The sequence below is a fragment of the Ranitomeya variabilis genome, chromosome 1 (genome assembly GCF_051348905.1).
Source record: "Ranitomeya variabilis isolate aRanVar5 chromosome 1, aRanVar5.hap1, whole genome shotgun sequence".
In the NCBI taxonomy this organism is placed as follows: domain Eukaryota; kingdom Metazoa; phylum Chordata; class Amphibia; order Anura; family Dendrobatidae; genus Ranitomeya; species Ranitomeya variabilis.
Genome location: NC_135232.1, coordinates 92,803,160 through 93,091,517, shown reverse-complemented (window position 1 = coordinate 93,091,517; position 288,358 = coordinate 92,803,160). Strand labels below are relative to the sequence as shown.

The window sequence follows — 288,358 nt, the reverse complement described above, 5'->3', positions numbered from 1 at the left end:
CTCAACGACATTAACCCAATGGGCAGTGAGGGAAAGGTATCGCCCCTGTCCATGTTGACTGGTCCACGCATCGGTGGTGAGGTGGACCTTGCTACTGACGGCGTTCAGTAGCACGTGTTTTATGTGTCCCTCCACATGCTTGTGCAGGGCAGGGAAGGCTTGCCTGCTGAAGTAAAAGCGGCTGGGCACATTGTACTGTGGGACTGCCAATGACATCAAGTCACGGAAGCTGTCAGTCTCCACCAGCCTGAATGACAGCATTTCCAGTGACAGAAGTTTGGCAATGCCTGCAGTCAGAGCCTGTGCTCGTGGGTGGTTTGGCGAGAAAGGCCGCCTTTTCTCCCATGCCTGTACTACCGATGGCTGTAGACTGGGCTGGGAGTGTGTGGATGACTGGGAAAGTGGTGCTGCGGGTGGAATTACAGCGGGTCTCTGGACAACAGGGCCAGAGGTTCTTCCACGGCGATCCTGGGAGGAAGCCGAACCAGCTGCGTGTGAGCTGGAGGAAGAGGCAACACGAGCTGAAGCGGTGGTAGCTGCCGCTGTTGGTTGGCCTAGCTCTTCAGTGTGTTTTTCTAACAACGCCGGGTGCCTGGTGCGCACATGTTTCCACATGTTGGAGGTATTGAGGCTGCTGACATTTCGACCTCTTTTTACTTTGTGATGACACACCTTGCATTTGACATAGCAAATGTCATCTGCAACTGTGTCAAAAAAGGCCCAGGCACTGCAAGTCTTGGGAGCGCCCTTTTTGGCTTTTGGAAGAGACATGCTCCTAACGGGTGCCAAAGTGGAGGCTGCAGGATCCGCAGTCTTCCCCCTCCCTCTCCCTCTTTGGGCCGTACGGGGAATCTCTTCCTCAGAGCTGCTCCCACCACCTTCCTGTCCCTCACGCCAAGATGGGTCAAGGACCTCATCATCTACACTACCCTCTGCCCCCAACTGCTCCTCCTGGGTAGTCTCAGCAGCAGAGCACGCACCAGTAAGTGGCACCTGAGTGTCATCATCAGCTGATGCGGCCTGCGATGTGGTGACCGGAGCCACTGGCCCACCCGCCTCTTCAGAGGAAGAGAGAAAAAGCTGTTGGGCATCACTGCACCCTGCCTCTTCTTCCATTTCTCCAATGCTGCTTGGCTGGCCCCCTGTTTCCAAGCCAAGAGATTCAGAGAACAGAAGTAGAGACGGCTCCTGTCCTGGGCTCTCTGTCTGCCTGGGCAATTTGGCAGGTGGTGAAGAGACAGATGGCTGCTCTCCAGTGCTCTGTGTCTGAGAGGATGTGGCACTAATTGAAGTTGATGCATTAGCTGCCATCCATCCGACAACGGCTTCAATTTGGTCTTCACGCAGCAGCGGTGTACGGCGCTCTGACACAAAGCTGCGCATGAACGACTGTTGCCTGGTGAATGTGGGTGCTGATGAGTCACCGGTGCCCGCAGCAGGCACAGAATCCCCACGTCCCCTCCCTGCTCCGCGCCCACGCCCACGCCCACGTGCCTTACTCACTGCCTTCTTCATCTTGGTTGACTGATAAAGATAAGCAGAAAAGTACTAACGGCTTTGTGTGCTTATTCCTGAGCAACTCCTCCTAACAGGTATAAGAAACACTAATTTTCTAAAGTGTGGACTAGACTTTAATATGAGCTAATGTGGCCTACACAAATGTAAAGTGGTGTAACTGGTGTGTTTGGTGAACTTTATTATTTATTTATTTTTTGGGGGCTGAACTGACAACGGATAGAGCTGCAGTCACACGGAGACCGTGCAGACAGACGTAAACGGCGCTGCAAGGCCCAAAAACCCTCCTCTACGTTATCCTATGTAGTGTTTTTCCACAAGTTAGCTGGAGACGGGTGGAAAGACACTAATAGGAATTTTTTGAAAAAATGTGCAGCAGCCTGCACTACTTAAAACAAAATGAAAATTGATTTGGCGGTATGACGCAGTGAACAACCCTGAGCTGGAGACAACAAGGCTACGGCTGCTCACAGACTACAGGGCGAGCTGCAGTCACACGGAGACCGTGCAGACAGCCGTAAACGGCGCTGCAAGGCCCAAAAACCCTCCTCTACGTTATCCTATGTAGTGTTTTTCCACAAATTAGCTGGAGACGGGTGGAAAGACACTAATAGGAATTTTTTGAAAAAATGTGCAGCAGCCTGCACTACTTAAAACAAAATGAAAATTGATTTGGCGGTATGACGCAGTGAACAACCCTGAGCTGGAGACAACCAGGCTACGGCTGCTCACAGACTACAGGGCGAGCTGCAGTCACACGGAGACCGTGCAGACAGCCGTAAACGGCGCTGCAAGGCCCAAAAACCCTCCTCTACGTTATCCTATGTAGTGTTTTTCCACAAATTAGCTGGAGACGGGTGGAAAGACACTAATAGGATTTTTTTGAATAAATTAGCAGCAGACTACACTACTTGAAAAAAAAAAAAAAAAGAACAGTATGAGGCAATGAACCACCCTCCCTGAACTGAATACAACCAGCTATGGATGGCCTATGTGGCTGCACTCAGACTAGAGAGTGGGCTGCACTCACACACACACACACACAGACCTTGCAGATCGCTGTGAAAACAGCGCTACAAGGCAAAAGCTAGGTGAATAATAGGTGAACACAGCAGTTGCTAAATTAGCCTTTGGAAAGCACAAAGAAGCAAATCGCTATCTCTAAACTGGCCCTCAGTCAGCAAACAGCGTCCTGTCACTAACTGAATTCACAGCAGAGTGATCGCAAAATGGCGCCAGCGACTTTTAAACTGCATCATGACATCATTTCAGCAGCCAATCACAGCCTTGCCAGTAGTTTCATGCCCTCCATGCTAAACAGGATGTGCCCACACTTGGAATCATTCTCATTGGCTGAATTTCTGCATTTTGAATCTTGGAACTTCCGATTCCGGTATCCGATACGCGGCAAGTATCGGAATCCCGGTATCGGAATTCCGATACCGCAAGTATCGGCCGATACCCGATACTTGCGGTATCGGAATGCTCAATACTACTGAAGATGCTTCAACACGTTGCCCTGAATGGGGTTCAAATTCAATTATTTTCCTACCCCTTTAAACTGGTTTAGCCCAAAACTTTGATTGGTAATAGGAAGGTGGATCATCACTATATACAACAATCATCGTTTCATGGATTTCTCTCTGCTTGTTTTCTTCCATAATTTAATCATTGAATGAAGCTCTAAATCCCTCACTTTCTTTGTAAAGCTGCACTGTACTGCACTTGCCATCCTGTCACTTCCAGCTCTTTCATGAGACCGAACTTCTACTTTGTATGTTACATTTCTAGATATATCTCAACATGCACAGATAAGCTCGGCTCTCTAGCAATGGCAGAACATGCTGTGGTAGATATCTTATTGAACACCCCTTGTATTGTGATGCAATTTAACCCCTTCATGACCCGGGGTATTTTCGTTTTTTCATCTTCGTTTTTCTCTCCCCTCCTTCCCAGAGCCATAACTTTTTTATTTTTCTGTCAATATGGCCATGTGAGGGCTTATTTGTTGCGGGACGAGTTGCACGTTTGAACAACATCATTGGTTTTAGCATGTCATGTACTAGAAAACAGGAAAAAATCCAAGTGTGGTGAAATTGCAAAAAAAAGTGCAATCCCACACTGGTTTTTTTTTGTTCGGCTTTTTTGCTAGGTTCACTAACTGCTAAAACTGACCTGCCATTATGATTCTCCAGGTCATTACGAGTTCATAGACAGCAAACATGTCTAGGTTATTTTTTATCTAAGTGGTGAAAAACATTCCAAACTTTGCTAAAAATAAAAATAAAATTGCGCAATTTTCTGATACCCGTAGAGCCTCCATTTTTTGTGATCTGGGGTCGGCTGAGGGCTTATTTTTTGCATGCTGAGCTGACGTTTTTAATTATACCATTTTGGTGCAGATATGTTCTTTTGATCGCCCGTTATTGCATTTTAATGCAATGTTGCAGCGACCAAAAAAACCTACCGTATATACTCGAGTATAAGCCGACCCGAGTATAAGCCGACCCCTCTAATTTTGCCACAAAAAACTGGGAAAACTTATTGACTCGAGTATAAGCCTAGGGTGGAAAATGCAGCAGGTACCGGTGAATTTCAAAATTAAAAATAGATACTCCATACCGTTCATTATGGCCCCATAGATGCTCGACATAAAGCTGTGCCACATATAATGCTCTGCACCGTTCATTATGGCCCCATAGATGCTCCACATAAAGCTGTGCCATATATACAATGCTCTGCACCATTGCCCCATAGATAGCTGTGCCATATATATAATGCTCTGCACCGTTGCCCCATAGCTGTGCCATATATATAATGCTCTGCACCGTTGCCCCATAGCTGTGCCATATATATAGTGCTCTGCACCGTTGCCCCATAGCTGTGCCATATATATAATGCTCTGCACCGTTGCCCCATAGCTGTGCCATATATATAGTGCTCTGCACCGTTGCCCCATAGCTGTGCCATATATATAATGCTCTGCACCGTTGCCCCATAGCTGTGCCATATAAATAATGTTCTGCACCGTTGCCCCATAGCTGTGCCATATATATAATGCTCTGCACCGTTGCCCCATAGCTGTGCCATATAGTGCTCTGCACCGTTGCCCCATAGCTGTGCCATATATATAATGCTCTGCACCGTTGCCCCATAGCTGTGCCATATATATAGTGCTCTGCACCGTTGCCCCATAGCTGTGCCATATATATAATGCTCTGCACCGTTGCCCCATAGCTGTGCCATATAAATAATGCTCTGCACCGTTGCCCCATAGCTGTGCCATATAAATAATGCTCTGCACCGTTGCCCCATAGCTGTGCCATATAGTGCTCTGCACCGTTGCCCCATAGCTGTGCCATATATATAATGCTCTGCACCGTTGCCCCATAGCTGTGCCATATATATATAATGCTCTGCACCGTTGCCCCATAGCTGTGCCATATATATAATGCTCTGCACCGTTGCCCCATAGCTGTGCCATATAAATAATGCTCTGCACCGTTGCCCCATAGCTGTGCCATATATATAATGCTCTGCACTGTTGCCCCATAGCTGTGCCATATAGTGCTCTGCACCGTTGCCCCATAGCTGTGCCATATAGTGTGCTGCACCGTTGCCCCATAGCTGTGCCATATAGTGCTCTGCACCGTTGCCCCATAGCTGTGCCATATAGTGCTCTGCACCGTTGCCCCATAGCTGTGCCATATATATAATGCTCTGCACCGTTGCCCCATAGCTGTGCCATATAGTGCTCTGCACCGTTGCCCCATAGCTGTGCCATATAGTGTTCTGCACCGTTGCCCCATAGCTGTGCCATATAGTGCTCTGCACCGTTGCCCCATAGCTGTGCCATATATATAGTGCTCTGCACCGTTGCCCCATAGCTGTGCCATATAGTGCTCTGCACCGTTGCCCCATAGCTGTGCCATATATATAGTGCTCTGCACCGATGCCCCATAGCTCTGCCATATAGTGCTCTGCACCGTTGCCCCATAGCTGTGCCATATAGTGCTCTGCACCGTTGCCCCATAGATACTCCACATAAATCTGTGCCATTGCTGCTGCTGCAATAAAAAAAAAAAACACATACTCACCTTTCTTGCTTGCAGCTCCTCAGCGTCCCGTCCCGGCGTCTCTCCGCACTGACTGATCAGGCAGAGGGCGGCGCGCACACTATATGCGTCATCACACCCTCTGACCTGCACAGTCAGAGCGGAGAGACGCCGGGAAGATGGCGCGGCGCCCGGCGTGTGGAACGAGGACAGGTGAATATGTAATACTTACCTGCTCCCGGCGTCCCGCTCCTTCCCCCGGACAGCTGGTCTTCGGTGCCGCAGCCTCTTCCTCTGTCAGCGGTCACCAGCACCGCTTCATTAGAGAAATGAATTATACGGCTCCGCCCCTATGGGAGGTGGAGCAGCCTATTCATTTCTCTAATGAGCGGTCCCACGTGACCGCTCAGGGGAAGAGGCTGCGGCACCCGGAGACCGTGGGACGGGCAGGGGGAGCGACAGGAACGCCGGAACTAGGTGAGTATATGACAGTCCTCACCCGCCGACCCCACCACCGATCATGACTCGAGTATAAGCCGAGAGGGGCACTTTCAGCCCAAACATTTGAGCTGAAAATCTCGGCTTATACTCGAGTATATACAGTAGTTCTGTTGTTTCAAATTTTTTCTCGCTACACCGTTTAGTGATCAGGTTAATCCTTTTTTGTATTGATAGATCGGGCGATTCTGAATGCGGCGATACCAAATATGTGTAGGTTTGATTTTTCTATTGTTTATTTTGAATGGGGTGAAAGGGGGGTGATTTAAACTTTTATATTTTTTGTATTTTTTTCATATTTTTTAAAACATTTTTTTTACTTTTGCCATGCTTCAATAGCCTCCATGGGAGGCTAGAAGCTGGCATAGCCTTATCAATTCTGCTACATAGGAGAAAAGCTCAGATCGCTCCTATGTAGTAGAATTGTTGCATTGCTATGAGCGCCGACCACAGGGTGCAGCTCATAGCAATCCAGCATCAACAACCATAGAGGTCTTCAATAGACCTCTGGTTGTTATGCCGATGCATCGCTGACCCCCGATCACGTGACGAGGTCAGCGATGCGCTCATTTCCGGCCCAATGGCCGGAAGCGGTAGTTAAATGCCACTGTCAGCGTTTGACAGCGGCATTTAACTAGTTAATAGCGGCGGGTGAATCGCGATTCCACCTGCCGCTATTTCAGGCACATGTCAGCTGTTCAAAACAGCTGACATGTCCCGGCTTTGATGCGGGCTCACCGCCGTAGCCCGCATCAAAGCAATGGATCTGACCTTGGACGTACTATCCTGCCTGAGGTCAGAAAGGGGTTAAACTTGGGTATGAGGGAACCGCAGTAGATGACCATGCTATTACTGAATATATCACTATACAAAGACTAACACCAATATTACCACCAACCACCATATAGTGACTATATATTTGTAGTCCTGCAGAGCAAACTAAGAGATTACAGTATAGTTATGGATAATGATTTGCAGCTGACGTTCCTTCTGATGGAAGTTGTCCTTTTTTCTTGTCTTTCTCCATCCAGACCAACATAACAACTTCTTCCAGCTATGACTAATCTTCAGAGTTTACAACAAAGACACATCTAACTTCTCACATTTCCAACACCGTCTCCAACTATTCCCAACTTCTTATCCTACTGTGACCCCAAATGTCAAGCCTTCTACTGCATATTTGTCAGTTACTGGACCTGCAGTGTGGCACAAAAACAGTGTTCCTCTTAGTGGCTTGCATAATAATAACTGTGTCCATTATGACGTAAAATACCTCCTTTGTGCCCGCTAAATGGCAAAATTCCCCCTGAGAAATTATCAATGCCCTAAGTAAGTGTCCAAGAAAAATGTTCACATTGAGTCCCCTCCATGCATGTACAGTAATACTGTCCCATGAGCTCCCCATGTGCAGCTCCCCTATACACAGTTTGGGTTCACCATAAATTTCACCGTTTAGCTTCCATAGCAATAGCTCTCTATATACAGCGTGATGGCCCTCAAAGCTCACTATATACAGTATGATGACCCTGTAAGGAGGTGAAGGGGACCCTCATATGCTTCCCCCTCTTTGGTCTACTAATTGTGTGCCATTCCCTAATGTTCATTAATGGGAATGTAATTGATGTGTGTCATGCACTGTAATGTAAATGTACTATGTGTTGTGTCTATTAGGGCCAGGATAGGATATAAGGGAATATAGAACAATAGTGGGGCTAGAATAGAGGGGGCATATTAGAGATAGGGAGTAGGATTAGTAGCTTAGGTTTAGTTAGCATAGGGGTTTTCCTGTTGGGAGGAGTTACAGAGCAGTGCAGCACAGGGCAGTGAGATATAGGAGGGGACTTCCTGGTTAGGAGTCAGTGCAGTCAGGATGGAGCAGTGAACAGGGGGAAAGGACAGTCTGCCAGCTGTGGGGATAAAGCTGGTATGGCAGGAAGGGGCCCCAGGCTGATGAATGTGTAGGTGGTCACCAGGTAGACCAGAGACCAACCTGAAAAGTATCTGGGCTCTATGACCAGGGAATGTGGAGCTGAGATGGCAAACCTGGCTCCTTTTCCTACTGAAGCTGGACCAGGGATTGATAAGAAGCTGGTGGGCCTGGAGCACGGACGGAGTAGGGATTGTTCAGAAGCGGGACAGAGATTGTCCAGGAGTGGGATAGAGATTGATCTAAAGCAAGGCAGGGATTGCCGGAAGGAGAAAGAGACTGCAGGAGCAACAAGGAAAGCTGAGGAAATGCTGCTCTGTGTACATTGGGCTGTAAATGTGATGGATACCCTCCTGCTTAGTAAAGTTAAACCGTTGGAAAAGAACTTTGTCTCTGGAATGGTTTCTGGAGCTCAGGAACGTGAACCCAGAGTGACAGAAGCCGAGAGGACTCTGACAGTAAATGTGAGTGTGTTGCGCACGCTGCACGTGCAGAAGACGGGACATAATATTTTATCTGTGGGGCGCCAAGGTTTGGGAACACTACAGCTCATTGCCACGACTACCACCCTTGCCACCTTACAACCCTATAGCCTCGCTATACACACTGTGATGGCCACATAGCCCCAAATATACAGTGCATATAAAAAGTCTACACCCCCAGTTAAAATGCTAGGTTTTTGCCATGTAAAAAAATCATACCAAGAGAAATCATTTTAGAACTTTTTCTACCTTTTTTGTCCCCCATAATCTGTACAAATTGATTAAGACATAAACTGAAATGATTTAGCTAAAATAATGTTACTGCATAAGTGTCAACACCCTCTTTTAATTGGAGATGTGATTGTGTTCAGAATTAGCCAATCACATTTAAACTCATGTTAAATATTAGTGATTACATAGCAGTCATCATTTACAATTATTCTGATTAACCCCGTGTAGAGTTTAGCTGTTCAAGGAGGATTTTCCTGAAATTTTCTTAGTTGCATTTTACAGTAAAAGCCATGGTTCATAAACAACCTTCAACACAGCAAAGGGCTCTCATTGTTGAAAGTTATCAGTCAGGAGAAAGGTAAAAATAAATTCAAACACATTAGATATGGAACACTGACCATGGAACACTATGAAAATGGTCATTAGGAAGTGGCTTAAATTTTGCATAATAATGAGATTACCTAAAACTGGACGTCCTTCAAAAATTGATGAAAAGACAAGAAGAACATTGATATAGCAGGCTGCTGAGAGGCCTATAATGACATTAAAGGAACTGCAGGAATTTCTGGAAAGGATGTGTACTGCATGTGACAACAATTTCCCTTAGGCCGGAGTAACACTAGAGAGGAATAATGAAGAGTACTATGCGAGAAAAAAATCGCGTAGCACTTGGCCCAATGTTAATCTATCGGGCAGCTCCCATCATCAGTTTTTTTCTCGGCTGTATTATACGTGCGAGTAAAATCACAGCATGCTGCAATTTGCACCGTATATCGTCCGAGACTCGCCAATGAAAGTCTATGGGTGCGAGAAAAACTCGCACACCACACGGACCATCAGTGTGACTTGCAAGAAATACGCACCGGTGTCCTATAGAGAAGCCAGCAATTCAGTGCGGTGTACAGTAAAATCACAATGACAGGTTAGAATAGAATAGATAAATGTATACACATAGTATAGGCATATACAGTTATATGAAAAAGTTTGGGCACCCCTATTAATCTTAAGCTTAATGTTTTATAAAAATTGTTTTTTTTGCAACAGCTATTTTAGTTTCATATATCTAATAACTGTTGGACACAGTAATGTTTCTGCCTTGAAATGAGGTTTATTGTACTAACAGAAAATGTGCAATCTGCATTCAAACAAAATTTGACAGGTGCATAAATATGGGCAACTCACCAGAAAAGTGACATTAATATTTAGTAGATCCTCCTTTTGCAAAAATAACAGCCTCTAGTTGCTTCCTATAGCTTTTAATGAGTTCCTGGATCCTGGATGAAGGTATTTTTGACCATTCCTCTTTACAAAACAATTCCAGTTCAGTTAAGTTTGATGGTCGCCGAGCATGGACAGCCCTCTTCAAATGATCCCACAGATGTTCAATGATATTCAGGTCTGGGGACTGGGATGGCCATTCCAGAACAGTGTAATTGTTCCTCTGCATGAATGCCTGAGTTGATTTGGAGTGGTGTTTTGGATCATTGTCTTGCTGAAAGATCCATCCCCTGCGTAACTTCAGCTTTGTCACTGATTCATGAACATTATTGTCAAGAATCTGCTGACACTACTGTTGACTACTGCAACCTCCTGCTCTGTGGCCTCCCCTCGAACACTCTCGCACCCCTCCAATCTATTCCAAACTCTGCTGCCCGACTAATCCACCTGTCCCCCCCGCTATTCCCCGGCCTCTCCCTTCTGTCAATCCCTTCACTGGCTCCCCATTGCCCAGAAACTCCAGTACAAAACCCTAACCGTGATGTACAAAACCCTAACCGTGATGTACAAAGCCATCCACAACCTGTCTCCTCCATACATCTGTGACCTCGTCTCCCGGTACTTACCTACACGCAACCTTCGATCCTCACAAGATCTCCTTCTCTGCTCCCCTCTTATCTCCTCTTCCCACAATCGTATACAAGATTTCTCTCGCGTATCACCCCTACTCTGGAACCCTCTACCACAACACATCAGACTCTCGCCTACCATCGAAATCTTCAAAAAGAACCTGAAGACCCACCTCTTCCGACAAGCCTACAACCTGCAGTAACCACCGATCGACCAAACCGCTGCATGACCAGCTCTATCCTCACCTACTGTATTCTCACCCATACCTTGTAGATTGTGAGCCTTCGCCGGCAGGGTCCTCACTCCTCCTGTACCAGTTATGACTTGTATTGTTTAAGATTATTGTACTTGTTTTTATTATGTATACCCCTCCTCATATGTAAAGCGCCATGGAATAAATGGCGCTATAACAATAAATAAATAATAATAATAATACTGAGAGGAATCCATGCGTCCCTAGACTTTAACAAGATTCCCGGTGCTGGCATTGGCCACACAGCCCCAAAGCATGATGGAACCTCTACCAAATTTTACTGTGGGTAGCAAGTGTTTTTCTTGGAATGCTGTGTTTTTTTGCCGCCATGCATAACACCTTTTTGTATAACCAAACAACTCAATCTTGGTTTCATCAGTCCACAGGACCTTCTTCCAAAAAGAAATCGGCTTCTCCAAATGTGCTTTTGCTTACCTCAGCTGACTCTGTTTGTGGCGTTCTTGCAGAAACGGCTTCTTTCACATCACTCTCCCATACAGCTTCTCCTTGTGCAAAGTGCGTTGTATAGTTGACCGATGCACAGTGACACCATCTGCAGCAAGTTGATGCTGCAGCTCTCTGGAGGTGGTCTGAGGATTGCCCTTGACTGATCTCACCACTTGAAGCTCATCAAGAGAATGCCAAGAGTGTGCAAAGCAGTCATCAAAGCAAAAGGTGGCTACTTTGAAGAACCTAGAATATAAGACATATTTTCAGTTGTTTCACACTTTTTTGTTAAGTATATAATTCCACATGTGTTAATTCATAGTTTTGATGCCTTCAGTGTGAATCTACAATTTTCATAGTCATGAAAATACAGAAAAATCTTTAAATGAGAAGGTGTGTCCAACCTTTTGGCCTGTACTGTATATATATATATATATATATATATATATATATATATATATATATAAATATATATATGTTTATATATACAGTGTGCCTGTAAAGTCATGGTGCACTTTTATATTTTACATTTTGGCGCCCTTTCTCTGGCCCAATCATATCAGACCTGTTTATGAGGAGAGATAATAAGAACCAATCAAACAACAAAAACTAATTTAAGCTGTTGCTGAGCCCCCAGTCAGATTAACCCCTGACAAACTGAACTCTGATTAATACACTGCCAGGTCTGTGACATCATGCAACCACAAGCTTATGCTATCGTTTGGATTTGTGTAGGGCAACAAATAGAGCCCACATCGAACTGCACTGAATAGGTATGAAACTGGGAGAGTTTTTCTTTTATTTGGAGCAGATTTCACATTTCTATCATTTTTTGTTGCTTTCTAGTGACTGGTGAAAAGTGCACCAGGACTTTACGGACACACTGTATTACATGGATAGATAGACGAAAAGCCATAATTCATCTGCCGTGTTCTGTAAGATCACTGCAGGAGACGACAGGATAGAGGAGATGGATAACATACAGAAAGTACAAATGGAATAGGTAGATATATAGATGTCAGTGACAAATACGATCAGTACAGTGTGTGTGCAAATTACTGGAAATGTGTTTAATTAATAAAAGATTATTTATCGGAAAAATATGACGTGAATGCACTTCACCTATGTGACGTTGGCATGAGCGCCGTGGGAAATTTTCCCACGGCGCTCGCACTGACGTCAGAAAGGTGAACTGAGTTCACTGGCTGTGAACTCTCGGGAACTGTCAGACAGCACCGTAAGCAAGAGAACTTACTCACACTCGTAGTGCCCTCAGACAGAGAATAGCAGTTCATACAGAGACACTGAGCACACGATGCTGAGTGTGTCTGCTGGATGACAGGCTGCATGGTCGCATTATGCAGCCTGCCATCTAGATGTAGCAGAGCTGGACCTGTCGTGGGACAAATGAATTAAAAGCATCTCTGTGGAACTGTGAGGAATACTGTTGTCTTTTTTTTACCTCTTTTGCAGATGACGAGGGCATCGGGGGAACTAGACGAGGCCGTCAATATGATTTAATTAAGAACATTAAAGGAGTCTGTGTCATTCTTTCATTAAAGAACTTTTTTATGGGTGTCTGTGTTTTCTTATAATGTGACAATGGGGCTAGTAATGGGGGCAACTTTTATTGATGCCTCTCCATTACTAACCTCTGGACTTGATGTTACCTGACAATACAAAGGGGACATCAACCCCACAACTATCACCCCACTTGTCACCGCTACAGGACTAGTGGAAAAAGTGAGGCTAAGTGCCAGAATTGGCACATCTTTGAGATGCGCCTTTTTTCTGGGATGGCTGAGAGCTGTTTTTAGCCTGGGGGGGCAGTATCCACATCCCCTTCCTAGGCTATTAATATCAGGCCGCAGCTGTCTGCATAGACTTTGCTGGTTATTAATTATGGGCAGACCCCACATCATTTTTTTGGGGGGGGTCCCTCATTTTAATAGCCAGTAAAGTCTAAGTATATAGTTGTGAGCTGATACGTGACCAAGTCACGTGAGCAATCACATGACCGTGACGTCACGCAAGGTCCTGCAGAGGCAGAGAACCGAGAGCTGCACAACAGCGCATAGTCGCTACTAGCAGTGAGCGAGCATAGGGCTGTTTGCCGCCGGCCGGGGCACTGCCTGGAGCCCGCTCACGTGAAAGCAAAAGAGGAAAAAAAAAACTCCACTGAAGCCGCATTTTTCCACATTTGGACTTTTACAAAGACCGACTAAAGGGAACTGTGGACATTATCGACTATACCGCACCAGGTAAAAAATCACTTTATTATCTCGCTCAGTATTTCCTTATGGTAATGTCGTGCTCCACGGTGGAGCTATTTTAAAACACAGCACAAACTTATTTTTTAATAGTTTTTTAAAGTCATATAAAAGGTGCAAATATTTATTGTTTTTGGAGGTACTTAGTGGTCACAAAACTGGAGAACCCAGCGCGGATTATTTTTATATATATACCTGTTTATATCTATATATCTACCTATTCTATTTGTATTTACTGTATGTAATCCATCTCTTTTTTCCTGTCCGCTCCTGCTGTGATTTTACACTACCGCGGGTGCTGAATTACTGGCTTTTCTTCTATCTCTCTATCTATGTAATATAAATATATATATATATATAGAGAGAGTATATATGTGTGTCACTGACATCTGTATATATATATATACACATTGACACATTTGGCACCATTTTTACCCTTTTCCTTGTGTGAAAATGTAAAATCTGGGGCTAAAATAATTTTTTTGTGTGGAAAAAATGTAATTATTTTTTCTTCACTGCCCAATGGTATAACATTCTGTGACCCACATTGAGGAGTCAATATGATCACTGCACCCCTAGATGAACGCTTTGAGAGTTTTAGTTTGTAAAATGGGGTCACTTATGGGGGGGTTCTGCTGTTCTGGCACCTCCCGGTTCTTCCAATGTGACATATCCCCCTCAAACCAGTGCAGTAAAATCTGCACTGTAATATGCCGCTACTTCCCTTTTGAGCTTTGCACTGTGTCTCAAAGTAGTTTTTGACCACTTATTATGGGGTATTGATGTACTCAGGAGAAATTGCTTAACAAATTGTACTGTTCGTTTTCTCCTATTGCCCCTTTTGAAAATTGCAAATGGCAAGGTGGGTTACGTAAACCAGATAAATCCTACATGTGACAAAGCATCATGGATTTTGACTATGACCACATGAGAATATGCATCTGGCCTCCTGACGAACCATGTTTGGGGAAACGTGTTGAGGCGTTTGATAGGGGGTATGTAAACCCATTCTGCATTATCCTTACAGATATCTACATGCTGGGTCCTTGACATTGTTGCTAGCTAGCATGCATATCACCCTCCTGTTTTTTTGTGTCTAAACATTGGCTCGTGCATGGACGGAAGGCATTTCAAGTATAATTTACCCTGATCTATATAAGTATCATGCTCATTTTATCTTTTTCATAGAACACAAGCACTTTATATGTTGATGAGTGGATTTAGCTGCTAAGCAGTATTTGTGTTATGACATGCCTAGAGGTTATGCTTATGAAAAGAATATATGTCTGAATGATGCTGCTCAAGTCTTGATGATAGACATTTACGGAAGTGCTTCTCATCTACTTGTAGAGCATTATCGATAAGTCTAGTTATAATATCTATTATTAAGGCATATACTCCAAATAGTGTATAGCATTAGTCACACTGAGGTCTTTGTTGGGACCATAAAAATCTTTTTATTGCTACAGGTTAAGGCTTATATCATAAAACTTCAGTCATTCTGGACATTATTTGTCTCTATCTTTCCAGAAGGATTTGGTAATCATACATCAAATTCTATATTAATTCCTGAAAGGACTCGGCTATTTTTAATAATGATTCACTCATTTTTCACTTTCTAAGTCTGTCTGGATAGCATGTCCTACCTTATATTTGAATGACTGTTGTTCCCTGTTTATCTTAAGGGAAATCGCAGGGAATTTCTAAGGCTGCTTCGGGACAGCCGCGGTGGAGCGGGGGCGCCATTTCTCATGTACAGTAGGGTGCCAACATCCTCTGACAGGCAGATGAAAGGATAGGGGTCACTTAGTATCTTAACAGGGTTTAGATATTTTTATCATATTGTGTTCTGTTTGTTGTTGTTTACATTTTAAGTGAATATGAAATAAATTTGTTGGTTTTAAGGTTTTTTCTATGTTTTTGAATAAATCAGGAGTACAAGTAAATATAAGAAACTTTTGGAGTATATTTTATTAAAGAAAAATGCTCCTTTCTCCACTTGTTAGCCATTTATTCATGTTAAGTAGTCATTCATTCAGAAATGCAGCTGAAATCCATCTTCAGAGACCAAATGGATTTTCAACTCACTGAGGGATCACGTTACATGTTTCGCATTGAGGTCTATGGAGCTGAGGGTTAAAGAGAAGGCAGGTGGATGCCACTGCAGAGAGAAATATGGAGGCAGAGACTCACAAAAAAAACGCTTCTGCTGCTGAAAGCTCTAGTAATTATTTAAAGTTACCCCGATTGCTGGATTCACAGCTGCATTGCACAGTACTGCTGGATAATATCCTCCATATTACTGCTGCTACTTTTGAATGTGTGCTACAGAATGATAATGGAGCAAGATTGTCTCCGCTCTATGGGAGATGTCTAGAAATCATGTGATTTATAATCTGAACAGAAAGGTTTGCTTTAAAGAGACATTCTGATTAATGACATGTATGGCATTATGTCTTATTGATGTTATTCAAATATTGTTGTTGGACTCTGCTTTAAAGTGTCACTGTCATGAGGCCCTAAAACAGATAATTCATTGGACTAGATTATTTTTTTTCACATAGAGCAGCTTAAATGTTTCTTCAATTTACTGTTGTCTGCTGATCAAAGGGACTCTTGAGTAAGACCACTCACATGAATTAAATTCTGTTTTTCTTAATTACTGTTTTTTTTCTAGCAATGTTCTCCTGGCCCATGACCATAATGCTTCTCACTTCAGCTATACAGGCTTTATTACTGGCATGGGATGCACAATAAATTGTAGACCTCATGCATAATTTACCGTTCCTAGCAGGTTCAGACTTCCAATTTAAACTAAATCAATATCTATTCATAACTCCTGGCTGATAGGGAAGTTAAATGGAGCAATAACTGATCCGATTGATAAAACATTTTATATGCAGTTCCATCAAGAATGGATTAAAGGGTTATTTTCATGTTGTGAAATTGGTATGGTTAGTTAGGAAAAAGGTTTGCAATTGGTTTCCTTTTTATCTGCTATTATCCTGCTATGGGAGCTTTTATCTTATATAGTGCACAGCTTGTTGCCATGGACATCAACCACCACTAGCTGACAGCATATTAAGCAGCAGTTACATTCCAGACTGCTGAGTTAACTCCTGAGATCCCAGTCAGCTCTCTCTAGACTATTCATTTCTATACAGGACGTAGCTGCTCACCTCTCTCTCTGTCAGCTACTGATCCAGAGATTATGTTATCTGTCCTTCAAAATCACAATCCCTAGGCCCTCACCTGTTCCTGCTTAATGAGCAGTTCTCCATATCACGGCTCTCTGGAGCCGTGTTTTCTCAAAGACCCTGTTGTGTCTATATGTAAATTCCAAACAAGCACTGACAGACCATTAATGTGAAAGAGTAGCACAACAAGCTTGTGTTACAGTGCATACTCCCATTAGAACAAGTTCATTGATGAATTATCAGCAAATTCATTCTCAGCCAGCATTGTGCAGGCAAATAAAGAGCAGTGGCGTACCACTAATAGTGGCAGACCACATGGCTGCTGCATGGCCCGTGAGTTGGGGGGGCACAGTGTCCTCCTTGTAACTTTCAACTGTATCCGCATCCTGGATCCAGATACAGTTGAAAACAATTATGGAAGAGGGAGCCGTCAGCTGAACATCCCTCCTCCGTCATTCTTCCTGTGCATCTGATCATTTATGGATCCATCATACTATGTAGAGGAGTAATTATGGGGCCATAATACTACGTGGAGGTCTATTTGTGTGGTCATCATACTATTTGAAGGGCTATTTATGGAGCTCTCATACTATGTAGAGGACTCTTTATGGGGCAATCATACAATTTGGAGGGCTATTTATGGGACCATCATACTTTGTGGAGAGTTATTTGTGGGGCCATCATACTATGCAAAGGAATATTTGTATTGTCAATCTGTCCTGAATGCTGCTGCCAGGATCATATTCCTCACCAACCGTTACACCGATGCCTCTACCTTGTGCCAGTCATTACACTGGCTACCCATCCACTCCAGAATCCAGTACAAAACTACTACCCTCATCCACAAAGCACTCCATGGCTCAGCACCACCCTACATCTCCTCTCTGGTCTCAGTCTACCACCCTACCCGTGCCCTCCGCTCCGCTAATGACCTCAGGTTAGCATCCTCAATAATCAGAACCTCCCACTCCCGTCTCCAAGACTTTACACGTGCTGCGCCGATTCTTTGGAATGCACTACCTAGGTTAATTACGATTAATCCCCAATCCCCACAGTTTTAAGCGTGCCCTAAAAACGCATTTGTTCAGACTGGCCTACCGCCTCAACGCATTAACCTAACTATCCCTGTGTGGCCTATTAAAAATTGAAAAAAAAAACAAAACACATAATCAGGTTCCTTGCATCGTGTTCTCATACACTTTATGCAGTTAATAGCACTCTGTGTCTGTACTGCTACATACTTAGGCTGTTAACTGGTTCATGCAGCTTTACATGAACACCCGAGCCTTACACTATGGCTGGTCCAAATAACTAAAGCAATTGTCACCATCCACCTCTCGTGTCTCCCCTTTTCCTCATAGTTTGTAAGCTTGCGAGCAGGGCCCTCATTCCTCCTGGTATCTGTTTTGAACTGTGATTTCTGTTATGCTGTAATGTCTATTGTCTGTACAAGTCCCCTCTATAAGTTGTAAAGCGCTGCGGAATATGTTGGCGCTATATAAATAAAAATTATTATTATTATTATTATTATTTGTTGTTAGGGCTAGCGGAACGCACCAAATAATTAGATAGAATAACCGTGCAGAGATGGAACCTGCTGCTGAGTAATGATGGACTATATGGCGGTACAAAATGGATTTACACATGGGTTAACTTCACCCTGTATGAAGAAAGCGAACCCTGTTGCATCACAGGGCCGCGGTACCGCACAAAAGAGCGCAAGCAAGGAGTCACAGAACTCTATCCCAAGACTATGTATTAGAGTTCATCTAGACCTCTTGCACTCGACACCGCAACTGAGGTGTCAGAGTAAATGTAATAATAATAATTATTTAGATGCACGAGAGTGCGTGCAGTTCCACTCTGGTGGACTCCACTAACCACCCAGGCTTGGGTAAGGAAAGCGCTGTGAAAGCGCACAGTGCCGCACTGGCGGTCACAGCAATTTGACGCTGTTTTGTGTCACATGCTGATAGCTAAGTCGGGCGCTAGATAGCAATCATCCACCTTACGCGAGCAGTCATACACAAGGGAGGGGATAATTAATGAGCGACTTTCACACGTCAACACACACACGTTTACAAATGTACACTAGCGCATGGCTGAGTGGCCATGCGAACCTTTTATAGCGGCAGTGCTGCAAGACCTTCCAGATGAACCAATAGGAGCCGCAACAGGACCTGAGCATGTGACCCTCAAACTCTATTGGGAGGTCGTCCCGTGGGCATGCTCAGTATGGGAAAAGCAGGACTTAGTCCCAGAAAGATCTGCTCACTGCTGATCAGTGCTGGCTACAAAGGCAGAGCCTGGAAGGACAGTGGTAACCAGTCGCTCAGTATCAGCCTGAGCTAGACGCTGGGACCGACGTCTCCGCTGAACAGGCTCCACTGCGGCTGGAGAAGAATGGGAGACTGCAGTGGAGATGCTTCGAGATTCCCCCTGTGCAGAGGCGGGAATTCGACACCTAACATTTGTGGGGCCAGCATACTATGTGGAGGGCTATTTGAGGGGTCATCAAACTATTTGGAATGCTATGTGGAGGCTACCATACTATGTGGAGGGCTATTTATGGGGCATTCATACTATGTAGAGGACTAATTATGGGGCAGTCACACTTTGTGGAGAGCTATTTGTGGGTCCATCATGCTGTGTGAAGGACTACTTGTGGGGCTATCATACTATGTGGAGGGCTATTTGTGGGGTCATTAAACTATTTGGAGGGCTATGTGGAGGCTATCATACTATGTGGAGGGCTATTTATGGGGCAAACATACTATGTAGAGGCCTAATTATGAAGCCATCATACTATGTGGAGAGATATTTGTGGGCCAGCATACTATGTGAAGGGTTATTTGTGGGGCCATCATACTATGTAAAGGGTTATTTGTGGGGGCAATAATACTATGTGGAGGGCTATTTGTGGGGTCATCATGCTACTGGAGGCTATGATACTATGTTAAGGACTATTTATGGTGCCATCATGCTATGTAAAGGACAATTTATGGAACCATCATACTATCGGTATATAGAGGACTAATTATGAGGCCATCATACTATGTGGAGGGCTATTTATGGGCCATTGTACTATGTGAAGGGCTATTTATGAAGTCATCATATTATGTGAAGGACTATTAATGAGGCCATCATACTATGTGGAGGGCTATTTATGGGGCCATCATATTAATGTAGGGGGCTATTGTGGGTCCATCATATTATGCGGAAGGCTATTTGTGGGTGCCATAATATTATTAGGAAGACTATGTGGGGATCATCATGCTACTTGGGGGCAATCATACTATTTGGAGTTCTATGGTGGGCTGTTATACTGTGTGGAGGGTTGTGATGGGTCTATTATACTGTGTGAAGGGTTTTGTGGGGGCTATTATACTGTCCAGAGGCTATATAGGGGCAATTATACTGTTTGAAAAGCTAGACTAATAAAAGAATGGTTACAAGACAGTACACCAAAAATAAAACATCGGGAGGAAGCACTGCCCAGGTGGGTATACAGGGCGGTGTACAGGTGTTAAATCTTTCAGCAGTGCTTACGGAGGACCAGCTGGATGTCCTGAGTAGGGGCTTGACCTTCTCTCCCACTAATTCCTTTAATTATTTTGCAGGACTGAAGGACCTCCATTTGTTTTCCCGCAAATTAATCCTTAAGAAGCTTTATACCAAAAGAGATACCGCTGAGGAGATTAGCGATATCGAGAGGGAGACACACCGTGACTTGGAGGATTTGCTTGAGGAACAATATACATCTGATATAAGTACAGTAAGTTCCCTCCTTCTGCCTGGCCGAGATCTGCCAGGTTCCCCCCCTTGTCTCTGTCCCCGGCAATAGAAATCTTTACTAAATTGGTAGGTGAGGATTTTAAAAAGCTCTCCTCCCGGCAGACATACGATAATTTGACATATAAACAGCGCCAAGCCATTAACCAATTACAATCTTTGAAAGATGTTGTCTTTAAACCGGCAGACAAGGGGGGGAATGTGGTGGTCTGGCCGTGTGTGAAGTATGAGCGGGAAGCCTTTGGCCAACTCGAGGACCCCAATACATACCTTAGGCTGTCCTCCAATCCTACAGTTCCATATTTGCGGGAATTACAAAATATTCTCATCAGAGCTCTTGAGGAAAACGTTATTACCAAACAGGTGTTTGATGGATTGATGGTCAAGTCACCTAGGGTTCCAACATTTTATCTGCTACCCAAGGTCCATAAGGATGCCCTTGACCCTCCGGGGCGTCCCATTGTGTCCAGTATTGATGGGATCTCCGATCCCATCTGCCAATTTATTGACTACTACCTTAAACCCTTGGTAGAGACTCTACCCTCGTATGTGAGAGACACTATGGACGTTCTGTCAAGGGTCGATGGCATCCTTGTGGACCATGATATAATTCTTGTCACAGCCGACGTCGAGAGTTTATATATTTGTATCAACCACTCCCAGGGATTGGATGCTGTTCGCCGTTTCCTGGGGACCTCCTACCTGGAAGGCCCTTTGCGTGAGCTGATCCTTGAGCTGGTGGACTATATCCTCACCCACAATTTCTTTGTCTTTAAGGACCATTTCTACCTACAGAAGCGTGGCACAGCCATGGGCGCGGCGTGTGCGCCATCGTATGCCAATCTCTTCCTTGGGATAAGTTGATACACCGCACACTCTAAGTATATATATTATGATAAATTTATAATTTATTGAAGTGCTACAAACATAATATTCAACAGTGCAGTAGGCGACCAGAAGTCAAACTGACAAAGTTTCGACTCTTCCCGAGTCTTTGTCATGTGGTCGCTGGAAAAAACTAAATATATATAAGCAACAAATAAAAATCAAAATAAAAAAAGTATACATAGCAAACATAGTGCATGATATTGTAGCACATAAAAAAAGGCACAGAAAAAGGGAGAAAATTATAACCATAGGTTGCATAGCATACACTAAACATCAATCAGTATTCGGATAGAAGAAAGAATAATAGTCAGGAACAAAATCCAGTGCATGATTATAAAGTATGGGATACGGTAGGAGAACTTAACCCCTTTCTGACATCGGATGTACTATCCTGTCGAGGTGGGGTGGGTGTTATGACCCCAATGGCGAGGGTCTCAGAGGAACAAGTAAGTCTGTGAAGTACAAAAATCCAGCTCATAGGGCAGTGGTAACTGGGTTGACCATATATCTACTCCTAACGCCAACACTAGAAGTAGCCGGGGAACATGCCTACGTTGGTCGCTAGATGTCTCGCGCCAGCCAGAGGACTAACTACCCCTAGAAGAGGAAAACAAAGACCTCTCTTGCCTCCAGATAATAGACCCCAAAAGTTGGATACAAGCCCCCCACAAATAATAACGGTGAGGTAAGAGGAAAAGACAAACACAGAGATGAACTAGGTTTAGCAAAGAGAGGCCCACTTACTAATAGCAGAATGTAGTAAGATAACTTATATGGTCAACGAAAACCCTATCAAAATTCCACACTGGAAATTCAAGAACCCCCGAACCGTCTAACGGCCCGGGGGGAGAACTCCAGCCTCCCTAGAGCTTCCAGCAAGGTTAGGATACAGATTATGTACAAGCTGGACAAAAATGCAAACAAAAACAAATAGCAAAAAGCAAGAAAGCAGACTTAGCTTAATCTAGCAGGAACCAGGATCAGTAGACAAGAGCACAACAGTTAAGCTCTGATTACAACGTTGCCAGGCATTGAACTGAAGGTCCAGGGAGCTTATATAGCAACACCCCTGAACTAACGGCCCAGGTGAGCATACAAGGGATGACTGACATACCCAGAGTCAAATCACTAGTAACCACTAGAGGGAGCCAAAAAGCAAATTCACAACAGTACCCCCCCCTTAGTGAGGGGTCACCGAACCCTCACCAAGAGCACCAGGGCGATCAGGATGAGCGGCGTGAAAGGCACGAACCAAATCGGCCGCATGCACATCAGAGGCGACCACCCAGGAATTATCCTCCTGACCATAGCCCTTCCACTTGACCAGGTACTGAAGCCTCCGCCTGGAGAGACGAGAATCTAAGATCTTCTCCACCACGTACTCCAACTCGCCCTCAACCAACACCGGAGCAGGAGGCTCCGCAGAAGGGACCACAGGCACAACGTACCGCCGCAACAAGGACCTATGAAATACGTTGTGAATGGCAAACGACACCGGAAGATCCAGGCGAAAGGATACAGGATTAAGGATTTCCAATATCTTGTAAGGACCAATGAAGCGAGGCTTAAATTTGGGAGAGGAGACCTTCATAGGAACAAATCGAGAAGACAGCCATACCAAATCCCCAACGCGAAGTCGGGGACCCACACCGCGGCGGCGGTTGGCAAAACGCTGAGCCTTCTCATGTGACAACTTCAAGTTGTCCACCACATGACTCCAGATCCGCTGCAACCTATCCACCACAGAATCCACCCCAGGACAGTCAGAAGGCTCCACATGTCCCGAGGAAAAACGAGGATGGAAACCAGAGTTGCAGAAAAATGGCGAAACCAAGGTGGCGGAACTAGCCCGATTATTAAGGGCAAATTCAGCCAACGGCAAGAAGGTCACCCAATCATCCTGATCAGAAGAGACAAAACACCTCAAATAAGCCTCCAGAGTCTGATTAGTTCGCTCCGTCTGTCCGTTAGTCTGGGGATGAAAAGCGGACGAAAACGACAAATCAATGCCCATCCTACCACAAAAGGATCGCCAGAACCTGGAAACAAACTGGGATCCTCTGTCCGACACAATATTCTCAGGAATGCCGTGCAAACGAACCACGTTCTGGAAGAACACAGGAACCAGATCAGAAGAGGAGGGCAGCTTAGGTAAAGGAACCAAATGGACCATCTTGGAGAAACGATCACATATCACCCAGATGACAGACATGCCCTGAGACACCGGAAGATCAGAAATGAAATCCATAGAGATGTGTGTCCAAGGTCTCTTCGGGACAGGCAAGGGCAAGAGCAACCCGCTGGCACGAGAACAGCAAGGCTTAGCTCGAGCACAAGTTCCACAGGACTGCACAAATGACCGCACATCCTTTGACAAGGAAGGCCACCAAAAGGACCTGGCCACCAGATCTCTGGTGCCAAAAATTCCCGGGTGCCCTGCCAACACTGAGGAATGAACCTCGGAAATGACTCTGCTGGTCCATTTAGCAGGCACAAACAATCTGTCAGATGGACAAGAGTCAGGCCTACCAGCCTGAAATCTCTGCAACACACGCCGCAGATCAGGAGAAATAGCTGACACGATAACTCCTTCCTTAAGAATACCCACAGGTTCAGTGACTCCAGGAGCATCAGGCACAAAGCTCCTAGACAGAGCATCGGCCTTCACATTCTTAGAACCTGGTAAATACGAGACCACAAAGTCAAAACGGGAGAAAAACAATGACCAGCGGGCCTGTCTAGGATTCAGGCGTTTAGCAGACTCGAGATACATCAGATTTTTGTGATCAGTCAAGACCACCACACGATGCTTAGCACCCTCGAGCCAATGACGCCACTCCTCAAATGCCCACTTCATGGCCAACAACTCCCGATTGCCCACATCATAATTTCGCTCTGCCGGCGAAAACTTCCTGGAGAAAAAGGCACAAGGTCTCATAGTAGAGCAACCAGGGCCTCTCTGCGACAAAACGGCCCCTGCCCCAATCTCCGAAGCATCCACCTCCACCTGAAAGGGAAGTGAGGTGTCAGGTTGGCACAAAACAGGCGCCGAAGTAAACCGGCGTTTCAACTCCTGGAAAGCCTCCACGGCAGCAGGAGCCCAGTTAGCTACATCAGAGCCTTTCTTGGTCATATCCGTCAATGGTTTAACAACGCTAGAAAAATTTGCGATAAAACGACGGTAGAAGTTAGCAAAACCCAAGAACTTCTGAAGACTCTTAACTGACGAGGGTTGAGTCCAATCATGAATAGCTCGGACCTTGACTGGGTCCATCTCCACAGCAGAAGGGGAAAAAATGAACCCCAAAAAGGGAACCCTCTGTACACCAAAGAGACACTTTGAGCCTTTAACAAATAAAGAATTTTCACGCAAAATCTTAAAAACCATCCTGACCTGCTCCACATGCGAGTCCCAATCATCAGAAAAAACCAGAATATCATCCAGATAAACAATCAAAAATTTATCCAGATACTTCCGGAAAATGTCATGCATGAAGGACTGAAAAACTGAAGGTGCATTAGAGAGCCCAAATGGCATCACCAAGTACTCAAAATGACCTTCGGGCGTATTGAATGCGGTTTTCCATTCATCGCCTTGCTTAATGCGCACAAGGTTGTACGCACCACGAAGGTCTATCTTGGTGAACCACTTGGCACCTTTAATCCGGGCAAACAAGTCTGACAACAGCGGCAAAGGATACTGAAATTTGACAGTGATCTTGTTTAAAAGCCGATAGTCAATACAAGGCCTCAAAGATCCGTCCTTTTTGGCCACAAAAAAGAATCCCGCACCAAGAGGGGAAGAAGAAGGACGGATATGCCCCTTCTCAAGAGACTCCTTGATATATGAACGCATCGCGGCATGTTCAGGTACCGACAAATTAAACAGTCTCCCCTTAGGAAACTTACTGCCAGGAATCAAATCTATTGCACAGTCACATTCCCTATGAGGAGGCAGTGCACTGGACTTAGACTCGCTGAAGACATCCTGATAATCAGACAAATACGCCGGAACTTCCGAAGGCGTAGAAGAAGCAATAGACAAGGGCAGGGAATCTCCATGAATTCCATGGCAGCCCCAACTTGACACCGACATTGCCTTCCAGTCCAAGACTGGATTATGGGTCTGTAACCATGGCAAACCCAAAACAACCAAATCATGCATCTTATGCAGAACAAGAAAACGTATCACCTCCCGATGTTCGGGAGTCATGCACATGGTAACCTGTGTCCAAAACTGCGGTTTATTTTTTGCCAAAGGCGTAGCATCAATACCCCTAAGAGGGATAGGATTTTCTAATGGCTCCAGAACAAAACCGCAGTGCTTGGCAAATGACAGATCCATCAGACTCAGGGCAGCACCTGAGTCTACAAACGCCATGACAGGATACGATGACAGTGAGCAAATCAAAGTTACAGATAGAATAAATTTAGGTTGCAAATTACCAATGGCGACAGGACTAACAACCCTAGTAAGACGTTTAGAGCATGCTGAGATAACATGTGTAGAATCACCACAGTAGTAACACAAGCCATTCTGGCGTCTATGAATTTTCCGCTCATTTCTAGTCAGGATTCTATCACATTGCATTAAATCAGGTGCCTGTTCAGACAACACCATGAGGGGATTTGCGGTTTTGCGCTCCCGCAACCGCCGGTCGATTTGAATTGCCAGGGCCATGGAATCATTCAGACCTGTGGGAATGGGAAAACCCACCATCACATTCTTAATGGCTTCAGAAAGGCTTTTTCTGAAATTTGCAGCCAATGCACACTCGTTCCACTGGGTCAGCACGGACCATTTCCGAAATTTTTGGCAATACACTTCAATCTCGTCTTGGCCCTGAGACATAGCCAGCAAGGCTTTTTCTGCCTGAATCTCAAGATTGGGTTCCTCATAAAGCAAACCGAGCGCCAGAAAAAACGCATCAATATCAGCCAATGCCGGATCTCCTGGCGCCAGCGAGAAGGCCCAATCCTGAGGGTCGCCCCGTAAAAAAGAAATAACAATTTTCACTTGCTGAGCGGAGTCTCCAGATGAACAGGGTCTCAGGGACAAAAACAATTTACAATTATTCCTGAAATTTCTAAATTTAAATCGGTCTCCGGAAAACAGTTCAGGAATCGGTATCTTAGGTTCTGACATAGGATTTCTGATAACATAATCTTGTATGCCCTGCACACGAGCAGTAAGCTGGTCCACACCTGTAATCAAGGTCTGGACATTCATGTCTGCAGCAAACACAAGCCACTCAGAGGTAAAGGGGAAAAGAAAAAAAAAAAATGAGAAAAAGAAAAAAAAACCTCAGAATTTTCTTTCTTATAATCCCGCTTCTGCAATGCATTTAACATTTAATACTGGCCTGGCAAACTGTTATGACCCCAATGGCGAGGGTCTCAGAGGAACAAGTAAGTCTGTGAAGTACAAAAATCCAGCTCATAGGGCAGTGGTAACTGGGTTGACCATATATCTACTCCTAACGCCAACACTAGAAGTAGCCGGGGAACATGCCTACGTTGGTCGCTAGATGTCTCGCGCCAGCCAGAGGACTAACTACCCCTAGAAGAGGAAAACAAAGACCTCTCTTGCCTCCAGATAATAGACCCCAAAAGTTGGATACAAGCCCCCCACAAATAATAACGGTGAGGTAAGAGGAAAAGACAAACACAGAGATGAACTAGGTTTAGCAAAGAGAGGCCCACTTACTAATAGCAGAATGTAGTAAGATAACTTATATGGTCAACGAAAACCCTATCAAAATTCCACACTGGAAATTCAAGAACCCCCGAACCGTCTAACGGCCCGGGGGGAGAACTCCAGCCTCCCTAGAGCTTCCAGCAAGGTTAGGATACAGATTATGTACAAGCTGGACAAAAATGCAAACAAAAACAAATAGCAAAAAGCAAGAAAGCAGACTTAGCTTAATCTAGCAGGAACCAGGATCAGTAGACAAGAGCACAACAGATTAGCTCTGATTACAACGTTGCCAGGCATTGAACTGAAGGTCCAGGGAGCTTATATAGCAACACCCCTGAACTAACGGCCCAGGTGAGCATACAAGGGATGACTGACATACCCAGAGTCAAATCACTAGTAACCACTAGAGGGAGCCAAAAAGCAAATTCACAACAGGTGGGCCCGTATGACCACCGATGGGATAGTACGTCCAGCGCGATCGGCTGCGTTCATGGGGGGAGCGCGGCCGATTGCGGCCGGGTGTCAGCTGACTATCGCAGCTGACATCCGACACTATGTGCCAGGAGCGGTCACGGACCGCCCCCGGCACATTATCCCCCGGCACACTGCGATCAAACATGATCGCAGTGTTCCAGCGGTATAGGGAAGCATTGCGCAGGGAGGGGGCTCCTTGCGGGCTTCCCTGAGACCCCCGGAGCAATGCGATAAAAAGTGGAATAACACGCGATCAAAAAGATGGATATAAATAACCATGGTACCGCTGAAAATGTCATCTTGTCCCGCAAAAAACGAGCCACCATACAGCGTCATCAAAGAAAAAAGAAAAAAGTTATAGTCCTCAGAATAAAGCGATGCAAAAATAATTTTTTCTATAAAATAGTTTTTATTGTATAAAAGCACCAAAACATAAAAAAATGATATAAATGAGGTATCGCTGTAATAGTACTGACCCGAAGAATAAAACTGCTTTATCCATTTTACCAAACGCGGAACGGTATAAACGCCTCCCCCAAAAGAAATTCATGAATAGCTGGTTTTTGGTCATTCTGCCTCACAAAAATCGGAATAAAAGGCGATCAAAAAATCTCCCGAGCCCGAAAATGTTACAAATAAAAACGTCAACTCGTCCCGCAAATAACAAGACCTCACATGACTCTGTGGACCAAAATATGGAAAAATAATAGCTCTCAAAATGTGGTAACTAGTGTTGAGCATTCCGATACCGCAAGTATCGGGTATCGGCCGATACTTGCGGGTATCGGAATTCCGATACCGAGATCCGATACTTTTGTGGTATCGGGTATCGGTATCGAAACAACATTAATGTGTAAAAGAAAGAATTAAAATAAAAAATATTGCTATACTCACCTCTCCGACGCAGCCTGCACCTTACCGAGGGAACCGGCAGCGTTCTTTGCTTAAAATGCACGCTTTTCCTTCCTTCCGTGACGTCACGGCTTCTGATTGGTCGCGTGCCGCCCATGTGGCCGCGACGCAACCAATCACAGCAAGCCGTGACGTAATTTTAGGTCCTTCAGTATTTTAAAATTACGTTCCGGCGTTGTGATTGGTCGCGTCGCGGTCACATGGGCGATGCGACCAATCACAAGCCGTGACGTCGCGGGAGGCAGGAGACGCGCGCATTTTAAAATGCGCGCGTGTCCAGCCTCCCGTGACGTCACGGCTTGTGATTGATCGCGTCGCCCATGTGACCGCGACGCGACCAATCACAACGCCGGAACGTAATTTTAAAATCCTGAAGGACCTGAAATTACGTCACGGCTTGCTGTGATTGGTTGCGTCGCGGCCACATGGGCGACGCGACCAATCACAAGCCGTGACGTCACGGGAGGCTGGACACGCGCGCATTTTAAAATGCGCGCGTCTCCTGCCTCCCGTGACGTCACGGCTTGTGATTGGTCGCGTCGCACATGTGACCGCGACGCGACCAATCACAACGCCGGAACGTAATTTTAAAATACTGAAGGACCTAAAATTACGTCACGGCTTGCTGTGATTGGTCGCGTCGCGGCCACATGGGCGGCGCGCGACCAATCACAAGCCGGGACTTCACATAAGGAAGTTAAAGCGCGAATTTTAAGCAAACAACGCTGCCGGTTCCCTCGGTAAGGTGCAGGCTGCGTCGGAGAGGTGAGTATAGCAATATTTTTTATTTTAATTCTTTATTTTACACATTAATATGGTTCCCATATTAAGGTTTCCTCTCCTTCAGACCCTGGGAACCATCAGGAATACCGTCCGATACTTGAGTCCCATTGACTTGTATTGGTATCGGGTATCGGTATCGGATTAGATCCGATGCTTTGCCGGTATCGGCCGATACTTTCCGATACTTTCAAGTATCGGACGGTATCGCTCAACACTAGTGGTAACGCAAAAAATATTTTTTGCAATAAAAAGTGTCTTTCAGTGTGTGACGGCTGCAAATCATAAAAATCTGCTAAAAAACCCGCTATAAAAGTAAATCAAACCCCCCTTCATCACCCCCTTAGTTAGCGAAAAATTAAAAAATTAAAAAAATGTATTTATTTCCATTTTCCCATTAGGGTTAGGGTTAGGGTTAGGGTTAGGGCTAGGGTTAGGGCTAGGGCTAGGGTTAGGGCTAGGGTTAGGGCTAGGGTTAGGGCTAGGGTTAGGGTTAGGGCTAGGGTTAGGGCTAGGGTTAGGATTAGGGTTAGGGCTAGGGCAAGGGTTGGGGCTAGGGTTAAGGCTACAGTTAGGGTTGGGGCTAAAGTTAGGGTTAGGTTTGGGGCTAAAGTTAGGGTTAGAGTTTGGATTACATTTACGGTTGGGAATAGGGTTGGGATTAGGGTTAGGGGTTTGTCAGGGTTAGGGGTGTGGTTAGGGTTACCTTTGGGATTAGGGTTAGGGATGTGTTTGGATTAGGGTTTCAGTTATAATTGGGGGGTTTTCACTGTTTAGGCACATCAGGGGCTCTCCAAACGCGACATGCGTCCGATCTCAATTCCAGCCAATTCTGCGTTGAAAAAGTAAAACAGTGCTCCTTCCCTTCCGAGCTCTCCCGTGTGCCCAAACAGGGGTTTACCCCAACATATGGGGTATCTGCGTACTCAGGACACATTGGACAACAACTTTTTGGGTCCAATTTCTCCTGTTACCTTTGGGAAAATACAAAACTGGGGCTAAAAAATAATTTTTGTGGAAAAAAAAGGAATTTTTATTTTCACGGCTCTGCGTTATAAACTGTAGTGAAACACTTGGGGGTTCAAAGTTCTCACAACACATCTAGATAAGTTCCATGGGGGGTCTAGTTTCCAATATGGGGTCACTTGTGGGGGGTTTCTACTGTTTAGGTACATTAGGGGCTCTGCAAACGCAATGTGACGCCTGCAGACCAATCCATCTAAGTCTGCATTCCAAATGACACTCTTTCCCTTCCGAGCTCTGCCATGCTTTCAAACGGTGGTTCCCCCCCACATATGGGGTATGAGCGTACTCAGGACAAATTGGACAACAACTATTGGGGTCTAATTTCAACTGTTACCCTTGGAAAAATACAAAACGGGGCTAAAAAATAATTTTTGTGGAAAAAATAATAATTTTTATTTTCACGGCTCTGCGTTATGAACTGTAGTGAAACACTTGGGGGTTCAAAGCTCTCACAATACATCTAGATGAGTTCCTTAGGGGGTCTACTTTCCAAAATGGTGTCACTTGTGGGGGTTTCAATATTTAGGCACATCAGGGGCTCTCCAAACGCAACATGGCGTCCCATCTCAATTCCTGTCAATTTTGCATTGAAACGTCAAACGGCGCTCCTTCCCTTCCGATCTCTACCATGCGCCCAAACAGTGGTTTACCCACACATATGGGGTATCAGCGTACTCAGGACAAATTGTACAACAACTTTTGGGGTCCAATTTCTTCCCTTACCCTTGGGAAAATAAAAAATTGGGGGCAAAAAGATCATTTTTGTGAAAAAATATGATTTTTTATTTTTACGGCTCTGCATTATAAACTTCTGTGAATCACTTAATGGGTCAAAGTGCTCACCACACATGTAGATAAGTTCCTTATGGGGTCTACTTTCCAAAATGGTGTCACTTGTGGGGGTTTCAATGTTTAGGCACATCAGGGGCTCTCCAAACGCAACATGGCATCCCATCTCAATTCCAGTCAATTTTGCATTGAAAAGTCAAATGGCGCTCCTTCGCTTCCGAGCTCTACCATGTGCCCAAACAGTGGTTTACCCCCACATATGGGGTATCAGCGCACTCAGAACAAATTTTACAACAACTTTTGGGGTCCATTTTTTCTTCTGTTACCCTTGGTAAAATAAAACAAATTGGAGCTGAAGTAAATTTTTTGTGAAAAAAAGTTAAATGTTCATTTTTATTTAAACATTCCAAAAATTCCTGTGAAACACCTGAAGGGTTAATAATAGTGTTGAGCGATACCGTCCGATACTTGAAAGTATCGGTATCGGAAAGTATCGGCCGATACCGGCAAAGTATCGGATCCAATCCGATACCGATACCCGATACCAATACAAGTCAATGGGACTCAAGTATCGGACGGTATTCCTGATGGTTCCCAGGGTCTGAAGGAGAGGAAACTCTCCTTCAGGCCCTGGGATCCATATAAATGTGTAAAAGAAAGAATTAAAATAAAAAATATCGCTATACTCACCCTCCGACGCAGCCTGGACCTCAGCGAGGGAACCGGCAGCGTTGTTTGTTTAAAATTCGCGCTTTTACTTGGTTACGTGAAGTCCCGGCTTGTGATTGGTCAGGGCGGCCATGTTGCCGGGACGCGGACCAATCACAGCAAGCCGTGACGAAATTACGTCACGGCTTGCTGTGATTGGTCCGCGTCCCGGCAACATGGCCGCCATTAACCAATCACAAGCCGTGACGTCACGGGAGGCTGGACACGCGCACTTTTTAAAATGGGCGCGTGTCCAGCCTCCCATGACGTCCCGGCTTGTGATTGGTTGCGCCGCGGTCAACCAATCACAAGCCGGGAGGCTGGACACGCGCGCATTTTAAAATTTTAAAATGGGCGCGTGTCCAGCCTCCCGGCTTGTGATTGGTTGATCGCGGCGCAACCAATCACAAGCCGGGACGTCACGGGAGGCTGGACACGCGCCCATTTTAAAATGCGCGCGTGTCCAGCCTCCCGTGACGTCACGGCTTGTGATTGGTTGCGTCTCCCATGTGACTGCGACGCAACCAATCACAAAGCCGGGACGTAATTTTAAAATCCTTAAGGACCTGAAATTACGTCACGGCTTGCTGTGATTGGTTGCGTCTCCCATGTGACTGCGACGCAACCAATCACAACGCCGGAACGTAATTTTAAAATCCTGAAGGACCTGAAATTACGTCACGGCTTGCTGTGATTGGTTGCGTGCCGGTCACATGGGCGGCACGCAACCAATCACAAGCCGGGACTCACGTAAAGGAAAGAAAAGCGCGAATTTTAAACAAAGAACGCTGCCGCTTCCCTCGGTAAGGTGCAGGCTGCGTCGGAGAGGTGAGTATAGCAATATTTTTTATTTTAATTCTCTCTTTTACACATTTTTACATTAATGTTGTTTCGATACCGATACCCGATATCACAAAAATATCGGATCTCGGTATCGGAATTCCGATACAGCAAGTATCGGCCGATACCCGATACTTGCAGTATCGGAATGCTCAACACTAGTTAATAAACTTCTTGAATGTGGTTTTGAGCACCTTGAGGGGTGCAGTTTTTAGAATGGTGTCACACTTGGTTATTTTTTATCATATAGACCCCTCAAAATGACTTCAAAGGAGATGTGGTCCCTAAAAAAAAATGGTGTTGTAAAAATGAGAAATTGCTGGTCAACTTTTAACCCTTATAACTCCCTAACAAAAAAAAATTTCAGGTCCAAAATTGTGCTGATGTAAAGTAGACATTGTGTAAATGTTACTTATTAAGTATTTTGTGTGACATATCTCTGTGATTTTATTGCATAAAAATTCAAAGTTGGAAAATTACGAAATTTTCAAAATTTTTGCCAAATTTCCAGTTTTTTCACAAATAAACGCAGGTAATATCATATAAATTTTATCACTATCATGAAGTACAATATGTCACGAGAAAACAATGTCAGAATCACCGGGATCCGTTGAAGTGTTCCAGAGTTATAACCTCATAAAGGGACAGTGGTCAGAATTGTAAAAATTGGCCCGGTCATTAACGTGCAAACCACCCTTGGGGGTAAAGGGGTTAAAGGACTAGTGTCCTAAAAGAATATATAATCCCAAGGTGAAGAAAATATAGAACCTCAAGGTGCAAAAGATGAGACGGTGGTTGATATATAATCATGGAGGCAGTTTACCTTAGCAAGGTAAATAAAGGTATATGGCACAAACAATGTTTTTAGAAAATTATGGGGTATCTGCAGGGAATACGAAGTGTTAGTAAGACTGCCAATAGAGAGTCATGCCTAATATCTCAAAACTAGAGGCAAATACCTTATATAGCCTGACAATGGTATACGGATTGCCTTGTCTCGGTACACAGCACATAAAATCCGTATTAAAATGTACAGGGTTAAGTTGTATATAATTAACGGCGCAAGCAAAAAGACGTATTAAGTGGTGGAGCAGGGTGTTTACCTGGCAGCGCTGGAGAGCAGGCGGCTTTACCGTATTTGGGAGATATATGAGGTATCTGTAGGGAATACAGGGTGTTAACAGGGCTGCTGGAAAAAATGGCATATATCTAGCAGAGTAGATGTAGTACAGGGCATAGAAGAGCGTGTGCAGTGGTGGATCAGGGGATTACCTGGCAGGGTTGGAGTATGAGCGGCGCTCCCGCTCTTCCTTGGCGCCTGGGCGAGGGATATCTTTGGCGACAGGGGCCCACCGTCCGCTGCCCATGTGCTGTGCTGGTATCGCTATATTGATGACATCTTGTTTTTGTGGGGGGGATCCGTCCACCAGCTCGAGGAGTTTATGAGGAGTCTTAATGACAATATGTGTAATATACGTCTCACGTATACCTTTAACGCAGTCACGGTTGACTTCTTGGACATTCGTCTTGATGTCGATTCTGACCCGCGCATCCAGACGGATGTATTCAGGAAGCCAACCTCTGTCAATTCTTTACTGCATGCTACCTCTGCTCACTATCCAGCAACGGTCAGGGCCGTCCCGGTCAGACAGTTTCTCAGGATGCGGCGAATTTGCTCCTCTGAGGCCAAATTTGAATTACAGGCAAATGATTTAAAACAGAGGTTCATGGCCCGTGGCTACAGCCGTAGATCTGTTAAAGCTGGCTATGATCGTGCCAGGAAAACCCCTCGGAGTCATCTATTACATTCTTCAAAGCGACGTCGTGCTGTGGGTGGTAGATTCGTCTCCTTCTATAATCACGAATGGAAGAGTATGCGCTCCATTCTAAAGAAACACTGGTCCGTCCTTCAAACAGAACCCTCTCTGGCTACCGTCCTGGGCAGTCTCCCCCTCATGACCCCTAAAAGATGTAAAAATCTTAGTGACATCTTGGTTAGGAGCCATTACATTCCTGCTCCAATAAACACCTTTGGTACAGGTGGCCCCCGTCTGGGTTCCACTCCGTGTGGACACTGTCTTGCCTGCGCCAATGTCCTGCGCTGCTCGAATTTTACTTCTAGCGATGGTTCAAAAGAGTTCCAAATAAGACAACGTATAACCTGTGGCACTACCAATGTGATATACTATGCCACCTGTCCGTGTCCAAAGGTATACGTTGGTCTTACTACTCGCGATCTTAGAGTTCGGGTACGGGAGCATGTGCGGGACATTGGCGCGGCCAGGACGGTTTCCACCGTGAATGACCTAAAGACGATCCCCCGTCACTTTAGGTCACACCACAATTGTGATGCGAGATTGCTTTCAGTTAGGGGGATTGATGTACTCCATTTAGGCATTAGAGGTGGTGATAACAAAAAACGTTTGGCACAGATCGAAACCAAATGGATTGTTGTGTTAGACACTTTGACCCCTATAGGTCTTAACGAATCCCTGAGTTTCGCCTCCTATTTGTAATATGACCTATCCAGATTAACCCTATGGTTTACTGTTCTTCTGTTTTTCCAACTTGGAGTATCCCACCATTCTCGTCCAGATTTATCGTTTTGTTTTTATTTGTTTTTAATATCAAATTTCTTTTTCTCTTTCTATTATCAGTAAAACTCTTTATGGGCCTTGTTTTGATCCCCTCTGCCCTGTACGGTTTTAATTGACCAGCACTCCCGCCATCTGCAAATATGGACATTAACCATGGACAAGAACATGCTGCTTATTTTTTACATTGCGCAGATGGATTCCCATGTATCCATGTAGTAACTTGCAGGATTATATTACTTGTATAATATTAAATGTTTTTTCTAAATCACAATATTGTGGATGATAAGCTGTAATGATTACTTGGTACGGGGTTTTCCATTCTGTTTGCGGTTATTATACTTTTAGCAGCGTGTTTCCCTCTGTGGCAGTGCGCATCGCACTGTGTATGGTCGGCTCCGGCATGTGGGCGGGTGTCTTTGTACCTGGTGTGCTCGCTCCGGGACATCTTTCCGGCGCGTGCGCACTTGGACTAACGCCCTGTCTTGCGCCACTACAATTGGCTGGAGATGCACATGTGATTAGGGTCGGGGGTTATTAGAAGGTCCTGGTTGATCGCATTCCATATCCCCTTGAGAAAGCGGCGTCGCAGTGCCGCGAAACGCGCGTCGGGGTCTCCTCTCCGGCTGTGCCTCATCTTTTCACCCTCTTTTTGTCGGTAAGCCCACCCTGAATAACTGATGTTATGCTATAGACAATTGATGATTTTACTTTTATGCTAGCATACAGTATGTGACTAGGGTATTTGATACACTTTCTTCCTTAATGGCTTACCCATTACATACTATGTATAGGGATTGTGCTTTGCTTCTCCCCCTTGGGTTACTTTTCAGTACTTGTGGGGTGAATTGGGGTGGTAGTTTCCCTTCTGTTATTTATTGGAATAGAAATATAACGACACGTTACTGATAACAATTTTAATGTTTGTATTAATAAAGATTTTGTTTATATACATTGTTATTGTATGCTCCTTGTCCTCCTTTTTCTATATGTATTTTATGGAGCGGACATAATTTGTCTGCGGGCTCATTATTTATATGTGTTTCCACCCAGACTGTCGATATGATTTTGGGATTTTTCCTATTACTGTTTGAAGAGCTAGTGGGGGCCATTATAGTGTGTGGGAATGCTAAGGTATGTCAATACGGTCAAAATTACTTTGTAAGGGCTGCCAAATTGTAGTTCATGCTCTTCTGTACCTCAACCGAATATTTTTTGCATATTTAATCTACTTTTTAGCCTAAAATATATATCAATATATAGCAAAAATTAAATTGTCTTTCTGAATACTGTTTAAGTTACTGTAGTGCAGCGGTAGCACACTTGCGCAGTAATGAGGCAGTGACCCACAAAGTTCAAAGCAAAAGTCTCTAGTGGGTTTACTTTGCATAATAAATGTCCAAAATTCACACACAAGTGCATATAACTTCAGTGCATATAACTTCAGTGCATAATTAGTGCTCAGTCCACACCAGTTCATAGCACTAAATAGTACACGTCTTTAAATCACAGTCCCTAAACACACCGAACTTCCTTTGTCCAGTTTCTGTGGGTGACTTCATGCCCTTTCAAAGTCCCTTTGACACAGCTTTGCTTCAGGAGTTTGCAATCACATATTATACAGCTTCCTTCCGTTGTACAGACACTACACATGCCAGTCCTCCTCTGACTAGTTCCGTGGGTGTCTGCGCACCGTATCAAAGTCTCTATTCACACAGCATTACATGTCGCAGGCACTACATATGCCAGTCCTCCTCTGACTAGTTTACATGGGTGTCCTGCACCACTGTATCACCGTATTTTTACTCACACAGCCGTACACAGTCCATGATATCCTCCGGGTCGTAGCCGGGCACCATATCCACCTGGTTGCAGCCGTTAAACATGCCAGTCCTCCTTCTGGCACAGGACATTCACCTCCGGGCACAGGACTGTCCACATCCGAGACCAGTTACCGTGGACGACTTGCATCACCAGGCATCTCAGCTCCCCTGGCTGCTGGCTCCGCTGGCCTGTGCTGCTTCACACACACAGCCAGCGCTCTGCAGGGCCTCTGCTCTGCACAACAGCACACACCAGACTGACACTGATGTTACACCTGACACCCCCTATCCTATACTACAGGACTTTTAACATAGAATCCTGTGGCCTCAAGCCACATGGATCGCAAATGAAACGGACTGCAGCACTAACATACTGCAGACAGTTTCAAAACACACATTCCAGAGCCGGTTTTCCCTACATCTGTCTTGGAAATAGCATGTTGAAGACTACACTTATTTTTATTATTTCCAGTCTGCATTGCAGCCACAACTATGGCCGTAACTGCCAAGCACCACTATGACCTTCATACGCCTCCATGCACAACCTGGGGAGAACACACAGAGACCCCTACTTGTGACACGGTCACTGCCTCACATTACTTATTCTTCCTGTATACCGTATACCACACAGTTGCATACATTATGCATGTTATACTACGTTAAAACAATGTATAGGATTTACTATATCTTCTTTTCTTTGAAGGCTGACTATACAGAAAGGGTGATACATAATGGTGTACAGAAATATATGGGGAGTGATACTGTACATGTATACTGTATATCTATTTGCTTTACGAGAAGCATTTGACACGTCAGCGCCATTAATTAAAAAGAACTGTTTGATTGTCTATTACAGTGGCAGTGAACTGGAAACCAGTGCAGTTTTCATCATAGAAGCGGTGGTTGATTGAAGGTTTAGCTGTTTTGTTGAGCAAAGCTTGGATGTCACTTGAGCAGATGGTGTGCTACCATAGCTTGGGGCTAAAAATTCTGGCCAAAGAGGAAGGTGATTTGCAGTTTTCTTAGTAAGTAAACTCAAAATCAGTGGATAGGCAAGTGCGCTGTCAGCCTGGTGGGTGTAACTCTAGAGGAGCGTATAATGTGGACATAATGTCAGTGGAAGTGGCCTCCTCATCTCTTGGGCCCCTGTGTGGCTGCACAGGTTGCAACAATTGGATGTCCATCCTTGCTCCATACTCTACCCTTCATATTATGCACAATACAGTTCAAGGAATTCTCTTTAATTCAGTACATTGGGACAAAGAAATAGACAGAAAAGTCTTTCTCGTTTGAGGAAGTTAGATTGAATTGACCCTGAGAGACCATTGGGATCACCTTCAGTGCAACACACTCAGGTCAATGTGACATAGGTGAACTTGGGAGGAAACTGGTGGGAGCTATAAATAAGGTCATGCCTTTAGACTTTCTAAGAATCATGAGTCCTTTGCTTCACCACAGGTCACACATCTGTAAGGTCAGCCCTGACAAATAATAGTACTTGGATGGTGGGGCAACTGGTATAGATTTTTCATTATGGTCCAGACGTAATACCTCTGGTTCTCCATTGAAAGTGTAACATTCTTCCCAGGCTCTCGGCAGCAGTGCCGTCTGGCTGAGATCTGTAATATACACTAAAAGAATGTAATATTAATTTACACATTCAATGGAAGTTGATTTTTTAAACACAGCTCTTGTGTATTGTGTTCTTTCAGAGAATGAGGCTTGGGTAAGGCGAATGAGACATGTGTGTGTAAAACATCCTGAGGTTCCCGCTTTCTCGGAGAGCTTCAGCCATTCTATAATCTACACTAGCATTGTACCGTGTAATTAAATGAATACACACACCACTGACTCCAGCTCTAGAACAACATTTTATGTTACATAGAATAGTAGAGATTTTCATTTGTGTCATCTCATTCTATGAGCATTAGAAACCTTCCTGCATGTGAAGGTCTCCGCTGACATTTTCAATTCTAGGATAAAGCCAAACAAGTATTGCAGAAAATATAAGATACTATTGATCAGAAAAGCTGCAATGAGCGCCCACTGACTTATGCAATTGACTTCATTGATTTGCTAAAATTAAATTGGTCAGTGGGCTTGTGTGAAAGTAGAAAAAAAAGGCTGATTATTATTTTTTTTTTTCGGAATAGCACCACACCTGTATGTGGGTTGTATGTGGTATTACAGCTCAGTTGTATTAATTTCTGTCCAGTCAAGCTGCAATACCATATACAACCGATCAACAGGTACGGCGCTGTTTATGAAAGAAAACAGTCATTTTTCTATAATCTTTGACAACTCTCTTGTGCCTTGTTATTGTGAGACCTCCTAGACTCCTTGTACAGTAGACAAATTTCCCAGGCACATGCAAAGTCTTCTAAAACCTGATGGAGAGAAGGTTTGGGGAGCTTGTGCTCAGATGCACATTTGGAGGTGTGGTAGATGTGTAGATGAGGAATAGTGGAGATATGGCTGGAAAAAGGGTGTGGGTCCATGAGAAAACCTTTAATGCTCTGTCATGAATCCCCAATGGCTAGGGATAGCACAGGACAAGCAAAGTACAAATAAATAACGGACGAGCTCTAGGGTGATGGAACCTGGGCTGACCGCTGCCCTACGCCTGACAAACGCAACTAGAGATAGCCAGGGAGCGTGCCTACGTTGGTTCTAGACGCCACGCACCAGCCTAAGAGCTAACTAGTACTGCAGAGAAAATAAAGACCTCACTTGCCTCCAGAGGAATGAACCCCAAAAGATATAGTTGCCCCCTCACATGTATTGACGGTGAAATGAGAGGAAGGCACACACATAGAGATGATATATATAGATTTAGCAAATTGAGGCCCGCTGTAAACTAGAAAGCAGAACGATACAAAAGGGGACTGAGCGGTCAGCAAAAAACCCTAATCAAAAAACCATCCTGAGATTACAAGAACCCATGTGCCAACTCATGGCACATGGGGAGAACCTCAGTCCACTAGAGCTACCAGCTAGCATAGAGACATAATAAGCAAGCTGGACAAAAAACCAAACAACTGAAAATCAGCACTTAGCTTATCCTGAAAGATCTGGGAGCAGGTAGGCAGGAACCAAACAGAGCACATCTGAATACATTGATAGCCGGCAAGGGAATGACAGAAAGGCCAGGTAAAATAGGAAACACCCAGCCTCTGATGGACAGGTGGAAACCAAAGGCCGCAACCCACCAAAGTCACCCAGTACCAGCAGTAACCACCAGAGGGAGCCCACAAACAGAATCCACAACAGTACCCCCCCTTGAGGAGGGGTCACCGAACCCTCACGAGAACCCCCAGGGCGATCAGGGTGAGCTCTATAGAAGGCGCGGACCAAATCAGTCGCATGAACATCGGAGGCGACCACCCAGGAATTATCCTCCTGACCATAACCCTTCCACTTAACCAAATACTGGAGCTTGCGTCTGGAAACACGAGAATCCAAGATCTTCTCAACAACATACTCCAATTCTCCCTCCACCAGCACCGGAGCAGGAGGCTCAACCGAAGGAACAACGGGCACCTCATACCTCCGCAACAACGACCGATGGAACACATTATGAATAGCAAACGATGCTGGGAGATCCAAACGAAAAGATACAGGGTTAAGAATCTCCTAGATCCTATAAGGACCGATGAACCGAGGCTTGAACTTAGGAGAAGAGACCTTCATAGGGACAAAACGAGAAGACAACCACACCAAATCCCCAACAAGAAGTCGAGGACCCACGCGGCGACGGCGATTAGCAAACTGCTGAGTCTTCTCCTGAGACAACTTCAAATTGTCCACCACCTGATTCCAAATCTGATGTAGCCTGTCCACCACCATGTCCACTCCAGGACAATCCGAAGACTCCACCTGACCAGAGGAAAAACGAGGATGAAACCCCGAATTACAAAAAAAAGGAGAGACCAACGTGGCAGAACTAGCCCGATTATTAAGAGCAAATTCGGCCAGTGGCAAAAAAGCAACCCAGTCATCTTGGTCAGCAGAAACAAAACACCTCAAATAAGTTTCCAAGGTCTGATTAGTTCGCTCCGTCTGGCCATTCGTCTGAGGATGGAATGCAGACGAGAAAGACAAATCAATGCCCATCTTGGCACAAAACGTCCGCCAAAATCTAGACACAAACTGGGATCCCCTGTCAGAAACGATATTCTCCGGAATCCCATGCAAACGAACCACGTTCTGAAAAAATAAAGGGACCAACTCAGAGGAGGAAGGCAACTTAGGCAAGGGCACCAAATGAACCATCTTAGAAAAGCGGTCACACACAACCCAGATAACGGACATTTTCTGTGAAACCGGGAGATCAGAAATAAAATCCATGGAAATGTGCGTCCAAGGCCTCTTCGGGATGGGCAAGGATAACAACAACCCACTGGCCCGAGAACAGCAAGGCTTAGCTCGAGCACACACTTCACAAGACTGCACAAAGGTACGCACATCCCTAGACAAGGAAGGCCACTAAAAAGACCTGGCCACCAAGTCTCTAGTACCAAATATTCCAGGATGACCAGCCAACACAGAAGAATGGACCTCGGAGATGACTCTACTGGTCCAATCATCCGGAACAAACAGTCTTTCTGGCGGACAACGATCCGGTTTATCCACCTGAAACTCCTGCAATGCACGTCGCAAGTCTGGGAATACGGCGGACAATATTACCCCATCCCTAAGGATACCAGTAGGCCCAGAGTCTCCAGGAGAGTCAGGCACAAAACTCCTGGAAAGAGCATCTGCCTTCACATTCTTTGAACCTGGCAGGTATGAAACCACGAAATTGAAAAGAGAAAAAAACAACGACCAACGAGCCTGTCTAGGATTCAAACGCCTGGCAGACTCAAGGTAAATGAGATTCTTGTGATCAGTCAAGACCACCACACGATGTTTAGCACCCTCAAGCCAATGACGCCACTCCTCAAATGCCCACTTCATGGCCAAAAGCTCCCGATTACCCACATCATAATTGCGCTCGGCGGGCGAGAATTTTCTAGAGAAGAATGCACATGGCTTCATCACCGAGCCATCAGAACTTCTCTGTGACAAAACCGCCCCCGCTCCAATCTCGGAAGCATCAACCTCAACCTGAAAAGGAAGTGAAACATCTGGTTGACACAACACAGGAGCAGAAGAAAACCGGCGCTTAAGTTCCTGAAAGGCCCCCACAGCCGCAGGAGACCAATTAGCAACATCAGCACCCTTTTTAGTTAAATCAGTCAAAGGTTTAACAATACTGGAAAAATTTGCAATGAACCGACGATAAAAATTAGCAAACCCCAAGAACTTCTGTAGGCTCTTAACAGATGTAGGTTGTGTCCAGTCACAAATTGCCCGAACCTTAACGGGATCCATCTCAATAGTAGAAGGAGAAAAAATGTACCCCAAAAAAGAAATCTTCTGGACTCCGAAGAGACACTTTGAGCCCTTCACAAACAGAGAATTGGCCCGCAGAACCTGAAACACCTTCCTGACCTGTAGAACATGAGACTCCCAGTCATCAGAAAACACCAAAATATCATCCAAATACACAATCATAAACTTATCCAGATATTCACGGAAAATATTGTGCATAAAGGACTGAAAGACTGACGGAGCATTGGAGAGTCCAAAAGGCATTAACAAATACTCAAAATGGCCCTCAGGCGTATTAAATGCGGTTTTCCACTCATCACCTTGTTTTATCCGCACCAGATTATACGCACCGCGAAGATCTATCTTAGTGAACCACCTAGCCCCCTTAATGCGAGCAAACAAGTCAGTCAATAATGGCAATGGATACTGATATTTGACTGTAATCTTATTCAGAAGGCGATAATCTATACAAGGCCTCAGGGAACCATCTTTTTTTGCCACGAAAAAAAAACCTGCTCCCAGAGGGGACGAAGATGGACGAATATGTCCCTTTTCCAAGGACTCCTTAATATAATTCCGCATAGCAGTATGCTCTGGCAGTGACAGATTAAATAAACGACCCTTAGGGAACTTACTGCCAGGAATCAATTCTATAGCACAGTCACAATCTCTATGAGGAGGGAGCGAATTGAGCTTAGGCTCCTCAAAAACATCCCTATAGTCAGACAAAAACTCAGGGATCTCAGAAGGAGTAGATGAAGCGATAGAAATCGGAGGTGCATCATCATGAACCCCCTGACATCCCCAGCTTAACACAGACATTGTTTTCCAGTCCAGGACAGGATTATGAGTTTGTAACCATGGCAGACCCAGCACTAGTACATCATGTAAATTATACAGTACAAGGAAGCGAATCACCTCCTGATGAACGGGAGTCATGCGCATGGTCACTTGTGTCCAATACTGCGGTTTATTCATAGCCAATGGTGTAGAGTCAATTCCCTTCAGAGGAATAGGGACTTCCAGAGGCTCCAGACTAAAACCGCAGCGTTTAGCAAATGACCAATCCATAAGACTCAGGGCAGCGCCCGAATCCACATAGGCATCAACGGAAATGGAAGACAGTGAAAAAATCAGAGTCACAGACAAAATGAACTTAGGCTGCAGAGTACCAATGGCAAAAGATTTATCAAGCTTCTTTGTGCGCTTAGAGCATGCTGATATAACATGAGCTGAATCACCACAATAAAAACACAATCCATTTTTCCGCCTATAATTTTGCCGTTCACTTCTGGACTGAATTCTATCACATTGCATAGTCTCAGGTGCCTGTTCAGAAGACACCGCCAACTGGTGCACGGGTTTGCGCTCCCGCAAACGCCGATCAATCTGAATGGCCATAGCCATAGACTCATTCAGACCTGTAGGCGTAGGGAACCCCACCATAATATCCTTAATGGCCTCAGAAAGACCATTTCTGAAGTTTGCAGCCAGGGCGCACTCATTCCACTGAGTAAGCACCGACCATTTCCGAAATTTTTGACAATATATTTCCGCTTCATCATGCCCCTGAGAGAGGGCTAATAAAGCCTTTTCAGCCTGAATCTCCAGGTTGGGTTCCTCATAGAGCAATCCCAATGCCAGAAAAAACGCATCCACACTGAGCAATGCAGGATCCCCTGGTGCCAATGCAAATGCCCAATTCTGAGGGTCGCCCCGCAGGAAAGATATTACAATCCTGACCTGTTGAGCAGGGTCTCCAGAGGAGCGAGATTTTAAAGAAAGAAACAATTTACAATTGTTCCTGAAATTCAGGAAGGTAGATCTATCTCCAGAGAAGAACTCTGGAATAGGAATTCTAGGTTCAGACATGGGAGTGTGAACAACAAAATCCTGTATGTTTTGAACTTTTGCCGCGAGATTACTCAGGCTGGAAGCCAAACTCTGGACATCCATGTTAAACAGCTAAGATCAGAGCCATTCAAGGGTTAAGAGGAGGTAAGAAGCAGCTAGACAGCAATTAAGGGCTAGGCAGCAAAACTCTGAAGGGAAAAAAAAAAAAAAAAAAAAAAATTCCCTTAAACACTTCTTTTTCTCCTGCTTCAGCCCAAACAATTAACACTTTGTGGGCCGGCTATACTGTCATGAATCCCCAATGGCTAGGGATAGCACAGGACAAGCAAAGTACAAATAAATAACGGACGAGCTCTAGGGTGATGGAACCTGGGCTGACCGCTGCCCTACGCCTGACAAACGCAACTAGAGATAGCCAGGGAGCGTGCCTACGTTGGTTCTAGACGCCACGCACCAGCCTAAGAGCTAACTAGTACTGCAGAGAAAATAAAGACCTCACTTGCCTCCAGAGGAATGAACCCCAAAAGATATAGTTGCCCCCTCACATGTATTGACGGTGAAATGAGAGGAAGGCACACACATAGAGATGATATATATAGATTTAGCAAATTGAGGCCCGCTGTAAACTAGAAAGCAGAACGATACAAAAGGGGACTGAGCGGTCAGCAAAAAACCCTAATCAAAAAACCATCCTGAGATTACAAGAACCCATGTGCCAACTCATGGCACATGGGGAGAACCTCAGTCCACTAGAGCTACCAGCTAGCATAGAGACATAATAAGCAAGCTGGACAAAAAACCAAACAACTGAAAATCAGCACTTAGCTTATCCTGAAAGATCTGGGAGCAGGTAGGCAGGAACCAAACAGAGCACATCTGAATACATTGATAGCCGGCAAGGGAATGACAGAAAGGCCAGGTAAAATAGGAAACACCCAGCCTCTGATGGACAGGTGGAAACCAAAGGCCGCAACCCACCAAAGTCACCCAGTACCAGCAGTAACCACCAGAGGGAGCCCACAAACAGAATCCACAACAATGCTCTCTGTGTGCTTCTAGTGCTCTCGCCTTGATGCGCAGTGCAAAAAGTGTGCTTCCTTAAAATCTGCAAAAATGTATTGGGCTTCAGGTCAAGGCCTTCACTTTCACTAGTGTAGAGGATCATTTTTGACCTCGGACCATGTCTAAGGAGGCTCATAGAACCTTTGCTGTATATCAACAGCAGCTCCTTAAAGGGAACCTGTCAGATGATTTACGCGATCAATTAATACAATAATGTCCAAAATATCTAGAAAATGGCACTTCAAACAAATGACTCAACCCAATTTCGGAGAAGCATGAAATCACAGCCGAACGAAGAGGACCATTAATGAACAGAATCTTTATTGAATATAAGATAAAACAAATTTAAAACCAATGAATTAATACAAAGTGAATATAGTAGCAGAGTGCCCAGTATGGGGGTGTAGCTGTTACCTTAATGAGAACAATGTATGAACCAGACGTTCCTCCCTCACCCCGACGCACGTTTCGCAATTCAGCTTATTCCTTGTTCTCACTAAGGTAACAGGCTCTCTGTTTTTTTGCTATCAGTTATTTATTCATGCTTTGGCAACAAAATATCGCTCTGCATAAAAATTTCACTGCATAGCTCACTATAAGTCTTTTTTTCATCCTGTCAGCATTTGAATATCAATAATACATTATACTCTTATTGATATATTTAATTCTGTCCATTCATAGCTGCTTCTGATGAAATCTCTGTACCTTGGCTACATATTTATTATTATTTTTTTCATGTGAGGTTACTACTTATGTATATAGTATAATCTATTTACTTGATATTCCAAGTCACAATATATTGAATACACATACTAAATAAATTCCTCAGGTTGTATTAGCTACACCCACCTACTGGGAACTCTGCTACTATATTCACTTTATATTAATCTATTGGTTTTAAAGTTGTTTTGATCTCAAATTCAATAAAGATTCTTATCATTAATGGTCCTCTTCCTTCGGATGAGAGTTCATGTTAGTCCAAAATTGAGTTGAGTCAGATGATTTACGCGGTCTGATAGGTCAATCAACTCTAGCAGCGCTTGGAAAATCCAGCCTGGGTGGAATTGCACTAGTTTTATCTGAAGCTATGGTCCCCCACTTGATTTTCAAGTATATTTTTTGGCTGTGAGTTATGCTGATCACTGTTTTGACGGAATTAATTGCCTGACAGGTTCCCTTTAAATGATACAATGGTTGGAGCCTTGTTACAGATTTTGCACTAATTGTCAATCTGCTCGAGGCAAAACTTCCTGAACAAAAATGGAAATTAATGAACTTAGCTGTCCTCGCACACACATGCCAAATACTGTGCTGAGCTTATGGTCTGGAGGAGACAGTGATGTATGTGGCACTATATTCATATGTAGGGGTTGAATTTTTCACGCTTTTTAAAGCAGATCAAATAGGATATTTGTAGACCTTCACCAGTTTGCTGTTGTGAACATCTTTAATGTGTCATTTAATCCATGTGGCAGATTATGTTGGACACAAACCAGGTAATAGCGAGGGAGCGGGGAGTGCAGGTGGACGACGGCCGTTTCATGCAATCAGCACTTCTACGGGTCCATGTGAAGTTAAAAATTGGAAATGTGGCAAAAATGTAGAAAATTTAGCAATGTTCAAACTTTTAATTCTGATGCCCTTAACCCCTTTGCCCTGAAGCCTGTTTCATGACCAGGCCAATTTTTACAATTCTGACCACTGTCACTTTATGAGGTAATAACTCTGGAACGCTTCAATGGATTCCACTGATTCTGAGACTGTTTTCTCATGACATATTGTACTTTATGATAGTGGTAAAAATTTCTTTGATATGACTTGCGTTTATTTGTGAAAAAAATGAAAATTTGGCGAAAATGTTGTAATTTTCAAACTTTAAATTTTTATGCCCTCAAATCATAGAGTCATATCGCAATAGTTAACACATAACATTTCCCACATTTCTAATTTACAACAGCACAATTTTGGAAACATTACTTTTTTTGTTTCGAAGTTATAAGGGTTAAAAGTTGACCAGCGATTTTTCATTTTTACAACAAAATTTGCAAAACCATTTTTCTTAGGGACCACCTCACACTTGAAGTGAATTTGAGGGGCCTATATGACAGAAAATACCCCAAAATGACACCATTCTAAAATCTGCACCACTCAAGGTACTCAAAACCACATTGAAAAAGTTTTTTAACCCTTCAGGTGCTTCACCGGAATTTTTGGAATTTGGAAGGAAAAAATAATAAACATTTACTTTTCTTTCACAAAAGTTTTCCTTTAGAACTAATTTGTTATAATTTTGCAAGGGTAACAGGAGAAAATAAACCATACATTTTGTTGTGCAATTTCTCCTTTTTGTTGGAATAATTAGCGGTTTCCATGCCGCGTTTGTAGAGCCCCTGATGTGCCTAAACAGAAACCCCAACAAGTGACACCATTTTAGAAACTAGACCCCTTAGGGAACTTATCTAGATGTGTATTGAGCAGTTTGAACCATGGAAATAAGAAAAATCAAATTTTTCCCAAATAAATCTTGTTATGCAATTTCTCCTGAGTATACCGATACATAATATGTGGAGGAAAACAACTGTTTGGGCCTCACAGAAGTTTATAACATTAAGCCGTGAAAATAAAAAAAAGTCACATTTTTCTCAGAAAAATGTTTTTTAGCTACAAATTTTGTATTTTCACAAGGGCAAAAGTAGAAAATGGACCGCAAAGTTTGTTGTGCAATTTCTCCTGAGTTCACCGATAGCCCATATGTGGTCCAAAACTACTGAGGCACAGTGCAAAGTTCAGAAGAGAAGTAGTAGTAGCCACATAACAGTGCAGATTTTGCTGCACTTGTTTGATGGAGCCAGGTTACATTGACAGCACCCCTGAGGTGCCAGAACAGCAGAACCCCCCATAAGTGACCCCATTTACAAATTAAACCTCTCAATGAATTCATCTGGGGGTTCAGTGATTATATTGACACCAGAGGTGTGTCACAGAATTTTATACCATTGGATAGTGAAGAAAAAATAATTACTTTTTACCTTCAAAATTTAGTTTTTGTCCTACATTTTACATTTGCACATGGAGAAATGGGTAAAAATGGCACTAAAGTTTATCACACAATTTCTGCTGCATGAGGAAATACCTCATATGTGGCTGCTGTCATGATCCGTTCCAGGGTTTAGTCCTGTCTGCTCTTTTTCCGGGCGGAGCATGTCAAGGGTTAACTTTGCTCTACCTCATTTTGGGCTCAGGTTTGCTATTTAGCTCCCAGGCATCCTGCTGGTGGTGTCAGCTATAGTTCTGCCTTCGGCGTGTGAACCTGACTCTGGTAACTCTTGATTTGTCTTGTTGTGATCCCTGACTTGTCCCGCGTCTGTTTACTCCCTCTGTCTGCCCTTTTCCCATCGTTTCTCTGTTTGTCTGCTTGATTCTCTGGTTCCTGACTTGGCTCGTATTCGGACTCGCTCCTGCTTTCTGACTTTGTCTTATCTGCTTCTGACCGCTGCTGAACCTCCTGGCTTGTTTTCTGACCACTCTCTCACCACTTGGTGGCACCTGTGCTGCTGCTCTGTGTATGCAGTCTCCCTTCCCTCTCAAGCTCCCTCTGGTGGAGGTTTCGTTATACAGCACTGCAGCACCATGACATTATAGCTGACCAATACATTTAATGGGATTTCTGCATTTTTTTTCTCTGCTCTGTTTTCTATGGATCCGCTCCATACCTTGGCGGATCAAATGGACAGTTTGACAGTGATGATACAGGACCTGTCTATGGAACAGAGAGCCTTGTCCTTGTCTCATAACCACCTGCAAAGTGAGCTTTCTGACACAGTTAAATCATTGCAGACTGACTGTCAGCACTCTAACACTGTTGATGTCTCATTGCACTCTCCTGAACCTACAGTCAAGCTCCCAGATATCTTCTCTGGGGATAGGGAGAGATTCCATACTTTTAAGGAGAGTTGCAAGCTTTTTTTTTCTCTTAGACCTCGATCTTCTGGAGATGAGAGTCAGCAGGTGGGTATAATAATTTCCTTACTGCGGGAGGGACCTCAGTCGTGGGCTTTCTCTTTACCTGCTTCTGCCCCTGAATGTGTGTCTGGGGACAGATTATTTTAGGCTTTGGGACTGATTTATGATGAACCAGACTGGGTCAGGGTAGCAGAGGACATGATCATGAGTCTCTCCCAGAAGGAACTCACTACTGAACAGTATTGTTCTGAGTTTAGGCAGTGGTCTGTTGAGGTGTCTTGGTGTGACTCTGCTCTGAGATGCCTGTTTGAGAGAGAATTTTCTGATCATCTCAAGGATGCGCTGGCCCTTCATATGCCACCCAGTTCCCTGAAGGAGGCCATGACCCAGGCCATTCGTATATACCGGAGGTTACGGAAGAGACGAATTATCCAGCGTGAGATTCCTGTATTGCCTGCCAAGTCTGAGGTGATGTCATTCAAGGAGACTATGGAAGTTGGTGCCACCAACTTCAAGGGGAAAGAGAGGAAATGACGACGTGATGGGAAATGGTGTCATTATTGTGGAGATCTGGGACATTGGAAGAAGGACTGCCCCTCTTGTCCATCGAGTAACAAGCTGCCGAGTCTGGGTGATGGTCTAGGAGGTCAACCAGACTCTCAGGTACCATTTTCATCATTTCAAAAAGTTTTGTTAGAGGTGGAACTGTGTTATGGAGGTGGTTTTGCATCCACTTCAGCGTTTGTGGACTGTGGATCTTCCAAGGACTTCATTGACTCTAGTCTGGTGTCCAAGTTAAAGTTAGGGACAGTTAGGCTGTCCCGTCTGCCATCACTGCTGCCGCGTCTGTCGCATCTTCCCCCGGCTCCTGGCATACTCACCCGTCCCTGCGCGCTCCCGGAGTGTGTGCGCGTCACCCGACCTCCTCACTTCCTGTTTCGTTGCCGGCTCCTGGTTCTCGTTGGATGCGCACTTCGCTTACCAGCCCCAGCAGCGCACGTGCACCTCTGCAGGCTGGTCTTCAGTCGCTCCATTCCTCCACTCTATGATCCTGGAGGTCTCTGACCTGGAAGTCCTGCAGCACACTTCCTATATCAGGTAGCCTCTCCTCCTGTTCTGTGTCTGACTGTCAATTGTGTTCCACGCTTGATCCAGGCTCCACTCTACCCTGCGCACTCCTGTCTATCAGTCAGTCTGACCTGCCTAACGCTCTACCTTGCATTCTGGGTCACCCTTCCTTGTGCACTCACTGTGTTCTCTCCTAGTGCCGCTCGTTCCAGCCTGCGCCTTTTTCTTCCCGCTTCTCCAGTCCCTTCTGAGAGTCCCTCCTCCATTACCCGCCTTTGTATGTTCGTCTGTTTTCTCTTAGTTCACCGCTCCTTGCTTTTTGTCTCCCAGTCTGTGTTCCGCTTGTGACTCCTACCACCTGTTCCCGGGTATCAGCTTCCATGGCAAAAGTCTCCCCTGGGCCTGCCCCTAACGCTCCCTGTATAGGGGGTGGTTCACCAGGCCAGCTCACCATAGGGAGGTTCGTTGTCGCGATCCTGCGGGTTCAAATTAGGAGGTCCACAAGTCTTAGAGTACAGTCAGGCCATGGACCCCGCTGGTACCCCATCCCCAACCCAAAAGGAACTAGTATTCTTACGGGAGAATCAGACTAGGATAATGTCCTTCCTGAAAACCATGGAGTCCTGTCTGTCGGACTTTCAGGCCTCCGATCCGGGGAGCGCTTCCCAGCTGGCCAGTCTCCAATTTTTAGCTTGCCCAGCAGCGTGATACTCAGGGACACATCCTTACTTATATGGCATCTGTGGATGACCGCCTTCTTGCTCCTCAATCTGCCGACTCTGTCTCTGCCCAGGCCTCAGCTCCTCACCCGCTGCCCCGCTTGGCAAAACCACCAAAGTACAGTGGAGATCCAAAGTTGTGTAGGGGATTTTCTAAACAAGTGCCAACTACATTTTGAGCTGCTGCCACAGCAGTACCCCACTGACCGAGCTAAGGTGGCCTTTGTGGTGTCCCATTTAGAGGGGGAGGCTTTAGCCTGGGTAAACCCTCTCTGGGAATGTCATGATCTCCTAGTCTCTCAACTCTCCACCTTTCTCGCTACCTTCCGTAAGGTATTTGATGAGCCAGGTCGCTTGGCCTCTGCTACCGAGTCGCTCTTTAACCTCCACCAAGGTATGCTCTCTGTGGATCAATACGCCATTTGGTTCCGTACCCTTTCTTCCGAGTTAAGTTGGAATAATGAAGCCTTGGTAGGAGCTGGCGGGTCGGGACACTCCGACATCTTTGGAGGATCTTATCTCCCTGGCGACCTGCATTGACTTGCACTTCCAGGAGCGCTCCCGTGTTTCTCCGGCTACCCATAGCCCCTCCCGCTCATGCCCTGTGACAGCTTTCTGTTCTGGAACCTATGCAGGTGGACCGACTCAAGCCGGTAGAGAAGCACTGAAGAGAGAGACTCAAACAGGGTTTCTGCTTCTACTGTGGAAGTGCATCTCATTTCCTGCATTCCTGTCCCCTGAGGTTGGGAAACGCCTCCACCTCCTTTCTGTTCTTTTGCACTTGGGTCCTAAACATTTTTCTGGATTGGCTTATATAGATTCAGGTGCGGTCGGAAACTTCATCCAGCTTGAGGTGGTTAGGAGACTTCAGATTCCTGTCAGATCCCTGGAGATTCCTCTGCAGATAGCTTCGGTCGATGGCCAACCCCTGCGGGAGTCCATTACTCAGGTCACCGAAGAGCTGGAGCTACAGATCTGAGCCCGGCATAAGGAGAGGATTGTCTTCTATGTGCTGCCCTTGTGTCATATGATTCTTCTCGGTCTTCCTTGGTTGAGAACTCACGAGTCTACTCTCGACTGGCAGTCTTGGGACATTCTGCGTTGGGGACAGTTCTGCCAAAATAAGTGCTTGCTTCCTGTCCAGCTGAAGAACTCTTCATGGCCTGCTTCGGTGTCTCCAGATTTACCATCTGCCAGTTGGAGATTCTGCCACCGCATCATCCATATGATTGCCCGATCGACCTTATTCCAGGTTCCACTCCGCTTAGGTGCCGTATTTACCCGTTGTCCACTACCGAGACCCAAGCTATGACTGAATATGTCCAGGAGAATTTAGCCAAAGTCTTTATTCACAAGTCCTCTTTTCCCACAGGTGCAGGTTTCTTTTTCATCAAGAAGAAGGATGGTTCCTTTCGTCCCTGTATCGACTACCGAGGTCTCAACAGTCTCACGATTAAAAACAAGTACCCGCTTCCTCTCATTCCAGAGCTGTTCGACCATCTTCGGGGAGCGTGAATCTTCACTAAATTGGATCTTCGTGGGCCCTACAATCTCATCCGTATCCATCCCGGAGATGAGTGGAAGACCGTGTTCAACACTCAAGACGGCCATTATGAGTACTTGGTTATGGCTTTTGGATTGTGCAACGCTCCCACTGTGATCCAGGAGTTTGTGAACGAAATGTTCCAGGATCTTCTCTATTCCTGTGTGGTGGTGGTGTACTTAGACGATATTCTTGTATTTTCCCCGGATCTCTCTACCCACAGAAGAGACGTCCGTCAAGTCCTCTTACGTCTTAGAGAGAATCGTCTTTATGCCAAGCTCGAGAAGTGCGCCTTGGAACAGTCTTCCCTACTGTTCTTAGGTTATGTCATATCAGACTGTGGTCTACATATGGATCCGGGAAAAGTGTCCGCCATGCTTAACTGGCCACGTCCCCAGGGGGTTAAGGCCATCCAACGGTTCCTTGGTTTTGCCAATTTCTACCTGCAGTTCATCCCACAATTTTACGCCCTGTCCGGCTCCATTTTCGCTCTGATCCGCAAGGGAGCTAACACTCATGCCTGGTCTCCTGAGGCCAAGAACGCCTTCCGGTCCTTGAAACAAGCCTTTTCTACAGCTCCTGTCCTCCATCATCCTGAGATTAACAAGCCCTTCATTCTTGAGGTGGATGCTTCTGCCATCGGAGCCGGTGCGGTACTTTCTCAGAGGCCTTCCTCTGGATGGCTGGTCACCTGCAGCTTCTTTTCTAAGACCTTCTCCGCTTCAGAGAGGAACTATGCCATTGGAGACAGGGAGTTGCTGGCTATCAAATTGGCATTGGAAGAGTGGCGGCATTTTTTGGAGGGAGCTGTACATCCTTTCAAGATCTACACTGATCACAAGAATCTGGCATACATCCGTTCAGCACAAAGACAATCCTCGGCAAGCCAGTTAGTCGCTGTTCTTTGCCCAATTTGATTTTGAGCTACATTTCCGTCCTGGTGATAAGAACTTCAAAGCAGGTGCTTTATCCAGATCCTTTCTGGCAGCCAATGTCGAGGAGAGACCTTCGCATATTGTGGATCCTAGCAAGGTCATCCTGGGTGCTCCTGTTAACTTGACTTCATTACCTCTGGTTAAGACTTTTGTTCAAGAAAGCAATAGGAGGCGAGTCTTACATTGGGTCATGCTTCCAAGCTGGCAGGCCATGTTGGCTTCAAGAAGACCCTTACTCTGGTGACATGCTACTACTGGTGGCCATCCCTTCCTCAAGTTGTCTGAAGTTTTTTCGCTTCCTGTCCCTCCTGTGCCAAAAACAAGATCCCTAGGCATCCACCCTCCGGTCTATTGCGTCCGCTCCCGGTCCCCTCGGCTCCTTGGCAACACATAGCAATGGACTTTATTACTGACCTGCCTCGGTCTTCTGGCCATACAGTTATCTTTGTAGTCGTGGATAGATTTTCCAAGATGGCTCATTTTGTCTCTGCCTGGATTACCTTCTGCTCTCGAATTGGCAAGAGTCTTCATCGCCCATATTTTTAGAATTCACGGCTTTCCTCAACATATAGTTTCGGACAGAGGAGTCCAGTTCACCTCGCGGTTCTTATGCAACCTGATTAACGTGACACTAGACTTCTCCTCTGCCTATCATCCTCTAACTAATCAGATCCTGGTAACGTATCTCCGTCATTTCACCAACGTCCACCAGAATGATTGGTCCAGTTTGCTCCCTTGGGCCTAGTTTGCATACAACAACCACATCAGCGAATCATCTTCCAAGTCGCCTTTCTTTATTGTCTACGGGCAACATCCTGGTGTTCCTCTGCTGGTACCCCCTGCCTCGGGAGTGCAAGCGGTCAATCTTCTGTCCGAGGAGTTCTCCGGGGTCTGGCAGGAGACCAAGACCGCACTCGAACGAGCAGGAGACAAGATTAAAAAACATGCCGATAAGAGGCGCCTGGATACTCCGTCATTCCAACCTGGTGTTAAAGTGTGGTTATATTCCAAATTCATCCATCTAAAGATTCCTTAGTATAAACTGGGCCCACAGTATATTGGTCCATTTGAGGTTTTAGCTCGTATCAACGATGTTGCCTACAAGTTAAAGTTACCCACCTCGCTTCGCATTTCCAATTCTTTCCATGTTTCCCTACTGAAGCCTGTCATACTCAACCAATTCCACGCCACCACTGGCCATTCACCTTTGCCTGTTCCTGCACAGGATGTATTTGAAGTTAAGCACATTCTTGCTATGACGAGGTCTCGAGGTAGAACCCTCTTTTTGATTGATTGGAAAGGCTTTGGTCCTGAGGAGAGATCTTGGAAGCCTTGGGAGAACATCCAGGCTCCTCGAATTCTAGATAGGTTTCTTTCTAGTATTAGGAAGAGGGGGCGTAAGGAGGGGGGAACTGTTACATCTGCCGTCCCTGTTGCCGCATCTAATAATAATAATAATAATAATAATAATCTTTATTTATATAGCGCCAACATATTCCACAGCGCTTTACAGTTTAACAGTTTCAAACACAACAGTCATAGGTAACAATGTTAACAATACAGTAATAAAGCAAAATAAGACAAAATAAGACGACCCTGCTCGTGAGAGCTTACAATCTACAATGAGGTGGGGGAGATACAAAGCACAGGTATGTATTTACAATGATGTATTTACAATGATGGTCCAGCCATCTTCAGGGGGTGGGGGGTAGATGGAGATAGTGAATGGGCTACACAAACACAAACCTAAAATGACTGATTAGGGAACGTGATAGGCCGCTCTGAGCAAATGAGTTTTGAGCGAGCGCCTAAAACTATGCAAGTTGTGGATGGTCCTAATATCTTGGGGTAGAGCATTCCAGAGGATTGGCGCAGCACGGGAGAAGTCTTGGAGTCGGGAGTGGGAGGTACGGATTAGTGCAGAGGTTAGTCGAAAGTCGTTTGCAGAGCGCAGCGGTCGGCTAGGCCGATAGACAGAAATGAGGGAGGAGATGTAAGGGGGTGCCGCACTGTGGAGAGCTTTGTGGGTGAGAACAAGTAGTTTGAATTGTATCCTGTAATGAATGGGCAGCCAGTGTAACGACTGGCGAAGAGTGGACACGTCCGAGTAACGATTAGCCAGATGGACGACCCTAGCTGCTGCATTAAGGATAGACTGGAGAGGGGAAAGTCGCGTGAGGGGGAGGCCAATTAATAGAGAGTTGCAGTAGTCCAGACGGGAGTGGATTAGGGCGACCGTGAGAGTTTTTGTTGTCTCCATGGTGAGAAAAGGGCGTATTCTAGAGATGTTCTTTAGGTGTAAGCGGCACGAGCGGGCAAGAGATTGTATGTGGGAGGTGAAGGACAGATCGGAGTGAAACATAACACCCAGACAGCGTGCCTGCTGCCTAGGCGTTATTATGGTGCCACCCACAGAGAGGGAGATGTCAGATTTAGGGAGGTTAGTAGAAGGCAGGAGCAGAAGAAGTTCAGTTTTGGAGATGTTGAGTTTCAGATAGAGAGCGGACATGATGTTAGAGACTGCAGACAGACAGTCAGTGGCATTCTGTAGTACAGCGGGGGTAAGGTCATGGGCTGACGTGTATAGTTGTGTGTCATCAGCATAAAGATGGTACTGAAAGCCAAATCTGTTGTCGCATCTTCGCCCAGCTCCCGGCATACTCACCTGTTCCTGCACGCTCCTGGAGTGTGTGCGCATCACCTGACCTCCTCACATCCTGTTTCGTCAGTGGCTCCTGGTTCTCATCGGATGCGCGTGCGCACTTCGCTTCCCAGCCCCAGCAGCGCACGTGCACCTCTGCAGGCTGGTCTTCGGTCGCTCCATTCCTCAACTCTATGATCTTGGAGGTCCCTGACCCGGAAGTCCTGCAGCACACTTCAGGTAGCCTCTCCTCCTGTTCTGTGCCTGTCAATTGTCTATATTTGAATCACTAACAACCTTAGTATCTAAATGATAACACAGATAAAATATAACTATTTATTTATATACCAACCATGCCACAAATACAACCAGATAAACACATAAAACACACAACCGTGCACTCTAGATAACCCTGCCAAACAACTCCTATTGATACTGCCTACCTATCAGTGGAGGTTGGCACCCTACACACAGATACGAGAATGGCGCCCCCACTCACCGTCGACTGACCCTATGTCTCCTAGTATGGATCCTAGTGCTGGTGTCACATATGGAGCAGCACATATACTAGACAGGAAAGGATAGGCAGACTTAATGACTAATTGTATATATATATGTGTATATTCATATATATAACCTGGGTTTGTGGCAGGGTGAGATACACGGACAAAAAAAGCTGTGCATAACAAAAAGTGCTCGTGTATTAAAAATAGGCCTCACTACCTCTGTCCCCTACTGCTGTGCATCCTGCCTGTCTGAGGTTGACACCCTACTGGTCAGCGGAATTGGCGCCCCCACTCAACGACGACTGACCCTGGGAAACCCTGCTATTAAAGCTCAGACTGATGGTGGTCAGACTCAAATGTGTAAATACACAATATTGGCAAGGCACAAAAGTTACAACTGCAGAAAAGAATGTGCTTATCTTCAGCCGAAGATAGCCTAATGCTTAGATAACATGCATGATAAACAGAGGGTGAGACCGATACTTATCAGTATTGATGTTTCATACGCCTCTACGCGTTTCACCCCAACGGATCATCAGGAGGCCTTGATATGTAGATGCTCAATTGTCAATGTCAATTGTCTTCCACATTTGATCCAGGCTCCACTCTACCCTATGCTCTCCTGTCTATCAGTCAGTCTGACCTGCCTAGCGCTCTGCCTTGCGTTTTGGGTCACCCTTACTTGTGCACTCACTGTGTACTCTCCTAGTTCTGCGCCTTTATCTTCCTGCTTCTCCAGTCCCTTCTGAGAGTCCCTCCTCTGATACCCGCCATTGTATGTTTGTCTGTTTTCTCTTAGCTCGCCGCTCCTTGCTTCTTGTCTCCCAGTCTGTGTTCCACTTGTGTCTCCTACGTCCTGTCCCCAGGCATCAGCTTCTGCGGCAATAGTCTCCCCTGGGCCTGCCCCTAATGCTCCCTGTATAGGGGGTGGTTCACCAGGCCAGCTCACCTTAGGGAGGTTCGTTGTCGCGGTCCTGCGGGTTCACCTTAGGAGTTCCACAAGTCTTACATAGGCTAGAGACTCCCATCCATATAGTTGCCATTGATAACACATGGTTGGCTCAAAATGTCCTTAAATTTGTCTCTGAGGAGTTCCTCCTCAAAGTGGGTTCCTTACACCAGGAATGAATTTCATGTTTTGTTATGAATGATCTTCCTGCGGGACTGGTGCTGGGATTCCCATGGTTGCAGAGGCATAATCCTGTTACAGACTAGGGATCTCGTGGCATTGTTAAATTAAATTTCTGCGGCATTTCCGCAACTGTGCCACGGGTAAAACGCATGTGGAATTGGCATGCGTTTTCCCGCTAAACACTAGCGTTTTACAAGCGTAATTAGCTTGCAGAATGCTAGCATTTTCCAAGCCATCTGTAACATCGCTTGGAAAACTGATTGACAGGTTGGTCACACTTGTCAAACAGATTTTGAGGTGTCTTGCTATGTCTCAGCATGATGATTGGTCTTCTTCACTGGTTAATAATCGGATTAACCAGTCCACGGGCACATCTCCATTCTTCTGCAACTATTGTTTTCACCCCCATTTTGGCAAATTTTCTAGGCTGGATTTAGGATGTCCAGGGGCTGATACGGCAGTGCAATGATTGGGGGAGGTATGGCGGGAGATCCAGAAGAACATTGGGGAGGCTCAGTGCAAACATAAACTTTTTGCGGATAAGCGACGGTCTGTAGGACCTATAACCTATATTTCTGGTAGGAGATAAAGTGAGGTTGTCTGCCAGGAACATTTGTCTTAAGGTTCCTTCTGCTAAGCTAGGTCCCAGGTTTATTGGTGTTTACGAGATCATTGAGGTGGTCAATCCATTTGCCTTTCGCTTACGGCTTCCTCCGTCGCTTCAGATCACCAATGTGTTCCATAAGTCCCTTCTTAAGTCATTTGTACCATACTCTGATGGGCCTCCATCCCCTCCGCTTCCTGTCTCTGTGGATGGTCAGACCGAGTTTGAAGTGGAACGGATTGTTGATTCTCGCATGGTCCGTAGTTCACTTCAGTATTTAGTCCATTTGAGGGGTTATGGTCCTGAGGATCGATCATGGGTCCTGGAGCGATCTGTCCATGCTGATCGATTGGTCCGGGCATTTCACGCATGTTATCCTGGGAAACCTGGGGGTCTGGTGGCCCCCCCTTGAGAGGAGGGTACTGTCATGATCTGTTCCAGGGTTTAGTCCTGTCTGCTCTTTTTCCAGGCAGATCATATCAAGAGTTAACTTTGCTCTGCCTCATTTTGGGCTCAGGTTTGCTATTTAGCTCCCAGGCATCCTGCTGGTGGTGTCAGCTATAGTTCTACCTTCGGCGTGTGAACCTGACTCTGGTAACTCTTGATTTGTCCTGCTGTGATTCCTGACTTGCCCCATGTCTGTTTACTCCCTCTGTCTGCCGTTTTCCCATCGTTTCTCTGTTTGCTTGATTCTCTGGTTCCTGACTTGGCTCGTATTCGGACTCGCTTCTGCTTTCTGACTTTATCATATCCGCTTCTGACCGCTGCTGAACCTCCTGGCTTGTTTTCTGACCACTCTCTCACAACTTGGTGGCACCTGTGCTGCTGCTCTGTGATGCTTCTCTGTGTACGCAGTCTCCCTTCCCTCTCAATCTCCCTATGGTGGAGGTTGCGTTATACTGCACTGCAGCAGCATGACAGCTGTACAGTGTTACTTAGCTATTTGCCTCCTGGAGCGCAGATTTTCTTAGAATAGTTTGCAGACTCCATACACAGAGCATCTAAGTGCTAGCAAAGCAGAATTGCCCCTCAAGTGACCCCATTTTGGAAATTATACCCCATTGGGAATTTATCTACAGGTGTAGTGACTATTTTGACTTCATGGGTTTTTTCAAGGAACAAGCAACAGGGTAACAGGAGAAAATGGATCCCAAAATATGCTATGTAGTTTCTCCTGTACACCTCCCATATGTGGGGGAAAACTACTGTTTGGATGCACTGTTTGGATGCAAAATTTTCTGGAATCATTAGCGGAAGACATGTTGCATTTGTATTTGTAGAGCCCCTGATGTGTCTAAAAAGTGTAAAACCCCCACAAGTGGCCCTATTTTGGAAACTATACCCCCCCAAGAAACTTATCTAGATGTGTGGTGAGAACCTTGAATCAAAAGATGTTTCACAGAAGTTTATAGCATTGAGCCGTGAATATAAAAAATAACATTTTCCCCCAACAGATGTTCTTTTAGCCCCAACTTTTTTTATTTTTACTAAGGTAACAAGAGAAAATGCACCATACAGTTTGTTGTGCAATTTCTCCTCAGCACGTCAATACCCAATATGTGGAGGAAAACTACTGTTTGGGCGCTCGGCAGGTCTCAGAAGGGAAGGAGCGGCATTTGACTTTTTGAATGCAAAATTTGCTGGAACCCTTATCAGATGTTATGTCGCATTTGGAGAGCCCCTGATGTATCTAAACAGTCAAAACATTCACACGTGAGCCCATTTTGGAATCTAGACCCCTTAAGTAATTTATCTAGATGTGTGGTGGGCATCTTGTACCCACAGGTGCTTCACAGAAGTTTACAATGCTGATATGTGAAAATGAAAAAAAAAACATGTGCTGTACAATTTGTAATAAGTACACCCATATCTCTTATGTAGTCGAAAACTACTTTTGAGGCACAGTGAAAAGTTCAGAAGAAAAGACACGCCATATTGGAGTTCAGATTTTGCTGGACTGGTTTGAGAATGCCATGTCACAGTGGTAGAGCCCCTGTGATGACAGAACAGCAGAACCCCCTGTATAAGTGACCCCATTTTACAAACTACACCTCTCAATGAATTCATCTAGGGATTATTGATCATATGGACACCACGGGTGTGTCACAGAATTATATACCATTGGGCAGTGAAGAAAAAATATTAAATTTTTACCACCAAAATGTTGTTTTAGCCCCAGATTTTACATTTTCACACTGGGAAATGGGTAAGCGTGATTGTGATGTGATTCAGATAAAACCCACAATGGAGTCACTCACTATAATGAGGCAGCAGAAGTATTGAGGATTCCATCTGGCCACTGTTGAGCGGTGTCCTTCTTTTCAAAAGTGCACAAAACTGTGGCGGCCGAGCTGAGTTTATGCCAAAAAAGGCGGACACCAGGTAAAGGAATAGTGGCATCAATTTAGCCAGAGTAGAAATAGAATAATGGGGCTCTGACACCCCTTCCACTACAGGAAAACCACCAGATGGAGACCCAACTTGGATGCTCCACATTTAAAAAAATTGTTAGTAACATCAGCAGCAGTAGCAACAGCAGCCACAGAAGCCATGACAAAGGTGTCACAGACTGCAATAACACTAGATCAATGCAGCAAGTGGGGAGCAAAAGTCATTGGAGATCCACGACTGTGTTCATCTTGATGAAATTTAGGCGGTCTACACTTTGAGGGGACAGCTGGATGCGTTTTCCTGTCAGTTTACCACCAGCAGCGCTGAAGACCATTGTGAGAGAACGCTTGCTGCCGGGCATGACAAAAACTCCAAGGCGTTACGGGCGAGCTAAGGCCACTCTTCCATTTTTGAAGAGCAAAATGGTCCAATCCCCCCGCCCCTGGTATTAAGCTTGAGATACTCCTGCACTATCCTCTCAAGTCGTTCACAGCATGTCAGACTTAGTACTCTATTCTGCTGGTGAATGGGCTGGCCTAAAAAATGTGTGAAATGACTCACAAAAATTGCTTATGCCACTTACAATGCTGCTGCTAATGTTTTTGAGTTGAAGACTCAACGTTCCCGGGGTTGGAAGTCTAGAACTGTGATGCACACTGTGTTGTCTCACTGCTGTTTTGGGGAAAACCACTCTTAAGATTGTCTACGAGTGTTTCGTTACGTTAGCATGTGCACATCCCTTTCCAGCATCTGGCAAAATTTACTCTTGTACCGTGGATCTAACACAGTGGCAACCCAGTAGTCAGCACTATTTCTAATCTTAACAATAAGGGCATCATGTCGTAGATTTGTAGATAGTGCAGCAAGAAGGTGCTTATGTTAGGTGCTTCCATGAGGTCCAAGTCCATGGTGTGTTGGTGGCGGGGTAACACTCAAGCTTGCTTCCTCTGTACCCCCTCCTGTCAGCTACAGACAACAGAGAGAGGATCATTATCCTCTTCATCTCCTGATTGTTGCATGTCCATCACCTCCTCCATTTGTCCCTCAGCTCCTGCACCTTCACTAACAGTTTGTCTGGTACCATGAGCCCCCCTTGATCACTGTAATCCACCATCATATGGTACCCGTCTGTGCAACTACAGTCTGGAACTCAGAGATATTGTTATCCCGTCCGCATCCTCCTCTGCTTCTTCCTCTTCCTCTGGGACCACCACCTCCTCCTGCAGACTACTCAAAGTGTGCTCCAGCATGTAGATGACCGGAATAGTGATGCTGATGATGGCATCATGAGATCTAACTATCTTAGTAGCCATTTCTAAACTGTGCAGTAGAGTGCAGAGGTCCTTCATCTTCATCTCTGCCCTCTCCACAAGCGTCATTTTAACCACGTCCATACTGTGTTGGCTCAGGCTATGCAAAATGACATATTGCACCAGGTCTCCTCGTTGCTGCCACAATTGCTGCAACATGTGCAGAGGGGAATTCCACTGTACCAGCACATCACATATTAACTAGTTAACTGGTAGGCTGACAGACCTCTGTAGCGATGCAAGTCGATGACCCACGATGTGCGGACGGCAGAAGTGAGCACACAGCAACCATGCTTTTTGCACCAATGCATCCAGGCCGGGATAGTACAATGATGGGGGGATTCTCTCTGCACTTTTGGAACACATGTCTCAATAAGGTAGAGGTTGAGGATGCAGGTGGAGGCCCTAGAGGAGGTGTGTCACGAATCCCCAATGGCTAGGGATAGCACAGGACAAGCAAAGTACAAATAAATAACGGACGAGCTCTAGGGTGATGGAACCTGGGCTGACCGCTGCCCTACGCCTGACAAACGCAACTAGAGATAGCCAGGGAGCGTGCCTACGTTGGTTCTAGACGCCACGCACCAGCCTAAGAGCTAACTAGTACTGCAGAGAAAATAAAGACCTCACTTGCCTCCAGAGGAATGAACCCCAAAAGATATAGTTGCCCCCTCACATGTATTGACGGTGAAATGAGAGGAAGGCACACACATAGAGATGATATATATAGATATAGCAAATTGAGGCCCGCTGTAAACTAGAAAGCAGAACGATACAAAAGGGGACTGAGCGGTCAGCAAAAAACCCTAATCAAAAAAACCATCCTGAGATTACAAGAACCCATGTGCCAACTCATGGCACATGGGGAGAACCTCAGTCCACTAGAGCTACCAGCTAGCATAGAGACATAATAAGCAAGGTGGACAAAAAACCAAACAACTGAAAATCAGCACTTAGCTTATCCTGAAAGATCTGGGAGCAGGTAGGCAGGAACCAAACAGAGCACATCTGAATACATTGATAGCCGGCAAGGGAATGACAGAAAGGCCAGGTAAAATAGGAAACATCCAGCCTCTGATGGACAGGTGGAAACCAAAGGCCGCAACCCACCAAAGTCACCCAGTACCAGCAGTAACCACCAGAGGGAGCCCACAAACAGAATCCACAACAGAGGTGGAGGAGGCAGAAGCGGTGGAGAAAGTGTTAGATACAGAGGTTTGTCCTTCAAGTCTTGTGGATTCCAAGACTTGTGGAGCAGCCCCTTCTCCGACTGCCCCCACAGCCACCAGAGTCACACAGTGCCCAGTCAGCAAGATGTAACACCCGTGGCCATGCTTGCTTGTCCAGGTATCGGTGGTGAAATGCACCCTGTCAGACAAACATTTTTTCACCGAATGGGTGATGTTTCCTTCTGAGAAAAGTAATGGCTACTGGGCTACTGGTACTGGGGGACTGCAATGGATATCAAATTTCAGAAACCATCTGTATGCACCAGGTGGGAAAGGCAGCAATTCCATGGCCAGCAGATTGGAGATGGTAAAATTCAAGCTCTTAGCTTTGGCATGTGTAGGAGAAAACAATCTTTTTATGTGACACCCAACTGCTGGAGTGAGGGCTGGCTGCTGTGCTGAGAGAGGGTAGAATAGGGTGAACAGGACAAACTGCTGGACTGTGAGTGAGGTGTAGGTGGAAATGTTATGGTGGATTGATAAAGATGTGGTGAGCTCGGTGTCTGAGATCGGTCACTCACCCCAACTGTGGCAGGTAAACAAGAGGAGGTTCTGGGGCCGGAGACCTGTGTGAGAACACTTGCCATGGTGACTGAGTAGGAAGAAGCAACAGATGCTGTTGATGGGCCAGTTGGTGGTTGGCGAGGCTTTCTAGGCTGCATTTTAGCACAATGAGATTCCCAGACTAACGCATGTTGATCATGCATGTCCGGGTCCTGCATGTAGTAATCAAATTATTGGCATTTTTGCCTCTACTAAGTTGTTTTTACAAAGTTGGCAGATAACCTGAGTTGAGTCATCCTTTCCAGTCTGAATAAAGCCCCAGGCAAGGCAACCCTATGAACTGCAGACCGGAGACCGTTGCTGGCCACAGTCATAATTGTGGCTGAGGATGCAGTGCTGGTTGAAGTTGAATCAGTCCGTGTCTATGCTGGAAATGCAATGTAATCTCGTCGCCTTCCTTCTCCTGGACCTCCTCTGTTGAACTACTCAGCTGTGTGCCTCTGGATTCATACCAAGTGGGATCTAAAATCTCATCATCATCCTCTGTTTTCCCACTCCTCCAGTCCTGACAGCGCAGTACAGTCCGCATGCACCTCAGGCATGTGAGTCTCATCAGAATCACCTTCACCAATGGGAGTAAACATCTGGTCATGAGGGTCTGGATTCTGCTTGGACCCTACTTCATCCAGCCCTGGATCCAACTGAAAAAATGTTGTCCATCAGTGCAGATGCTTTCCTTCTCTTGAGTCTGTGAATCTTTTTAAGCAGACCTCTGATGCCCATGGAATAGAATGTGTGAACAGCTCTGTAGACTCGCCCATCTGTAGTTCCCCACAGTCAGTTGGGTGTTTGGAGAATTGTAACATGGGGGGAACAATGGTAATTGGGAAGCCACCTCTGAGGACAGTACTGTGTGTGATGTTAAGGTAGAGAAATAGGAGGAGAGGCCACTTGATGCAGCACTTGTCATCCACTGGAGCACATGTTCTTTCTGGCCCTTATCTACAAGGCTGTCATGATCTCTGCAGGCAGAGATCATAGCAAGCCTATAGAGGGACAAGCTCTCGGAAGATGGAACTATACTGACCATGAACTAAGCCTGCCGCGCAACTAGAAATAGCCAGGTAGCATTTCCTATTTATAGCTAGATGCCCAGCTCTGGCCTAAGACCTAAATAGCTAGCAGAGGGAAATATAAGACCTGGCTCACCTCTAGAGAAATATTCCAAAGAAGACAGTAGCCCCCCACATATAATGACGGTGAGTTCAGATGAAACAACAAACGCAGCAGGAAAATAGTCTTAGCAAATTTGAGGTCCGCTTACTAGATAGCAGAAGACAGATAGTATACTTTCATGGTCAGCAGAAAAACACTAACAAAACACCATCCAGAGATTACCTTAAACTCTGGCATTAACTCATAACGCCAGAGTAGCAATCCCTGATCAACGAGAGCTTTCCAGACACAGTAACAAAACTTCAGCTGTGAACTGGAACAAATAGGCAAAACAAAACATGGACAAAAGTCCAACTTATCTAGTAGTAGTCTAGAAGCAGGAACAAGCACTGAGAGGCATCAGATAACATTGTTGACCGGCAAGAAACCACCAGAGAAATGAGCTTAAATAGCGACACCCACTACTGATGGAACCAGGTGAAACAGGAAAGAGGATGACAAGTCCAATTCCACAAGCGGCCACCGGGGGAGCCCAGAATCCAAATTCACAACAGTACCCCCCCCTCAAGGAGGGGGCACCGAACCCTCACCAGATCCACCAGGGCGACCAGGATGAGCCCTATGGAAGGCACGAACAAGATCAGAAGCATGAACATCAGATGCATTGACCCAAGAATTATCCTCCTGGCCGTAACCCTTCCAGTTGACCAGATACTGGAGTCTCCGTCTGGAAACACGAGAGTCCAAAATCTTCTCCACAACGTACTCCAACTCACCCTCAACCAACACCGGAGCAGGAGGCTCAACTGAAGGTACAACAGGTACCTCATACCTGCGCAATAACGACCGATGAAAAACGTTATGAATGGAAAAGGACGCAGGGAGGTCCAAACGGAAAGAAACAGGATTAAGAATCTCCAATATTCTATAAGGGCCGATGAACCGAGGTTTAAACTTAGGAGAAGAGACCCTCATAGGGACAAAACGAGAAGACAACCACACCAAATCTCCAACACAAAGCCGAGAACCAACACGACGATGACGGTTGGCAAAACGCTGAGTCTTCTCCTGGGACAACTTCAAATTGTCCATAACCTGCCCCCAGATGTAATGCAATCTCTCCACCACCGCATCCACTCCAGGACAATCCGAGGATTCCACCTGACCGGAGGAAAATCGAGGGTGAAACCCCGAATTACAGAAAAACGGGGACACCAAGGTGGAAGAGCTGGCCCGATTATTGAGGGCGAACTCTGCCAATGGCAAAAAAGCAACCCAATCATCCTGGTCAGCAGAGACAAAACACCTCAGATATGTCTCCAGGGTCTGATTAGTCCGCTCGGTCTGGCCATTAGTCTGAGGGTGAAAAGCAGATGAAAAAGACAAATCTATGCCCATCCTAGCACAGAATGCCCGCCAAAATCTAGACACAAATTGGGTACCTCTGTCAGAAACAATATTCTCAGGAATACCGTGCAATCGGACAACATTCTGAAAAAACAGAGGAACCAACTCAGAAGAAGAAGGCAACTTGGGCAGAGGAACCAAATGGACCATTTTAGAAAAACGGTCACAGACCACCCAGATGACAGACATCTTCTGGGAAACAGGCAGATCTGAAATAAAATCCATCGAGATGTGTGTCCAAGGCCTCTTAGGAATAGGCAAGGGCAACAGCAGTCCGCTAGCCCGAGAACTACAAGACTTGGCCCGAGCACAAACGTCACATGACTGCACAAAGACTCGCACATCTCGTGACAGGGAAGGCCACCAGAAGGATCTTGCCACCAAATCCCTGGTACCAAAAATTCCGGGATGACCTGCCAATGCAGAAGAATGTACCTCAGAGATGACTCTGCTGGTCCAATCATCCGGAACAAACAGTCTATCAGGCGGACAACGATCCGGTCTATCCGCCTGAAACTCTTGCAAGGACCGCCGCAGATCAGGAGAAACGGCCGACAAAATTACTCCCTCCCTAAGGATACCTGTGGGTTCAGAATTACCAGGAGAGTCCGGGTCAAAACTCCTAGAAAGGGCATCTGCCTTAACATTCTTAGAACCCGGTAGGTATGACACCACAAAATTAAAGCGAGAAAAAAATAAAGACCAGCGCGCCTGTCTAGGATTCAGGCGTCTGGCAGTCTCAAGATAAATCAAATTTTTGTGGTCAGTCAATACCACCACCTGATGCCTAGCCCCCTCGAGCCAATGGCGCCACTCCTCAAACGCCCACTTCATGGCCAAAAGCTCCCGATTCCCAACATCATAATTCCGCTCTGCGGGCGAAAATTTGCGAGAAAAGAAGGCACAAGGCCTAATGACGGAGCAGTCGGAACCTTTCTGCGACAACACTGCCCCAGCTCCGATCTCCGAAGCGTCAACCTCAACCTGAAAAGGCAGATTCACATCAGGCTGACGCAACACAGGGGCAGAGGCAAAACGGCGCTTAAGCTCCTGAAAGGCCTCTACAGCATGAGGGGACCAATTAGCAACATCAGCGCCTTGTCTGGTCAACTCAGTCAGTGGTTTAACGACATCCGAAAAACCAGCAATAAATCGGCGGTAAAAGTTGGCAAAGCCCAAAAATCTCTGAAGACCCTTAAGAGAGGAGGGCTGAGTCCAGTCACAAATAGCTTGCACCTTGACGGGATCCATCTCAATGGAAGAGGGAGAAAAAATATACCCCAAAAAGGAAATTTTCTGGACCCCAAAAACGCACTTAGACCCCTTCACACATAAAGAATTAGACCGCAGAACCTGAAAAACTCTCCTGACCTGCTGGACATGAGAGTCCCAGTCATCAGAAAAAATCAGAATATCATCCAGATATATTATCATAAATCTATCCAGAAAATCGCGGAAAATATCATGCATAAAAGACTGGAAAACTGAAGGGGCATTAGAAAGACCAAAAGGCATGACCAAATACTCAAAGTGGCCCTCGGGCGTATTAAATGCGGTCTTCCACTCATCCCCCTGCCTGATCCGCACCAAATTATACGCCCCACGAAGATCAATTTTAGAGAACCACTTAGCACCCTCTATACGAGCAAACAAATCAGTAAGCAATGGCAATGGGTATTGATACTTAACAGTGATCTTATTCAGAAGCCGATAATCAATACATGGTCTCAAAGAGCCGTCTTTTTTTGAGACAAAGAAAAACCCAGCTCCCAAGGGAGAAGAAGATGGACGAATATGTCCCTTTTCCAAAGACTCCTTTATATATTCCCGCATAGCAGCATGTTCCGGCACAGACAGATTAAACAAACGACCCTTTGGATATTTACAACCCGGTATCAAATCTATGGCACAATCGCACTCACGGTGCGGAGGTAACGACCCAAGCTTGGGTTCGTCAAAGACGTCTTGATAATCAGAGAGGAACTCAGGGACTTCAGAGGGAATGGACGACGAAATAGAAACCAAAGATAAGTCCCCATGAATACCCTTACATCCCCAGCTCAACACAGACATTGCTCTCCAGTCCAAGACTGGGTTGTGAGACTGCAACCATGGCAATCCCAGTACCAAATCGTCATGTAAATTATACAGCACCAGGAAACGAATAATCTCCTGGTGATCCGGATTGATACGCATGGTTACTTGTGTCCAGTATTGTGGTTTATTATTAGCCAATGGGGTGGAGTCAATCCCCTTCAGAGGAATAAGAGTCTCCAAAGGCTCTAAATCAAAACCACAACGATTGGCAAAGGACCAATCCATAAGACTCAGAGCGGCGCCAGAGTCAACATAGGCGTCCGTGGCAATGGATGACAAAGAGCAAATCAGGGTTACAGACAAAATAAACTTAGACTGAATGGTGCCAATGGAAACAGACTTATCAAGCTTCTTTGTACGCCTAGAGCATGCTGATATAACATGAGTAGAATCCCCACAATAGAAACACAATCCATTCTTCCGTCTAAAATTCTGTCGCTCGCTCCTGGACAGAATTCTATCACACTGCATACTTTCTGGCGTCTTTTCCATAGACACCGCCAGATGGTGCACCGGTTTGCGCTCCCGCAGACGCCTATCAATCTGAATAGCCATTGTCATGGACTCATTCAGACCTGCAGGCACAGGGAACCCCACCATAACATCCTTAACGGCATCAGAGAGACCTTCTCTGAAAGTTGCCGCCAAGGCGCACTCATTCCACTGAGTAAGCACAGACCATTTACGGAATTTTTGGCAGAAAACTTCAGCTTCGTCTTGCCCCTGAGATAGTGCCATCAAAGTTTTTTCCGCCTGAAGTTCCAAATGAGGTTCCTCATAAAGCAAGCCCAAGGCCAGAAAAAACGCATCCACATCGCGTAACGCAGGATCCCCTGCTGGCAATGAGAAGGCCCAATCTTGAGGGTCACCCCTGAGCAAGGAAATCACAATCCTAACCTGCTGAGCAGGGTCTCCAGCTGAACGAGACTTCAGGGACAAATAAAGCTTACAATTATTTCGGAAATTCTGGAAGCTAGCTCTATTCCCTGTGAAGAACTCCGGCAAAGGAATTCTCGGCTCAGATACCGGAGCATGTACCACAAAATCTTGTAAATTTTGTACTTTCGTGATGAGATTATTCAAACCCGCAGTTACACTCTGGAGATCCATTATTGTCAGGTGCACACAGAGCCATACAGAGATTAGGAGGAGAGAGAGAAAAAAGACTGCAGCAAGGCAGACTGGAGGAAAAAAAAAAAAAAAAAAAAAATTCCAGCAGACTTCTTATAACTCTCCTTTCTCAACCTGGGTCTTTAACACTTTACGGGCCGGTCAAACTGTCATGATCTCTGCAGGCAGAGATCATAGCAAGCCTATAGAGGGACAAGCTCTCGGAAGATGGAACTATACTGACCATGAACTAAGCCTGCCGCGCAACTAGAAATAGCCAGGTAGCATTTCCTATTTATAGCTAGATGCCCAGCTCTGGCCTAAGACCTAAATAGCTAGCAGAGGGAAATATAAGACCTGGCTCACCTCTAGAGAAATATTCCAAAGAAGACAGTAGCCCCCCACATATAATGACGGTGAGTTCAGATGAAACAACAAACGCAGCAGGAAAATAGTCTTAGCAAATTTGAGGTCCGCTTACTAGATAGCAGAAGACAGATAGTATACTTTCATGGTCAGCAGAAAAACACTAACAAAACACCATCCAGAGATTACCTTAAACTCTGGCATTAACTCATAACGCCAGAGTAGCAATCCCTGATCAACGAGAGCTTTCCAGACACAGTAACAAAACTTCAGCTGTGAACTGGAACAAATAGGCAAAACAAAACATGGACAAAAGTCCAACTTATCTAGTAGTAGTCTAGAAGCAGGAACAAGCACTGAGAGGCATCAGATAACATTGTTGACCGGCAAGAAACAACCAGAGAAATGAGCTTAAATAGCGACACCCACTACTGATGGAACCAGGTGAAACAGGAAAGAGGATGACAAGTCCAATTCCACAAGCGGCCACCGGGGGAGCCCAGAATCCAAATTCACAACACAAGGCGTACCACTGTGTGGCTGCCAAAGAAATGGAGATGAGTAGCCTGTCCAGTAACAGAAGTTTTCAGTTGTCTATGGATAGGACGAGCCCATGTTTGCTCAGTAGAGCTTTCAGTAACATTACTAACTACCCCACATACACCTTGAACACCAAGCCTATTTCCTCTTCCACCACAACATCGCTTTTTCTCACTCATGCTAGATGTACACTTCCCCACTTTTAACCAGATGATTCACAATCCTAGCCCAAGAGCTGTCAGTCACCTGTCTCTAAATTAACAATCAGTATTTATTTGCTGAGATAGTGTGGCTGGACCACAGAATTAGTTGAAATGTGGTCTGCTGGCTGGATCACAAAATTATCACAAAGGATTTAGATGCTAAAATGTAGACTGGTGTCTGAACCACACAATTATCACAAATGATTTAGATGCTTAAATGTAGACTGCTGTCTGGATGTTAACACCACGTGAGCCCCTTGCTCTGACAAGCAGGGTCACCGGCGTGTCTCTTCACTCACCCATGCTGCAGACAATTCTTACCTTCCCCATACTCGGCATGCTTCCAGCCGGTCCTTTAGCCATGACCTTAGGGCTTGCAGTCATGCACTCCCACCTTCTTAAAGAGCCAGCACGTGCATTTGCTATTTCCTCCCCAGTCAATGGCTATCAGACGCTATGTATATATTGCTTCCTCCCCACTGGTGAGGTGCCTGAGCAACCTTCCTGTTTCAGTCTGTTGTGTAAGGTTGCATACCAGTGCAAGTCCTGCCTGCTGAACACTTAGTGCAAATCCAGCCTGCTGCTCGCCTAGTGCAAATCCTGCCTGCTGCACTCTGAAGCAAATCCTGCCTGCTGCACTCTGAAGCAATCCTGCCTGCTGCATTCTGACACAAACTCTGTCTCTGACACAAACTCTGTCTGCTGCACTCCGATACGAACTTGGTCAGCTGCACTCTGATGCAAGCTCTGCCTGCTGCTCCATCCAGTCTGTCCTTCGGGTCCAGCTGCTGCGCAACCGTTGGTCTGTCCTGGAGTGGCACCTGGTGTTCATCGGGAGCCAAGTCTAACCTCACCATCAGAGGCTGTAGTGAATAGTCAGGTGTTTGCTTAGTCACACCCCTCCAGGCTCTCCACGGTCCATGGCACAGTGGTTCCACTAACAATGATCGTGACACTGGACCACACAATTAGCACAAAGGATTTAGATGCTGAAATGTGGACTGGTGGCTGGAACACACAATTAGCACAAAGGATTTAGATGCTGAAATTTGGACTACTGGCTGGACCACACAATTAGCGCACAGGATTAAGATGCTGAAATGTGGTGCCACAACTCTGTTGTTGGGTGTCCCGGGACCAGGGGCTCCTTCTCTGTCCCTAATATTAGGGACGGCTTAGTTCTCCCTGTTCCCTGGATTACTTCTAATGTTGAAGATGCCAGGGCCACATACCTTGTCTTAGCTCCTGAATCTGCCCTCAATTTGTACCCTTCACCCACCAAGGGAAGTGAGGAGTAGTACTGTGTCCATAATACACCAACTAGACTAACCAGGTAATACGAACAAGGATAACGAAAAATACCAATCATGCAAATATACTCACACAAATAACACAGGGATACAAAAGGGAGTGGAGGATGTGGTTAAACCAAAGTAGGAGAAGAAGGGGAATTATCACACACTCAAAACCTTGCAACAGTCACAGATAAATTCATCACATGCCTTCTCAAAGAACAACCATCAACAACCTCCAGCCATAAAGCCGAAGCTGCTCTGACAATGAGTGCTATGCAGGGCCCAGATTATACAGGAGATGGAAGTGGCTAACAGTGAGCATTGGAGCCTAAATGAAGGAACGCTTCCAAGAGCTCTCAACTGAGCAGATAAACCCCTGCACTGCTAAAACAATCCTGTACCTTTTAAAATGAAGGTGAAGTGATTATAATCCGTGCAAGAGTAGGAGAAATCAGACGCTGCGGTCTTTTAGCTCCTTTCTATCATACTAAACCCATGATATGTGGACTGGAACACACGATTAGCACAAAGGATTTAGATGCTGAAATGTGGACTGCTGACTGGACCACACAATTAGCACAAAGGATTTATATGTTGGAAGGTCTATTTGACACAGGATCCTATTTATTTGAACTAGCTGACAATAAACCGCCTAGCTAACTATCTGACTAGTTGCAAGAGCCTCATTATGCTGTTAAACTGACAAAACAGCACCAAAGCCACATATTCGCTTTTTATATGAAGAGGGACATGTGACTTCAGCAGCCAATGACACAAACCCTTGTATCTGGACATTGTGGATAGTTCCTGTGCTGCCGGAATCTCTACACATTAATTAAAAAAAAAAAAATACAATAACAGTCCTCTGCTATTCTGACCTCTCCCCACCTCCTCTCCACATCAAACACGTTCCCCTTGCTCATCATATGGCACCATAATGTTAGCCAAAGTCCTAATCAATCCTAGTCAATTATGTACCGATCTTTGGCCGAATTTTGCCGATTTGGAGAAAAAACGCTCGGGAATCTGAACACAGATCCGAATATGCAATGTTTGTGCCGAATTTCAGATTGGTAAACATTTTCCGAACAAGATTGCTCATCTCTAGTGATGACCTGCAGTTCTCTTTAAGGTATGAAACACACATTTAGCCAAGGCATCATGCTACATGGAGCTCATAGGTGTCGATAGATATGGGAGGGATAGCAGATAGGAGCTTAATGGAGAAAGAAGTAGAGAATAACAAATGAATACTCATTCTGAAAAATTCCCTGAAATAACAGGTATGCTTAAAGGGAACCTGTCATGTTCTCCTTAGCATGTAAACTGTCCCCAGTGTGTTGTTAGTGATGCAATGTGGTCGTCTAATCATGTGCAAAAAGGACTTTGTATAGTTAGATTATGTCTGCTCATTTAGTCATAGGGGTGGGCTTCATTTTATTCAGTCACTGTTGTCGCTGCCCATGCAATTTGAATATTTTTTCCGGGGTTACACCGACGTCTTTCAAATCCACTTGGAAAAATCCCACGCTTGCGCAATGTATCGTCGAGCCGCACTTGCACAGTGTCAATTGGCGAACCACTCATGTGCCGTGATGAGCTGTCACAGTGCAATTGTGGGGGGCCGCTCGTCACGGCACATGCACGGCTCCCCGAACGACACTGCGCGAGTGCGGGATTTTTCAAAGAGGATTTGAGTGACGTCAGCACAACCCCGGGAACATCATTCAAATTGCGTGAGTGGCACACCATGACTGAATGAAATTAAGACACCCCTATGACTAAATGAGCAGGTACGATCTAACTATACATAGTTTTTGCACATGATTAGACTACTCTTTTTAATGAAAAAACACTACTATTGTGAAAAATGTTATTAATTGATTCCAAAACTCTCAAAATGTCAAAATAAAATAAGAACAAAGAGTGATTAAAAAAAGAGAAGGTGGAATCTGGTAATCACTTTCTACATCGATAGGAACGTGCTATATCCTTTGGGTTTGGAGCTCTTTGAATCCCGCTCCCAGGTATACTGTATATTGATCCTGTCTGTGTGCCTCATCTTCACCATGTGCCTTGGGCTTTGCTAATGTGGGTTATTTTGTGCATTGTAACCATAATGGGCTGAAAGCTGATGAAGGGGCCAGACTGTGACCTGTACTGTTGGGTTTTTGCTGTTGGGTTCAGCTGTTTGGGCTGTTTGCACCCAAATAATTTTACACCACTTTCCAACTTGCAAGCCACCATTCCATTCCTTCATGATTCAGTGCTATTTGTACATTAGTAGCAGCAGAAATTCAGATATATTGTGCAGTACACTGTATAGCCAATCAGCAATACCATGTACCACCTCAATGTTAAAAAAGTTGGGACACAGTGAAAAATGTAAAGAAAACAAGAATGCAATGATTTGGAAATCTCATATTTATTCACAGCAGAGCATGTAGCACAGATCAGTAGGTTAGAGATGTTTCCATTTCATTTGAAAGAAAAAAATAACTCATTTACAAATTGATGGCAACAACACATCTCAAAAATGTTGTGTGAAGGCCATAACTACCATTATGTAGCCTCCACTCTTCTCCTTACAGCAGTCTATAAACTGTAAGCAAAAAAGCAAAAACATGACCCAGAACACCCATTAGTACAAGTATAATATTCAGGTGCACATGTACACTGGCCCTTGTTTTTGCTTTAGCTTTAGTTTCTTGTATTTAATACATTTTGGAGTACCTTCTTGGGCTGTGCACTTTTTATATACTCAGCTTGGCACAGTCAGACTTGAAACACAGTCAGACACTGATTGTGTCTCTGCTAGTGTTGAGCGATACTTTCCGATATCGGAAAGTATCGGTATCGGAAAGTATCGGCCGATACCGTCACAGTATCGGAATCCAATCCGATACCGATACCCGATCCCAATGCAAGTCAATGGGACGAAAATATCGGAATTAAAATAAACCCTTTCTTTCCTTGTAGGTTAATTCTACATGAAGGAAAACAACTAAGAATAATGTAGGATGTATTGGGGGAGGTGGCGGAGACATTAAAGGCACAGGGGTTTATCCCAATCAAATAGAATAGCAGTATTTTTAATTTTTTTATGACGTTCGGCGTTAGAAAGAATTTGACTATGTTAATTTTTTATTTATTTTGTCAGATATTGATGTTTCACTACTTCCACGCCCTTCACCCTATTTTTTACTTCTCCCACACTTTCTTCTTCATTATCCTCATCATCAGCTTCTGTGACATCAACTTCTTCACCTTATTCATCTTCTTCTTTTCTACGTATATATATATATTTTTTTTTACATTGTTCATATTCTTTTTATTTAACTATTATCTTTTTTATATTCAACTTCTTCATCATATTCTTATTTGTGACAGGCATTCCCGTAGTTGTTATCTATAAAAGTTTGAAGATTACACCTTCCGTTCTGCCTGTCACAAAACAGTTACATTTGTCCGCGTTCAGTTTGGCCTGCAGCATCAGGCTTTATCCAGGGGCACCACGAGGAGGAACGGACTCACCCCCATACACTGCTTAGTCTTCTTCTGCTTATAATTTAGATAATATCTTTTGCTCTGATATTTAGTCTTATGCTTAATGTTCTTCTGCTCTTTGTTCTGCAGCCTCTTGTTCTTCTGCTTCTCGGTCTTCCAGGTTGTCGTCGTCATCTCCAGGGTCGTCATCTCCAGGGTCGTCGTCATCGGGGTCGTCGTCATCGGGGTCGTCGTCATCGGGGTCGTCTTCAGGGTCATCGTCTCCAGGGTCGTCGTCATCTCGGTGGTTGTCGTCTCTGGTGTCGTCATCATCTTAGGGGTGGTCTTCCGGGTCATCGTCTTTCGGGTCTTGAACTTGGAAATGTAGCAGAAGGTACAAGAAGGCTGAGAAAATGCCGAGAAACAGCTGATGGAACTGGAACTCGGATGGCTACCCGAAGGTCCAAGAGCCAATGGAACTACCGAGGACCAGCTGACGTTACTGGAACCCGGTTACTAAGCAGGAGGTACCCGTGCCTGAAAGCACTACCAAGGACCACCTGACGTTGGTGGAACTCGGATACCCAGAGGGAGGCACCTAAGCCAAAGGCTCTGCCCGGAACCAGCTGACGGTACTGGAACCAGGATGGGGAGCAGAAGGTACAAGAGCAAAAGACACTGCCGAGAACCAGCTGACGGTACTGGAACCCGGATGGGTAGCCGAAGGTCCAAGAGCCAATGGAACTACCGAGGACCAGCTGACGTTACTGGAACCCGGTTACTAAGCAGGAGGTACCCGTGCCTGAAAGCACTACCAAGGACCACCTGACGTTGGTGGAACTCGGATACCCAGAGGGAGGCACCTAAGCCAAAGGCTCTGCCCGGAACCAGCTGACGGTACTGGAACCAGGATGGGGAGCAGAAGGTACAAGAGCAAAAGACACTGCCGAGAACCAGCTGACGGTACTGGAACCCGGATGGGGACCTATTCAAGCTTGTCTTCCTAGGGCCCCAACTGGCGGTGTGTTAGAGCCCAGGGACAGCAGGAGGAGGAGCAGGGGGAGGAGGAGCAGGGGGAGGGGAGTGTAGGCCGAAGCCTGCACAGGCGGCAGCTTTGGGTGTGTTGTGTCTGCGTGGCTTTTGCAGGACACGTTGCCGGCTACACAGCAGGGGAACAGCTGGCGGTGCTGGACCCCACTGACACATTGGCGAGGTGTTTGGCTCTGTGCAGCCAGCACTTCCGGACAGCAACTAGCGTTGTTGGAGCCCGGGCTCTGCAGGTGGAGCAGAGTGTAGGCCGAAGCCTAATTGAACCGATTTCAAAAGTCACCTTTAACCCCCCCTCAGGGGTTACAAAGTAGAAGAGCCACAGCTTATGCAGCAGCAGTGCTGCGCAAGTCAAAGGTTGCTCTTGTAATTTTTCTCCTTGCACACGCTGAATGGAACACGTATAACATTTAGCCCTTTATACAGTCAAACTGTGTTGGAGGCGCGAGTTCCCTTTGTAATGAGACGCAGCACAGATGTCAAGAATCCCACCTTGGTGCTGGGTGCAGCCTCCTGAGCGTTGTTATTTGCTGTACAGGAGTCTGCGCTGTCGTGTTATCCCCTGGCCTAGCGCTGTTAGCGCTGCCCATCTTCTGACCTCATTTAATGTTGGCTGGTGCGGTTCGCGATGCCCATGAATCACAGCCCCGCAGTGTCTTGACATAGTTAAAACACTGCAGGGCTGGGATTCATGGCCTGGCGCAGTACATATGTTCGCCTCTCGCTTGGGTTCTTACACCTGCTTCAGACTATGTGGCGTCAGCTGATCCCTTATCGCATGCCACGGCCATGAAGCCGCACAGTCTGAAGAAGGCGGAAGGAGATGAGGGACAGGCGAACTGATGCACTGCTCATGCCCATCAAACACACCCTCGCAGTCCCAATAAATAAGACACCGAGGGGCGTTGTGTGGGTCAGGGCGGCCGCAGAGGCGCAGCCAGCCAAACAATGATGCCAGAAGACGGGCAGCGCTACCAAGGGGGTTGCAGCGTGTCATTACAAAGGAAAGTCACACCACCGGGACGGTTAAATGGTCACACAGAGGACACATTGCAGACGTGTTTTCAGTTCCACATGTGCGAGGAGAATACGTTTCTGAGCCACCTTGCACACATGCAGCATTACCGCTGTACAAGGTGGCTGGATAACGTAAAAACGCCTGGGGGAGGGGGGACAGGTTCCCTTCAATTTCAGTTCTGGTGTCTGCGTGGCTTTTGCAGGACACGTTGCCGGCTGCACAGCAGGGGAACAGCTGGCGGTGCTGGACCCCACTGACACATTGGCTGGTGTTTTTCTCTGTGCAGCTAGCACATCTGGGCCCCAACTGGCGGTGTGTTAGAGCCCAGGGACAGCAGGAGGAGGAGCAGGAGGAGGAGGAGCAGGGGGAGGGGAGTGTAGGCCGAAGCCTGCACAGGCGGCAGCTTTGGGTGTGTTGTGTCTGCGTGGCGGTCGCAGGACACGTTGCCGGCTACACAGCAGGGGAACAGCTGGCGGTGCTGGACCCCACTGACACATTGGCGAGGTGTTTGGCTCTGTGCAGCCAGCACTTCCGGACAGCAACTAGCGTTGTTGGAGCCCGGGCTCTGCAGGTGGAGCAGAGTGTAGGCCGAAGCCTAATTGAACCGATTTCAAAAGTCACCTTTAACCCCCCCTCAGGGGTTACAAAGTAGAAGAGCCACAGCTTATGCAGCAGCAGTGCTGCGCAAGTCAAAGGTTGCTCTTGTAATTTTTCTCCTTGCACACGCTGAATGGAACACGTATAACATTTAGCCCTTTATACAGTCAAACTGTGTTGGAGGCGCGAGTTCCCTTTGTAATGAGACGCAGCACAGATGTCAAGAATCCCACCTTGGTGCTGGGTGCAGCCTCCTGAGCGTTGTTATTTGCTGTACAGGAGTCTGCGCTGTCGTGTTATCCCCTGGCCTAGCGCTGTTAGCGCTGCCCATCTTCTGACCTCATTTAATGTTGGCTGGTGCGGTTCGCGATGCCCATGAATCACAGCCCCGCAGTGTCTTGACATAGTTAAAACACTGCGGGGCTGGGATTCATGGCCTGGCGCAGTACATATGTTCGCCTCTCGCTTGGGTTCTTACACCTGCTTCAGACTATGTGGCGTCAGCTGATCCCTTATCGCATGCCACGGCCATGAAGCCGCACAGTCTGAAGAAGGCGGAAGGAGATGAGGGACAGGCGAACTGATGCACTGCTCATGCCCATCAAACACACCCTCGCAGTCCCAATAAATAAGACACCGAGGGGCGTTGTGTGGGTCAGGGCGGCCGCAGAGGCGCAGCCAGCCAAACAATGATGCCAGAAGACGGGCAGCGCTACCAAGGGGGTTGCAGCGTGTCATTACAAAGGAAAGTCACACCACCGGGACGGTTAAATGGTCACACAGAGGACACATTGCAGACGTGTTTTCAGTTCCACATGTGCGAGGAGAATACGTTTCTGAGCCACCTTGCACACATGCAGCATTACCGCTGTACAAGGTGGCTGGATAACGTAAAAACGCCTGGGGGAGGGGGGACAGGTTCCCTTCAATTTCAGTTCTGGTGTCTGCGTGGCTTTTGCAGGACACGTTGCCGGCTGCACAGCAGGGGAACAGCTGGCGGTGCTGGACCCCACTGACACATTGGCTGGTGTTTTTCTCTGTGCAGCTAGCACATCTGGGCCCCAACTGGCGGTGTGTTAGAGCCCAGTGACAGCAGGAGGAGGAGCAGGAGGAGGAGGAGCAGGGGGAGGGGAGTGTAGGCCGAAGCCTGCACAGGCGGCAGCTTTGGGTGTGTTGTGTCTGCGTGGCTTTTGCAGGACACGTTGCCGGCTACACAGCAGGGGAACAGCTGGCGGTGCTGGACCCCACTGACACATTGGCGAGGTGTTTGGCTCTGTGCAGCCAGCACTTCCGGACAGCAACTAGCGTTGTTGGAGCCCGGGCTCTGCAGGTGGAGCAGAGTGTAGGCCGAAGCCTAATTGAACCGATTTCAAAAGTCACCTTTAACCCCCCCTCAGGGGTTACAAAGTAGAAGAGCCACAGCTTATGCAGCAGCAGTGCTGCGCAAGTCAAAGGTTGCTCTTGTAATTTTTCTCCTTGCACACGCTGAATGGAACACGTATAACATTTAGCCCTTTATACAGTCAAACTGTGTTGGAGGCGCGAGTTCCCTTTGTAATGAGACGCAGCACAGATGTCAAGAATCCCACCTTGGTGCTGGGTGCAGCCTCCTGAGCGTTGTTATTTGCTGTACAGGAGTCTGCGCTGTCGTGTTATCCCCTGGCCTAGCGCTGTTAGCGCTGCCCATCTTCTGACCTCATTTAATGTTGGCTGGTGCGGTTCGCGATGCCCATGAATCACAGCCCCGCAGTGTCTTGACATAGTTAAAACACTGCGGGGCTGGGATTCATGGCCTGGCGCAGTACATATGTTCGCCTCTCGCTTGGGTTCTTACACCTGCTTCAGACTATGTGGCGTCAGCTGATCCCTTATCGCATGCCACGGCCATGAAGCCGCACAGTCTGAAGAAGGCGGAAGGAGATGAGGGACAGGCGAACTGATGCACTGCTCATGCCCATCAAACACACCCTCGCAGTCCCAATAAATATGACACCGAGGGGCGTTGTGTGGGTCAGGGCGGCCGCAGAGGCGCAGCCAGCCAAACAATGATGGCAGAAGACGGGCAGCGCTACCAAGGGGGTTGCAGCGTGTCATTACAAAGGAAAGTCACACCACCGGGACGGTTAAATGGTCACACAGAGGACACATTGCAGACGTGTTTTCAGTTCCACATGTGCGAGGAGAATACGTTTCTGAGCCACCTTGCACACATGCAGCATTACCGCTGTACAAGGTGGCTGGATAACGTAAAAACGCCTGGGGGAGGGGGGACAGGTTCCCTTCAATTTCAGTTCTGGTGTCTGCGTGGCTTTTGCAGGACACGTTGCCGGCTGCACAGCAGGGGAACAGCTGGCGGTGCTGGACCCCACTGACACATTGGCTGGTGTTTTTCTCTGTGCAGCTAGCACATCTGGGCCCCAACTGGCGGTGTGTTAGAGCCCAGGGACAGCAGGAGGAGGAGCAGGAGGAGGAGGAGCAGGGGGAGGGGAGTGTAGGCCGAAGCCTGCACAGGCGGCAGCTTTGGGTGTGTTGTGTCTGCGTGGCGGTCGCAGGACACGTTGCCGGCTACACAGCAGGGGAACAGCTGGCGGTGCTGGACCCCACTGACACATTGGCGAGGTGTTTGGCTCTGTGCAGCCAGCACTTCCGGACAGCAACTAGCGTTGTTGGAGCCCGGGCTCTGCAGGTGGAGCAGAGTGTAGGCCGAAGCCTAATTGAACCGATTTCAAAAGTCACCTTTAACCCCCCCTCAGGGGTTACAAAGTAGAAGAGCCACAGCTTATGCAGCAGCAGTGCTGCGCAAGTCAAAGGTTGCTCTTGTAATTTTTCTCCTTGCACACGCTGAATGGAACACGTATAACATTTAGCCCTTTATACAGTCAAACTGTGTTGGAGGCGCGAGTTCCCTTTGTAATGAGACGCAGCACAGATGTCAAGAATCCCACCTTGGTGCTGGGTGCAGCCTCCTGAGCGTTGTTATTTGCTGTACAGGAGTCTGCGCTGTCGTGTTATCCCCTGGCCTAGCGCTGTTAGCGCTGCCCATCTTCTGACCTCATTTAATGTTGGCTGGTGCGGTTCGCGATGCCCATGAATCACAGCCCCGCAGTGTCTTGACATAGTTAAAACACTGCGGGGCTGGGATTCATGGCCTGGCGCAGTACATATGTTCGCCTCTCGCTTGGGTTCTTACACCTGCTTCAGACTATGTGGCGTCAGCTGATCCCTTATCGCATGCCACGGCCATGAAGCCGCACAGTCTGAAGAAGGCGGAAGGAGATGAGGGACAGGCGAACTGATGCACTGCTCATGCCCATCAAACACACCCTCGCAGTCCCAATAAATAAGACACCGAGGGGCGTTGTGTGGGTCAGGGCGGCCGCAGAGGCGCAGCCAGCCAAACAATGATGCCAGAAGACGGGCAGCGCTACCAAGGGGGTTGCAGCGTGTCATTACAAAGGAAAGTCACACCACCGGGACGGTTAAATGGTCACACAGAGGACACATTGCAGACGTGTTTTCAGTTCCACATGTGCGAGGAGAATACGTTTCTGAGCCACCTTGCACACATGCAGCATTACCGCTGTACAAGGTGGCTGGATAACGTAAAAACGCCTGGGGGAGGGGGGACAGGTTCCCTTCAATTTCAGTTCTGGTGTCTGCGTGGCTTTTGCAGGACACGTTGCCGGCTGCACAGCAGGGGAACAGCTGGCGGTGCTGGACCCCACTGACACATTGGCTGGTGTTTTTCTCTGTGCAGCTAGCACATCTGGGCCCCAACTGGCGGTGTGTTAGAGCCCAGGGACAGCAGGAGGAGGAGCAGGAGGAGGAGGAGCAGGGGGAGGGGAGTGTAGGCCGAAGCCTGCACAGGCGGCAGCTTTGGGTGTGTTGTGTCTGCGTGGCGGTCGCAGGACACGATGCCGGCTGCACAGCAGGGGAACAGCTGGCGGTGCTGAACCCCACTGACACATTGGCGAGGTGTTTTTCTCTGTGCAGCTAGCAGTACCGGGCCCCAACTGGCGGTGTTGGAGCCCAGGGTCAGCAGGAGGAGCAGGGGGAGCGGAGTGTAGGCCGAAGCCTGCACTCGAGCAAGTTGAAAGGAAACCTTTAACCCCCCCCCCCCCCAGGCGTTTGTAGCTGAAAGAGCCATTGTGTACAGCACTAATGCTGGAAAAGGTAAACTTAGCTCTTTTAATTATGGTCCTTGCACATGCGGAACCTAACAGTTATGAAATGTGTCCCCTCACAGCGTTAAACCGTCCGGTAGGTGGAACTTTCCTTTGTCGTGTGACGCAGCACAGCCATCATTTTTACCCCCTTGGCGCCGTGCGCCGCCTCCTCAGCGTTGTTTGAATCTGTCCCGGAGCCTGCGCTGTTAGGTTAGCCCTTGGCCATGCACACATGTTGCGCTGCCCGTCTTCTGACCTCATTTGGTGTCAGGCTGGCTGCGCCTGTGCGGGTGCGCTGGCCGAGATCCCGCCTCGCAGTGTCGTCTAATGTAATCCCACCGCGGGCCTGTGATCCGTGCCCGTGCGCAGTGCATATCCTCTCCTCTCACTCCCCTCCCTACGGCTTTTTCAGACTGTGCGGTGTCACGGCCGTGGCATGCTATTAGGGACCAGCTGACATCGCACAGTCTGAAGAAGCCGTAGGGAGGGGAGTGAGAGGAGAGGATATGCACTGCGCACGGGCACGGATCACAGGCCCGCGGTGGGATTACATTAGACGACACTGCGAGGCGGGATCTCGGCCACCGCACCCGCACAGGCGCAGCCAGCCTGACACCAAATGAGGTCAGAAGACGGGCAGCGCAACATGTGTGCATGGCCAAGGGCTAACCTAACAGCGCAGGCTCCGGGACAGATTAAAACAACGCTGAGGAGGCGGCGCCCGGCGCCAAGGGGGTAAAAATGATGGCTGTGCTGCGTCACACGACAAAGGAAAGTTCCACCTACCGGACGGTTTAACGCTGTGTGGGGACACATTTCATAAGTGTTTGGTTCAGCATGTGCAAGGAGCATCACGAAAAGAGGCACTTTTTCCCTTTGCATCATTACTGCTGCACAAGGTGGCTCCTTCAGTAACAAACGCCTGGGGGGGGGGGGGGGTCAGGTTCCCTTACATTTAACTTGTTGTGCCTGCGTGGCGGTCGCAGTACACGTTGCCGTATACACAGCAGGGGAACAGCTGGCGGTGCTGAACCCCACTAACACATTGGCGAGGTGTTTGGCTCTGTGCGTACAGCACTTCTGGACGGCAACTAGCGGTGTTGGAGCCCAGGGACAGGTGGAGGAGGAGGAGGTTGGAGGAGGTTGGAGGGGGTAGGAGGGATTGCCACACACACAGCAGGGGAACAGCTGACGTTACTGAACCCCAATAACAGAGGAGGGACTGTTGACTGTGCGTACAGCACTTCTGGACGGCAACTGGCGGTGTTGGAGCCCAGGGACAGGTGGAGGAGGAGGAGGTTGGAGGAGGTTGGAGGGGGTAGGAGGGATTGCCACACACACAGCAGGGGAACAGCTGACGTTACTGAACCCCAATAACAGAGGAGGGACTGTTGACTGTGCGTACAGCACTTCTGGACGGCAACTGGCGGTGTTGGAGCCCAGGGACAGGTGGAGGAGGAGGAGGTTGGAGGAGGTTGGAGGGGGTAGGAGGGATTGCCACACACACAGCAGGGGAACAGCTGACGTTACTGAACCCCAATAACAGAGGAGGGACTGTTGACTGTGCGTACAGCACTTCTGGACGGCAACTGGCGGTGTTGGAGCCCAGGGACAGGTGGAGGAGGAGGAGGTTGGAGGAGGTTGGAGGAGGTAGGAGGGATTGCCACACACACAGCAGGGGAACAGCTGACGTTACTGAACCCCAATAACAGAGGAGGGACTGTTGACTGTGCGTACAGCACTTCTGGACGGCAACTGGCGGTGTTGGAGCCCAGGGACAGGTGGAGGAGGAGGAGGTTGGAGGAGGTTGGAGGGGGTAGGAGGGATTGCCACACACACAGCAGGGGAACAGCTGACGTTACTGAACCCCAATAACAGAGGAGGGACTGTTGACTGTGCGTACAGCACTTCTGGACGGCAACTGGCGGTGTTGGAGCCCAGGGACAGGTGGAGGAGGAGGAGGTTGGAGGAGGTTGGAGGAGGTAGGAGGGATTGCCACACACACAGCAGGGGAACAGCTGACGTTACTGAACCCCAATAACAGAGGAGGGACTGTTGACTGTGCGTACAGCACTTCTGGACGGCAACTGGCGGTGTTGGAGCCCAGGGACAGGTGGAGGAGGAGGAGGTTGGAGGAGGTTGGAGGGGGTAGGAGGGATTGCCACACACACAGCAGGGGAACAGCTGACGTTACTGAACCCCAATAACAGAGGAGGGACTGTTGACTGTGCGTACAGCACTTCTGGACGGCAACTAGCGGTGTTGGAGCCCAGGGGCAGGTGGAGGAGGAGGAGGTTGGAGGAGGTTGGAGGAGGTAGGAGGGATTGCCACACACACAGCAGGGGAACAGCTGACGTTACTGAACCCCAATAACAGAGGAGGGACTGTTGACTGTGCGTACAGCACTTCTGGACGGCAACTGGCGGTGTTGGAGCCCAGGGACAGGTGGAGGAGGAGGAGGTTGGAGGAGGTTGGAGGGGGTAGGAGGGATTGCCACACACACAGCAGGGGAACAGCTGACGTTACTGAACCCCAATAACAGAGGAGGGACTGTTGACTGTGCGTACAGCACTTCTGGACGGCAACTGGCGGTGTTGGAGCCCAGGGACAGGTGGAGGAGGAGGAGGTTGGAGGAGGTTGGAGGAGGTAGGAGGGATTGCCACACACACAGCAGGGGAACAGCTGACGTTACTGAACCCCAATAACAGAGGAGGGACTGTTGACTGTGCGTACAGCACTTCTGGACGGCAACTGGCGGTGTTGGAGCCCAGGGACAGGTGGAGGAGGAGGAGGTTGGAGGAGGTTGAAGGGGGTAGGAGGGATTGCCACACACACAGCAGGGGAACAGCTGACGTTACTGAACCCCAATAACAGAGGAGGGACTGTTGACTGTGCGTACAGCACTTCTGGACGGCAACTGGCGGTGTTGGAGCCCAGGGACAGGTGGAGGAGGAGGAGGTTGGAGGAGGTTGGAGGAGGTAGGAGGGATTGCCACACACACAGCAGGGGAACAGCTGACGTTACTGAACCCCAATAACAGAGGAGGGACTGTTGACTGTGCGTACAGCACTTCTGGACGGCAACTGGCGGTGTTGGAGCCCAGGGACAGGTGGAGGAGGAGGAGGTTGGAGGAGGTTGGAGGAGGTAGGAGGGATTGCCACACACACAGCAGGGGAACAGCTGACGTTACTGAACCCCAATAACAGAGGAGGGACTGTTGACTGTGCGTACAGCACTTCTGGACGGCAACTGGCGGTGTTGGAGCCCAGGGACAGGTGGAGGAGGAGGAGGTTGGAGGAGGTTGGAGGGGGTAGGAGGGATTGCCACACACACAGCAGGGGAACAGCTGACGTTACTGAACCCCAATAACAGAGGAGGGACTGTTGACTGTGCGTACAGCACTTCTGGACGGCAACTGGCGGTGTTGGAGCCCAGGGACAGGTGGAGGAGGAGGAGGTTGGAGGAGGTTGGAGGGGGTAGGAGGGATTGCCACACACACAGCAGGGGAACAGCTGACGTTACTGAACCCCAATAACAGAGGAGGGACTGTTGACTGTGCGTACAGCACTTCTGGACGGCAACTGGCGGTGTTGGAGCCCAGGGACAGGTGGAGGAGGAGGAGGTTGGAGGAGGTTGGAGGAGGTAGGAGGGATTGCCACACACACAGCAGGGGAACAGCTGACGTTACTGAACCCCAATAACAGAGGAGGGACTGTTGACTGTGCGTACAGCACTTCTGGACGGCAACTGGCGGTGTTGGAGCCCAGGGACAGGTGGAGGAGGAGGAGGTTGGAGGAGGTTGAAGGGGGTAGGAGGGATTGCCACACACACAGCAGGGGAACAGCTGACGTTACTGAACCCCAATAACAGAGGAGGGACTGTTGACTGTGCGTACAGCACTTCTGGACGGCAACTGGCGGTGTTGGAGCCCAGGGACAGGTGGAGGAGGAGGAGGTTGGAGGAGGTTGGAGGAGGTAGGAGGGATTGCCACACACACAGCAGGGGAACAGCTGACGTTACTGAACCCCAATAACAGAGGAGGGACTGTTGACTGTGCGTACAGCACTTCTGGACGGCAACTGGCGGTGTTGGAGCCCAGGGACAGGTGGAGGAGGAGGAGGTTGGAGGAGGTTGGAGGAGGTAGGAGGGATTGCCACACACACAGCAGGGGAACAGCTGACGTTACTGAACCCCAATAACAGAGGAGGGACTGTTGACTGTGCGTACAGCACTTCTGGACGGCAACTGGCGGTGTTGGAGCCCAGGGACAGGTGGAGGAGGAGGAGGTTGGAGGAGGTTGGAGGGGGTAGGAGGGATTGCCACACACACAGCAGGGGAACAGCTGACGTTACTGAACCCCAATAACAGAGGAGGGACTGTTGACTGTGCGTACAGCACTTCTGGACGGCAACTGGCGGTGTTGGAGCCCAGGGACAGGTGGAGGAGGAGGAGGTTGGAGGAGGTTGGAGGGGGTAGGAGGGATTGCCACACACACAGCAGGGGAACAGCTGACGTTACTGAACCCCAATAACAGAGGAGGGACTGTTGACTGTGCGTACAGCACTTCTGGACGGCAACTGGCGGTGTTGGAGCCCAGGGACAGGTGGAGGAGGAGGAGGTTGGAGGAGGTTGGAGGGGGTAGGAGGGATTGCCACACACACAGCAGGGGAACAGCTGACGTTACTGAACCCCAATAACAGAGGAGGGACTGTTGACTGTGCGTACAGCACTTCTGGACGGCAACTGGCGGTGTTGGAGCCCAGGGACAGGTGGAGGAGGAGGAGGTTGGAGGAGGTTGGAGGAGGTAGGAGGGATTGCCACACACACAGCAGGGGAACAGCTGACGTTACTGAACCCCAATAACAGAGGAGCGACTGTTGACTGTGCGTACAGCACTTCTGGACGGCAACTAGCGGTGTTGGAGCCCAGGGGCAGGTGGAAAAGCAGAGGAACACAATGTAGGCCGAAGCCTGAGAAAGTCGAAAGGGAACCTTTAACCCCCCCCCCAAGGCGTTTGTAGCTGAAAGAGCCAGCTTGTGCAGCACAAAAGATGCAAAAGGAAAAGGTGGCTCTTTTCATCATGCTCCTTGCAAACACAGAACTAAACACTTTTAAAATGTGTCCCCTGAAGCCGTGAAACCGTCCCGGAGGTGGGACTTTCCTTCGTAATATGACGCAGCACAGCCATCATTACTACCCCCCCGCCGCCGTGCCCCGGCTCCTCAGCGTTGTTTGATTCCGTCCCGGAGCCTGCGCTGTTATGTTATCCCGTGGCCAGGCACACTTAGCGCTGTCCATCTTCTGACATCATTTGGTGTCAGGCTGGCTGCGCCTGTGCGGCCGCGCTGGCCGAGAGCCCGCCTCGCAGTGTCTTCTGATGTAATCCCACTGGGGGCCTGGGATCCATGGCCATGCGCAGTGCATATCCTCGCCTCTCACTCCCCTCCCTACGGCTTCTTTTTCAGACTGTGCGGTGTCACGGCCGTGGCATGCTATTAGGGACCAGCTGACACCGAACAGTCTGAAGAAGCCATAGGGAGATGAGTGAGAGGTGGAGGTTCAGATATGCACTGCGCATGTCCATAGATCCCAGGCCCCCAGTGGGATTAAATCAGAAGACACTGCGAGGCGGGCTCTCGGCCAGCGTGGCCGCACAGGCGCAGCCAGCCTGACACCAAATGATGCCAGAAGACGGGCAGCGCTAAGTGTGCCTGGCCACGGGATAACATAACAGCGCAGGCTCCGGGACGGAATCAAACAACGCTGAGGAGCCGGGGCGCGGCGCCGGGGGGGTAGGAATGACGGCTGTGCTGCGTCATATTACGAAGGAAAGTCCCACCTCCGGGACGGTTTTACGGTATCAGTGGACACATTTTATAAGTGTTCAGTTTTGCGTGTGCAAGGAGCAAAACCAAAATAGCTACCTTTTTCCTTGTGCAGCATTACTGCTGCACAAGGTGGCTCTTTCAGTAACAAACTCCTTGGGGGGGGGGGGACAGATTCCCTTACATTTCAGTTGTTGTGTCAGCGTGGCGGTCGCATGACACATTGCCGGCTACACAGCTGGGGATCAGCTGACGTTACTGAAACCCAATAACACTGGGTCGTATGTTTTGACTGTGCAGACGGCACATCTGAGCCTCAACTGGCGGTGTTGGAGCCCAGGAATTTAAGTTCAGGTGGTAGAAAGATGAACACAACAGGAGACCTGGATAACGTATACAGTGACCTAATTATTTAATCAGGAGGAGGAGTGGCAAATTCCTGCGAGATCCAGGCCTTGTTCATTTTCAGGAAAGTAAGCCGGTCAACGTTATCGGAGGATAGTCGCATGCGACGGTCAGTTAGTACACCACCTGCAGCACTAAAGACACGTTCCGATAATACACTGGCCGCAGGGCAAGACAGCACCTCCAATGCATACTGGCTTAGCTCTGGCCATGTATCCAGCTTTGAGACCCAAAACTTGAAAGGGGAAGAGCCGTCTGGGAGTACAGCAAGAGGGCAAGACATGTAGTCTGTCACCATCTGACGGAACCGTTGCCTCCTGCTGACTGGAGCCGTCTGTGATGGTGTAGACTTTTGTGGCGGGCACAGAAAACTGTGCCACAGTTCGGCCATACTGGTCTTGCCTTGGGCAGAGGCACTGCTTCTGCTCCCTCTTTGTGCAGAGCCTCCACCACTGCCTGGACGCACTGAGCTGCTTTGGAATGCACTAGCAGCACTTCTCTCAGTTGGAATGGAGAAGATGATGGAACTGACCAGTGTGTCTTGGTACTCCCGCATTTTTCGCTCCCGGTTCAACGGTGTGATGAGGCTTTCTACGTTGTCCCGGTAGCGAGGATCGAGGAGGGTGAACACCCAATAATCAGACATGTTGAGAATGTGGTCGATGCGGCGGTCGTTTCTCAGGCACTGCAGCATGTAATCCACCATGTGCTGCAGACTGCCAACTGCCCAAGAAACGCTGTCCCCAGCTGGAGGCGTGATCTCTGCCCGCTCGTCATCACCCCACCCTCGCTGTACACACTGAGTACTGGACAATTCGGGAACTCCCTCCTCTGGACGGATGTCTTCCTCCTCCATTGACTCCTCCTCATCCTCCTCACAAACTGTCCCCTGCCTACGCGTTTGTGAGGAACCACGTGGCGCTGACTGTCCAGAAGATGATGGAAGTGGTGAATCCTCATCCTCCACCTCTTCCACAACATCATCCCTTAGCGCTTGCAGTGATTTTTCAAGCAGGCAGATAAGGGGGACAGTCATGCTGACTAGTGCATCATCTGCACTCGCCATCCGCGTGGAATAATCAAAGGGACGCAAAACCTGGCAGACATCCTTCATAGTGGCCCACTCTGTGGTTGTGAAGTCTGTACGGCGCTGACTGCGACTTTTTTGCGCCTGATACAGCTGGTACTCCATTACAGCTTGCTGCTGCTCACACAACCGCTCCAACATATGTAACGTGGAATTCCACCTGGTAGGTAGGTCACATATGATGCGATGTTCCGGCAGGCGGTGTCGGCGCTGCAGAGCCGCAATGCGCGCTTTTGCCGTGCTGGAACGCCGCAAGTGAGCACACTCTAGGCGGACCTTGTGCAGCAGTGCATCAAGATCCGGATAGTCCCTCAAAAAGCTCTGCACGACCAAATTGAGCACATGTGCCAGACATGGGATGTGAGTGAGGTTGCCGAGGCCCAGGGCTGCCACCAGATTTCGGCCATTATCACACACTACCATGCCTGGCTGGAGATTCGCTGGCTCAAACCACACATCGCTCTCCTGCTTGATGGCATTCCAGAGCTCCTGCGCTGTGTGGCTACGATTCCCCAAAAAAATTAATTTCAAGACGGCCTGTTGACGTTTGGCCACGGCTGTGCTCATGTCGGTCGTAACAGGTACACGTTCATCACGGGTCCATGTGGAGGTGGACTGTGACGGCTCCTGCAGCGATGATTCTGAGGAACTGGTGTAAGAGGAGGAGTCAATGCGTACAGAATGGATTCCTGCAATCCTTGGAGTGGGCAGGACACGTCCTGCGCCACTCGCACGGTCTGTACCCGGCTCAACGACATTAACCCAATGGGCAGTGAGGGAAAGGTATCGCCCCTGTCCATGTTGACTGGTCCACGCATCGGTGGTGAGGTGGACCTTGCTACTGACGGCGTTCAGTAGCGCGTGTTTTATGTGTCCCTCCACATGCTTGTGCAGGGCAGGGACGGCTTGCCTGCTGAAGTAAAAGCGGCTGGGCACACTGTACTGTGGGACTGCCAATGACATCAAGTCACGGAAGCTGTCAGTCTCCACCAGCCTGAATGACAGCATTTCCAGTGACAGAAGTTTGGCAATGCCTGCAGTCAGAGCCTGTGCTCGTGGGTGGTTTGACGAGAAAGGCCGCCTTTTCTCCCATGCCTGTACTACCGATGGCTGTAGACTGGGCTGGGAGTGTGTGGTTGACTGGGAAAGTGGTGCTGCGGGTGGAATGACAGCGGGTCTCTGGACAACAGGGCCAGAGGTTCTTCCACGGCGATCCTGGGAGGAAGCCGAACCAGCTGCGTGTGAGCTAGAGGAAGAGGCAACACGAGCTGAAGAGGTGGTAGCTGCCGCTGTTGGTTGGCCTAGCTCTTCAGTGTGTTTGTCTAACTCCGCCGGGTGCCTGTTGCGCACATGTTTCCACATGTTGGAGGTATTGAGGTTGGCGACTTTTTGACCTCTTTTGATTTTTTGATGACACACCTTGCATCTGACATAGCAAATGTCATCTGCAACTGTGTCAAAAAAGGACCAGGCACTGCAAGTCTTGGGAGCCCCCCTTTTGACTTTTGGAAGAGACATGCTCCTTACGGGTGCCAAAGCGGAGGCTGCAGGATCCGCAGTCTTCCCCCTCCCTCTCCCTCTTTGGGCCGTACGGGGAATCTCTTCCTCAGAGCTGCTCCCACCACCTTCCTGTCCCTGACGCCAAGATGGGTCAAGGACCTCATCATCTACACTACCCTCTGCCCCCAACTGCTCCTCCTGGGTAGTCTCAGCAGCAGAGCACGCACCAGTAAGTGGCACCTGAGTGTCATCATCAGCTGATGCGGCCTGCGAGGTGGTGACCGGAGCCACTGGCCCACCCGCCTCTTCAGAGGAAGACAGAAAAAGCTGTTGGGCATCACTGCACCCTGCCTCTTCTTCCATTTCTCCAATGCTGCTTGGCTGGCCCCCTGTTTCCAAGCCAAGAGATGATTCAGAGAACAGAAGTAGAGACTGCTCCTGTCCTGGGATCTCTGTCTGCCTGGGCAATTTTGCAGGTGGTGAAGAGACAGATGGCTGCTCTCCAGTGCTCTGTGTCTGAGAGGATGTGGCACTAATTGAAGTTGATGCATTAGCTGCCATCCATCCCACAACGGCTTCAATTTGGTCTTCACGCAGCAGCGGTGTACGGCGCTCTGACACAAAGCTGCGCATGAACGACTGTTGCCTGGTGAATGTGGGTGCTGATGAGTCACCGGTGCCCGCAGCAGGCACAGAATCCCCACGTCCCCTCCCTGCTCCGCGCCCACGCCCACGCCCACGTGCCTTACTCACTGCCTTCTTCATCTTGGTTGACTGATAAAGATAAGCAGAAAAGTACTAACGGCTTTGTGTGCTTATTCCTGAGCAACTCCTCCTAACAGGTATAAGACACACTAATTTTCTAAAGTGTGGTCTAGACTTGAATATGAGCTAATGTGGCCTACACAAATGTAAAGTGGTGTGTAACTGGTGTGTTTGGTGAACTTTATTATTTATTTATTTTTTGGGGGCTGAACTGACAACGGATAGAGCTGCAATCACACGGAGACCGTGCAGACAGCCGTAAACGGCGCTGCAAGGCCCAAAAACCCTCCTCTACTTTATCCTATGTAGTGTTTTTCCACAAATTAGCTGGAGACGGGTGGAAAGACACTAATAGGATTTTTTAAAATAAATTAGCAGCAGACTACACTACTTTGAAAAAAAAGAAAATTGATTTGGCGGTATGACGCAGTGAAAAACCCTGAGCTGCAGACAACCAGGCTACGGCTGCTCACAGACTACAGGGCGAGCTGCAGTCACACGGAGACCGTGCAGACAGCCGTAAACGGCGCTGCAAGGCCCAAAAACCCTCCTCTACTTTATCCTATGTAGTGTTTTTCCACAAATTAGCTGGAGACGGGTGGAAAGACACTAATAGGATTTTTTAAAATAAATTAGCAGCAGACTACACTACTTTGAAAAAAAAGAAAATTGATTTGGCGGTATGACGCAGTGAAAAACCCTGAGCTGCAGACAACCAGGCTACGGCTGCTCACAGACTACAGGGCGAGCTGCAGTCACACGGAGACCGTGCAGACAGCCGTAAACGGCGCTGCAAGGCCCAAAAACCCTCCTCTACTTTATCCTATGTAGTGTTTTTCCACAAATTAGCTGGAGACGGGTGGAAAGACACTAATAGGATTTTTTAAAATAAATTAGCAGCAGACTACACTACTTTGAAAAAAAAGAAAATTGATTTGGCGGTATGACGCAGTGAAAAACCCTGAGCTGGAGACAACCAGGCTATAGCTGCTCACAGATTACAGGGCGAGCTGCAGTCACACGGAGACCGTGCAGACAGCCGTAAACGGCGCTGCAAGGCCCAAAAACCCTCCTCTACTTTATCCTATGTAGTGTTTTTCCACAAATTAGCTGGAGACGGGTGGAAAGACACTAATAGGAATTTTTGGAAAAAATGTGCAGCAGCCTGCACTACTTCAAAAAAAAAAAAAAAAAGGACAGTATGAGGCAATGAACCACCCTCCCTGAACTGAATACAACCAGCTATGGATGGCCTATGTGGCTGCACTCAGACTAGAGAGTGGGCTGCACTCACACACACACACACACAGAGAGACCTTGCAGATCGCTGTGAAAACAGCGCTACAAGGCAAAAGGAAGGTGAATAGTAGGTGAACACAGCGGTTGCTAAATTAGCCTTTGGAAAGCACAAAGAAGCAAATCGCTATCTCTAAACTGTCCCTCAGTCAGCAAACAGCGTCCTGTCACTAACTGAATTCACAGCAGAGTGATCGCAAAATGGCGCCAGCGACTTTTAAACTGCATCATGACATCATTTCAGCAGCCAATCACAGCCATGCCAGTAGTTTCATGCCCTCCATGCTGAACAGGATGTGCCCACACTTGAAATCATTCTCATTGGCTGAATTTCTGCATTTTGAATCTGGGAACTTCCGATTCCGGTATCCGATACGCGGCAAGTATCGGAATCCCGGTATCGGAATTCCGATACCGCTAGTATCGGCCGATACCCGATACTTGCGGTATCGGAATGCTCAACACTAGTCTCTGCTCTTACACTGCTCAAAAAATAAAGGGAACAATTAAACAACAGAATATAACTCCAAGTAAATCAAACTTCTGTGAAATCAAACTGTCCACTTAGGAAGCAACACTGTTTCACATGCTGTTGTGCAAATGGAACAGACAACAGATGGAAATTATTGACAATTATCAAAACACACTCAATAAAGAAGTGGTTCTGCAGGTGGGGACCTCAGACCACATCTCAGTACCAATGCTTTCTGGCTGATGTTTTGGTCACTTTAGAATGTTGGTCGTGCTTTCACACTCGAGGTAGCATGAGACGGACTCTACAATCCACACAAGTGGATCAGGTAGTGTTGCTCATCCAGGATGGCACATCAATGCGAGCTGTGGCCAGAAGGTTTGCTGTGTCTGTCAGTGTAGTGTACAGAGGCTGGATGCGCTACCAGGAGACAGGCCAGTACACCAGGAGACATGGAGGGGGCCGTAGGAGGGCAACAACCCAGCAGCAGGACCGCTACCTCAGCCTTTGTGCAAGGAGGAACCGGAGGAGCACTGCCAGAGCCCTGCAAAATGACCTCCAGCAGGCCACAAATATGCATGTGTCTGCACAAATGGTTAGAAACCGACTCCATGAGGATTGTCTGCGTGCCCAGCGTCCACAGATGAGGGTTGTGCTCACAGCCCAATACCATGCAGGATGCTTGGCATTTGCCACAGAACACCAGGATTGGCAAATTCACCACTGGTGCCCTGTACTCTTCACATATGAAAGCAGGTTCCCACTGAGCACATGTGTCAGACGTGACAGAGTCTGGAGACGCCATGGAGAGCGATCTGCTGCCTGCAACATCCTTCAGCATGACTGGTTTGGCAGTGGGTCAGTAATGGTATGGGGTGGCATTTCTTTGGAGGGCTGCACAGCCCTCCATGTGCTTGCCAGCGGTAGCCTGACTGCCATTAGGTACCGAGATGAGATCCTCAGACCCCTTGTGAGACCATATGCTGGTGCGGTTGGCACTGGGTTCCTCCCAATGCAGGACATTGCCAGACCTCATGTGGCTGGAGTGTGTCAGCAGTTCCTGCAAGATGAAGGCATTAAAGCTATGGACTGGCCCCCCCATTCCCCAGACCTGAATCCGATTGAACACATCTGGGACATCATGTCTCGCACCATCCACCAACGTCACGTTGCGCCACAGACTGCCCAGGAGTTGGCGGATGCTTTAGTCCTGGTCAGGGAGGAGATCCCTCAGAAGACCATCCATCGCCTCATCAGGAGCATGCCCAGGCATTGTAGGGAGGTCATACAGTCATGTGGAGGCCACACACACTACTGAGCATCATTTCCTTATCTTGAGGCATTTCCACTGAACTTGGATCAGCCTGTGACTTCATCTTCCACTTTGATTTTGAGCATCATTCCAACTCCAGACCTCCGTGGGATATTAGTTGTGATTTACGTTGATCATTTTTAGGTTTTATTGTTCTAAACACATTCAACTATGTAATGAATAAAGATTTACAACTGGAATATTTCATTCAGTGATATCTAGGATGTGGGATTTTAGTGGTCCCTTTATTTTTTTGAGCAGTGTATATTCCGAGGCCTGGTTGGCACATAGTGAGATGAGTTACAAAAATTAGGGTGCATCCTGATTGGGTGGGTTGACTTTTACGCTTTTTTTTATAACAAAAAAAGTTACCGAAGTACCCTATATTTTATTCATTTGTTATTTTCTACTTATTTACTGCAGTATGTCTATTCATCATGTTTTTATTCTAGGTTATGATAGTCTGCAAACATCTGGTAAGTGAGGAGGCCAATTGCTGGAGTTTTGGAAGAGGAATGTTATCCCATTCTTTTTTGATTTTGGATTCTATCTGTTCCATAGTCCTGTGTCGTCTTTGTGGGATTATTTGTTTCATAATGCAACAAATGTTTTTTATTGTTGAAAGGTCTATACTGCAGACGGCTGGTTCTTCACTCTTCTTCTGTGAAGCCATGCTGTTGTGATAGATGCAGTATGTGGTTTTTATGCAAGGCCTTCCCCGAAATAGGAGTTGTCTGGATGGGGGCATATGTCCATTTAAACCTCTATATAATGCTCAGAAATGAGTGCCTTTCAAGATGCTGTCCAAGCCTTAGTCCCTAATGCAATCCCATGCCATCAGAGATGCAGCTTTGGAACTGTGTACTAATAACAAGCTGGATGGTCCCTCTCCTCGAGTCCGCAGGATACAGTGTCCATGGTTTCAAATTTTGATACATCTAACCAAAGAACATTTTTTTTTTATTTTACCTCAGTCCATTTTAAATGAGCTTTGGTCCAGAGAAGACGGAAGCATTTCTGGATTGTGTTACTATATGGATTCTTCTTTGCAAGAAAGAGCTTTGACTTGTGAATTGAACAGCGATCTGTGCTCACAGTCAATGATTTCTGGAGGTTTTCCTGAGCCCACGAAGTGATTTGTACAACTGAATCATGCCTGTTTTTAATGCACTGCTGCCTGAGGGCCCGTAGATCAAGAGCTTCTAATATTGACTGTCATCTTTATCTCTTGTGTACATGGATTTCTCCAGAATTTCTGAATCATTTGATTTTGAAATTATTTTGATATTATGTACTGTCGATGGTGGCACATTCAAAGTTTTTGCAATTTTACGTTGAGTAAAATGTTTCAGAATTTTCCACCCTTGTTAGACACAGTGTGATAGAAATATATATATCATGTAGATCTCACTTGCATGTATACTCCTCTATAATCAAATATATACTTATATACTCACAGCTAATATATACATTATAATAAATGGCTTAAAATGGCTGACAATGAACTGATATAAGCCTGATATAAGCCAGACAGATTGTATGGGGGTTTTACATCTCAAAAGCGGAAGTTGGGTCAGATGTCTGAAATAATGCCTAGAATATAGCTGAATCTTGCTGAAACGGCAGACCAACAGTGTCAGATGTCTCAACTCTGTCCTACATGCAGAGAGCTACATTTTACTTGCTTGGTCAGCAGTCATATGAGCATTAATCACAATATTCCATATATGTTTAGATAACCAATGACAGAAGAGCTAGACAATATGGTAATTAACTAACCACCCCTGACAACCCCTAACCACTCCTTTCTATGTGAAAATATAAAACTATGTATGTACAATAAATTGCCAGTATTGATGGAATGTTGTTCTGACACAATGGTGTTGCAGTCTCATTCCTTTGAGCGCTCAAAATACTCAGTCTAATTGGGAGCGGCCGCAGCACACACAAAGGGATAAATTTATCCAACCCAAATATTTCCATATCATTAATGGCGCCCAACGTGGGTCACGGATGAAACGCACGGGATCCTTCTGACCGGAGATACGGAGGTTTTAGCCACGGCCTTGGTTCACGGGCGGAGACTGCGCAGCTCCATAAGTAAGGTAAGAAAATGTTATCATCTTACCTGAAAGTCCCCTGTGCCCAGTCCGAGTCTATACCTCTTGCCGGTCAGGTGGTGTAAAAAGTCCGTAGCCACAAATCCAAACCCTGGGAGGTGTCTGCTGTGTGCCGTGTATATGTTCTGTGTTTGTGTAAGATCCGGGAGAAGGAAGGAAAAGTGACTTTTGTTTTTGGTGGCTGGGTAACGGACCGCAGGAGGTCAAATCGCTCGATAAGTTATTGCAGGATTCCCGTGCATAGGAAGGACAGGTAGTCCTGGGGCAGTCCCATGTTCCAGGCACGGGTAGTGATAACTTAGAGGGCTACTGCAGATTCCCGTAGTGCCGGCGATCCAGTTAGGATGTCCAGACCGGGGTGGTAGATATCCCTCTTGTTGTGCTTCTCAGGCACTCAGGCGGCCCGGGCGCAGGTGCGTCCAGTGCGATTGGCAGTAGTCTGTTCCCAGCGCAACCTGCACGTGTCACAGAATTAAAAAGGGTGATTCTCCCGGACGTCTCTATATGTATCTGTTTCTGTTTGTGTCATGTACTATTGCCGCTTTAAGATGCATACAATTGAAAAGAAAGTTTTGGGTTTTTTTTTCCTTCTCTCTTGAACTTCCTCTTTTTCAGCTGATGAAGCAGAGATGCATTGTAAATCACACTGTCACATCTGTTTTTCTTTTTTTTTTGCAATCTGGCTATGGTGTAGCATATATTTGTGAAGAAGTGAAATTTAAATTGTATCTATCATTTTTGGTGTGACATACGTGTTTTCAGATACGTGATTTTAGTTACATTTGATATTATTGCAATAGCATACGGAATAAAAAGAGGAAGTGTGTCTCTGACTGTATTTGAGCGCAGAGATTCTAAAAGAAAAAAGGAGAAGAGAAAAGCCGTTTTCATTTTTAATTTTTTTTGCTCTCTTAAAGGGTCTTTTTCTTTTTGCGGCATTTTAAAGTTTTTTAATTAAGTTTTCCTCAATCTTCAATCTCTTTACCTTTTTACTTTTTTTTGGGGAAAAAGTTTTTTTTCTTTCCTTTTGTATCATAATTTTGAGTTTTTGGTTGTGAACTGAGTTTTTGACGGTTTTATTGTTTTGGTTTTTTTTTTTTTTTGAGTTTTTATATACTCATTTTTAGAAGTTTTTTTAGTACTGTTTTCTTTTTTTTTTCATTTTTGTGTGTTTTTCATTTTTTGCTTTTGCCATGGGGAATAAAGTGGCCGAGCAACAGGAAAGTCTTTTTATTTCCTGATGAGCAAACAGCCCCTAGATAGTGGCAGAACACGAAGGTGTTAAGTATGTGAAGATTTTGGAAGGTATAAAGTACGTGAAATTCATTAAAATGGCAGACTTCAAGCTGCGGAATGGCATGACGTAGAAAGGAAAATAAGGGAAGTTAGCTGATGTTAGATTGCTGAATACTAATACATGGTATGAAGTAGCAGCAGAGCTTACATCGTTTAGGTGGTAAAGAAAGTTATGTGAGCAAACCAGGAAGTGATTTTTGTGGGTATGAGACGGGAGAATCTGCGCAGTAGGTAGTTATTTTTGCACAGTATGTGGCGCGCCCCGTCTCTCCCTACAGGGAGAAGGCATAATTGCTCCTCTCTATTATTCTTGTTGTTCTCCTCTATCCTCCTTTTTTTCCTCTATCACTCTTTTTCTCCTTATTCTCCTCTCTATCTCTCTCCTCCACACCTTCCATCTTCTCCTCCTCCCTCTTCTCCTCACTCTCTCTCCTTTCCTCTCCTCTTCCTCCACACTTTTCTCTTCTCTCTCTCCCTCTCTATCTCTCTCCTCCATACCCTCCATCTTCTCCTCCCTCCTTCTACACTCCCCCACCACACCTTTCTCCTCCTTCTTTTCCTTCTCCACACCCATCTCTCCTCACTCTTCTCCTCACTCCTTCTCCACTCCCCCACCACACCTTTCTCCTCCTTCTTTTCCTTCTCCACACCCATCTCTCCTCCCTCTTCTCCTCACCCTCTCTCTCCCCTCCTTCTCCACTCCTCTCTTCTCCTCCCTCTCTCTCCCTTCCACACCTCCCATCTTCTCCTCCCTCTTCTCCACATTCTCTCTCTCCTCCTACTATTCCTTTGTCTCACTCATCAACCCCTCCTCCTTCTTCTTCCTCTTTTTTTCCTCTTCATTGCCGGCTGGGCCAACGCCCAATTCAAACAATATGGTGCTTACAGCACAAGGTTCCCCTTCCATGTCCCTGGCACAGTCTAGCCATTGCCATTTGTGATATCGGGGAAAGAAGGTGAAAGCCCCCCCCCTACAGTGGGCAGCCCCAGACACATCAGGTAGCAGACAGCTCAGCCCTGGGTGCAGAGGGGGGAGGACTGATATCACCATGTATTGATAATGTACAGCTTCAGCACCGGTCAGAGCTGCCTACATTCACACCAACATGAAACTATAAGCCTAATCCATCACAGCTTCAGCAAGGGGGGAGACATCCGCACATAAAAAAAGCAACTTCTAAGTCCAATATCAGTCAGTGTATGACCCCAGTACAAGCTATCACAACTATTCCTCTGATGAAGATGAAGAGGGAACATCATACATGCTGTCCAGTACTAGAAAAGAAACCCACAGGCACCAAGAATGCAAGGGCAGATAGAGGCACCACCATTACACTATGTGCACTGCACTTCAAGTCAGATGACAATCTTCCAGACCCAGGGATGCATCCCATGCCATTTTACCGAAGAATATAGCAGAGCCAGTGAAAATATGCAGCCACCTGGAATGATCTCAGGGCCATGAATGAAAATAGAAGCAGGTGATGCACTCTGGCCAATCATGAAGGAACAATTCAAACTTCCAGCAGAATTAGACGTACACGCTTGGGAGTCAGGGCCACAGCTAATTGAACAGCTCAGAGAGTGGGCCAAAGGCAGATTGGCAGGACAAGCCATGACATGAGCCAAGATAAGATAGAGTCTGTAAAGAAGTTTCATGGCAGAGTAATGCAAGTATTCCAAGACTTGGGCTTCACCATTCATGACCAGATACACAGGCCTTTGGGCATGGACTGAGACAGCCAATCAGGAAACCACTGATAGTGGCTAGGCCTAGGAACAGGTCAATAGCAGTGGACTGACCCAGAAAAAATGTTTTTTGTGCGCCTAGGAGACTGTTTATTGCTAATTGTTGCCAAAACTGCCACCATTATAGCACCACAAAGAGCACGAAGAAGGAAACGGGTACCGTGCTGCTGAGAATGCCGGAAGGGGAGCCAAAGGTGAAGACGCTGCAAAGTGCCGATCAACACACCAGAAGAACCGCTGCAGATTCCAGAGAGGAGACACCGACCTCAATAAGGTTAGCAAAGGGGAGAAGCTATGTCGGAGCAGGGGGAAGAAGTGATGGCAGATGCAGCCGCAGCCCCTGTAATGCCCCAAGACCTTGGGTTGGATGCAGCCGCCGGTCTCATGGCACCCCCGGGCCTCGCCACGAATGCACCTGCAGGCCCCATCTTACCACCGCAGCTTCAATCAGCAGGCCGGACCCCGCTGCCGCTACAGTACTCATCATGCCATTGTCCACAGTAGCCAAAGGGATTGAGTCCCAACCAGGGGTGCAGAAGACATCCCCTCTCATGGTGACCACTGACCTGGAAGCGCAACCACCCTACGGAGACAGAAGAAGTGTCAAGTGTTACATTTGTGGCAAGTTTGGCCATTTCCAGAACCAGTGCAGGGCACCCACGCCCCCGAAGAGACTGGACCCATGCAACCCAAGAGTTGGTCCAGAGAAACCGGTCAAGGAAGAAGTGCAGAAAGCAGTGAAGTACACCGTCCATAGGACAGAGGCAAGCAAGCCATGTCCGCAAGACACTACGCTCCTGACATGTAAAACTTCATCTGCAAGACCACTACCTCAAATTACCCTTAAAATGGATGGCGTTGTCAGATCCAACGTGGTGCAGCCAGAAGTGTGATGACACCTGTGGAACTCACTGATCCCACCTGCCTATCAGAATCCTCTGTGTCTCGCATGGGCATTGATGGTCAAGTCAGACATTCTCAGCTTACAAAGCCACTGAGCGTATGCACTCAGCCAGGACACTCTATCCTGTCCCAGTTTGTGGTGTAAAGGACCTGCCACTCAACCTGCTGGGAGCGAACCTACTGCAGAAGCTGAAGGCAACCACAGTGTTCCACGAAGATGGGACAGTGACACTTTCTTCATCCCTGACCCAAGAAGAGTCATGCTGGCGGCCCTACAAGAACATTAAGCAACCGATGAGGCCTACTCAAGGAGGTACTGGACGTAGTACCAGAAAGTCTATGGTCTAAGGGACCCCAGCACGTGAGAAAACCTCAAGTTGCCCCAGTACGGGTGTCACTCAAGCCATGTACCCCGTACCCTCATAAGGCCCAGGCCAGGCCTAGAGTCAAGCTGCCTCTGACCAACTGAAGGTCTACCTGGAAATAGGAATCATTGTTCCTCGCACATCGCCTTGCAATACCCCGCTTTTCCCCGTCAAGAAAAAGACTGTAAAAGGAGAGCCAGCCAAGTTCAGAATGGTATATGACCTGAGAGCTGTGAATGACGCCACGGTGTTTGAAACTGCAATTATGCCGAATCCGCACACTCTGCTCTCAAATGTGCCTGCCACAGCAAAAGTGTTCACAGTGTCCGACCTGGCTAATGTTTTCTCCAGTGTTCCCCTTCATCTGGAAGACAAGTCCCTGTTTGTCTTAATGCACCAGGGGGGACACCACACATGGACAGTGATGCCACAGTGGGCCCAGAACAGCCCTTCACAGTTCACCAAAGCAATGTCCACAGTTCTCACCAACTGAGTCACAGAACAAGCAGAAGTAACCCTGCTACAATACATGGACAATCTACTCCTTTGTGCAGTTGACTTTGACACGTGTAAAGCCCATTCCTTGTATCTCCTACTCTACCTGGCGGAGCAGCACTGCAAGATCTCAAAGAACAAAGTCCAGTGGTGTCTGAAGCAAGTTACGTTCCAGAGACACTGTATTGCTCACCAGGTGAAACGCCTGACAGATGACCGGAAGACCACAGTGGAGAAGATGGTTCCTCCAACAACTCCAAAGGTGCTACAGGCCTTCCTTGGTCTAGTTTCGTATTGCAGAGCCTGGATCCCTGATGCTTCCGTCCTAATGCAGCCTCTGTGTGAATACGTCAGCGTGACCCCATTCCTCCAGACAGATGTGGCCTTCAGTTCGTTCAAGAAGTTAAAAAGCTCTGTAGTCTCAGCGCTAGCACTAGGCCTATCTGACTACGAGAAGCCATTCCGTCTCTACTTGATGAGAAGAAAAAAAAAAGGCCTTGCTACTGGAGTCCTGACGCAGCTTCAGGGGGGAAAGCAGAGACTTTCAGACTACTTTTCAGCTCGCCTGGATCCAGATGCAAGGGGAGCCTCTTCCTCCCGCATGAGAGCAGTAGTTGCAGCACACGCCCTTCTGGACAGGACTACTGACATCAGTGGAAAAACCATTGGAAATCCTGGCTCTGCATGGCATCTCAGCAATCCTCAACCAAACCCAGCTAAAACATCTCTCCACCGTCAGGCATCTTCGCCTCCAGTGCTCTCTACTCCTGCCCAACAATGTCACCATCCCCAGATGCACAGTCCTCAACCCATCCACTCTACTCCCACTCCCAAGGGGGGATACAGATATGGACCTTCAGATAAAAAGTCTGATCAAAATCTGCATGATACCTTCTGCAGGGATCTGAATTTGCTCCGGACGGATGACCATGATTGCTTCAGCATCATGCAACAGGAAACAGCAGGACTACCCAAGGTGGCAGAAGAGCCACTGACCAACCCAGAGTTGATCCTCTATGTGGATAGCTCCAGATTCGCAGATGATGAAGGAAGATTCCACACGGGATGTGCAGTGACCAGCAATCAAGAGATCCTGTGGTCCAGAAGTCTGCCGCCCAGTCTGTCAGCCCAGGAAGCAGAACTGATAGCGCTGATGAAGGCCTACCAGATGGCAGAAGACAAGACTGAGAAAATGTATACCGATTCAAGGTACTTGCATGGCATAGCACACGACTTCGGACCCATCTGGGCTGCAAGGGACTTCATCACAGCAAGCGGAACAACCGTGAAGCATCATGGAGCCATTAAGGACCTGCTGAACACACTTCAACTTCCAAAAGTGGTGGCAGTACTAAAAGTCAAAGCGCATGGAAAACTAAACACAGTAGGGGCACGAGGCAACAACATGGCGGATATGGCAGCCAAAGAAACAGTCAAGGGAAGACAATATGGACAAGTGGAAGAGGTCGTAGAGCCGGACGGCTACTACAGGACGGCTGAAGACAGAAAACCTGACAAGATGACATCCTGGAATCTGCTCAAAAAAGCTGCAAGAGCAAGCCCCAAAGGACAAGAAGAAATGCTGGATGCAGAAGTGAGCAACACATGAAGAAGGAAGGGTATACTCAATGGACTACAAACCCTGTTTACCCCAAAGCATGTACCCTATGGTGGTCCAGTGGGCACATGGGCCCACACACAGATTAAAGACACAGATGAATGATCCGATTGGTGCTTACTGGTTCGCTCCATAAATCTCCACCCTAACAGCCAAGTTCATAAACAGCTGTCTGACCTGTGGCAAATGCAACCCTGGAAGAAAGTTCTCACACATGGTCTTGCCAGACCACTGTACCCCTTCCAGAGGATCCAGATAGACCACATCCAGACGCCGCCAAGTGGAGGTTTCAAATATGCCCTTGTGGCCGTGGACATGTTCTCAGGATGGCAGCCAGAAGCTTTCCCAGTGAAGAACCAGTCAGCAAAGACTACTGCAAAGAAGCTACTCTCAGAGACGAGATATGCAGCTATGGGGTCCCAGAAGCGATAGAGAGTGACCAGAGACCCACATTCACAGCAAACCTCACATGAGAGATCTAGTCAGCAGTAGGGTCAGACTCAGTGTTAGGCACACTCCCAGAGGCCCAGAAAAGCTGTTACCATATGAAATTTTGTTTGGGTCTAGTCCCAGGTTAGGGGTATCCTTCCCTCAGCAGCTGATTATGCAATATGATACTTTGTCTGCTTATGTAATTGAAATCACCAAGAAACTTGCTAACATCCATTCTTGAGTTTTTTTCTTCATTGCCAGATCCAGATTCAGTGTCCGGTATGCACTCCTAGAAGCCAGGAGACTGGGTGTTGGTGAAAAAGTTTGTAAGGAGAACACCACTCGATCCCAGATTTGATGGTCCTGTTCAAGTGCTGCTGATGACACCAAACTCTGTGAAACTGGAGGGAAGACCCGCTTGGATCCACTCATCGCATTGCAAGAAAGCTCCCCTACCAGAAGTTGACATCCAAGCCAGAATGATGTTGCGGCCTGACCGAAAAGATGACCTACCTGATAAAGACTACACATCGCTCACTACACATGCTATTGACTAAGAGACTGATTGCAACAAACCCCCATTAGGGACAGATCTCCTGACCGCCCATTTGCGAAAAGTCTGTACGGAGTGGGGCACAAGCGTTAGGCTTGTGTCAGTTCGCCGACAGCACAAAAGAGTTGCAGCGCTTTGGGACAGGAGGCTAGGATTAGGGCAAGTGATATCTAAGGGGGGCTTGTGATAGAAATATATATATCATGTAGATCTCACTTGCATGTATACTCCTCTATAATCAAATATATACTTATATACTCACAGCTAATATATACATTATAATAAATGGCTTAAAATGGCTGACAATGAACTGATATAAGCCTGATATAAGCCAGACAGATTGTATGGGGGTTTTCCATCTCAAAATCGGAAGTTGGGTCAGATGTCTGAAATAATGCCTAGAATATAGCTGAATCTTGCTGAAACGGCAGACCAACAGTGTCAGATGTCTCAACTCTGTCCTACATGCAGAGAGCTACATTTTACTTGCTTGGTCAGCAGTCATATGAGCATTAATCACAATATTCCATATATGTTTAGATAACCAATGACAGAAGAGCTAGACAATATGGTAATTAACTAACCACCCCTGACAACCCCTAACCACTCCTTTCTATGTGAAAATATAAAACTATGTATGTACAATAAATTGCCAGTATTGATGGAATGTTGTTCTGACACAATGGTGTTGCAATCTCATTCCTTTGAGCGCTCAAAATACTCAGTCTAATTGGGAGCGGCCACAGCACACACAGAGGGATAAATTTATCCAACCCAAATATTTCCATATCAGCAGTTGTTAACAGACTGATGAACCTCTGGCCATTTTTTCTTCCGAGACACTCTGCCTATCTAACATGCTCTTTTTCTACACAGTCATGTAACTTAGTTGAAAATTGACCCTCCAACTGTTTTTCATTAGTACCACTTATTTTTTAAGCCTTCTGTTAACACTGTCCATAATTTTTTGAGATAAGTAAACCAGTTATTTTTTTTCAAATTGAAAGAAAAATGTCAAACTTTTATCTTCTGATCTGTTGTTCTACGTTCAGTTGTGATTGAAATATGATTATTTGAGATTTCCAAATCATTGCTTTCTTGTTTTTTTAACATTTTACAATGTCCCAACTTTTTGGAATTTCGGCTGTAAAAGAGTAACAATGATTAACTGTTGCAGGACCCTTCACTCAACTTCAAAGGCCCTTGAGAGTACATTGAATTTATTGCGCATTCAGAACATCCTATGTCAAGAGATCATTGTAATTTCCATACTTATACTAGGAATTTAGAATATATCTGCCTTGTATGAAACTTCCCTTCTATTACAAGTTTTTTTTATACCAGAGCAACTGTACTGTATTTTTCAGCAACCAGCAGATGTAGCTGTGTAAGCATTTCTCTACCCATAAATCTGATTGCGCTATGCAAATGCCGATTGTGTTCTAATGATCTGTGAGGAAGAAGTAGAATGGCAAAGCAGACGGATACTAAACTAAAATATTGTTAACACATGCAGTGATCAGCTAAACATAATCATAGAGAAGTAGTGTCCCTAGGAGGTGGTCACATAAATTTGGCCATGTAGAGCACATAGTATTTTTCATGAAACTCCATTTTGTGCTTCACTCGGACAAATGCATTACATTAGAAAATATTTTATCAATGGATGCAGAAATCTCTTTTATTTGTATAACAGCCATCCCTTTTTGAGATAATGATGCGTCCTCCATCCAAAACAGGGTTGCCAACCATCCAGTAATTCCTGGACACTCTGTGAAAATAGGACACTTTTTTACCTTGTCCATAAAAAAAATTGAGGAGTCTGATTTTTTGACGCTAAAGAAATTTATACCCATACTTTTTACTGTATTATCATCATTTTACAGTTCACAGTGAATGCAGCCAATATCTTCATATCAGAATTATGGGCTGTAGACACATATTACTTACAGTTTCTTTTGGGGGAGGCGTTTATACCGTTCCACGTTTGGTAAAATTGATAAAGCAGTTTTATTCTTCGGGTCAGTATGATTACAGCGACACCTCATTTATATCATTTTTTTATGTTTTGGTGCTTCTATATGATAAAAACTATTTTATAGAATAAATAATTATTTTGGCATCACTTTATTCTGAGGACTATAACTTTCGGCGGTATGATAATAAAGCGTTGTTTTTTGCCTCGTTTTTTTTTTTTTTTCCTACGGTGTTCACTGAAGGGGTTAACTAGTGGCACAATTTTATAGGATGTGTCGTTACGGACGCGGCGATACTAAATATGTGTACTTTTATTGTTTTTTTTAATTTATTTAGATAAAGAAATGTATTTATGGGAATAATATATTTTTTTTTCTTTATTTAGGAATTTTTTTTTTTTTTTACACATGTGGAAATTTTTTTTTTAACGTTTTTACTTTGTCCCAGGGGGGGACATCACAGATCGCTGATCTGACAGTTTGCACAGCACTCTGTCAGATCGGCGATCTGACTTACAGTGCTGCAGGCTTACCAAGCGCTTGCGCTGAGCAGGCACTCGGTAAGCCACCTCCCTCCCTGCAGGACCCGGATGCCGTGGCCATTTTGGATCCGGGGACTGCAGGGAGAGGAGGTAAGATACCCTCGGAGCAACGCGATCACATCGCGTTGCTCCGGGGGTCTCAGGGAAGCACGCAGGGAGCCCCCTCCCTGTGCGATGCTTCCCTGTACCGCCGGCACACCGCGATCATGTTTGATCGTGGTGTGCCGGGGGTTAATGTGCCGGGGGCGGTCCGTGACCGCTCCTGGCACATAGTGCCGGATGTCAGCTGTGATAGTCAGCTGACACCCGGCCGCGATCGGCCGCGCTCCCCCCGCGAGCGCGGCCGATCGCGCTGGACGAACTATCCCATCGGTGGTCATACGGGCCCACCCCACCTCGACGGGATAGTACGTCCAATGTCAGAAAGGGGTTAAGCTTTGAACTTCATAGCCAGGTGTATGCAATCATGAGAAAAGCTACTTAAAGTGGCCACTTGCAAGTTGTTCTCCTGTTTGAATCTCCTCTGAAGAGTGGCATCATGGGCTCCTCAAAACAACTGTCAAATGATCTGAAAACAAAGATTATTCAACATAGCTGTTCAGGGGAAGGATACAAAAAGCTGTCTAAGAGATTTAACCTGTCAATTTCCACTGTGAGGAACATAGTAAGGAAATGGAAGAACACAGGTACAGTTCTTGTTAAGGCCAGAAGTGGCAGGCCAAGAAAAACATCAGAAAGGCAGAGAAGAAGAATAATGAGATCAGTCAAGGACAATCCTCAGACCACCTCCAGAGAGCTGCAGCATCAACTTGCTGCAGATGGTGTCACTGTGCATCGGTCAACTATACAACGCACTTTGCACAAGGAGAAGCTGTATGGGAGAGTGATGCGAAAGAAGCCGTTTCTGCAAGCACGCCACAAACTGAGTCAGCTGAGGTATGCAAAAGCATATTTGGAGAAGCCAATTTCTTTTTGGAAGAAGGTCCTGTAGACTGATGAAACCAAGATTGAGTTGTTTGGTCATACAAAAAGGCGTTATGCATGGCGGCAAAAAAACACAGCATTCCAAGAAAAACACTTGCTACCCACAGTAAAATTTGGTGGAGGTTCCATCATGCTTTGGGGCTGTGTGGCCAATGCCGGCACCGGGAGTCTTGTTAAAGTTGAGGGAAGCATGGATTCCTCTCAGTATCAGCAGATTCTTGACAATAATGTTCATGAATCAGTGACAAAGTTGAAGTTACGCAGGGGATGGATCTTTCAGCAAGACAATGATCCAAAACACCGCTCCAAATCTACTCAGGCATTCATGCAGAGGAACAATTACACTGTTCTGGAATGGCCATCACAGTCCCCAGACCTGAATATCATTGAACATCTGTGGGATCATTTGAAGAGGGCTGTCCATGCTCGGCGACCATCAAACTTAACTGAACTGGAATTATTTTGTAAAGAGGAATGGTCAAAAATACCTTCATCCAGGATCCAGGAACTCATTAAAAGCTACAGGAAGCGACTAGAGGCTGTTATTTTTGCAAAAGGAGGATCTACTAAATATTAATGTCACTTTTCTGGTGAGGTGCCCATACTTATGCACCTGTCAAATTTTGTTTGAATGCAGATTGCACATTTTCTGTTAGTACAATAAACCTCATTTCAAGGCAGAAACATTACTGTGTCCAACAGTTATTGGATATATGAAACTGAAATAGCTGCTGCAAAAAAAACCCATTTTTTATAAAACATTAAGCTTAAGATTAATAGGGGTGCCCAAACTTTTTCATATAACTGTATAATTTTATGGTTATTATGGTTTTCCAATGTGTCTGTAAAAAGTAATGTCTCTACTTGAATTTTTGTTGAAAACAAAAATAAAAAGTCAAGTTGGCAACCTGATGCAAAAGATGTTCAAAAGTAAGAACTAAAAAGCCTTTCTCTACCTGAATGTAATGAACGTATATGACATTAGCAGACCATATGTAACCAATTTTATGTGGCTGAAAATAAGGCACTGATCACTTCATGTTTTGCTCATACAGCTGAAGTATTTTTTTTTCCGTCTCATAACTTTATTTTGATGCCTATTTAGGCATTTTTTAGGCGTACATTTATAGGCCGGTTTCACATATCTTTGTATTACGATCCGAGTACTTACTGGCTGTGGGTTTCCTGACCAGAACTCAACAGCTTCATATATGCGTATGAGGCTGATGAGTTTAGGTCGGAAGATGTCTCATTGTGACTGTATTTAAATAGGGAAAGGGCCCTGCACTGTCCCTAAGGCTGGGACCTTAACTATCCCTGCTCCCATAGGTACCTCTAAAGTTAGGCTGTTTGGGCCACCAGCAGGGCCGGACTGGCCATCGGGAAGTTCTGGCAAATGCCAGAAGGGCCGGTGGCAGTAGTGGGCCGCTCAAGTATGCCGCTGTCGGCACACTCCCCCCGCTGTCGGCACACTCCCCCCCGCTGTCGGCACACTACCGGCTCCGCATTCAACTATACCGGCGTCATAGACGCCGGTACAGTTGAATGCAATGATGGAGGAGAGAGCGTCTGCTGATGCTCCCTCTTCCATCATTCCCCGCTCTGCCTGCCGCTGACACTGCGGGTGCGTGATGACATCATATCATCGCGCACCTGCTGTGTGACCAGGCGGGCAGACTGCAGCTGCTGAGACCGGAGCCAGGAGCAGCGCGGGGCAAGAGGAAAGGTGAGTAGAGTGTTTTTTTTTTATTATTATTATATATCAATGAGTGATAACTGGATTGTGGGGCTATTGGGGGGGGCTGGCTGCATTACATTCTATGGGGCTGTGCTGTATTACATTCTATGAGGGCTGTGCTGTATTACATTATATGGGGGCTGTGCTGTATTACACTCTATGGGGGCTGGCTGCATTACATTCTATGGGGGCTGTGCTGTATTACATTCTATGGGGGCTGTGCTGCATTACATTCTATGGGGGCTGGCTGCATTACATTCTATGGGGTCTGTGCTGCATTACATTCTATGGGGGCTGGCTGTATTACATTCTATGGGGGCTGTGCTGTATTACATTCTATGGGGGCTGTGCTGTATTACACTCTATGGGGGCTGGCTGCATTACATTCTATGGGGCTGTGCTGCATTACATTCTATGGAGGCTGTGCTGTATTACATTCTATGGGGCTGTGCTGCATTACATTCTATGGGGGCTGGCTGCATTACATTCTATGGGGCTGTGCTGCATTACATTCTATGGGGGCTGGCTGCATTACATTCTATGGGGGCTGTGCTGTATTACATTCTATGGGGGCTGGCTGCATTACATTCTATGGGGGCTGGCTGCATTACATTCTATGGCGCTGTGCTGCATTACATTCTATGGGGCTGTGCTGCATTACATTCTATGGGGGCTGGCTGCATTACATTCTATGGGGGCTGGCTGCATTACATTCTATGGGGGCTGTGCTGCATTACATTCTATGGGGGCTGGCTGCATTACATTCTATGGGGCTGTGCTGCATTACATTCTATGGGGGCTGGCTGTATTGCTTTCTATGGGGGCTGTGCTGTATTACATTCTATGGGGGCTGTGCTGTATTATATTCTATGGGGACTGAGCTGTAATGCTTGATACAGCTGTGATTATGTTATATAGTCGTGTTACACTCCCCTCACTTCTTGTAACCTACAAGTGTACAAAGATATTATACAGTCACCAGGCGACAAGTGGGCCTGTGTGACTTCAAATGCCAGGGCTGAATTTTAGTCCCAGTCTGGCCCTGGCTACCAGCCTTACTGTTCTTCTGTTATACCCTATGCTGTCCCCTCCCCCTCCCCCAGGAGGCCTCGGACAGAAATGCTAGTGTATAAACATGTAAGACAAACAGGGATAACAAAAAGCAACTAACATACATACAAAACACTCACCAAAGGTAGAGGTATATAGGGAAGTATGGAAAAGTACAAATCAAATGGGAATAGGACACGGAGAAAAGCATACACCCAAAAACAATCTCCGGCAGCAACAACGATTTCCATCTCAGCACAGTGACTCCAAGGAGTTAGGAATTAAAACTTTCACTGGCGAGGAAGAGGGAGGTCTCGCCAGATTTTACAGGGAGAGGAAATTACCAGGTCAGGAACAGCTGTGAGATGGAGCTTCAAGTTTTTAACCAGCATAGAAAACGTCATTAACCTGTTCAGCGCCAAAGGAAACAAAATCCATTTAATATGAAACACAAACACACAGGCTAAATGGAAGATCTGTGATTCACAATACGTAGTGATTTTCTAACCCCAGATCTTCCAGGAGGATGTGATCCACTCGTGACAGAAGATTTACAGTAAATTCATACATAGCAGCCTGTACTCAGACTGTTTCTTTTGCAGACAAGACACAGAATAGTTTGGTGCAAGTGAAACTTAACTTGGGTGAAGGGCAATGCATATATTTTTATAACGCTATGATTTTATGGATCATTTGTGAGTAGGACAAAACTTTTTTAGTACTAATCTTAGTATCACATTGCTTCACTACTATTGTTGGCAGCCATCTGCATCCCATTAATTTCATTAGGACGAATAGAATTTATAGCTGATTAGGCCATTTTAAATCATTTAAGGACTCATTCAGAGATCTGTTTTTCTCACATATGAGAAAACTGGACAAATTATTTTGAATAGTTTGATCAGAGTGTGGTCCTAGTGGAATTTCTCATATGTGTAAAGAAAAAAAGTTTCTCAACCTTCTCCTTTCTCTATCTAAGGGTACGTTCACACAGGACTTTTTTGCTGCTTTTTTTTGCGGCTTTTTTTTATGCTAATTTTCAGCTGCTTTTTACAGTACCAGTAAAGCCTATGAGATTTCAGAAATCTCATGCACACACGTTAGTTTTTTGTTTGATCAGTATTTTCTGCTTTGCTGCTTTTTTTGGACATAGGGCATGTCACTTCTTTCAGCGTTTTTGCTGCGTTTTTGCAGCGTTTTTTCACCCATTGACTTGAATGGGTGATGAAAAAAACGCTGCAAAACCGCTGAAAAAACGCATGTAGCATTATTTGCTGCGTTTTTTGTGCAGAAAATCATGGCCAGCAGGAAGGGATCTCACAGCCAAGAGCTTAGGGGTGTGGTTAGTGAGGTGTGAAGAGCCATTGTGAGTCATTGGGAGGTGTGAAGAGCCATTGCGAGGTGTCCTGATTGTGATCTATTGTGAGGGAGTTCCTGGTAGTGAGGTGTGAAGAGCCATTGTGAGGTGTGAAGAGCCATTGTGAGGTGTCCTAGTAGCTGAAAATTGGCATAAAAAAAGCAGCAAAAATCTGCAGCAAAAAAGTCCTGTGTGAACATACCCAAAAAACGCACCAAATACGCACCAAAATAACGCACCTAAATTAGCATTAAAAAAAGCAGCAAAAAAAAAGCAGCAAAAAAGTCCTGTGTGAACGTACCCTAACAGTTCATGAAAATCAGACTACACTGAAATGGTAGTTTGTGTATTTTTATTATATTTATTAAAGATGTATTTTAAAATTTACGAGTAGTCCACACCTTCTTTTCCCGGATTATATTCTGGGCATTGGGGTTTTTGTTACACTGAAATGGTATCTGAGTGCGGTACAATTTCTTTAATGATTTCTTTAATGGCACTTTTTATTATATATTTTTTTAATCCTTCTGATGTGTTGATTAGCGTTGATTGTGCTATACAAAGGTTTAAACAGTAGAGATCTGAAGCTTATCTGATTCTAGAGATGAGCAGACCAATTCGCAGGACTCCGGTCAAGTGTCCACGGCAGTGGCACCTGGCAGCTACACGAGAGGCCTGCAAATCTCTTACCTTTTGACATCCCCTAGCATGGCTTTTGATTAACCAGGACTGCATCAGATTGCACAAATAACACTGTGCCAGTCCAGTCGAATCAAATGTCGTAATGGGGATGCCAGAAGGTAAGAAATTAGTGGGCCTCCTGTGTAGCTACAATGTGTCACTAAAAAGGAAGCTGGACCAGAGTCACCTGGGTAGATTGATTCATGTCCATTTGATTCCCTCCTTTGAACTTTTGATCATCTGTTGCGACTCCAGTGCCAAACTCTGCTTCCATCCCTTTAGGCTGGGTCATTCTGTGCTAGTCTATGTTGACTTACTATGGTCATTATCCAATGCCTTTTAAGGCTGGCTCATGCAGTTGTACACCACCTGAGTATTTAGGTAGTAGTGCAGTCTGTGACCACGTACTTTCCTGGTCAAACCACACTTCCTACTTGGTTCTGCTCAAGTCAGGTATCAGATTTTTTGTTAAACTGCTCCAGACTGCTATTCAGCAACCAGCTATTACCAGCTTAGTCCTGTATTTCCTTGTGCTGCCACACTCACAACTCTCCTGAATAAAGATATAGCGGGGGGTTGTAGTCGCTTGGCAGCTCTAAAAATGGTTTCTGCGAAAAGGCTTGGCCCTAGCCATTCCATTTACCAGATTCCAGTGGTTATTCTAGCCTTCACACTTTAACCCCTATACAGGAAGTTGATCTTATGAAGTAGTGGTGGGGGCTGGGAACTGAGAAATAGTGGCAAGATCAGGAAGTGACAGGGCCAGTCAGTGTGTGGAGAGCAGTGTGTGAAGTAGCAGGCCTAAGTCAAGAGGTTGCTAGGAACAGCATTGGCCTAATACTCAGGGCAGTGGATTGCCGAAAATACCCTTCTGTGTGATTCCATCTAACAGCCTGGGGCAACTTCGAGATGGAAACGGGAGCTTGTGGCGAACTCAGCCTGTAAAGCTACAGGGAAAGATGGACTCAAACTACATGGGGCCGAAGGTATTGCAAACTGAATATTCTGCTAGCTCGCCCTTGTATCCTATCACCTTCTCTGGGCACAGCGCTGCTCTCTCTGTTTTTTCCATACCCCGGGCATCCTGGACACCTGCAGCTTGCTTCACTTACACCTTCCCGGTGAGGCGCCCCATCATCTCATCATCGAGACCGCTCCCCCCACCATATGCGGCGACCACAGATTGGTCCGCACCTGTCCTATAAGAAGACACCTGGTGTATAAGACGACCCCCGACTTTTGACAAAATTTTCGGGGGTTAAAAAGTTGTCTTATACGCCGGAAAATATGGAAATAGCAGTCCAAAATGACTAACCAGATTAATCACTTTTTTTGGTATAAATCATATTACCACATGTCAATCAATTTACCAGTTGGTGCAGCAGATTCTAAGAAAACCACCAGACTCCTCATTCGTGATCTCCAGGTTTTTGATTCTGTGTATTAGAATAATTAATTGAAAGGAGTGTGTTTAAAATAATAGCAGTGTTGAATTCAAATAGTGAGGTCATTCATTCTGTGAAGAAACAGGTGGGAATCAGGTGGCCCTTATTTAAGGGTGAAGCCAGGACATGTTGTACATGCATTTCTCCTTGAAAGCCTGAGAAAAATGGGTCATTGAGACATTGTTCGGAATAACAGCGTACTTTGATTAAAAAGTTGATTGGAGAGGGTAAAACTTATGAAGAAGTGCAGACAATGATAGACTGTTCGGCTAAAATGATCTCAAAAGCTTAAAAATGGAAAGCCAAACCTGTGAGACGTGGACGAAAAACGGAAGACTACCATTCGAATGTATGGAAAAATAGCCAGAATGGCAAAGGCTCAGCCAATAATCAGCTCCAGGATGATCAAAGACAGTCTCAAGTTACCTGTGAGTATTGTGACAGGTAGAAGACGCCTGTGTGGAGCTAATCTCTTAGCAAGAAGTCCCTACGAAGTCCCACTGTAAGAAAAAAAAGACGTGCCGAAGAGGATACAATTTGCCAAAGAACACATCAACTGGCCTAAAGAGAAATGGAGAAAGATTTTGTGGACTGATGAAAGTAAAATTGTTCTTTTTGGGTCCAAGGGCCGCAGACAGTTTGTCAGCTCTGCATTCAAGCCACAGTACACTCTGAAGACAGTGAAGCATGGTGGTGCAAGCATCATGATATGGGCATGTTTCTCTTACTATGGTGCCGGACCTATTTACTGCATACCAGGGATCATGGACCAGTTGGCATATATCAAAATACTTGAAGAGGTCATGTTGCCTTACGCTGAAGATTGATGCCCTTGATATGGGTGTTTCAACATGGGTGAGCAAAATCTAGGTTCCCGTCCAACAAAACTGAGGTTATGGAGTGGCCAGCCCAATCCCTGGACCTTAATCCGATAGAACACTTCTGGGGTGACATTAAAAATGCCGTTTCTGATGTAAAGCCAACAAATGTAAAAAAAATGTAGGATGTAAGGGCGGCATGGTGGCTCAGTGGTTAGCATGTTCTCCCCATGTTTGTATGGGTTTCCTCCGGGTTCTCCGGTTTCCTTCCAAACTCTAAGCACATACTAATAGGGAATTTAGATTGTGGGCCCCATGAGGGACAGTGCCAATAATGTCTGTAAAATGCTGTGAAATTAATGGCGCTGTATAAATGAGTAGAATAAATAAATAAATAAAATGTGCCAGAAGTTGGTTGACTCTATGCAACATAGATGTAAAGCAGTTCAAAAAAACTGTTGGTAACAACTAAATATTAGGTTAGTGATTCACAGAAATGCTAAATCCACAAAAAAAATAGTATATATTCTGAATTTCTAAAGACAAATGAAGACACTGCTATTTTTTGTTATTTTCTGAAAGTAGTAAAAAATTATCTACATTTCTCCATGTTTTGAATTAGAAAACAGTGTGCGATGTTCCTAATGCTGGAAATAAAAACTAGTATAAAGATTTGGTGATTAACTCATGTTTTTTAACATACTGCTATTATTTTGAACACTACTGTGAGTAAAATAAATAGATAAAATAAAACTTAATCTGTCTACAGGTTTTTGCTTTTTAGGCCGGGGTCACACTTGTGAGTGCAATGCGAGAAACTCGCATGAGTCTCTCGCATCAATACCAGGCACTCGGGACTGGAGCGTTCAGCTGCATAGAAATACATACAGCCACACACTTCAGTTCCGAGTGTCGGCGGCAGTGCCGGGTATTGATGCGAGAGACTCGTGCGAGTTTCTCGCATTGCACTCACAAGTGTGACCCCGGCCTTAAGCTGAGAGCAGTATGATGTAGAGGCAGAGTCCCTGATTCCAGAAAATGATCACCTAAAGATGTTGTTGCTAATGGTGGTTCTACAAGGTATGGATTCATGGGGAGTACTTAATTTCTCACATACTGCTTCTGTATTTTGGCTAGTGTTTGTTAAATAAATAATGGCGCAGTGTAATTTGTCATGTGCTATTCACACCTGATTTTAAGAATTTCTAAGGGCTAGAGGATTTTTCATTACGTCCTGATACTTAAAATCATAGAATTCAAAGAGGGTGTACTTAGTTTTTCTCATGACTGTGTGTTACAACATTTCTTTTATTTGTTTGTACTATTAATTTGTGATTATTGAAATAACAGTGACCATTTTTAAGGAGCAAACCGGGTAAATTAAAATAAATCCCTCGAATAAATGGGCTGTCTGGGTAACACATGGAGCGCTGGGTCCCTCCGACCCCATTAGGATCAATAAGCTGCATTCAGATGACACATACTGGTACAACATCCCTTTCAATTCTGCAGAATCAGCCTGAATTCAAGCAAAGCTATTTTTATTATCTGAGAATATTCCTGATGTTTTATGTTGCTGTACATTTGCAAATATACAGAGCAGCTAGCACAGTTTTTTATTATGGCTAGCAGATATGTTTTCCTAAAGTGAGAGAAAGAAAAAATAGCACAAAAGACAAAATAAAATAAATCCAATGACCCAGTTCACTGAGTATATGTATATAATGATCATGTCCAGGTCAAATCTCCAACCACGGCTTTCATCATCAAAGTCAAGTCTGTGTTCTCCATGTGGAAACTGCCTTCTTCCTACTGGATCTATGTGTCTCCTGAAATCTACAATGGAGAATAAATGTAGTCATAAAAAGTACTGGCGAAGAAAAATAAAATAAATAAATAATGAAAACGATATATTACATATATAAGACACTGTTCACATTATGTTCATAACATATACGCTGAGAAAATCTTGTGACATTGAATCCAAATGTATAGCTTTGATGTATGCAAATGTGTCCTTACTTAAAGAGAACCTATCACCAGGTTTTACCCATATAAACTAAAAACTCTACCTTTAAGTCTTCTTACACATCACTGCAATAATCAGAGTATAAGCCCCCGCTTTTCGCAGACCTATGATAATACCCCTTCTAATTCTCTCACACTGTATGCTAATCGGCGCAGTCTGGCCCGATGGGTGTCGCTGGTCTGTGGTTAGGACCTCCTCTCTCCATGTAATCTCCTTTCTTGATGAACGTGGATGACATCTCATATGTCATCCACCAAGCACTCTCTGCCTTCTTGAGTATAGAACAAAGTCCTGTAATGCACATACCATGGTGCCTGCTTTATTCTGGGTCATCACTGGGCACTCCTGTGCAGATCTGTGCATCTACTGCATGGGCGCAAGTTTTGCAGCGCCAGGTGGATGATATACAGTAGTAGATGTCATCCACGCTTAGCCACACAGGAGGGTTGGCTAATGCAGGTAGAGAGGAGAAGTCAACCTGTGACCAGCAACACTCATAGGCCTGAACCACTGGATAGGTGATAAGTTATTGATCAGTAGAGGCCAGACTGCTAGGACCATCACTGATCAGCAGAGGCAGTGCACATTCTCAGCTGCCACTTCATTCATTCATTCCTAATGGAGCTGCTGAATGCTGAGCTCAGCTTTTTTCCGACAGCCCCGCAGAGAATGAGTAAAACGTTGGTCAAGGATGTGCTCTAATGGGGATAATAGTGCCCTGTGCTACTGATCGGTGGGAGTGCCATAAGAGGAGATAACCTTCTGTGACATGTGTTCTGAGTCATGATAACCTTTGTTTCATTTGTATATTAAAAATAGTAATATGCGTTAACATACACATTGTTTTGACTGTATGGTGTGAGATTGTATTCGATGGGTACCATGACCAATTGCAGAACTTGACTGGTGCCAGACTACTTAATCTCATTTGATAAATAATGTGATAAATAGACAATCTGCCAATGACTTTAAAAGTGATGTCGTCTATCCCCTGAGAAAGTGTCAGCCAGTACGTGTCTCCCTTCTCTTTATCTTGCTGTCCGCAGCCTGTTGTCAACAGTTCTATTGTCGCTCACACTGCATAGAACATAGTGTCTCATTAGTCAATGGCCCATAGATCTTAACAGCTCATTTACATATTAAAAAAACCTTGGATTTCTCGGGAATAAGACATCGGATCACAGATGTCAAGGTGTTAATATTATTCAACATTCCATGATCTGCATGCCCATATAGACGGCTTAGGAGGATTGATCCCACTGACCGATTCCCTTTAAAAGACAGATACTTTTCATGACTTGCATTAAAGTGTAAGGGCTTATGCGAATGCTGTGCAAATCGGTCTAAGCACGTACCTCTAATGCACGGACTGGACGCGGCTCTGCCGACCCAAACATTACAGCTTGATATATTTCTATGAGCCTGTCATGGTTGGGTCAGGAGACCCACCACCAGTCCATGCATTAGCAATCTGTGCTTGGACCGATTTGCACAGATGTCTGCATGAGCCCTATAGGTTGGACACTTTGTATAACATAGCATTACCTGTTGTCCAGTAAGTCCCAGAGTACACAGCTTATGTTTAATTCCATACATTACTCAACATACTATTGGCAAATGTCATGGCCCAATATAGGCGATGGATACTTTTGCCTTAACTTTGAGGGTGTGTGTTAAAAAGAACCTGTCACCAGTTCTATACCTTATGAACCATGCACATCATCTTTTAAAGCTTGTAAACGTGCAAATCCAGATTGCATTCCGTGCAGCCCTGGTCCCTTCAAACACCACCTCTTGCATCTTGATGGAAGTGGATGAAGTCTCCTACATCATCCATACAGTGCTCAAAGTCTCGCGCCTGCGTTGTGGGATCACAGACCTGCGCAGGCATACCTCACTCTGCCCTATTGAACAGGGAGCTAATAATGTAGAAGTGAAGCATTATGTGACTTCACTCCACCCTACGGTACAGTGAAGTGCGCTTGCGCAGGTCTCGGACTCAATTGAATAGGCAGAAAACTTTGAGCACTATGTGGATGATGTAGGATATGTCATCCACTTTCATCATTATGCATGAGGTGGCATTTGAAGGGACTGTGGTGGTGCTGAACACATTGTGGATTCGTCCATCGGATCGCACTGTGCAATTTACATGAAGCGTGGGACATGAATAAAACACTTTTTTAGAGGAATGCAGGGACACTTATGAAGGTATTAAGTGCTTGTTGGAACTCGATTTACAGTGCCATGAAAAAGAAGTCATATCCCTTGAACTTTTCTACAGTTTTTCACGTTATACCAGTAAACTTAAATTTATTTTATTGGGATTTTATGTGATATACCAACATGAAGTAGTAAGTATTTGTGAAATGTAAAGGAAATGATACAGGGTTTGTAATTATTTCAAATATATAAATCTGAAAATTGTGACATGCTTTTGTATTCAGCCCTCTGTAGTCTGATACCCCTAAATAAAATCCTGAGTAGAGATGGGCACGGACACCGAACACGGACTTCACCAGGATGTTCGTGTTACTGTTCGGATTTGGTTGTCTGAACATCGGTTGTTTGTCATGCTGTCATGTGCATGACAGCGTGGCAAACACCGCTTCTGAGCGGTGGTGAAATCATCCCCGCCGGTCAGAGAGCCACGGTTCGCATGCTGTCAGAAGACAGCGGGAGCGCTCAGTTGTGATCGGAGGTATAAAGTTTACCTCCGGTCACTGGTGTCAGCTGATGGGACTACAGCTCCCATCATCCGACACTTGCTGCTGCTAATAACAGCGAGAGCGGCGGATGGGAGTATTCATTAGCCGGCTCCTGCGCTATAAATAATTAAAAAAAAAAAAATGGCATGGGTTCCGCTGTGTTTTTGATAACCAGCCAGGCAAAACTCATAGCTGGGGGCTGCAACCCTCAGCTGCCAGCTTCAACAAGCTGTTTATCAAGAATAGAGGAGTCCCCGGGCTGTTTTTTTTTTAAATTATTTAAATAAATAGTAAAAAAACCAGCATGGGTTCCCCTCATTTTTGACAACCAGCCTTGCTAAAGCAGACAGCTGGGGGCTGGTATTCTTAGGCTGGTAAGGGGTCATGGATATTGCCCCCCAGCCTAAAAATAGCAGTCCGCAGCTGCCCAGAAAAGGCACATCTATTAGATGTGCTAATTCTGGCACTTTGTCCGGCTCTTCCCACTTGCCCTGTAGAGGTGGCAAGTGGGGTTAATATTTGTGGCGTTAATGTCACATTTGTATGGTCAGGGGACATCAAGCCCATGGCTTAGTAATGGAGAGGTATCTATAAGACACCTATCCATTACTAATCCTATAGTGGTATGGTAAAAGACATAGCCAGAATAAAGGCTTTTATTAGAAATAAAGCAAAACACAGTTTTCCTTTTTTATTTACAAATAACAAACACAGTTATACTCACTAAACGCCTATTCCACCAAAGCCCTCGTTCTCCTGTAATAAAACGAAAATAAAAAAACAACAATATCCCTCATCTCTCGTCATTCTGCCCCATGCAGTAATCCATGTCGGGGAAAAACAGTTTTCATCCTGGACGGTGCCAAGATGTGACCGTGCAGGCTGGGAACCAATGGTGACTGAACTGTGAGCGCAGCCTGAGTGACCGGCGGTGACATCATTGAGGTTACCCCCTGTCACTGAGATTGCTTTCCCAGCCGGGCTGAACTGTCGTGACCTCGGTGAGATCAGCGCAAGCACCGTGAGAAAAACTCATTCACATTCCAGCTAGGCAACTACCTTAAATATACTGAAAGAGTTACAATGGAATAGTTTAGATCAAAGCATAGACATGTGTTTGAATGATCCAGTTGAAGTCCATCACAGTGAAAATCTGTGACAAGACTTGAACATTTCTGTTTACAGACGGTCTCCATCCAATTTTACTGATCTAGAGGTACTTTGAAAAGATGAATGGGCAAAATATTCAGCCTCTAGATGTGCAAAACTTGTGCAGGAGTAATTGCAACAAAAGGTGCTATTACTAAGTATTGACTCGGTGGCACTGAAAACAAATGCTTGCTCCAGTTTTTAGATTTATATTTTTTAAATATTTAGAAAACCATGTATCATTTCCTTTACACTTCACAAATACTTGCTGCTTTGTGTAAAATAAATTTAAGTAATTCATTATAAGCTGCATATTCCTCTCTCAAGCAGCAGCAAACTCAAGCTTAGCATTTTCTACTGTCACATATCCTCCATTACTTACTCTTGCAATATCTGCTTCCGTCAACAGGCGCCACCCTACTCATTCTGTGAGTGGCACTGGTGATGGAGGAGAATTCGGATCCAGAAGCTCTGGGCAGTGCAAGCTCTGTCCAGCCTTAAGGGTGTGTCTGCTGACCACCTAGAGTAATCAGCTGGAACCTGCCAGATATAGCTTTGTTCTCCTCTAGTGCAGTCCTGTGTGCTTAAATCCTGTCTTGTGTATTTGCTTCCTGTTTTGACCTCTGTATGTTTACTGACTACTCTTATGTCTTCTGATTTTTTACCTTTTCTGCCCTCATGGCTCGGACCCGGCTACCTGACCACTCTTGCCAGTCTATGCCATTGTCCAGAGCTAACATCGTGGCCCCAACCTATGGGCCACTGTGAAAGTCCAGATTCCGGTACAGGGGTTAAAGGGTTAAGGCTAGGACAACCTCTGGGATCTGGTAAAGGAGTGTCTTGGGCTAAGCTTGTCCTTTCTAGCCATTTTTAGAGCTGCAAGGCAACAACTGACATAGCCACATTACATTTACTAATTTAACTTTACAAGGCGTTTAAGAGACAATAGGTAAATTGAGCTTTATTTTTAATTTTGGCGCGGACTTCCAAAACAAATTTTTGAGGTCCAGGCATCTTGTTTATTTATCTGATGAGGAGCAGGTGTCACTTCAGCCTGTCAAGTGAGGTCCCAAGGCGCCTATAAAAAAATACCTTGCCATAGACAACTAATTGGTGGTACAAGTGAGCAGCTACAGTGGGGCAAAAAAGTATTTAGTCAGTCAGCAATAGTGCAAGTTCCACCACTTAAAAAGATGAGAGGCGTCTGTAATTTACATCATAGGTAGACCTCAACTGTGGGAGACAAACTGAGAAAAAAAAATCCAGAAAATCACATTGTCTGTTTTTTTATCATTTTATTTGCATATTATGGTGGAAAATAAGTATTTGGTCAGAAACAAAATTTCATCTCAATACTTTGTAATATATCCTTTGTTGGCAATGACAGAGGTCAAACGTTTTCTGTAAGTCTTCACAAGGTTGCCACACACTGTTGTTGGTATGTTGGCCCATTCCTCCATGCAGATCTCCTCTAGAGCAGTGATGTTTTTGGCTTTTCGCTTGGCAACACGGACTTTCAACTCCCTCCCAAGGTTTTCTATAGGGTTGAGATCTGGAGACTGGCTAGGCCACTCAAGGACCTTGAAATGCTTCTTACGAAGCCACTCCTTCGTTGCCCTGGCGGTGTGCTTTGGATCATTGTCATGTTGAAAGACCCAGCCACGTTTCATCTTCAATGCCCTTGCTGATGGAAGGAGGTTTGCACTCAAAATCTCACGATACATGGCCCCATTCATTCTTTCATGTACCCGGATCAGTCGTCCTGGCCCCTTTGCAGAGAAACAGCCCCAAAGCATGATGTTTTCACCACCATGCTTTACAGTAGGTATGGTGTTTGATGGATGCAACTCAGTATTCTTTTTCCTCCAAACACGACAAGTTGTGTTTCTACCAAATAGTTCCAGTTTGGTTTCATCAGACCATAGGACATTCTCCCAAAACTCCTCTGGATCATCCAAATGCTCTCTAGCAAACTTCAGACGGGCCCGGACATGTACTGGCTTAAGCAGTGGGACACATCTGGCACTGCAGGATCTGAGTCCATGGTGGCGTAGTGTGTTACTTATGGTAGGCCTTGTTACATTGGTCCCAGCTCTCTGCAGTTCATTCACTAGGTCCCCCCGCGTGGTTCTGGGATTTTTGCTCACCGTTCTTGTGATCATTCTGACCCCACGGGGTGGGATTTTGCGTGGAGCCCCAGATCGAGGGAGATTATCAGTGGTCTTGAATGTCTTCCATTTTCTAATTATTGCTCCCACTGTTGATTTCTTCACTCCAAGCTGGTTGGCTATTGCAGATTCAGTCTTCCCAGCCTGGTGCAGGGCTACAATTTTGTTTCTGGTGTCCTTTGACAGCTCTTTGGTCTTCACCATAGTGGAGTTTGGAGTCAGACTGTTTGAGGGTGTGCACAGGTGTCTTTTTATACTGATAACAAGTTTAAAATGGTGCCATTACTACAGGTAATGAGTGGAGGAAAGAGGAGACTCTTAAAGAAGAAGTTACAGGTCTGTGAGAGCCAGAAATCTTGATTGTTTGTTTCTGACCAAATACTTATTTTCCACCATAATATGCAAATATAATGATAAAAAAACAGACAATGTGATTTTCTGGATTTTTTTTTCTTAGTTTGTCTCCCATAGTTGAGGTCTACCTATGATGTAAATTACAGACGCCTCTCATCTTTTTAAGTGGTGGAACTTCCACTATTGCTGACTGACTAAATACTTTTTTGCCCCACTGTACGTTTTAATTCCAATAGGGAATTTTAGTCTCCTACTCTTGGGATTGATGTAGAGTCATAGCGGTCACCTCCCACCCCACAAATACTTTGGTTGGCTGATAAATTTTAATTATGAGAATAACCCATTTTTTATGAGATAAAGAGACAGATAGATGGGGAGGCTTGACAAAAGCTCTATGTCTTTGAGCCAAAACATTGCCATTTTTCAAATGGACAAATACATTTTTGTACCTTTTTCAATTAATATTCTGTGGCATGATAGCTACATTTTTTGGATTACCGTGTATACTGGAGTATAAGCCGAAGCGAGTATAAGCCGAGACCCCTGATTTTGCCTCAAAAAACTGGGAAAACCTAATGACTTGAGTATAAGCCTAGGGTGGGAAATGCAGCAGCTACTGGTAAAATTAATTGAGACATCAGTAGGCTAAGTGTTTTTGAATATCCATATTGAATCAGGAGCCCCATATAATGCTCCATACAGTTCATGATGGGCCCCATAAGATGCTCCATATTAAAATATGCCCCATATAATGCTCCATAAAGTTCATGATAGGCCCCATAAGATGCTCCGTACAAAAATATGCCCAATATAATGCTGCACAAAGGTTAATGATGGCACCATAAGATGCTTCATATTAAAATATGCCCCATATAATGCCGCATAAATGGTTAATGATGGCCCCATAAGATGCTCCATAGAATAATATGCCGCACATGCTGCTCCATAAAGGCTGATGGCCCCATAAGATGCTCCATAGAATAATATATGCCCCATATGCCGCTCCATAAAGGACGATGGCCCCATTAGATGCTCCATAAAATATTATGCCACATATGCTGCTCCATAAAAGTTGAACGCCCCATAAGATGCTCCACAGAATAATGTGCCCCATAAAGGTTGATGGTTCCATATTATGCTCCATAGAATAATATACCCCATGAAGGTTGATGGCCCCATAAGATGCTCCACAAAAAAATATGCCCCATATGCTGCAATAAAAAAAAAAGGAAATAGAAAAAAATCCAGCTCGACGAGGTGGTGAAAAAGCAAAGTCTTGGTACTTTATTCACTTCATATCAAAAAATAGAGGATAAAACAACAGCACAATATAATTAAAAACACTATTGATAGTGTTTTTAATTATATTGTGCTGTTGTTTTATCCTCTATTTTTTGATATGAAGTGAATAAAGTACCAAGACTTTGCTTTTTCACCACCTCGTCGAGCTGGATTTTTTTCTATTTCCTGCATTCCTCACGCCTTGACACAGTGTTTCCGTGCTCCGAGCCTCCAGGGACTACAACTATGGTGAGCTGGATTTTTTCTTTTGTCTTCACAATAAAAAAAAAAGACATACTCACCTCGTTACTGGGCGCTAGGTGCAGGAGTTGCTGCTGGCTCAGGCCCCCGGCACTTGCAATATTCACCTGTCCCCATTCCACCGCCGCACGCCGCTGTGTCTTCCAGGTCTCTGCAGTGACTGTTCAGGCAGAGGGCGCGCACTAACCTAGTCATCGCGCCTTCTGATCTGAACGTCACAGCCAGAGGCCGTGGAAGACAGAGCGCGGTGGTGGAACGGGGACAGATGAATATGGCATGGCTCGCCCCCGTCATACACACCCTCCCGGTGCGGTCTGTACAACCCTGCTTCTCTGATGGTCTCTGGCACGCTCCGGCAACTTGTTCCTGTGTTCAGCGGTCACATGGTGCTGCTCATTAAAGTAGTGAATATGCGCTCCGCCTATGGGAGTGGAGTCGCGTCCATATTCATTACTTTAATGAGCGGTACCTCGTGACTGCTGAACACAGGAACAAGCTGCCAGCACCATAGACCATCGGAGAAGCAGGGACATGCAGAGATGCGCCAGGAGCCGGTGAGTATGATGTGACAGCTGCCGCTCCCCCTCCCCCGGTGACCCCCTGGGACAATTTCTCGAGTATAAGCCGAGAGGACACTTTCAGCCTAAAAAAATGAAATGGGCTGAAAATCTCGACTTATACTCGAGTATATATGGTATTTAGATAGATAGAAAGATAGATAGATAGATAGATAGATAGATAGATAGATAACTTTAAACACATTTAAAGTCTTACCTCCAAAGACTCTGAATAGTCTGTTGCAGTTGGGCAGAGGCCATTTTGCACAATTTGCTCTTTGAAAACTTTGCTTTCTTTTAAGATAGTCATTTGGAAAGAATGCAACAGAACATTTGCTGAGATCTGTAATTAAACAGATAGAAATGAGGTCATGTTCCAAAGTAATACTGTTATACAATCTGCCGGCAGCCAGCACCACCAAGACTTGATGTTTCAGCATTATTCTGTATAACAGTGCATTTAGTATGGCCGAAATAAATTGTATTTAACGAATATGACACGCTTTAAAAGCAATATATCACACCAGCATTAGCAAACTATTTTTATTTTACATTTAACCCTATGTTGCTTCTGCAGTATTTGATGCCCTTCTGAGTATTATCACCATGATCAGACTATGCATGACCTTCACCATCAAAATGAAATAATCTGGAGTCCTTTAAAACTGTTGTTATAATTTTCTCCGCACTTCATCATTTAAGATCCATTGGAACTATACCAACAATCAAAGACACGTTCACAGCTGATTGGCAAAAAATCTAAAGACAGAGCCGCAATAACAGAATTAACAGCCAAAGCCATCAGTTTTCAACTAGGTGATAGATTTTGGATAGCTGTTGGTCGACACTTAATTTTTCCAAACCCCCAAGATTAATGCAAGGTTGGCTTGAAGCCAAGTAGCAAAGTCATAATCTCTACTGCGCCATGCACTTTGACATCATATAATATGGACAGATGACGCAAATGTGGAAACTCAGGTTCCATAATGGATTGTGCAGAAAATACATGGCTTCACAGAGTTAAACGCTGTTATTAAAGTCATGGGGGAATTTATCATTCCCTTGGTGCCAAGGGCAGGAGTATATTAAAAAAAAATGGTTGAGGCTTAGCAAAAGTGGGCATCGACAATCGGCACTCATGCAAATTGTATTGAAAATCCATTCCAGTTCACACCTGAAGTAGATTTCATTTTCCAACCCCAATCAGGCCTAATGTGGAATGAATTTAAGAGGTGTGCTCTTACTCCAGCAACATTTGGTTCAAGGCTTGCATTTATGATAATCCTCCGTCACCCTCTCCTGCTGCCTCAAAAGCTGACCATTTAAGCTGTAATCACTTAAAGGGGTTGTCCACTGCTTTGATAATGATAACATCGTCTTAAGATAGGTCATCAATATCAGATCATCAGGGGTCAGACATCAGCACCTCAACCAATTAGCTGAATAGGAGCTGAGTTGCAGTTCTCAGCAACAGCCACTAAGTTGTATACAGAGTCACTGCAGGGGTGGATATCTGCAGAATGGTCAGTATAATGGCTGTAAGACCCTCATCAGTCTGATATTGATGACCTATACTAGGGATAGGTTATCAATTTGTAAGCTCTTTAACATGACGTGAAAACTCATATTGTGTATACAAAAGCGGTAACAAACTCTTCTGAATTTGGCTAATTTTGCATTCTGGTTCATGCTCGACGCCCATAACTTCATTTGTGGCTTCCTCAATTTCCCAAAATTTTCCACAAAATGCTATTTGGATGGGAAATTCAAAGGATTTATTAAGTATAATTATGCTAACACAGTCCAAAATCTGCAATTTTGGTGTCCATTTGAGCCATCTTTCCTGTGGTGTCTGTTTTTTAATCTGGACACAATAGCGTATGCGACCATACTATTGTGTCCATCAGGGTAAATGGGAACAGCATCCAATCCATGTGTAGAATTTCAAAGGAACTATATTCCGGAATCAAGTTTCTTTGAAATTCTACACCTGGATTGGATGCTGTTCTCATCTACCCTGACTGCTGCTACTTCTCCAAGTGGATTCCGTGGATCGAGAGCAGGTGTCCATACTTAGTGAGTGCTGTCAGCCTTCTCTATTATGTGTCTATACTATTGTGTCCGACTAAAATAGACAGACCTCACAGGAAAGAAGGCTCAAATGGGAACCAAAATTGCAGAATTGCCTCATAAATGAGGTAAAGTAATGGTCAAATTTGCAGACTTTTGACTTTGCCTCATTATGCTTTATGGCTCAGTTCGGAGTTCTACTTTGAATCCCATTTTATGGCGACAGATGGAACCCCTATCCAAGACATGGATGCAAAGTAAAAACCTAATGTAAACCCAGTTTAAAATGATATTTAACACTTTTTGATTACTTTTTCACATGTGTGATAGATCGGCTCACTCGATTGCGCACTGAGGTAGACACAGGTACACTGTCTCCTTAAATCTTCCATTAGTATATTGTATATGCAGCATAAACCAACGTGAACCGAAAAATAAACACAGCCCTTTGGTCAAAACAAGAAAAACAAAACAAAATTGTGTCTCACAGTCTCTGCAGCTGTGAGGGACTGCCCAGCTTAGGGTTAGCAAAACTTCCTGATTCAGTTTAGCTTTAGGATAAGCACTTTCCTTGAGTTTCTCTCTCTTCACATGCTGAACAATGACTGTCTCTGGAGGCCAGCTATTTAAGCACCAGACCACACCCTGGGGTGGAGATAAGGTGGACAACCTCCCACCCACTCAATGGTTGTCCACAAAAAAACAGCCCTTTAAACAAATTGGCTATTAAGCACAGTGAAACATATCTCCCCTCCAGCACTTTGCCAGTGACTTTGTCACACATGAGTGTAAATAAACACTTTGTTATCTCTGATTTTGCAAGGTCCCATCAGTCATTACTAAGCTGATATACATTGTCTTTATTTACACTGCACTATTATTGCAAGTGATCATACCTAAGAGAGTAATAGTGCAGTTTAAACATTCTACTGATGACCTGACGAAAAAGCTAAACCCCTCATTCACTGAGTGAAATGATCTTTTGTGGTGCACAACGGATAATCGTTCTCAGCAGCACATCATCTTATGTGAACAAGCCTAGTGCTGCCGACAGCAATGGCAGCCTATGTCCACCGGACAATCCATTACTGATGTGGATAAGATTTGGACAAAACTCATCTCTATGCTACGGTGACAATTTTAGAATCTGCAGTATATCAATTTGTGCTGCTGTTGTCCATGATAAAATTCACATATGATACATATGGCTGTGGCTGTGGATTTTAGTGATGAACGAGCATGCTCAGATTGGGTGTTATCAGATTAGGATGTCGCTAAAAGAATAACTGCAAATATTATAGCAGAAATATGCCAGAAAAGTAACCCACTGCTATAGATGCTTAATTTTTATTTTTATCTTTGCTATGCTTTGTTAGTGCTATCAATCTGACAACCTATCTGTTTCATCCTCAGGTATGTCCGCTGACTGCTACCCCAATTCCATCACCATCACCCAACTTTCCTGATCTTCCTCACCCTGCTTTTTCTTCCTGGTATGTCCGCTGACTGCTACCCCAATTTCATCACCATCACCCAACTTTCCTGATCTTCCTCACCCTGCTTTTTCTTCCTGGTATGTCCGCTGACTTCTACCCCAATTCCATCACCATCACCCAACTTTCCTGATCTTCCTCACCCTGCTTTTTCTTCCTGGTATGTCCGCTGACTGCTACCCCAATTCAATCACCATCACCCAACTTTCCTGATCTTCCTCACCCTGCTTTTTCTTCCTGGTATGTCCGCTGACTGCTACCCCAATTTCATCACCATCACCCAACTTTCCTGATCTTCCTCACCCTGCTTTTTCTTCCTGGTATGTCCCCTGACTGCTACCCCAATTCCATCACCATCACCCAACTTTCCTGATCTTCCTCACCCTGCTTTTTCTTCCTGGTATGTCCACTGACTGCTACCCCAATTCCATCACCATCACCCAACTTTCCTGATCTTCCTCACCCTGCTTTTTCTTCCTGGTATGTCCGCTGACTGCTACCCCAATTCCATCACCATCACCCAACTTTCCTGATCTTCCTCACCCTGCTTTTTCTTCCTGGTATGTCCACTGACTGCTACCCCAATTCCATCACCATCACCCAACTTTCCTGATCTTCCTCACCCTGCTTTTTCTTCCTGGTATGTCCGCTGACTGCTACCCCAATTCCATCACCATCACCCAACTTTCCTGATCTTCCTCACCCTGCTTTTTCTTCCTGGTATGTCCGCTGGCTGCTATAACTGTTTTTTTTTTGTTTGTTTTTTTTCTCCATTCCCCTGCATGTTTTCTCATTTTAATTCCTTGATGCCAATACACAGTTTTGGCTTTATCTTTCCATTTTGATCTATTTCCCCTTGCATTTTCCCTTCTGACTTCTAATTAATCCCCTCCTGTGTCTGTGACCAGTCTTCCTGCTGCCCCTCCCTCCTGATCACACCTGGCCTATTTCCTGAGCTCTTAGGGTACTGTCACACAGTGGCACTTTGATCGCTACGACGGTACGATCCGTGACGTTCCAGCGATATCCATACGATATCGCTGTGTCTGACACGCAGCAGCGATCAGGGACCCTGCTGAGAATCGTACGTCGTAGCAGATCGTTTGGAACTTTATTTTGTCGCTGGATCTCCCGCTGTCATCGCTGGATCGTTGTGTGTGACAGCGATCCAGTGATGCGTTCGCTTGTAACCAGGGTAAACATCGGGTTACTAAGCGCAGGGCCGCGCTTAGTAACCCGATGTTTACCGTGGTTACCAGCGTAAAAGTAAAAAAACCAAACCGTACATACTCACATTCCGGTGTCCTTCAGGTCCCTTGCCGTCTGCTTCCCGCTCTGACTGACTCCCGGCCGTAAGGCAGTACAGAGCACAGCGGTGACGTCACCGCTGTGATCTGCTTTCACTTTACGGCGGCACTCAGTCAGAGCGGGAAGCAGACGGCAAGGGACCTGAAGGACACCGGAATGTGAGTATGTACGGTTTTTTTTTTACTTTTACGCTGGTAACCAGGGTAAACATCGGGTTACTAAGCGCGGCCCTGCGCTTAGTAACCCGATGTTTACCCTGGTTACCCGGGACCTCGGCATCGTTGGTCGCTGGAGAGCGGTCTGTGTGACAGCTCCCCAGCGACCACACAACGACTTTCCAACGATCACGGCCAGGTCGTATCGTTGGTCGTGATCGTTGGAAAGTTGCAGAGTGTGACAGTACCCTCAGCCTGTTATAAATTCAGAGACACTGGTCTGTCTGGACCTTGGTCTGTCTCTATAAGGATGTCGCTAAAAGGATAACTGCAAATATTATAGCAGAAATATGCCAGAAAAAAGCTAGAAAGTGAACAGAAGGTAAGACTAACCACTGTTAATAACTGAACTAAATTTCATTCCATTTCCCCATACTTATTATCATCATGCTGACATATGCTCTAACAGTTCTGGCTCCCTTGCTCCTCACTCTCCTTCGCTATCCTCAAACTCCAGCACCCCCTAACCAAGTAATAATCTCTCCTTCCCTCCTGCCTCCCCACCTGACCTCCTCCGCTGACCTGCTCCTCAACCTCAGATCTCTCCTAATAACACACAAAGCAAGCCGCCCACTCTCCTTCTCCCACCTGCTCTGTCTCTCTCTGCTTCTCCTCAGTGCTGGAGACATATCTCCCAATCCTGGACCCCCACAGCTCATACTTCCCATTACTACCCCCTCCTATCGCTCCCAACCCTATATAAACACCCGAAATCTTGCCCACCTCAAATCCGTGCCCATGACGCCCACCCCTTTGCACCCTCTCTCTGGATCACTATGGAATGCCCGCTCCATCTGCAATAAACTCCACGTGATTCATGACCTCTTTACCTCTCGTAATCTTTTCTTTCTGGGCATCACTGAAACATGGCTGACACCCTCTGACACAGCCTCCCCTGCTGCACTATGTTATGGTGGCCCCCACTTCACCCACACTCCTCGCCCTGGCAACAAACATGGTGGAGGAGTGGGCCTTCTCCTTTCTTCCAACTGTACCTTTAACCCAATCCCACCTCTACCCTCCCTTATCCTCCCCTCTTTTGAAGTCCACTCTGTCCGCATCTACTCCCCCTACAACCTCCAAATGGCCATCATATACCGACCTCCGGGCCCGACCACTGCCTTTATTGACCAATTCTCCACCTGGCTCCTTCACTTTCTCTCTGATGACATTCCTACCATCATCATGGGTGACTTCAATATCCCCATTGACACCCACCAGTCAGCAGCCTCCAAGCTTCTGTCCCTTACTTCATCTTTTGGACTTACTCAGTGGTCCTCCTCAGCCACCCACACAGACGGACACACATTAGACCTGGTCTTCACCCGTTTATGCTCCCTATCTAACTTCACCACCTCCCCTCTCCCTCTATCTGACCACCATCTACTCACTTTCTCATCTCTGTCCTCCTTACCTGTCACCCATGTCCAGCACCATGCGCACCCACGCAGGAATCTCGCACACCTAGACACCCACACACTCTGACTCTATCCTACCACTGTCCTCTATATCCTCACTCCACGACACAGACACTGCCACTGCTTTCTACAATGCCACTCTTGCATCAGCTATTGACACAGTTGCCCCTGTCATGCATAGCAGAGTGCGACGAACCAATAGACAACCCTGGCACAATAACATCACTAAAAAGCTTCGGCAAGTGTCCAGAATTGCAGAACGGCGTTGGAAGAAAACGCATTCACAAGATGATTTCACTGCACTCAAACAAGCAACACTGGCATTCAAATCAGCTCTCACCTCTGCTAAACAAGCCTACTTCACAACCCTCGTATCTTCCTTATCCCACAACCCCAAACAGTTGTTCAACACTTTTAACTCCCTCCTCCGCCCACCACTGCCCCCTCCGACTTCCCTAATCGTTGCCGAGGACTTTGCCACGCACTTCAAAAATAAGATAGACCAAACAAGGCAAGTCTTTGTTGTCCAACCACCACAACCCCTTTGTATGAGAGACCAATGCCCAAACCCCATAACTTCACTCTCCAAAATCTCTGAAGGGGAGCTTGCTCATCTTCTCTCCAAATCGCACCTCACCACTTGTGCACTTGACCCCATCCCATCCCACCTCCTCCCCAACCTCAACACCACACTAATCCCATCCCTAACCCATCTCTTCAACCTTTCACTAACTTCTGGTACCTTCCCCTCTGCCTTCAAACATGCCACAATCACACCTATCCTTAAAAAGCCATCCCTTGACCCAAGCGCTACGTCCAGCTATCGCCCCATATCTTTGCTCCCATTTGCATCCAAACTCCTTGAGCAGCACGTCCATGCTGAACTTTCCTCTCACTTTGCATCTAACTCTCTCTTCGACAACTTACAATCTGGCTTCCGTCCCCACCATTCCACTGAGGCTGCCCTGACCAAAATTACTAATGACTTACTTACAGCCAAAGCTAACAGACAATTCTCTATACTCCTCCTCCTAGACTTGTCCTCTGCCTTCGACACAGTTGACCACTGCCTCCTACTACAGATCCTCTCTTCCTTTGGGGTCAAAGACATTGCCCTATCTTGGATCTCCTCATACCTTGCCAACCGCACATTTAGCATTTCCTTCTCACATACTACCTCTTCATCTCACCCCCTCTCTGTTGGTGTCCCTCAAGGCTCTGTCCTAGGACCTTTACTCTTCTCAATATATACACTCGGCCTGGGACAACTCATAAGGTCCTATGGCTTCCTGTACCATCTATATGCCGATGACACTCAGATCTACCTCTCTGGCCCAGATGTCACCTCTCTGATCTCCAGAATCCCAGAGTGTCTATCAGCCATATCCTCCTTCTTCTCCTCTCGCTTCCTCAAGCTCAATGTGGACAAATCTGAACTAATTATCTTTCCTCCATCTCACATATCTTCCCTACCTGATCTATCTATCAAAATAAATGAAATCACACTTTCCCCTGTCCCCAAAATCCACTGCCTCGGAGTAACCCTTGACTCTGCCCTGTCCTTCAAACTGCACATCCAAGCTCTCGCCACCTCCTGTCGCCTCCAGCTCAAAAATATTTCCAGAATCCGTCCTTTCCTCAACCCACACTCTACCAAAATGCTTGTGCATGCCCTAGTCATCTCCCGCCTCGACTACTGCAACATACTCCTCTGTGGCCTACCTTCTAACACTCTCGCACCCCTCCAGTCCATCCTTAACTCTGCTGCCCGACTAATTAATCTCTCTCCTCGCTACACTCCTGCTTCCCCTCTTTGCAAATCCCTTCACTGGCTCCCAATTTCTCAGCGTATTCAGTTTAAATTACTAACACTGACCTACAAAGCCATCCACAATCTTTCTCCTCCGTATATTTCCACACTAATCTCTCAATATCTTCCCTCACGTAATCTCCGGTCCTCCCAAGACCTCCTCCTCTCCTCCATGCTTATTCGCTCCTCACCCAATCGCATCCAAGACTTCTCCCGAATATCACCCATCCTCTGGAATTCAGTGCCCCAACACATCCGGTTATCCACTACTTTTGGATCCTTCAAAAGAAACCTGAAAACCCATCTCTTCAAAGAAGCTTACAGCCTGTAAAGACCACACGGCCACCTCAACACTATTGGAGCTACTGCAACCCTCGACCTACTGTCTCCTTCCCCATAATCCTGTAGAATGTAAGCCCGCAAGGGCAGGGTCCTCTTCCCTCTGTACCAGTTTGTCGTTGTTAGTTTTGTTTACTGTAAGTGATATTTGTATTTTGATGTAACCCCTTCTGATGTACAGCACCATGGAATTAATGGTGCTATATAAATAAATAATAATAATAATAATAATAATAATAATAATAATAATCAGAGCACGCTCGTGTCCTAATCAAGTATTTTCAGCATGTTCGAGTCCCCGCGGCTGCATGCTTCACGGCTGTTCGACAGCCGCAACAAATGCAGGGATTGCCTGTTTGTTAGCATGTAATGGTAAGTATGTTAGCATGTAATGAAAAGCATGTTGACATATGATCCAAATGTCACAAATTTGCATTACCTGAATGGAAGTGTACTTTTGATATAATCGATCTGCAAAGTGGACATGGAGTTCTTGCAGGATTGTCTCTCGCCAGTGTCCGTAAACATGGCTCACAGAAAATGTGCTGGCATGGATAACATACGTAGGGGTTGAAATACACATCTAGGCATACAGCGCATGTGTAGCTTTCCTTGTCTTTGATAAGCTCATCCGCGTCTTCTGTCGCTACATGATATGATTTATTGATCTATTAAAAAAAAGAGATCCTAGATGTGATATAGTGGCTTTTGGACACAAAGTAATTTCACACTAGCATCTAATGACTGAGTCATAAACCCATACTAGCATCGTGAGTCAATTTAACACAGAATTAACAGGCATGTCACAACGTCATGTGAAAGCCGGTTATTATACATTCCCAGCAATAAGGGGAATGAGTGGGAAGCAGGGGAAGAACAGATCCATGTATCACTATAGAGCTGCCATTAGCAAGTGGAAAGAAGGCTTTTCCGAACCTAGATTAAGCCGATCATGAATAATTGGTTGCAGACATCTGCATAGTAGAGTGGCTAGGACATCGCTAACATGATCTCCTCTGCATGCGGCCAACAGTGATTGATGCTCCACAAGAACTGGCACATTTGTCATATAGATAATGATCTGGGCCTACTGTATTCCAAAAAGGGATCAATCACACATCCGCTCAATCTCCAACTCTGAAAAGAGAGTCAAATGTGGATGCACAGTGCTGAGTTGGAGATGGGTATGAAAGACAATCCTCTACTTGGTTCATTACCAGAGTAAATAGCTGAGTTATCTTTGGAGAATCTTGATACTACAAGAGAAAGCGAGTAATTACTGTAGAGTAGTAAAAGATAATACCGAAATGATCATACTATTATTTACACAGGAAATACCTATAGTTTTATAATGGAAAGAATCCTGGAGGAATTGAGCAAGTTGGGTTGAAGCATCAACAATTATGATATCATTCTATTTATGCGCTGTAATTTATGAGTAAACTACCTGCAAACTTACTGTTGGGTATGGGGTCAGCTTCGGATTAGTGTGTCAAGGGCCTACCAGTAAACAACTTCAAGGCCCACTTTTCAGCTACATGTACAGGTGCTTCTCACAAAATTAGAATATCATCAAAAAGTTAATTTATTTCAGTTCTTCAATACAAAAAGTGAAACTCATATCATATACAGTTGTTACAAACAGAGTGATCTATTTCAAGTGTTTCCTTCTATTAATATTGATTATTATGGCTTACAGCCAATGAAAACATAGTAAGCCAATGAAAAATCCAAAATCATTATCTCAGTTATTTAGAATAGTTAACAAAAAACACCTGCAAAGGCTTCGTAAGTGTTTAGAAAGATGCTTTAGTCTGTTTCAGTAGGCTCCACAATCATGGGGAAGACTGCTGACTTGACAGGTATCCAGTAGGCAGTGATTGACACACTCCACAAGGAGGGTAAGCAACAAAAGGTCATTGCTAAAGATTTTGGCTTTTCACAGAGTGCAGTATCCAAGCATATTAATAGAAAGTTGAGTGGAAGAAAAAAGTGTGCTAGAAAAAGATGTACAAGCAACCGCGATAACGTATCCTTGAAGGGATTGTTAAGAAAAGGCCATTCAAAAATTTGGGGGAGATTCACAAGGAGTGGACTGCTGCTGTAGTCACTGCTTCAAGAGCCACCACACAGACGTATCCAGGACATGGGCTACAAGTGTTGCATTCCTTGTATCAAGTGACTCATGACTAATAGACAACGCCAGAAGCGTCTTACCTGGGCCAAGGAGTAAAAGAACTGGACTGTTGCTCAGAGGTCCAAGGTGTTGTTTTCAGATGAAAGTAAATGTTGCATTTCATTTGGAAATCAAGGTCCCAGAGTCTGGAGGAAGAGTGGAGAGGCCACAATCCAAGCTGCTTGAGGTCTAGTGTGAAGTTTCCACAATCAGTGATGGTTTGGGGAGCCATGTCATCTGCTGGTGTAGGTCCACTGTGTTTTATCAAGACCAAAGTCAGCACAGCCGTCTACCAGGAAATTTTAGAGCACTTCATACTTTCCTCTGCCGACAAACTTTTTGGATATGGAAATGTAATTCTCCAGCAGGACTTATTACCTGTCCACACTGCCAAAAGTACCAATACCTGGTTTAAAAACAACAGTATCACAGTGCTTGATTGGCCAGCAAACTCGCCTGACCTTAACTCCATAAAGAATCTATGGGGTATTGTGAAGAGGAAGATGAGACACCAGACCCAACAATGCAGATGAGCTGAAGGCTGCTGTCAAAGCAACCTGGGCATCCATAACACCTCAGCAGTGCCACAGGCTGATTGCCTCCATGCCACGCCGCATTCATGCAGTAATTGATGCCACAGGAGCCCCAACCAAGTTTTGAGTGCATTTACTGAACATACATTTCAGTAGGCCAACATTTTGGATTTTAAAATCATTTGTCAAGCTGGTGTTATAAAGTATTCTAATTTACTAAGATAATGACTTTTGGGTTTTCAATGGCTGTAAGCCATAATCATCAACATTAACAGAAATAAACACTTGAAATACATCACTCTGTTTGTAATGACTATATAATATATGAGTTTCACTTGTATATGTGACATTATCTTCAACCATAAATGTATATAACAATGAACTGGGTAGATTGTTAAATGAATAAGATACAGTCTTTGCCTGTACATAGTGATTCCAAGTATATAGTGCCAAATAGTGCTCATAAAAGAGAGTGATGGCCCACTTTTGCAAAGGGGCCCACCAGAGGATTCTCCTGTTCTCCTATGGGCCAGTCCAAGCCTGTATGGGGCACCCACCTAGAGCTATGGAAGATTGGAACTCCTTGCTTGTGCCATTGCCAGCAGTGTGGCCATAAGTCATAGCTTATGACATTGGGGGTAGGTGCTCTGTTGCTGTGTCGACTGGCCAAATTGTCACAGATGTGTAACTTGCTTTAGTAGATTGAAGGTGTCATTACTTTTTTTAGTTTTAAAAATGAGGCAATGGTGGTCTTAAAAAATTTTAGAAAAACAAGTACCGTATATACTCGAGTATAAGCCGAGAATTTCAGCCCAAATTTTTGGGCTGAAAGTGCCCCTCTCGGCTTATACTCGAGTCATGATTGGCGGTGGGGTCGGCGGGTGAGGGGGAGAGAGGACTGTCGCATACTCACCTAGTCCCGGCGCTCTTGGCGCTCCCCCTGCCCGTCCCACGGTCTTCGGTGCCGCAGCTCTTCCCCTGTTCAGCGGTCACGTGGGACCGCTCATTAAAGTTATGAATATGGACTCCACTCCCATAGGGGCGGAGCCGCATATTCATTCCTCTAATGACGGTAACGGTGACCGCTGACAGAGGAAGAGGCTGCAGCACCCGGAGACCAGCTGTCCGGGATAAGGAGCCAGGGATGCCGGGAGCAGGTAAGTATGTCATAGTTACCTGTCCGCGTTCCACACGCCGGGCGCCGCTCCGTCTTCTCGTCCTCTTGCTCTGACTGTTCAGGTCAGAGGGCGCGATGATGTACTAATCTGCGCGCCGCCCTCTGCCTGAACAGTCAGTGCGGAGAGAAGCCGAGACGGGACGCTGAGGAGCAGCGGGCAGCAAGAGAGGTGAGTATGTCATTTTTTTTTTAATTGCAGCAGCATTATATATTGCACAGATTTATATGGAGCATCTATGGGGCCATAATGAACGGTGCAGAGCATTCTATATGGCACAGCTTTATATGGAGCATCTATGGGGCCATACTGAACGGTGCAGAGCATTATATATGGCACAGCTTTCTATGGAGCATCTATGGGGCCATAATGAACGGTGCAGAGCATTATATATGGCACAGCTTTCTGTGGAGCATCTATGGGGCCATACTGAATGGTGTGGAGCATTATATATGGCACAGCTTTATGTGGAGCATCTGTGGGGCCATAATGAACGGTGCAGAGCATTATATGTGGCACAGCTTTATATGGAGCATCTATGGGGCCATAATGAACGGTATGGAGCATCTATTTTTATTTTTGAAATTCACCGGTAGCTGCTGCATTTTCCACCCTAGGCTTATACTCGAGTCAATAAGTTTTCCCAGTTTTTTGTGGCAAAATTAGAGGGGTCGGCTTATACTCGGGTCGGCTTATACTCGAGTATATACGGTAATAAACTCACATCACCCACTGACCTCTCTCATAGCTTTCTCTTATAGTGGTGCACTGACATTTGCAGTCAATGAGCAGACACTGATTGGCTGCAGTGGTTATTTTTCATCTGAGTTGGAAAAAACAGCTCTTTTTCTGGCTCGGACACACATCATGGCTGCAACTACGGTAGTCAGTGGTTGCAATGGTCAACTGTCGCTGCTGTGTTTTTTTTTAATTTTATGAACACCATGGACAACTCCTTTAATATAATGACTTATATTATCTCTGGGTTCAAGCATGAACACATCATCTGTAGCTGGAATTAAGTTCCACTGAAACATGCTACATAGATATTAAACTGCCCAAATGCTGAAATAGAAGACCAGAAAAAGGTATTTAAGGACACTCCCGATACTATTAATCATAGAAAAAACATGGATTAAATGTCCACAAGAAATTTCTAATAGTTGATACTAAGTTTATTAAATCATGAGGCATAATATATATAACGAAAAATGAAATAAAAGTCAAAAGACCGAAAAGGTACAGGTGTGAAGGACATCAATACATCATTTACTGTATGTAACAGGGTACGGAAGATCTAGGAGAGAAGATCACAATGACACCATGGTTAATGGTAACCTAGAGTGATTAGTGCATACAAAGTGCAATACTAGTGCTTTCTAATATGAGTATAGGATAACACATACAATTTAATTAAAATTAGTGATGCTTACAAGTAAACATTGACTGACCAGTGTGTGAGATTGAAGAATGCCTGTGGCAGACCAAGGTGTGAAAGTTAAACAGTGTCCTACAAACTCAATCCACTGCCAGTGTCTTAGATAAATTATTCCAAACCAATTCACCTCCCCCAGCTGTTACATTTGTATATATTTTTTTCATGAACATACATGTTGTTTTGGTGACCTGTTTTCATGCTTCTGTGGTAGAAGCAAACCTGAACTTTGGTATCCTGAAAAATGCTCCAAAAAGCGCAGTAAAAAATGACACCAAAACATGTGTTTTTGATGCTGCTTATTTTCTGCCAAGAGTGCAGGTTTTGCTGCAGAAGTAAAAATGCAGCAAAAACACCTAGTGTGAACTTAACCTTACAGATTGGATCTGTGAGACATTTTGGCAGAGGAGTTGCCATTTGTACAAATCTATAATTCACGTTGTCTCTCCTGGGTCTGACAATTTTCTCACAATCTTTTTGTGATGTTTTAATGGGTCACAGCCACACTCCTCACCCACGTCCTTCTGTTCGGGTGAGAATAGAATGGTTAACTGTATGCAAGCAGAATAAGTTATTATAACACATACCTTAATTTATGGACATTTATGGTTTGATTTATTTGCTTGTGTGGATTGGATGGTTGTTAGTGCAGCGCCCCAGAGTCCTGGTTGTTGTGTGATAGAAATATATATATATCATGTAGATCTCACTTGCATGTATACTGCTCTATAATCATATATACTCATATACTCACAGCTAATGTATACATTATAATCAATGGCTTAAAATGGCTGACATAAACTGGTATAAGCCAGACAGATTGTATGGGGTTTTCCATCTTAAAAGCGGAACAACGCCAGATGTATTAAGTGCTGATCAGATGTCTCATCTTTGTCCTAGATGCAGAGCTCAAGTTTAGTTGCTTAATCAGCAGTCATATGTGCATTAATCATAATATTCCATATATGTTTAGATAACCAATGACAGAGGAGCTAGACAATATGGTAATTAACTAACCACCCCTAACAACCCCTAACCACTCCTTTCTATATGCTATCATAAAAACTATGTATGTACAATAAAGTATCAGTATTGATGGAATGTTATTGACACAATGATGTTGCAGTCTCATTCCTTGAGCGCTCAAAATACTCAGTCTTATTGGGAGCGGCCGCAGCACACACAGGGATAAATTTATCCAACCCAAATTTCCATATCAAATTGCGCCCAACAGCGAGGCAAAGGGACGAAACCCACACGGGGACCCTGATGACCGGAGAGACGGAGGTGTTGGCCACGGCCTTGGTTCACGGGACGGAGACTGCGCAGCTCCATAAGTAAGGTAAGAAAATTTTATCATCTTACCTGAAAGTCCCCTGTGCCCAGTTCGGGTCTATGCCTCTTGCCGGTCAGGTGTGGTCACCACCGCATTTCCCAGGTAGTGTAAAAAGTCCGAAGCCTGAATCCAAACCCTGGGAGGTGTCTGCTGTGTGCCGTGTATGTGTTCTGTGTTTGTGTAAGATCCGGGAGAAAAAGTTGGAACAGTGACTGTTTTGTGGTGGCTGGGTAACAGACCGCAGGAGGTCAAATCGCTCGATAAGTTATTGCAGGATTCCCGTGCATAGGAGGAACAGGTAGAGTTCCGGGGCAGGTAGTCCCATGTTCCAGGCACGGGTAGTGATAACTTAGAGGGCTACTGCAGATTCCCGTAATGCCGGCGATCCAGTTAGGACGACCGGACCGGGGTGGTAGATTTCCCGCTTGTTGTGCTTCTCACTCAGGCGGCCCGGGCACAGGTGTGCCCAGTGCGTTTGGCAGTAGTCTGTTCTCAGCACAACCTGCACGTGTCACAGAATTTAAAGGGGCATCTCCCGGATTGTCTATCTGTATCTGTTTCTGTTTGGTTCAATTCATGTATTGCTGCTTTAAGAGAATACAATTGTAAAGTAAGTTTTTTTTCTTTTCTCTCTCTCTTATGAACTTCCTCTTTTCCAGCTGCTGTAGCAGATATATGCATTGTAAATCACACTGTCACATCTGTTTTTTTTCCTGACTGTTTTCAGCTGCAATGCTAGCTATGTGTAGCTATTTGTGAAGAAGTGAAACAAATTGTATCTATCATTTTTGATGCGACATACGTGTTTTCTGATACGTGATTTTAGTGGCATTGGATACAATAGCATAAGGAAAGGGGAAGTGTGTCTCTGACTGCATTTAAGCGCAGAGAGTTTGGAAAAAAAGAAAAAAAAAAGAGAGAGAGAAGCTGTTTCAACTTTTTATTTTTTTGAAGGTTTTTCTTCTTTCCTTCTGTCTTTTTTTACATTTTAAAGTTTTCCAAAGTTTTTTCCTTTCTGGCTCTTTACTTTTTATTTAATAGAAGTTTTTCTCCTTTTGTATCAAAATTTTGAGTTTTTGGTAGTGTACTAAGTTTTTGACGGTTTTATCGTTTTGGGGTTTTTCTGTTTTTATATACTCATTTTTAGAGGTTTTTTAGTGTTGTTTTCTTTTTCCTTTTTGTGTGTTTTTCATTTTTTTGTTTTTGCCATGGGGAACAAAGTGGCCAAGCAACAGGAGAGTCTTTTTATTTCCTGGAGAGAAAACAGCCCCCAGATAGTGGCAGAACACGAAGGTGTTAAGTATGCGAAGAATTTTGGAAGGTGTTAAGTATGTGAAATTCATAAGAATGGCAGACTTCAAGCTGCGGAGTGGCATGACGTAGAAAGGAAAATAAGGGAAGTTAGCTGATGCTGATGTTAAATTGCTGAATACTAATACATGGTATGAAGTAGCAGCAGAGCTTACATCGTTTAGGTGGTACAGAGAGATATGTGAGCAAACCAGGAAGTGATTTTTTTTTATGTGTATAAGATGGGAGATATTGGATCTGCGCAGTCTGCTTTTAGCAGAATCCATGGTATAGGTAGCTGTCAGGGTTCTCAATGGCAAGAGAACGTAATTAAGCATACAAAAGGACTAGCTCTTGGAAGATGGGAACTCGAGCTGACCATGAGCTAAACCTACCGCACAACTAACAGTGGCCGGGTAGCGTGCCTACGTTTTATCCCTAGACGCCCAGCGCCAGCCGGAGAACTGACTGACCCTAGCAGAGGAAAATACAGACCTGGCTTACCTCTAGAGAAATTTTCCCCAAAAGGCAGACAGTAGCCCCCACATATATTGGCGGTGATTTTAGAGGAAAATGACATACAAAGTATGAAGATAGGTTTAGCAAATTGAGGTCCGCTTACTAGATAGTAGGAAGACAGAAAAGGGAACTTCACGGTCAGCTGAGAACCCTTTCAAAATACCATCCTGAAATTACTTTAAGACGCTAACATCAACTCATGACACCAGAGTGGCAATTTCAGCTCACAAGAGCTTCCAGCCTCAGAAATATTAAATCACAGAGAACTGGAACAAAAATGCAAAACAAACTTAGGACAACAAGTCCAACTTAGCTGATAGTAGTCTAGGAGCAGGAACATGCAACAGAAAGGCTTCTGGTAACATTGTTGGCCGGCATAGAAATGACTGAGGAGCAAGGCTAAATAGAAAACTCCCACATACTGATGGAAAACAGGTGAACAGAGGAAATGAAGCACACAAGTGCAGTACCACCAGAAACCACCGGGGGAGCCCAGAAACCAAATTCACAACAGTACCCCCCCCTCAAGGAGGGGGCACTGAACCCTCACCAGAACCACCAGGGCGATCAGGATGAGCCCTATGAAAGGCACGGACCAAATCGGAGGCATGAACATCAGAGGCTGTCACCCAAGAGTTATCCTCCTGACCGTAGCCCTTCCACTTGACCAGATAATGAAGTCTCCGTCTGGAAACACGGGAGTCCAAGATCTTCTCGACAACGTACTCCAACTCACCCTCAACCAACACCGGAGCAGGAGGCTCAACGGAAGGCACAACCGGTACCTCATACCTGCGCAACAATGACCGATGGAAGACATTATGAATAGAAAAAGATGCAGGGAGGTCCAAACGAAAGGACACAGGGTTAAGAATCTCCAATGTCTTGTACGGGCCGATGAACCGAGGCTTAAACTTAGGAGAAGAAACCTTCATAGGGACAAAACGAGAAGATAACCACACCAAGTCCCCAACACAAAGACGAGGACCAACACGACGACGGCGGTTGGCAAAATGCTGAGTCTTCTCCTGGGACAACTTCAAATTGTCCACCACATGCCCCCAAATCTGATGCAACCTTTCCACCATAGCATCCACTCCAGGACAATCCGAAGACTCCACCTGACCGGAAGAGAAACGAGGATGAAACCCCGAATTACAGAAGAAAGGAGAAACCAAGGTGGCAGAACTAGCCCGATTATTGAGGGCAAACTCCGCCAAGGGCAAAAAGGCAACCCAATCATCCTGATCCGCAGACACAAAACACCTCAAATAAGTCTCCAAGGTCTGATTAGTTCGCTCGGTCTGGCCATTAGTCTGAGGATGGAAAGCAGACGAAAAAGACAAATCAATGCCCATCCTAGCACAGAACGCTCGCCAAAATCTAGACACGAATTGGGTTCCCCTGTCAGAAACGATATTCTCCGGAATACCATGCAAGCGCACCACATTTTGAAAAAACAGAGGAACCAGCTCGGATGAGGAAGGCAATTTGGGCAAGGGAACCAAATGGACCATCTTAGAGAAACGGTCACACACCACCCAGATGACAGACATCTTCTGAGAAACAGGGAGATCAGAAATAAAATCCATGGAGATGTGAGTCCAAGGCCTCTTCGGAATAGGCAAAGATAACAACAATCCACTAGCCCGAGAACAACAAGGCTTGGCCCGAGCACAAACATCACAAGACTGCACAAAACCTCGCACATCTCGCGACAGGGAAGGCCACCAGAAGGACCTAGCCACCAAATCCCTGGTACCAAAGATTCCAGGATGACCTGCTAACGCAGAAGAATGGACCTCCGAGATGACTCTACTGGTCCAATCATCAGGAACAAACATTCTACCAGGCGGGCAACGATCAGGTCTATTCGCCTGAAACTCCTGCAAGACCCGTCGCAAGTCTGGGGAAACAGCAGATAATATCACTCCATCCTTAAGGATACCTGTAGGTTCAGAATTACCAGGGGAATCAGGCTCAAAACTCCTAGAAAGGGCATCCGCCTTCACATTTTTAGAACCTGGTAGGTAAGAAACCACAAAATTAAACCGAGAGAAAAATAACGACCAGCGCGCCTGTCTAGGATTCAGGCGCCTGGCAGACTCAAGATAAATCAAATTCTTGTGGTCGGTCAATACCACCACCTGATGTCTAGCCCCCTCAAGCCAATGATGCCACTCCTCAAAAGCCCACTTCATAGCCAAGAGCTCCCGATTACCAATATCATAATTTCGCTCAGCGGGCGAAAATTTACGAGAAAAGAACGCACAAGGTCTCATCACGGAGCAGTCGGAACTTTTCTGCGACAAAACCGCCCCAGCTCCGATTTCTGAAGCGTCAACCTCAACCTGAAAAGGAAGAGTAACATCAGGCTGACGCAATACAGGGGCGGAAGAAAAGCGGCGCTTAAGCTCCCGAAAGGCCTCGACAGCAGCAGGGGACCAATCAGCAACATCAGCACCCTTCTTAGTCAAATCAGTCAACGGTTTAGCAACATCAGAAAAACCAGTTATAAATCGACGATAAAAATTAGCAAAGCCCAAAAACTTCTGAAGGCTCTTAAGAGAAGAGGGTTGCGTCCAATCACAAATAGCCTGAACCTTGACAGGGTCCATCTCAATGGAAGAGGGGGAAAAAATGTACCCCAAAAACGAAATCTTTTGAACCCCAAAAACGCACTTAGAACCCTTTACACACAAGGAATTAGAGCGCAAAACCTGAAAAACCCTCCTGACCTGTTGGACATGAGAGTCCCAGTCATCCGAAAAAATCAAAATATCATCAAGATACACAATCAAAAATTTATCCAAGTAATCACGGAAAATGTCATGCATAAAGGACTGAAAGACTGAAGGGGCATTTGAAAGACCAAAAGGCATTACTAAATACTCAAAATGGCCCTCAGGCGTATTAAATGCGGTTTTCCACTCATCCCCCTGCTTAATTCGCACCAAATTATACGCCCCACGAAGATCAATCTTAGAGAACCACTTGGCCCCCTTTATTCGAGCAAACAAATCAGTAAGCAGTGGCAAAGGATACTGATATTTAACCGTGATTTTATTCAAAAGCCGATAATCAATACACGGCCTCAAAGAGCCATCTTTTTTAGATACAAAGAAAAAACCGGCTCCTAAGGGAGATGACGAAGGACGAATATGTCCCTTTTCCAAGGACTCCTTAATATATTCCCGCATAGCAGCATGTTCAGGCACAGATAGATTAAATAAACGACCCTTTGGAAACTTACTGCCCGGAATCAGATCTATAGTACAATCGCAATCTCTGTGCGGAGGTAGTGAACCAAGTTTAGGCTCCTCAAAAACGTCACGATAATCAGATAAAAATTCCGGAATCTCAGAGGGAATAGATGACGAAATGGAAACCAAAAGTACGTCCCCATGAGTCCCCTGACATCCCCAGCTTAACACAGACATTGCTTTCCAGTCGAGGACTGGGTTATGAGATTGCAGCCATGGCAATCCAAGCACCAACACATCATGTAGATTATACAACACAAGGAAGCGAATAATCTCCTGGTGATCCGGATTAATACGCATAGTTACTTGTGTCCAGTATTGTGGTTTGTTACTAGCCAATGGCGTGAAGTCAATACCCTTCAGAGGTATAGGAACTTCCAGAGGCTCTAAATCAAACCCACAGCGTGTGGCAAAGGACCAATCCATAAGACTCAAAGCGGCGCCAGAGTCGACATAGGCGTCCGCGGTAATAGACGATAAAGAGCAAATCAGGGTCACAGATAGAATAAACTTAGACTGTAAAGTGCCAATTGAAACAGACTTATCAACTTTCTTAGTACGTTTAGAGCATGCTGATATAACATGAGTTGAATCACCACAATAGAAGCATAACCCATTTTTTCGCCTAAAATTCTGTCGTTCGCTTCTGGACAGAATTCTATCACATTGCATAATCTCTGGCGCCTTCTCAGTAGACACCGCCAAATGGTGCACAGGTTTGCGCTCCCGCAAACGCCGATCAATCTGAATAGCCATTGTCATGGACTCATTCAGACCTGTAGGCACAGGGAACCCCACCATAACATCTTTAATGGCATCAGAGAGACCCTCTCTGAATTTCACCACCAGGGCGCACTCATTCCACTGAGTAAGCACAGACCACTTACGAAATTTTTGGCAGTATATTTCAGCCTCATCTTGCCCTTGAGACAGGGCCATTAAGGCTTTTTCAGCCTGAATCTCTAAATGAGGTTCCTCATAAAGCAACCCCAAAGCCAGGAAAAACGCATCCACATTGAGCAACGCAGGATCCCCTGGTGCCAAAGCAAATGCCCAATCCTGAGGGTCGCCCCGGAGCAAGGAAATTACAATCCTGACCTGCTGTGCAGGATCTCCAGCGGAGCGAGATCTCAGAGACAAAAATAATTTACAATTATGTTTGAAATTCTGGAAGCGAGATCTATCCCCAGAGAAAAATTCAGTTAAAGGAATTCTAGGTTCAGATGTAGGAGCATGAATAACGAAATCCTGTAAGCTTTGAACCTTCATAGCGAGATTATTCAAACCTGTAGCTAAACTCTGTGGATCCATATTAATCAGGTGAAATCAGAACCTTTCAAGGATTAGAAGGAGAGAGAGACGAAGGCTGCAGTAAGCAGAGATGCTAGTGAATCAACTAATGAGCAAACTCAGGAAAAAAAAAAAAAAAATTCTCTAAAGACTTCTTTTCTCTCCTTTCTTCTGCCAATTATTTTAACCCTTGGCCGGCCAAACTGTCAGGGTTCTCAATGGCAAGAGAACGTAATTAAGCATACAAAAGGACTAGCTCTTGGAAGATGGGAACTCGAGCAGACCATGAGCTAAACCTACCGCACAACTAACAGTGGCCGGGTAGCGTGCCTACGTTTTATCCCTAGACGCCCAGCGCCAGCCGGAGAACTGACTGACCCTAGCAGAGGAAAATACAGACCTGGCTTACCTCTAGAGAAATTTTCCCCAAAAGGCAGACAGTAGCCCCCACATATATTGGCGGTGATTTTAGAGGAAAATGACATACAAAGTATGAAGATAGGTTTAGCAAATTGAGGTCCGCTTACTAGATAGTAGGAAGACAGAAAAGGGAACTTCACGGTCAGCTGAGAACCCTTTCAAAATACCATCCTGAAATTACTTTAAGACTCTAACATCAACTCATGACACCAGAGTGGCAATTTCAGCTCACAAGAGCTTCCAGCCTCAGAAATATTCAATCACAGAGAACTGGAACAAAAATGCAAAACAAACTTAGGACAACAAGTCCAACTTAGCTGATAGTAGTCTAGGAGCAGGAACATGCAACAGAAAGGCTTCTGGTAACATTGTTGGCCGGCATAGAAATGACTGAGGAGCAAGGCTAAATAGAAAACTCCCACATACTGATGGAAAACAGGTGAACAGAGGAGATGAAGCACACAAGTGCAGTACCACCAGAAACCACCGGGGGAGCCCAGAAACCAAATTCACAACAGGTAGCTATTTTTGCACAGTATGTGGTGTGCCCTGTCCCTCCCTACAGGGAGAAGGCATCATTGCTCCACTCTATTGTTATCGTTCTTCTCTATCCTCCTTTTTCTCTGTCACTCTTTCTCTCCTCATTCTTCTCTCTCACTCTCCTTTCCTCTCCTTTTTCTCCACACTTTTCTCTTCCCTCTCTCCCTCTCTCTATCTCTCTCCTCCACACCTTCCATCTTCTCCTCCCTCTTCTCCTCTATCTCTCTCTCTATCTCCTCATTCTCCTTCTCCACACCTCTTTCCTCCTGTTTCAATCAACCCCTCCTTCTTCTTCCTCTTTCTTTCTCTTTGTTGCCGGCTGGGCCAACGCCCAATTCAAACAATGTGGTGCTTACAGCACAAGGTTCCCTTCTATGTCCCTGGCACAATCCAGCCATTGCCAGTTGTGATATCGGGGAAGGAAGGTGAAAAACCCCTTACACAAAATGCAGTGAGCAGCCCCCAGACATAGCAGACAGCTCAGCCCTGGGTGCAGAGGGGGGAGTCCTGACATCACCATTTGTTGATAATGTACAACTTCAACACCGGTCAGAGCTGCCTACATTCACACCAACATGAAACTATAAGCCTAATCCATCACAGCTTCAGCAAGGGGGGAGACATCCACACACAAAGAAAAAGAAAAGCAACTTCTAAGTCCAATATCAGCCAGTGTATGACCCCAGTACACGTTATCACAACTATTCCTCTGATGAAGATGAAGAGGGAACATCATACATGCTGTCCAGTACTAGGAAAAGAAACCCACAGGCACCAAGAATGCAGGGGCAGATAGAGGCACCACCATTACACTATGTGCACTCCACCCCAAGTCAGGTGACAATCTTCCAGACCCAGGGATGCATCCCATGCCATTTTACCGAAGAATGTAGCAGAACCAGCGAACATATGCAGCCACCTGGAGTGATCTCTGGGTCATGAATGGAAATAGAAGCAGGTGATGCACTCTGGCCAATCATGAAGGAACAATCCAAATTTCCAGCAGAATTAGATGTACACGCTTGGGAGTCAGGGCCACAGCTAATTGAACAACTCAGAGAGTGGGCCAAAGGCAGGCTGGCCGGACAGGCCCTCAGCTTACATGACAGGAGTCAGGAGAAGACAGAGTCTGTGAAGAAGTTTCATGGCAGAGTAATGCAGGTCTTCCAGGACCTTGGCTTCACCATTCATGACCAGATACACAGGCAAATGTTGGCACAGGCCTTTGTGCATGGACTGAGACAGCCAATCAGGAAACCACTGATAGTGGCTAGGCCTGAGAACAGGTCAATAGCAGTGGACTGATCCAGCAAAAATGTTTTATGTGCGCCTAAGAGACTGTTTATTGCCGATTGTTGCCAAAACTGCCGCCATTATAGCACCACAAAGAGCTTGAAGAAGGAAACGGGTGCCGTGCTGTGAGAACACCGGAAGGGGAGCCAGAGGTGAAGACGCTGCAAAGTGCCGATCAACACACCGGAAGAACCGCTGCAGACTCCAGAGAGGAGACACCGACCTCAATAAGGTTAGCAAAGGGGAGAAGCTATGTCAGACCAGGGGGAAGAAGTGATGGCAGATGCAGCCGCAGCCCCTGTAATGCCCCAAGACCTTGGGTTGGATGCAGCCACCGGTCTCATGGCACCCCCGGGCCTCGCTACTGACGCACCTGCAGGCCCCATCTTACCACCGCAGCTTCAATCAGCAGGCCGGACCCCGCCGCTGCTATAGTGCCCATCATGCCGTTGTCCACAGTAGCCAAAGGGATTCAGTCCCAACCTGGGGTGCAGAAGGCAGCACCTCTCATGGTGACCACTGACCTGGAAGCGCAACCACCCTACGAAGACAGAAGTGTCAAGTGTTACATCTGTGGCAAGTTTGGCCATTACCAGAATCAGTACAAAGCACCCACGCCCCCAAAGAGACTGGACCCATGCAACCCAAGAGTTGGTCCAGAGAAACAGGTCAAGGAAGATGTGCAGAAAGCAGTGAAGTACCCCGTCCATAGGACAGGGGCAAAAGCAAGCCAGGTCCGCAAGACACTACACTCCTGACATGTAAACCTTCATCTGCAAGACCAATACCTCAAATTACCCTTAAAGTGGATGGCGTTGTCAGATCTTTTCTTCTGCACACCGGTGCAAGTGTGATGAGACCTGTGGAACTCGCTGATCCCACCTGCATATCGGAATCCTCTGTGTCTAGCATGGGCATTGGTGGTCAAGTCAGACATTCTCAGCTTACAAAGCCACTGAGCGTGTGCACTCAGCCAGGACACTCTATCCTGTTCCAGTTTGTGGTGTCAAGAACCTGCCCACTCAACCTACTGGGGACAGACCTACTGCAGAAGTTGAAGGCAACCACTGTGTTCCAGGAAGATGGGACAGTGACACTTTCTTCATCCCTGACCCAAGAAGAGTCATGCTGGCGTACCTACAAGAACATTAAACAACCAATGAGGCCTACCAAAGGAGGTACTAGATGTAGTACCAGAAAGTCTATGGTCTAAAGGACCTCTGCACGTGAGAAAACCTCAAGTTGCCCCAGTACGGGTGTCACTCAAGCCATGTACCCCGTACCCTCATAAGGCCCAGGCCAGGCCTAGAGTCAAGCTGCCTCTGACCAACTGAGAGTCTGCCTGGAAATAGGAATCATTATTCCTTGCACATCGCCTTGCAATCCTCTGCTTTCCCGGTCAAGAAAAAGACTGTAAAAGGAGAGCCAGCCAAGTTCAGAATGGTACATAACCTGAGAGCTGTGAATGAGGCCACGGTGTTTGAAACCGCAATTATGCCGAATCCGCACACATGCTGCTCTCGAATGAGCCTGCCACAGCAAATGTGTTCACAGAGACCGACCTGGCTAATGCTTTCTCCAGTGTTCCCCTTCATCCGGAAGACCAGTTCCTGTTTGCCTTAACGCACCAGGGGGGACACCACACAAACACAGTGGAACTACTTGATGACCCGTTTCTAATAAAAAACAACAATAAAAAAGTTAAAACCAACAAACACACAATTAAAAACAGAATAAATGCGTGGAGAAATATTAAATACTTTACAAAAATGCGGAAAAACCCATGGTTTCATTAAGGCCCTGTGGAGCCATGGTGCCTAACAAATAAATCCAGCGGCTCTCTTTCTGGGCCAAAATTCTACTCAGATTGCCGCCTCTAAAGCCCAAATTTACCTGATCTATGGCTTGAATCTTGAGATCACTTGGATCACAATTATGGTATGCTCTAAAATGTCGTGGCAGGGTCTTTAATAAACCTATGTCCTCTATAGTACGGGCCTTCTCTATATCCCTTACATGTTCTCTGGATCTAATTTTCAACTCTCTAGTCGTCATCCCTATATATATTTTGCCGCAGGGACAACGAGCATGATAAACGACCCCTTTCGAAGAACATGTAAGTACTGTGCGTATATCAAATGTCCTAGATCCATCCCAGTTCTCAAAGGTTTTACTTTTAAAGTGATTCCTACAGGCTTTGCAGGAATTACACGGGAAGAAACCATGCAACTCACCATTGAATTGCTTCAATGGAGTTGCAGAGTAGTGACTGTGCACTAAAAGATCTTTTAAATTCCTAGAACGTCTTGCTGTCATCAATGGATTATTAGGCAGCAATTTTCTCAAAATGGGGTCTGATTGCAATATTCCCCAATGCTTACGCATAATACTTACCAAATCAGACCATTGTTTATTATAGCTTGTGATGAACCGAACATGATTTGCACCTTTACCTTTATTTTTCATCCTATTACCATAAAGCAACTCATTTCTACTTGATCTTTCTGTGATCTTAAACCCATTTTTTATTTGCCTTTTGCTGTATCCCCTATCAGCAAATCTATGGGCCAACTCTGATGCTTGTTCTTTATATTCCTTATCAAGGGTACAAATTCTTTTGATTCTCATGAATTGACCAATGGGAATACTTTTAATTGTGGATCCATGATGAGCCGACGTGGCATCTAATAAAGTGTTCGTTGCCGTTGGTTTTCTAAAAACACTTGTAATAATTTTGCCATCCGAAAGTGCCTCAATACTCAAATCTAGAAAATCAACTTTTTTGCCAAAATTAAAAGTCAATTTGATATTTAGATTGTTCTGATTTAATCCACTCATCAAAGACAACAAATTATCAATGGAGCCTTCCCATATGAACAGAATGTCGTCTATGTATCGACTCCATCCATGTACTGCATCAATACCCGGGGCCACATCCAACTGGAAGATCCTCCTTTCCCAGTACCCCATAAATAAGTTGGCATACGAGGGGGCACAAGTGGCCCCCATCGCAGTGCCCTGTTGCTGCAAATAGATATCATTATTGAAGGTGAACACATTGTGTTCCAAAACAAATTTCAGTAACGTCAAAATCAGCTCAATCAGAGGCGGGTCCAGATTACTTTCATATAGATAATGTGCTACTGCGACTAAGCCATCATTATGCCTAATGGAGGAATATAACGCTTCCACGTCAGCTGTAACTAAAACTGCACCTTCCTCCAAGTGCAAGGAATCTAGTCTTTGAAGCATCATGGTGGTATCTTTGATGTAAGAAGGTAGGCCTTGTACTAATGGTTGCAGATAATGATCAATTACTTTACATAGAATTTCACACAGGTTACCCACGCCTGAAACAATGGGCCTCCCAGGCGGGTCCACCGGATTCTTATGCAGTTTAGGCAACAAATAAAAAGTGGATAGTTTCGGCTGTAGCTTAGTAATTACCTCCACCATTTTTTTAGTAATAATCCCATCCTCATAGGCAGTTTCTAATATGGCAATTAATTTTCCCTGAAATTCGGTTAGAGGGTTAAACTGCAGTTTCTTATAACATTTAGTGTTGCCCAAGATCTTTATTGCCTGTTTCTCGTACATATCATTCGGCCAAATAACGGTGTTACCTCCTTTATCCGCCTGCTTTATGACAACTCCCTCCATTGCCTGCAACTCCCTCAATGCTTTACTTTCATCTCTAGACATATTAGATACCCAAACTGGGACCGACGGTAAATTTTCCACCTCTTTGGTAACCATTTTGACAAAGATTTCCACAGCAGAACAAGTGTTCAAATTGGGAAATTTTTGAGATTTTCCAAGTAAATGAGTCGGGAACTTACCCTTCTCATTCATTTCACTTTCCTCCAAAAGGTCTTCCAAATTTTTCAGAGCTTCCTTTTCTAGCTCAGTAGGGAACGTCAGATCCAAATCACTTCGGAAATGTAATTTTTGCAAGATTACTTTACGTGCAAATAAGTGCAGATCTTTCACTATTTGGAATTTATCTAGATGCGTAGAAGGGGAAAAAGTGAGACCCTTTTCCAATACCCTAATTTGTACATCACTCAGAATATAATCAGACAAATTAATCACCTTGGACTTGTCATTATTACGCCTGTTGCCTTTCCTTTGGTTGAAAATTTCTGGGAATTTATTCTTTTCTCGGCTATGGGTTCTTGTTTGCATGCGGTAATCACTACTGCTTTCCGCCTCACTGCATGAAGTGCTACTTTCTGCATAAGAAGGTCCTTCACGCCCCAGATTGTCAGATTTATTAAATCCACTGATAATTTTCTTCTTTTTAGGGAGCTGCCATCTAAAGATCTTATCAGTTTCAAAATCAGAAAAATCTCTCATGAATTTCTTATGTTTTAATTCACTGATATCGTTCTCCCATTTATCAATGTCTTTCTCCATCATACTAATGAAGTTTTCCATTTTGTCCACAGCAAGTAGTTCCACTGTGTTTGTCTTGTACATCTTCAGAACACTATTGGATCCTGCTCTACAGATTCATCTGTTATGGAATATTTTAATATGTAGTGCATGTTGACTTTTTTGTATAATAAAATGTATTTGAAAGTAGATATTATATGGGATTATTTATGTATTGATAGCGTATTGTATGTAGTTATGGGGAAGTATTTCTTCTATATGTTTTTGCTTGGGATGTTATGTTAATAAGATATTTGCAGGTCACTTTATTAGTGATAACACATAATTATTTATATTCACTTTTTTAATTATTATAATTATTATTGTTTTATGTACATGACATATTTGTAGGTTATTTCACAATTGATATTATATCAGTATATTATAAGTATTTATATTTCATTTTTGTATTTAATTATCATAATTATGATTGTTTGTATTTAAATATTGTATATATGTTGTTATTTATGTGTATGCGATATTATATTACACTATTGTGCATGATATCATGCACTTAACATATTGTACATGCTATAATGGTTATAATTGCTATATGGATTTATTTATTATATTTTAAATGGGGTATTCACACGTTATAGTTTCATTAATTATATTATTTAATAGAGGCACTTTGATTATATTTTATTATATATTATTATATTCATTTTTTCTGCTTATTTCGTATTAATATGCCCCCAAATATATTCCCCCTTTTTTATTAAGAAATTCCCTGATTTTGCAATTCAGGTATTTGTTCATCTGCCCATATTTATCTACATCGGCTTTTTCTCCCTCGGTGTACGGTGAGCGCATACACAGATCAGGAGTCTCCTCGTGACTTCCTGCCTCGCTCACTATGGTAACGCATAGCGTTGTTACACTTGCGTTCCAGATGCGATGAGCAGGAAGTCCTTCTTTACATAGGAGGAGCTCCATAGACCGGCGCATGCGCAATGAATTACCGGTAATGCCGACGCTTGAATCAGCTGTGTTGAGTGTATTTAAAAGCGGTCAGTCCAGCTAACAACACATATGCCCCTTATTGAGGAAGCCACAACGGCGAAACGGCGCTGTCGGGGTTCTTGAGGGTACCACCACCGGGACATTAACTTTGTAAGTAATTATACTTGTTTTACATCCGGACATTGTTATCTACTAAGGCACCTTTTTGCACTATGCACTTTTTACCCTAGTCTCATTGCGTGCAGTGGGGATAAAAGGTTTTTTTATGTATAAGCCTGCTTCACTGCTCAGTATTTGCAATTGAGATGCATGTAATTAATTTTGTGTGCTATTTATACTTATAACGGTCCTAATAGTTTGATTGTTCCGGGTGGTTGTGTCACCCTCATCTATTGGTGATTGTCCCTTGTATGTATATTTTAAATATTTATATTATTAAAGATATTATTTTATCACGTCATTTCTAGTTATTCCTCTCATTTCCTCTATACCATGTATATGGGGGATTTTGATTAGCTACCTGACTACAAGAAGCTATTCCGTCTCTACCTGATGGAGAAAGAAGGCCATGCTACTAGAGTTCTGACACAGACTCACGGGGGGGAAGACAGAGAACTCTAGGCTACTTTTCAGCTCGCCTGGATCCAGTTGCAAGGGGAGCCCCTCCTGCATGAGAGCAGTATTTGCAGCACACGCCCTCCTGGACAAGACTGCTGACATCATTCTTGGACATCCACTGGAAATCCTGACTCCACATGACATCTCAGTGCTCCCTACTGCTGCCTGACAATGTCACCATCTCCAGATGCACAGTCCTCAACCTGTCCACTCTACTCCCACTCCCAAGGGGGGATACAGATATGGACCCTCAGATAAAAGTCTGATCAAAATCTGCATGATACCTTCTGCAGGGATCTGAATTTGCTCCGGACGGATGACCATGATTGCCTCAGCGTCATGCAACAGGAAACAGCAGGACTACCCAAGGTGGCAGAGGAGCCACTGACCAACCCAGAATTGATCCTCTATGTGGATGGCTCTAGATTTGCAGATGATGAAGGAAGATTCCACACGGGATGTGCAGTGACCAGCAATCAAGATATCCTGTGGTCCAGAAGTCTGCCGCCTAGTCTGTCAGCCCAGGAAGCAGAACTGATAGCGCTGATGAAGGCCTACCAGATGGCAGAAGACAAGACTGCGGAAATGTATACCAATTCGAGGTACTCGCATGGCATAAGCACACGACTTCGGACCCATCTGGGCTGCAAGGGACTTCATCACAGCAAGCGGAACAACCGTGAAGCATCATGGAGCCATTAAGGACCTGCTGAACGCACTTCAACTTCCAAAAGTGGTGGCAGTACTAAAAGTCAAAGCGCATGGAAAACTAAACAAAGTAGAGGCACGAGGCAACAACATGGCGGATATGGCAGCCAAAGAAGCAGTCAAGGGAAGACAATATGGAAAAGTGGAAGAGGTCGTAGAGCCGGGCGGCTACTACAGGATTGCTGAAGACAGGAAACCTGACAAGATGACATCCAGGGATCTGCTAAAAAAAAAGCTGCAAGAGCAAGCCCCAAAGGACAAGAAGGAATGCTGGATGCAGAAGTGAGCAACACATGAAGAAGGAAGGGTATACTCAATGGACTACAAACCCTGTTTACCCCGAAGCATGTACCCTATGGTGGTCCAGTGGGCACATGGGCCCACACACAGATTAAAGACACAGATGAATGATCCGATTGGTGCTTACTGGTTCGCTCCAGGGATCCCCACCCTAACAGCCGAGTTCACTAGCAGCTGTCTGACCTGCGGCAAATGCAACCCTGGAAAAATGGAAAAAAAAAAAAAATCCCACACACCGTCTTGCCAGACCACTGTACCCCTTCCAGAGGATCCAGATAGACCATATCCAGATGCCGCCAAGTGGAGGTTTCAAATATGCCCTTGTGGTCGTGGACGTGTTCTCAGGATGGCCAGAAGCCTTCCCAGTGAGGAACCAGTCAGCAAAGACTACTGCAAAGAAGCTACTTTCAGAGACGAGATATGCAGCTATGGGGTCCCAGAAGTGATAGAGAGTGACCAGGGACCCGCATTCACAGCAAATCTCACACGGAGAGATCTAGTCAGCAGTAGGGTCAGACTTAGGCCTACACACTCCCAATCACACTACTCAGTGTTAGGCACACTCCCATAGGCCCAGAAAAGCTGTCACCATATGAAATTTTGTTTGGGTCTAGTCCCAGGTTAGGGGTATCCTTTCCCTCAGCAGCTGATTATGCAATATGATACTTTGTCTGCTTATGTAAATTGAACTCACCAAGAAACTTGCTAACATCCATTCTCGAGTTTTTTTCATTGCCAGATCCAGATTCAGTGTCCGGTACGCACTCCTAGAAGCCAGGAGACTGGGTGTTGGTGAAAAAAGTTTGTAAGGAGAACAGCACTCGATCCCAGATTTGATGGTCCTGTTCAAGTGCTGCTGATGACACCAAGCTCTGTGAAACTGGAGGGAAGACCCATTTGGATTCACTCATCGCATTGCAAGAAAGCTCCCCTACCAGAAGATGTCACCCAAGCCAGAATGATGTTGTGGATGCCCTGCCTGACCGAATAGATGACCTACCTGATAAAGACTACACATTGCTCACTACACAAGCTGTTGACTAAGAGACTGATTGCAACGAACCCCCGTTAGGGATAGATCTCCTGACCGCCCATTTGCGAAAAGTCTGTACGGAGTGGGGCGCAGGTGTTAGGCTTGCGTCAGTTCGCCGACAGCACAAAAGAGTTGCAGCGCTTTGGGACAGGAGGCTAGGATTAGGGCAAGTGATATCTAAGGGGGGCTTGTGATAGAAATATATACTGTATATCATGTAGATCTCACTTGCATGTATACTGCTCTATAATCATATATACTCATATACTCACAGCTAATATATACATTATAATCAATGGCTTAAAATGGCTGACATAAACTGGTATAAGCCAGACAGATTGTATGGGGTTTTCCATCTTAAAAGCGGAACAGCGCCAGATGTATTAAGTGCTGATCAGATGTCTCAACTTTGTCCTAGATGCAGAGCTCAAGTTTAGTTGCTTAATCAGCAGTCATATGTGCATTAATCATAATATTCCATATATGTTTAGATAACCAATGACAGAGGAGCTAGACAATATGGTAATTAACTAACCACCCCTAACAACCCCTAACCACTCCTTTCTATATGCTATCATAAAAACTATGTATGTACAATAAAGTATCAGTATTGATGGAATGTTATTGACACAATGATGTTGCAGTCTCATTCCTTGAGCGCTCAAAATACTCAGTCTTATTGGGAGTGGCCGCAGCACACACAGGGATAAATTTATCCAACCCAAATTTCCATATCAGTTGCAGTACTGTCGCTCCGCCACTAAGGGGAGTGATGGTACGTCTGATGGCACTAGAGGAGTTCACCTGACCAGGTATCACAGTCACACATTACACTTCACACTCCGGCCACCAGGGGGAGCAAAGGGTTCTATGTATTAGACCACTCCTCACACTCTGGTAAAACTGGGGGTTGGATAGGAAGTTAGAGAGAAGCTAACTGGGTTTTGCCCAGGTAACATCTAGTGAGAGGAGAGCGTTGCTTGGGAAGATCTAGGGGGGTCCCTGTCAGGGGTGGGATCCTGACAGAGGCCTAGCACAAGGACAGATCGTTACAGAGCCGCACCTGCACTTCATTGCGGCGGCATCTTAAGAAAGGACACGAAGCGAAGTATATTGTGGAGAAGTGAGAAACGAAATCACAGCACAAAGGCGATAGAACCAGTAGGAGTCGTGCCCCGAGATCGGCAACATCCTACTGAGGCGCATAGCCGGTGGCCGGAACGCCGAGGAAGTATTGGGCTCTACGCATTACTTCAAACCAACGGCAGGGCAGTTAATTTTAGGTTGGCTGCCTCACCTAAATCACCTAATGAAGACAACGGAGGCAATTGTGGGAGAGGGGCGTCTCTAGGGTCCCTATAAAATAACTGCAGGCCTACCCCGTCATACGGGTGCATCCTATCCAAACCATCTGGGGGACGGAGAGAAAGAACAGAAACATTCACAACAGTTGTGAGGACTATCCCGTGGTGCTCAGCAGGGAAGTACTACAACACTCAGGCGCTAGTAGGTAGGCACTGATTTCCACCTGCAAAGGGAACTCTGGATGTGCCTTCGGACCGGCCGGTCTCAGCCAGCCCTGTTAACAGCGCTCTGGATTGTGGACGCCGAAGCCTTCAGTAAAGAGGTAAAGAGACTGCAACCCTGTGTCCTCGTTATTTACTGCGACCTACACCACCACCTACACCTTTTATTGGGCGCCCCTTAGCAGGACCACGGACCGAGTCAGGCCACCGTGACATCCTCCGAACCGAGAGACCCGGATCCGAGTACCCCGCTGTCCGACGTTTGGGGGCCGCTCCATTACCAACATCTGGTGAGAATTTCATGTCAATAGCACCTTTAGAAATATATTTACTTTTTTAAAAATTGATGACGTGTATAATACTTATTTCACCCATTGTATATCCATAATTCCACTTGATATTACATTTCTGAGGTTTCCCAAGGTTGAAAATCCAGATGCTTGGAACCACAGAAGCGATTGTGTCCCCCGATGCTCCAAACACAGATGCATATTACACTACAGGTCTCCTTCTTCAAAGAGGGAAATTCGTAACTGCTCACTATTCTTTTACAGAACTCAATAAGTACGGAAGGTCTGCTGTATATTAGACAGTGAGACTGCTGTATATACAGCACAGACCAAAAGTTTGGACACACCTTCTCATTTAAAGATTTTTCTGTATTTTCATGACTATGAAAATCGTACATTCACACTGAAGGCATCAAAACTATGAATTAACACATGTGGAATTATATACTTAACAAAAAAAGTGTGAAACAACTGAAATTATGTATTATATTCTAGGTTCTTCAAAGTAGCCACCTTTTGCTTTGATGACTGCTTTGCACACTCTTGGCATTCTATTGATGAGCTTCAAGAGGTAGTCACCGGGAATGGTCTTCCAACAATCTTGAAGGAGTTCCCAGAGATGCTTAGGACTTGATGGCCCTTTTGCCTTCACTCTGCAGTCCAGCTCACCCCAAACCATCTCGACTGGGTTATAATAATAATAATAATTTTCTTTATATAGCGCCAACATATTCCGCAACGCTTTACAAATTATAGAGGGGACTTGTACAGACAATAGACATTACAGCATAACAGAAATCACAGTTCAAAATAGATACCAAGAGGAATGAAGGCCCTGCTCGCAAGCTTACAAACTATGAGGAAAAGGGGAGACACGAGAGGTGGATGGTAACAATTGCTTTAGTTATTTGGACCAGCCATAGTGTAAGGCTCCGATGTTCATGTAAAGCTGCTTGAACCAGTTAACTGCCTAAGTATGTAGCAGTACAGACACAGAGGGCTATTAACTGTATAAAGTGTATGAGAACATGATGCGAGGAACCTGATTATGGTTTAAGGTTTTTTGTTGTTTTTTTTTAATGGGCCACACAGGGATAGTTAGGTTAATGCGTTGAGGCGGTAGGCCAATCTAAACAAGTGAGTTTTAAGGGCACGCTTAAAACTCTGTGGATTGGGGATTAATCGTATTAACCTGGGTAGTGCATTCCAAAGAATTGGGGCAGCACGTGTAAAGTCTTGGAGACGGGAGTGGGAGGTTCTGATTATTGAGGATGCTAACCTGAGGTCATTAGCGGAATGGAGGGCACACGTAGGGTGGTAGACTGAGACCAGAGAGGAGATGTAGGGTGGTGCTGAGCCATGGAGTGCTTTGTGGATGAGGGTAGTACTGGATTCTGGAGTGGATGGGTAGCCAATGTAATGACTGGCACAAGGTAGAGGCATCGGTGTAATGGTTGGTGAGGAATATGATCCTGGCAGCAGCATTCAGGACAGATTGGAGTGGAGAGAGTTTGGTAAGAGGGAGGCCGATTAGTAGAGAGTTACAAAAGTCCAGAAGAGAATGAATAAGTGAAACAATAAGAGTTTTTGCAGAGTCGAAAGTAAGAAAAGGGCGAATTCTAGAAATGTTTTTGAGATGCAGATAAGAAGAGCGAGCCAGTGATCGGATGTGGGGGGTGAATGAAAGCTCGGAATCAAGTATGACCCCAAGGCAGCGGGCATGTTGCTTTGGAGTAATGGTGGAACCGCACACGGAGATGGCAATGTCAGGCAAAGGTAGGTTAGTGGAGGGAGAAAACAAGAGGAGTTCAGTTTTTGACAGGTTCAGTTTCAGATAGAGGGAGGACATGATGTTAGAGACAGCGAAAAGACAATCACTTGTGTTTTCTAAAAAGTCGGCATGATATCAGGAGAAGAATTGTATAATTGGGTGTCGTCAGCATAGAAATGGTACTGGAAACCAAATCTACTGATTGTTTGGTTCAGGACAGGTGACTGTGGAGGCCAGGTCATCTGGCGTAGCACCCCATCACACTCCTTCTTGGTCAAATAGCCCTTACACAGCCTGGAGGTGTGTTTGGGGTCATTGTCCCGTTTAAAAAGTAAATGATGGTCCAACTACACGCAAACCGGATGGAATAGCATGCCGCTGCAAGATGCTGTGGTAGCCATGCTGGTTCAGTATGTCTTCAATTTTGAATAAATCCCCAACAGTGTCACCAGCAAAGCACCATCACACCATCACACCTCCTCCTCCATGCTTCACGGAGGGAACCAGGCATGTAGAGTCCATCTGTTCACCTTTTCTGCGTCGCACAAAGACACGGTGGTTGGAACCAAAGATCTCAAATTTGGACTCATCAGACCAAAGCAAGTCTCTTCGGCTTGTTGCCTGTTCCTAGCAGTTATTTTACCATGAAGGCCTGCTGCACAAAGTCTGCTCTAAACAGTTGTTGTAGAGATGTCTGCTGCTAGAACTCTGTGTGGCATTGCCCTGGTCTCTAATCTGAGCTGCTGTTAACCTGCTATTTCTGAGGCTGGTGACTTGGATAAACCTATCCTCAGAAGCAGAGGTGACTCTTGGTCTTCCTTTCCTGGGGCGGTCCTCATGTGAGCAAGTTTCTTTGTAGTAGCGCTTGATGGTTTTTGCAACTGCAGTTGGGACACTTTCAAAGTTTTCCCAATTTTTTGGACTGACTGACCTTCATTTCTTAAAGTAATGATGTCCACTCGTTTTTCTTTACTTAGCTGCTTTTTCTTGCCATAACACAAATTCTAACAGTCTATTCAGTAGGACTATCAGCTGTGTATCCACCAGACTTCTGCTCAACACAACTGATGGTCCCAACCCCATTTATAAGGCAAGAAATCCCACTTATTAAACCTGACAGGGCATACTGTTGTGAATTTGGATTCTGGGCTCCCCCGGTGGCTACTGGTGGAATTGAACTGGTGTCTTCATCTTCTCTGTTCACCTGTTCCCATCAAGATGTGGGAGTCGCTATATAACCTTGCTGCTCTGTTAGTTGCTTGCCGGTCAACAATGTTATCAGAAGCCTCTCTGTGCTTGTTCCTGCTCCTAGACAACTACTAGATAAGTTGGACTCTTGTCCATGTTTGTTTTTGCATTTTTGTTCCAGTTCACAGCTGTAGTTTCGTTACTGTGTCTGGAAAGCTCTTGTGAACAGGAATTGCCACTCTGGTGTTATGAGTTAATGCCAGAGTTTTAAAGTAATTTCTGGATGGTGTTTTGATAGGGTTTTTAGCTGACCATGAAAGTGTCCTTTCTGTCTTCTGCTATGTAGTAAGTGGACCTCAAATTTGCTAAACCTATTTTCATACTACGTTTGTTATTTCATCTTGATTCACCGCCAATACATGTGGGGGGCCTCTGTCTCCTTTCGGGGTATTTCTCTAGAGGTGAGCTAGGACTAATATTTTCCTCTGCTAGCTTTATTTAGTCCTCCGGCTGGTGCTGGGCATCTAGAATCAACGTAGGCATGCTACCCGGCCACTGCTAGTTGTGCGTTAGGTTTAGTTCATGGTCAGCTCAGTTTCCATCTTCCAAGAGCTAGTTCCTATATATGCTGATGCTATGATCTCTTGCCATTGAGATCATGACAGCATACCTGTGAAGAGAAAACCATTCCCGGCGACTACCTCTTGAAGCTCATCAAGAGAATGCCAAGAGTGTGCAAAGCAGTCATTAAAGCAAAAGGTGGCTACTTTGAAGAACCTAGAATATAAGACATATTTTTAGTTGTTTCACACTTTTTTGTTAAGTATATAATTCCACATGTGTTTATTCATAGTTTTGATGCCTTCAGTGTGAATGTACAATTTTCATACTCATGAAAATACAGAAAAATCTTTAAATGAGAAGGTGTGTTCAAACTTTTGGTCTGTACTGTATACCACATAGGATACACTGCAACTGGTGTATATACATCACATAGGAGACAACAAGACTACTGTATATACATTACATAGGATACACTGAGACTGCTATTTATACATGACACTGGAGACATCAAGAATGCTGTATATACACATCACATAGGAGGCCCTGAGACTGCTGTGTACATCACATAGGATACACTGAGATTGCTTTATAGATCACTTAGGATATACTGAGAGTGCTGTATCCTATAGGAGACACTGTGGTTTGTACATTTACATCACATAGGAGACACTGTAGCTGACCCATCTAAAAAACTCTATACTGCTTGCATGAGAGTCCGGCTGGTGACCATAAAGCTCAGCAACATATGTGCAAAATACCTCACAGATTTTGGGATTTTGTCTCACTTCCTCCCCATCCACCCCCCACCTCCAAGGTGAAAATTGCAGCAATTTTTGATTGACATTTAAAGAGCTTAGTGAATTAAGCCAACAGCCTACCCAGCCTGTTGCCCCAAAGGAAGTATTTATTGTTATGATCATTTACTTGTGCTGCTGCCTACTCATGAAGTATTGTGTTTAATACTTTTTGAGCTTCTATATAATGCTCTTTAGTTTTTGGGATCCCTAATGTTTTTAAGTCCCTTTAAGAAGCGATGAGATTAGAAAGTAGTAGGCGAGTGGATGCAATCAGTTTCTCTTTTCGTCTAGACACATAGGAAACAATATGACCGCTAATTGCTGGTTTGGCTGCGCCCCAAAAAAGATTAATATCATCCAAGTGGATAACATTATCTTCTAAATATTCTTCTCAGTCTGCCTCCAAGTAGCATTTAAAGTCATCACACTTGTATAGGTATGAAAGAAGACGTCACCTATGTGTTACTGATCTATGTGTCAGGAAGTGGAAGACAAGAATTGTAGGTTCATGATCGGAGAGTGGTGTTTGCTGGATTGACCCTGTATTGTATGCAACAAGTCAAGAGAAAGGAGCCAATAATCTAACCTAGAATGAATATGTACTTGGGAGTAGTATATGTAGTCCCTTGGTGTAGGATGACAAAGTTGCTTGATTAGATTGTGTAAAAATAAAGTCAGGGAATGGGGATAAACCTATTTTAGCTGCTGGGGGTGATTAATTTAGAACGGAGTCATGTCAATTATTTAGAGCATCTCCCATAATTATTAGAGAAGGCAGCCATTCCCATAGTTTGTCATATTATTTAACAAAGAAGGCATTGTTAGGTGCATGGTATAATACAGAGAAATGCATTTTTTGATGTATCTAACCTGAGGTGTGGACTATATATTAGGATACAGTATATCCTGGGTCTAATAAATATCAGTACCTTAGAGAATTAAGGAGCATAAAACAACCAAGGCTTTTCTCTGTAGATCAAAAGGTCACATTGTTTTTCATGAGTTTTCTTTATCTGAATATCTATACAAATGGATTATATGTCACCCTGACATCAAGTCAGACAGAAAAAGAAAAAAAACAAAACAACTTATTACCCCCCAGGGACAATTTCCTTTACTGTTTTAAAAAAAGATCAAGCAATTCAATAAATCAAACAAAATGTATAGATGAATTAATCTTTGTCAATGTTCCACCCAAATGAGTTTGGATCTATACTTATTGAATGGCGTAAATTGCCCGTAACCATGTAATGTCTGTTGGCCGACACTTATTCCTAAAGACCTCCCATACGTAGACACTCTGGCAACGTGGGCATGTGTTCTAGCTGGGGAGCGTGGAGTAAGCTTCTGCTAAACAGTTCTTATTATCTACGTTAAGAACAAAGAATAGGGTATGCTAAAATTCAATATGCCTGATCTTTTTTTTCCTGACAAAGATTAAACAAATGTAAGCTGAACATATCGTACACATTAGATATTCGGCTGGGAGGTTCGTACGAGTCTAATGAGTATAGTCACAATCAGTTGCAGTGATCCACTAGAAGGAAGGAATATTTGATTAAGAAACTCTATACCAGTTATAGTATTAGAGAGGGGGGGATGAGTTTTTGCTTGGCCCATTTACCTTCTATTGTTTTGTAACCAAATATAAGCTTTAAAGGGCCACTGTCACCCCCCTCCAGCCGTTATAAACTAAAAGAGCCACCTTGTGCAGCAGTAATGCTGCAGTCTAACAAGGTGGCTCTTTTAGTTTTTGCTTCTGTTATTCCCTCAATAAAGCGTTTTATAATTTTCCCTAAATACCTGTCTTTGTACCTGGAGGCGGGTCTGAAGCCTCCTCTGTGAAGCGCCCAACTGCCTTCACTCATCTCTTCTGGGGCGATGGTCGCCGCCCCCTGCGCGCTGTTCTTCTTAAATCCGGCGCCTGCGCTGTGCGTGCCTGCCTGAGGCAGGCGCAGTGTTCATTGGCCGTCATCGCTCAGATGCCGGGTGCCTGACTGCGCCTGTGCGGGCAGTGCGGCCACCCTGTTACTGAATCCCCGCCCCGCACTGTGTTATGCATTATGCACAGTGCGGGCTGGGATTCCTGGGCAGATTCCTGCACAGACCGACGCTGGAAGGCGGGGAACCTGGGGGAGCGTCTGACAAGCGCAGTGCGCATGCTATGGAATCCCAGCCCCGCACTGTGCATAATGCATAACACAGTGCGGGGCGGGGATTCAGTAACAGGGTGGCCGCACTGCCCGCACAGGCGCAGTCAGGCACCCGGCATCTGAGCGATGACGGCCAATGAACACTGCGCTTGCCCCAGGCAGGCACGCACAGCGCAGGCGCCGGATTTAAGAAGAACAGCGCGCAGGGGGCGGCGACCATCGCCCCAGAAGAGATGAGTGACGGCAGTTGGGCGCTTCACAGAGGAGGCTTCAGACCCGCCTCCAGGTACAAAGATAGGTATTTGGGGAAAATTATAAAACGCTTTATTGAGGGAATAACAGAAGCAAAAACTAAAAGAGCCACCTTGTTAGACTGCAGCATTACTGCTGCACAAGGTGGCTCTTTTAGTTTATAACGGCTGGAGGGGATGACAGTGTCCCTTTAAGTATGCCTTAGCATGTATTTTTCTATTTCAGCTTTTAATTACTACACAGTCTAAATCTACTTCCTATTAGACCATAAATCACACAACTGTCTGTACAAACGGATCAATGTTTTACCAACTTTTTCAGAGCAAAACTCCTAGATGTGCAGTTGTAGGTATTTAAGGAGGTAACTATTAATGGGAATTGAGGAAGCGTTATTACTGAACAACAGGTCATTAATCAGACAGGCTTTATCTGTTCTATAGAATTTCAGTTACTCATCTGTTCACTTCACACTGTGCAAATTGTAGTCAATATATATACAGCACAGAGCAAAAGTTTGGACACACCTTCTCATTTAAAGATTTTTCTGTATTTTCATGACTATGAAAATTGTACATTCACACTGAAGACATTAAACTATGAATTAACACATGTGGAATTATATACTTAACAAAAAAGTGTGAAACAACGGAAAATATGTCTTATATTCTAGGTTCTTCAAAGTAGCCACCTTTTGCTTTGATGACTGCTTTGCACACTCTTGGCATTCTCTTAATGAGCTTCAAGAGTTAGTCACCGGGAATGGTCTTCCAACAATCTTGAAGAAGTTCCCAGAGATGCTTAGCACTTGTTGGCCCTTTTGCCTTCACTCTGCGGTCCAGCTCACCCCAAACCATCTCGATTGAGTTCAGGTCTGGTGACTGTGGAGGCCAGGTCATCTGGCGTAGCACCCCATCACTCTCCTTCTTGGTCAAATAGCCCTTACACAGCCTGGAGGTGTGTTTGGGGTCATTGTCCTGTTGAAAAATAAATGATGGTCCAACTAAACGCAAACCGTATGGAATAGCATGCCGCTGCAAGATGCTGTGGTAGCAATGCTGGTTCAGTATGCCTTCAATTTTGAATAAATCCCCAACAGTGTCACCAGCAAAGCACCCCCACACCATCACACCTCCTCCTCCATGCTTCACGGTGGGAACCAGGCATGTAGAGTCCATCCGTTTACCTTTTCAGCGTCGCACAAAGACACAGTCGTTGGAACTAAAGATCTCAAATTTGGACTCATCAGACCAAAGCACAGATTTCCACTGGTCTAATGTCCATTCCATGTGTTCTTTAGCCCAAACAAGTCTTTTCTGCTTGTTGCCTGTCCTTAGCAATGGTTTCCTAGCAGCTATTTTACCATGAAAGCCTGCTGCACAAAGTCTCCTCTTAACAGTTGTTGTAGGGATGTGTCTGCTGCTAGAACTCTGTGTGGCATTGACCTGGTCTCTAATCTGAGCTGCTGTTAACCTGCGATTTCTGAGGCTGGTGACTCAGATAAACTTATCCTCAGAAGCAGAGGTGACTCTTGGTCTTCCTTTCCTGGGGCGGTCCTCATGTGAGCCAGTTTCTTTGTAGCGCTTGATGATTTTGCAACTGCACTTGGGGACACTTTCAAAGTTTGCCCAATTTTTCAGACTGACTGACCTTAATTTCTTAAAGTAATGATGGCCACTCGTTTTTCTTTACTTAGGCTGGTTTCACACTTGCGTTTTTGTCTGCAGCGTTTTTTGCACAAAAAACGCATGCGTTTTTTTTCCTATATTTAACATTGAAAACGCATGCGTTTTTTTGCACATGCGTTTGGTCGCGTTTTCAAACGCATGCGTTTTTTGTCTGCATGCGTTCATTTTCAAAAACGCTACCTGCAGTATTTTCTTGCGCGTTTTTTTGCCGCGAAAAAACGCATGCATTTTTTCGCGGCAAAAAAATGCATTGCTGTCTATGTAAACGCATGCGTTTTTAAGCACATGCGTTTGTTTGCGCTAAAAACGCATGCGTTTTTATAGAAAAAAAACAGAAAACACACTGAAAAGCCACCCACCACCATCAAGGTGATAAAGGAATCCAAACCCTAACCCTAACTCTACCCCTAACCTCACCCCTAACCGTTTAATGAACATTTTCTGACAGTCATATTGCCACGTATTTAAGTGCCACGTATCACGTATTTCAGTGCCACGTATGCCACGTGCCACGTATTTAAGTGCCACGTGCCACATATTTAAGTGCCACGTGCCACGTATTAAAGTGCCACGTGCCACGTATTTAAGTGCCACGTATTTAAGTACCACATATTTAAGTGCCACGTGCCACGTATTTAAGTGCCACGTGCCACGTATTTAAGTGCCACGTGCCACGTATTTAAGTGCCATGTGCCACGTATTTAAGTGCCACGTGCCACGTATTTAAGTGCCACGTGCCACGTATTTAAGTGCCACGTATTTAAGTACCACGTATTTCAGTTGCACGTATTTCAGTGCCACGTATTTCAGTCACGTTTAGGGTTAGGGTTAGGGGTAGGGTTAGGGTTAGGGTTTTCTTGTTTTTTCTTGTGTTTTCTTGTGTTTTTCTATAAAAACGCTTGCGTCTAAAAAACGCATGCGTTTTACCGCGTTTACATGCGTTTTTCACACATGCGTTTTTTTTAAAAAACGCATGCAGATAAAAACGCAAGTGTGAAACCAGCCTTAGCTGCTTTTTTCTTGCCATAATACAAATTCTAACAGTCTATTCAGTAGGACTATCAGCTGTGTATCCACCAGACTTCTGCACAACACAACGCATGGTCCCAACCCCATTTATAAGGCAAGAAATCCCACTTATTAAACCTGAGAGGGCACACCTGTGAAGTGAAAACCATTTCCGGTGACTACCGTATTTTTCAGACTATAAGACGCACCCAGGTTTTAGAGGTGGAAAATAGGGGAAAAAATATTTGAAGCAAAAAAAAAAAAATTTTGTAAAATTGAATAACATACTACTATATGTGGTGTTATTATATATAATAGTATGTTATTATGTTAGAAGCTGCGGGTAGAAGATGGTGCTGCGGGACCAGTGTGGAGTCTGTAAAATACTATATGAAGACGCTGGAGGGTGAGAATAAAAATGGGGGCACAGGGCTTCTATTTAAAGCACCACTCCAGAACTGAAAAATAACACTGGAGTGCTGCTTTAAGATCCCATTGGGAGAACTATAACTCGCAGCATGTCCTGCAGATCCTATGACATGCTGGGAGTTATAGTTCACCACAGGAGTGGCAGAGTGCTTTATTGTGTGTTGTAAAGACTAACATTTTAATTGTGCCAGCCAGCCACATGGAGCATCCCATGACCGCACACACAGAGCTCTCCCTGCCTCTCCACAGCACAGGTCATAAGAGGAAGCCTGCAGATTCTAGTGGGGAGTCTGAAGACATCATGAAGAGGGAGGGCTCTGTACCGCCATGTGACGCTCCAGCCCACCCACTTCATGACATCACACAGGTCTTTATGCCCAGCGCTCAGCATCCAGCACAGCCAGGCAGGTATACAGCGATCTTGTCCCCTCTTGGCCCCTGCTGCTGCCCCCTCCTCCACGGGGCACACAGATCTCCCCAGCTGCTGCAGGAATCCAGCGCTGGGGAAACCATGTGTGTTTCAGTGAAGGACTATTCATTTGCTGCTCACTGCTCAGCTGACAGGTGGGCGGGGAAGCAGCTAATGAATATTCACTGCACTTTAATCATGGGGACCACATGGTTTCCCCAGCGCTGACATTTTTCTGCCTCCTGCAAGTGGCATCACAGTGCGCTCCCACTAGCCACTGCCCGCCCTCCCCACATGCTACATTCCGACCATAAGACGCACCCACACTTTCCTCCCAATTTTAGAGGAAAAAAGTGCGTCTTATAGTTGGAAAAATGCGGTACCTCTTGAAGCTCATCAAGCGAATGCTAAGAGTGTGCAAAGCAGTCATCAAAGCAAAAGGTGGCTACTTTGAAGAACCTAGAATATAAGACATATTTTCAGTTGTTTCACACTTTTTTGTGAAGTATATAATTCCACATGTGTTAATTCATAGTTTTGATGCCTTCAGTGTGAATTTACAATTTTCATAGTCATGAAGATACAGAAAAATCTTTAAATGAGAAGGTGTGTCCAAACTTTTGGTCTGCACTGTATATATTGACTACAGTTCATGCCACGCATCTAGCTTGGATACCCAATAGTTGTAAGGCACAAAGGAATCATGGAGGACACTGGTACGGTCAGCAAGGTACTCCTTCAACATCTTCCAGAACTTTTCCCTCCTTGTCAGAGTACCAAGCGCATCAGGGCCTGAGCAATGGGAGGGTCAGATAAAACTGTCCTAGACCATTGATAGCGTTCCCCTGCCTCTGCTGCATCTGGTGAGTGTCTCCCTTGTCTCTAATCCTTGGTTGTCCAAGAAAATGTGACCTCTGCTGCCAGCGTTATCAGATGGGAATTTTTCTCTGGTACTGCAACATTTTATTAGACCTCTCCGCCACGGAAAGGAGAGATGAACGTTCTCCTTGCAGAGTGAGTGTAGAATAGTGACCAACCAATAATTAAATATTTAGAATTGAGAGTCCTCAGTGGTTGATACCTTTTAATGGCTAATTGAAAAGATGGTAACAAATTGCAAGCTTTCGAGACTACTCGGGTCTCTTCATCAGGCATAGACTAATAGAAATTCTGAAGAATCACATATTTATGGACAACATGGCACAGAAAATTGCCACAGATAAGACGGGTGATGTGAAGCAGAATTACCATTATGTGAGTGATAAACAGTTATGTCCATAAATATTGGGACTGTTCATAGATAAGGAGTGTGAATGTTTTATGGATAGAGATGAACACCTTGATCGCCTCAGAAAGACCTTTTTGAATCAAGGCTACCATCCAAGAACAATTCAAAACCAAATTACAAGAGCAACTAGAATATCAAGGAATCACCTGCTACATTACAAAGCTAAAGAACAAAATATTCGGGTGCCTCTAGTAGTTACCTACAATACAAATCTGGAGGCGCTAAGGGGAGCTGCATGGAAATTACAACCTTTACTACAAAAAGGTGCCCGCTTACAATCCATTTTTCCAGACGCCCCACTACTGTGTTTTAGGCAGCCCCCAAATCTAAGAAGCATCATTGTCAGAAGTTCCCTGTCCTCTCCAACAGCTGCAGGAACCTTTTCTTGCAATCAGAAAAAATATAAAACCTGTCCACTTATAATGACCACGGACAAGATAAAAATCCCCAATTCATATCAGGACTATAAGATCCCAGGTACTTTCAGCTGCGTCACTTCTAATGTGATGTGCATAATTATTTGTACTAAATGTCCAACTGGGGGTCTGTATGTGGGGGAGACAGGGCAAAAGCTTAGAAAAAGAATGAGTTCTCACCGCTACACAATAAGAGAAAAAAGAATGGATCTACCTGTGGCAATACATTTTTGTCTCCCAGATCATAGCATTATGGACATGAAATTACTTGTATTAAAAGGTAACTTCAAATCTCAGACAGAAGAATTTGGGAGTATAAGTTGACGATGACCTTTGACACTCAGTGCAGGAATGAATGTGTCGCATGGATTTATGTCTTTTTACATCAACTAAGGAATTTGCTCCTCAGACCATGTGGGGTCATCACAAAAGAACCAGACCCCAATCAGAGGACAATAAAACATTCACATTCTTTATCTATGAACGTTCCAATATTTATAGACATACTGTAACTGTTTATCACTCACATAATGGAGGTTCTGCTTCACGTCACCTGTTTTATCTATGGCATTTTTCTGTGCCGTGTTGTGCATAACTATGTGATTCTTCAGAATTTGTATTAGTCTATGCCTGATGAAGAGACCTGAGTAGTCTGGAAAGCTTGCAATTTGTTACCATCTTTTCAGTTAGCCATTAAAAGGTATCAACCACTGAGGACTCTCAATTCTAAATATTTTTCTATCCACTGGCTAACACGGTACCAAGATATATATCTTTCCTGCAACCAATAATTAGTATTGGACAAAAGTTTCTGCAGGATATCTACTAAGTTCTTCTAAGTTGTCTTCTTCAGGATTATGCTGCAGACGGACACTGGGAACAACTATATTTCTTGATTAACTTTAGCATTTCTTTCTGGGTTTAGTCTTCCTTTAAGTATATTCAGTATCTATGCTTCTACAATACAAAGTACATTAGCGTTTCGCCAGTATGACATCAGGCAAATTCCAAACGGCAGATAAGAGCTCAGCCTGATCCACAGTCTCATATTTCATTAGACCCTTCAATGAGAACCATTTTTTTCGCTGCCAGGGAAAACTAAATTAATAATTAAAAGTGCTTTTAAGTGCCACAATCAATACCACTGTTTTTAATGCAACTGAAGAAAATAATGCATCAAGAAATTGACTTTTTCTTGAATGGTTTTATCACAGTTGCAGTAATTGTAAATTTCTTCACTAATTTACCACATTTCTGCAGTCGGCTGTAGATTAAATGAAATAGGTGGCATTTAAATATGGGTTGACTGCCTATTCCTCAGCCTCTCCTTTATTTTCCATGGACTTCCACTGACCGCTTGAGATATTAGTATCTGGCACAGTTTTTTTTTTTGAAGAGTTACTTTTCCTTTAGTAGACATATCACTAAGAGGACAAAAAACTTTCAATATAGGAGTATATTGTGGGAACATGTTTCATGTCTCGGATGCAGCTAAAGACCCTGCATTTGGCTATTCTATATAGACCATGCAATTTCTAATATATTTTAAAGATTTAGGAAACAAGAGGAAAGCTTGATGTAATCAAACAAAAAAAGACTCCGTTCTATACTGCTAGGTCTGGAGTAAAGCCAAAGAGACTAGAAAATGTGGCAGCAGCTACAGCAGCTCAATTTATATTATGTCTGCTCATTTGCTTTTTAGAATCATAATTTATTATTTACTATACACAATATGATTAACATTGGGCTCACTTAGTGCCAATTTATTTAATAGAGATCTATAACCTTCAACTGCTGCAGTGGGAAAATGCAGGCAATTTAATATGAGGTGGCTGGAAATGTAACTATAGGATTGCAGTTTCAATGTATCAAAATGAATATAATTATCTGTGGGGGTGCAGATATAGCAGTTGCACCCCGGCTCTGATGCCTAAGTGAGCCATATACCACTCTGCCAAAAAGACACCAGTACTGTAAATGGCCAGGGGAAGGTGGAGCCCCATCACTGATTTTGCTTTGGAGTGCACAAACGTCTAGTTGTGCTTCTGGTATAAAAGCATTATTATATATCTTCATTTTTGTAACTTATAGACAGGTGTGTAGCTGATAACCATATTTATCCTGTGGCAAAAGTTCTAGCATGTCACTGCCCCGCAGCGCATCTATTCTTTATGATCAGCGGGTGCAGCTGCCCTATAACTTTCAGCACTAACAGACCAGACATTATGAGCTTCGTGAGTAATGCTACTGGAGCGCCCCCACACCGCCGCAGGGCCGAGGGGTACCCGGAGCCGGGCCTCTGGGATCTCAGTCCTGGGGTTGTCACGGTGGCTAGACCCGGTCCGTGGCCCTGTCTGTCAGTGGGGGACGTCCGTTGCAAATAGGTGGTGATAACGGTGGTGTAGCGGTGCAGTTGTGGGGTGCAGGTCGCGGTAAATAACGAGGACACCAGGTTGCAGTCTCTTTACCTCTTTACTGGAGATCTCTGAGTCCTCAGTCCAGAATACGGTTCACCAGGCTGCGCAAGTCCGGCCGGTCCAATGGCACCTCCAGAGTTCTCTTCACAGGTGGAAATCAGTGCCTTCCTTCTTAGCGCTGTGTGTTGTAGTCCTTCCCTGCTGTGCTCACGGAAAGTACCCCACAACTGTTGTGTCTGTTTCTTAAGTTCCCTCACAACTCGATTAGATGTTCCTCTCTTATTCCATCCCTCCCTGTTATTCAGGTTGGAACGGCACCCGTTTGTCAGGTAGGCCTGGAGTTCTTCCGGGACCCTAGTGACGCCCCTCTCCCGCAATTGCCCCCCAAGACTTCATAGGTGATATGTGGTAGACAGCCCGCCTCAGACTGACTGTCCTGCCGCTGTTTGGAGTATGGCTTAAAGCTGTATATTATTCCACTCCCTCGGCGTTCCGGCCACCGGTAATGCGCCTCAGCAAGGTGCTGCCTCTTTCAACAAAACCCCTGCTGGTATTCTCCGTCTGCTTGATCTCGTTTCTCACTCAGCACAATCTATCTCGCTTCTAGTCCTTTCTTAGGGCACCGCCGCTATTCTGAGCAGGCACGGTCCCGTTGCGTTCTTTCAATGCCAAGCCTCTGCCAGGATCCCACCCCTGGCAGAGACCCTACTGTCTCTTCCTCCACAACACCCTCTCTCACTAGGTGTTGCTTCGTTCAATCCAGTCAGCGTTCTCTACTAACTTCCTGCCTGACCCCCAGTTTACCCACTATGGTGGGGAGTGGCCTAATGAATAGCACCCTTAGCTCCCCCCGGAGGCCCAGCTGTGAAACATATTGGTGTCTGTGATACCTGATTGGAGGAACTCCTTCAGTGCCATCGAACGCACCGTGGCTCCCCTTAGTGGCGGAGCCACAGTACTGCAACGACCAGGACTCTGGGGCGCTGCACTCCCCCCTGGTTAAACACAGTACTCCGGGACTGGGAAGAAAACAACAATACAGGTTAGCAAAAAGACATACAAATTTGTTGAGTGCAAAACAATAAGCATACTTGAACAGGCTTCCCTTTATGGGAGGTGAGGACACTTTAACGTTACAAAACATAATCAAATATCATAGCAACAGGCTACAATTAACTCTCATTACCCAACCGGGTATTCTACTAAGTGCAAATGCTGGAACAATAAATTAACATTGCCTTTAGGAAACATACACCCCTAGTTTACCAAAGGCCTTCCTATAATCACATTACAGGGCAAGATAACTTCACATTCTCCTACTTTGAACCTGCAGGACCGCCTGTCCCTATGGCACCAGACCTACTGCCTCTCCTTTCTTTTACAGGACCGCCCCGTTCAGCCAGGGCCTACTGCCTTTCTCTACTATACATAGTATAGACATAACATTCCTTTCAGTTTGAGAACATGGAGCCCACTCTGCCTGGCTCCTATAAGGACTCACTCACTAACCCCTACGGGTCTACTTTCTGTCCTTAGTAACGAACTAACTTTCTATGGGGACGCAGGGTTTACCTTCTATCCTCACCTTCATTATTACTTCTTTACTTTTAGTTAAACGGAACTCTACATCTACCCCTACGGGCTTTCTACATCTTTCTCTTCAAAGAACATTATCTAGGTTTCATATTTTAAACAAATTAAACACACATAACTTTTCCATGAAAAACAGTTACATTTCCTTCAAAGCATTATCTTGACATTACTGTTCTAAAACAGTATCACTTTCAAGTTCAATTCTAACCTCCCCTTTAAGAGGAGATCAAGTCTTTCTGAGGTAGCTCTTCTTCTCAGCCTACCAGTCCATGCTCAACAAAGGTTCCGGTACGGTATCTTCACAAAGAGTCTTTGTTTAAGTAAAACCAGGACGGGTTTTAGCAGCAAAATAGCAAGGAAATAAACAGTTAACTATTTACAGTTTCAGGTTTCCGAGGCTTAGTTGGACGGCTTCCAGGGCTGCACCTGGCACTTAACCCTTCTTGGCCTGGGCAAAGTGAGGTCCAGGGTTACACCCAGTGCTGGACAAACGCCGTTAATCCGTCTTTCATGTACGATTAAATCATGCGCAGCGATGGAGGTCTGCGCAGCTTGAGTATGGGCATCTGCTGCAGCAGAGGTAGCGGCTGCTGTAAGATCAGTCACTGGAACGGAGTCAGCAGCTGTGGCACCAGCAGTCACTGGAGTGGTGTCAGTCATCAGGGCAGGGTGGCTCTTCCTACCTGCTTCAGATGCGGTTCCTCCGGTGCCGGTCTGCTCCGTCTCCGCTGGGGTCTGGAACGCTGGCTGCGGGGCCTTGTGCTGCGACGCTGTCATCTCTGCTTGCAGCACCTCGCTTTCCGGCAGGGCCTTGCTTTCTGGCTTCGGAGCGCTGGAACTTCTTTCTTGCTCCGGACCAGACGAGGCTGCCGACAGACGTCTGGCGAGGCTCCCGATGATGGTCTTCTTCCACCCGGCCTCAGTGATCAGCTGCATCCGCCGGGGTTGATGGATCAGCCCGTCCGCTCCGGTCTGCAGGAGGTCAGCGTCAACTGTGGAGGTCTGGCTGCGGTGCCTCTCCGGGTAGCTGGGGGAGTCCTCGGCTCCGACCCCACGCTCCGGCTCCGGGCGGCTGGCCATGGCGGCCTCCATGTTGCTCGCTCCTTCTTCTTGGTCCTTTTCCCGCTCTCTTCTTCGTGGGTGGTTTCGTTTTCGTTGTCTCTGCCCACCATTAAGGATCAGGAGGCGGATCTCGGCTGCTGACGGACACGTCCTCAAGGGGCCAAGATATTTAGACTGGGCGGCCATTGTCTTTCGCGCTCTTCAGCTTGTTCACGCCCACTTCCACGCCCTTCTTCTTCTCCTGCGCTCTCCTTAGCGCTGTAATGGCGGCGGTTTTGGCGGGAACTTCTGGCGGCAAGTGGCAACACACAGTCCTTGTAATAAAGCACAGTCCAAGCACGATAAATCACAGTTCCAAGGCACACATGACCTGATTCTTCAGGCTTAAGTAGATCCTGTTCGTGACGCCAAGTTGGAGCGCCCCCACACCGCCGCAGGGCCGAGGGGTACCCGGAGCCGGGCCTCTGGGATCTCAGTCCTGGGGTTGTCACGGTGGCTAGACCCGGTCCGTGGCCCTGTCTGTCAGTGGGGGACGTCCGTTGCAAATAGGTGGTGATAACGGTGGTGTAGCGGTGCAGTTGTGGGGTGCAGGTCGCGGTAAATAACGAGGACACCAGGTTGCAGTCTCTTTACCTCTTTACTGGAGATCTCTGAGTCCTCAGTCCAGAATACGGTTCACCAGGCTGTGCAAGTCCGGCCGGTCCAATGGCACCTCCAGAGTTCTCTTCACAGGTGGAAATCAGTGCCTTCCTTCTTAGCGCTGTGTGTTGTAGTCCTTCCCTGCTGTGCTCACGGAAAGTACCCCACAACTGTTGTGTCTGTTTCTTAAGTTCCCTCACAACTCGATTAGATGTTCCTCTCTTATTCCATCCCTCCCTGTTATTCAGGTTGGAACGGCACCCGTTTGTCAGGTAGGCCTGGAGTTCTTCCGGGACCCTAGTGACGCCCCTCTCCCGCAATTGCCCCCCAAGACTTCATAGGTGATATGTGGTAGACAGCCCGCCTCAGACTGACTGTCCTGCCGCTGTTTGGAGTATAGCTTAAAGCTGTATATTATTCCACTCCCTCGGCGTTCCGGCCACCGGTAATGCGCCTCAGCAAGGTGCTGCCTCTTTCAACAAAACCCCTGCTGGTATTCTCCGTCTGCTTGATCTCGTTTCTCACTCAGCACAATCTATCTCGCTTCTAGTCCTTTCTTAGGGCACCGCCGCTATTCTGAGCAGGCACGGTCCCGTTGCGTTCTTTCAATGCCAAGCCTCTGCCAGGATCCCACCCCTGGCAGAGACCCTACTGTCTCTTCCTCCACAACACCCTCTCTCACTAGGTGTTGCTTCGTTCAATCCAGTCAGCGTTCTCTACTAACTTCCTGCCTGACCCCCAGTTTACCCACTATGGTGGGGAGTGGCCTAATGAATAGCACCCTTAGCTCCCCCCGGAGGCCCAGCTGTGAAACATATTGGTGTCTGTGATACCTGATTGGAGGAACTCCTTCAGTGCCATCGAACGCACCGTGGCTCCCCTTAGTGGCGGAGCCACAGTACTGCAACGACCAGGACTCTGGGGCGCTGCACTACCAGTCCATGTAGTTAGTAAATGGGAAATTCACAAATCTTGCCTTTCTCACAGACTGCTCCCCTCTGTAATACAGACCGTCCCCATGCCTCCCCTCTCCCATGCACTGCTCCCTTCTGTAATACAGACTGTTCCCATGCACCTCTCTCTCACAGACTGCTCCCCTCTGTAATACAGACTGTTCCCATGCCCCCTCTCTCATAGACTGCTCCCCTCTGTAATACAGACTGTTCCCATGCACCTCTCTCTCACAGACTGCTCCCCTCTGGAATACAGACTGTTCCCATGCCTCCCCTCTCCCATGCACTGCTCCCTTCTGTAATACAGACTGTTCCCATGCCTCCCACTCTCACAGACTGCTCCCCTCTGTAATACAGACTGTTCACATGCCACCCTCACTCACAGACTGCTCCCCTCTGTAATACAGACTGTTCTCTTGGCCTCCTCTATCACAGACTGCTCCCCTCTGTAATACAGACTGTTCCCATGCCTCCCCTCTCCCATGCACTGCTCCCTTCTGTAATACAGACTGTCCCCATGCCTCCCACTCTCACAGACTGCTCCCCTCTGTAATACAGACTGTTCCCATGCCTCCCACTCTCATAGACTGCTCCCCTCTGTGATACAGACTGTCCCCATGCCCCTCTCATTCTCATAGACTGCTCCCCTCTGTAATACGGACTGTTCCCATGCACCTCTCTCTCACAGACTGCTCCCCTCTGTAATACAGACTGTTCCCATGCACCTCTCTCTCACAGACTGCTCCCCTCTGTAATACAGACTGTTCCCATGCACCTCTCTCTCACAGACTGCTCCCCTCTGTAATACAGACTGTTCTCTTGGCCTCCTCTATCACAGATTGCCCTCCTCTGTAATACAGACTGTTCCCATGCCTCCCACTCTCACAGACTGCTCCCCTCTGTAATACAGACTGTTCCCATGCCTCCCCTCTCTCACAGACTGCTCCCCTCTGTAATACAGACTGTTCCCATGCCACCCTCACTCACAGACTGCTCCCCCCTGTAATACAGACTGTTCCCATGTCCCCTTTTCTCACAGACTGCTCCCCTCTGTAATACAGACTGTTCTCTTGGCCTCCTCTATCACAGATTGCCCTCCTCTGTAATACAGACTGGTCCCCTGCTTCCTTCTGTAATGTCTATTTTTAACATCCATATCATATCCGTTTCATAGATTCACAATTAAAAACATAATAAATGGTCAAATGCAGATGCTTGTATTGCAATAAAACTGGTAGAAAATGGATGCTGGTTTTTATGCAGCCATTTAGTTTAATGGGCGAGTCTGATCTGAAAAGTGGATCAGAGTAGCCCTTTCACTTGCATTGGCTCATGTGCTATTCGTTTGCGGTCTGTTTGGCACATGGACTCTTTTAAGACAACAGTATGCCAACTCCTACCCTACATGCCAGGGGTGCAGAGATTCTAGTGGTACAAATGTTATAAGCAATGCAGTCTTAACATTAAGCATGCATTAGAACATTAAGACAATTGAAGGGGTCATCCAGAACAACAAAAACGTTTAAATGTGTTTAAAATGTGATTTAATGGAACTGACTAATATGGTTTATTTTTTAAAATGTGCTGTGATATCCTGTTGTCTTATCGGCTGCAAATACACATTGGGTTTGATATACGATTGAACTGGATATGAAGCCACACAAGAAGCTCTGGCTAAGGCCATGTTCACACGTTCAGAAAATAACTGAAATAAGGCTACGTTCACATTTGCGTTGTGCGCCGCAGCGTCGTCACCGCAACAAAACGCATGCGTCGTGTGGCCCTATCTTTAACATTGGGGCCGCATGGCGCCGCATGTACATGCGTTGTCATGCGTTTTGGTGCGTTGTACGCCGCATGCGGCGTTAGGGCGCACCTGTCAGGGCGCGGCAAACGCAACATGTTGCATTTTTTGGGCGGCGCAGACTTTTTAAAAAACGCATGCGTCGTGTTTGCGTCGTGTTTGCGTCGTCGATGCGCCTTTTTTCCCATTGACAATACAACGTCGTGGTGCGTTGTACGATGCATGCGTTTTCCAATAAAAAATGCAAAACATTGTCTAGACTTTGGGGGGGGATGAAGAATGACTCAATGCAAAAAAACTGCATGCGGCGCAAAACGCTGCGTTTTTTGTTCAAAACGCAACTGCGTTTTTGTTTGCGTTGTGCGTTGCGGCGACGACGCTGCGGCGCACAGCGCAAATGTGAACGTAGCCTTAGTTAGCCGTCACACGCAGCAATGGTCAAAAGAAGAAATGTTACTCGAGCATGCTCGGATGCTAACTGAGTGACTTCGCCGCTTGGACTCGAACATATTTTTCGAGCACACCGAAGACACTCGGTCAGCATCTGAGCATGTGCGGATAACACCTTATCAGAGAACGTTCACTCATCATTAGTGCTGACAAATTACTTGTGGTTATTCCAGATAAACTGTCACATTTCTTGCGTAGTGGTGTCATCCAGTTTGGTGGTCATTAAATTGGTGTTTTAGCAAAGTATAGTAAAACTGTCAAATTATTGATGGCACATACAGAACATGCTGACAAAGTAATAACCAAAATGCATTTCCTGATGTCTTTTAGCAAAAAATGGCTGAAACAGTAAGGGCTCATTTCCACATGCGAGGCACACGTCCGTATCTCGCATGTGGAAACCAAGCTGTGGAGCCGGCACTCCAGAGCGGAGCGTGCGGCCGCATAGGAACACATGGAGCTGCACAGCTCCGCTCCAAAGTGCCGGCGCCAGAGCTTGGTTTCCACATGCGAGATACGGACGTGTGCCTCGCATGTGGAAATGAGCCCTAAAACAGAGAAATATCAAAAAATTAAACACTTAAAAAGGTAGGTTAAATAATAGTTACCAAACTTCTGGTTTATGATGAACATATCGCACCTTTTAGGTTTTGGGTGGAAACACTGCATAACATTACATTGCATAATATTCTGATATATTGTAGTGGCCCAATGAAAAGTCTATTAGCTAATTCCAGCAAGATCTTGGCACTGAAGGACTGCAGGACTGAAATCAATTCATTTTAATGGGTGCCCTGCCTTACATCATTCTACTGCAGTGAATGAGATTTTCAACTGTGACTTTTTTAACATCTCAGTGCAATAAGAAACCCCTGCAATACACAGCAGAAAAGACCCCCTTAAGTCATTAGGGTTGTTTGTCAACAATGTCAGGGTGAAAGCAGTTGCCTGAGAAATAAGTTTTACTGCAAACAGTGGCATAACTGGAGTCCTATGGGCTAAAAAGCAAAACTTGGGCGCCAGTTTCATTGATAGAGTATGCTTTAGACCCCCATTAAAAATAATACAAATACAATATATAACACTAACAAAAAACATGACAACTAGATTTTCTAAGTAAATCTAAGTAATAGTCATATAGTTACTGTGATGAACACCATTCTGACATCACCATTACATCAGAAGGATCACTTAGTCTCCTCACTTTCACCAACGTGATGTTCCACACCCCCTGGGGACATGTAAGGTCAGCTTGACACAGTTCTACACAGATGCCCCCTGTCCACATGGGCCCAGGGAGGAACGAAGAGTGAGAGGATGTGGCCCATGCAGTCACTGACATGGCACCACACTCGCTCACAACTCTGAGGCTGAGAGAATAGCACCAGTGAAACAGAGTGCTGCCAGCCTACTAGGACTGCCACCAGTTCCTCGTTGGATATAAGCCTGGGCCATTAATAGGATTATATCAGGCCATAAACTAGCACCAGTAGCATGGAAAGTTAAACTGAGAAATGGACGTGTGGATTCATGGATCAAGATAAAAGAGCAGCCCAAGGTTAAATTATATATTCAATTGCCTTAAGGGCACACTAGACAATACACTATATACACGATGGTTATACCTATACAATGGTCAGATATGAAAATTCAAATACTGGTAGTACAAAAGATATAAGCAGATGGATCATGTCAATTACCAGGTTGATGTTTGACCATGTGTGTGTTGGGCCGCAGGTGGCATAAGCTGCCAGCTGGTTCCTAGGTCCTTCGTAGCAAGTTACTCGACGTGGTCCCCATCTTTTAAGTGAACAGCAAGCATAACAGCGAGAGAGACAACATGGCCTTACACTAGCCTTTATTCCCTTTAAGTCACTCCCCTCCTGCCCTCTGGGCTGAACCTAAATCCCCTCCCCTTGCCTCTAGCAGTTAAAAACTCCAAAACTAAACATGGGCCCAGGGCCAGTTTTAGAGAAAGTAGGGTCCTGGGCAAAAGTTTAAAGTGGGGCCCCAAATGCTCACATATTCCACATCACACAAACATTTCAGCTGTATTTACAGATGCAGAGTTCAGGCCATTAAACAAGCGTGATCGACGGCATTGAAGTTGTTCGATACTTGTTCCGGAGTTTTTCACTGGCTGAGGAAGAATGATGGGGACAGACATTCCTCGATATAGTATAATGCACTCCCCATGGAACTTAATAGAGTATAATGCAGCCCCCCTCAGGGTATACTGCATTCCCCCTCAGAGTATACTGCAGCCCCCCTCATAGTGTATACTGCAGCCCCCCTCATAGCATATACTTCAACCCCCCTCATAGAGTATACTGCAGCCCCCCTCAGAGACTACTGCAACCCCCTCAGATTATACTGCAGGCCCCCTCAGAGTATACTGCTGTGCCCTTCAGAGCATACTGCATCCCCCCTAAGAGTATACTGCAACTACCCACATATACACAGTATAATGCAGTCCCCCTCTACACACAGTATAGTGCAGCTCCCCCGTGCACAGTATAATGAAGCCCCCTCTAAACACAGCACAATAGAGTCCCCCTCCACACACAGTATAATGCAGCACCCCTCAGGGTATACTGCAGCCCCCCTCATAGAGTATACTGCAGCTCACCCAACACACAGTATAGTGCAGCTCCCCAAAACACACAGTATAGTGCAGCTTCCCCCAACACACAGTATAGTGCATCTTCCCCAACACACAGTATAGTGAAGCTCCCCCAACACACAGTATAGTGCAGCTTCCCCTCAACACACAGTATAGTGCAACTCCCCACACACAGTACAGTGCAGGACCCCCACACACAGTATAATGCAGCCCTCCTCAACACACAGTATAATGCAGCCCCCTCCACACACAGTATAATACAGCTCCCAAATACACAGTATAGTGCAGCTCCCCCAATACACAGTATAGTGCAGCTCCCCAACACACAGTATAGTGCAGCTCCCCATCACACAGTATAGTGCAACTCCCCAACACACAGTACAGTGCAGCTCCCCCAACAGGCAGTACAGTGCAGCTCCCCCAACACACAGTACACTGCAGCTCCCCAACACACAATACAGTGCAGCTCCCCCACCATATAGTATAGTGTAGCTCCCTCCAAACACATTATAATGCAGCTCCCCCAGCACACAGTATAATGCAACTCCCCCAACACACAGAACAGTGCAGCTCCCCCAACACACGGTACATTGCAGCTCCCCCAACACACAGTACAGTGCAGCTCCCCCAACACACAGTATAGTGCAGCTCCCCAACACACAGTATAGTGCAGCTCCCCAAAAAACACAGTACAGTTCAACTCCCTCCACCACACAGTATATTGCAGCTCCCCCAACACTCAGTATAATGCAACTCCCCCAACACATAGTACAGTGCAGGTCCCCCAACATACAGTATAGTGCAGCTCCCCAACATACAGTATAGTGCAGCTCCCCCAACACACAGTACAGTGCAGCTCCTCCCGCCACACAGTATAGTGTAGTTCTCCCAACACACAGTACAGTGCAGCTCCCCCGATAAACAGTACAGTGCAGCTCCCCCAATAAACAGTACAGTGCAGCTTCCCCAAACACAGTACAGTGTAGCTCCCCTCAACACACGGTATAGTGCAGATCCCCAACACATAGTATAGTGCAGCTCCCCCAACACACAGCATAGTGCAGCTCCCCAACAAACAGCATAGTGCAGCTGCCCCAACACACAGTATAGTGCAACTCCCCCAACACACAGTATAGTGCAACTCCCCCAACACACAGTAGAGTGCAGCTCCACAACACACACTACAGTGCAGCTCCCCGACACACAATACAGTTCAGCTCCCCAACACACAGTATATTGCAGCTCCCAAACACAGAGTACAGTGCAGCTCCCTAAGACACAGCACAGTGCAGCTCCCCATCACACAGTATAGTGTAGCTCCCTCCAACACACAGTATAGTGCAACTCCACCAACACACAGTACAGTGCAGCTCCCCAAGACACAGTACAGTTCAGCTCCCTGACACACAATACAGTGCAGCTCCCCACCACACAGTATAGTGTAGCTCCCCAACACACAGTACAGTGCAGCTCCCCAACACACAGTATAGTGCATCTCCCCAACACACAGTATAGTGCAGCTCCCCAACACACAATACAGTTCAACTCCCTCCACCACACAGTATAGTGTAGCTCCCCCCAACACTCAGTATAATGCAACTCCCCCAACACACAGTACAGTGCAGCTCCACCAACATACAGTGTAGTGCAGCTCCCCAACATACAGTATAGTGCAGCTCCCCCAACACACAGTACAGTGCAGCTCCTCCGACCACACAGTATAGTGTAGTTCTCCCAACACACAGTACAGTGCAGCTCCCCCGATAAACAGTACAGTGCAGCTCCCCCAATAAACAGTACAGTGCAGCTCCCCCAAACACAGTGTAGTGCAGCTCCCCCAACACACAGCATAGTGCAGCTCCCCAACACACAGCTGTTATGGTCTGGTGGCCTAAGAGCAGCATGGGACATACTCTGGAGAAGGTGGTACCTGTACTGACCGCAGACCCTGAACCTAACACCGCAACTAGAAGTAGCCGTGGAATGTACCTAGCGCTCCCTAGACATCTCGACACAGCCGGAGGACTAATTACCCCTAGAGATAGAAAAGGGAAAACTATCTTGCCTCAGAGAAAATCCCCAAAGAACAGGCAGCCCCCCACAAATATTGACTGTGAGAGGAGAGGGAAAAAACATACACAGACTGAAATGAGAATTTAGCAAAGGAGGCCACTTCTAGCTAAATAGAAAGGACAGGACTGAGTACTATGCGGTCAGTATTAAAACACTAGAAAATATCCACCACAGAAAATACAAAAACTCCACAGCTAACTAAAGACATGGAGGGTATATTTGCATCTCCAGAGATACCAGCTTGGCTAAACAAATCCTTATACAGACCAAGCTGGACAAGACAAAACATGGAAAATAACTGAACAATAAGACCACAGCATGTGGACAGCAAATTCAAGGCCAGAACTTATCTTTGTTGAAAAGAACTGCAAAGCAGAAGAGACCAGGCAGGGATGTGAATCCTCCAGGAACAATGGACAACTGGCACTGACTAAAGGGTGAAGCAAGACTAAATAGCCCTGTCCAAATTGCAAAAAGTGAAAACACCTGATAAATGCTGTGATTCATAGGCAGCAGCGCTACCACTTACAACCACCGGAGGGAGCCCAGGAGCAGAATTCACAACACACAGCATAGTGCAGCTCCCCAACACACAGTATGGTGCAGCTGCCCCAACACACAGTATAGTGCAACTCCCCCCAACACACAGTACAGTGCAGCTCCCCCAACACACAGTACAGTGCAGCTCCCCAACACACAATACAGTGCAGCTCCCCAAACACACAGTACATTGCAGCTCCCCATCGCACAGTACAGTGCAGCTCCCCAAGACACAGTGCAGTGCAGCTCCCCATCACACAGTATAGTGTAGCTCCCTCCAACACACAGTATAGTGCTGCTCCCCAACACACAGTATCATGCAGCTCCCTCAACACACAGTAAAGTGCAGCTTCCCGTCAACACACAGTATAGTGCATCTCCCCACATACAGTACAGTGCAGCTCCCCCACACACAGCATAATGCAGCCACCCTCAACACACAGTATAGTGCAGCCTCCCCACACATAGTAAAATACAGCCTCCAACACACAGTATAGTGCAGCTCCCCCTCAAAACACAGTATAGTGCAGCTCCCCAATACACAGCATAGTGTAACTCCCCGAACACACAGTACAGTGCATCTCCCAAACACACAGTACAGTGCAGCTCCCCCAACACACAGTACAGCTCCCCAACACACAATACAGTGCAGCTCCCCCACCACACAGTATAGTGTAGCTCCCTCCAACACACAGTATACTGCAGCTCCCCCAACACACAGTATCGTGCAGCTCCCCCAACACACAGTTTAGTGCAGCTCCCCCAACACACAGTATAATGCAACTCCCAACCCAACACACAGTACAGTGCAGCTCCCCCAACACACGGTACAGTGCAGCTCCCCAACACACAGTACAGTGCAGCTCCCCCAACACACACAGTATAGTGCAGCTCCCCAACACACAGTATAGTGCAGCTCCCCCAACACACAGTACAGTTCAACTCCCTCCACCACACACAATAGTGTAGCTCCCCCAACACTCAGTATAATGCAACTCCCCCAACACACAGTACAGTGCAGCTCCCCCAACATACAATATAGTTCAGCTCCTCCCACCACACAGTATAGTGTAGTTCCCCCAACACACAATTAAGTGCAGCTCCCCCAATATAAAGTACAGTGCAGCTCCCCCAATAAACAGTACAGTGCAGCTCCCCCAAACACAGTATAATGTAGCTCCCCTCAACACAGTATAGTGCAGCCCCTCCACACACAGTTTAATACAGCCCCAACACACAGTATAGTGCAGCTCCCCCTCAAAACACAGTATAGTGCAGCTCCGCAATACACAGTATAGTGCAGCTCCCCCAATACACAGTATAGTGCAGCTCCCCCAACACACAGTATAGTGCAGCTCCCCAACACACAGTACACTGCAGCTCTTCAACACACAATATAGTGCAGCTCCCCAACTCACAGTATAGTGCAGCTCCCCCAACACACAGTACAGTGCAGCTCCCTCCACCCCACATAGTATAGTGTAGCTCACTCAACACACCATCTAGTGCAGCTCCACCAACGCACAGTATAGAGCAGCTGCCCCAACACACAGTACAGTGCAGCTCCCCCAACACAGTATAGTGCAGCTCCCCAACACACATTATAGTGCAGCAACCCAACACACAGTACAGTGCAGCTCCGCCCAGCACACAGTACAGTGCAGCTCCCCAACACACAGAATACTGCAGCTCCCCCACCACACAGTATAGTGTAGCTCCCTCCAACACACAGTGTAATGCAGCTCCCCAACAGACAGTGCAGTGCAGCTCCCCAACACACAGTATAGTGCAGCTCCCCAACACACAGTATAGTGCAGCTCCCCAACACACAGTATAGTGCAGCTCCCCCAACACACAGTACAGGCTCCCTCCAGCCCACATAGTATAGTGTAGCTCGCTCAACACACCGTCTAGTGCAGCTCCGCCAACTCACAGTATAGAGCATCTGCCCCAACACACAGTACAGTGCAGCTCCCCCAAAACAGTATAGTGCAGCTCCCCAACACACGTTATAGTGCAGCAACCCCAACACACAGTATAGTGCAGCTCCCCCCAACACAGAGTACAGTGAAGCCCCCCAGCACATAGTACAGTGCAGCTCCCCCCACCACACAGTATAGTGTAGCTCCCTCAACACACAGTATAGTGCTCTCCCCAGCACACAGTAAAGAGCAGCTGCCCCAACACACAGTACAGTGCAGCTCCCCCAACACAGTATAGTGCAGCTCCCTAACACATTATAGTGCAGCGACCCCAACACACAGTATAGTGCAGCTCCCCCAACACAGAGTACAGTGAAGCCCCCAACCCACAGTACAGTACAGCTCCCTAACACACAGTATAGTGCAGACACACACGCACCCACAGAGTATAATGTAGCCCCCACATTTACACACACACACAATAATGCATAAATATGTATACACACAATAATGTATACACACACACTCGCACAATACTCACCCCTCCTCCTTGTTCCCCACTCTGCTCCAGGCTCTGCTGCTCCGGTCTCATAGGCTTCACTGCTGAGACTGCTGGTGAACGATGAAGTGACATCATCGCGCGCCAGCTATTTTGCAAGCAGAGGGGGAGGAATGGGAGAGGGATCGTCAGCTGCTGCTCTCTCCTCCATCACTGCTTTCAACTGTATCGGCATCTATGATGCCGATAAGTTGAATCAGCGATGGGGTTGTCCCGGGCCACTCAGCGGCCACGTGGTGTGCCACTATTAGCATCACACCACTGGCTCAGCTGGGGCCCCATGGAGGAGGGGGGCCCGAGGCAGCTGCCTGGTCTGCCTGCCCCTACTGCCGGCCCTGCATGGGCCATGACTCCTGAATGGGCGGTCCTAGGGAGGCAGTTTTGTCGCTATTGGATCCAGCCGGGCCCCTGCTACGCGTTGAGACCAAACACAGCTTTGCTACCTGGCTCCTACTAGCCATTCTATGTATCTGCCCACTTTGTGTTGCTAGAACAGATCGAGACCCTGGAAGGCGTTCCATCAAGAGATTTGAAAATGTAACCGATGTGTGACCAAGACGTACGATAAGTTCATATTCTCCTTATGAAATCATAGCGGACGCAACAAAGCAGTTAGACTTATTGGTATCTATTTTGCAAGCAAGCCTTTTGTTCTGAGTTTAGCTGGCTCAAGGTGTGATATCTGTCATGCACTGCCATTTGAGGCTTGACCCCCTGCTGAGTTAGGTGTCCTGTTACAGCTGCAGATTGGAAGGGGGTTTTATGATCCCATGCCAAATAGGATACAAATGAGTGACATGAAATTATTTAAAATATTCTTAAAAGTTACCAAATAACAAATATTATTCTCATACTATTACTCTGCAAAGTCCTATTTACCAAGACCAATATTAACAATAATGCCCGATATTAGAAACAAGTACTGCCACAAATAGTGTATGACGGAATAATACCACCATATTAATAAAAATCATTGTACTAAGACTTATATAATTCTTATTCAATGATCGTATAGTAGAAGGTGTCAGTATATATAGTACAGGTAACACCAGGTACTCACCAGTGAATTCTCCAATTGAAGCTATTCATTTTCTCTTTGCTTCTACGTATATCCGGCACAGACCACTCTGACTTCTTCTTGCCAGGACTCATCTCTGCAAAATGTAGCACACAGATATCTACGGTTGATCGCTTCTAAAGCCCCATTTCCACTTTTCCCCCCATTCTACAGTAACAGTACCTTTTTTGTACACAGTATGTCCAAAATAAAATACAAAACAGTAGTGATGCTGCCCTTTGTTCCCCATTCAATATCACATTATCAGCAGCATATCTGCAGTGTTCACTGAGCGATGTGCTGCTGAGAACAATGATCTATGTTCCACATAGTATAATGCACCCCACATATTGTATATTGCACATCCCATAGTCCTCCATATAATATAATGTGTGCCATAGTGCTTCATATAGTTTAATGTGCCCCATAGCACTCCATATAGTATCATACACTCCCCATAGTCCTATATAGTATAATACACTCCTCATAGTCCTCCATATAGTATAATGCATTCCCTATAGTCCTTCATAGTAGCACAATACACTTCCCATAGTCCTCCATATAGTATAATACTCTCCCGGTAGTCCTCCACATTGTATAATGCAACCAAATAGTCCTAATAATGCAGCCCCCATATAGTATAATGCACCTCATAGTTCTCGATAGATTATAATGTAGCCCCTTTATAGTATAATGCAGCCCCCTCATAGTATAATGCAGTCCCCCATACAGTATAATGCAGCCCCCCATACAGTATAATGCAGCCCCATAGAGTATAAAGTGGCCCTCCATAGAGTATAATGCACCCACCCCATAAAGTATAATGCAGCACCCTCAGAGTATAATGCAGCCACCCCAGAGTATAATGTAGCCCCCCCATAGAGTATAATGCAGCCCCCCTCAAAGAGTATAATGCAGCCCCCTCAAAGAGTATAATGCAGCCACCAAGAGTATAATGCAGTCACCTCATAGAGAATAATGCAGCCCCCTCATAGAGTATAATGCAGCCCCCTCATAGAATATAATGCAGCTACCCCATAGAGTATAAAGCAAACCCCCATAGAGTATAATGCAGCTCCCTCATAGAATATAATGCAGCGCCTCCATACAGTATAATGCAGCAACCACATGCGATATAATGCAGCCACCCCATAAAGTACAGTGCAGCCACCCCATAGAAATATAATGCAGCCCCCTCATAAAGTATAATGCAACCACCCCATAGAATATAATGCAGCCCCCTCATAGAGTATAATGCAGCCACCCACTAGAGTATAATGCAGCCCTCTTATAGAGTATAATGCAGCCATCACATAGACTATAATGCATCCACCCTATACAATATAATGCGGCCCCCTCATAGAGTATAATGCAGCTCCCTCATAGGAGTATAATGCAGCAACTCAGAGTATAATGCAGCCCCACTCATAGAATATAATGCAGCCCTCTCATAGAGTATAATGCAGCCACCCCATATAATATAATGCAGCCTTCCCATAGAGTATAGTGCAGCCACCCCATACAATATAATGCAGCCACTCCATACGATATAATGCAGCCACCCCATAGAGTATAATGCAGCCCCTCTCATAGAGTATAATGCAGCCCCCTTATAGAGTATAATGCATCCACGCTATAGAATATAATGCAGCCCCCTCATAGAGTCTGCCACCCAATAAAGTATAATGCAGCCCTCTCATAGAGTATAATGCAGCCACCCCATAGAGTATAATGCAGCCACACCATACAATATAATGCAGCCACCCCATACAATATAATGCAGCCACCCCATACAATATAATGCAGCCACCCCATAGAGTATTATGCAGCCACCCCATAGAGTATTATGCAGCCACCCCATAGAGTATAATGCAGCCCCATAGTATTATGACCACCATGTACTCACTGATATAAATAAACACTACTTACCTCTCCTCGTTCCCCTGCTGCTCCAATCTCACCAGCTCCATGTCCTGGCACAGCATCACACGCAATGAAGTGACATCATAGCGCACCCGTTGCGTTAGAGGCAGAGGGGGGGAATGATGGGAGAGGGAGCGTCATCTGAAGCGTTCTCCTCCATCATTGCTTTCAACTGTATCAGCATCTATGAACTGGCACTGACATTGGGACCCCCTGACACATGGGCCCCATAGCGGCCGCGTGGTGTGCAGCTATTAGCGTCATGTCAGTGGCCCTAGACAAATGCCTAGACTGACTGTGCCTAAATCCGTCTCTGAATATGGGTAATATAGAATTGAATAAAACAAAGCAGGTCCTCTTTAAATGTATCAGTGCAAAGACAATCAGATTGTCATCTTATTGTCACATAATAGTACTCCTATGATAGCTCTTGCTACAGTCACCAGTGTCCATAAAGTTCATAAAACACTGCCTACACTAAAGTGCCTGTCCCGACGCCCTGCACAAGTCCTTACTACACATAGCAAAACAGTATACGCCATAGTCCTAATAAAGGTTACATTTCCACAATTAGTTTTTGGTGGTATTTTGACATGCATTTTCGCTACTCAAAAAAAATGCAGCGTCTTACAGTTCCAGCAAAATGGATGGGATCCATAGAAATGTCATGCCTTGCGTGCTTTTTTTACACTATGTAAAATGACCTTTGCATTTGCATTTTTTAAATCCGCAACATTCTCTTGGGGGTATGCTGAGGTTCATGAGCGGATTACCCTATAGAATTGCATTAGATGTGGGAAATTCGCAGGTAAAAAATGTATGTAATAAGCACATGACTGTATCAATAAAGTTTTCTCAAATTGAAATACAAGTATCAAAAACAAAGCAACTTTATTAAAAAACATAAAATACCCTCAAGAGACAAAAAATGCAGAGTCAAAAACAATAAAAACACAGTGAAAAAAAAAAACAAAACAGAAAATTTGCAACATCAAAAGTTCATCAGATACTCATTGTGGGAAGGAAGCCTAAAGCTGCTGCCTGCCACAGTGTCGTTATAGTTATTTGTAAAAAGATGTCATAATGGATTTACATTAGACCTCACACATTGGACTAAAGAAAAGTCGAGCATTTGCCTTTGGCAACCAATCAGATCAAAGATCTCATTTTTGGAGTCAAAGTTTTACAGTGAAAAATGTGATCTGATTGGCTGCTATGTGTTACACAACGTCTCTATAACTTGGCATAATGACGACATTAAAGGGAATGCTGCGCCGGGAATATCTTTCACTGCCCCGGTGACAGGAGGGTCGGACTCCGGAAACAACTACACTTTTTAGATACCTTTTATGAAAGTAAATGAGAGACACAAAAATAGCAAAGCGCAACTCGGCTGTTTCCTTTGTCCCTCCATCTTGTGGCTGACGCAAAGTTACTTCTGTCTCGGTCACGAATGGCTGAATGAAATATTACCCTTTAAATGTAAGTTATCCATACAATAGGGGATCATTTACTGATCGCGGGGGGCTTCATTTATCCATGCGACACTGCAGATCGAACGTTGATTGTTCAAACATTGCAGCATAAATGACATAAAAGACATGACTGTATTAAACAATCAGTATGATTGGGGACAGTTGATATTACTAAGCATACGGTTTCTGGTTTCATTCAAACCTCCAATTTTGGCGTATGAGAGCTAACAGTGGTTTTCACGGATAGCATTCGTACCTGTGATCTACGGGGCCATACTCATGTCCATAATTTTTTGTGGGCCAAATTGTCCTTGGAAAATCACGGAGACCTGCTCTATATTGATCCAAGTGTCAGACCAGGATCGGCAATGCAATTGTATGGATGACATCCAAGTACGAACCGATTTTTGCAGACTGCAGAGAGGAGGAGGAGGGAAAACTTTTTTTTTTTCTCAACATATGAGAAAAACAGATGAAACTCAGACCAAAATTTAATCTAAAAATAATTGGTCCGATTTTCTTGTACATAAAAAAAAAATGACGTCTAAAAATATGAATTCTTAGGGAAAGAAGCGTCATGGAAGCTGAAGTGCTGTCCTTGGTTGTGAGTGTCTTATATGCGCTGGCCTCAATCCCCAAATAGAATAATTTTTTTGCACATACACTTAAGAAATAAAAGGGGGAAACTTCAATAAGTTTCTGTTTTTTATTTATTATTTTGATGTTATTATCATTTTTTTCAAATAAACATTTTATCTGGTAGGAAACAAGCCGTGCAGCAAAGATGTGATCTCACAGAGATTGGAGAGCTTGTGATTTCTGGGATATTTATGGCTTCCGAAGTGTGAACTCTGGTGCCCTCTGCTGTTAATAAATAAACATTTCACCTAAAGATCTTGAGACGTGTAATACAGGTGTTGTATATTTGTAAGGACCAACACCAATCATTTACAGCATTTACTGTGACGTCTGCCTGTACAAAGCTAGAAATGAATTGTATAAAATAATGAGTGGCCATTGTGTAATATAGGCTGTAGGATTTAGAACATAATGGGTGACATATTGGAGTAAATGTTAGCATGTGTAAAACTGGGGTATGTGTTGCTGGTAATTGGTGCAACATCAATTAATATATGTAAAATGATACATGTCCTGTAATTAATGGCTGTCGAAATTTTCCTTAGTCATCAGGAAGGTGGAAATAAGCGCTGTAAGCTTTTGGAAATGTTACAAGAGATGATTAAATGTGAGAAATTTGTAGCATCAGAATTAGGCTGGAGTCACACTAGTGATTTTAAAATCAGTCCGATTTTGATGCAGAAAAGTCGGATGAGTGTAATGCAAGTGTCATGCGTTTTTTATGCTAGTACAATCTAATTTTTCACACCCAGCATCCGATTTACATCTGAATGCAGTGTGATTGCTATCTGATTGCAATGCGATTTTAAAATGAGCTTTTACATAGTGTAGAGCAGCGGTAGCACACCTATGCAGTGATGTGGCAGTGACCCAGCAAAGTTCAAAGCAAAATGTCTCTTTAATGTTGAACTTAAAAAAACACAGCACACGATATCCTCCGGATCACAGCCGGGAACCATATCCTCTGGATTACAGTCACTTAACACGCCAGTTAACCTCTGACCGGTTACCGTGGGTGACTGCACCGCCATGCTAATGTTCTTTACTCACAGCAAAACACAGTACACAATATCCTCCGGATCGCAGACTGAAACCATATCCCTCAGTTTACAGTCAATAAACGTGCTACTCCACCTCCTGAGACCACTGCCGTGGGCGACTGCACCGCTGTGTACTCTGTTGGGTGCCAGACTTTTCTGCTGCCTTGGCTGTTTGGCTCCACTGGCCTCTATTGCCTCACACAGGTGGAGTGCTGCAGTGCTGTATACTCCTCCAAACATCAGACTGACACTGGCTCTGAATCTGACACAACCAAACCCTATACTACAGGGGTTTTAACTTGAATCTGCGGAAAGCTGAGGAATATTGTTGTTTTTAGTTTTTAACTCTTTTGCAGATGACAAGGGCGTTGGTGGAATGGGCGAGGTCGTAAGTATGGTTTAATTAAGATTTATTAAAGGACTCTGACATTCTTTCAATTAAAGGACTTTATTCTGGGTTTCTGTGTTTTCATACAATGTGACTATGGGGTTAGTAATGGGGCATCTTGTTTGCACCTCTTCATTACTAACCTCGGGGCTTGATGTCACCTGACAATAAAAAGGTGACATCAACCCCCCAACTATCACCCACCTGCCACCACTACAGAGCAAGTGGGAAGAGCTAGGCTAAGTGCCAGAATTGGCGCATTTAAAAGATGCGCCTTTTATGGGGTGGCTGAGAGCTCATGTTTTTAGCCTGGGGAGGTGTCAGTATTCATGGCCCCTTCCTAGGCTATTATTATCAGCCTGCAGCTGCCTGCATAGCCTTTGCTGGTTATTAATTATAGGGGGACCCTATGTCATTTTTTTAGGGTTCTCCATTTTAATTGCCAGTAAAGGCTAGATATCCAGTTGTGAGCTGATATTAATAGCCTGGGAAGCTCCATGTGTATTACCCCCTTCCCAGGTTATAAAAATCGGCCCCCAGCCATCGGCTTTTCCCCTGCTCGTTACGAAAATTACACTGGAGCCGGCGCCATTTTTTTCATAAAAATTATCTTTTATTATTTAAATACATGTACAGTAAGCTGCACAGACACTGTACTAATTGTAATTGTGTACAGAGAAAGCTGCCAGCGACGACAATGCTGTGGCTTCGGGGAACTTGCGGAGAGGTGAGTGGTGCTCTTTGTGTGTTTATGTATGCTGCAGGTAATATGCGGAGGTGTGTGTGTAGGTGATGGAGATGTGTGTGTATGTAACGTGCAGATAGGTGGGTGGAGATGGCAATGATTAGGGTGATGGAGAGGACAATGATGGGGTGGTGGGGTAGAAACAATGATTCAGTTGGTGGAAAGGGCAATGATGGGGTGGTGGAGGAGAAGGCAAGGATGGAGGTGGTGGAGAGGACAATGATGTGGATGGAGGGGTAGAACAATGATGGAGGTAGTGGAGAGGGTAATGATGGAGGTGATGGGGAGGGCAATGATGAAGGTGATGAGGAGGGCAGTGATTGAGGTGGTTGAGCAGGCAATGAGTGGGGTGGTGGAGAGGGCAATGATTGGGGTGGTGAAGAGGACAATGATGGAGGTGGTTGAGAGGGCAATGATGAGGTGGTGGAGAGGGCAATGATGGGGATGGGGAGGGGACAATGAGGGATGTGGGAGATTGGGATGGGAGGAAGGGGGACTTATAATGGACTTACGAACAGGGGGAGGTGGACTAAGATGTAAGATATGGATTTAAAATGAATTGGGTGGTGGAAGAGCTAAGTCACTGATAGCATCCTCCCCATCTCACAATTCATTGTGATGTTATCAGGGACTTAAAATTTATTGGGGATTGGGAGAGAGGCATTGTATTGAGGCCTAGTTAGACAGGTAAGCATCTCTGCCTGTTTTTGTTTTTTCTTGACTATTGGAGGATTTTTTCCTCTTTTTGTGGTTTTTATGCATATCCTAATGTGTTGGCAGGAAGAAAGTTGCGTGTGTTCAAAGTGCTGCCCATTGTGTTGGATTGTCAATCCAACCCTCTTCTCCCACTCTTGACACACTGATAGCAACACCGCAGAAGAAATGCTAGCACAGGCTTACAGTATCCGTTGTTTCAAATGCTGCACATCTCATATCTTCACAGCATAGACAATTGCCCCCAAATTGACCCCAAAGATAAAAGTCTAAGGGGTGTCAAGTCAAAGCATTCCTACATGAACAGTTTACTGGAAAGTGGTTTGGTCATCGTGGGCCAGTTGAATGTCCACCAAGGTCTCCTGATCTGACAATCCAACACAATGGGCAGCACTTTGAACATATTTTATAAATGGTCATAAACGTGTAAATAACTCATGAAAAAATAAAGTTACGTTAAAACCAAGCACACCATTGTTTTTCTTGTGAAATTTTAAATAAGTTTGGTGTGTCCACATGACCCTCTTCCCATTGAAAAAAATAAAGTTGGATCCAACACTGCCGACTTCAAAATGGCTGCCATGGTCACCACCCATCTTGAAAAGTTTTCCCCTCCTATATACTAATGTGCCACAAACAGGAAGTTGATATCACCTTAAACTCACCATCAACCTCTCCAAAACTGAACTTCTTCTGCTCCCACCATCTACTAACATCCCTAAATCTGACATTTCCCTCTCCATGGGTGGCACCATAATAACACCTCGGCAGCAGGCACGCTGTCTGGGTGTTATGTTTGACTCCGATCTCTCCTTGACATCCCATATAGAATCCTTTGCCCGTTCTTGCGGCTTACACCTAAAGAACATCTCTAGAATCCGCCCTTTTCTCACCATGGAAACAACAAAAACCCTCACTGTCGCCCTGATCCACTCCCGCCTGGACTACTGCAATTCTCTATTAATTGGTCTCCCCTTCACTCGATTTTCCCCACTCCAGTTTATCCTTAATACAGCAGCCAGGGTTGTCCATTTACAGTAGCTAATCGGTATTCAGACGTGTCCGCTGTTCCCCAGTCGTTACACTGGCTGCCCATTCATTATAGAATCCAATTCAAAGTACTTGTTCTCACCCACAAAGCTCTCCATAGTGCGGCACCCCCTTACATCTCCTCCCTCATTTCTGTCTATCGGCCTAACCGACCACTGCGTTCTGCAAACGACTTTAGACTAATCTCTGCAGTAATCCGTACCTCCCACTCCCGACTCCAAGACTTCTCCCGTGCTGTGCCAATCCTCTGGAATGCTCTACCCCAAGATATTAGGACCATCCACAATTTGCATAGTTTTAGGTGCTCCCTCAAAACACATTTGTTCAGAGCGGCCTATCACGTTCCCTAATCAAAGTCATTTTATGTTTGCATGTGTGTGTAGCCCATTCACTATCTCCATCTGTCCCCCACCCCCTGAAGATGGCTGGACCATCACTGTAAATACATCATTGTAAATACTCACCTGTACTTTGTATCTCCCCCACCTCATTGTAGATTGTAAGCTCTCACGGGCAGGATCTTCTTATTTTGCTTTAATTATTGTATTGTTAACATTGTTACTTATGACTGCTGTGTTTGAAATTGTTAAATTGTAAAGCGCTGTGGAATATGTTGGCGCTATATAAATAAAATTATTATTTTTTATTATTATTATCACCAACCATTCACCTTTTATTTAGGTGTATCCATATAAATGGCCCACTCTGTATATCCCTTGTTGGCAATGATGGAGGTCAATCGCTTTTTGTAAGTCTTCACAAGGTTGGCACACACTGTTGGTGGTATGTTTGCCCATTCCTCCATGCAGATCTCCTCTAGAGCAGTGATGTCGCTGGGCAGCATGGACTTTCAACTCCCTCCAAAGGTTTTCTATGGGGTTGAGATCTGGACACTGGCTAGGCCACTCCAGGACCTTTATATGCTTCTCACGAGGCCACTCCTTTGTTGCCCTGGTGGTGTGCTTGGGATCAATATGATGCTGAAAGACCCATCCATGTTTCATCTTCAATGCCCTTGCTGATGGAAGGAGGTTTGCACTCAAAATCTCATGATACATGGTCCCATTCATTCTTTCATGTACATGGATCAGTCGTCCTGTCCCTTTGCAGAGAAACAGCCCCAAAGCATGATTTTTCCACACCATGCTTCACAGTAGGTATGGTGATCTTTGGATGCAACTCACCATTCTGTCTCCTCCAAACACGACGAGTTTTGTTTCTACCAATTGCACAATTGGTGGCTGACTAAATACTTTTTTCCCCACTGTACATCTAACGAGACAGGACTATATGTAATAAAGACACGGCTCTATATAATCTGATATATAAGGGATGGAACTGTACATAACAAGAGAGGGCACTGTGTAATAAGGGATGGCAATATACATAATGAAGGAGACTATTTAATATATATACATGTATGTGCAGATCCACCCCACAAGAAGACCTGGATATACAGCTCTGGCAAAAATTAAGAGACCACTGCAAAATTTTCAGTTTGTCTGATTTTTCTCTATATAGGTATGTTTTTTAGTAAAATGTAAATGAGAAATGGTCACAATAACAAAAAAATGCATTGCTTGCAGACCTCAAATAATGCAAAAAAAAAAAAAAAAAGTTTATAATCATTTAGACACAACGATGCTAATGTTTTAACTCAGGAAGAGGTCAGAAATCAATATTTTGTGGAATAACCATGATTTTTAATCACAGCTTTCATGCGTCTTGGCATGCTTTCCACCAGTCTTTCATACTGCTTTTGGGTGACTTATTTCACCCCTGGTACAAAAATGTAATAATTCTTCTTTATTTAATGGCTTGTGACTATCCATCTTCCTCTTGATTACATGCCACACAACTATGTCAATCAAGGCTGCTAGGTCAATCAAGGTGTGGATGAAGGACCACCACATCAAATCCCTCTCATGGGCAGCCCAATCTCCAGACCTGAACATCATTGAAAACCTCTGGAATGTAATCAAGAAGATGATGGATAGTCACAAGCCATCAAACAAAGAAGAACTGCTTACATTTTTGTGCCAGAAGCAGTGTGAAAGACTGGTGGAAACCATGCCAAGACGCATAAAAGCTGTGATCAAAAATCATGGTAATTCCACAAAATATTGATTTCTGAACTCTTTTTGAGTTAAAACATTAGTATTGTTGTTTCTAAACGATTATGAACTTGTTTTCTTTGCATTATTTGAGGTCTGAAAGCACTGGTTATTTTTTTTAATTTTGACCATTTCTCCTTTTCGAAAAAAAATACAAAATGTATTGCATGGAAATTCGGAGACATGTTGTCAGAAGTTTATAGACTAAAAGAACAATTTACATTTTACTCAAAAATATACCTATGAAGAGAAAAATAAGACAAACTGAGCATTTTGCAGTGGTCTCTTAATTTTTTGCCAGAGCTGTATATGTGTTTTGACAAATATTTCCTTTGAAAACAATGTGTAAATGACATAGAGAATTGCTGTATGTTAAAGCTCATGTTAAAGTCGCATTGCAATCGGATGTAAATTCGGATGCTAGGTGTGAAAAATCGGATTGTACTCGCATGACACTTGCATTACACTCGTGCAACTCTCAAACTTTTAGTGTGACTCTGGCCTAATGCTTTTAGTGTGTGATAGAATCCAATTTCCTGACAGTGATCTTACAGCTCCCCCAACTCTTGTATTATATTTATCGCTATGACATTTGTTCCATTGGGATCCTTTGGCAAAAATGAACTGTGGAGCTTACAAAATGCAGGTTTCCCAGCACCTGCTGGCCCTCTGAAAATTTGAAGCGAGGGCTGCATAATGACATGGCGGTGGACATGGTGGTGGTGGCAGGCAAAGCCCAAAATTCAAATGGGCATGTTTGAAATGACATTGTAAAGGGATGGGGAATATGTATTCCACTATCTTGCTAACTATTTGGCATGAGGGAGGAACCTCCCAAATGTAGCAGTGAGAGCCCTCACAAATGTTAAAGGAAAAACTAAAGCCAAAATGCTCCGTGTGAACATATACTAAAGGGGAGGTATAATAATTATTTTTATTTTTATTTAGCGTTATATACATGTAATTATGAACGAAAAAATGTTTCTTCGCATTTTTTCCTTAAAACATTTTTTGGTTTGGTAGGTCTTTTTAAAAATCCGGAGCAATAGTCTGACAACGATACTCTCAGATAGCACATGTGAGTCAGAAAGGCATGCAGCATCTTCTCCATACTGTTCCCATTTAGTTTTAGCTGTTTCCCATCCATTTCAGCTTTTTTCTCAGGCCCCCAGAGCTGTTTGTTGGGTCCAGCAGAAAAATATTTGGCCTTCCCATTGACTTGCATTGGATTCCTTACTCGGTACGTATACACGGATATTAGAAATTATTCATGCAGATTTTCCCGAATCCGAATATATCTCTATTCGCTGATCACTAGATGTAACTCTCTGTCTTATCTCTCTCTCTCCCTCTTTCTCTCACCGGATGAAGTGGAGGAATCATCTGTGTTATAATTACTGTCTTACAATACTTTTTTTAACCATTACTTGTATAATAATGAATGCTTTATTGCATTTGCTAATTTAGCCATTGTATATCTTGTACCTGTAGGGGACATGGTATAATGTTCTAGTGCCTTTTTGCCTTTCTTGCATATATGTTTCTTTGACACATGTGAAACTGCTGCACTCTCTGGTGTATTATCACTACTTATTACTGGTACTGCTACACCGTAAAGTGTATTATCATTTTCTGCTAAACGTATAATATGTTTTGCCATTATATGCATATGATAATGTAGGGAAAGTGAATTACCCTGGGTTGGCCACTAGATGGCGGCACTGAGTAATGTGGGAGTTCACACTGTAAATAGTTAACATAGGAGGGGCATGGTGGGATAAGATAGTGAGGTCTTACTGGTCAGTGGGTGCCGGGGCGCCCGTGTAGGACACAGGGCTGGTAGCCCAGGGCAACATCATGCCCCGCAACGTTTGAAAGAAGAGTGGGCCTAGCAGATAGTATCCAGGGGGGCCAGAGTACAGAATGGAGTACAGCGACACCAGAGATAGCAGTGCAGTTATAAGTGGGACTGCAGTGCTACAGGAAGAGGGCTAAGCAACACAGCAGTAAGGTATCAAATATATGGCAGATTTTTGCATGGGCTGCTATTCAAGAACAAGGGCAAAATGGCAGAGAATATCCCCAAGAGAAGCAGGAATTATGGGCATTGAGGACACTGAGGGCTTGGCGGCATAGAGAAGAGGCAAGGGAACACGTTGCCAATTGTAAGGAATGATTGTGCGCTGGATAATGCTGTGATGAGTAAAGAAGTTGAAGATAAAGTGAAGCCCGACTGTGACTCTTTAGTTGCGGAACCGTCTGTAGAAAATACACTCTCATACCGGGAGATCCCAGATGACGCAGAGAAGCAGCACCGAGGTACTCAGAGAAGAAAACGTGATCTTGTGCTGGGAGGGGGCCAGGGGTGATACAAGGGTTGCTGTCGGCCATGACTACAGCCCTGTCCCCGGCTTCCTACATATCATGTAGAATTTTATCATAAGAAATAGATAAAGGTTTGAGGCTATACAGTCTCAGCTAGCTCACCGACAGCTACAGGTGCCCTAGACGTGAAGCAATCAGGAAAATTGAAGAAAGGGTGTTCCAGCTCCTTAAAATTAATAGTTATTGATCCATATAAAAATTCATAGTTGGCATAAAATCCTTGTATAAGATGGATGCAAACATATCAGAAAGAAGGAATTAAGTGACACGTTTCGATCTAGACAGATCTTTCTCACAATTTTACCACGGCTATAAAGTGTTAATGTTGGCATTAACCTTCTAAACCCAGGGGAAGGGCAATCCTCCAGCCATGGTTCCCTAGAGATTTCCTCCACGTGGCTTTTTTACTCTCCTGAACTCTGTAGGATGTATGAGGCAGTGACACCTGTTACAGCAAGGGGGCTCTGTATGTTCTCAGAATACACACTGAGGCGTATAGAGGCCATGGGAGTGCATGGCAGTCACAGGCATAACTGTTATAATGAGACGGTGATCGGCATCATTGTGAATGGCTGGTATGTGTCGCAGTGGAGATTCTCTGCGCTGTAAGCCAGTAATGTTGTTCTGGGACCTGTAGTACCACAAGTGTTTGTGTAGTTGTAAAGGGAGGCTTACAGGGTTAGTTGGAGAGCTGGGTGGGTCTGACTAACCACACACACTTCCCACCTATGGGAGTGGCTACAGGGATATAATGTGACTAAGGTCTGGTCACATTGTCAGAGTGTATGGACCTGAATGGTCGGTGTGTGAGATCCTGGATGGCCTGTGTGTTGGAATGTCCTGGGAGTAGTACTGGATTCCTGAAGAGCACATGGAGAGGCCATGGATCTGAAGGTCTGTTGGAAGGTCTTGTGTGTACCAGATCCCTAAATAGCACACAGAGAGGCTGCATACCTGAAGGCCTGTGTGTTGGGCGGTCCTGGGAGTAGGATGGACATCCTGAATAGCATGTGGAGAGGCCATGGACCTGGAAGAGCATGGGGTGAGGCTATGGTCCTGCAGAGCCTGTGACGGCTACTGTGTTGGGGAGCTACCGTCTTTCTGTGGGTCTGGAACTGTCTGGTGGCCTGGTGAGCAAGGCATGGTCCGGGACGGTGATCCCAGTAAGGCTGTTTCCCCGCGAGAAAGGACTGACGAGGAGTTAGCGTGTGGAGCAGGAGCTCCTGTAAGGTTACTCCAGATAAAGGGGGTTATGGGCAGACGAGTATCTGCCAGTGGAACAGACTGTTAGTGCCTATGATGTTCCATGGAAGTTAAGGAACTGTGTGCTCTCCCACAATAACTGGAGGAAGTGAGGTCCAGCATGTTTAGAGACTGCAACTTAATGTCGTGCTATGTGAGTAGAGACATTGATACGGCGCACGGACACCCCCGCCAACTAGTCAGAGGAGGACTGGCGGGTATAGTGTCTGTCAAATGAAGGAAGCCGTGTACTATGAACTATATGTGTGTGATATGTAACATGGCGGTTTATGATGCCTAAATAAACCGCATGGACTCTTTAATGGAGAAAATTATGCCTGTGTGACTGAATCCCGTTGCTAAGTGAGTGTCCCCCAACACATGCAGTAAGCGCTATCTTACAGATGACTTTTTGTGAGTCGGAGGTTTGCCAAGTTTAGTTGCCCTAATGCTTTTATAGGGGCATCTACTTGATAAGTTTACCAAAGTGAAATAGGTGTTTAATTTATAAAAAAGTAATGGCTAAAAAGTGTCATATGTGTCTCGGAATTTAAAACCCATCACGGCTTTGTGGTTTAAGAGTCAGGTGAAAGTTGCAGACAAGTTAAAGTGGACTCAATTTAACTAATAGAGGATGTAAAACCTCATTGTGATGAACAGGTTTGGCTTGGTGGCCAGCCTCAAGGCTATTGTAATGGTAACGTCAATCAGGGGCAGGCACTGTGGTTGAGCACAGGGGTGAGGATAATGGGGTCATTGGTGCCCTGAAAGTTTACTGGCTCTGCATGAATGGCAAGCCAGTGCGTGCCGCCCCTTTATGGCTGTCTGTCCTGGTGCTGTATGTCAGACAGCTGGGGATATCACAGTACTTGTGAATCCCAATGTACTAGCACTCCACCTGACTGCTACTGTGGTTGTTTTCATCCTATGATTTAAATAAAGCTGTGACCATTTTGTCAACCAAAATAATGTGGTTTGTGTATTTATCCCAGTGTCTAGGTTTACTGTGGTTATGGTGGTTATGGTTGTTTTAGGGTGGAGTGGGGGTCTGTCCATATCCAAAAGTCATGAGTCAGATGCTGCATTAGCAGTAAATATTTTAACTTTATTTTTTATGGGCTTAGGGCAAATTTAGACATCCATGGAACACAGTCCATATATACAGTGTGATGCACAGACTTGGACCGGGTTTACTGACCCAAACTTAACAGCCTCATGTATGAAAGATCTGTGTGTGTTTCATGAACCTCTGAATTCACCCTAAGGACAACATTTAAAGGACTTGCATTGCCTACAGATGTTATTGAAGGGATCTCGCACTTGAGCACACTCACGCTATGAAGCAGAATAGTGAACTGCTGTGTTAGAGTCTCGGCAAAGAATTATATCCGGTATTTGCCTCTCATCGATCACCCAGATCTCATTTTCCAATGCTATTTCATCCACTGCCAACGCAGATGTGCTTGATGATGAGCGTGCTGATCTGAAGATACCTTCTATTTATCGTAAAGGGTTATTCACATATTTTAAATATATCATCAATCCTATGGGTCTCTGAATTGCTCTACTCATTATTTTTGGGACTGCTGAAAAAAGCTGAGTCCTGGACCCAGTTATCTCCTCCAGTCCCATTAGAAAATAAATGAAGTATTTACACCCATGCACGGCCACCGCTCCATTTGGATGGGGGATTTAAGAGCTCCATTGTCTGCATCTTTGGAGGTTTCGGAGGGGGGATGTCAGCAGTTTGACCTCCAATAATTTACAATTTATCATTTATCTTATTGATAAGTGACAACTTTTAATTGTCGCAATAACCCTTTAACTTCTATATATGAGTGGCTGTCGTTCAGGCGTGCTCAAGTTATCCATCTATTACACAGGCAACCATTTATCTGAATGACCACCATGTAATATGGCCACTGGGAATTGATTTTTGTTTTACATTGGAGGATATGGATCAAGTTTAAGACAAAATACTCAAAGATTGATCAAGACTATATGAACAATATAGCTCCCAAAGTTTCTATCTGCTACAAATAATATGGTATGTTCAGGGATTAGACCGTACTCACCTGTTTCTGCTCAAGTAACCACTTCTCTCGCTTCTTTTGCTTTCTTTTCAAGTTCTTCAGTCTATTCATTTCTCTCTTGTTTAAGCGTTGATTAGCAGGAGTTAAGTACGGGAGTGGTGGCTCCATAACCAGAGTGGAAACCTCTGCTTGGGTCACAACACCCTCATCACTGGCTGATGGTCCTACAGGAATGATTGGCACTTCAGATGAAGACAGTCCTGTGTTTTCTTCAAGACCTGAAACACCAGGACTTGCTCTGTTGTAAAATGTTTCGGCATTTCTTGACCACGGCTTTGCAAATCTTAATGAAATGTCCAACATATGTGAGTTGTTATTGGTATTATCATCAGCTCTGACTGAGCTCAATAATGAAACTCCTGGTGGTCTTTGCTTTATAATAAAGGTCTCTTTTGTGACGTGTAGTTTTTCTGTTCTGTCCAAATCCAGACTATGTGATTTCCTATGGAGCACATTTCTACTAAAATTTACCTTTTGTTCCCATAACGCAGAGTTATCATTCTTAACACTGAAGGTGATGTAAGGTTTTTTAAACCTTGGCTTGACATATTCGGACACTTCAAGGCACAACGCATCCAATAATGTTCCAGGGACAGTCATAAATCTGCCCATGATCCAATTTCTGCTTTGATGTTCCGCCATCCCATTTCTAAATTTCTTGTCAAAATGTGTAAAACATTTAGAAGAAGATGAAGCCTGGCATGGTTTTTTCACAGTAATGTCCACATCAATTTTGCTCTTGCAAAGACGTATGGCTGCGAGCCTGCCACAGGAGCATTTGGTGCTGTCAACAAAGTTAAAGGCCCCGAGACGTGTTCTGCAGTATGGACAGTGCAGCTTACCCGTCGTCCAGTATTCCTGAAAGTAGAGAAGAGTTGGGCAGGTCATCCTATACTACGATATAATAGACCACATTAATGCTTTGTTTTTCTACAAAAGAATACTCTTTCCTGATGTGCTTTATGTGAAATGTAAGCTGGTCAGCAAACAGCACACTTTTCAATGAGTTTCAAGAGAAAAACTTAACCACATAACCACATAGATGCTGCTAGAAACAAAATCACAATGTTACTAGAGGCCATGTCCTACAACAAGATAATAACCTTCCATGTGTAATATGCTAAGTATATGACCATAATGGACAATATCCTTCAACATGTCTACATAGGCCATGGTTCTGTATCGGTCCATAAATTAACCCTGGGCTCATGTGTAAGAAGAACAGCATTAATGTTGAGCATTTTAAAGGAGTTGTCAACTACTCAGACAACCTCTTCTGAATCACTACTTATACTCACTTCCGTTGCCGTTCCAGTGGTTTTGGCATTGGTTCTCCCAGGACACGCCTGACATTTTTGTGTCACGCTATCCCTGTGGCCAATCAGTGGTGGTTTCATTCTCCTTTCCTATGGCATCCGGAGGAAGTGAGGGAGCAGCAGCTCTCATTTCCTCCAGATGTCTCGATCTGTAAATTTGTCCGAAGGAAGGACTCAGAGATGGCGTGACATAATGCCACGAGAGCACTGAGAGAGCAGGTGCCAACACTACTGGAACGGCACCAGAGATGAGTATAAGTGATAATATTTTACAGGGGGAAACACAGAAATTCAGAAGGGGTTGTCCAAATAGTGGATAACCCCTTTAAAGATAAAACAGCAACAATGTGCATTAATAAAGAGTAACTGTCATTTTATGTGAGTTTTCAGAATGGCTGTCTAATATGTACCTATTTCTGGCTATTATATGACTTGCATCTTGCATTTTTCACCAGTTTTCCCCTAGAAAGGTTCCATTTAGACCAGCTGCTATGCTGACATACATCCGCCCATCTCCTTATAACACACACTGCAGCATAATGGAGGCATAATGGAGGATAGAACCTTATCTGTGAATTCAGCTCTAGGAGTGAAACAAAACACTTCCTAGAAAGGATCAGTGTCTGTGTGTGTCTCTACCTCTTTCTCACTCTCTGTGGCTGCTTTCTCCTCCACTTCCCCTTCTCCTCTGTGTAGATTTCTAGTTGTACTTCTAAGTAAATTACACATTTAGTGGCAGAGGAGATGAGAAGAAGTGGACCAAAGAAGAGAAAGAAGCATATTTCTCTAAGATATCTTGCAAAGAGGCAAAAATTACGGTATTTGAATATCTGAATGAGAAAATATGTTAGAGCTCTCAAAACAGCATATACAAAACAACCCATGAGTACCAGGGGTCATGAATGGGAAAAAATGGAGAGTTTTTGAACTGGTTAAATTAAAAAAATATATAGTTACTCTAAATTAAGGAGATGGGAGGTGTATTTGATTTCTATTTTATTACGAATCAATTACACCCCCTGAAGAAGCATGGCGAAACGCACATTTGGGCATGGGGATGATGACTCCATACAGCAGCTGAGTATGTCACTTGGTGTTACTAGTTATTATTATTAGTGGGTTTTTTCTTGGACTATGTGTCTGTTATAGTTTTAGGAGGCATTTTTTCCTTATTATCAGGTACCTTCCTGTGCATGGTTATACTTATACCTGAACAGACCTCCTTTTCTATACTTGTATATGTACAGGGTGGGCCATTTATATGGATACACCTCAATAAAATGGGAATGGTTGGAGATATCAACTTCTTGTTTGTGGCACATTAGTATATGGGAGGGGGAAAACTTTTCAAGATGGGTAGTGACCATGGTGGCCATTTTGAAGTCGGCCATTTTGGATCCAACTTTATTTTTTCCAATAGGAAGAGGGTCATGTGACACATCAAACTTATTGATAATTTCACAGGAAAAGCAATGGTGTGCTTGGTTTTAACATAACTTTATTCTTTCATGAGTTATTTACAAGTTTATGACCATTTATAAAATGTGTTCAAAGTGCTGCCCATTGTGTTGGATTGTGAATGCAGCCCTCTTCTCAAACTTTTGACAAACTGATAGCAACACCGCAGAAGAAATGCTAGCACAGGCTTCCAGTATCTGTTGTTTCAGATGCTGCACATCTCGTATCTTCACAGCATAGACAATTGCCTTCAGATGACCCCAAAGATAAAAGGCTAAGGGGGTCAGATCGGGAGACCTTGGTGGCCATTCAACTGGCTCACAACGACGACCAATCCATTTTCCAGGAAACTGTTCATATAGGAATTCTTGGACCTGACAGCCAAGATGGTGCACCAAACATAATTTTTTTTAATTATTTTTAAATAAAAAAATGTTTATATTCATGGGGGGATATTTAATTTCACTCAATCTAGCCTAGTTTTATTATGAATCAAGCAGATATTAATGATATAAGTCAGACCTTGGCAAGATGCGGCCCGCGGGCTGCATCCGGCCCGCCTGATGATTTTAAATGGCCCGCCAGCTAGCTGTCACTTCTGACAGCTGCCCCCGGAACCGCTCGGCCAGCCGCCAGATGCTTCTGAGCAGGACCGCTGGTGGCTGGAGTGAAGGCCCTGAGCTGATACGCATCGGCTCTGTACAATGTGAGCAGCAGAGCCGGGTTGAATATCGGTGGCGGCGGCCATCTTCCCGAGGCTGCGCATGCGCAGATGGAGTGCTCTGCTTCACGGGGCTTCAGGAAAATGGCCGCATGTGCGCAGATGGAGATCGCGGAGGCCATTTTCCTGAAGCCGAGTTTGCAAATTTAGATCTCGGCTTCAGGAAAATGGCCGCCGCGATCTCCATCTGCACACACGCGGCCTCCCGCGGCCATTTTCCTGAAGCCCCATGAAGCAGAGCACTCCATCTACGCACGCGCGGCCTCGGGAAGATGGCCGCCGCCACCGATATTCAACCCGGCTCTGCTGCTCACATTGCATTCCGGGCCGCTGCGTCACTTCACCGGTGGAAGGGACCCTGCGCACGCCATGCCGCACCTCTGTTGTCACCACACCACTGCTCAACCCCCCCCATGGACACCAGGCCGTGGCGTCGCCCACCTAAGCAGGAAGGGACCCTGCTCAGGTGCACGCCACACCGCATCACCCCACCTCTGCCGACACCATGCCTCCTGTGACCCTGCTCTGCCACCACCAGCCTTCAGGTAAGGCTACTTTCACACTAGCGTCGTGCACTGCACGTCGCTATTGCTCGTTTTGTAGAAAAAACGCATCCTGCAAAAGTGCTTGCAGGATGCGTTTTTTCTCCATTGACTTGCATTAGCGACGCAGTGCGATGCATTGCCACACGTCGCAACCGTCGTATGACGGTTGCGTCGGACCGTCGCCACTCGCCACCAAAAAACGTTGCATGTAACATTTTTTGGTGCGTCGTGTCCAGCATTTCCGACCGCGCATGCGCGGCCGGAACTCCGCCCCCTCCTCCCCACACCTCACAATGGGGCAGCGGATGCGTTGAAAAACAGCATCCGCTGCCCCCGTTGTGCGGCGCTTCCACAGTATGCGTCGGTGCGCCGCAACGTCGCATTGCGACGTGCAGTGCACAACTCTAATGTGAAAGTAGCCTAAGATACTGTAAATTCGGACAATAAGACGGACCCCCATCTTATAAAAAAATCTTTTTTTCTGCAATTTTCACACCAAATTTGGGGTGCACCTTATGGTCCGGTGCATCTTATAGTTTGAAAAATACGGTAATTATATTAGTCCGGCCCTCTAAAACCATCCCAATTTCTCATGCGGCCCTATGGCAAAATTAATTGTCCACCCCTGATATAAGTAGCCAAACAGCAATCATTTAAGGCCCTTTCACATGGATCTATTTGAGCTTTTTGGGGACTGAATATCGTTAATGCGATCATTTGGTCCTAGTACACTATTTTGGCAGCACATCCACTGCATACGAGTGGAGATGTAGTGCCATAAATGATGATTTTAGATCCAATGTATTTGATCTAATCAACAGAAGATTTTAACTTGTTCTTTGGCTTATCAGTGGCTCATTGACGTGGGTCTGTGGTCTCCAACAGCCTAATACATGCCTTATCAGTTTTGTCATGTCTAAAATTAGTATGAGCCAGGTACTAAAAAGCACACAACGTCCCAGCACCATATGCTGCAGTGTAGTACACAGGTATGGTGTTGTATTATAGAGATATTGTTTCCTGGCAAGCAATGCTTTTGGTGAAGAATGTCATATGGCAATTGGCAGCAAATGGCACCAAAAAAAAAGAGAAGACTGTGTCATAGAGTCAGAGACAAACAGAGGGGCCCAGGGCCGGACTGGCCATAGGGCACTTCTGGCAAATGCCAGAAGGGCCGGTGCCAGTGGTGGGCCGCTCAATCCGCCGCCCCCGCCGTCGCATTCAACTATACCGGCGTATAGACGCCGGTACAGTTGAATGCAATGATGGAGGAGAGCGTCTACAGACGCTCCTCTCCCATCATTCCCCGCTCTGCCTCTGACACTGCGGGTGCGCGATGATGTCATATCATCGCGCACCTGCTGTGTCCCGGGTAGACTGCAGCTGCTGAGACAGGAGCAGGAACCAGGAAGCAACGCTGGGCACGAGGAGAGGTGAGGAGAGTTTTTTTTTCTTCTGGACTGTGGGGCCATTCTCGGAGGAGGTGAGGGGAGGAAGAGAAGAGATGTGGGCTGTATATAGTCCTCTGTGGGCTGTGCTCTGTGCTGTATACTGCTGTGGGCTGTATATAGTTCTCTGTGGGCTGTGCTCTGTGCTGTATACTGCTGTGGGCTGTATATAGTTCTCTGTGGGCTGTGCTCTGTGCTGTATACTGCTGTGGGCTGTATATAGTTCTCTGTGGGCTGTGCTCTGTGCTGTATACTGCTGTGGGCTGTATATAGTTCTCTGTGGGCTGTGCTCTGTGCTGTATACTGCTGTGGGCTGTATATAGCTCTCTGTGGGCTGTGCTCTGTGCTGTATACTACTGTGGGCTGTATATAGCTCTCTGTGGGCTGTGCTCTGTGCTGTATACTACTGTGGGCTGTATATAGTTCTCTGTGGGCTGTGCTCTGTGCTGTATACTGCTGTGGGCTGTATATAGTTCTCTGTGGGCTGTGCTCTGTGCTGTATACTACTGTGGGCTGTATATAGCTCTCTGTGGGCTGTGCTCTGTGCTGTATACTACTGTGGGCTGTATATAGTTCTCTGTGGGCTGTGCTCTGTGCTGTATACTACTGTGGGCTGTATATAGCTCTCTGTGGGCTGTGCTCTGTGCTGTATACTACTGTGGGCTGTATATAGTTCTCTGTGGGCTGTGCTCTGTGCTGTATACTGCTGTGGGCTGTATATAGCTCTCTGTGGGCTGTGCTCTGTGCTGTATACTACTGTGTGCTCTGTGCTATATATAGTTCTCTGTGGGCTGTGCTCTGTGCTGTATACTGCTGTGGGCTGTATATAGTTCTCTGTGGGCTGTGCTCTGTGCTGTATACTGCTGTGGGCTGTATATAGCTCTCTGTGGGCTGTGCTCTGTGCTGTATACTACTGTGTGCTCTGTGCTATATATAGTTCTCTGTGGGCTGTGCTCTGTGCTGTATACTGCTGTGGGCTGTATATAGTTCTCTGTGGGCTGTGCTCTGTGCTGTATACTGCTGTGGGCTGTATATAGTTCTCTGTGGGCTGTGCTCTGTGCTGTATACTACTGTGGGCTGTATATAGTTCTCTGTGGGCTGTGCTCTGTGCTGTATACTACTGTGGGCTGTATATAGTTATCTGTGGGCTGTGCTCTGTGCTGTATGCTACTGTGGGCTGTATATAGTTCTCTGTGGGCTGTGCTCTGTGCTGTATATAGTTCTCAGTGGGCTGTGCTCTGTGCTGTATACTACTGTGGGCTGTATATAGTTATCTGTGGGCTGTGCTCTGTGCTGTATGCTACTGTGGGCTGTATATAGTTCTCTGTGGGCTGTGCTCTGTGCTGTATATAGTTCTCTGTGGGCTGTGCTCTGTGCTGTATACTACTGTGGGCTGTATATAGTTCTCTGGGCTGTGCTGTATATAGTACTCTACTCTATGGGCTGTGCTCTGTGCTGTATACTACTGTGTGCTGTATATAGTTCTCTGTGGGCTGTGCTCTGTGCTGTATACTACTGTGTGCTGTATATAGTTCTCTGTGGGCTGTGCTGTATATAGTACTCTGTGGGCTGTGCTGTATATAGTACTCTGTGGGCTGTGCTGTATATAGTACTCTGTGGGCTGTGCTGTATATAGTACTCTGTGGGCTGTGCTGTATATAGTACTCTGTGGGCTGTGCTGTATATAGTACTCTGTGGGCTGTGCTGTATATAGTACTCTCTGTGCTGTGCTTTATATAGTACTCTGGGCTGTGCTGTATATAGTACTCTGGGCTGTGCTTTATATAGTTCTCTGTGGGCTGTGCTTTATATAGTTCTCTGTGGGCTGTGCTGTATATAGTTCTCTGTGGGCTGTGCTGTATATAGTTCTCTGTGGGCTGTGCTGTATATAGTACTCTGTGGGCTGTGCTGTATATAGTACTCTCTGGGCTGTGCTGTATATAGTACTCTCTGGGCTGTGCTTTATATAGTACTCTGGGCTGTGCTGTATATAGTACTCTGGGCTGTGCTTTATATAGTTCTCTGTGGGCTGTGCTGTATATAGTTCTCTGTGGGCTGTGCTGTATATAGTTCTCTGTGGGCTGTGCTGTATATATTACTTTGTGGGCTGTGCTGTATATATTACTTTGTGGGCTGTGCTGTATATATTACTCTGTGGGCTGTGCTGTATACTACTGTGTGGACTGTGCTGTATACTTCTACGTGGGCTGTGCTGTATACTACTGTGTGGTCTGTGCTGTATACTACTGTGTGGTCTGTGCTGAATACTGCTGTGTGGGCTGTGTTATCTACTACGCGAGCTGTGCTATAGTATGCAGGCTGTGCTGTATACTATGCGGTTTGTGCTATATAATATGCGGGCTTTGCTATATACTATGGGGAGTATATTATATTCTATGGGGGAGGCCATGTTATGTACTATGTGGCTGTGTTATATACTATTGTGGGGGTATATTATATTCTATGGGGGAGGCTGCATTATATACTATGGGGGGCTGCATTATATTCTATGGGGGGCTACATTATATATTATGGGGAGGTGGGCTGTATTATATTCTATGGGGGTTACATACTCTGGGGTGGCTGCATTATACTCTGGGGTGGCTGCATTATACTCTGGGGTGGCTGCATTATACTCTGGGGTGGCTGCATTATACTATATGTGGGCTGCATTATACTGTATCGAGGACTATGGGGAATACGTTATACTATATGAAGAACTATGGGGTGCATTATACTATGGGAAGTGAATTGTACTACATGGATGACTGTGGCGGTGCATTATACTATATGGAGCACTATGAGGATTGTATTATGCTATATGGAGGACTATGAGGAGTGTATTATACTATGTGGAGGACTGAGCAGTGTATTTTAATATATGGAGGACTATAGGGAGTGTATTATACTATATGGAGGACTATGGAGCACATTATAATATATGGAGGACTATGGGGTGTATTTTACTAAACAAGTAAAATGCTGCATATTCGGATTGTTTTTGCTGGAACAAAAAGCCTTGTTGTCAGCAGCACATTGCCAGTGTAAACTGTAGATGTGCTGCTGAAAACATGATACTGTATGGTGATCTATTAGTGATTGTTCTGTCTCATCATTATTCCTCAGCTGGTGGAAAGAGGCCGGGAAACAAGCGTTGAACAACTTCAGTATTGTCGATCAAACTCGTTTAGCGGCCTGAACTCAGCGCACGTAAATACAACAGAAAGGCTTCTGTGTGATGTGCAATATGTTAGCATTTGGGGACCCATTTTAAACTTTACCTAGGGCCCCACTTTGCCTAAAACCGGCCCTGCCTACAAGTGTACAAAGATATTATACAGTCACCATGTGACAAGTGGGCCTGTGTAACTTCAAATGCCAGGGCTGAATTTTAGTCCCAGTCCGGCCCTGGAGGGGCCCATAACCTTCTCTGTATCCGAACCTCCCACTTTTGTCTCTAGGACTTCTCTCGTGCTGTCGGAATGCACTACCCCAGAAAATCTGTTTAATTCACAGTTTCAACCGTTCCCTAAAAACACATTTCTTTAGACTAGTTTATCCTCTCACTTCACTAATCTTACTAACTATTATTGTCTAGCAAAAGTGCTTGGATAAGGCATTATAGAAATAAAAAATATTATTATTATGCATGCTGTATTATAGCTTTGTATAGCTCGGAGATTCTGAACTGAAATACAGTCTTTTTGCATGAGCCCTAAGAATAATAAAGCAAATCTACACACACTACCTTTTCTATCTCATTTTTTATCCAGTCGGGGCTTGCGTCAGCCTCCAGGTGCCATATATTACAGGTCTTCTGATGTACAGATTGATCCAAAAGTTCCTAGAAGTGTAAAAAAAAAGGGAAAAATAATCTTTTACTGTAGATGTAGTTCAATAAAGCAGTACTGAAAACGACAAGTCCCTATCACAGCCGCATCATATAATTAGGCACTTTAAAGATAAGCATGCTAGGCAGTCTAATCCCAAAAGTCTTTATTTTTCTAATTTTCTTTTATATTCTTTGAGAAGTTTTGACTTTAAACCTAATTAGAGATGGATTTGTGGTTCTTGAGATATGAAACAAGAAGGGATAAGAATCAGAGAGAGGTGGCTATAGCTTGGCTAAGCTGGAATACGATGAAAGGGTTGGCTCGTCTGATTTGCGGGATTTCTACAAAAAGAACATAATTAATATAATTTATATAACTAATTGGCATTTACAATAGAAACGGCATTGTTCTGATTACATCTAATTAAGTTTGTCATTCATGCAATGTTATGAGAAAGTGAGATGGTTCAATGTCAATCAGGAGAAATAAAGGGGAAACACGTGAGTTGCTTTCTAGTATCAATAGAAAAGAGCTGTTCTTTCAGACTCTTGCGGGAATCAGATCAGTGGCAGACAGTATGAGACGGCTGCGTAGGCAGGAATTGCCCATTTTACAGCGAACAATGGAAAGAATGAGCAAGTTTTTTGTCAGTTCAGGCATAACTAAGCGAACCGTGACCCAGTCTGCTCAATGAATAGGACTGTAAGGAAAAAACGTCCTTTTATCTGCCAACAAGCCATTTCATAAACAGTCATTTCAACGAGAAAACCTGACACAAGGCTATTTTAAACAACAATGCACTCGATGTAATAGAACAGCACTAAAAGAAGGACTATTACAGCTAAAGGCTGGATACACACACAACTGATAGGTCTACGCGGAAATTTGTTGCATTTTTCGGTTACTACATACAGTATGTAGTAACCGAAAAATGCAACAAATTTCCGCGTAGACCCATCAGTTGTGTGTGTATCCAGCCTTTAGCTGTAATAGTCCTTCTGTCCGTGTATTGGACAGATTTTCTGTTGTTATCCAATTAAAGAATAAAGGTTAGGACTGCATGATGTCAAAAAACATTTGTGCGTCTTGATGAATAAACACCAAATAGACAGCCGTATTGTAAAGATCACTTGCAAATTGTGTAAGGGGCTCTAAGGACTGGTGCTCGCCCCATCCCTTCTCATTGGTTCTCATTGAAACATATGGATGTTTTATAATTACTGTTATGTTCATGTGTGCTGCTATACTATACTATACTATGTGTGCTGTACTTTGTGTACAATGTGGATTACTTTGTTATAGGGAAAGAGTAGTACTGTAGTAAAGGGTAAGTGCAGTACCCCAGGATGGACACTAGATGGGGGTACATTAGTGAACATAGTTAACATGGGAGGAACTAGCTTTGGGTAAGACAGGAGTATTTCCGGGTTTGATTTGAGTGAAGACAGGGAGCTGCTACAGAGGGACCAGGGAGCCCCAGGTGTCCGTAAGGGCTTAAGAGTCCGGGACAGTGCAGCAGCACCACAACATTTGGAGAAACGGGCCCAGCCATTCAGTGCCAGTGGGTCAGAAAGTTACAGCTAAAGAATTGCAGCAGGATAAAGACGCAGGTCGCTCCGAAAATGTGGCAGCTATCTACATGGGCTGAAGCCCTTCTGTCTGGGGCAAAACAGACGAGGGATCTAAGAATAGTAATGCTGGACAGGGAGGACGCTGCAGTACCGAACGGTTCGGTATGTCTTGGGGAAACCCTGGGATGAATAAGGAATACCGGTGTATATATATATATATATATATATATATATATATATATATACACACACTTATATTAACCCCTTCACCCCCAAGGGTGGTTTGCACGTTAATGACCAGGCCAATTTTTACAATTCTGACCACTGTCCCTTTATGAGGTTATAACTCTGGAACGCTTCTGACACTGTTTTCTCGTGACATATTGTACTTCATGATAGTGGTAAAATTTCTTTGATATTACCTGCGTTTATTGATGTTACCTGCGTTTATTTGTGAAAAAAATGGAAATTTGGCGAAAATTTTGAAAATTTCGCAATTTTCCAACTTTTAATTTTTATGCAATTAAATCACAGTGATATGTCACACAAAATACTTAATAAGTAACATTTCCCACATGTCTACTTTACATCAGTACCATTTTGGAACCCAAATTTTTTTTTGTTAGAGAGTTATAAGGGTTAAAAGTTGACCAGCAATTTCTCATTTTTACAACACCATTTTTTTTTTAGGGACCACATCTCATTTGAAGTCATTTTGAGGGGTCTATATGATAGAAAATACCCAAGTGTGACACCATTCTAAAAACTGCACCCCTCAAGGTGCTCAAAACCATATTCAAAAAGTTTATTAACCCTTCAGGTGTTTCACAGGAATTTTTGGAATGTTTAAATAAAAATGAACATTTAACTTTTTTTCACACAAAATTTACTTCAGCTCCAATTTGATTTATTTTACCAAGGGTAACAGGAGAAAATGGACCACAAAAGATGTTGTACAATTTGTCCTGAGTACGCCGATACCCCATATGTGGGGGTAAACCACTGTTTGGGCGCATGACAGAGCTCAGAAGCGAAGGAGCGCCATTTGACTTTTCAATGCAAAATTGACTGGAATTGAGATGGGACGCCATGTTGCGTTTGGAGAGCCACTGATGTGCCTAAACATTGAAACCCCCCACAAGTGACACCATTTTGGAAAGTAGACCCCCTAAGGAACTTATCTAGAGGTGTGGTGAGCACTTTGACCCACCAAGTGCTTCACAGAAGTTTATAATGCAGAACGGTAAAAATAAAAAATCATATTTTTTCACAAATATTATCTTTTCGCCCCAATTTTTTATTTTCCCAAGGGTAAGAGAAGAAATTGGACCCCAAAAGTTGTTGTACAATTTGTCCTGAGTACGCTGATACCCCACATGTGGGGGTAAACCACTGTTTGGGTGCATGGGAGAGCTCGGAAGGGAAGCAGCGCCGTTTGACTTTTCACTGCAAAATTGACAGGAATTGAAATGGGACGCCGTGTTGCGTTTGGAGAGCCACTGATGTGCCTAAACATTGAAACCCCCCACAAGTGACACCATTTTGGAAAGTAGACCCCCTAAGGAACTTATCTAGATGTGTGGTGAGCACTTTGACCCACCAAGTGCTTCACAGAAGTTTATAATGCAGAGCCGTAAAAATAAAACAAAATTTTTTTCCCACAAAAATTATTTTTTAGCCCCCAGTTTTGTATTTTCCCAAGGGTAACAGGAGAAATTTGACCCCAAAAGTTGTTGTCCAATTTGTCCTGAGTACGCTGATACCCCATATGTGGGGGGGAACCACCGTTTGGGCGCATGGGAGGGCTCGGAAGGGATGGAGCACCATTTGGAATGCAGACTTAGATAGAATGGTCTGCAGGAGTCACATTGCATTTGCAGAGCCCCTAATGTACCTAAACAGTAAAAAAAAACACAAGTGACACCATTTTGGAAAGTAGACCCCCTAAGGAACTCATCTAGATGTGTTGTGAGAGCTTTGAACCCCCAAGTGTTTCACTACAGTTTATAACGCAGAGTCGTGCAAATAAAAAAATATTTTTTTTTCCACAAAAATTATTTTTTAGCCCCCAGTTTTGTATTTTTCCAAGGGTAACAGGAGAAATTCGACCCTATATATTGTTGTCCAATTTGTCCTGAGTACGCTGATACCTGATATCTGGGGGGAACCACCGTTTGAGCTCATGGCAGAGCTCGGAAGGGAAGGAGCATCATTTGCAATGCAGACTTAGATGGATTGGTCTGCAGGCGTCACATTGCGTTTGCAGAGCCCCTAATGTACCTAAACAGTAGAAACCCCCCACAAGTGACCCAATATTGGAAACTAGACCCCCCAAGGAACTTATCTAGTTGTGTTGTGAGAACTTTGAACCCCCAAGTGTTTCACTACAGTCTATAATGCAGAGCCATGCAAATAAAAAATATATTTTTTTTCCACAAAAATTATTTTTTAGCCCAAAGTTTTGTATTTTCCCAAGGGTAACAGGAGAAATTGGACCCCAAAAGTTGTTCTCCAATGTGTTCCGAGTACGCTGATACCCCATATGTTGGGGTAAACCCCTGTTTGGGCGCACGGGAGAGCTTGGAAGGGAAGGAGCACTGTTTTACTTTTTGAACACAGAATTGGCTGGAATTGAAATCGGACGCCATGTCGCGTTTGGAGAGCCCCTGATGTGCCTAAACAGTGGAAACCCCCCAATTATAACTGAAACCCTAATCCAAACACACCCCTAACCCTAATCCCAACGGTAACCCTAACCACTCCTCTAACCCAGACACACCCCTAACCCTAATCCCAACCCTATTCCCAACCGTAAATGTAATCCAAACCCTAACCCTAACTTTAGCCCCAACCCTAACTTTAGCCCCAACCCTAAATGTAGCCTTAACCCTAGCCCCAACCCTAGCTCCAACCCTAACCCTAACCGTAGCCCTAACCCTAACCCTAACCCTAGCCCTAACCCTAACCCTAGCCCTAACCCTAGCCCTAACCCTAACCCTAGCCCTAACTCTAGCCCTAACCCTAGCCCTAACCCTAGCCCTAACCATAACCCTAGCCCTAACCCTAACCCTAGCCCTAACCCTAGCTCTAACCCTAACCCTAATGGGAAAATGGAAATAAATACATTTTTTAAATTTTTTTAATTTTTCCCTAACTAAGCGGGTGATGAAGGGGGGTTTGATTTACTTTTATAGCGTGTTTTTTAGCGGATTTTTATGATTGGCAGCCGTCACACACTGAAAGACGCTTTTTATTGCAAAAAATATTTTTTGCATTACCACATTTTGAGAGCTATAATTTTTCCATATTTGAGTCCACAGAGTCATGTGAGGTCTTGTTTTTTGTGGGACGAGTTGACGTTTTTATTGATAACATGTTCGGGCACGGGAGATTTTTTGATCGCTTTTTATTCCGATTTTTGTGAGGCAGAATGACCAAAAACCAGCTATTCATTAATTTCTTTTCGGGGAGGCGTTTATACCGTTCCGCGTTTGGTAAAATTGATAAAGCAGTTTTATTCTTCGGGTCAGTACGATTACAGTGATACCTCATTTATATCATTTTTTTATGTTTTGGCGCTTTTATACGATAGAAGCTATTTTATAGAAAAAATAATTATTTTGGCATCGCTTTATTCTGAGGACTATAACTTTTTTATTTTTTCGCTGATGATGGTGTGTGGCGGCTCGTTTTTTGCGGGACAAGATGACGTTTTCAGCGGTACCATGGTTATTTATATTTGTCTTTTTGATCGCGTGTTATTCCACTTTTTGTTTGGCGGTATAAGAATAAAGCGTTGTTTTTTGCCTGTTTTTTTTTTTTTTTTTTTACGGTGTTCACTGAAGGGGTTAACTAGTGATATATCTTTATAGGTAGGGTCGTTACGGACGCGGCGATACTAAATATGTGTACTTTTATTGTTTGATTTTTTTTATTTAGATGAAGAAATGTATTTATGGGAATAATTTTTTTTTTTATTTATTTATTTAGGAATTTTTTTTTTTTTTTTACACATGTGGACTTTTTTTTAAATTTTTTTTACTTTGTCCCAGGGGGGACATCACAGATCGGTGATCTGACAGTCTGCATAGCACTCTGTCAGATCACCGATCTGACTTAGAGCAAAGCAGGCTTACCAGCGCCTGCACTGAGCAGGCACTCGGTAAGCCACCTCCCTCCCTGCAGGACCCGGATGCCGCGGCCATCTTGGATCCGGGACCTGCAGTGAGGAAGGAGGTAGGAGACCCTCAGAGCAACGCGATCACATCGCTTTGCTGCTGGGGCCTCAGGGAAGCACGCAGGGAGCCCCCTCCCTGTGCGATGCTTCCCTGTACCGCCGTCACACCGCGATCATGTTTGATCGTGGTGTGCCGGGGGTTAGTGTGCCGGGGGCGGTCCGTGACCGCTCCTGGCACATAGTGCTGGATGTCAGCTGCGATAGGCAGCTGCCACCCGGCCGCGATCGGCCGCGCTCCCCCCGTGAGCGCGGCCGATCGTGCTTGACGTACTATTCCGTCCTTGGGAAGTAGGGCCCACCCCACATGGACGGAATAGTACGTCCAATGGCAGAAAGGGGTTAAACAACGCTCTGTGTTGTATGAGCATAGTTGCAAATGCTCCTGGAATGGGGATGTAGAAGGGAAGTGCCCCAAAATGTATATCTTCATAAAGAGATGTGTTTAGTGCATGTTTTGTGTATATACACATTTATATATAATTCCCCCACATGTATGCCACATGGAGCGAAGCCCCTCCTCCAGCCTGCTCCACAAGATTGTCAATCAGATTATTGTGGGGGTGTATCTTAGTGGACAATAGACTCATAACCTCATCCCCCACATCTGTGGCTGGACACACAAAAGGGACAACACCATGTGGCTCGGGTCTCCCTTGCCTTGCTTGCTTCCTGGGATGATGAAGGACACACATGGCTGAGTATACTCTGCTTACTAGGCCTTAGGGATAGATGAGCCAAAGGTGGGAGGGCTGATATTGCATGTGTGATATGGGTAATTCAGGCAGTTAATTGTGGGTTTTTACTGTGTGATATTGTTGTGATATTACTGTATACTGTAGTGATATTACTGTATATCCTTTATTGATACACGGTTTTGTCTCAGTTAGTATATAATATAAAGAAAAGATAACGTTGAGGTATATTAAGTGGATATTAATTATTAATAGTCAATTTCGGCGTTAATAGTTCATATCGGACTTCAATAGAGGTGCAAGGAGAGTTCCTCCTTTGGTAACTAGAAGTTTAGTGTTTTAGAGGGGAAACTCTTCCTTTTACAGGGGAGATCTACAGGACTGATGGAGTAGTTGTCAAATCTCCCTGGTTCTCAAATCTCAAAGTTCCTTTTATGGATACCTAGATGTTCCACCATCAGACAGACATCTAATTGTGTGGGTATTCATGGTTTTACTCATAAAAACCTGTGACCATTTTAGAAGGAGGGAGCATAGTACTTTGCCAGTCTCAAAAAAACCTAACAGCTAATACATGCTACCCGATCCATGGGAAGACACTGGCAGAATGATTTTAATCATATATGTTTAACTCTGAACCTCAGCAGCGTTCCAGAGAAAAAGCAGTTTAGAAGCAGACAGGAATCGAGATGCATCAGAGAATAGGTCCCCCCGGCTCCTCCCTGCAAGCTGCCAGAGACTGACAGGTCTCTAACCAAGTGCAAGGGTATGGAGAGACTTGTCGCTCCAGGGGAGTGGGCGGGTAGAACCCGCAGGGGACCCACCTGTCTAACACATCTCCCATGCAGCTTGGTAACAGGCGAGTTTTCAATCATGTTATTCCTTTTTTAAAAGTTAAACATATACAGTGGGGAAAATAAGTATTTGATACATTGCCGATTTTGCAAGTTTTCTGCACCTACAAAGAATGGGGAGGCCTGTAATTTTTATTGTAAGCACACTTTAACTGTGAGAGACTGAATCAAAAAAAATTCCAGAAAATCACATTGCATTATTTTTACATAATTCATTTGCATTTTAATGCATGAAATAAGTATTTGATACAATAGAAAAACAGAACTTAATATTTGGTACAGAAACCTTTGTTTGCAATTACAGGGGTCATGCGTAGTTCCTGTAGTTCTTGACCCAGTTTGCACGCTTGCAGCAGCAATTTTGAAAGAAGGAATATAAACCAGCTCACCCGTGATGCATAAACCAAACCTCGGGAGCACAGACCCGCTGTGTCCAGGCGTATAAAGTCCAAAAAAGAAATGAATGTTCAGCTTCACCGAGTCTCCAGAAACGCGTTGAGATTCTTACCCTTATGGTTCGTGCTGAAGTCTGTATCCTCCATGTTTAAAGTTTGTGAATAAAGAAAACTCTTTTTTACGGACTCGGTGAAGCTGGACATTCTTTTCTTTTTTGAACAGCAATTTAGGCCCACTCCTCCACACAGATCATCTCCAGATCTTTCAGGTTTTGGGGCTGTCGCTGGGCAACATTGAGTTTCAGCTCCATCCTCCCTTCAATACAGTGCAGTAGTCCTGTTCCCTTTGCAGAAAAGCTCCCCCAAAGTATGATATTTCCCCCACCATGCTTCTCGGCTTGGACGGTGTTCTTGGGGTTGTACTCATCCTTCTTCTTCCTTCAAACATGGCAAGTGGAGTTGATATAACAAAGTTATATTTTGGTCTCAACTGACTACATCACCTTCTCCCATGCCTCCTCTGGATTATCCAGATGATCTTTGGTGAACTTCAAATGGGCCTGGACATGTGCTGGCATAAGGAGCAGGGGGACCTTACGTGCCCTGCAGCATTTTAATCAATGACAGCGAAGTGTGTTACTAACAGCAATGTTTGAAACTGTGGTCCCAGCTCTCTTCAGGTCATTGACCAGGCCCTCCCATGTAGTTCTGGGCTGATTCCTGACCTTTCTCAGAATCATCCTTACCCCACGAGTCATCTTGTGTTTCTTCCACAGTTGTTGCCTTCTCACCAAGCTGTTTGCATATTGTCCTGTAGTCCATTCCAGCCTCGTGCAGGTCTACAATCTTGTCCCTGGAGTCCTTAGACAGGGCTTTGGTCTTGACCATGGTGGAGAGGTTTTAGTGTGATTGATTGAGTGTGTGGACAGGTGTCTTTTATGCAGGTAATGAGTTCAAACAGGTGCAATAAAGGTAATGAGTACAGAGTAGGAGGGCGTCTTACAGAAAAACTAACAAGTCTGTGAGAGCCAGAATTCTTGCTGGTTGGTAGGTGATCAAATACTTACCATAGATACTCGAGTATAAGCCGACCCGAGTATAAGCCGAGACCCCTGATTTTGCCACAAAAAACTGGGAAAACTTAATGACTCGAGTATAAGCCTAGGGTGGAAAATGCAGCAGCTACCGGTAAATGTCAAAAATAAAAATAGATACCAATAAAAGTAAAATTAATTGAGACATCAGTAGGTTAAGTGTTTTTGAATGTCCATATTGAATCAGGAGCCCCATATAATGCTCCATGTAGTTTATGATGGGCCCCATAAGATGCTCCATACAGACATTTGCCCCATATAATGCTGCACAAATGCTAATTATAGCCCCATAAGATGCTCCATAGACACATTTGCCCCGTATAATGCTCCACAAATGCTGATTATGGCCCCATAAGATGCTCCATAGAGATATTTGCCCCATATAGTGCTGCACAAATGCTGATTATGGCCCCATAAGATGCTCCATAGACACATTTGCCCCATATAATGCTGCACAAATGCTGATTGTGGCCCCATAAGATGCTCCATAGAGATATTTGTCACATATAATGCTGCACAAATGCTGATTATGGCCCAATAAGATGCTCCATAGAGATATTTGCCCCATATAATGCTGCACAAATGCTGATTATGGCCCCATAAGATGCTCCATAGACACATTTGCCCCATATAATGCTGCACAAATGCTAATTGTAGCCCCATAAGATGCTCCATAGACACATTTGCCTCGTATAATGCTCCACAAATGCTGATTATGGCCCCATAAGATGCTCCATAGAGATATTTGCCCCATATAATGCTGCACAAATGCTGATTATGGCCCCATAAGATGCTCCATAGAAATATTTGCCCCGTATAATGCTGCACAAATGCTGATTATGGCCCCATTAGATGCTCCATAGAGATATTTGCCCCATATAATGCTGCACATGGCCCCATAAGATGCTCGATAGAAATATTTACCCCATACAATGCTGTACAAATGCTGGTTATGGCCCCATAAGATGTTCCATAGACTATTATGCCCCATATGCTGTTGCTGCGATTAAAGAAAAAAAATCACACACTCACCTCTCGTCACTCAGGCCCCCAACACTTGCTATATTCACCTGTCCGCGTTCCACCATCGGCACCGCTGTGTCTTCCGCGTCCTCTGCACTGACTGTTCAGGCAGAGGGCGGCGCGCACACTAATCGCGTCATTGCGCCCTCTGACCTGAGCGTCACTGCAGAGGACGCAGAAGACACAGCGGCGCCAACGGTGGAACAGGTGAATATAGCGCACGCCCCACCGTCATACTCACCTGCTCCCGGCGCGGTCCCTGCACGTCCCTTATTCTCTGGGCGCCGGCAGCTTCTTCCTGTATTGAGCGGTCACATGGTACCACTCATTACAGTAATGAATATGCGGCTCCACCCCTATGGGAGTGGAGTCGGGTCCATATTCATTACTGTAGGAGCAGGTGAGTATTATTAGACAGCTGCCGCACCCCCTCCCCTGCCGACCCCTAGGAATGACTCGAGTATAAGCCGAGAGGGGCAATTTCAGCCTAAAAAAATGGGCTGAAATTCTCGGCTTATACTCGAGTATATACGGTATTTGAAGCGATAAAATGATCTTTAACCCCTTTACCCCCAAGGGTGGTTTGCACCGGGCCAATTTGTACAATTCTGACCGCTGTCCCTTAATGAGGTTATAACTCTGGAACGCTTCAATGGATCCTGATGATTCTGACATTATTTTCTCGAGACATATGGTACTTCATGATAGTCATAACATTTCTTCGATAAGACTTGCGTTGATTTGTGAAAAAAAATGGTAATCTGGCAAAGATTTAGAAAATTTCGCAATTCTCCAACTTTGAATTTTTATGCCCTTAAATCACAGAGATATGTCACACAAAATACTTCATAAGTAACATTTCCGACATGTCTACTTTACATCAGCACAATTTTGGAACCAAATTTTTTTTTTGTTAGGGAGTTATAAAGGTTAAAAGTTGACCAGCAATTTCTCATTTTTACAACACCATTTAGGGACCACATTTGAAGTCATTTTGAGGCGTCTATATGATAGAAAATAACCAAGTGTGACACCATTCTAAAAACTGCACCCCTCAAGATGCTCAAAACCACATTCAAGAAGTTTATTAACCCTTCAGGTGTTTCACAGGAATTTTTGGAATGTTTAAATAAAAATGAACATTTAACTTTTTTTCACACAAAATTTACTTCAGCTCCAATTTGATTTATTTTACCAAGGGTAACAGGAGAAAATAGACCCCAAAAGTTGTTTTGCAATTTGTCCTGAGTACGCTGATACCCCATATATGGGGGTAAACCACTGTTTGGGCGCATAGCAGAGCTCGGAAGGGAAGGAGCGCCGTTTGACTTTTCAATGCAAAATTGACAGGAATTGAGATGGGACGCCATGTTGCGTTTGGAGAGCCACTGATGTGCCTAAACAATGAAACCCCCGCAAGTGACACCATTTTGAAAAAAGTAGACCCCCCTAAGGAACTTATCAAGATGTGTGGTGAGCACTTTGACCCACCAAGTGCTTCACAGAAGTTTATAATGCAGAGCCGTAAAAATAAAAAAATCATATTTTTTCACAAAAATGATCTTTTCGCCCCCCAATTTTTTATTTTCCCAAGGGTAAGAGAAGAAATTGGACCCCAAAAAGTTGTTGACCAATTTTTCCTGAGTATGATGATACCCCATATGATACCCCATATGCGGGGGGAAACCACCGTTTGGGCGCATGACAGAGCTCGGAAGGGAAGGAGCGCCATTTGGAATGCAGACTTAGATGGATTGGTCTGCAGGCGTAACGTTGCGTTTGCAGAGCCCCTGATGTAACTAAACAGTAGAAACCCCCCACATGTGACCACATATTGGAAACTAGACCCCCCAAGGAACTTATCTAGATGTGTTGTGAGAGCTTTGAACCCCCAAGTGTTTCACTACAGTTTATAACGCAGAGCCGTGAAAATAAAAAATCATTTTTTTCCCACAAAAATGTTTTTTTAGCCCCCCAAATTTTTATTTTCCCAAGGGTAACAAGAGAAATTGGACCCTAAAAGTTGTTGTCCAATTTGTCCTGAGTATGCTGATACCCCATATGTGGGGGGGAACCACCGTTTGAGCACATGGCAGAGCTCGGAAGGGAAGGAGCGCCATTTGGAATGCAGGCTTAGATGGATCGGTTTGTGGGCGTCACGTTGCATTTGCAGAGCCTCTGATGTAACTAAACAGTAGAAATCCCCCACAAGTGAGCCCATATTGGAATCTAGACCCCTTAAGGAGCTTATCTAGATGTGCTGTGAGAACCCCCAAGTGTTTCACTACAGTTTATAACGCAGAGCCTTGAAAATAAAAAAATCTTTTTTTCCCACAAAAATGTTTTTTTAGCTCCGCAAATTTTTATTTTCCCAAGGGTAACAAGAGAAATTGGGCCCCAAAAGTTGTTGTCCAATTTGTCCTAAGTACGCTGATACCCCATATGTTGGGGTAAACCCCTGTTTGGGCGCACGGGAGAGCTTTTTCAATGCAGAATTGGCTGGAATTGAGATCGGACGCCATGTCGCGTTTGGAGAGCCCCTGATGTGCCTAAACAGTGGAAACTCCCAATTCTAACTGAAACCCTAACCCTAGCCCTAACCCTAGCCCTAACCCTAGCCCTAAACCTTACCCTATCCCTAACCCTAGCCCTAACCCTAACCCTAACCCTAGCCCTAACCCTAACCCTAGTCTTAACCCTAGTCTTAACCCTACCCCTAACCCTAGCCCTAATCCTAACCCTAGCCCTAATCCTAACCCTAGCCCTAACCGTAGCCCTAGCCCTAACCCTAGCCTTAACCCTAGCCCTAATGGGAAAATGGAAATAAATACATTCTTTTAAATGTATTATTTTTCCCTAACTAAGGGGGTGATGAAAGGGGGTTTGATTTACTTTTATAGCGTTTTTTTAGCGGATTTTTATGATTGACAGCTGTCACACACTAAAAGACGCTTTTTATTGCAAAAAAATAGTTTTTGCGTCTCCACATTTTGAGAGCTATACTTTTCCAAATTTTGGTCCACAGAGTCATGTGAGGTCTTGTTTTTTGCGGGACGAGTTCTCGTTTTTACTGGTAACATTTTCGGGCACGTGACATTTTTTGATCGCTTTTTATTCCAATTTTTGTGAGGCAGAATGACCAAAAACCAGCTATTCCTGAATTTCTTTTTGGGGGGGCGTTTATACCATTCCACGTTTGGTAAAATTGATAAAGCAGTTTTATTCTTCGGGTCAGTGCGATTACAGCGATACCTCATTTATATAATTTTTTTATGTTTTGGCGCTTTTATACGATAAAAACTATTTTATAGAAAAGATAATTATTTTTGCATCACTTTATTCTGAGGACTATAACTTTTTTATTTTTTCGCTGATGATGCTGTATGGTGGCTCATTTTTTGCGGGACAAGATGACGTTTTCAGCGGTACCATGTTATTTATATCCGTCTTTTTGATCGCGTGTTATTCCACTTTTTGTTCGACGGTATGATAATAAAGGGTTGTTTTTTGCCTCATTTTTTTCCTACCGCATTCACTGAAGGGGTTAACTAGTGGGACAGTTTTATAGGTGGGGTCCTTACGGACACGGCGAAACTAAGTATGTGTACTTTTATTGTTTTTTTATTATTTAGATAAAGAAATGTATTTATGGGAACAATATATATATATTTTTTTCTTTATTTAGGAATTTTATTTATTTATTTTTTTACACATGTGAATATTTTTGTTTTTACTTTAACCCCTTAACGACCGCTGATACGCCTTTTAACGGCGGCCACTAAGGGTACTTAAACCACAGCGCCGTTAATTAACGGCGCTGTGGAAAAAGTGAATAGCGCCCCCCAGAGTCGGATTTTCTCTGGGGTCTCGGATGCCGAGGGTAGCCGAGACCCCAGAGAACATGATTTGGGGGGTTTTTACCGACCCCCGAGTTGCGATCGCCGGTAATTAACCGTTTACCGGCGGTCGCAACATAAAAAAAAAAACGCGATTTGCCATTTAATTTCTCTGTCCTCCGATGTGATCGCACATCGGAGGACAGAGAAATAGGGTCCCCGATGGCCCCCGATAGCCCCACAATACTCACCTATCTCCCCCGGTGCTCCTCGTGGCTCCCGATGGGCGCCGCCATCTTTTTCCGGGGAAAAAATGGCGGGCGCATGCGCAGTGCGCCCGGCCCCCGGAAGATCTTTGGGGTCTCGGCTGCCGGGGGTAGCCGAGACCCCAAAGAACATGATCGGGGTCGGTTTTTACCGACCCCTGTTTTGCGATCGCCGGTTATTAACTGTTTACCGGCGACCGCAAAAAAAAAAAAAAAGCGATCTGTAATTCTCTGTCCTCTGATGTGATCGCACATCAGAGGACAGAGAAATAGGGGGATTCGGGGACCCTATGATACTTACCGGTGTCCCTGGGTCCTCCTGCGTCTCCTCCTGCCGGCCGGCTTCTTCCTCGGGAAAGAAAATGGCGTTCGCATGCGCAGTGCGCCCGCCATCTGCGGCCATCTGCCGGCCGGCAGGAGAGACGAGTTGGGGCTAAAATTAGGGTTAGGGTTAGGGCTAGGGTTAGGGTTGGGGCTAATTTTAGGGTTAGGGTTGGGGCTAAATTTAGGGTTAGGGTTAGGGCTAGGGTTAGGCTACTTTCACACTAGCGTTTTTTTGGCTTCCGTCGCAATGCGCCGTTTTGGAGAAAAGACGCATCCTGCAAAAGTGCTTGCAGGATGCGTTTTTTCTCCATTGACTTGCATTAGCGACACACTGCGACGGATTGCCACACGTCGCATCCGTCATGCGACGGATGTGTCGTGCTTTGGCGGACCGTCGGCACAAAAAAACGCTACATGTAACTTTTTTTGTGCGACGTGTCCACCATTTCTGACTGCGCATGCGCGGACGGAACGCCGCCCCCGCCTCCCCGCACCTCACAATGGGGCAGCGGATGCATTGAAAAACAGCATTCGCTGCACCCATTGTGCGGCACTTACAACGCTAGCGTCGGTACGTCGGCCCGACACACTGCGACGGGCCGAGTACGACACTAGTATGAAAGTAGCCTTAGGCTTCTTTCACACTTGCGTTGGTACGGGGCGGTCGCAATGCGTCGGCCCGACGTACTGACGCACGTTGTGAAAATTGTGCACAACGTGGGCAGCGGATGCAGTTTTTCAACGCATCCGCTGCCCAGTCTATGTCCTGGGGAGGAAGGGGCAGAGTTACGGCCACGCATGCGCGGAAATGGCGGACGCAACGTACACAAAAAAGGTTACATTGAACTTTTTTGTGACGACGGTCCGCCAAAACACAATGGATCCAGTGCACGATGGACGCGACGTGTGGCCATCCGTCGGCAATACAAGTCTATGGGCAAAAAAGGCATCCTGTGGGCACATTTGCTGGATCCGTTTTTTGTCCAAAACAACGGATTGCGACGGATTCCACACGACGCAAGTGTGAAAGTAGCCTTAGGGCTAGGGTTAGGGTTGGGGCTAAAGTTAGGGCTAGGGTTAGGGTTAAATTTAGGGTTAGGGTTGGGGCTAAATTTAGGGTTAGGGTTAAAGTTAGGTTTAGGGCTAGGGTTGGGGCTAAAACTAGGGTTAGGGTTGGGGCTAAAGTTAGGGTTAGGGTTGGGGCTAAAGTTAGGGTTAGGGTTGGGGCTAAAGTTAGGGTTAGGGTTGGGGCTAAAGTTAGGGTTAGAGTTCGGATTAGGGTTAGGGTTTGGATTAGGGTTGGTATTAGGGTTACGTTTGGGATTAGGGTTGGGATTAGGGTTACGCTTGGGATTAGGGTTGGGATTAGGGTTGGGATTAGGGTTAGGGTTGGGATTAGGGTTAAGGTTAGGGTTGGGATTAGGGTTAAGGTTAGGGTTGGGATTATGGTTAGGGGTGTATTGGGATTAGGGTTAGGTTTGAGGTTAGGGTTGAGATTAGGATTAGGGGTGTGTTGGATTTAGGGTTTTGATTAGGGTTATGGTTAGGGTTGAGATTAGGGCTGTTTTGGGGATAGGGTTGTGATTATCATCAGGGTTGTGATTAGGATTATGGATCGGGTTGAGATTAGGGTTAGGGGTGTGTTGGGGTTAGGGTTGGAGTTAGAATTGGGGGGTTTCCACTGTTTAGGTACATCAGGGGGTCTCCAAACACGACAGCCAATTTTGCGCTAAAAAAGTCAAATGGTGCTCCCTCCCTTCTGAGCTCTGCCGTGCGCCCAAACAGTGGTTTACCCCCACATATGGGGCATCAGCATACTCAGGATAAATTGGACAACAACTTATGTGGTCCAATTTCTCCTGTTACCCTTGTGAAAATAAAAACTTGGGGGCTAAAAATCTTTTTTGTGGAAAAAAAAAATATTTTTTATTTTCACTACTCTGCATTATAAACTTCTGTGAAGCACTTGAGCATTCAAAGTTCTCACCACATATCTAGATAAGTTCCTTAGGGGGTCTAGTTTCCAAAATTTGGTCACTTGTGGGGGCTTTCTACTGTTTAGGTACATCAGGGGCTCTGCAAACGCAACATAACACCCACAGACAATTCTATCAAAGTCTGCATTCCAAAATGGCGCTCCTTCTCTTCCGAGCTCTGCCGTGTGCCCAAACAGTGGTTTACCTCCACATATGGGGTACCAGCATACTCAGGACAAATTGGAGAACAAATATTGGCATCCAATTTCTCTTGTTACCCTTGTGAAAATAAAAACTTGGGGGCTAAAAAATCTTTTTTGTGGAAAAAAAAAATATTTTCGATTTTCACTACTCTGCATTATAAACTTCTGTGAAGCACTTGAGCATTCAAAGTTCTCACCACATATCTAGATAAGTTCCTTGGGGGGGTCTAGTTTCCAAAATGAGGTCACTTGTGGGGGGTTTCCACTGTTTAGGTACATCAGTGGCTCTGCAAACGCAACATAACGCCCGCAGACAATTCTATCAAAGTCTGCATTCCAAAACGGCGCTCCTTCCCTTCTGAGCTCAGCCATGCGCCCAAACAGTGGTTTACCCCCACATATGGGGTACCAGCATACTCAGGACAAATTGGACAACAACTTATGGGGTCCAATTTCTCTTGTTACCCTTGTGAAAATAAAAATTTGGGGGCTAAAAAATCTTTTTTGTGGGAAAAAAATATATTTTTTATTTTCACGACTCTGCATTATAAACTTCTGTGAAGCACTTGGGCATTCAAAGTTCTCACCACACATCTAGATAAGTTCCATGGGGGGTCTAGTTTCCAAAATGGGGTCACTTGTGGGGGGTTTCTACTGTTTAGGCACATCAGGGGCTCTCCAAACGCGACATGGCGTCCGATCTCAATTCCAGTCAATTTTGCATTGAAAAGTCAAATGGCGCTCCTTTGCTTCCGAGCTCAGCCATGCGCCCAAACAGTGGTTTACTCCCACATATGGGGTGTCGGCGTACTCAGGACAAATTGTACAACAACTTCTGGGGTCCATTTTCTCCTGTTACCCTTGGTAAAATAAAAATTTGGAGGCAAAAAGATCATTTTTGTAGAAAAAATGCGATTTTTTTTTTATTTTCACGGCTTTACCTTATAAACTTTTGTGAAGCACCTGGGGGTTTAAAGTGCTCAACACACATCTAGATAAGTTCCTTAAGTGGTCTAGTTTCCAAAATGGTGTCACTTGTGGGGGGTTTCCACTGTTTAGGCACATCAGGGGCTCTCCAAACGCGACATGGCGTCCGATCTCAATTCCAGTCAATTTTGCATTGAAAAGTCAAATGGCGCTCCTTTGCTTCCGAGCTCAGCCATGCGCCCAAACAGTGGTTTACCCCCACATATGGGGTGTCGGCGTACTCAGGACAAATTGTACAACAACTTCTGGGGTCCATTTTCTCCTGTTACCCTTGGTAAAATAAAAATTTGGAGGCAAAAAGATCATTTTTGTAGAAAAAATGCAATTTTTTTTATTTTCACAGCTCTACGTTATAAACTTTTGTGAAGCACCTGGGGGTTTAAAGTGCTCAACACACATCTAGATAAGTTCCTTAAGTGGTCTAGTTTCCAAAATGGTGTCACTTGTGGGGGGTTTCCACTGTTTAGGCACATCAGGGGCTCTCCAAACGCGACATGGCGTCCGATCTCAATTCCAGCCAATTCTACATTGAAAAAGTAAAACGACACTCCTTCTCTTCCAAGCTCTGCGGTGCGCCCAAACAGTGGTTTACCCCGACATATGGGGTATCTACATACTCAGGAGAAATTGCACAACAACTTTTGTGGTCTAATTTCTCCTGTTACCCTTGTGAAAATAAAAATTTGGGGGCAAAAAATCATTTTTGTAGAAAAAATGCGATTTTTTATTTTCACGGCTCCACGTTATAAACTTCTGTGAAGCACTTGGGGGTTCAAAGTGCTCACCACACATCTAGATAAGTTCCTTAAGGGGTCTAGTTTCCAAAATGGTATCACTTGTGGGGGGATTCCACTGTTTAGGCACATCAGGGGCTCTCCAAACGCGACATGACGTCCGATCTCAATTCCAGCCAATTCTACATTGAAAAAGTAAAACGGCACTCCTTCTCTTCCAACCTCTGCTGTGCGCCCAAACAGTGGTTTACCCCCACATATGGGGTATCAACGTACTCAGGAGAAATTGCACAACAACTTTTGTGGTCTAATTTCTCCTGTTACCCTTGTGAAAATAAGAATTTGTGGCGAAAAGATCATTTTTGTGTAAACAAATGCGATTTTTTATTTTCACGGCTTTACCTTATAAACTTCTGTGAAGCACTTGGGGGTTCAAAGTGCTCACCACACATCTAGATAAGTTCCTTAAGGGGTCTAGTTTCCAAAATGGTGTCACTTGTGGGGGGTTTCCACTGTTTAGGCACATCAGGGGCTCTCCAAACGCGACATGGCATCCGATCTCAATTCCAGCCAATTCTGCATTGAAAAAGTCAGACGGTGCTCCTTCACTTCCAAGCTCTGCGGTGCGCCCAAACAGTGGTTTATCTCCACATATGGGGTATCAGCGTACTCAGGAGAAATTGCACAACAAAATTTGTGGTTAAATTTCTGTTTTTACACTTGTGAAAATTAAAAAAAATGGTTCTGAAGTAAAATGTTTGCAAAAAAAAGTTAAATGTTCATTTTTTTCTTTCACATTGTTTCAATTCCTGTGAAGCACGTAAAGGGTTAATAAACTTCTTGAATGTGGTTTTGAGCAGCTTGAGGAGTGCAGTTTTTAGAATGGTGTCATGCTTGGTTATTTTCTATCATATAGACCCCTCAAAATGACTTCAAAGCTGATGTGGTCCCTAAAAAAAAGATGGTGTGTAAAAATGAGAAATTGCTGGTCAACTTTTAACCCTTATAACTCCCTAACAAAAAAAAATTTTGTTTCCAAAATTGTGCTGATGTAAAGTAGACATGTGGGAAATGTTATTTATTAACTATTATTCGTGACATATCTCTCTGATTTAAGGGCATAAAAATACAAAGTTTGAAAATTGCAAAATTTTAAAAATTTTCGCCATATTTCCATTTTTTTCATAAATAATTGCAAGTAATATCGAAGAAATGTTACCACTAACATGAAGTACAATATTTCACGAAAAAACCATCTCAGAATCAGCGGGATCCGATAAAGCGTTCCAGAGTTATAACCTCTTAAAGTGACAGTGGTCAGAATTGTAAAAATTGGCTCGGTCATTAAGTACCAAATTGGCTCTGTCACTAAGGGGTTAAAACATTGCCCCAGGGGGAAGCATCATGTTATAGTGACAGATCGCTGATCTGACACTTTGCACAGCACTGTGTCAGATCAGTGATCTGACATGTAGGGCTGTAGGTTTACCAGCGCTTGCTCTGAGCAGGCGCTGGTAAGCCACCTCCCTGTTATGATCCTAGTGGCAAGGATCGCAAGTTTGACTAGCTAAGTAACTAAACCGACGACCAGCTCTGGGGAAATGGTATCTGGATTGACCGCAACCTGATCCTATCCGCAAACAACTATAGGCAGCCGTGGAACGTTACCTGAAAATCCTAGACGTCTCTTCACGGCCTGAGAAACTACCTATTCCTAGAGGGAAAGTAAAGTCCTTACTTGCCTCAGAGAAATGACCCCAAAGATATAGAAAAGCCCCCCACAAATATTAACGGTGAGTTAAGGGGAAAGCACAAACGCAGAGATGAAATAGATTTAGCAAATGAGGCCCGCTAACACTAGATAGCAGAAAATAGGAAGGGAGCTGTGCGGTCAATAGAAAACCCTAAGCAAAATATCCACGCAGAGATTGCTCGAGCCCCCGCACCAACTAACGGTGCGGGGGAAGCAACTCCGTACCCCAGAGCTTACCAGCAGCAAGAACTCACATATTAGCAAGCTGGACTAACTCATCATATACTGAAATCATATTGCAGACTGATGAGCAAAAAATAATCAAACAGAAACTTAGCTTCTCAGAAGAGACTGAAAACGAAGATAATCAGGGGAGATCAGAATAGCACTGAATACATCGACAGCCGGCAACAAGTGGAGGTGAAGCAGAGCTAAATAGGAAACTCCCTAGTGCATAACGAGGCAGCTGATTCAGCCACAGATCCGCAGGATAACAAACAAAGCCACCAGGGGGAGCCCAAAAACAAAACTCACACAATACCACCTGTGACCACAAGAGGGAGCCCGAAAACAGAGTTCACAACAGTACCCCCCCTTGAGGAGGGGTCACCGAACCCTCATCAAAACCCCCCAGGGCGATCAGGGTGAGCCACATGGAAGGCACGAACCAAATCAGCCGCATGAACATCAGAGGCGACAACCCAGGAATTATCCTCCTGACCATAGCCCTTCCACTTAACCAAATACTGAAGCCTCCGTCTAGAAATACGAGAATCCAAGATCTTCTCCACCACGTATTCCAATTCTCCCTCAACCAGCACAGGGGCAGGAGGCTCAACCGAAGGAACCACAGGCACCACATACCTCCGCAACAACGACCGATGGAACACATTATGAATAGCAAACGATGCTGGGAGGTCCAAACGAAATGACACAGGGTTAAGGACTTCCAAAATCTTATAAGGACCGATAAACCGAGGCTTGAACTTGGGAAAGGAAACCTTCATCGGAACAAAGCGAGAAGACAACCACACCAAGTCCCCAACGCGAAGTCGGGGACCCACACAGCGACGGCGGTTGGCAAATCGCTGAGCCTACTCTTGTGACAGCTTCAAATTGTCCACCACATGATCCCAAATCTGATGCAACCTATCTACCACAAGATCCACTCCCGGACAGTCAGAAGGCTCCACCTGACCTGAGGAAAAACGAGGATGAAACCCCAAATTACAAAAAAAAGGCGAAACCAAAGTAGCAGAACTAGCCCGATTATTAAGGGCAAACTCGGCCAATGGCAAAAAAGCCACCCAGTCGTCCTGATCAGCAGAAACAAAACATCTTAAATAGGTTTCCAAGGTCTGATTAGTTCGCTCGGTCTGGCCATTCGTCTGAGGATGGAAGGCCGACGAAAAAGACAAATCAATGCCCATCTTAGCACAAAAGGTCCGCCAAAATCTAGACACACACTGGGATCCTCTGTCAGAAACAATATTCTCAGGGATCCCGTGCAAACGAACCACATTTTGAAAAAACAGCGGAACCAACTCGGAGGAGGAAGGCAACTTAGGCAAGGGCACCAAATGGACCATCTTAGAAAACGATCACACACCACCCAGATGACAGACATTCTCTGAGAGACAGGAAGATCTGAAATAAAATCCATGGAAATGTGCGTCCAAGGCCTCTTCGGGACAGGCAAAGGTAACAGCAAACCACTGGCACGAGAACAGCAAGGCTTAGCCCGAGCACAAATTCCACAAGACTGCACAAAGGAACGCACATCCCGCGACAAGGAAGGCCACCAAAAGGACCTGGCCACCAAATCTCTGGTACCAAATATTCCAGGATGGCCTGCCAACACCGAAGAATGAACCTCGGAAATAACTCTGTTGGTCCATCTATCTGGGACAAACAGTCTCTCCGGTGGACAACGGTCAGGTCTATCCGCCTGAAGCCTGAAACTCCTGCAGCACTCGTCGCAAATCTGGGGAGATGGCAGACAAAATCACCCCTTTTCTGAGGATACCAGCCGGCTCAGAATCTCCAGGAGAATCAGGCACAAAACTCCTGGAAAGAGCATCAGCCTTCACATTCTTCGAACCAGGCAGGTACGAGACCACGAAATCAAAACGAGAGAAAAACAACGACCAACGAGCCTGTCTAGGATTCAGCCGCTTGGCCGACTCGAGATAAATCAGATTTTTGTGATCAGTCAAGACCACCACACGATGCTTAGCTCCCTCGAGCCAATGTCGCCACTCCTCAAATGCCCACTTCATAGCCAACAACTCCCGATTACCGACATCATAATTCCGCTTGGCAGGCGAAAACTTTCTTGAAAAGAAAGCACATGGCTTCATCACAGAGCCATCAGAGCTTCTCTGCAACAAAACAGCCCCCGCTCCAATCTCAGAAGCATCAACCTCGACCTGAAAAGGAAGAGAGACATCTGGCTGACATAAGACCGGAGCCGAGGAAAACCGGCGCTTCAGCTCCCGAAAGGCCTCCACAGCCGCAGGAGACCAATTAGTAACATCAGAACCCTTCTTGGTCAAATCCGTCAAAGGCTTAACAACACCAGAAAAATTAGCGATGAAGCGACGGTAAAAATTAGCAAAACCCAAGAATTTCTGAAGACTCTTAACAGATGTAGGCTGAGTCCAGTCATGAATAGCCTGAACCTTGACTGGGTCCATCTCAATAGTAGAAGGGGAAAAAATGAAACCCAAAAAAGAAACCTTCTGGACTCCAAAAAGACATTTTGAGCCCTTCACAAATAAAGCATTGGCACGCAGGACCTGAAACACCATCCTGACCTGCTTAACATGGGACTCCCAATCATCAGAAAAAAACAGAATATCATCCAGATACACAATCATAAATTTATCCAGATACTCGCGGAAGATGTCGTGCATGAAGGACTGAAAGACAGAAGGAGCGTTAGAAAGTCCAAAAGGCATCACCAAGTACTCGAAATGGCCTTCGGGCGTATTAAATGCAGTTTTCCATTCATCCCCCTGCTTAATACGCACAAGGTTATACGCACCACGAAGATCTATCTTGGTGAACCAACTAGACCCCCTAATGCGAGCAAACAGATCAGATAACAATGGCAAAGGATACTGAAATTTGACCGTGATTTTATTTAGAAGGCGATAATCAATACAAGGTCTCAGGGAACCATCCTTCTTAGCCACAAAAAAGAATCCCGCACCCAGAGGGGAGGAGGAGGGGCGAATAAGTCCTTTCTCCAAAGACTCCTTTATATAACTCCGCATAGCAGCATGCTCCGGCACTGACAAATTGAAAAGTTGTCCCTTAGGAAACTTACTACCAGGAATCAAATTTATAGCACAATCACAATCCCTATGAGGAGGTAGAGAACTGAGTTTGGGCTCATCAAATACATCCTGGTAGTCTGACAAAAACGCAGGGACATCAGAAGGAGTGGATGAAGCAATTGACACCACAGGAGCGTCACCATGAATTCCCTGGCAACCCCAACTTGACACAGACATTGCTTTCCAATCCAAGACTGGATTATGAGTCTGCAACCATGGCAGACCCAACACGACAACATCATGCAAATTATGCAGAACAAGAAAGCGAATCACCTCCTGATGAACAGGAGTCATGCACATGGTCACTTGCGTCCAGTACTGAGGTTTATTCATAGCCAATAGTGTAGCATCAATACCCCTTAGTGGAATAGGGAATTTTAAAGGTTACAAAACAAAACCACAGCGCCGGGCAAATGACAAATCCATCAGGCTCAGGGCAGCACCTGAATCTACAAAAGCCATAACCGGGTAAGATGACAGGGAACAAATCAGGGTAACAGACAAAATGAACTTAGGCTGTAAAGTACCGATGGTGACAGATTTATCAATCTTTTTTGTGCGCTTAGAGCATGCTGAGATAACATGAGCTGAGTCACCACAATAAAAGCACAACCCATTTTGCCGTCTATAATTTTGCCGTTCACTTCTGGTCAGAATTCTATCACATTGCATAGACTCAGGTGTCTGTTCAGAAGACACCGCCAAATGGTGCGCAGGTTTGCGCTCCCGCAAACGCCGATCAATCTGAATGGCCAGAGTCATTGACTCATTCAGACCTGCAGGCGTAGGGAACCCCACCATGACATTCTTAATGGCTTCAGAAAGACCCTTTCTGAAATTTGCAGCCAGGGCACACTCATTCCATTGAGTAAGCACCGACCATTTCCGAAATTTCTGGCAATACACCTCTGCTTCATCTTGCCCCTGAGAGAGGGCCATCAAAGCTTTTTCAGCCTGGTTCTCAAGATTAGGTTCCTCATAGAGCAATCCAAGGGCCAGAAAAAACGCATCCACACTGAGCAATGCAGGATTCCCTGGCGCCAATGCGAAGGCCCAATCTTGAGGGTCACCGCGCAAGAAAGAAATAATAATCTTAACTTGCTGAACGGAATCACCAGAGGAACGAGGTTTCAAAGAAAGAAACAATTTACAATTGTTCTTAAAATTCAGGAACCTAGATCTATCTCCAGAAAACAACTCCGGAATAGGTATTCTAGGCTCTGACATAGGACTGTGAACAACAAAATCCTGAATACTTTGTACTCTTGCAGCAAGATGATCTACACTGGAGGCCAAACTCTGGATATCCATGACAGCAGCTGAACTCAGAGCCACACCAAGATTAAGAGGAGGAAAGAAGCTAGACACACAGCAGCTAGACACCCGGCAGCAAAAAAAAAAAAAAAATCCTCAAGGCTTCTCTTCTCCTGCTTCTGCCATGCAATTAACACTTTATGAGTCCGGCTGTACTGTTATGATCCTAGTGGCAAGGATCGCAAGTTTGACTAGCTAAGTAACTAAACCGACGACCAGCTCTGGAGAAATGGTATCTGGATTGACCGCAACCTGATCCTATCCGCAAACAACTATAGGCAGCCGTGGAACATTACCTGAAAATACTAGACGTCTCTTCACGGCCTGAGAAACTACCTATTCCTAGAGGGAAAGTAAAGTCCTTACTTGCCTCAGAGAAATGACCCCAAAGATATAGAAAAGCCCCCCACAAATATTAACGGTGAGTTAAGGGGAAAGCACAAACGCAGAGATGAAATAGATTTAGCAAATGAGGCCCGCTAACACTAGATAGCAGAAAATAGGAAGGGAGCTGTGCGGTCAATAGAAAACCCTAAGCAAAATATCCACGCAGAGATTGCTCGAGCCCCCGCACCAACTAATGGTGCGGGGGAAGCAACTCCGTACCCCAGAGCTTACCAGCAGCAAGAACTCACATATTAGCAAGCTGGACTAACTCATTATATACTGAAATCATATTGCAGACTGATGAGCAAAAAATAATCAAACAGAAACTTAGCTTCTCAGAAGAGACTGAAAATGAAGATAATCAGGGGAGATCAGAATAGCACTGAATACATCGACAGCCGGCAACAAGTGGAGGTGAAGCAGAGCTAAATAGGAAACTCCCTAGTGCATAACGAGGCAGCTGATTCAGCCACAGATCTGCAGGATAACAAACAAAGCCACCAGGGGGAGCCCAAAAACAAAACTCACACAATACCACCTGTGACCACAAGAGGGAGCCCGAAAACAGAGTTCACAACACCTCCCTGCAGGACCCGGATGCAGCCCTGCGGCCATATTGGATCCGGGGCCTGCAGGGAGAAGAAGGTAGGAGACCCTCGGAGCAATGCGATCACATCGCGCTGCTCCGAGGGTCTCAGGGAAGCATGCAGGGAGCCCCCTCCCTGCGTGATGCTTCCCTATACCGCCGGAACACTGCGATCATGTTTGATCGCAGTGTGCCATGGGTTAATGTGCCAGGGGCGGTCCATGACCGCTCCTGGCACATAGTGTTGGATTTCAGCTGCGATAGTCAGCTGACACCCGGCTGCGATCGGCCGCGCTCCCCCCGTGAGCTCGGCTGATCGCACTGGACGTACTATTCCGTCCTTGGGAAGTAGGGCCCTCCCCACATGGACGGAATAGTACGTCCAATGGTAGAAAGGGGTTAATTATTTAACCCCTTAATGACCAATAATACGCCTTTTTACTGACCTGCAATATAAGAGACTACCATGCCCTGACGGGTGACAATCATTCAGCTGTCAGCTGTACACTGCAGCGCCCCAGGGTCCTGGTCGTTGCAGTAATGTCATTCTTCCACCAGGGGGAGTGATGTTACGTCTGAAGGCAATAAAGGAGATCTCTTTACCAGGTATCACAAACCATGCAACACACTTCACTCTCCAGTCCACCAGGGAGAGCTATGCTCCTATTTATTAGGGCACTCTTCACAATTAGGTCAAACTGGTGGCCTGGATAGGAAGTTATGCAGATGCTGTCTGAGCTTCTCTCAGGCAGTTCCTGTCAGGCAGACAGAGAGGAAGGAGGAACATCGAATAGCTGCGGACAGAGTTGGTCCCTGACAGGGGTGGGATCATGTCAGAGGCCTTGATAGAAAGCCACGGAGCTGCGCCTGCCCCACGTGCGGCAGCATCCTAAGAAAGAGACACGAACAGCGAACTGTATTGTAGAGGGTGAGAAACGAAGTCATAGCAAAAGGAGAGGAAACCAGAAGGCATTCTGTCCTGCAAAGGCTGCCTCCTTCTGAGGTGCAGGATCCGGTAGCCGGAACACTGAGGGAGCAACAGTCTCTATGCCTTGCTCCAGAGACCGGCAGGACAGCTAATTCCAAGTTACTGGTCTGCCCTATACCCAGGAGGCACGGTGGCAACTTGTGGGGGCCGGGGCATGCTAGAGTCCCTGTAAAAAGCCTCAGGTCATCAGTCATATGGGTTTGTCCTATCCTTACCATCAGGGGGACAGAGAAAGAGACATAACATCTAGAACATCTACAACGGTTGTGAGGACCTTGTGAGAGGCTCAGCAGTAAGGTACTACAACACCCAGGTGCTAGAGGAAGGCTACTGATTTCCACCTGGATAAGGGGACTCTGGATTTGCCTTCAGACCAGCCGGACTCTGCCTGCCCTGTGATCTGGTGCTCTGGACTGTGGATGCTGGATCCTTCAGTAAAAAAGGTAAAGAGACTGCAGCCTTGTGTCCTCGTTCTTCACTGCGCCTTTCACCATCAACCATCTACACACTGGGAAGCCCTGGGGACACACTTCACCTGTGGGAAGGTACACCATCTAGCTGCCATAGCATCACCCCAGCGGACCCCTTACAGCAGCATTGGTCACCCTGACCGAATACTACAGGTGGTGTCACGAACACTTTCCCTTTAAAGACCTTTCCCCATTTTTCAACGGACATCCCTAGGGCCACGGACCGAGTCAGCCACCGTGACATCCCCCTTGAGAATCGAAGGACCGGTACCGAGTCCCCCACTGCCCTACACGGTGGCGATCCATACACTATAGCTAACAACTTGCTGCATCAGCCACAATCAGTGTTGGCACTGACCATGGCTGTTTAACCTGTTAGATGCTGCTGTAATTAGTGACTACGGCATCTAAATGGTTAATAGAGTGTATGGGCTTCCTCTTTAACCCCATTGGCATTCTGATATCATGATTATGCTGTCCTGATGTTTGTGATGACAATTCATGGCCAAATAATGGCTTTAGCGTCTGCAGGCGATAGCGGCCTGTAAAAGATGTCAACAATACTTGGATGGTAAAAATAAACTTTTTCATGTCATGCCAATGTGCATTAATTCCTGAAAAGCACCTGAAGGGTTAATGAAAAAACTTGAAACAATTTTAAAAACGTTGAGGGGTGTGATTTTTAAAATGGTAACACTTTTAGGAGTTTCCAATATATGGAATCCCCCAAGTCACCTTCGAAAATGCTAACAAAATAAAACAACATTTTACAAATGGTGCTGATGTAAAGCAGACATGAGGGAAATGTTATTTATTAAGCTGGAGTCACACTCAGGCTGGAGTCACACATGGCGTAAGACAATACGCCACGTATTATACGTCCGTACTACGGCCGTAATACGGAGAAATGTTCCCAAAATATTGATCCGTAGTCAGGGTGTGTCAGCGTATTTTGCGCATGGCATCCTCCGTATGTAATCCGTATGGCATCCGTACTGTGAGATTTTCGCGCAGGCTTGCAAAACCGACATCTAATGGATTTATGTGCTCAAATGTTAGGGAAAACATATATACAGTATATATATATATATATATATATATATATATATATATATATATATATATATATATATATATATGTCATTGAGACACATATATATGTTCTGTATTTAGATTTCATTCAGCGCGATATCTGGGAACAGCCGGTAATTCAATTGCCGGCTTCTCATTTCTCCTGCACAAACCCGACAGGATATGAGACATGGTTTACATACAGTAACCATCTCATATCCCCTTTTTTTTGCATATTCCACACTACTAACGTTAGTAGTGTGTATGTGCAAAATTTCAGCGCTGTAGCTGCTGAAATAAAGGGTTAAATGGCGGAAAAATTTGGCGTGGGCTCCCGCGCAATTTTCTCCGCCAGAGCGGTAAAGCCAGTGACTGAGGGCAGATATTAATAGCCAGGAGAGGGTCCATGGTTATTGGCCCCCCCCTGGCTACAAACATCTGCCCCCAGCCACCCCAGAAAAGGCACATCTGGAAGATGCGCCTATTCTGGCACTTGGCCACTCTCTTCCCACTCCCTGTAGCGGTGGGCTATGGGGTAATGAAGGGTTAATGCCACCTTGCTATTGTAAGGTGACATTAAGCCAGATTAATAATGGAGAGGCGTCAATTATGACACCTATCCATTATTAATACAATTGTTGGAAAGTGTTAAAAAACACACACACACATGATTAAAAAGGATTTTAATGAAATAAACACAGCGGTTGTTGTAATAATTTATTGTTCTCGCAATCCATTTCCAGGCCCTCGCTTGGCAAAATAATAAACACACAAGATACATACCTTCTGATGTCAGATCACGTCCCACAAAGTAATCCATCTGAAGGGGTTAACTAATATTACAGGCACGAGCTGCGATAAACCACTCGCTCGTGCCTGTAATCCCCGGGTGCTGAAAGGAAAGCAGTGATCTGTACTTACATTGAGTCGCGGTGATGCGCCCCCTGGTGGATGTTCTCATGAACTGCAGCCTGGGAACTTTTTCCCACGCTCCAGGTCATATGAGGACATCCACCAGGGGGCGCATCACCGCGACTGAAGGAAATGTAGGTCAATGACCTACATTTCATTCATTCGCTAGGGAATTACAAGCACGGAGCACAGCTGCATTTAGCAGGGCTCCTGCCTGTAATATTAGTTAACCCCTTCAGATGGATTACTTCGTGGGACGAGACGGTTCACCAGAAGGTATGTATCTTGTGCGTTTATTATTTTTCCAAGCGAGGGTGTTCCTGATGGATTGCGAGAACAATAAATTATTACAACAACCGCTGTGTTTATTTCATTAAACTACTTTTAAATCATGTGTGTGTGTGTTTTTTAACCCTTTCATACAATTGGATTAATAATGGATAGGTGTCATAATTGACGCCTCTCCATTATTAATCTGGCTTAATGTCACCTTACAATAGCAAGGTGGCATTAACCCTTCATTACCCCATATCCCACCGCTACAGGGAGTGGGAAGAGAGTGGCCAAGTGCCAGAATAGGCGCATCTTACAGATGTGCCTTTTCTGGGGTGGCTGGGGGCAGATGTTTGTAGCCAGGGGGGGGCCAATAACCATGGACCCTCTCTAGGCTATTAATATCTGCCCTCAGTCACTGGCTTTACCGCTCTGGCGGAGAAAATTGCGCGGGAGCCCACGCCAATTTTTTCCGCCATTTAACCCTTTATTTCAGCAGCTACAGCGCTGAAATTTTGCACATACACACTACTAACATTAGTAGTGTGGAATATGCAAAAAAAAAGGGGATATGAGATGGTTTACTGTATGTAAACCATGTCTCATATCCTGTCGGGTTTGTGCAGGAGAAATGAAAAGCCGGCAATTGAATTACCGACTTTTCACTAACACCGCTGCGTATTTCTCGCAAGTCACACTGCTGGTCCGTGTGGAATCCGTATTTTTCTCGCCCCCATAGACTTTCATTGGCGTATTATTTGCGCAATACGCTGACAAACGCAGCATGCTGCGATTTTGTACGGCCGTAGAACGCCGTATAATACTGAACCGTAATATACGGCTAATAGGAGCAGCCCCATTGAGAAGCATTGTGCCGTATGTAATGCGAGTTTTACGTACGTAGTTTTTGCGCTCTTACGTACGTAAAACACGCATGTGTGACCCCAGCCTCAATGTATGAAAAATTGGTCCGAGTCCCCCTGCCTAGAGTCGCACCAGTGTAATGCAAGTGTCATGAGAGTACAATCCGATTTTTCACAACTAGCATCTGATTTACATCCGAATGCAGTACAATTTTAACATGAGCTTTTACATAGAGCAATTCTCTCTGTCATTTATACATTGTTTTCAAAGGAAATATTCTTCAAGATATTGTGACAGAGTCACTGGTGAAGTGATGGAGGGGAGATACTTGTCACTGCGCATGATTGCGTCAGTGATGTGAAACCAGATTAGTTTCCTCCAGCACTGCGTGTTGGGATGGTATATATAAAATTATATAATGGGCTGGTTTTAGTTTCACTCCAAGAGCGGGAGGGAGAATGTCCACATATCTCCTCCTGAAAAACTGCCAGGAGTTGTGTGATGTCAGAATTATGTGATCAGTCACATGATAAAGGAGTCACAAGGTCAGGGCTTAAATGGCTGACAAGCAGAACTTTCAGGCCATGTGCACACGTTCAGTATTTTTCGCGTTTTTTCGCTATAAAAACGTGATAAAAATGTGAAAAAAACGCAAACATATGCCTCCTATTATTTACAGTGTATTCCGCATTTTTTGTGCAAATGTAGCCTTTTTTTCCGCGAAAAAATCACATTGCGGAAAAAAAAGCAACATGTTCATTAAAATGCGGAATTGCGGGGATTCCGCACATCTAGGAGTGCATTGATCTGCTTACTTCCCGCACGGGGCTGTGCACACCATGCGGGAAGTAAGCAGATTATGTGCGGTTGGTACCCAGGGTGGAGGAGAGGAGACTCTCCTCCATGGACTGGGCACCATATAATTGGTAAAAAAAAAAAAAGAATTAAAATAAAAAATAGTCCTATACTCGCCCTCTGATGGCCCCCGAAGTGTTCCCGCCTCTCCGGTGCATGCTCTCTCTTCCGTTCCTATAGATGGTGTGGTTCAGGACCTGTGATGACGTCACTGTCTTGTGATTGGTCACGTGACCACTCACGCGACCAATCACAAGCCGCAACGTCATCGAAGGTCCTGAACCACACCGGCATCTATAGGAAAGGACGCCACTGAGGAGATTGGCTGTCTGCAGAGGGTGAGTATAACCATTTTTTTATTTTCTTTATTATTTTTAAACATTCTATCTTTTACTATAGATGCTGCATAGGCAGCATATATAGTAAAAAGTTGGTCACACTTGTCAAACACTATGTTTGACAAGTGTGACCATCCTGTCTGTCAGTTTTCCAAGCGATGCTACAGATCGCTTGGAAAACTTTAGCATTCTGCAAGCTAATTACGCTTGCAGAATGCTAAAAAAAAACGCGAAAAAAACGGAAAAAAAAGCAAAAAAAAAATGCGGATTTCTTGCAGAAAATTTCCGGTTTTCTTCAGGAAATTTCTGCAAGAAATCCGGACGTGTGCACATACCCTCAGTGTTCAGTGGTTCCTGGAGAGATAGGACTCCAGGGAGTTGTGTGCCCTAACTGAACCATGCACATTGCTGTGTGTTAGCGGTCTGATCCCGCTAGGAAAAAGGACTGTGTTCTCTTTCTTTTGTTTCTTTGTTTTGCTGTTTTGCCCGGAGGGCTGTGTTTACTTTTAAGCTTGGTTTATGCTGCTACAATAAACCAAGCACTTTCTTGAAGAGACGGTGTTCCAGAGATACCTCTGTGTCCAACTGAGTGAGGCGCTCTACCCCAGGTGGTGTTAGAAGTGAGGGCAGTTTCCCTGCAAACACGTGTGACGGCCACAAGCCAGCGTAGATGTCAGGCAAGATGGAGGACCTACTCAAACATTTGTTACAAGCCCAGCAGCAACAACAGCTACAACAACAGCAATTACAGCAGCAGCAGATGGCGCAGCAAGAGACCTGTAAGTTGCTTATACAACAAATGCAGCAGCAGCATCAGCAACACCAGCAGCAGATTGACTTGCTGGCAGAGGTGGTTTGTTGAAGGTCGGCAACCCCTCCCCCAAGTTCAAGTGACGACATGTACGTCCGGAAGACAGTTAGACGATCCATGCAAAAAATGACCCTGGGGGATGATGTGGAGGCTTTTTTGACTGTGTTCGAGTGGGTAGTGGAGCGTGAGAAGGTGCCGCCAGAGCAGTGGGCAGAGGTGCTGGCCCCCTATTTGACTGGTGAGCCCCAGAAGGCCTATTATGATTTGGCATTACAGGATGTGCAGGAGTTTGCCAAGTTAAAGACTGAAATTTTAACACACGCAGGAGTGACTATGTCAGTCAGAGCACAAAGGGTTCAGCACTGGGCGTACTGTGGGGACAAACTGCCTCGATTCCAAATGTTCGACCTACTACATCTGGTGCAAAAATGCAGCTGGAATCCCCTTACCCCAGCCCAGATGGTCGATCGTGTTGTCATGGACCGGTTTGTGCATTCCCTTCCTAGGCCGGTGCAGACCTGGGTTGTCCAGGGAGATCCCCAAAATGCAGATGACCTGGTGGGCCTAGTGGTATGGTTCCAGGTGGTTGAGAGGTCCATAAGAAAGCCAGGATGAGGTATATCCTCATACTGGGGTATCCAGCAAGAACCCGAGCCCCAAAAGAGGGGTAGTAAAGCCACCACTGGGGGAAGTCCCAGATCCCAAGGGGTCACTGAGGGGTTGTCAAAGGTCACGGGTAAAGACTTGCTTTGCTGGAGGTGTCGCAGTCCTGGACATATAGCTGCCCACTGCCCCTTGTCTTCCGCAGAGATGGACTGTAGCTTGGGAAGGTGCTGCTCCTACTATGCCTATCCTGCCTGCAGTGTAGACTGTCAGCCCGGTGAGGGGCCGCATGCATGTCCCATGTCAGTAAATGGGGTGCTGGTGACAGGATTCTTAGACTCAGGGAGTTTGGTGACCCTGGTAAGGGCCACATTACCCCATCAGTTAAACCCAGGGAAACAAATGGGGGGTATGCCAAGGACTATCCTGTCGCCAGAGTGTCAGTTAAAACAAACTGGGGTACGGCATTCCATGAGGTCGAGGTGGCCAAAGGTTTGCTGCACCCCGTGATAATTGGGAGGGACTTCAGCCTTTTTTGTGACTTGTGGAGAAAGGCGGAGCTGTCAAAGGGTGCAGACAGGAGCCAGCTCAACCCTGTTGAAACCCCACCACAGTCGGGGATGGATGAGTTCCCCTTGTGTGTTCTGGCCAGTGAAGAGGACGAGATGGTTATCAGTGAACCTGAAGTTCCTGATCTGGAGGTTCCTGGCAGGAATTTTGGGACTACACAAATGCAGGACTTGACTTTGAAAAATGTATGGTACATGACTGTGATAAATGTGATTGCCTAAGAGCCAGGGGTCGACACCAGGCTCCCATACTTTGTGGTCAATGGGGAGATGTTGTATCGGGTTACTAAACAGAGAGGGAAGTATTACAGCAGCTGCTAGTCCCGGGACCCTATAGGCGTAGGGTGCTAGACCTGGCCCATCTAGCAACTAGGGGCATCTAGGTGTAGATAAAACCCAAGAATTAGTCCTTCAGAGGTTTTACTGGCCTGGGTGTCACAGGGACATTGTTAATTTCTGCTGCTCCTGCCCTACCTGTCAGCTAACTGCTCCTGTATCCCACTTCCACAGTTCCCTAGTTCCGTTACCCCTAATCAAAGTACTGTTCGACTGGATTGCCATGGACCTGGTTGGGCCATTAGTTAAGTCAGCCAGGGGTCATCAGTAGCGGTACCGCTGAGAAACTCCTCCCCCCAGATTGTAGCATGAGAGCTAGTTCATATTTTCTTCCGGACAGGCCTGCTGAAAGTGATCCTGATGGACCAAGGGACACCGTTTATGTCCAAGGTAATGAGGGAGTTGTGCAAGGCTCTTCAGATAACCCAACTTAGAACATCAGTGTACCATCCGCAGACAGACAGCTGTTATGATCCGGTGACCTTGGAGCCGCATGAGACTTTCTCAGGAGTAGGTGGAACCTATACTGACCGCAAACCCTAAACTGACACTGCAACTAGAAGTAGCCGTGGGGTGAACCTAACAATCCTAGACACCTTGACACAGCCGGAGGACTAAATACCCCTATAGATGGAAATGGGAATCCTATCTTGCCTCAGAGCAGAACCCCAAAGGATAGGCAGCCCCCCACAAATATTGACTGTGAGTATTAGAGGAAAGACACACGCAGGCAGAAAACAGGGTTTAGCAAAAGAGGCCACTCTAGCTAAATAGAAAAAGGATAGGACAGAATGCTAAGCGGTCAGTATTAAAACCCTGAAAATATCCACAGCAGATAATATAAAAATTCCACCATCTAACTAAAGACATGGAACATAAATCTGCATCTCCTGAGAATCCAACTTGACTGGAAAAATCCTGACACAGTCTAAGCTGGACAAGAAAATACAATGAATAGCACTGATCTGTAAAGCACACAGCATGTGTGCTGAAGAAACAAAAACCAGACACTTATCTTTGCTGATTTGGTAGCAGGGCAGGAGGACCAGACTGAGATCCAAAACTTCCAAGAACAATGGACAACTGGCAAGGACTAATGAATCCAGCAACCTTAAATACCCCAGTCAGCACTGCAATCAGCAGGGACACCTGCCCAGGATTGCAAGCCAGGGACAACTGCATTACCACCAACAACCACCGGAGGGAGCCCAAGAGCAGAATTCACAACAGACAGCCTCATTGAGAGGTTCAATAAGACCCTGAAGTCCATGTTGAGGAAGGTTGTGGAGAAGTATGGATGAGATTGGGATTGCCTCTTGCCATACCTACTGTTCTCCATCAGAGAAGTTCCCCAGGCTTCTACAGGGTTCTCACTGTTCGAGTTGTTATATGGACGGCACCCTCACAGACTTCTAGTTGTTGCAAAGGAGACTTGGGAAGCAGAAGTTACACCCCACCGAAGTGTCATCGAGCATGTGGCCCAAATGCAGGATTGAATCGCAAGGGTGATGCACATTGTGAAGGAGAGTCTCCTTCAAGCACAAGAAGCCCAGGCGAGGGTCTACAACCGGGACGCGAGGCTGAGACAGTTTAGCCCTGGGGACCGGGTGCTCGTGTTGATCCCCACAGTGGAGAGTAAATTTCTGGCCAAGTGGCAAGGGCCATACGAAGTGGTCGAGAAGTTGAGTGATGTCAACTATAAGGTCCACCAACGAGGGAGAAGGAAGCCGTACCAAGTGTACCATGTTAACCTGCTAAAGCTGTGGCGAGACAAGGATCCGGTAGAAGCACCGTGCCTAGGAGCCCATCCTGAAGACAAGGTCAAGGTAGTCACAGTGGCAGAGACACTGTCGCCGGCCCAGAAAAAACAGTGCCGTGAGCTGCTTCAGAGGAACCGAGACCTGTTTTCAGAGTTACCAGAATGTATGCAAGTGGTGGAGCATGAGATCCTGACTGAACCACATGTGAAGGTGAACCAAAGGCCATATCAGATTCTTGAAGCTCGCCGTGAGGTGATCTCCCAGGAGGTGAAGAGACTGTTGAGCCTGGGTGTCATCGAGGAGTCAAAGAGCGGCTGGTCCAGCCCTATTGTCCTGGTGCCGAAGCCAAGTGGAGAGCGACGCTTCTAACAATTACAGGAAGCTTAATGAGGTGTCCAAGTTCGACCTGTGTCTGATGCCCCAGGTCGATGAGCTTTCTGAGAGGCTAGGGTCAGCCAGGTACATCACCACCCTGGACCTAATGAAGGGGTACTGGCTAATTCTCTTGTCTCTAAGTGCCAAGTAGAAGATGGCATTATCTACGCCTGATGGGTGATTTCAATATACCAGGATGCCGTTCAGACTACAAGGAGCCCCAGTCACCTTCCAGAGGGCTATGGACTGGATTCTAGGCCCTCACAAGAAGTATGCCACCGCTTATTTAGACAACTTTGTTATTTTCAGCCCAGATTGGGGAAGTCACCTGCCGAAGGTCCAGGCAGTACTTGATGCCCTAAGCAAAGCGGGGTTTATACTATAAACCCGAAGAAGTGCGCCCTCGGGAAACAAGAGGCGAAATACTTGGGCTATATCAATGGAAGAGGTGAGATAAAGACCTTTCTGATGATCTTTTTAATCATAGACCTGAGACAGGGACAAGGGGGCATCCTCTACGTCTGGAGGAAAGAAGGTTTAAGCATAATAACAGATGCAGATTCTTTACTGTAAGAGCAGTGAGACTATGGAACTCTCTGCCGTATGATGTTGTAATGAGTGATTCATTAGTTAAATTTAAGAGGGGACTTGATACCTTTCTGGAAAAGTATAATGTTACAGGGTATATACACTAGATTCCTTGATAAGGCGTTGATCCAGGGAACTATTCTGATTGCCGTATGTGGAGTCGGGAAGGAATTTTTTTCCCCATGGTGGAGTTACTCTTTGCCACATGGGTTTTTTTTGCCTTCCTCTGGATCAACATGTTAGGGCATGTTAGGTTAGGCTATGGGTTGAACTAGATGGACTTACAGTCTTCCTTCAACCTTAATAACTATGTAACTATGTAACTATGTAAGATAAAGCCGCAAGTAGACAAAGTGGGGGTGATCCAGCAGTGGCCACAGCCGGTCTCCAAAAAGCACGTCAGGACGTTCCTCAGAATTGTGGGATATTATCGTCCATTATTCCGAACTTTGCCATGATAGCTACCCCCCTGACTAATCTTCTCAAGGGCACAAAGTTGACGATGGTCAAATGGTCCTCTGAAGCAGAGATGGCACTTCAGGAGTTGAAGCTCGTCCTGTGTCGACAGCCAGTCTTTGTCGCACCTGACTTCACAAAGGAGTTTGTGCTCCAGACGGATGCCTCCAAAGTCGGTTTAGGAGCTGTACTGTCCCAGGTAATAAATGGCAATGAACACCCAGTCCTATACCCGAGTAGGAAACTCTCCTCCTGTGTGAAGAACTATGCCATTGTGGAGAAGGAGTGCTTGGCCATCAATTGGGCAATCGACACACTGAGGTACTACCTGTTAGGCAGAAAGTTCAGGCTAATATCTGGTCATGCACCCCTGTGATGGATGAGGCAAAAGAAGGGGAAGAATGCCCGTGTAACTAGGTGGTTTCTGGTGCTCCAGGACTTCACTTTCCATGTGGAGCACAGGCCAGGGAGGTTGCATGGGAACACAGATGCCCTGGTTAGGGAGTGAAGGTGCCAAAACCCCCGGCTTTGGGCAGAGGGGGGGAATATGTGACAGAGTCACTGGTGACGTGAAGGACAGGAGATAAGTGTCACTGCACATGATCGCGTCAGTGATGTGAAACCAGATTAGTTTCCCCCAGCGCTGCATGTTGGGACGGTATATATAAAATTGTATAATGGGCTAGTTTTAGTGGACATTCATAGAGCTGGAGGAAGAATGTCCAAGAATCTCCTCCTGAAAAACTGCCAGGAGCTGTGTGATGTCAGAACCATGTGATCAGTCACATGATGAAGGAGTCACAAGGCCAGGGCTTAAATGGCTGACTGGCAGAGCTTTCAGTGTTCAGTGGTTCCTGGAGAGATAGGACTCCAGGGAGTTGTGTGCCCTAACTGAACCATGCACATTGCTGTGTGTCAGTGGTCTGATCCCGCTAGGAAAAAGGACAGTGCTCTTTCTTTTGTTTCTTTGTTTTTCTGTTTTGCCTGGAGGGCTGTGTTTACTTGCAAGCTTGGTTTATGCTGCTACAATAAACCAAGCACTTTCTTAAAGAGACGGTGTTCCAGAGATACCTCTGTGTCCAGCTGAGTGAGGCGCCCTACCACTATATATATATATATATATATATATATATATATATATATATATATATATATTAGATAGAATAAAAGCTAGCAATACATGTGCCGCGTACAGTAAAAGTGACAGGTTAGAATAGAATAAATAGAATAGATATATACACATAGAATACATAGATATATAGATGTCAGTTACACACACATATATATGTATATGTATTACATAGATAGATAGAAGGAAAGCCGGTAATTCATCTTATTTGTTCTGTAAAATAACTTCAGGTGCCAACAGGATAGAATAAATGGATTACATACAGTAAATACGGATAGAATAGGTAGATATTCAGATGTCAGTGACAAATAGAATTAGTACAGTGTGTGTGCAGCTTTCTGTACATGTATTTAATTAATAAAATGTAATTTTTCTGAAAAAAAAATGGCGTGGGCTCCTGCCTAATTTTCGCAACTAGCAGAGGGAATTGATACTGCAGAGCCAATGATACTGGCCCCTCCCAGGCTAAAAACATCAGCTCTCAGCCACCCCAGGAAAGGTGCATCTCTAAGAAGCGCCAATTCTGGCACTTAGCTTCGCTCTTCCCACTTGGTCTGTAGCGATGGCAAGTGAAGTGATAGTTGGGGGAGTTGATGTCACCTTTGTATTGTCAGGTGACATCAAGCCCCGATGTTAGTAATGGAGAGGCATCAATAAGACACCCCCATTACTAACCCCAGAGTCACATTGTATGAACATACAGACACCCAAAATAAAGTCCTTTAATTAAAAGAATGACATAGACTCCTTTAATAAATCTTAATTAAACCATACTTACGACATTGCCCATTCCATCGACGCCCCCATCATCTGCAAAAAAGTTAAAAAAACAAACAAAAATATTCCTCAGCTTTGCGCAGAGATGCTGCTAATCCCTTTATCCCACGACGGGTCTAGCTCTGCTACATCTAGATGGCAGGATGCATGGTTGTATGATGCGACCATACAGCCTGTCATCCAGCAGAAACACTGAGTACCGTGTGCTCAATGTCTCCCTGTGAACTCCTATTCTATCTAACAGCACCAGCGTGAGCGTGAGAAAGTTCTCCAGGGTCATTACTATCAATAATCTGAACAACTTTTCACATTACACCTTTGTACTCTATATTCATACACTTACAATAGTGATAATACATATCGTTCTTTCCAAATTTACCTTGCCAGCGATACATATGCTGCTAAAATGTAGTTTTTCATAAAACATTTAAGCATCTGTTTCTAAGTGCAATTTTCTATGAATAAATTAAGCCACCCCACGAGCCACAGTGACACATAGGAATAATAATAAGGCTACTTTCACACTAGCGTTAACTGCATTACGTCGCAAATCCGTTTTTTTGCCGAAAAAACGGATGCGTCAAAAAAGTGAAAAACGTATGCAACGCATACAGCATTTCGACGGATCCGTCGCAAATCCGTTAAACGTTTCCGTCGAAAATACTGGATGCGTTGCATACGTTGCATCCGTTTTTACCATCCGTTGCATCCGTTTTTACGACTGATCCGTTTTTAAAAGGGAGGCTCCCAAATTTGATTGGCTACTGGAAAATATGGAAAACTATATAGTTACTGTTTTTACAGCCCATCTTTGAGGGTTTTAGTTTTGTGGCAGCGATGGAAGGTGTTCTTGTGAGCATTGCTAGTTTGGTTACCGACATTATCTTTGAGACGAATCGCCTGGATATCATAGTGCGGGAGAAGGAGGCGGCAGCGGAAAAACGGAGGATGCTTCTGCAGCAACGGAGACGGAGGCGACTCTGGATACATCCGATTAATGAACTACGGATGATGATAAAGGGATCCAAACCCTAACCCTACCCCTAACCTCACCCCTAACCGTTTAATGAACATTTTCTGACAGTCATAGTGCCACGTATTTCAGTGCCATGTATTTCAGTGCCACGTATTTAAGTGTCACGTATTTAAGTGTCACGTATATAAGTGTCACGTATATAAGTGCCACGTATTTCAGTGCCACGTATATAAGTGCCATGTATATAAGTGCCACGTATAACCACGTAGTTATAGTATTTATAGTACGTGGCACTGAAATACGTGGCACTTATATACGTGGCACTTAAATACGTGGCTGGCTGGGGTCTTGTGGCTGGCAGTCTTCTCTCTGGGTCTTGCTGGCATATGTGGGGTTGAAGGCCCAGGCCAGGTTTATATAGATTTGGGGGTGTCTGGCCAATTGGCAACAAAATCCAGCTTCTGAGCATGCTCAGTGCAAAAAAACGTATTGCAGCGCTGCATTGCGTCGTACGACGTGTCCCGACGCATCCGTCGCTCATAGGCTTCCATTGTAGCCAACGACGTATGCCACAGGATGCGTCGCGACACGTTTTTTAGGCGGAGACAAAAAACGTTACAAGCAACGTTTTTTGCCGACGACGTGTGGCCAAATTTCGACGCATCCGTCGTAAAACGGACACGACGTATGCCAATCCGTCGCAATACGTCGCCAATACAAGTCTATGGGGAAAAAACGCATCCAGCAAAAACTTTTGCTGGATGCGTTTTTTCTGAAAAAAGACATTTTGAGACGTAATGCAGTTAACGCTAGTGTGAAAGTAGCCTAAGTACAAAAATTAAAGTATGAGTGCTGATTCCATTGTTCTGGAGTATCAGTATTTGTGGATTATTTGCCTGTCCCATCCATGAAATTGCACTTTTCAAGCCTGCCTACACTTGTTTTTAATGTACGGTGCTAATACAAATGTAATTTTCTTAGTGCTTAATGACATGTGACAAGGACAGCATTAATACATTAAATATCTGCAGGGTTTTCTAGCTCCCAGTTGAATTTGTTGGCGTGAAATCCTGCGGAAGGGTCACACACTTCAAGTTCATAATAAATGACAGGAAGATACTTTTTAATCATGAAAAGCCAGGATGTCACCAGTGGCGAGTGCCAGCTAAAGAACGAGCCATGGCTTTTATCGCAGAATACTCTTTTGAAGCAATGATGGCTATTAATTATTTTTTTTTAACTTATCATCTGATCAGTAAAGCTGGAGTTACCTATTGCTTATATTATGTAACTACAAATTAGTGCACCAAAATAATTGATTAAAATGATAGTGCAGTAACCTGCCACCCTATTCTCCCATTACCCATCCCAAAAAATCCAAAGCACTGCTCTGTTACACTTGATCGCTGCCATAACTGATGGATGAAAAGTCTGGGTTTGGAGAATGACAGATGATAGTTACCTGCCTGACTGCATTATGCCAACTGTAAAGTTTGGTGGAAAAGGGATAATGGTATGAAGTTGATGCTCAGGGATCAACCTAATCTTAATCCTTTAGTGTACCAAGACATTGTGAACAATTTTAGCTTTCAACTTTGTGGGAACAGTAGTGGGAAGGCCCTTCTCTGTTCCCCATGACTGTTCCCAGTACACAAAGCAGGTTCCATAAAGGCATGGCTAGGGGAGTTTGGTGTAGACGAGCTTGACCGGGGCATACAGAGCGATGATCTCAACCTCATCAAACACAGCACTTATATACACAATATTCATCAAGAGGCCTCTTAATGAATATGGCCAGAAATGTTACTAGAGTCAGGGACTGGAATACATGTTTGTTGTAATTTATGGTACTTTATGCCCCATCCCAGATACTCCCAGTTTTCTAAAAGGTGATGGTGCTGGCTAGGAGTGATGTTAAAATATCAGAAGTCACAACATTTCCACACAAATTCAAATTGTGCTATTTTTTCCATCAATTTAAAGATGTCTTACTCCAGAATTTTGGCAAAAACATCTTGAAGAATAGGGACCTTTGTTGCTAAAACTCCTTTAAAGCGGAAAGTACAGTCCAATGGCTCATTAGTCATAGAACAGCACTAAAGAAGTGCATTATGGTAAATCCAATACTGACCTGAGTGTGGGTCCATTCTTCATCATTGATGATACATGCTGAGTTTGATACAAACTTTCTACATTTCCAGCAACGTAAAAGAACTGCTGTGTTGGTGTAGCTCATTTTCCTACTTTATATACTCTGCAAAGCAAACAAAAATGCAAATACAATCAATATCCAGGATTAACACTGGAGAAAACTCATTATAAATACCAATAAGACAATTCTCAAAGATCTTCATCTCTTCATCAGAATGGAGAGGAGATTGAGGAGCATCTCTAACTCTGGAGGACTTGTCCAGTCCTGTATTGCGCAGACAACACATTGATTTCAGTGAGCTCTACATAATATCCTATTTTCAAAGTGTTGATGCTGTAAGATAACTGGCCACGCACTGATTTTACAGCTGGCTTCCCTCTCTTCACCTTCGGACGAATCAAACATCGAGAGGAAGTGAGTGGCGAGCAACAGCTCTGACTTCCTTTTTATGTCTGATTCGTCCCAAAATGGGGAGAGTGAAGCCAGCGTTGATTGGCTGCATGTTTGTTTTTTTTTCACTTGTATTACATAATCTACATGTATGTATGCTTACAAAAGTGTTCATGTGATTTTCATAGGCTGTGAACAAGGTCAACTGGACCAAAACGTTGGCCCTGCACAGACCTGCTGATGTGAAAGAAATCTTCATTTAATCACTTAAAGCGAACGTGTCAGCAGGATTTTGCTAAGTAAACTAAAGGCATTTTCAGGTTGGTGCTTTCATACTGATTAAAATGATACCTAGTGTGAAGAAATCCGTCTTGTGGTTCTTGTGTAATCAGTGTTATAAGTTTTTAGTTAATTATATTCCTATGCTCCAGGGCAGGACTGTAGGCGGAGTCTTATCTTTATGCTCTAAGTCAGAGAAACCAAGGAAAGACCGGCCCACAGGCCGCCCCGAAGCACAAACATGTTCCTCGTTATAGAGACAGAGAGTAAGACAGACTGTTTGTGCTTCGGGGCGGCCTGTGGGCCGGTCTTTCCTTGGTTTCTTTGGCTTAGAGCAGGAATATAAGACTCTGCTTACAGTCCCTCCCCGCAGTACGAGCATCTCATTAACGGAAAACTTCTAACACTGATTACACAAGAAACACAAGACAGATTTCTTCACCTCAGGTATCATTTTATTCAGTGTAAAAACGTCAATATGACAATGCCTGTAGTTTACTTAGCAAAATCCTGCTGACAGGTTCTCTTTAAAGGAAGTGTCATGGGGCTTTCTTCATTATAACTGGATGCACTCTTCCATTGAGTTCCAGCTACTTTGGCACTGTTAGAGGGTGACTGTGTCATTCTTGTCTGGGTTTCTGAGGCCAATGCTGTTTTGGGATATAATATTGAATAATCATGGCACCTATGGAAGGTACACTCAACAGGGTAAAGTAGTATCAGGTAAGAGGCATCTGTGGCAGGTATATAAGGCACATAGACTTGGCGGCAGACTAAGACCTTGTCACTTGGAGATTCCCTTTAGTAAGCCTGTTTACACTTCATTTTCCATATCGTAGAGCACAAGATTTTGTCTTGAAAAAGAGGAAAAGTAGAAGGCTGTGTTCACACTTTATGCTTGAGGTGTGCCCTTGATGTAACCCATCCATGCATCACCTCAATCAGCATGTCGCTGAGAATCCGATGGCATCGCGGGGGCAGTCTGGGCCGTGGCGTGGATGCATCGTGTGAATCTAGTCTTAGGCCAGTTTAACAAGGCTGTTTTTCCTGTATATGAAAAACTGGTCTTTATCATTGTTTTAGATCAGATTTTCAGCAGTGTGTGGTCTGTGTGTCAGCTTTTACCATCTTAAAATTGACCATTTTAAATTAGCATAGTATTTTATTAGATTTTTAACATGCAAAAAAAATAATGACGGAGATTTCTCAGGCTTCACCTAGCAAACATTCAATGAAAAAAGGGCAGCACACAAATGTAGCTAGGGTGCCATCAGAGAGTTGTTAGAGTTTTTCTCCGACTCATAGACTTACATGGGTGAGTTTGATCAGTGATTTGGATCAAAATTGCAAATGTCTTTTTTTTTTGCAAAAGTTACGCAGATTTTATGGGTATGTGTACAAGAAAATTACACTTGTGAAAGGGGCCTTGGGGCATATTCACATGGCCTCAAACTGTAGTGAAGATAAATCTTACATTTTATTCTGCCTTCTGTTGCGACGTTTCGGTCCAGAGACCTTTTTCAAGCTACAGTTTCAGGCGCTGTTTTTTTTATTTATCTGGATATGGAACACGTTCTGGGATGGACTCCCTGGTTTTGACGTGCACCTCTTGGTCTTTAAAGACTTGGACACTTAAGGGTGCGGTTTAACAACGTTTTTTGTTTGGATATCTCAGAAGCAGTCATGGTGGCTGTCAGTTACCAGTATAGCAGAAGAGCATGCAGCACTAGATCTCGCACTCCTGATTCCCATATTCAGGCAGCGTGCAGCGGTGACCTGCGCCCTACAGCTTTCAGATGTTCCAATCTTACAACTTCAAGCAGACTGCTGAGAGTTGCAATTTATGCCGCTGTGACTTGTAGTTTCACAACAGATCTGAAGGTTGCAGATCACGCCAGGCTGCTGCTGGAACAGCCTGAAGGTATTAATATATTAGTATAATGTAAACTATCAGGCTGCAGGGCTTCATACTGCATCTCACCGCCATCTATCTACATGCATATCCCAATATGTCACAACTCTGCAAGTCTCTTGGATTTTCTACAGAATTTTATAAGAAAAAGAAGCACTTTGCCCTGCAGATCAGGTGCCGCAACAATGTATACGTACCTTTTCCTGCAAAGCTGCAGACAGCGGTTTGGAAAACCACAGGAGGACAGACGCATATAGTACACTAATTACGGTAATATCAGATTTCACCTAAGCAGCACAGTCACACACTGCTCTTAGTTTCCTGGTAGGAGAAGGTCACATGATATTTAATCACCCAATAATGGATAAGTAAACATTGCTGTGCCGTGAATGTACCGTATATCTGAGTGTATTGAGGCCTCCCTAAGGACGGAGACAAAACTTTATTTTAACATTACATTTTATACAACCTTCACACTATGCTCTTCAAATCTGAAGAGGAAGGTCTGAAGTATTCGCCCTGCATAGTATAATGACTAGTATTGATCTGAGCAGTACAGCTCTTTACACTCCAAAACAGTGAAATTGCAACACCAACAAGGAAAAGTTGTGGAATTATTAAAAGCACAGATGGATAGACTTAACGGTCTTTGACTCAATCTTAAGCCATGGTGTCTTTTTGGGTGAACAATCTGTAGGATGATCGATCTTGTGCAAGCCTAGATATGTCCACCAGGGTCTCCACAACAGTTATCTTGATAGTATCTAGCCATCTGGTTGCTGGACATCCTTTTTGCCTTGTTCCTTCTTCTTCCGACCTCCTCTAGTGATTGCTCTTTTCATTTCATGTATCCAAAGTAGGAAAGATATAGCTTAGTGATCCTTGACTTGTCTGGCTTGATATGTTCCTAAATCGATTTGTTCTTCTTGCCATCTGTTATATTGAGAGACATAATGGTATGCAAATGAAGAAGAAAATGGAAACAACATTTTTGAGTATGAATACTACATTCAGAAGTCCACAGACTTACTCACCTTGGCTGCTGTCATTGATGATAATTATTGTGTGAAGAATGTTCCGACTCGCTGAATGCAGCAACCCAGGTAACTGGCTGCTGCAGTGATGTTGCCTTTCCTTCGGGGAGAGTAATATCATGCTCATAGGCAATAGAGTTCTCTTCACCAGGTAAGGCACCCACACACAACACATTACAAATCCAGGCCTGGAGGGGGAGCTCAGGACCCGGATTCAGGGGAGCTTCCCTAAGCTAGATGTATCCTGACCTGGAGGAGAGACACTAAAGTAGAAGGAAGTTTGGAACTGAGTGCAGACAGAGAGGCCTGGCAGCCACGAGGGAGCTGTAGCCTCTGGAAGGAGAAAGACCTGAGGGGTTGAATGTGGAGGAGCCGGAAGAGAAGGCGCAAAAGAGAGGAACAGGGCTCAGAGAAGAACTGTGACCGGGCACCTTCAGAGCTAGAGCGCAGTACCAGGTACCGGGAGCCCAAGGCCTTAGTGGAACTGTATGACACTTGGCAGAATCGGAGGGCTCAGAGCTTTATGTATTGGCCGACACCATGCCTGAGATGCAGCAGCACCTGAGGAGCCTGGGGCATGATAGAGTCCCTGTAAAAAGGCTCAAGCAGCCCGTCATGCTGGCACCTGTCTCAGGACAGGGAGAATAGAGGACTCTGCAGGAAGCTTCAGGCAGTGGGGACCTCATATACAGCAAGCGCTAGTTGAAAAGACTCACAGACCTCTACTGGAACAAGGGAACCCTCCATTGCCTCTGGGCCGGCCGGGCCATACCATCATCCATGCCTGGTACCCTGGACTGTGGCCTGATAACTACCGTAAACCAGGTAAAGACTTTACAGCTTGTGTCCTCCACTTATTCGTCGGCATTCACCACCTTGCCACACACCTTAGGACCCCTGAGGACCCTGCTTCACCTGTGGGAAGTGTACCATCAGTGTTGCAATAACATCCCCCAGGGGACCCCTTTAATGCAGCGTCGGTTCCACTATTGACCGAATACCACAGGTGGTGTCACGACAGACTTATAAACACTTCTCCCTTAAAAGACCTTTCCACCTTTTATTGGACGCCCAGGGCCATGGACCGGGTCGCCGCCACCGTGACATCCCCTTTAAAGACCAGACCTGGTACCGAGTACCCCACTGCCCTGGTTTGGGGCGCTCCACTGAATGTATTTGGGCAAATTATCAAGATCCACAGCTGGCAGCTCCTTTTGTAATTGCTTACCAATGTCGCTCCAGTTGTGCTTGATAGGAGGCAAATCCGGAGACGCTGCAGGTCGTGGTAGCATATTTAATAACAACATGTGGCCTCGTGTTGTCAGGCCTCTTGGGACACTTTGGAAAAATGGCTGTGCCACTTGTTGCATGACCAAATCACTATAATACCTAGCTGGTAGTGTATGTTAAACGAGGACTAAGGGTCTGGCTCCCATACACTATGCCACTCCACATTATAAACCTGGGAGACCAACTGATGTAACGTTTTCTCATGGAGGCCTCTTCATGGTGTTGCCCATGTGTTCTCCAGACAAATTTCTTGCTGTCATTGCATTTAAGACAAAGGAGGACTCATCACTGAAGAGGATAGACCCCTATTGCCTTCTTTATCTGCACCTTGATATCTTTCGACAGTGGTAGTGTGAGGTTAATGTAATACCTGTAGCTGGCCATATGACTAGTGATGAGCGAGTGTATTCATTACTATTCGCTGTTTGCACGGATAGTACAGTATTCGGGTTACTCATTACATTGCGGGTATTTGTGTACTCACCTTGCTATATTCGGATGTCCCGCCCTGCAGTTTTGGCACCTCCTTTTCAGCCACTAAACATGCTGGGCTTCTTAACCAATCACAGTAACTTCTTGGTTGTGGCATTACTGTGATTGGCTGGCCGCCCAGCATCATAAGGTCTATTGAAGCCCTGCCGCCGACATTTTGTGCACATTGCATCTGGAGCCTGCATTCTACAAGCAACTTCGCAGAATAAGCTGTCATATGTGTACATGAGGAATTAACCTACTCCTACACACACTACCCTTCTTTCTCTATAACACAGCCAGAAACAGCAGCACGGAAGACATTATGCAGCAGTACTGAGCTGTACGGCTGTGAATCCAGCAGTAAAGTGAAATACATTTGCTGAAAGCTGCTGCAAAATCTGCCTATGTTTGCCTGGTCTCTCACTGTGCTGAGTGCTCCTTATTCCTCCTTCCCGTCCTCTCCTCAGAGGGTATAGTAGGCCAGATAACCTGGCACTTCATTATGCTGGCAGCCCATCCTGCTTTGTCCAAAATCAATTTGAGATGTTGTTTTTAGAGTGGATGTGAGTACAGAAGGCACTGGTGAGGGGAAAAAGTGGCCTATAAGTAGAGAAAGAAGCAGTTTTCTCATACAAGATATATTACAAAATTTGTTATAGTGGCTCGTACTATTGATTTATGCAAAGCTTGTAACTATTTAAAAATTCCTTCTCGGGCCTCCCATAGTTTTTCTAGAGTTTTTGAAAAACAGATGACACGGATAGTAAAATGGACACACAAAACAGAACGGGCACAAATGCAAGTGTGAATAGGGCCTTAATTATTTAGAATAAGGTTATAAGAGCTAGAAATATGTCATACAAAGTATGGTAGTAATATTTATGCAGAATTTTCCTCGATTAACAATTCTAACTGCTAACTGAAAACAATAGATTATATGCAAGTGTCCAGTAAATATACACAAGACAGACTTTCGGTTAATTGTTTCATTCAGTTAGATATCTTTCTTTTTCACATGTAAAACGTATAGTGTTTTTATTCCCATTGTGTGCCGCCTTCCTCCGCTAGACTGTGCAGTTGTTACTAAAAAACAGATCATGGTTTACATGCACTACTATTATCTGGATAAAGAAAATCCAGACGTCCAGCCGCCCCTCTGCTTTCTGTTTTGATACTACACAACATCTGGCCCATGTTCCTCAGTCATATATGCATGTTCCTGGTATAATTTTGCCATGTCACTGTCTTATTAACTATTCATAGTAAGTGGCAGTGCCATCTGCCAGAGAATACGTGGAAATATGTTTATACAGAATGACGACTCCGCGTCACGGAACAGTTTCCTGGAATATGAAGATGGTCATGAAACTTAAAGGTCTGTGTAATAAGTATCCTTCTCATTGGTTCTTCCTATGTAGTGCTCTAATAAAAATAGGTCACCAGGTGCAGAAGCCTGTTTGTGGGCGTCCGTGCACAGAAGCCATGGAACATTCGAGCAGAATAGTGCCCTTAATCTCTCTTACTAAATATCCTGTTATCTTCCCAAACATCTGTTCATACGATTTTAGACCAAATTTAAGCTCAAGTAAGGCAAAGCTTCTGCCAGCACCATCCCCTATAAACACTCGACTCTGGCTTCTAACCCCGTCCGACATTACATTCCTAAGCACATGAGGGCCAGACATTGACCTTCTTACCATTTTACTAGAAACAAGATTATAATTGTTGCGATATTTTGTTGTAATCATTTTTACTCTATCGTGCTTGTTTATGGAAATTTTATAAGGGTGGTAGGTAGCAACAATAAAAATATATATTAATAGACATTACATTTGCATTACTAGAATTTGGTAGCTTATGGAATATCATATTGTTTTATATTTTTCACAAATATCAAAGTTGAACTTTAATTTTTGTATTTTGTCATTTTTTTTGTAATTTTTTGTTACTTGGACACAGGACTACCCATCAGTATTGATCTTCAAAAACCCCAATATTTCACTCCATATTGATCCCATCATACATTTGATGGCATATCCACAGGCACATCCTGGGCATATCCCAATAGTAAGACTGCATCTACACTACCTAGAAAACAGTGCTGCACTGCCATTATCATATATACAATATATATATATATATATATATAATATATAAAGCTGAATGTGTGTATGTGTGTATGTCCGGGATTGGCATCTGCACCGTCGCAGCTACAGCCACAAAATTTTGCACAGTCACACGTCTGGACCCCGAGAGCGTCAAAGCTATGTTGTGAGGTGAAATTTTAACCCCGCGCTTTCCAATTCACCAAACAATTTTGCCCCTATCTACATAATGGGGAAAAAATGAAAGGAAAAGTGTTGGAGGCAAATTGACAGCTGCCAGATGTGAACAAGGGGGACTTAAAGAATGAGAGCGATGGCGCCAAAGAGTATATACTGTACAGTTGCTAAGGTGGGGCCCCGACATGGGATAATCACCACACCACCACGGGGATATGAACACACACACAAAATGCGCCACACACTACCACGTGCTCGAACACATATACCACCCTCAGCGCACATTTCACCACACATACACCAACCTCGCCACATAAAAGTCGAAACACAAAAGTCACCGCTCAAAACTCGCCACGCGCAAAACTCTCCACATGCAAAACTCGCCACACGTGCAAAACTCACCTCATGGAAAACTCGCCACACGCAAAACTTGCAGACACGGAAAAATTGCCACATGCACAAAAGTTGCAACACATGCAAAAGTTGCCTCACACAAAACTTGCACATACTCAAAAGGCACCACACATAAAACTCGCCACGCGCAAAACTCGCCATGCGCAAAACTTGCTGCACACAACTTGCTACACTAACCTGTCACATGCAACTCGACACACAAAAAGTTGCTACACGCATGTCGCCACACAAAACTCATCTCACAAAAGTCGCCACATGCATGTTGCCACACGCAACTCAACACACACAACTTGACACACGAAACTCGCCCTAAAACACACACAAATCTGGTATTATCCTTCAAAAATAAAAATCTGATTAATAAGCAGACAAACTACAAGAGCAACAAATGTACCATATAGGAATCCGGCAGCTGTCAGTCACATGACCAGTCTATTATGTGTATGTGTGAGCTAATATATACTGCCAGGGGGTGGGCTTACTGTTGGCTGGGGATTTATCAGGCTGCCAATTTAGCTAACAAATACTGAGGTAAAAATACTGACCAAATAACGTGTGAACGAGGTCTAATACAGGAGGAGATGACATACAGATATATACTATATACAGGAGGAGATGACACACAGGTATATATTATTTACAGGGGAGATAACACACAGGTATATACTATATACAGGAGGAGATGACACACAGATATATACTATATACAGGAGAGATGACACACAGGTATATACTATATAGAGGAGGAGATGACATACAGGTACATACTACATACAGGAGGAGATGACATACAGGTATATACTATATACAGGAGGAGATGACACACAGGTATATACTATATACAGGAGCAGATTACCTACAGGTATATAGTATATACAGGAGGAGATGACATACAGGTATATGCTATGTATAGGAGGAGATGACATACAGGTATACAGGTCCTTCTCAAAAAATTAGCATACAGTGTTAAATTTCATTATTTACCATAATGTAATGATTACAATTAAACTTTCATATATTATAGATTCATTATCCACCAACTGAAATTTGTCAGGTCTTTTATTGTTTTAATACTGATGATTTTGGCATACAACTCCTGATAACCCAAAAAACCTGTCTCAATAAATTAGCATATCAAGAAAAGGGTCTCTAAACGACCTATTACCCTAATCTTCTGAATCAACTAATTAACTCTAAACACATGCAAAAGATACCTGAGGCTTTTAAAAACTCCCTGCCTGGTTCATTACTCAAAACCCCCATCATGGGTAAGACTAGCGACCTGACAGATGTCAAGAAGGCCATCATTGACACCCTCAAGCAAGAGGGTAAGACCCAGAAAGAAATTTCTCAACAAATAGGCTGTTCCCAGAGTGCTGTATCAAGGCACCTCAATGGTAAGTCTGTTGGAAGGAAACAATGTGGCAGAAAACGCTGTACAACGAGAAGAGGTGACCGGACCCTGAGGAAGATTGTGGAGAAGGACCGATTCCTGACCTTGGGGAACCTGAGGAAGCAGTGGACTGAGTCTGGTGTGGAAACATCCAGAGCCACCGTGCACAGGCGTGTGCAGGAAATGGGCTACAGGTGCCGCATTCCCCAGGTAAAGCCACTTTTGAACCATAAACAGCGGCAGAAGCGCCTGACCTGGGCTACAGAGAAGCAGCACTGGACTGTTGCTAAGTGGTCCCAAGTACTTTTTTCTGATGAAAGCAAATTTTGCATGTCATTCGGAAATCAAGGTGCCAGAGTCTGGAGGAAGACTGGGGAGAAGGAAATGCCAAAATGCCTGAAGTCCAGTGTCAAGTACCCACAGTCAGTGATGGTGTGGGGTGCCATGTCAGCTGCTGGTGTTGGTCCACTGTGTTTCATCAAGGGCAGGGTCAATGCAGCTAGCTATCAGGAGATTTTGGAGCACTTCATGCTTCCATCGGCTGAAATGCTTTATGGAGATGAAGATTTCATTTTTCAGCACGACCTGGCACCTGCTCACAGTGCCAAAACCACTGGTAAATGGTTTACTGACCATGGTATTACTGTGCTCAATTGGCCTGCCAACTCTCCTGACCTGAACCCCATAGAGAATCTGTGGGATATTGTGAAGAGAAAGTTGAGAGACGCAAGACCCAACACTCTGGATGAGCTTAAGGCCGCTATTGAAGCATCCTGGGCCTCCATAACATCTCAGCAGTGTCACAGGCTGATTGCCTCCATGCCACGCCGCATTGAAGCAGTCATTTCTGCCAAAGGATTCCCGACCAAGTATTGAGTGCATAACTGAACATTATTATTTGATGGTTTTTTTGTTTGTTATTAAAAAACACTTTTATTTGATTGGACGGGTGAAATATGCTAATTTATTGAGACAGGTTTTTTGGGTTATCAGGAGTTGTATGCCAAAATCATCAGTATTAAAACAATAAAAGACCTGACAAATTTCAGTTGGTGGATAACGAATCTATAATATATGAAAGTTTAATTGTAATCATTACATTATGGTAAATAATGAAATTTAACACTATATGCTAATTTTTTGAGAAGGACCTGTATACTATATACAGGAGGAGATGACACACAGATATATACTATATATAGGTGAGATGACACACAGGTATATACTATATACTGGAGGAGATTACATACAGGTATATACTATATATAGGAGGAGATGACATACAGGTACAGTATATACTATATACAGGGGAGATGACATACAGGTATATACTATATACAGGAGATGACATACAGGTGTATACTATATATAAGAGAGATGACAAACATGTATATACTGAGGTGAAAATGAGAGGTGTGAGGTGAAAATGAAAAGGTGTGAGTGCAAAATGAGGGGAGTGAGGGAAAATAGTGGAGTGATCGGAAAATGACAGATGTGAGGTCGAAATGACAAGTGTTAGGGGGGAATGAGAGGAGTGAGGGGGAAAATAAGAGGAGTGAGGGGGAAAATGAGAGGTGTGAGGGAGAAAATGAGAGATGTGAGGGGGAAAATGAAAGATGTGATGGGGAAAATGAGAGGCGTGATGGGAAAATAAGAGAAGTGAGGTGCTATAAGTTAACTAACCACAGATATTTACTATGCCCAGGCAACGCCGGGCTCTTCAGCTAGTATATACAGTATATATATATATATATATATATATCTACTATGTAATTGTCTAAGGGTCACTTCCGTCTGTCTGTCTGTCCTTCTGTCTGTCACGGATATTCATTGGTCGCGGCCTCTGTCTGTCATGGAATCCAAGTCGCTGATTGGTCGTGGCAAACGCCCATGACCATTGCCACGACCAATCAGCGACGCGCACAGTCCGGAAGAAAATGGCCGCTCCTTACTCCCCGCACTCACTGCCCGGCGCCCGCATACACCCCTCCGGTCACCGCTCACACAGGGTTAATTCCGGCAGTAACGGACCACGTTATGCCGCGGGTAACGCACTCCGTTACCGCTGCTATTAACCCTGTGTGACCAAGTTTTTTACTATTGACGCAGCCTATGCAGCGTCAATAGTAAAAACATCTAATCTTAAAAATAATAAAAAAAATTAAAAATGATTATATACTCACCTACGCCGCCTTTCCCGCTCCTCGCAATGCAAGCAGCACGTTCCGGTGGCAAGGATGGTCTGGCAGAAGGACCTGCCATGATGTCACAGTCATGTGACCGCGACGTCATCACAAGTCCTGCGCGCCTGCGCGGAAAGGACCTGCCGTGACGTCACGGTCATGTGACCGCTACACGGTCACGTGACCGCGACGTCATCACACCCTGGGACCGGAAGCTGCCGCCTGCACCCCACACAGGCCACAGAGCTACAACGCGCCTGCGGAAGGTGAGTATATGTTTATTTTTTATTTTTTTAACCTGTGTCATATGTGGCTGGGCAATATACTACGTAGCTGGGCAATATACTACATGGGCTGTGCAATATACTACGTGGCTCTGTGCTGTATACTACGTCACTGGGCAATATACTATGTCACTGGGCAATATACTACGTAACTGGGCAATATACTATGTGGCTCTGTGCTGTATATTACGTCACTGGGCAATATACAATGTAACTGGGCAATATACTATGTAACTGGGCAAAATACTACGTGGCTGGGCAATATACTACGTGGCTGGGCAATATACTACGTGGATGAGCAATATACTATGTGGCAGGGCAATATACTACGTGGCGTGGCTGTGCTATATACTACGTGGCTGTGCTATATACTACGTGGCTGGGCAATATACTACGTCGCTGGGCAATATACTACGTGGCTGGGCAATATACTACGTGGCTGGGCAATATACTACGTGGCTGGGCAATATACTATGTGGCTGGGCAATATACTACGTGGACATACATATTCTAGAATACCTGATGCATTAGAATCAGGCCACCATCTAGTATACTTACCTTGTAATGTCTTCACATCCTTTTCCGTCCAGATGTGTCTGGATCCCAAAATTCCAAGCGGAGGAAGTTCACCGACCTCCATATTGGGACATATTGGGACCCAAGTGATGGGTGTCTCAATATGGAAACTGTTGGTGGTACCAGCCTCTTGCGCGGTACCACCGGCGGAACACTGTCACACCACACACACACATACACACACACACTGTATATGTCGTACGCACCACACATACACACACAAACACACACTGTATATGCCGTACACATCACACACACACACTGTATACGCCATACGCACCACACACACACACACACACACTGTATACGCCATACTCAGCCTCTTGCGCGGTACCACCAGCGGAACGCGGTAGTGAACACGCCGCCGGAATCAGCCAAGTGATTCACTGACTGCGGCCATCTTTGTACAGATGCATGCGCAGTTTTAATGTGACTGCCGCTATCTGACTGCATAAAGATGACAGCGGTCTGATTTACTGCGCCTGAGTGAATTACGCGCAGGTGCAGTGAATCATTCGGCAGATCCCGGTGGCAGATGCGCGACGTGTCTATAGGCAGAGGAAGCCAGTCACATTAAAGGGGTTTTCCCAAGAACGAAAGTTCATTTTAAAAATTGTCTGTGTCTGACAGTGTTCGGAGCATACCACATCTCCTGGGCAGGGGAGGAAGCAAAAGACAATACTGACATTACAGCAGGGGATCACAGAGGATTTCTTTTATCAGGTAAAATATTTCACTGACTGTTTTTAAACAATATTTTCCCTCACAAAATGTATCCTCTGCGATCTCGTGCTGTAATGTCAGTATTGTCTTTGAGGGGAGAACACAGCACAGAAAGGAGAGAGACATGGGGGGAAGATAGCACATGGGGTAGACGGGTCAAAGAAGAGAGCACAGATGTGAGAAGTCAGCACATGGGGAAAGAGAGAGTGGATAGGTGGGTGAGCACATGGGTGGAGAGATTCTCAACGCTGCAAAGCCTGTCCCCATCGTGACATTACCGCCCTCCCAATGCGATAGCATCGGGCCTCCATGTAGTGTATATATATATATATATATATATATATATATACACACACATATGTGTATATATATATATATATATATATACACACACACATACAGTATATCTACTAGCTATTGAACCCATTCGAGGCCCGGGTGTGTTGAGCATTTTTATTGGAACATTTCAGCTCCATTTTTTTAAGACACTGTGTCTGCGAATTCGCACATACAGTGTCTTCAATAAAATGGCGCCGGATAGCGCGGTTTGCGTATGCCCTGACTCTGGTGCCATTTTATTGAATTATTGCACTAAAACTAAAATTAAAGGGATCCTGTCATCAGAAATAACACTATTAACCTGAAGATATGGGGTTAATCTGCAGGTTAATAGTGTTATTATGCTGCCCAGCGCTTGCACGCAGACAAATGCAGTGGGTAGAAAATTAAAAACCTTTATTCTCTCTGCCAGCATTCAGTGTCAGTCATGAAGGGGGAGGAGACGTTGGCTTAGTCATTGCACTTAGAAAACAGTGCGGCTGCTGTAACTGCGCCCCGATCCCTGACTGACACCGGTTCTACATTGAGACTGGCTGTCAGTCAGGGCCAGGGGTGCGGTTACAGCAGCGGCTCTGTATTCTCAGAGCAATGACTGAACCAGCGCCGTCCCTGACCCATGATTAAAAACGATAGCTCCCCATCCTTATATACAGTACAGACCAAAAGTTTGGACACACCTTTTCATTTAAAGATTTTTCTGTATTTTCATGACTATGAAAATTGTAAATTCACACTGAATGCATCAAAACTATGAATTGACACATGTGGAATTATATACTTGACAAAAGAGTGTGAAACAACTGAAAATATGTCTTATATTCTAGGTTCTTCAAAGTAGCCACCTTTTGCTTTGATGACTGCTTTGCACACTCTTGGCATTCTCTTGATGAGCTTCAAGAGGTAGTCCCCGGAAATGGTCTTCCAACAATCTTGAAGGAGTTCCCAGAGATGCTTAGCACTTGTTGGCCCTTTTGCCTTCACTCTGCAGTCCAGCTCACCCTAAACCATCTCGATTGGGTTCAGGTCTGGTGACTGGAGGCCAGGTCATCTGGCGTAGCACCCCGTCACTCCTTTTCTTGGTCAGATAGCCCTTACACAGCCTGGAGGTGTGTTTGGGGTCATTGTCCTATTAAAAAATAAATTATGGTCCAACTAAACGCAAACCGGATGGAATAGCATGCCGCTGCAAGATGCTATGGTAGCCATGCTGGTTCAGTATGCCTTCAATTTTGAATAAATCCCCAATAGTGTCACCAGCAAAGCACCCCCACACCATCACACCTCCTCCTCCATGGTTCACGGTGGGAACCAGGCATGTAGAGTCCATGCTTTCACCTTTTCTGCGTCGCACAAAGACAAGGTGGTTGGAATCAAAGATCTCAAATTTGGACTCATCAGACCAAAGCACAAATTTCCACTGGTCTAATGTCCATTCCTTGTGTTCTTTAGCCCAAACAAGTCTCTTCTGCTTGTTTCCTGTCCTTAGCAGTGGTTTCCTAGCAGCTATTTTACCATGAAGGCCTGCTGCACAAAGTCTCCTCTTAACAGTTGTAGAGATGTGTCTGCTGCTAGAACTCTGTGTGGCATTGACCTGGTCTCTAATCTGAGCTGCTGTTATCCTGTGATTTCTGAGGCTGATGACTCGGATAAACTTATCCTCAGAAGCAGAGGTGACTCTTGGTCTTCCTTGCCTGGGGCGGTTCTCATGTGAGCCAGTTTCTTTGTAGCGCTTGATGGTTTTTGCAACTGCACTTGGAGACACTTTCAAAGGTTTCCCAATTTTTCGGACATTATCCCGTATGCCGGGATATGCTACCCCATCCTGGAATATGCTCCCCCATCCTGGTATATGCTCCCCCATCCTGGTATATGCTCCCTTATGCTGGAATATGCTCCCCCATCCTGGAATATGCTCCCCCATCCTGGTGTATGCTCCCTTCATCATGGAGTATGCTCAACCATTCCCCTAATAATTTCAATTAGTTTTCTTTTGGGGAGCAATTCAGCTTTTAATTTATAGAAACATGTAAGTTATTAAATCTTTTATTAGTCTTTCTAAAGTTTCCTATCTCTGTTTTGCTCCATATCTTGTTCTTTTGGTTTTTCCCCAGATTGTGACATTTCTTCTGGTGACTTCTGGAGTCTCACCTGTTAGTGGATTTGTTTACATCCACTCTCTGATACTGCTCCAATCTCATCTTCTGCTCTGACTTCTGGTAAAGTGTTGTGAATTCCGCTCTTGGGCTCCCTCCGGTGGTTGTAAGTGGCACTTTTGTGAGTTCTGCTCTTGGGCTCCCTCCGGTGGTTTTGAGTGGAACTGCTGCTCTTTGGATTTAGCAGTCAGCAGCTGCTTCCACTGATTGTCTTTCTGGCTCGGCTATTTATCCTGGCTCTATCCTTCAGCCTGGGCCAGTTGTCAATGGTTCCTGCTTGGATTCACATCTCTGCTTAGATTTCCCTGATATTCTGACCAGTTCAGCAAAGATAGTTCCTTGCTTGTTCTTTGCTGTCCACATATTGTGGACTTAATCGTTCAGCTCTTTCTATGTTTTTTCTTGTCCAGCTTGTCAATATGGATTTATTCAGTTAAGCTGGAATCTCTGGGAAGCAGATTTACCCTCCACACCTTTAGTCAGGTGTGGAGATTTTTGTATACTCTGTGGTGGATTTTTCTAGTTTTTATATACTGACCGCACAGTATTCTGTCCTGTTCTATCTATCTAGCTAGACTGGCCTCCTTTGCTACATTCTGATTTCATTCTGTGTATGTAATTTCCCTCTCCACTCACAGTCAATATTTGTGGGGGGCTGCCTTTCCTTTGGGGATTTTCTCTGAGGCAAGATAGCTTTCCTGTTTCCATCTTTAGGGGTAGTTAGTCCTCCGGCTGTGACGAGGTGTCTAGGGAGTGACAGGAACATCCCATGGCTACTTCTAGTGTTGTGATAAGCTCAGGAACTGCGGTTAGTACAGGTACCACCTCCTCCAGAGCTCGTCCCATGTTGCTCCTAAACCACCAGTTCATAACAGTACAACTGGCCAAAAATGAATTAAATGCATATCAAAAGAAGGAAAAAAAAGTTCTGAGTAGTGTTGAGCATTCCGATACCGCAAGTATCGGGTATCGGCCGATACTAGCGGTATCGGAATTCCGATACCGGGATTCCGATACTTGGCGCGTATCGGATACCGGAATCGGAAGTTCCATGATTCAAAATTCAGAAATTCAGCCAATGAGAAAGATTCCAAGTGTGGGCACATCCTGTTTAGCATGGAGGGCATGAAAGTACTGGCAAGGCTGTGATTGGCTGCTGAAATGATGTCATGATGCAGTTTAAAAGTCGCTGGCGCCATTTTGCGATCACTCTGCTGTGAATTCAGTTAGTGACAGGACGCTGTTTGCTGACTGAGGGACAGTTTAGAGATAGCGATTTGCTTCTTTGTGCTTTCCAAAGGCTAATTTAGCAACCGCTGTGTTCACCTACTATTCACCTTGCTTTTGCCTTGTAGCGCTGTTTTCACAGCGATCTGCAAGGTCTCTCTGTGTGTGTGTGTGTGAGTGCAGCCCACTCTCTAGTCTGAGTGCAGCCACATAGGCCATCCATAGCTGGTTGTATTCAGTTCAGGGAGGGTGGTTCATTGCCTCATACTGTCCTTTTTTTTTTTTTTTTTTGAAGTAGTGCAGGCTGCTGCACATTTTTTCAAATAATTCCTATTAGTGTCTTTCCACCCGTCTCCATCTAATTTGTGGAAAAACACTACATAGGATAAAGTAGAGGAGGGTTTTTGGGCCTTGCAGCGCCGTTTACGGCTGTCTGCACGGTCTCCGTGTGACTGCAGCTCGCCCTGTAGTCTGTGAGCAGCCGTAGCTTGGTTGTCTCCAGCTCAGGGTTGTTCACTGCGTCATACCGCCAAATCAATTTTAATTTTTTTTCAAGTACTGTAGTCTGCTGTTAATTAATTTAAAAAAATCCTATTAGTGTCTTTCCACCCGTCTCCAGCTAATTTGTGGAAAAACACTACATAGGATAAAGTAGAGGAGGGTTTTTGGGCCTTGCAGCGCCGTTTACGGCTGTCTGCACGGTCTCCGTGTGACTGCAGCTCGCCCTGTAGTCTGTGAGCAGCTATAGCCTGGTTGTCTCCAGCTCAGGGTTGTTAACTGCGTCATACCGCCAAATCAATTTTAATTTTTTTTCAAGTACTGTAGTCTGCTGCTAATTAATTTAAAAAAATCCTATTAGTGTCTTTCCACCCGTCTCCAGCTAATTTGTGGAAAAACACTACATAGGATAAAGTAGAGGAGGGTTTTTGGGCCTTACAGCGCCGTTAACGTCTGTCTGCACGGTCTCCGTGTGACTGCAGCTCTATCCGTTGTCAGTTCAGCCCCCAAAAAAGAAATAAATAATAAAGTTCACCAAACACACCAGTTACACCACTTTACATTTGTGTAGGCCACATTAACTCATATTAAAGTCTAGTCCACACTTTAGCTAATTAGTGTTTCTTATACCTGTTAGGAGGAGTTTTTCAGGAATAAGCACACAAAGCCGTTAGTACTTTTCTGCTTTTCTTTATCAGTCAACCACGATGAAGAAGGCAGTGAGTAAGGCACGTGGGCGTGGGCGCGGAGCAGGGAGGGGACGTGGGGATTCTGTGCCCGCTGCGGGCACCGGTGACTCATCAGCACCCACTTTCACGAGGGAACAGTCGTTCATGCGCAGCTTTGTCGCCGAGCGCCGTACACCGCTGCTGCGTGAAGACCAAATTGAAGCCGTTGTGGGATGGATGGCAGCTAATGCATCAACTTCCATTAGTGCCACATCCTCTCAGACACAGAGCACTGGAGAGCAGCCATCTGTCTCTTCACCACCTGCCAAATTGCCCAGGCAGACAGAGAGCCCAGGACAGGAGCCGTCTCTACTTCTGTTCTCTGAATCTCTTGGCTTGGAAACAGGGGGCCAGCCAAGCAGCATTGGAGAAATGGAAGAAGAGGCAGGGTGCAGTGATGCCCAACAGCTTTTTCTGTCTTCCTCTGAAGAGGCGGGTGGGCCAGTGGCTCCGTTCACCACATCGCAGGCCGCATCAGCTGATGATGACACTCAGGTGCCACTTACTGGTGCGTGCTCTGCTGCTGAGACTACCCGGGAGGAGCAGTTGGGGGCAGAGGGTAGTGTGGATGACGAGGTCCTTGACCCATCTTGGCGTCAGGGACAGGAAGGTGGTGGGAGCAGCTCTGAGGAAGAGATTCCCCGTACGGTCCAAAGAGGGAGAGGGAGGGGGAAGACTGCGGATCCTGCAGCCTCCGCTTTGGCACCCGTAAGGAGCATGTCTCTTCCAAAAGTCAAAAGGGGGGCTCCCAAGACTTGCAGTGCCTGGTCCTTTTTTGACACAGTTGCAGATGACATTTGCTATGTCAGATGCAAGGTGTGTCATCAAAAAATCAAAAGAGGTCAAAAAGTCGCCAACCTCAATACCTCCAACATGTGGAAACATGTGCGCAACAGGCACCCGGCGGAGTTAGACAAACACACTGAAGAGCTAGGCCAACCAACAGCGGCAGCTACCACCTCTTCAGCTCGTGTTGCCTCTTCCTCTAGCTCACACGCAGCTGGTTCGGCTTCCTCCCAGGATCGCCGTGGAAGAACCTCTGGCCCTGTTGTCCAGAGACCCGCTGTAATTCCACCCGCAGCACCACTTTCCCAGTCAACCACACACTCCCAGCCCAGTCTACAGCCATCGGTAGTACAGGCATGGGAGAAAAGGCGGCCTTTCTCGTCAAACCACCCACGAGCACAGGCTCTGACTGCAGGCATTGCCAAACTTCTGTCACTGGAAATGCTGTCATTCAGGCTGGTGGAGACTGACAGCTTCCGTGACTTGATGTCATTGGCAGTCCCACAGTACAGTGTGCCCAGCCGCTTTTACTTCAGCAGGCAAGCCGTCCCTGCCCTGCACAAGCATGTGGAGGGACACATAAAACACGCGCTACTGAACGCCGTCAGTAGCAAGGTCCACCTCACCACCGATGCGTGGACCAGTCAACATGGACAGGGGCGATACCTTTCCCTCACTGCCCATTGGGTTAATGTAGTTGAGCCGGGTACAGACCGTGCGAGTGGCGCAGGACGTGTCCTGCCCACTCCAAGGATTGCAGGAATCCATTCTGTACGCATTGACTCCTCCTCTTACACCAGTTCCTCAGAATCATCGCTGCAGGAGCCGTCACAGTCCACCTCCACATGGACCCGTGATGAACGTGTACCTGTTACGACCGACATGAGCACAGCCGTGGCCAAACGTCAACAGGCCGTCTTGAAATTAATTTTTTTGGGGAATCGTAGCCACACAGCGCAGGAGCTCTGGAATGCCATCAAGCAGGAGAGCGATGTGTGGTTTGAGCCAGCGAATCTCCAGCCAGGCATGGTAGTGTGTGATAATGGCCGAAATCTGGTGGCAGCCCTGGGCCTCGGCAACCTCACTCACATCCCATGTCTGGCACATGTGCTCAATTTGGTCGTGCAGAGTTTTTTGAGGGACTATCCGGATCTTGATGCACTGCTGCACAAGGTCCGCCTAGAGTGTGCTCACTTGCGGCGTTCCAGCACGGCAAAAGCGCGCATTGCGGCTCTGCAGCGCCGACACCGCCTGCCGGAACATCGCATCATATGTGACCTACCTACCAGGTGGAATTCCACGTTACATATGTTGGAGCGGTTGTGTGAGCAGCAGCAAGCTGTAATGGAGTACCAGCTGTATCAGGCGCACAAAAGTCGCAGTCAGCGCCGTACAGACTTCACAACCACAGAGTGGGCCACTATGAAGGATGTCTGCCAGGTTTTGCGTCCCTTCGATTATTCCACGCGGATGGCGAGTGCAGATGATGCACTAGTCAGCATGACTGTCCCCCTTATCTGCCTGCTTGAAAAATCACTGCAAGCGCTAAGGGATGATGTTGTGGAAGAGGTGGAGGATGAGGATTCACCACTTCCATCATCTTCTGGACAGTCAGCGCCACGTGGTTCCTCACAAACGCGTAGGCAGGGGACAGTTTGTGAGGAGGATGAGGAGGAGTCAATGGAGGAGGAAGACATCCGTCCAGAGGAGGGAGTTACACAATTGTCCAGTACTCAGTGTGTACAGCGAGGGTGGGGTGATGACGAGCGGGCAGAGATCACGCCTCCAGCTGGGGACAGCGTTTCTTGGGCAGTTGGCAGTCTGCAGCACATGGTGGATTACATGCTGCAGTGCCTGAGAAACGACCGCCGCATCGACCACATTCTCAACATGTCTGATTACTGGGTGTTCACCCTCCTCGATCCTCGCTACCGGGACAACGTAGAAAGCCTCATCACACCGTTGAACCGGGAGCGAAAAATGCGGGAGTACCAAGACACACTGGTCAGTTCCATCATCTTCTCCATTCCAACTGAGAGAAGTGCTGCTAGTGCATTCCAAAGCAGCTCAGTGCGTCCAGGCAGTGGTGGAGGCTCTGCACAAAGAGGGAGCAGAAGCAGTGCCTCTGCCCAAGGCAAGACCAGTATGGCCCAACTGTGGCACAGTTTTGTGTGCCCCCCACAAAAGTCTACACCATCACAGACGGCTCCAGTCAGCAGGAGGCAACGGTTCCGTCAGATGGTGACAGACTACATGTCTTGCCCTCTTGCTGTACTCCCAGACGGCTCTTCCCCTTTCAAGTTTTGGGTCTCAAAGCTGGATACATGGCCAGAGCTAAGCCAGTATGCATTGGAGGTGCTGTCTTGCCCTGCGGCCAGTGTATTATCGGAACGTGTCTTTAGTGCTGCAGGTGGTGTACTAACTGACCGTCGCATGCGACTATCCTCCGATAACGTTGACCGGCTTACTTTCCTGAAAATGAACAAGGCCTGGATCTCGCAGGAATTTGCCACTCCTCCTCCTGATTAAATAATTAGGTCACTGTATACGTTATCCAGGTCTCCTGTTGTGTTCATCTTTCAACCACCTGAACTTACATTCCTGGGCTCCAACAACGCCAGTTGAGGCTCAGAAGTGCCATCTGCACAGTCAAAACATACGACCCAGTGTTATTGGGTTTCAGTAACGTCAGCTGATCCCCAGCTGTGTAGCCGGCAATGTGTCCTGCGACCGCCACGCTGACACAACTGAAATGTAAGGGAACCTGTCCCCCCCCCCCCCCAAGGCGTTTGTTACTGAAAGAGCCACCTTGTGCAGCAGTAATGCTGCACAAGGAAAAGGTAGCTATTTTCATTATGCTCCTTGCACACGCAGAACTTAACACTTATAAAATGTGTCCACTGATACCGTAAAACCGTCCCGGAGGTGGGACTTTCCTTCGTAATATGACGCAGCACAGCTGTCATTCCTACCCCCTCGGCGCCGTGCCCCGGCTCCTCATCGTTGTTTGATTCCGTCCCGGAGCCTGCGCTGTTATGTTATCCCTTGGCCAGGCACACTTAGCGCTGCCCATCTTCTGACATCATTTGGTGTCAGGCTGGCTGCGCCTGTGCGGCCGCGCTGTCCGAGAGCCCGCCTCGCAGTGTGGTCTAATGTAATCCCACCGCGGGCCTGGGATCAGTGGCCATGCGCAGTGCATATCCTCGCCTCTCGCTCCACTCCCTACGGCTTCTTCAGACTGTGCGGTGCCAGCTGATCCGTAATAGCATGCCACGGCCGTGGCAGCGCACAGTCTGAAAAAGCCGTAGGGAGGGGAGCGAGAGGCGAGGATATGCACTGCGCATGGCCACTGATCCCAGGCCCGCGGTGGGATTACATTAGACCACACTGCGAGGCGGGCTCTCGGACAGCGCGGCCGCACAAGCGCAGCCAGCCTGACACCAAATGATGTCAGAAGATGGGCAGCGCTAAGTGTGCCTGGCCAAGGGATAACCTAACAGCGCAGGCTCCGGGACGGAATCAAACAACGATGAGGAGCCGGGGCACGGCGCCGAGGGGGTAGGAATGACAGCTGTGCTGCGTCATATTACGAAGGAAAGTCCCACCTCCGGGACAGTTTCACGGTTTCAGGGGACACATTTTATAAGTGTTTAGTTCTGTGCTTGCAAGGAGCATAATTAAAAGAGCCACCTTTTCCTTTTGCATCTTTTGAGCTGCACAAGCTGGCTCTTTCAGCTACAAATGCCTTGGGGGGGGGGGTTAAAGGTTCCCTTTCTCCAATCAGGCTTCGGCCTACATTGTGTTCCTCTGCTTCTACTGCTGTCCCTGGGCTCCAACACCGCTAGTTGTTGCCTGGTAGTGCTGTACGCACAGTCAACAGTCGCTCCTCTGTTATTGGGGTTCAGTAACGTCAGCTGTTCCCCTGCTGTGTGTGTGGCAATCCCTCCAACCTCCTCCAACCTCATCCAAACTCCTCCTCCTCCACCTGTCCCTGGGCTCCAACACCGCTAGTTGCCGTCCAGAAGTGCTGTACGCACAGTCAACAGTCGCTCCTCTGTTATTGGGGTTCAGTAACGTCAGCTGTTCCCCTGCTGTGTGTGTGGCAATCCCTCCTACCTCCTCCAACCTCCTCCTACCTCCTCCTCCTCCACCTGTCCCTGGGCTCCAACACCGCCAGTTGCCGTCCAGAAGTGCTGTACGCACAGTCAACAGTCCCTCCTCTGTTATTGGGGTTCAGTAACGTCAGCTGTTCCCCTGCTGTGTGTGTGGCAATCCCTCCTACCTCCTCCAACCTCCTCCTACCTCCTCCTCCACCTGTCCCTGGGCTCCAACACCGCCAGTTGCCGTCCAGAAGTGCTGTACGCACAGTCAACAGTCCCTCCTCTGTTATTGGGGTTCAGTAACGTCAGCTGTTCCCCTGCTGTGTGTGTGGCAATCCCTCCAACCTCCTCCAACCTCATCCAAACTCCTCCTCCTCCACCTGTCCCTGGGCTCCAACACCGCTAGTTGCCGTCCAGAAGTGCTGTACGCACAGTCAACAGTCGCTCCTCTGTTATTGGGGTTCAGTAACGTCAGCTGTTCCCCTGCTGTGTGTGTGGCAATCCCTCCTACCTCCTCCAACCTCCTCCTACCTCCTCCTCCTCCACCTGTCCCTGGGCTCCAACACCGCCAGTTGCCGTCCAGAAGTGCTGTACGCACAGTCAACAGTCCCTCCTCTGTTATTGGGGTTCAGTAACGTCAGCTGTTCCCCTGCTGTGTGTGTGGCAATCCCTCCTACCTCCTCCAACCTCCTCCTACCTCCTCCTCCACCTGTCCCTGGGCTCCAACACCGCCAGTTGCCGTCCAGAAGTGCTGTACGCACAGTCAACAGTCCCTCCTCTGTTATTGGGGTTCAGTAACGTCAGCTGTTCCCCTGCTGTGTGTGTGGCAATCCCTCCTACCTCCTCCTACCTCCTCCTCCTCCACCTGTCCCTGGGCTCCAACACCGCCAGTTGCCGTCCAGAAGTGCTGTACGCACAGTCAACAGTCCCTCCTCTGTTATTGGGGTTCAGTAACGTCAGCTGTTCCCCTGCTGTGTGTGTGGCAATCCCTCCTACCTCCTCCTTCCTCCTCCACCTGTCCCTGGGCTCCAACACCGCCAGTTGCCGTCCAGAAGTGCTGTACGCACAGTCAACAGTCGCTCCTCTGTTATTGGGGTTCAGTAACGTCAGCTGTTCCCCTGCTGTGTGTGTGGCAATCCCTCCTACCTCCTCCAACCTCCTCCTACCTCCTCCTCCTCCACCTGTCCCTGGGCTCCAACACCGCCAGTTGCCGTCCAGAAGTGCTGTACGCACAGTCAACAGTCCCTCCTCTGTTATTGGGGTTCAGTAACGTCAGCTGTTCCCCTGCTGTGTGTGTGGCAATCCCTCCTACCTCCTCCAACCTCCTCCAACCTCCTCCTCCTCCACCTGTCCCTGGGCTCCAACACCGCTAGTTGCCGTCCAGAAGTGCTGTACGCACAGAGCCAAACACCTCGCCAATGTGTTAGTGGGGTTCAGCACCGCCAGCTGTTCCCCTGCTGTGTATACGGCAACGTGTACTGCGACCGCCACGCAGACACAACAAGTTAAATGTAAGGGAACCTGACCCCCCCCCCCCCCAGGCGTTTGTTACTGAAGGAGCCACCTTGTGCAGCAGTAATAATGCAAAGGGAAAAAGTGCCTCTTTTCGTGATGCTCCTTGCACATGCTGAACCTAACACTTATGAAATGTGTCCCCACACAGCGTTAAACCGTCCGGTAGGTGGAACTTTCCTTTGTCGTGTGACGCAGCACAGCCATCATTTTTACCCCCTTGGCGCCGTGCGCCCACTCCTCAGCGTTGTTTGAATCTGTCCCGGAGCCTGCGCTGTTAGGTTAGCCCTTGGCCATGCACACATGTTGCGCTGCCCGTCTTCTGACCTCATTTGGTGTCAGGCTGGCTGCGCCTGTGCGGGTGCGCTGGTCGAGATCCCGCCTCGCAATGTCGTCTAATGTAATCCCACCGCGGGCCTGTGATCCGTGCCCGTGCGCAGTGCATATCCTCTCCTCTCACTCCCCTCCCTACGGCTTCTTCAGACTGTGCGATGTCAGCTGGTCCCTAATAGCATGCCACGGCCGTGACAACGCACAGTCTGAAAAAGCCGTAGGGAGGGGAGTGAGAGGACAGGATATGCACTGCGCACGGGCACGGATCACAGGCCCGCGGTGGGATTACATTAGACGACACTGCGAGGCGGGATCTCGGCCAGCGCACCCGCACAGGCGCAGCCAGCCTGACACCAAATGAGGTCAGAAGACGGGCAGCGCAACATGTGTGCATGGCCAAGGGCTAACCTAACAGCGCAGGCTCCGGGACAGATTCAAACAACGCTGAGGAGTGGGCGCACGGCACCAAGGGGGTAAAAATGATGGCTGTGCTGCGTCACACGACAAAGGAAAGTTCCACCTACCGGACGGTTTAACGCTGTGAGGAGACACATTTCATAAATGTTTGGTTCCGCATGTACAAGGACCATAATTAAAAGAGCTAAGTTTACCTTTTCCAGCATTAGTGCTGTACACAATGGCTCTTTCAGCTACAAACGCCTGGGGGGGGGGGTGTTAAAGGTTTCCTTTCAACTTGCTCGAGTGCAGGCTTCGGCCTACACTCCGCTCCCCCTGCTCCTCCTGCTGACCCTGGGCTCTAACACCGCCAGTTTTTGCCCAGATGTGCTAGCTGCACAGAGAAAAACACCAGCCAATGTGTCAGTGGGGTTCAGCACCGCCAGCTGTTCCCCTGCTGTGTAGCCGGCAACGTGTCCTGCGACCGCCACGCAGACACAAGAACTGAAATTGAAGGGAACCTGTCCCCCCTCCCCCAGGTGTTTCTATGTTTTACAGCTACCTTGAACAGCAGTAATGCTGCATGTGTTCAAGGTGGCTCAGAAACTTATTCTCCTTGCCCATGTTGAAGTGAACACGTCTAAAATGTGTCCTCTGTGACCATTAAAACGTCCCTCAGGTGTGATTTGACTTTGTATTGACACACGCAACAAGCTCCTTGGTAGCGCTGCCCGTCTTCTGGCATCATTGTTTGGCTGGCTGCGCCTCTGCGGCCGCCCTGACCCACACAACGCCCCTCGGTGTCTTATTTATTGGGACTGCGAGGGTGTGATTGATGGGCAGGATCAGTGCATCAGTTCGCCTGTCCCTCCTCTCCTTCCGCCTTCTTCAGACTGTGCGGCTTCATGGCCGTGGCATGCGATAAGGGATCAGATGACGCCGCACAGTCTGAAGCGGGTGTAAGGACCCGCGTGTGAGAGGCGAACATATGTGCTGCGCCAGGCCCTGAATCCCAGCCCCGCAGTGTTTTAACAATGTTAAGACACTGCGGGGCTGGGATTCATGGTCATCGCGAACCGCAACGGCCGACATTAAATGATGTCAGAAGATGGGCAGCGCTAACGGCGCTAGGCCAGGGGATAACACGACAGCGCAGACTCCTGTACAGCAAATAACAACGCTCAGGAGGCTGCACCCAGCACCAAGGTGGGATTCTTGACATCTGTGCTGCGTCTCATTACAAAGGGAACTCTCGCCTCCATTACACAGTTTGACTGTATAAAGGGCTAAATGTTATACGTGTTCCATTCAGCGTGTGCAAGGAGAAAAATTACAAGAGCAACCTTTGACTTGCGCAGCACTACTGCTGCATAAGCTGTGGCTCTTCTACTTTGTAACCCCTGAGGGGGGGTTAAAGGTGACTTTTGAAATCGGTTCAATTAGGCTTCGGCCTACACTCTGCTCCACCTGCAGAGCCCGGGCTCCAACAACGCTAGTTGCTGTCCGGAAGTGCTGGCTGCACAGAGCCAAACACCTCGCCAATGTGTCAGTGGGGTCCAGCACCGCCAGCTGTTCCCCTGCTGTGTAGCCGGCAACGTGTCCTGCAAAAGCCACGCAGACACAACACACCCAAAGCTGCCGCCTGTGCAGGCTTCGGCCTACACTCCCCTCCCCCTGCTCCTCCTCCTCCTGCTCCTCCTCCTGCTGTCCCTGGGCTCTAACACACCGCCAGTTTTTGCCCAGATGTGCTAGCTGCACAGAGAAAAACACCAGCCAATGTGTCAGTGGGGTCCAGCACCGCCAGCTGTTCCCCTGCTGTGCAGCCGGCAACGTGTCCTGCAAAAGCCACGCAGACACAAGAACTGAAATTGAAGGGAACCTGTCCCCCCTCCCCCAGGCGTTTTTACGTTATCCAGCCACCTTGTACAGCGGTAATGCTGCATGTGTGCAAGGTGGCTCATAAACGTATTCTCCTCGCACATGTGGAACTGAAAACACGTCTGAAATGTGTCCTCTGTGTGACCATTTAACCGTCCCGGGGGTGTGACTTTCCTTTGTAATGACACGCTGCAACCCCCTTGGTAGCGCTGCCCGTCTTCTGGCATCATTGTTTGGCTGGCTGCGCCTCTGCGGCCGCCCTGACCCACACAACGCCCCTCGGTGTCTTATTTATTGGGACTGCGAGGGTGTGATTGATGGGCAGGATCAGTGCATCAGTTCGCCTGTCCCTCCTCTCCTTCCGCCTTCTTCAGACTGTGCGGCTTCATGGCCGTGGCATGCGATAAGGGATCAGATGACGCCGCACAGTCTGAAGCGGGTGTAAGGACCCGCGTGTGAGAGGCGAACATATGTGCTGCGCCAGGCCCTGAATCCCAGCCCCGCAGTGTTTTAACAATGTTAAGACACTGCGGGGCTGGGATTCATGGTCATCGCGAACCGCAACGGCCGACATTAAATGATGTCAGAAGATGGGCAGCGCTAACGGCGCTAGGCCAGGGGATAACACGACAGCGCAGACTCCTGTACAGCAAATAACAACGCTCAGGAGGCTGCACCCAGCACCAAGGTGGGATTCTTGACATCTGTGCTGCGTCTCATTACAAAGGGAACTCTCGCCTCCATTACACAGTTTGACTGTATAAAGGGCTAAATGTTATACGTGTTCCATTCAGCGTGTGCAAGGAGAAAAATTACAAGAGCAACCTTTGACTTGCGCAGCACTACTGCTGCATAAGCTGTGGCTCTTCTACTTTGTAACCCCTGAGGGGGGGTTAAAGGTGACTTTTGAAATCGGTTCAATTAGGCTTCGGCCTACACTCTGCTCCACCTGCAGAGCCCGGGCTCCAACAACGCTAGTTGCTGTCCGGAAGTGCTGGCTGCACAGAGCCAAACACCTCGCCAATGTGTCAGTGGGGTCCAGCACCGCCAGCTGTTCCCCTGCTGTGTAGCCGGCAACGTGTCCTGCAAAAGCCACGCAGACACAACACACCCAAAGCTGCCGCCTGTGCAGGCTTCGGCCTACACTCCCCTCCCCCTGCTCCTCCTCCTCCTGCTCCTCCTCCTGCTGTCCCTGGGCTCTAACACACCGCCAGTTTTTGCCCAGATGTGCTAGCTGCACAGAGAAAAACACCAGCCAATGTGTCAGTGGGGTCCAGCACCGCCAGCTGTTCCCCTGCTGTGCAGCCGGCAACGTGTCCTGCAAAAGCCACGCAGACACAAGAACTGAAATTGAAGGGAACCTGTCCCCCCTCCCCCAGGCGTTTTTACGTTATCCAGCCACCTTGTACAGCGGTAATGCTGCATGTGTGCAAGGTGGCTCATAAACGTATTCTCCTCGCACATGTGGAACTGAAAACACGTCTGAAATGTGTCCTCTGTGTGACCATTTAACCGTCCCGGGGGTGTGACTTTCCTTTGTAATGACACGCTGCAACCCCCTTGGTAGCGCTGCCCGTCTTCTGGCATCATTGTTTGGCTGGCTGCGCCTCTGCGGCCGCCCTGACCCACACAACGCCCCTCGGTGTCTTATTTATTGGGACTGCGAGGGTGTGATTGATGGGCAGGATCAGTGCATCAGTTCGCCTGTCCCTCCTCTCCTTCCGCCTTCTTCAGACTGTGCGGCTTCATGGCCGTGGCATGCGATAAGGGATCAGATGACGCCGCACAGTCTGAAGCGGGTGTAAGGACCCGCGTGTGAGAGGCGAACATATGTGCTGCGCCAGGCCCTGAATCCCAGCCCCGCAGTGTTTTAACAATGTTAAGACACTGCGGGGCTGGGATTCATGGTCATCGCGAACCGCAACGGCCGACATTAAATGATGTCAGAAGATGGGCAGCGCTAACGGCGCTAGGCCAGGGGATAACACGACAGCGCAGACTCCTGTACAGCAAATAACAACGCTCAGGAGGCTGCACCCAGCACCAAGGTGGGATTCTTGACATCTGTGCTGCGTCTCATTACAAAGGGAACTCTCGCCTCCATTACACAGTTTGACTGTATAAAGGGCTAAATGTTATACGTGTTCCATTCAGCGTGTGCAAGGAGAAAAATTACAAGAGCAACCTTTGACTTGCGCAGCACTACTGCTGCATAAGCTGTGGCTCTTCTACTTTGTAACCCCTGAGGGGGGGTTAAAGGTGACTTTTGAAATCGGTTCAATTAGGCTTCGGCCTACACTCTGCTCCCCCTGCAGAGCCCGGGCTCCAACAACGCTAGTTGCTGTCCGGAAGTGCTGGCTGCACAGAGCCAAACACCTCGCCAATGTGTCAGTGGGGTCCAGCACCGCCAGCTGTTCCCCTGCTGTGTAGCCGGCAACGTGTCCTGCAAAAGCCACGCAGACACAACACACCCAAAGCTGCCGCCTGTGCAGGCTTCGGCCTACACTCCCCTCCCCCTGCTCCTCCTCCTCCTGCTCCTCCTCCTGCTGTCCCTGGGCTCTAACACACCGCCAGTTTTTGCCCAGATGTGCTAGCTGCACAGAGAAAAACACCAGCCAATGTGTCAGTGGGGTCCAGCACCGCCAGCTGTTCCCCTGCTGTGCAGCCGGCAACGTGTCCTGCAAAAGCCACGCAGACACAAGAACTGAAATTGAAGGGAACCTGTCCCCCCTCCCCCAGGCGTTTTTACGTTATCCAGCCACCTTGTACAGCGGTAATGCTGCATGTGTGCAAGGTGGCTCATAAACGTATTCTCCTCGCACATGTGGAACTGAAAACACGTCTGAAATGTGTCCTCTGTGTGACCATTTAACCGTCCCGGGGGTGTGACTTTCCTTTGTAATGACACGCTGCAACCCCCTTGGTAGCGCTGCCCGTCTTCTGGCATCATTGTTTGGCTGGCTGCGCCTCTGCGGCCGCCCTGACCCACACAACGCCCCTCGGTGTCTTATTTATTGGGACTGCGAGGGTGTGATTGATGGGCAGGATCAGTGCATCAGTTCGCCTGTCCCTCCTCTCCTTCCGCCTTCTTCAGACTGTGCGGCTTCATGGCCGTGGCATGCGATAAGGGATCAGATGACGCCGCACAGTCTGAAGCGGGTGTAAGGACCCGCGTGTGAGAGGCGAACATATGTGCTGCGCCAGGCCCTGAATCCCAGCCCCGCAGTGTTTTAACAATGTTAAGACACTGCGGGGCTGGGATTCATGGTCATCGCGAACCGCAACGGCCGACATTAAATGATGTCAGAAGATGGGCAGCGCTAACGGCGCTAGGCCAGGGGATAACACGACAGCGCAGACTCCTGTACAGCAAATAACAACGCTCAGGAGGCTGCACCCAGCACCAAGGTGGGATTCTTGACATCTGTGCTGCGTCTCATTACAAAGGGAACTCTCGCCTCCATTACACAGTTTGACTGTATAAAGGGCTAAATGTTATACGTGTTCCATTCAGCGTGTGCAAGGAGAAAAATTACAAGAGCAACCTTTGACTTGCGCAGCACTACTGCTGCATAAGCTGTGGCTCTTCTACTTTGTAACCCCTGAGGGGGGGTTAAAGGTGACTTTTGAAATCGGTTCAATTAGGCTTCGGCCTACACTCTGCTCCCCCTGCAGAGCCCGGGCTCCAACAACGCTAGTTGCTGTCCGGAAGTGCTGGCTGCACAGAGCCAAACACCTCGCCAATGTGTCAGTGGGGTCCAGCACCGCCAGCTGTTCCCCTGCTGTGTAGCCGGCAACGTGTCCTGCAAAAGCCACGCAGACACAACACACCCAAAGCTGCCGCCTGTGCAGGCTTCGGCCTACACTCCCCTCCCCCTGCTCCTCCTCCTCCTGCTCCTCCTCCTGCTGTCCCTGGGCTCTAACACACCGCCAGTTTTTGCCCAGATGTGCTAGCTGCACAGAGAAAAACACCAGCCAATGTGTCAGTGGGGTCCAGCACCGCCAGCTGTTCCCCTGCTGTGCAGCCGGCAACGTGTCCTGCAAAAGCCACGCAGACACAAGAACTGAAATTGAAGGGAACCTGTCCCCCCTCCCCCAGGCGTTTTTACGTTATCCAGCCACCTTGTACAGCGGTAATGCTGCATGTGTGCAAGGTGGCTCATAAACGTATTCTCCTCGCACATGTGGAACTGAAAACACGTCTGAAATGTGTCCTCTGTGTGACCATTTAACCGTCCCGGGGGTGTGACTTTCCTTTGTAATGACACGCTGCAACCCCCTTGGTAGCGCTGCCCGTCTTCTGGCATCATTGTTTGGCTGGCTGCGCCTCTGCGGCCGCCCTGACCCACACAACGCCCCTCGGTGTCTTATTTATTGGGACTGCGAGGGTGTGATTGATGGGCAGGATCAGTGCATCAGTTCGCCTGTCCCTCCTCTCCTTCCGCCTTCTTCAGACTGTGCGGCTTCATGGCCGTGGCATGCGATAAGGGATCAGATGACGCCGCACAGTCTGAAGCGGGTGTAAGGACCCGCGTGTGAGAGGCGAACATATGTGCTGCGCCAGGCCCTGAATCCCAGCCCCGCAGTGTTTTAACAATGTTAAGACACTGCGGGGCTGGGATTCATGGTCATCGCGAACCGCAACGGCCGACATTAAATGATGTCAGAAGATGGGCAGCGCTAACGGCGCTAGGCCAGGGGATAACACGACAGCGCAGACTCCTGTACAGCAAATAACAACGCTCAGGAGGCTGCACCCAGCACCAAGGTGGGATTCTTGACATCTGTGCTGCGTCTCATTACAAAGGGAACTCTCGCCTCCATTACACAGTTTGACTGTATAAAGGGCTAAATGTTATACGTGTTCCATTCAGCGTGTGCAAGGAGAAAAATTACAAGAGCAACCTTTGACTTGCGCAGCACTACTGCTGCATAAGCTGTGGCTCTTCTACTTTGTAACCCCTGAGGGGGGGTTAAAGGTGACTTTTGAAATCGGTTCAATTAGGCTTCGGCCTACACTCTGCTCCACCTGCAGAGCCCGG

At 45.8% G+C, this 288,358-nt stretch overlaps 1 protein-coding gene across 2 annotated transcripts; it reads right to left on the bottom strand.

Annotated features, from left to right (window-relative positions):
• Positions 1-116,400: 116,400 nt before the first annotated feature.
• RNF180 (ring finger protein 180) lies at positions 116,401-258,984 on the bottom strand. 2 transcript variants are annotated; one of them, XM_077286079.1, is made up of 7 exons: positions 258,911-258,984; positions 256,112-256,234; positions 214,172-214,267; positions 204,918-205,793; positions 134,773-135,001; positions 125,898-126,023; positions 116,401-117,009 (listed from the first exon to the last, which is right to left on the bottom strand). In XM_077286079.1, the coding sequence occupies exons 2-7, from the start codon at positions 256,214-256,216 to the stop codon at positions 116,816-116,818; spliced, it is 1,626 nt and encodes a 541-aa protein (XP_077142194.1). In that variant the 5' UTR covers positions 256,217-256,234; positions 258,911-258,984; the 3' UTR covers positions 116,401-116,815. The 2 variants fall into 2 exon arrangements, with proteins under 2 accessions (XP_077142194.1, XP_077142202.1); XM_077286087.1 differs by lacking the exon at positions 134,773-135,001 and having other exon boundaries at positions 116,843-117,009.
• Positions 258,985-288,358: the final 29,374 nt, after the last annotated feature.

Bases quoted from the DNA above. Each gene is read 5' to 3' on its own strand.
- RNF180 (XM_077286079.1), bottom strand. From the start codon at position 256,216: ATGAGCTACACCAACACAGCAGTTCTTTTACGTTGCTGGAAATGTAGA. The intron at 205,794-214,171 runs GTAGTGTGTGTA...CTCTACTTTCAG, and splicing joins TAAAAAATGAGATAGAAAAG to GAATACTGGACGACGGGTAA. The intron at 135,002-204,917 runs GTGAGTACGGTC...TTTTTTTAATAG, and splicing joins GGTTACTTGAGCAGAAACAG to ATCAATAAATCATATCATGT.